The following is a 288,358-nucleotide window of genomic DNA, read 5'->3' on the forward strand; positions in this document are numbered from 1 at the left end:
ACTCGAAACAAAGCACGCACATTTTCAATACGTTCTTCAGGTGTACGACCTGCTACGACAATATCGTCCAAGTAGTTTGAACAATTTGGCACTTGTGCAGTCAGCTGTTCGAAATACCTTTGAAAAATGGTGGGTGTGGAAGCATTGCCAAAAGGCAAACGCAAACATTTAAACAAGCCCAAATGAGTATTTATGATACACACTTTTTGAGATTCTTCATCGAGAGGTAATTGAAGATACGCGTCACAAAAATCAATTTTTGAAAAGTAGCGTCCAGCGCATAATCTGTCCATGAGATCCTCTGGGCGTGACAATGGATAAGTATCAGTCACAGTTTGTCGGTTGGCTGTAGACTTAAAGTCAATAGAGAGGCGAATGCGACCTGAAGGTTTGGGAAGCAATACCAGTGGACTTGCCCACTGACTAGCTTGTATGGGCGCAATAGCTCCGCCATCTTGCAATTCTTTAAATTCAGCCACGACTTTGTCCCATAATGCAATGGGAACAGTTCTGGACCGGCAAAATTTCGGCTGAGCATTGTCTTTCAGAATAATATGTGCAACAAAATTTGTGGCCTTGCCTAAGCCGTCAGAAAAGAGTTCTGAGAATTCTTTTAGCAAGCTAGCTACACTGTCTTTTGCATGGAATCCTGAAACTGGCAACACATTTTCCTGACTGTTAAAGCCAAACAAATCAAATGAATCAAGACCAAATATGTGATTCTTCAGTTTCTCCCGGCATATTTGTTGCTCGAACAGTCCACGGCTATACTGTTCTCACAATCGCATGACTGAATCACTGTAGAAGTCTCCGTTCATTTATGCAAGTGATACATGGTATGCAAAGTACATCATTTTTCGAGACTGGGAATGTCTTCGCCATTATAAGCTGTCAATTGCTTGCTAGTTTTACACAGACGTGCGGAGCCTAACATTTCCTGTGTGTGACGATTCAGCAATGTGGCAGAGGCACCCGTGTCCAACTGAAATTTCACACGTTTACCACAAACAAGCAAATGAACGAAAAGTTGGTTGGACTGGTGTATCACTGGAGAAACTGCACGCTTGCTAGTTTTGCTAATGCCTGTTGCAGACTTTGAATATATTGCATTAACGACATTGGCCTTGTGACTAGATTTTTGTGAGTGGGCCGAATTCTTATGTTTGTTCCCTTGCAAACATACAGATTGTAAATGCCCTTTGTTGCCACAAGTGTAGCACTGAGCTTGTTGGGAGGGGCAGTCTTGGCGTTTGTGCCTTGAATCACACCGAGGGCAAGACTTAATTCTGTTCGCCTGCATAGCCGCCTGTTTAGCGAGCTGCTTGCATGGCGTGAGCGTTGTTTACTCGGTGTGGCAAGCGCAAGCTGTCACCACCAAATGAGCTGATGACAAACGTGAGACTGAACCTGACAAACAGCTTGCTGCTCAGATTTATCGGCTGACCGGGCACCTGAATAGTACTGATCTAGTATTTGCACTACCTGCTGAAATGATGGATCGGACTGTTTCAGAATCTGTTCTCTGAGTTTGACATCAGGTAGATTGTACACTATCGCATCACACAACATAAAATCTGAATATAAAGCACCAGAAGCACATTTGAATTTGCATTTTCTAGTCATACCCTGGCAAATCTCTTACCCACTCACGATAAGTTTGTTTTGACCGTTTTTTACAAGTAAAGAATTCACTTGTTGGTCATAATAGATATCTGGCGAATCTACAACCTGTTCATATGAAAGTTCATTCGGAGTGGCTTGAGGGAACAGCTTCTGAGTTAATCGGAACACTGCACTTCCTACCATGGATAAGAGATGGAGAAGTCTCACAGTACCTGGTACGTTGTGAGCAAGTATGTGGGCTACGAACTGTTACAACCACTCGAGGCATTTCTCTTCTTGTTCACGAAACTGGCGGAAGGCGATATAGCAGCCATAGTAGGTGGTGTTTGTTCTGTCGGGCGCGCAGCGTTGGCCAGTAGCTGCTGCACCGTGTTGAACAGGGTAGATATTTGCTGAGTCTGGACCTGAAGCATTTGCATTAGCTGTGTTCCAATGCAAATGCAAGAAACAGACAGGCAAGCAACAAGAATGAGTAAAAAAGCAAAGAAAATTTTTGCAACGTCCACTTGAAAACAATGATAAGAGACTGTTAACGCAAGTAAACAGTCCTGCAAAGTAAAGACAAGAGAAAATTAAGGCGCCAGTAAAACAAAAAAGAAAATTTCGTGACCGTGAGGCGCGGGATTTGTTTGTGAATCCTCATCGTCAATGTGGGATCCTGCCCATTCGTGTTATATGGGGTACCTAGAAAGCTGTTTTCTTGGATGGTTAAACGACATACAAGCAGACCATATTAATGAAATTTCTTTCAGTAACTGAGTTTGTAACGCTGGCAATGCATATCCTCCTATTTCCATCCGTTGTACTATAAATTTTCTCCTTGTTTTGTTACCTGAAGGTATGACATTTCTGTGTCTTTATATATTTTAATTGTTTTACTATTTGTATAAATATGTTTAAGCATTTATGTCGATGTATAACTGGTTTTTTTGTAAATATTGTTTGTATTTTTACGCTCGGTCTTGCCTAGGGAAACTATGCTATCGAACGATTACATCAATAGGTCCTTCCAAAACCCAGGCGATCATTGTAGGCAAAACCATCCGTTCCCTCCGCTTCCTCAACTTTTATGTCACCCTCTATGGCAGTCCTATCGCCCTCAGCCCCACCCTTAAGTACCTTGGCGTCACCCTAGACCGTCGCTTCTCCTGGATCCCCCACCTCCGGACAATCCAAGCCAAGACACACTCACGACTCCATCTCCTCAAGCTCCTTTCCGGCTGTACGTGGGGTCCAGACCCCTCCACCATACTCCACACCTATAAATCCCTCATCCGCCCTATCCTCTCCTACGCCCACCCTGCCTGGATCTCTGCTCCTCCTACCTTTCACAAATCCCTTCAGATCCTAGAACGCCACACTCGTCCCCTGGCCTATTGCATCCGTCTCCCCTCCCCCAAGCGGATCCTGTACGACCTTCTTCCGTTCCCCCACCTCCTCCTTTTCCTTGAGAGGATACGGATCCTCTACACCTCCCACAAACTCGATCCTCCTCACCCGCTGGTCTCTCCCATCCTCTCCCGCCCCCGCCTGCTGCCGCGCCTGTATTCCCACGTCCCACACGGTCTCCATCTCTCCACTCTCCTTACCCTCTCCCAAGGTGGCTTCCGCCAGCTCCCCCTCCCTGATGATGCCCTCCTCCCCTCCATCTACCCATCCTACCAACTTTGATACTCCGCTCCCACTTCCTGTTTTTTTTCCTAGGGGCACCCTCTCTCCCTTCTCTCCCCTTTCCCTCCCTCCTCCCTTTCCCCCCTCCTCCCCTGGGCTTCCCCTCCTCCCATACCTTCATTCCTCCCACCATCTCCTCTGCCATTGGCATCTTTGCTCTTCCCTCTCCCTCCTCCACCACCTTCTTCCCCTCTTGGCAGGTCCCTGGACTCTCACACATTTCAGTAGACATTCGCACGCTGGAGATCATTGCCATCGTTTTAGTGTATGTGCAGTGGTGTTTGTGCCTCAGTGTTTTTCGCCGCCCACACTCCATCGTTCACGTGTCATCTCCGTCATCCGTGTCCTTGTGCAGTACCATCAGTTTCTTTAGGTGTCTTCGCGTGTGAATGGATACATGTTATTTGTTTTCTGTGTCTACTGTTTTTTGCCCTCCACTTTTTTCTGTATATTCTGTGTCTCCATTGTATTTTCTTTGTAAAGCTTGTGGCTGAAGAGGAGCGAAGTGTGCAGCTGCCAGAACACCTTTATGTAAGGCGTTAAATAACAATAAAGAAAAAAATCGATAGGTCGTGTGGAGAACGGAAGTGTTTAGGATCTTTGGTAGTGTTAACTCTGCCGCGTGGAGCACGGGCAGAGAGTGTCCGGCTGGAGTAGGGCGGTGGAACAGTGTGTTGTGTGATGCTCCCCCGAGTTGCCGCGCTTTCGGGGTTTGGCAGCATGTAATTGCGCTCGACTTGCTATGATAATTTCTGACACGGTGTCGCGGACGGGAAGCATTAGCTGGCTCACATCAAGAGCCCGTTTCGGCTGGTGACCGTGTCGAGAAGAAGGCGCGTCAATATCCAGCTTCTGCAACAGCGACGGCCGACTATAAGTGGCTGCCGCCACCTCCTCCATCGACAACTTCAAACCTTCAATCAACCAACAAGGAAGACTGGAAGCACATAAAGTTTTAGAACTGTATGGCAGACCTCAGCTTTTCAAACTGCTCCATTTGCATCACAAAATACAGCAACTTAGCATGAACCTTTGTTGCTCATTGTCCCAATTGCATTACCAAGCAGGGTCCCTTCCTATTCCGGAATGAACCCGAGTGTCCTTGAAATTGAAACGCCAGCATTAAAGTAATATCATTCCATTTCACTGCTTTGATTTCAAAGTTCAGTTAAAGTATTCATAGCTGGCTACCATAACCAAACAGAATTATATTTAGATTACACAAGCACAAATTAAGAGTGCCAGTTTTGTTACCATATTTTAGCTTACCTGTGACTGCAGCTCAGCTTGGTACATAATAAATTTTACTATTGTTAATTGTTCAAAATCATTTAATTCAAGTTCAAAGTTAAATCTCTTAGTTCCAAATTGCGTAGATTCAAGTTGCTTTTAAGATGATTGTTGACATAGCCCAAGACTAGCCTTATTTTATTTTATTTCTTAGTGCTACAGAAGCAAAGTTCACTATTAATTTCAGTCACTAAATTAACTTTCAATTTTCCGGTTTTATTAATTCTTTTGCTAAATTAAATCAGGGTGTAGCGAAACTTATTACTTCTGACAAACATTCAGTTTTCACACAACACGTGTCAACCTTCAGTTGCCATGCTTCTAGTGCTAATTATATGTGAATTAACCTTTCTTTTTCAGTTATTATGTTAGTTGTCCATAGGCCAGGCGACCATAATTTTTCCCAAGTCTCAAATATCTAATTAAAGCCAGTTAATTGTTAACGTAACGACCGCACATTTACTTTCTTTATTAACTTTACCCTTTTTTCAAAATTAATTTCCACCAATTTCATTTGCATTTTTCCTTTCATTTAGATGTAACCCTTCCTACCTCTTTACCGACAGATTAACTTCGGTGACGATTGCTTTTCCCGAATTTCCAGTAGGTACACGCAGTTTAATTTTTAACTGTCATTAAGGTCGATAAGTGAGGCGGAGGTTACAAGTTGATAATACTGAACTTGCAATTTTACAGTGACGTGTGGCAAGCAGTTAGCGACATGCAAATAGTAAATGTCCTTCGCTCTATACGATTTCCATGCAAGCAATTAATATAAGGCACAAGTCACAGCTAATCACTTAGGATGACCGCTCATCTTCTAGTGTGTCTTCTACTGCCTCTCTTCTAGTGCCGCCGAGGCTTGGCTGTAGCGGCGCTTATATTCTCTTCGGATAGAGGCCGCTGCTGTCGTGGTGCGGTCCCAGTCAGCGAACTACTGGCTGACGTCGTCGCACAGCCTTCTCTGCTGTTTCGTTCCATGCCGACCAGCCGGCGCTTGATGTTACGCCGGAACACTCATCTAATGGTGCAGCTACAATGTACACAACTTGAAGTACCAACTGCCACAGTGTATACCTGTCTTGTTACACAATTTGGACCGGTATGATGCACACTTTCTCGTTCACCATGTCGTTGATTTTGGCTTGAAGGATGATGTGTTTAGTGTTATCCCTGACAACGTTGAAAAGTAGATTTCTCTTTCCAAGAGGGTTGCGGTAAAAACATCGCTCCGGTTCCTGAATTCCCTTTGCAGGATGCAAATAAGCTCTATGGGTATGCGATGCAACAAAAGCTACCATTTCGACAGTTCAGATGGATGTACAGAGGCAAATCGCCAAACTGACGGAAAAGAACCAAGATGTGGCTGCAGATGCTGGTGAGGGATATGTGCTGCTGGGGTTAGAACTGGCATACCCACCCCTATTTGCATCACACACACAGTGACTTGCTAATGTGTCTGCTACGAAACTGTGTTCTTGAATGCAAGAGGGAGCTAATCCACGTGGAACTGAAATATTTTGAGTTTTGCATTTACCTTTATTGCACGAAACTGGGAGCATTAACAGTCAATTTTTTGGTTCATAAACAACTACTCATAGTCACAAAATACAGGATAAATGAAATCATCTTGTAATACCCATTACTTATCAGACCAATTTAGCAGCAAATACCCAAACTTGAAACGTGAAATTTAAAAAAGGGGTTAGAGTTACAACAGTTCAGTTTTCATCTATTACTTGTTTTACAATTCTGTTGAGTTCAGATTTATTTCAGAATGTATTTACATTTATGGATTACTAATAGGGTCTGGGATCCAAGTCACATGGAGTCTAAGCAGACGTCTGTTATCGAGACCTACACTCACATCTAACCGTCTGTATCCTCTTCCTCCTCGCTGTTTCCACCATGAATGGAAGGGCACGGTACACTGCATGAAGTTTTCAGGTATGTAAGGGAGCAGAGATACCAAGTCTTTGTGCTTTGCTGGAGCAATCTTTTTGCCATTAGGATACAAGCACCCCACATTTTTTAAACGTGAGCATGTCGTAAATGGATTGAAATCTGTTGATGTTCTAAGTTTATGAGGTCACTCAGTAGTTTTGTTCGAAACCTTAACTTCCTCTCAAAAGGCCAATGGAGACTAGTTTTCTTCAAATTCCACACAGACTTTCCGGCTTCGATGTTCATGACACAAAAATCGCGAAGTTTCATCTTCTTCCCATATTTGCAGCTGCCGCCTACAAATTTAGAAAAACGTCTTTAGTCATGCTCTGCACCCGGAAAGGGTTCTTCACTCGACCCTTTCCTACCAGTCCATTGGAGTTGGGATACCAAAGTGTCTTGTCAGAAAGCAAAAAGGTATGTCCAGGAACCAAGTAATAATGTTCTGTGGAATCAAAAAGTGCGGCCATTACAGGGGCATAGTACATCAGGTACAATGTATCATTCTTGCGCTGTCCTGAAGAGGAATCGGAAAACAAACGCAGATATCTCTCATTGATTGTGTTTTCCGGAACACTTACAAATTTAAACAAACAAGACGCGATTTCTAAATCAGCTCTTGAAGCCATGTTTTCAGACCACATAACACCGCTATTATTGTCACATAAATATATAACGAGAATGAGATTTTCACTCTGCAGCGGAGTGTGCGCTGATATGAAATTTCCTGGCAGTTTAAAACTGTGTGCCGGACGGTGATTCGAACTCGGAACCTTTGCCTTTCGCGGGCAAGTGCTCTACCAACAGAGCTACCCAAGCACGACTCACGCCCCGTCCTCACAGCTTTACTTCTGCCAGTACCTCGTCTCCTACCTTCCAAACTTTACAGAAGCTCTCCTGCGAAACTTGCAGAACCAGCACTCCTGAAAGAAAGGATATTGCGGAGACATGTCTTAGCCACAGCCTGGGAGATGTTTCCAGAATGAGATTTTCACTCTGCAGCGGAGTGTGCGCTGATATGAAACTTGAATATATATCGAGGTTGTACATCCAAAGTTGTCTCAAATAGAACACAACTCCTGTAGGTACCTTGAGCGTTCAGAGAGAGCTTTCTGTAAAACAACAATTATCAAACAAAAGTCTGATTCTTCTTTTCTATATTCAAATAGATAGTGGCTCATAAGAGCAGCTATGGATATAGTTTGTTGTACGCGAGCATCCAGAGGTATTACATCCTGTTGTATTTATACCCATGCATCACACACCTTAAATGTATCACTAGGAGCCATCTTGGATACTACATTAAATTTTTTTGCGAATATCAGGCTGGATGTATTACATCTGAAGATTTACAGTCTTCAATTCCCAACATTTCTGCGTCATGAGACTTTTCAGCAGAATAATCAATGTCTTTAGCTGTTTCATGTTGAATTCCGTTGTTTGCTTTCTAAATACAGCATATATATCACAAATGCTTTAGCACAAACCCTTATTGAACGATTGTTTACATTAGTTACAAAATTTCAATTTTATATTCTTGCTATGTAGTAGTCGACTTTCGATAAGGAATACTAGTGCTTGGTGATCAGTATAGACTGTTATTTTAGACCCCCAAATTAGAGTTTGTTATTTTTTTGCACTCCATTCTTTCCCTGTTGCTATGTAGTTCAACTCATGTTTGGGTAGAGCTCGGCTCGCAAAAGCTAGTGTATTAGTTTCTCCCATGCTAATATCCCACTCTCTCTAAAACACCTCACTGAGGCGTCAGTACCTAAATTAAAAGATTTGCCCATCTGTGGGTGTTTTGAAATAGGCGCTTATATTAGAGCTGCTTTAATCTCATTAATGGCCTTCGACTCTTCATCGCCTCAAATCCATTTAGTTTTTTTTCAGTACATTTAATAACTTAGTGTTATTCATAGGTTGATATCGAATATATTTCCTGTGGAATCCTGCAAGTCCCAGAAGTGCTTTCAACTGCTTCGTACTGTTAGGTTCTCGGCATTCTTTTATTTTTCTTATCCTGTTCGGATCCGCTTTATTCCATTTATGCTTACCAAATGGCCAAGAAACTTAAGTTCTTATCTCCCAGCATCGACTTTGCCGGTCTTATCTTCAATGTAAACCCTTTCTAAAACTCTAATCAGTAAATCAGAATGTGCTTCCCATGTCTTGGACACAAGGAGTATGCCATCTACACAGATTATTAGTTCTTTCAATAATTCCTTATCCAGCGCAGCATCCAAGGCTCTTATCAAAACTGACACTGAGATGTTGAATCCAAGGGGTAACACTCTAAATCGGTATGACTTACCCTCATGCAAAAAAGCAGTAAAGTTCTCTGAATTCTCATCGAGTTTGAGTTTCCAGTACCCAGAAGTGAGATCTATCAAGCCAAAATACTTTTCTTGCTCGAACTTCGTCAATATTTCGTCTATACTGACTAGTGTATCTCTTCCAGGTTCTATGTGCATATTTAGGGTATGTGCCTCCCACCTTAAACGGACTGCCCCTGTCGCTTTATGCACTACTAATAACAGGTTACTGCATGCACTAGACTCCTCTCTATTATTTATCCTTCTAACATTTTATTGATCATCTCTTGTAAGACTGGTCATACACTTAATGTTGCGGATAACGTTTACAGAAAAAGGCGATTCATCTTTGATCTTAAGACTACACACATAGTTACCAAGTACAAGTACTCCAGATTTATCTGAGAAAACTTTACTGTACTTCATCAGTATTTGGTATAGATCTCTTTTCTGTGACTCAGTTAACAGCCCAGATTCATAATCTTTTGTCCTAATTAGTTCTTGCAGTGTACTTTGTGTATCCAAAATATTCTCTAAATCCTTCACTGTGCTCTTTGCTACAAGGCAAGTGATACACGTCTGGATATTACCAGTAATCTTCCCACTAAATGGTACTAAATGGTCTTCATAAGTACACGTTAATATCTGTGCTGAAAAATCCAGTATTACTTCAAATCTTATCAGCCAATCGGTAACTAGTAACTACTGCAAATTTTCTTTATGCACTACTAAGCATGTCTGCATAAACGTAAACTTGTTAATGGTATCGGTAACTGCACTTCATGCTTAATTTGTCTTGCTTTACATCCATTTATTCCTATTAAACATACACCAGTAACAGGAGTATTGGATACACTCTCTTATGTTTTAATGCATCGAAGAAAGAGTCAGACACAACAGGAAGTTCAGTACCGAAATCTATGTACACACTCACTTCCTGAAGATCTGTAATTCTCAAAACTACTGGTTCAGTAAACTCTAAACCTGTTTCTTTGTCTTCTCCAGCGAGTAACCAGTGGTATTACCTCACTAACAGAAACCAAATTTTTCATTTGGGCTACACTTAGTTGGACACGTCCTGAATCATGACCCCTTTACCAGGACTTCGATCGTTTTCCATTACTATTATTGTTTGGTTTGTCAAAAAAGGCTGCAGAATTCTATCATCTTCCTTTAGGTCACTATTTGTAAATGTCTGTGTATCAACGCTGCATACTCCTCATCTCTGCTGTATAGATTTACTATTCTGACTTTTATTTACCTGGGCGATTTCGTCTCAAATCATAGAAGTCAATAGCGAATATGTCACATCACTATTTTGAAGTTTGCTAACAAGATATATATGTTGAAGTTCCACATAATACCTCTCTAAAACAACAATATTTTGATTTTCTGATGCTTTATTAAAACGATACAGACCTCTCTAAATGAGAGTATTTGTGACAATGTCTTAACAAAAGGGGAAATCGAAAAATTGTAATAAAGAAATCAAAAATGATAGAGATCTGAATTTAGTTTCAATAAATACTTTGTTCCCAATACTATAAGAGATGATTAATACATATACACTTCTGAGATTTTTCATTTTTTGTAAAATAAACTATGAAGATTTGTAACTTATTGGAAATTTAAAAATTATGTTCGGAATATATGAATAGTCATAGGATGTTAACTGTCCTGAGAAATGATATGGTGGAAGGACTGCTAAGTGTCAGCTGTGACATAAATGCATGAAATACTTAAACTGTTAAAATATTTGTACATAAAGAAAACAGAATCTGTAATTTTTTGGTTATTTAGGAATTATTTCTCCAAAACCCCCATCCTAAATGTTCTATAAATTTCATGGTACATTAGTTCGCCGGTGCACTTAAGAAATGCGCAATCAGACTGGGCAATGCATGTCTGTAAAATACGTCACGAATTTTTTAGGTAGACCTAGCTCTACTCTCAAGGTCAAAAAATCGTGAACAATTAAATATTTAAATGGATTGCTGATTTTAAGGAAATGTCATGCAAAACTGGTATTTCTAAATCAAAATAATTACTTTACAACAGTATAAGTGAGCGGGAAAACAATTCATAATTTTGTTCGAAAGCATTTTATACCAAAAATGAGATATATGGAATATTTATACTCAGTTTTCTCTTTATGATATTATTCACTAATTATTATTGTCTCCTGTCGTTATTTTACTTCTACATGGCTTTCCATAAATTAAAATTGCCTACAATGTAACAATCAATACTGCACTGTTGAAGAGAGTTCATTCTTTTCTTTTCAGTCTGCTTCTCGTTGAACTTGTATAGCTGAGCTGAATTTGCACGCGGACAAGGATGATCGTTGGATCATTACTTGGGAAATGGGGACTGCACACTGACCATTTGAAAGCACTGGCAGGACCATGAGGTGTCATGAAGGAGACGGTTATATCTTGTAGCTCACGAGAGAGATTTATTATCTGTCCCACCCAGCACTGATTGTCATACACTCAAGAAATTAAGTGACTCACTACAATGTCTTCTAACATATGCTGTGGTCTCTGCACTTTACGCACACTAACAGGTTGTTGCAATGTACGTGACAGTCCGGGATGCAACCCAGTAGTGACCTGATTGAATTCCTACCACAGGCTTCATAGCAGACCTCTCGTCTCTCGTTTTTAAATGGAATTTACTTGACCTACTTTCATTTAGAATTTTCATGTTTGTTACCAATGTTGATATGGTGTGTACAAATCCAGCATCCTCTCTTATAGCATCAACAGCTTTATGCTGGAGATTACATCTTGTTGCAAGATGTTTACAGAGACCTCCAACCCCTTCACATGCACTTTTTCCATGACCTGTTGCTGAAAATGTCCATTTTTATCATTTTAACTTTTTCACCATTTTCACTAACAGAGATAACATCAGGCTGCTTCGGACTTCGCCTGCTGCAATCTTTGTCATCGCTTAGGTAATATTCCAGAACATCAGTAAGCATATCATCTTTCAACGGATGCCCACAGTAGGAATTTGGACATGCCCAAATACCTTTCTCGTTCTTTATTTTACTGGTGTTTAAAATCAATTAATATGAGGAAGTGGGTATGTACTTCTGTATCTGCTGCTTAGAGTAGCCACGTGGTATCAGTGCAGTAACTGTACCTTGTCAGTACAGGTGGCTGCTGAGACAGAAGTATTTGGGTTTTGAAACCACACATAACATTTCGTGCACATAGCACTATCTTCATGTTGTGCACCAAATGCAACTACATTATATACTTCACAAAGTTTTGAAGATGTCGCTTGTATAAAACTTGTTTCAATTTCTTCCATTTTTCTTATTACATAATAAGCAATTCAGAGGCGGGCTGCTAGATTTGTTACTGGTAGGTTTGATCATCACGGGAGTGTTACGGAAATGCTTCACGAACTAGGGTGGAAGTCTTTAGAGGCAAGGAAGCGTTCCTTTCGTGAATCGCTATTGAGGAAATTTAGAGAAGCAGCATTTCAGGCTGACTGCAGTACAATTTTACTGCCGCCAACTTATATTTCGCGGAAAGCCCACAAAGATAAGATAAGAGAGATTAGGGATCGTACAGAGGCATATGGGCAGCCATTTTTCCCTCGTTCTGTTTGGGAGTGGAACAGGGAGAGAAGATGCTAGTTGTGGTACGAGGTACTCTCCACCACGCACCGTATGGTGGATTGTGGAGTATGTATGTAGATGTAGATACGTGCTTTATAGGGTTGCCTATTCCATCACAGCAGCAAAATACTTTTTTTCTCATAGATCTACATACTGAAGTTTATCTTTGACACTCTCATTCACACTTTTCATTCATCTGGTGAGAGGAGGAAATGAGTTTATACTTACATATTGCACATAAATGTATTGAATATGGTTGTGGGGCTCCGACACTTACCAAAAATCTCAGTGAAATATGAAGTGACATAAAGGAAACGTACTTTGTGGCCACTATAGACACACTCAGTTTCTCAGACTTTTTTTATATAGTCGACAGTTTGCGCCCAGAATTGAGTTTTTAGAGTGGGGACAGTAAGTTAGATGTTAAGAAAAACCATGGCGAGGCTCGTGCAGAGCCCATTAATTGAAATTCACGCTGCCACGGAATGATTTATCCTTAACTCTAGATGTAGATGTAGATTTACTCTTGTGCTTCTTACCTTTCCTGGCCATTTAAGGGGGGATATAGTAAGGGCTACAGCAGAAAAGCTAACATTCAACGCATCAACAGCCTCACACCTATTAATAAAAAAATCTTCATTGTCTTCTTCAGTTTTACATTCGGGTGATGGTGATCGTTCAGATGAGTTATCATTAAATTTCTTCTCGTAATGAGAGTAGCGATTCCTGTACAATGGATGTGATGCTAATATCGTTACTTGAGGACCAAGACATTTCTTCAATACCTCTGATAGTTTTCCAACAACTGTGAAGTGTTTTTCACTTTTGTTAAAAATCACTTTCCTGTTTTTTTCACAGTCCACACACCTAACTCTTTCGCTACTACATTTCCTCAGGGACATTGTGTCTAAGAAAAAGTTCAAACCAAACACAAAACTCGATGCAGAATTGTTTATGCTCAAGTTCTCATGCGTTTCTTACAAACAGAATAGGTCTGGAAACAGTGTTGCCAACACGCAGACTTTATGCTAGAAATTCAGTGATGCGAAATAAGCAGAATGTTGAAAAATTGTTAACACTTCACATAGAAAAATACTGCCTACTCTGATTGCACAGCTACTAACATATTAACCAAACAATATTTTGTGTAATTCTCAAAAGTTTTCGGATGGAGTTTTCGAGTAAATAATTCGTAAAAAGGCGTAAAAATGCAATGTTTTACGTTTTTAGTAATAAATATTTACATAATACAGATAGCTGGAGAGGGGAAGATACTGATTATAATTACACCAGTAACATCTGATAATATAACAGACAAGATAGCGTCCTGTGACTTTCCAGACTAGAAAAAAATTTTAAGTCGAAAAATTAACTTAAATGTGGTATTTTCGTCTTAAATTTGTAAGTTAAAGGAAATCCACAAGTCTGCGGGTGTCAACCAAATTTCAACACACTAAGAGGGAGCTTTAAAGCAAAACATCTGCCAGGTCTCCAGTACTTTTGGTTTATTAGTTATATTTATTTTGTTCTCTACTGTTTTAAGAGTTATTTACAAAATATACATTTATCAAAGAGCCGTATCATTTATAAAAATTAAGATAATACGAAAATATTTAATTTCTTAACATTTATGATCTAGGGATCTAACATATATCCTTCTAGAGAAATTCATGATCACGAGTTATCATGACCTGTATGGTTAGAGATGAAATCACCCACCTGACAATAATTAACCTCGTGTTTCTTCTGGTATTTAGGGCTAAATTCACCCCCTTCTTGGCACGTATCCTCATGTCCGGGATTATTGTGCTCATTATTCATCGTATCTAGGTCTTCACCAAATGACAGCAATTCATTCACGGTAAAACGACTTCTACAAAAAATTTCCTTTCTTAAATTTCCACGTTAAACGCCTTCCCGACAGATTTGCTATATGTACTCCGTTTACTGGGTTACCTGCTTGTTTATATCTTGTTAGATGCCATTCGATGTACTTCTTGAAACTACCTCATGAGCTGTTAAAATGTTTCGGGTCTAATAATTCTAGCATCAGTTTCTCTTGTATTGTTTTAGGCCAATATTTACGCTTGAATTTCTCCTGAAAATCGTCCCATGAGGTAAATTCTTCCGAGTGGGCGTTTCCCCATTCAGCTGCGTCTCCCAGCAAATATCTCAAAACGAAATATATCATTCTTCTAATAGTGTTGTTGTATCGAATGATTTGCCTTTAACTTGATTTTCTGTTAATTTCCTTCTAGTTTTTTTCCAATTCGTCCCATAGTCTGTTAAACTCATTGGTGTCTTCTCTCTGGAAAGCTGCCCATTTCCTAAAGTGCGTGAAGTCTCCTGAAATTTCTAACAATGCATGTATTTTTTTCAGCAAATCTGAACGTATCTCGTGCGAATATAAGGAATCTCCGTTGTTGCTTCTCTGTTCTAAAATTTTTATACGCGTTTGCGCATCTGACATCTGATCTTTTACCAATTTGCATTCTGTTTCTGCAAAGTTACCTAAACTATCTACGTCCGTATGCAAATCTCTAATATGTTCATGTATCTCTTCCCGAACTAAGTCACATTGTTTCAAGATCCCTGTGTGTATTTCTTCTGTTAAGAGATTGAGTCTTTGATCTAGCTTATGTCCTAAACGCGCATCTAACGCTTCATGGGTGTCTTTAATCAGAGCTTGTAATTCTTGTCGCATTCTGCTGTTGTTTTCCATTACTTGCTCACATTTTTTTAATCTGGTTTCCTAGGTGTGAAAACTTTTCACTTAACTGTTTGTGTAGGCCTGTGTCTTCCGAGTTTTGGTGATAACATTTTCATACTAACCTCTGTGGACATTTTCCTTGTTATCACCGGCATAAACAAATTCACCAATATTACCAACTCGTCGCACTACATCCACAAAAATAATTTTGAATTGAAATAGGGGTGCAGTTCGCCGTAGTCGTGTTGCGTACTGGAGTTGGTCTGGCCGTCGCGACTGCCTGATGACGAGGCAGTGATTTAGACTGCGTGCTGGTGGCGCATCAGCCGGCAACGGCTACTTCATGGTCGGACGTCACCGCGTGCGTGGTCGTTTTTGACAGGTCATCGTCGGTTTAGACCTACGCTCTCAGCCAAGGAGCATCGATGTTGTTTATGATCCCTGTTGCCCTTGGCAACACGTCTTCTCTATGCGCATTTATTGTGGATTTTTTTTCCTTTCAATCTGTTTTTATCTGCCACTTAACATTTATAATCATACAGTAACCACGAGGAGTGTTTTATTAGTGGGTACTTCTGTATTTAGCTTGTGTGGCAATGTTTTGACTGCTTGGGCAACGTCTGTTCTAGACCTATTACTCCATGCAGCTACAACCAACACTACAGCCTTTAGATTAGATTAGATTAGTACTTGTTCCATAGATCATGAATACGACACTTCGTAATGATGTGGAATGTGTCAGGTTAATAAAAGGTGTCTATACAAGATATTACATTGCACAAAATATTACATGACGTTTAATATTTTTAATTTGGGGGGGGGGGGGGGGGGTTGGGCAAATTACCCACTTACTATATCCAAAAATTCATCTAATAAGTAGAAGAAGTTGCCATTAAGAAATTCTTTTAATTTCCTTTTAGATGCTATATGGCTATCTGACAGGCTTTTGATGCTATTAGCTAAGTGACCAAAGACTCTCGTGGCAGCATAATTTACCCCCTTCTGAGCCAAAGTTAGAGTTAACCTTGAGTAGTGAAGATCGTCCTTTCTCCTAATGTTGTAGCCATGTACACTGCTATTACTTTTGAATTCGTTCGGATTGTTAATAACAAATTTCATAAGTGAATATATATATTGAGAGGCTACAGTGAAGATCTCTAGCTCTTTAAATAAGTGCCTGCAGGATGATCTTGGATGAGCTCCAGCAATTATTCTGATTACACGCTTTTGTGCACTGAACACTCCTTTACTCAATGGTGAGTTAGCCCAGAATATGATGCCATACGAAAGAAGAGAATGAAATTAGGCGTGGTAAGCTAGTTTACTCAGATGTATATCGCCAAAATTTGCAAAAACCCTAATAGCATAAGTAGCTGAACTCAAACGTTTCAGCAGATACTCAGTGTGTTTTTTCCAGTTCAACCCTACATCAATGCATACACCTAGAAATTTTGAATATTCTACCTTAGCTAGACATTTCTGATCGAAGTCTATATTTATTAATGGTGTCATTCCATTTACTGTGTGGAACTGTATATATTGTGTTTTGTCAAAGTTTAATGAGAGCCCATTTGCAGAGAACCACTTAAGGATTTTCTGAAAAACATCATTTACAATTTCACCAGTTAATTCTTGTCTGTTGGGTGTGATAGCTATACTTGTATCATCGACAAAAAGTACCAGCTTTGCATCTTCGTGAATATACACTCCTGGAAATTGAAATAAGAACACCGTGAATTCATTGTCCCAGGAAGCGGAAACTTTATTGACACATTCCTGGGGTCAGATACATCACATGATCACACTGACAGAACCACAGGCACATAGACACAGGCAACAGAGCATGCACAATGTCGGCACTAGTACAGTGTATATCCACCTTTCGCAGCAATGCTGGCTGCTATTCTCCCATGGAGACGATCGTAGAGATGCTGGATGTAGTCCTGTGGAACGGCTTGCCATGCCATTTCCACCTGGCGCCTCAGTTGGACCAGCGTTCGTGCTGGACGTGCAGACCGCGTGAGACGACGCTTCATCCAGTCCCAAACATGCTCAATGGGGGACAGATCCGGAGATCTTGCTGGCCAGGGTAGTTGACTTACACCTTCTAGAGCACGTTGGGTGGCACGGGATACATGCGGACGTGCATTGTCCTGTTGGAACAGCAAGTTCCCTTGCCGGTCTAGGAATGGTAGAACGATGGGTTCGATGACGGTTTGGATGTACCGTGCACTATTCAGTGTCCCCTCGACGATCACCAGAGGTGTACGGCCAGTGTAGGAGATCGCTCCCCACACCATGATGCCGGGTGTTAGCCCTGTGTGCCTCGGTCGTATGCAGTCTTGATTGTGGCGCTCACCTGCACGGCGCCAAACACGCATACGACCATCATTGGCACCAAGGCAGAAGCGTCTCTCATCGCTGAAGACGACACGTCTCCATTCGTCCCTCCATTCACGCCTGTCGCGACACCACTGGAGGCGGGCTGCACGATGTTGGGGCGTGAGCGGAAGACGGCCTAACGATGTGCGGGACCGTAGCCCAGCTTCATGGAGACGGTTGCGAATGGTCCTCGCTGATACCCCAGGAGCAACAGTGTCCCTAATTTGATGGGAAGTGGCGGTGCGGTCCCCTGCGGCACTGCGTAGGATCCTACAGTCTTGGCGTGCATCCGTGCGTCGCTGCGGTCCGGTCCCAGGTCGACGGGCACGTGCACCTTCCGCCAACCACTGGCGACAACATCGATGTACTGTGGAGACCTCACACCCCACGTGTTGAGCAATTCGGCGGTACGTCCACCCGGCCTTCCGCATGCCCACTATACGCCCTCGCTCAAAGTCCGTCAACTGCACATACGGTTCACGTCCACGCTGTCGCGGCATGCTACCAGTGTTAAAGACTGCCACGGCAAACTGGCTGACACTGACGGCGGCGGTGCACAAATGCTGCGCAGCTAGCGCCATTCGACGGCCAACACCGCGGTTCCTGGTGTGTCCGCTGTGCCGTGCGTGTGATCATTGCTTGTACAGCCCTCTCGCAGTGTACGGAGCAAGTATGGTGGGTCTGACACACCGGTGTCAATGTGTTCTTTTTTTCCATTTCCAGGAGTGTATTAAGAATAGCAGAAAACTCAAGACCGAACCTAGCGGCATCCCATTCTTGATTGTTTTCCAGTTTGAGAAATCGCCAGTTTTTTTTTGCATATTATGTGAACTGCTGATTTCAACTTTCTGCACTCTTCCGGTTACGTATGATTTAAACCATTGGAGCACTATCCCATTCATACCACAGTACTTGAGCTTATCTAGAAGTATTCCCTGATTTACACTCCCTTAACAATTCCTTATTAGATTGATGTAGAGGTTCAGCCTTGCAACTCTTGTGACTTATGTAAGGCTCCAGCTACTCTGAACCCTGTTCTTCGGCGGCACCGAACTTCTTCCTTCCGTGCAGATTTCTATAAGTGAAGTGGCTATAAAACACAACACTGCTTCTGTACTTAAATAAAGTGTAGATTCGTTCCAATTAACTCTGTATATTATTACAAACTTTCGTAAACGGCTACACGGAGTTACTGTTTCCAGAACCTACTAATAAGTGGTGTCCCAAAGACATCTCGTTAACATTCTGTGAATTGCACATCAGAAAAATAACTTATAATCATATTCGTCTTCCTTGGAGCTGGAGATCTTCCGCGGTACCAGAGCTCCTTCAATCCTCCTTGCTCCACGGAGATTACAAACCTCTCCAGCAGGTACACTCCACACCAGTTGAGCAATACTTCCTCACAGTCTATGACCCGACGTTTACAAACTAATTGCGATCACGCTCTATGTTTGACGTAAGTGATACATGCCCTTCTGTGAATCGATAGGTTCCTGGTCGCTACAGGGTGAAATAGGGGTGAAGTTTCTATGGAAATATTTCATTATGCAAGCATTTTTGAAGTTAAATCTACGAAAATTTGTACTTTGTTTCTCTGCTAGAAATTAAAAAATATGCATCTTACGGTTTTTTGAAAATTCAACCTCTAAGGTGGCGAAATAGGAGACGAAAATTTTTAAGAAATTATTCCGTTATATTCGAAAAATTTAAAGCTGAATCTATGAATTCACTTCTCGGTTAGATATGGAGAAATATGTTTTAGAAGATGAAAGTTTCTATAGGAATATTAACACAAGAACGCAAAAGGCATAACTAACAAAAAAACGTTGGACTCCAGCTACTAGAAACGCTGTATGGTCTGAAGTACATTCGCAAAAGACGATGCTTCTATGGCCTTAATTAGCGTGAAAAGTTTAGAAGATGTTGCATTTTGCGAAGAACATAAAAATTCGATTAAATAAAAACAAAAAGAAACACAATCTGTGCAGACCACATGGTCTACGCGAGTGAAGCAGCGAGCGGTAAGCTAGTATCACATATACCGTTTTAATCTTCTTACCTGCATTATTTATTTGTGTCAGGACGTGCATACCTCTCGACATTGGAATGACATTCCTTAAAATAATACAGTATTTTCGAAAGTATGCAAGTAACGTCGGATCTTGAATTGTTCTGGCCTTTATATAAGTTTCCCTCATCTCGGTGTTTTCCAATCTGAACACAGAGTACACAATGAAGGACACGAAGGAGAAATATGAAACAGAGTTAAAGTTCCAGGAGAATAAATAAAAACTTTGATGTTTGCCTATGACACTGTATTTGTGTTAGAGAGGGGAAAAGAAATGAAAGAGCAGTTGAGCAGATTTGATAGCGCTTCGTTCAAATGGCTCTGAGCACTATGGGACTTAACATCTGAGGTCATCAGTCCCCTAGAACTTGGAACTACTTAAACCTAACTAACCTACGGACATCCGTAGGCAGGATTCGAACCAGTGACCGTAGCGATCGCGCGGTTCCAGACTGAAGCGCCTAGAACCGCTCGGTCACTGCGGCCGGCTGATAGCACTTGCAAAGAGGTTCAAAAATGAATATAAAAAAGCAAAACAAGGGCAATGGAATGTTGTCGTATTAAGGATTAGGAGATGAGATCCTAATATTAGTTGACGAGTTTCGGTACTTGCGCAGCAGAATAACTGATAATGGCCGAAATAGAGATGATACGAAACAATGCAGACTGGCGATGGCAAAAACAGCATTCCTCTTAAGAAAAGTTTTATCATTGAGTAATGATTTAACTGTTAGAAAGTTCCTTCTGGAGGTACTTATCTGGAATGCTGTCTTGTACAGAAGTGAAACGCGGAGCATAAATATTTCAGAACAGAACAGAATGTGATAATATGGGAAGATATTGTAAATTAGATGGGTGCATCAAACAGCTAATGAGAGATTTGAATCAAGTAGGGGAAAAAAGATATTTATGGTACAACCTGAATAAAATCAAGAAATCGTCAGTTTGGTAATGGCCAGTAGTCGTGAGGTGTAGAAGGGCAGGGGATTGTAGAGGCAGACGAAAGCTTCAACTATAGTTAGCAGGTTCAAATGGATGAAGGTTGCAGTAGTTACGCAAAGACGAAAGTGTGCGCACAGGATAGACTAGCGTGAAGTCTTGGAACTGAAGACCACGACAAAAGTCTATTCCTAATTGTCCACGCTACCATCTTTCCAAATAGCTGATGGTCCTCTAGTCTCGGCGTTCCTCCAACACTTGGCTCTGGTACGCCAGCGAGAGGTGTACGCATTCCGCTTTTAACCTGCCCATGCTTGTCTGTTAGCCAAGCAGTCAAGCTGCAGCACGTTATCAGCAGAAGGGGTAGGCTGCTTTACTCCCATCCAAGCCAAGCTCTGCCCAGACCAAGCAGGCTAAGGGAGTCTTGCTTGCCTACCCGTCTTCCCGCTCTGCTACGCTACTTTAACAGATTATGCTGCACGCTTTCACTGCAGTGTTAAGAGTAGGGTTCGGATGTTGATGAAAAGTCTTTTTCTTTTTTTTTTTTTTTTTTTACCCGTGTATCACAAGACGACACTCAATGAAATATATATTACTTTAGGTTATTGTAGGCCAGAATATGGTGGATTTTATTTGTCACTTTCTCCTTTTTGGCGTATTTCGGGCTTTTTTATTTATTTGGATATAAACGATTTTCTCGGCAACTTCATGCTCTTCCAGCAATGTGGTTCTCAGTTCGAACCATCGTTAGGTCACCTCTAATACATACATTCTGTATTAAGAACAACCATTTCTGAAATCGAAATACTTCGCATCTAAGAAACTGAGGATATCTGCTATAATGCAATGCCCAATAACGTAAGGTTTTGGAAGTCTAGTTTCTATAACCTTAGTGTGTTCCAGTCAAGTATGACCCTGGTTATATCACCAGTAATTACTTTTTTCAGGATGTGTATTCAGGGTTCGCTGATTTCATTCTAAGTGGCCAAAACAGTTCATTCTTAATTCCTCAAATGCATTTTAGCAACACGAAGTTCGTTTTTGACATTATGTCAGTCTAAAACCTACATGCCTCAAAGAAGAAGCTTTTCTTTCATACTAAGCTTTCTTTGCACTATGTTGCATACCGTCAGAACGTGGTTTTTAATTTCGATTGAGCCATTTCCTTCTCTGTTTCAATCAATATATGCCCTAAACGTAGAAAATCTATGTTCTGCTGAATAGCCTCGTCCTCAACACACATTTCCACACACTTGTCAGCCACTGAGCCTTCGTCCTCTTTCTGAATACTTTTCGCGTGAGGAAACTATTGGTCAAATTTACAACCATGTCGTTACATATTCGCGGTTCCTACATGTGTGTTTAGTAATTTTTTACACAATTTGCATTGCGAAACACCTACCGATTTATTTGAAGCTGCTACATAAAAACACGAACGTTTCCCCATGCTGGACTTGAACTCTGTTCCGTAACTGGTGTATATTCCCCAGTTCTTAATCTCTCCTGAATCTCCTTTAAGCTGCAATAAAATTACCTACGCAAACATATACCTGGCTCGTCACGTTGCATTTATAGCGCAACCTGCTGTCAGGTGCAGCAGGCTGAAAGGGTCCTGCGAAAACCCAAATCGTCCTGCTTTAACCACTGTGATTCCAGCCCCGGATCTACGATATTTCCGAACCGGGATAAAAACCTCCAGCCAACCCCCACCCCCCCATCCCCGCCACCCCCACCACGCTCCACGCTTCGAGTGTTTGAAATAGCACATCAAAAATTAAAAAAGTTAAAACAAATTTTTTAAAAGGCTTTTCAAAAGTATGTACCTTTTGTAGCACACATCTTTCAGAAGAGTTTGATATACAAAACATATATGGTGAGGGAAATGTAAGAATGTTATTCGGTCTTAAGTGTGCCAAAGTGCAATGCCACACCTCTTCACACAGCATTCGTCTATCGTACGTCACTGCACTGTGGAATTCAAATGTGTATATTTTGTATGGAAGCCATCAAGGAACCTATATTCAAGACAGTGCAAATTAAAATGACCTGTAGTGCCTCTCCTGCTCCCGGTCAGTCAGTCTGACTTCTTATCCCTAACAAGAACACAATTAAATGTGGGTGTGATGACTTATGACCGGGAGAATAAGAACTCTTCAGAAAATTTGCACTCTTTATAGCCTATTAACTAATAACTGTCTTTTTTGTGTCTCATAAAATTAAATTTAGGGAACATAAAAGCAATAAATGCAAGAGACAAGCAAGACAATGCACATTTCTTCGGTTCTTAGGTCCCAGCATTTCTTGCTCTCTAATCTTGCTACAGCTTTAGACGGTGTGCTTTTCTTTCTGCGAAATGTGTGCTAAGGACTTGAGGCTATTCAACAGAACATAGATTTTCTACATTTAGGGCATGTATTGATTGAAATAGAAAAAGAAATGACTCAATCTAAATTAAAAACCACATTCTGACGGTATGCAACATAGTGCGAAGAAAGTTAATCAAACGTTTTGCTACATGAAAAATCGAAATGTCGTTGTCCAATACTGAAAAAGCTGTTAATAAGAATAGTAATGCGTTGCGAATACATAGAAAGATAGATCCCTTATCATTTAGCTACAATGTAGCATGTCAGCAACTGGAAGCAGTTAATTCCATAAATTATCTGGGAGTACGCATTAGGAGTGATTTAAAATTGAGTGATCATATAAAGTTGATCGTCGGTAAAGCAGATGCCAGACAGATTCATTGGAAGAATCCTAAGGAAGTGCAATCCGAAAACAAAGGAAGTAGGATACAGTACGCTTGTTCGCCCACTGCTTGAATACTGCTCAGCAGTGTTGGATCCGTACCAGATAGGGCTGATAGGAGAGATAAAGAAGATCCAACGGAGAGCAGCGCGCTTCGTTACAGAATCATTTAGTAATCGCGAAAGCGTTATTTTGGACATTATAGATAAACTCCAGTGGAAGACTCTGCAGGAAAGATGCTCAGTAGCTCGGTACGGGCTTTTGTTGAAGTTTCGACAACATAGCTTCACCGAGGACTCAAGCAGTATATTGCTCCCTCCTACGCATATCTCGCGAAGAGTCCATGAGGATAAAATCAGAGAGATTAGAGCCCACACAGAGGCATACCGACAATCCTTCTTTCCACTAACAATACGAGACTGGAATAGAGGGGGTAACCGATAGAGGTACTCAAGGTACCCTCCGCCACACACCGTCAGGTAGCTTGCGGAGTATGGATGTAGATGTAGATGTAGATGTACCTAAGACTGGTGTGGTTTCTACATTTGATTATGTCTACTTTATCACTGTCTGCTAGCTAAAAGGAAATAGGCCTTTCTAATGTCGCAGCAGTTGTAACACACGCCAAAGAAGCGAGATCATTTTGGCACATATGGTTATTTTTATGTACCCCCGTTTATATAAATAAGACGACAGAACATAATTCACGAAGTACCAATGTGAAATGACTATTAGGGCTACTGCAAACAAAAAGTTTTATGTTGGGAAATAGCTTCACATTTAATTCATACGCTCCAGTTTCTCAAGCATGAGATCGAAAAGAAGTAGTGCGAAATTTTTATATAAATTTGGAATCGTCATATTCTTTCATATAATTTCTTTGATGTCCCCGTTTCTTCTGTTTCCTCGTTCTAACAAACAATCTTGTCATCAATAATTCTGTAACTATTCCCGCCGTTGTCAAAACTTATTCTCCAGTTAACTTCACTAACCCTGCCGGAATCAAAGATTCAGTTACCAAACGTTTATTCTCCACTTAGGCTTATTACGTGTTCGTACAACTTGTTTTTCGCGCTAGAACTTAGACGGCTGCTAAACGGGGACTGTACAAATAGCTCTTAGTGGGGTAGCCATGTGGCAAAATTTTTTTGTCAAAATTTCATTTCCTTGGATACACCGAGAAGATAATATGTAGTCTTTTTTACCTGTTATTCCTGTGAATTGTTTATTTCCACTCTGGTAGTCTGAATATATGGATTTCGGTAATAAAATTAACAATGCTTATCATTCGCATAGCCAGTCAACCACATGAACAAACAGCGATTGGCGTTCACCCGTTTGGGTTTATTCGGCTCAGCTCATATAGCCCCATCCCCTATTGTCTGTGGTAAAGTTTTTTTTTTTTTATTTCTAGATGCGACGGGGATTCCCCTGTCAGAGATACCACGTAAACTATGCACGCATTCAAAAATCAACTTATAACTCATTCAGAAACCAATTTAGAATGCGTACAAAAATGTTCAAAAACCAACTGGCATGCGTTTCAAAATCATATGAATAATCGATAGGCCAAAGTGTGCTGGATGCTAGGTGCTTTGTGAAACAAATTGTCTCCTGGGGCAGATAACCCGGTTTGCCCCCCCCCCCCCCCCCCCCCCCCCTTCCCGGCCGGATCTGGGCCTGTGCTACCTACTCTTGTGTATCGTTTGTGCAGCTGCTTTATTGGTTGCGTCAGAGATATGGGCAGGCAAAAAATGGCTCTGAGCGCTCTGGGACTTAACATCTGAGGCCATCAGCTCCCTAGAACTTCGAATTACTAAAACCAACTAACCTAAAGCCGTAGGCACACGGACCATGCATCCGAACGTTGAACGTTGAGCGTGCCGAGTTTCTGACGTCATAGCTTGGAATAGCACGCTCGGGAGTCTTTCCGAACGTGCAGAGCAATATCTAGCATGTGCTGTTTGAGGCTTTCCCAGCGCTGCATCTGCTTGATAGGTTCATGGGAATTACGCCGGATAATATTGTAGAAACCACACAATATTTCAGCGAGACAAATGCCCGCCAGCTTCAGGTGCTACTGTCGCGTCGCTGAGAAGCTCGCCAATTTATATGCTGGCTTTCTACAACAGTGCAGGCGCCAGCGGAGCATGACGTCATCGAAGGCCAATCGTAGACAGCGTCGAATACAAGAGCCCTCTGCTGGAGAACGGGTCGCGACCTGCGAAAGCACGCCGCGGCGCGGGAAAACGCGGCCGGGAGCGACGGACTCCGTTCGCGCGCAATTTAAGCATCTGCGCTAAAGCTTCCCATCTGCGTTAATTCGGTGCGGTTGCCACTGTGCGGCTGACGATTCCATACTGCCGCTAAGGCTGGCTCCCAGGCTTTGCTCAGGTGAAACCCCGTGTCTCTGTTTATTATGTCACTGTTTATACGTATTTCGACCGTCTCTTTGATGATGGAGTCCCAGTATGTGGAAGCATGCGAGAGGATCTTGGTTTCTTCGTAATTCATGCCGTGTCCCGTGTCAAGGCAGTGTTCAGCAACCGCAGATTTCTCTGGCTGACCCAACCCCGTGTGACGTTTATGTTCCTCGCATCTGTCTTTGATCGTACGACACGTCTGGCCAATATAAGACTTCCCGCATTGGCACGGGATTTTATATATTCTAATCATTTATGGTGGTGTCTGATTGTTCTATATCGTGTCTCCCTACCACTTTCGCGCAACGACGCTCTGAGCGTGTTTTTTAGGGAATTAACTAATTTGAACCTGGGACCTGTTGCTGGTAAGGAGACGCCAGACCACACATGACATGTAGAATTCAGAAGAGTTCAGCGAGGCTAGCGATGATATAACCAAATACTAAATGATCTCAGCGTCAGCTCCACTGCACTCCCTGTAAAAGAATCTTAATACTAACTAAATTTAGTGGAAAGGGTTCAAGGCTTTCCTATTTTTAGTTAGCTGGTAAAATAACGTCGAAAAAGCTGTTAAATTTACCATTGGAAGTTTTATTCTACTCGCAAAACATCGTTTACAAATTGCACTATTGATAAAAGGAAATGTTTTAATACAGGATAGTAAAAACCAACTGCGTTCAACAAAAGTGTGAACGAATATTCCCTAAATGGGTTTCCAAGTTCTACAATCGATCTAAGGATGACCTATGCCATATCACATCTATAATCTAGGTTTAATTTAAGTTTCACAGAAGAGAAAACTATCAAAATGGTCTACAGTGGCCCTCAATTATCTTTAATTACTTATTTAACCTGTCGTAAATTACAGTGGCTGATGTGGCTTCTCAATGACTATATAAAAGAAAAATCATCGCGTTTCAGATCTGTTCTTCCAGTGGCAAATGTGAACACCATGAGTTTTAATTAACGATCGACACTAGTATTACGCAAAAAGGGGGTGTAACAGATGAGACTTCTGCAGTTCTGAGTGAAGCCTTATGCGCTCAAAAACGCGGCATCGCGTGCGTTCATTACCTTGTCGGTGTTTAAGCAGCGTCAAGGCGGCAGCGGCCGGCGCAGCAGCCATCCAACTCGCCGTCTCGGAACCAACTCTTTCCTAACTTCTCCTTACTACAATTTACCGAAGTCGGTTTAAAAAAACTATCTGGCTGTGTTTTCATCTGACCAATCAGGGTCTCAATGTTAACATTAAGCTCCGCCTACAAAAATTCTGTCTATCCAATGAGAAACGTTATACTTTTCGTGGTGGGGCAATGTTTTTAAAATTTGCAACGTAACAGAGACGCTAAAAAGTCTCACGCTAAAACCTGCAGCTGGTTTGGTCCTTTTAGCGTTATCGTGAGATCTATACCGTTCTTCTGGAGGGCTCTATCTTTTAACATGGGCTTGGGAGTGGTCCTAATATAACAGACACGTGAAAAGGCTCACGCTAAAACTTGCGGGTGGTAGTGGCCCTTTTTGTGTTATCGTAAGATCTATACTGTTTTTCTGGAGGGCTCTAGCTTTTAACATGAGCTGGGGGGAGGTCCTTGACGTTTTACTAAAATGTGGAAATGAAATAATGTTCATCTTATGCGGAGAAGTATTCCAAATTTATACCGCACTGTTTGTAATGGAACTTTTATAAGCCTGTGTCCTTATTGATTAGATATGGTACTTTCCTTTTCGTGGACGATGGAGGAAATGTGCGTTTTAATAGAGCTAATGTGGGAATTTTTCGTGCGCCCGTTGAGTAAACAATGTGATTTACGAACTAGAAACATCCCTCAACTGCCGCTGGAGTGCGCTGCGATTGCGTATACCACGTTGTGGCCCACGTACCGTATGCACAAGTCGCATCGTTCCTGAGCGTTCAGCAGCACGTTGAACTTGGCACGCTCAACGTTAACGTTCGACAGCACGGTCCGTGTGCCAACGGCTTAAGGACATCACACACATCCGTGCCCGCGGCAGGATTCGAACCTGCGACCGTACTGGTCGCACAGTTCCAGACTGAAACGCCTAGATCCACTAGGGGCAGTGAAGCTGGAAGAATTTGTACACCTCTGACGCCGGCAGCGCCACCTGGAGCGGCAGTCGTCAGAAGAGGCTGGAGCGCTCCTCTTGAACGGTTCCAATGCGCCACTCCTTAATAAAACAGGCGCCGCAGCCCCGCTCTCATTACGTATGTGCGAGCGCTCCCGCGAGATTCGGCAGCCGCTGCGGATCATCCGCAGTCCTCTGCGAGAACCGACCAACGTACCACGGCGTGCCGGTCCACCGGACCACCACCGACGCATTTCTTCTGTCACACACCACGTTGAAAATGAGCATCCGGCAAAGACCACACAGGTAAATGCACTCACAATGTTGCAACAGGCTGACGCCACACTGTAGCGTCCTCACCGGCCGATGCAGCACCTGCATTTCTGTCGACGTGCGTGAGCTTAGGGTGAGGCATGTGAGATGTGGCAGTGCCACCACAGTCTAACTTATCGCGACACTCACTGCTGTAAAAGTTGTTACCGTTTGACAGATGGAGCGACACTAGTGCTCCAAGCGGCGAGTAAGGCGAACTTCAGACGCGTCGTAAGCATAATGTTTGTTTTGCATACATTTCCTACGCAATTTACGAAATATTTGAGCTATTTTCTTCCCTTCCTCCCCCCCATGAACCATGGACCTTGCGTTGGTGGGGAGGCTTGTGTGCCTCAGCGAAACAGATGGCCGTACCGTAGGTGCAACCACAACGGAGGGGTATCTGTTGAGAGGCCAGACAAACGTGTGGTTCCTGAAGAGGGGAAGCAGCCTTTTCAGTAGTTGCAGGGGCAACAGTCTGGATGATTGACTGATCTCGCCTTGTAACATTAACCAAAACAGCCTTGCTGTGCTGGTACTGCGAACGGCTGAAAGCAAGGGGAAACTACAGCCGTAATTTTTCCCGAGAGCATGCAGCTTTACCGTAGGATTAAATGATGATGACGTCCTCTTGGGTAAAATATTTCGGAGGTAAAATAGTCCCCCATTCCGACCTCCGAGCGGGAACTACTCAAGAGGACGTCGTTATCAGGAGAAAGAAAACTGGCGTTCTACAGATCGGAGCGTAGAATGTCAGATCCGTTAATCGGGCAGGTAGGTTAGAAATTTAAAAAGGGAAATGGATAGGTTAAAGTTAGATATAGTGGGAATTAGTGAAGTTCAGTGGCAGGAGGAACGAGACTTTTGGTCAGGTGAATACAGGGTTATAAACACAAAATCAAATAGGGGAGTGTGGGTAAGCTACTACAAACAGCATAGTGAACACATTATTGTGGCCAAGACAGACACAAAGCCCATGCCTACTACAGTAGTACAAGTTTATACGCCAACTAGCTCTGCGGATGATGAAGAAATAAATGAAATGTATGATGAGACAAAAGAAATTATTCAGGTAGTGAAAGGAGTCGAAAATTTAATAGTCATGGGTGACTGGAATTCGTCAGTAGGAAAAGGGAGAGAAGGAAACATAGTAGGTGAATATGGATTGGGAGGAAGAAATGAAAGAGGAAGCCGTCTGGTAGAGTTTTGCACAGAGCACAACTTAATCATAGCTAACACTTGGTCTAAGAATCATAAAAGAAGGTTGTGTACATGGAAAAATCCTGGAGACACTAAAAGGTATCAGATAGATTATATAATGGTAAGACAGAGATTTAGGAACCAGGTCTTAAATTGTAAGACATTTCCAGGGCGGGATGTGGACTCTGACCACAATCTGTTGATTATGAACTGTAGATTAAAACTGAAGAAACTACAAAAGGTGCTAATTTAAGGAGATCAAGTATGTGAAAAGACGAGGGCTAATAGAAATCCTTGGGTAACAGAAGAAATATTGAATTTAATTGATGAAAGGAGAAAATATAAAAATGCAGTAAATAAAGCAGGCAAAAAGGAATACAAACGTCTCAAAAATGAGATCGACAGGAAGTGCAAAATGGCTAAGCAGGGATGGCTAGAAGACAAATGTAAGGATGTAGAGGCTTATCTCACGAGGGGTAAGATAGATACTGCTTACAGGAAAATTAAAGAGACCTTTGGAGAGAAGAGAACCACTTGTACGAATATCAAGAGCTCAGATAGAAACCCAGTTCTAAGCAAAGAAGGGAAGGCAGAAAGGTGGAAGGAGTATATAGAGGGTTTATACAAGGGCGATGTACTTGAGGACAATATTATGGAAATGGAAGAGGATGTAGAAGAAGACGAAATGGGAGATAAGATATTGCGTGAAGAGTTTGACAGAGCACTGAAAGATCTGAGTCGAAACAAGGCCCCCAAGTAGACAACATTCCTTTAGAACTACTGATAGCCTTGGAAGAGCCAGTCATGACAAAACTCTACCATCTGGTGAGCAAGATGTATGAGACAGGCGAAATACCCTCAGACTTCAAGAAGAATATAATAATTCCAATCCGAAAGAAAGCAGGTGTTGACAGATGGGAAAATTACCGAACTATCAGTCTAAAAAGTCACAGCTGCAAAATACTAACGCGAATTCTTTACAGATGAATGGAAAAACTGGTAGAAGCGGACCTCAGGGAAGATCAGTTTGGATTCCGTAATAATGTTGGAACACGTGAGGCAATACTAACCTTACGACTTATCTTAGAAGAAAGATTAAGGAAAGGCAAACCTACATTTCCAGCATTCGTAGACTTAGAGAAAGCTTTTGACAATGTTAACTGGAATACTCTCTTTCACATTCTGAAGGTGGCAGGGGTAAAATACAGGGAGCGAAAGGCTATTTACAATTTGTACAGAAACCAGATGGCAGTTCTAAGAGTCAAGGGACATGAAAGGGAAGCAGTGGTTGGGAAGGAAGTAAGACAGGGTTGTAGCCTCTCCCCGATGTTATTCAATCTGTATATTGAGCAAGCAGTAAAGGAAACAAAAGAAAAGCTCGGAGTAGGTATTAGAATCCACGGAGAAGAAATAAAAACTTTGAGGTTCGCCGATGACATTGTAATTCTGTCAGAGACAACAAAGGACTTGGAAGAGCAGTTGAACGGAATGGACAGTGTCTTGAAAGGAGGATATAAGATGAACATCAACATGAGCAAAACGAGAATAATGGAATGTAGTCAAATTAAATCAGGTGATGCTGAGGGAATTAGATTAGGAAATGAAACACTTAAAGTAGTAAAGGAGTTTTGCTATTTGGGGATAAAAATGACTGATGATGGTCGAAGTAGAGAGGATATAAAATGTAGACTGGCAATGGCAAGGAAAGCGTTTCTGAAGAAGAGAAATTTGTTAACATCGAGTATAGATTTAAGTGTCAGGAAGTCTTTTCTGAAAGTATTTGTATGGAGTGTAGCCACGTATGGAAGTGAAACATGGACGATAAATAGTTTGGACAAGAAGAGAATAGAAGCTTTGGAAATGTGGTGCTACAGAAGAATGCTGAAGATTAGATGGGTAGATCATATAACTAATGAGGAGGTATTGAATAGAATTGGGGAGAAGAGGAGTTTGTGGCACAACTTGACAAAAAGAAGGGACCGGTTGGTAGGACATGTTCTGAGGCATCAAGGGATCACAAATTTAGCATTGGAGGGCAGCGTGGAGGGTAAAAATCGTAGAGGGAGACCAAGAGATGAATACACTAAGCAGATTCAGAAAGATGTAGGTTGTAGTAAGTACTGGGAGATGAAGAAGCTTGCACAGGATAGAGTAACATGGAGAGCTGCATCAAACCAGTCTCAGGACTGAAGACCACAACAACAACAACATTCTTGCCTTCAAGGGTTTGTGTAGTATCAGAAGGCATACATGTTTCTAAAAGTGATTCTAAAATAAGGGCAAGTATGAACAAAAACCATGAATCGAGTGGCAAGCTACAACACATTCGTGAAGAAACACTTGTGACGTTGGATAGAAGTGCAACTTACCACGTTGATATCAGAAGAATATAAACACACAGATTCACACGTAAGAAGCACAGACATGTACCTCTACATGCGAAAGCGATCGACAGCTCATTTATCGCTCTGTAGGCCTTCTGTGTTTGTCACTGTCGTCGCCTGTTGCCACAAGTACGATCTTCGTCTTTATATTATTCTAAGTGGGACAAGCAACTGCCAAATAGTAGGAGAAATATGTTGAAAACTTTATACTGAGCTGATTACATACATTTCAAGCAAAATCAAATACTTGAGTAATTTTCAACCAACTACTTGAGTAATTTTCAAACAATCTTGTCAGTGAACAAGGTGCTAACAAAATAATGTCATCACACGAAGGGAGCAAGGCAAATTCAGTGATTAACAACAGAAGTGAATGAAATACTCACCTACAGACTTCAACATTCGTTTGTCCTTGTCCACTTCATCCTTCTGATACAGTTTCTGCCGCTGCCTGTGGGCACTTTCCTTTTCTTGTAGTAGTTTTGTTCGAAGTTTAGCGATCTGCACATTCTGACACGTCACACGCTTTTGTAAGACACGAATAACTGCACGCAATCTAACCACTTCATCGTCAAAGCAGGTCTGTGTTGACGATTCACACGAATCTTGTAGTGATATATGGAGCGTTGAACTGGCTGCTTCTGTGTCATAGGACTATTTTATAGCTTTAGATGGATTGTCGAATCTTTGTGGCAGTTTCCTCTTTAACGTCAGTTTAGGAGGCTTATTTGGGATGTCAAACAGTGTGGGTACTGCATTCCACATGAGTTTATTATTGTCTGCGCTCATGGAAAGGTTTTATTCGAAATGTAGCGAACAAAACCTGATATTATTATACAGGTAAACTGGGTCTTCTTTCATTTGATCTTCTCGTCTGCTATTAACTAGCCATTTTCTGCTCCTAAAACGAAACATTAGTCATTAATACACATGTAGTTTGTAAGTGAATCCTGACGATACAGTTTAGTAACATGATGGTATATACCTCTCAGGATCCTTAGGAAATCAAAAACGACGGCTGTCGTGTCTTCTTCCTGTTGATGCTGCAATTTATTGCGCTACAAACGCTCCCGCTTGTAAAAACCATTATAGAAATTAAAATAAACAACCTCTATTCGCTTTCACTATCGCGCCGAACTCACAGTTTAACTACTGGTCGCTTGGGGCGCTGCTGGCGCGGTAGGCAACAAAATCGAGGCAAAGTGTCGCGACTGTTACGTTACACTGTGGTGCCACCTTCTACAAGGAACAACTACGCCGCGTCTATACAAAGCTACACGCCACTGGCAGTGATGTAGCGTGCCGCAATGGCAAATTTTCGGCAACCGCGTGTGTCACCCGTCTATCTTCAATCCTGAGCACATATTAAAAAGTACAAGGCTACTATTGTGTTAGTGTCTTCGTGTTAATGCTAGCCAACAATGGACGACCCTAAAAAATATTTTAAACGTGTAGTGAATTTTTTACAGTTAGTAGCATATACGCTACCTCAGGATTTTCGCTGGACAATTATACACATAACTTTGCACATTCACGTTGCTTTATTAAAAAAGAACAGTCGTATACATTGAACATATTCCTGATATTTCATATTTGCTGTAGATTTCAAGATAGGTCCAAATACATACTTGGCATCAAAACTTTCAACAACTGTTAGTAAGCAGTTCGAATTACTTAAACAAAACTACCATAGCAATATTTTTCAAATAATTTTTGATTTCCCTGACATTACCACATGGATCAGTATTAAGTCAATCAATCAATCAATCTCTTTATTCATCCATTAACAATATATATTGTATGGATGTAGTCAATTACAATATAGTTTCTGATATTTTATGTGTTGCAAAAACTTGCATAATAAATCCAAATATTTTACATCACTTTATATAAATAATCTTACTTTCCCCTATTAGACAATTACAATATAATTTCTGTTATTTAATGTGTTACAAAAATTTGCATAATAAATACAAGTATTTTACTTCACTTTATATAAATAATGTTACTTTCCCATATTTAGATATTCTTCAATGTTGTAAAAACTGTTTCTTATTAAAAATTGTTTAAGATCTACTTTGAATTTATGACATTCTTTAATTTTCTTTATTGCAGCAGGCAATGCATTAAAAAGTATTTTGGGCTGGTAGTTGACACTTTTTTGGTATAGTGCTCCTTTGTGGGCCTCTCTGTGAAAATCATCTCTATTTCTTGTTTCGTGTTTATGAATCTGATTATTTACTGTTGAAAATTCCTGGTGAGTTTTCAGAAAGCAGACACATTCATATATGTATAAGCTAGGAAGAGTCATTATTTTAAATTCTTTAAATATTTCCCTGCATGACATTCTACGGGGAACCCCTTTCATTATTCTAATAGCCCTTTTTTGAAGTTTGAAAGCTTGTTTTGCCATACCTGTATTTCCCCAGAAGATCACACCATATCTAAGCAAACTGTTCATATAAGCATAATAGGCACACAGCAATGATTCAGTGTTGCAACAGTCCCGAAGCATTCTAAGCACATAGCAGCATTTACTTAGTTTTTTACACAAAGCTTCTAGATGCTTTTCCCATCTCAAGTGCTCATCCACCCATATACCTAGGAATTTTGTATGTGGAGCTTGTGCAATAACATAGCTCCCTAGCTCAGCTTTTACTGTTCTTCTAGTTTTACTTTTAATATTACTGAAATTCATCAATGCTGTTTTATCCTTATTTATGATCAACGCATTATCACTAAACCATTTTCCTGTCTCATTTATTGTCCTTGAGACACTCTGTTGTAGATTATCCTCGGTGGATCCTTTTATGAAAATGCTAGTGTCATCAGCGAACATCACCGTTTCTGCCACTGTCAGATGCTTTGGCAAATCATTTATAAACACCAAGAACAACAGAGGGCCTAACACGGAACCTTGGGGCACTCCATAGCTAGTTTTTTTGAAGTCAGAAAGATACTCTTTGCCTTCATGGTATATTTGTACTTTCTGTTGTCTATCCGAGAGATAAGACTTGAACCATTTGAAGGCAAGTCCCCGGACCCCATAAAATTCTAGTTTCATAAGCAATAAATCATGGCTGATTAGATCAAACGCTTTAGATAAATCTAAGAATATCCCGCAGCTTAACTCATTCTTGTCCAAGGCATTTAGGACCATTTTCATGAATTGGAAGACTGCCGTTTCTGTGGACCTGTTCTTTCTAAACCCATTTTGAGCATTAGTCAGTATTTTATTTTTATTCAGAAAGTCAGCTAGCCTTTCATACATTACTCTTTCTATTACTTTAGAGAAACCTGACAATAATGACACTGGCCTATAATTATTTATGTCAGCTGTACTATCCTTTTTGTGTAGTGGCTTTACTATGGAGAGTTTTAGTTTTGATGGGAACACCCCTGTCCTGAAAGAAGTATTAATAATGTCAGCTAGGTTAGTATCTATACTGGTAGAACTGTGTTTGATTACCTTGTCTGGAATTCCGTCAATACCACAAGACATTTTATTTTTTAGTTTATTAATAGCATTTCTAACTTCACATTCTGTTACTGGGTACAGAAACATCATCTTTTCACAAGTTGGTACTTTTATGTTTTTGTTGTTCGAATTGCAAAGACCTTTAATTAGGTTCGGTGCTATGTTCACATAATGTTCATTGAATATATTGGCTATCTGTTGAGCATCTTCTATCACTTTCCCCTCACTTTTAATTTTGAAGTTATGGGTCTTGGTTTTACGTTTTCCTATGCTATTGTTTATAACCTTCCAAATAGATTTTGATTTATTGCTTCCGTTGTTAATGTATGAATCATTGCTTAGCCTTTTTGCTGCCTGTAAAACTTTCCTATAGACCCTTCTATATTTCCTATAGTATGGTTTAATTGTTGTATTTATTCTAGCATGTTTGCTTAGGTTTCTAAGGGTGATTGCTGACTTTTTAATCCCTTGTGTTACCCATGTTTTTGTCTTCTCACTAACTTTAATTCTTTTTAACTGGAATGCCACATCGTAGCAATATTTATAATCAGTAAAAAAACTGTCATACTTTTTGTCTACATCATCAGTTTGTTCTACGCCCCACTGCACCCTTTTTAGCATACTATTAAAAACCCTTATGTTGTTTGCATTAATAAGTCTTCTTTGTACATATTTTTCAGTGATCGTGCATTTCTTAGTGTTCTCATTCCTTATCATCATTTTTAAAGCCATATGGTCAGAAAAGCCTGTATCTATTACTTCAATATTGTACTCACAGCTTTGTTTGTTGGTAAATATCTGATCAAGTGTTGTTCCAGACCCCTCCCCATATCTGGTAATTTCCCACACAGTAGGTTGCATGTTGTATGAGTTAAACAGATGTAGTAATTGTGCCTTGTTCTTATTACTTTTGTTAAAATTAATGTTAAAGTCACCAAGAACTATTGTGCATTTTGACCTGCCTCTCAATTCATTTAAAAGATCATCTATATAATATAAGAATTGGTTAAAGTCACCTGATGGAGACCTATAGATGCAAGCAATGATAGTTTGACAGTCTGTAAGTTCACAAATACAACATTCAAAATCTTTTTCTGCACACTTCACCTTGCTAGGTTTTATCTCTTTAGATTTAACATTGCTTCTAACATAGATGCATACACCTCCACATTTATAATTTTCCCTGCAAAAGCGACTTATTAAGTTAAAGTCTGGTATACTTGCTGCACAAATCTGTGTGGCCCGAAGCCAGTGCTCATTGATACACAGCACAGACACCTCCTTAACATTACAATTTAAAATTACTTCCAGCTCACTCATTTTGTTGCATAGTCCTTGTACATTCTGATACAGCAGGGTCCAGCTACCTAGATTTGGTGCACAGCTCACCGTAGTGTCCCCTTCAGGCTGCCTGGTAGAAAAAAATCCTTCAAGTGTGAGGGTCTTGTCACTCTTCTTCTGATTGGCAGTCTACTAATTGTGTCTATTGGACTGGATGCTGTTGTTGACGGTGCTGGTGTGTCTGCTGCAGCTGCTAAAGCTGACAATTAAGTTAACGGTAATTGTCCTAAGAGCGTAGTGTTCCAAAAGATTGGAAAAAGGCACAGGTCATCATCGTTTTAAAGAAGGGACGTCGAACAGATGTGCAGAACTATAGAACTATATCTCTAACGTCGATCAGTTCTAGAATTTTGGAACACGTATTATGTTCGAGTATAACGACTTTTCTGGAGACTTGAAATCTACTCTAAAAGACGGTCGTGTGAAACCCAGCTCGCGCTATTCGTCCACGAGACTCAGAGGGCCATAGACACGGGTTCCCAGTGTTTCTTGACTTCCGCAAGGCGTTCGATAGAGTTCCCCACAGTCGTTTAATGAACAAAGTAAGAGCATATGGACTATCAGACCAATTGTGTGATTGGATTGAAGAGTTCCTGGATAACAGAACGCAGCATGTCATTCTCAATGGAGAGAAGTCTTCCGAAGTAAGAGTGATTTCAGGTGTGCCGCAGGGAAGTGTCGTAGGACCGTTGCTATTCACAATATATATAAATGACCTTGTCGATAACATCGGAAGTTCATTGAGGCTTTTTGCGGATGATGCTGTAATATATTGAGAGGTTGTCACAATGGAAAATTGTACTGAAATTCAGGAGGATCTGCAACGAATTGACGCATGGCGCAAGGAATGGCAATTGAATCTCAATGTAGACAAGTGTAATGGGCTGCGGATACATAGAAAGAAAGATACTTTATCATTTAGCTACAATATTAGCAGGTCAGCAACTGGGAGCAGTTAATTCCATAAATTATCTGGGAGTAGGCATTAGGAGTGGTTTAAAATGGAATGAACATATACAACTAATTGTCGGTAAAGCAGATGCCACACTGAGATTCATTGGAAGAATCCTAAGGAAATGCAGTCCGAAAAGAAAGGAAGTAGGGTACAGTACACTTGTTCGCCCGCTGCTTGAATACTGCTCAGCAGTGTGGGATCCGTACCAGATAGGATTGATAGAAGAGATAGAGAAGATACAACGGAGAGCAGCGCACTTCGTTACACGATCATTTAGTAATCGCGAAAGCGTTACAGAGACGATAGATAAACTCCAGTGGAAGACTCTGCAAGAGAGAGGCTCAGTAGCTCGTTACGGGCGAAGAGACCACGAGGATAAAATCAGAGAAATTAGAGCCCACACAGAGCCTTACCGACAATCTATCTTTCCACGAACAATACGAGACTGGAATAGAAATGTATACTGGCAATGGCAAGGAAAGCGTTTCTGAAGAAGAGAAATTTGTTAACATCAAGTATAGATTTAAGTGTCAGGAAGTCGTTTCTGAAAGTATTTGTATGAAGTGTAGCCATGTATGGAAGTGAAACAGACGATAAATAGTTTGGACAAGAAGAGAAGCTTTCGAAATGTGGTGCTACAGAAGAATGCTTAAGACTAGATGGGTAGATCACATAATTAATGATGAAGTATTGAATAGAATTGGGGGGGGGGGAGTTTGTGGCATAGCTTGACGAAAAGAATGGACCGGTTAGTAGGACATGTTCTGTGGCATCAAGGGATCACCACTTTAGCATTGGAGGGCAGTGTGGAGGGTAAAAATCGCAGAGGGAGATCAAGAGATGAATACACTAAGCAGATTCAGAAGGATGTAGGTAGCAGTAAGTACTGGGAGATGAAGAAGCTTGCACAGGATAGGGTAGCATGAAGAGCTGCATCAAATCAGTCTCAGGACTGAAGACCACAACAACAACAACAATGAAATTTCTGGAATACATTTGTCTAGATAACATATGTAAGTAATTAACATTGCAAGATCACAGGTTAATGTAAGTGTGTGATAAGCCTTTGCAAATGTGAAATGATGGTACATTAGTAACCACTGTAACTGCCAAAGTGTTGAAAGCAAGCATGTAAACATGATACATTGCTGTACAGGTGCTGAGTGCCAGTTCGTAGAATGAAGTTCCATGCCTGTTTCACTTGCTTGGTATCATACAGAGTATGTTAATAGTGTTTGTGGATGATACTCGAGTTGTCGTCCAATGATGTGCCATATGTGCTCGACCTGCGACAGATATGGTGATTGAGCAGGCCAAAACAACATCATGACAATTTGTAGAGTACGTTAGGTTACAACAGTGGTATTTGGGTGAACTTTATTCTGCTGGGAAACACCCCTGGAATGCTGTTCACAAATGGCAGCACAGCAGGTCGAATCACCAGATTGACATACAAATTTGCAGGCAGGATACTTGGGGTAACTGTGAGGGTGCACCTGCTGTCATACGACATTGCACACAGATCATAACTCCAAATGTAAGTCCAGTGAGTCTACCACTTCAACTGGCATCCTCTTAACCAACACACTGTCATCACTGGCACGAGAAAGAACCAGCTTTCATCGGATAACACCCTGTCCTCCAATAAGCTCTTGCTTGACACCACCAAAGACTCAAATGGCGGTGGTTTGAGGTCAGTGGAATGGAGGCTACAGGACATCTGGCTCAGAACTGTCTTTGAAGTACCCAATTTGTAGCAGTTCACAGTGTCACAGTGCTGCCAACTACTGCTGAAATTGCTGCTGCAGATGGAGCACGGTGAACCAGAACCATAAGCTGAACACGATGATCTTCCCTCTTGGTAGTGCCACATGGCTGTCCAGGGTTGGTCTTCTTGTGACCCTAAATTCTCATGAGCACTGCTGCCAGCAATCATGTACAGTGGCTGCAGTCCTGTCAAGTCTTTCTGCAAATATCACAGAAACAACATCCAGCTTCTCGTACACCTGTTACACAACATCACTGAAACTCAATGATACATTCATAATGGCATCTTTGTCGCCTTAAAGGCATTCCTGACTAACATCTACTCACCTTATGTAGTCTCAGAGGTAACTAACACTCCCGACCGAAAGAGCGCATATTTAAAGCAAACCTGATTTCCATCCTCATAGTGGCACTACTAGCGCCACTCCCACACAACTGTCATGAAATTTTAATAGACAGCTTCTTCCAGATGTAGAAACACGCCAGCCGACATTTGTTTATGTCGCACAACTACTTCTTGGTTGGGTTGGGTTGTTGTGGGGAAGGAGACCAGACTGAAGGTCATCGGTCTCATCGGATTAGGGAAGGGCGGGCAAGGAAGTCGACCGTGCCCTTTCGAAGGAACCATCCTGGGAATTGCCTGGAGCGATTTAGGAAAATCACGGTAAACCTAAATCAGGATGGCCGGATGTGGGATTGAACCATTGTCCTCCCGAATGCGAGTCCAGTGTGCTAACCACTGTACTTTTTGGTGTTGTGATTTTTTTTTTTTTTTTTTTTCCTGTCGCTGTAGTTGGAATGCACGTGTAATGTGGCTATCAGCAGCCAGTAGTTCTACAAAATCTGACATCCATGAGTGACTTCAGTTAAATATATCATACTTGAAAAAAATTTTGGACTCTATTCATCACTGAACTGAAGCCATTATCAGGGCTGCAGGAAAATTTAGATGGTATTAGTGTGATGTCCCCGGGGTTACTAATATTTTATCTACTATCCTCATTTGCACAATGTAAAACGAAAAATTGCACCTGGATAACATTAATTAAGTATTGTGTTGGGCCACCTCATGTATCATAGAATGCTTGGATCCTCTGTGGCTGTTGTCCATGGAATGGTCAAAATGTCGCTGCAGTTATCCATAATGTGAGGAGGTTTCCTGCAATGACACACTGCATGTACCATCTGCTTCCAAACATGCTCAGTCTGGTTCACATCAGCATAAACCACAGGTCATTCAATTTTGTTGATTCTTACATCCTGGAGGAAGGTATTCATGAAGTGGTACAAAGTGCTTTTGGATTTCTGACTCAAAAGACATATCCAATGCCGAAACGTTTACAGCAGAGCTATGCCGTAGGATGGGTCCTGTCCTGGTACTGTAATGTCCTCTATTTACCCTCGACAGTGATGGGACATCAACATACTGGCACAAAACATGATTCCTTTAATCTGTGGGACTGTATATCTGACACATGCATTGGTACATGGTCGTCTCCGCACTTCTACAATGATCATCAGATATTAGACAGTCGTGTAGTAGTTAAGAGAACTAGATGCCACTGATTAAGGTGCTATTCCAGATGTTCTGTAACCTGCTTTCTTCACATACTATGGTGCTGAGAGATTGTTATGTTGTTTGTAACGGACGCCTAGAGGCCAAATAGATCATCTGGAGACAGTTGCTTTCAAAAGGCAGTGCACAGTTCTGTTTCATTCTCTGCAGACACCTACCAGCCAAAATCTGCAGGTAAAGGTCATCATTCAGTGTTGTTGCCATTGGGCGACCTTAAATGGATCTTCAATGTTTTGTGTCTCAAAATGGTAGTTGACTAGTCAAATGACATCGTTCATAACCTTTCTTCCATACAGTGACAATGCACACACATCCTATGTTTGAAAGATCATTCGAGGCATACTGATAGACTGGACAGTGCACACAAACCGCATGGCCCCATTTGTGACTGGAGGCACACAGCACGCAACTGATCTTCACTAAGAATGCAGGGTCACTGTCAACTCCATTACATAGGCAGCTGCATGTAGCAATTTTGTGTGGTCAAATATTGAAAAGAGGTTTTCTATGAAAGAAATGCAAACTATGAGTATGCTCACCTTCATCAATTCAAATCATTTTCAAACAGTTTACATATATTCAGTGTAAATCATTATGAAGTGCATGTTGGAGGATATTTTTTTACTATCCCACACATTAGAGTGTCATCTAGTTCCACTCATGAAAGAATAATTGCTTATTTGCCTTGGTCACAATGTTATTAGTCTTATCATCATGTTGTTTACGGAAGTATTGCAAAGGGGCCTGCAGAATATTTGCAGATGTCATGAGGAAAACTATTTCTTGGATGTATTTTGATTTTCCATCACAGTGGATGGTGAGAAAACAACTATGACAATTTTGCATTGTAAATAAATTGCCTCTGGCTGCAAAAATTGTTGATATATTCTTCAATGCATGATCTATTCTAGATGCACTTTTCATATAGCAATATACTGCAAAAATTACATAGCAGTGCATAACAATATAATGGCATTTTTCACATACTATATGTTACAAATTATCAGACCAAACCAGGTAGAAGAGTTAATGTTCTTGTGAGTAAGTCTGATTCTACATGAAGTTGCAATTAAGACAGACACAGACCAAGTATTTACTGTATAATATTTCCTACTTTATGTGAGTGTGTATAATTTGTGTTGTTGGTAACTACTGTACATTTAAAGAAACAATTTCTCAGTGGCAGTGGGTATACCTCTCTTAGAATCATAATTTTATTAGCTCATTACATACATACATACACACATCATTGATTTAATGTACAAGAGACTCAATATATATAATGTAACTGAGATGCATAAAAGTGTTAAAAAACTAAAATTAATCTTAATTTACAATCATCATTACAAGTTTATTACATTACTGTAAAAATAAAGCTCCATCAGCATTTAAAAATTCAATGACTGAACAATAACATTTTTGCAGTACAATAGTATGTAATTTTATCATCAATAAACATAGTTCCATACTAAGAAAGTTTTTCATTTTTAATTTATTTTTTATTTTCATAGCCATGTACTGAGGAATCTGAGAGTAGAGTTTCAATCTATGAGATAGTAATATGTAGTTATATTTGTTCCTTGTGCCATAAATATGTTGAGAATAGTAATTCTGGAATGGTATGTATAAAGATAAACAGTTCATAAACACAAATACACAGAACATTTAAAATATTTTGACTCTTGAATAAATGCCGGGGATGAATCCCTAGGTGTCATATTACGCATATTTGCTAATATTAAGTTTTATTAAGTAATATTATGCTACTTACACTACTTTCAGTCCCAAAAAAGATTATTGCCTTTCTTACAATGGATACATGGCTACACAGATACTTCGCATGTGGTAAACAATTTTCCTAGTGTACACGTCACTTGCATATGACTATATTGTCATAACAAATGCAAGACTGTTTAGTTTGATTGCCAAGTAGCTTATATGAGAAGAAAAGGATAACTGTTCTTATAGAAACATCCCCAGGAATCTGACAGAATCTGCTTTCCTAAGCTCTCGATTCTTATGGGTAGTTTGAAAGTTAAGTGATTCTGATTATTTAATTTTAAACTGTGTCAGTTCAGTCTTTGTCAAGTTTAATTTTAAACCATTTACATCAAACGAATGTTCTAAACTATTTATATGGCGTCAGTAACAGTCGGCTGTGGGCTCCTCAAATACTAGCATCCATATGAAGTATATGAGCATGTGTAAAAGTGTCAAACTCAATTTTCTCAAAAATGGTTAAGAGCTGCACTTACCTGTTTACATACATTGAACACCTCTTATTAGTTACTTTGGTATTATGAGGGTTGTTCAATAAGTAATGCCCCACATTTTTTAAAGCCATTAATATAGATAGACAAACATCCTTGTTGGTGCTTCATATTTAATGTTTGTTCTGTGCGCTGGTGAAGTATCGAACCGTTCTGGTAGATGGCAGTTGTACAGTGTCAAAATGGCTAGATACGACTCACCTTACAAGCAGCATGCTATTATTGAATTCTTGTATGCAAAAAAAGAAACCGTGGTGAACACCATAAACATTTGCGTGCAGTGTATGGCAATCCTACAGTTGATAGGAGTATAGTAGGGCGATGGCTAAAGAAAGTTACAGCCTCAGAAAATGAAGAAACAGAACTCTATGATCAGCCATGCTCGGGACATCCTGTCACAGCCACTGCTCCAGACATGGTCAATTGCGCGGATGCCATTATTCATGCCGACTGGTGCATCACAACTTGACAATTGGCTCTACAGTTGTCAGTCAGCACTGCAAGTATGTCTGCGATGATGAGACTCTCGGATATTCAAAGAAGTGATCACGATGGGTTCCACGAGTACTCACATCAACATACAAAGAATCTGAATTGTTGGAATGTTTTGAGACTGACAGAGAGGCCTTTCTGTCACAGATCGTTACAAGGGACAAAATCTGGCTGTACCACTTAGTGCCAGAAACAAAAAGGCAGTCCATGGAGTGGCATCATCCTCATTCAACACAAAAGAAGGAATTCAAGACAACCCCCTCTGCCGGACAAGTCGTAGTGACAATCTTCTGGGATTGTGGTGATGTCATTCTAGTGGATGTGATGCCAAGAGGATCAATCATCAATTGAGAGGCACGCGTGAAGACTCTGAATAAACTAAAGAACCATTTCCAATGTGTTTGATCGTACAATAATCCAGCAGAAATCTTGCTCCAACACAATAATGCACGCTGTTACACAGCTCTGAGAACCCAGAAAAACATCACCAAATTTAGTTCGACATCATTGCCTCATCCACCCTACAGCCCAGACTGTGCACCCTCGGACTTCCATCCCTTTGGGTCGCTTAAAGATTCTCTATGGGGATCACAGTTTGAAGATGAAGAGAGTGTCAGTCATGCAGTGAAAAAAATGGCTACACCTACAGGACAAGAGCTTTTACCAGCAGAAAATACATGCCCTTTCGGAATGTTGGTGTACGGCCATAAAACGTGATGGAGACTATGTAGAAAAACTGGACATGGACAAGACATATTGATGTATATGGTCACCAAATTTCGACTCTCAACAATAAGTGTGTTCTGAGAAGAAAAATGTGGGGTATTACTTATTGAGAGACACTCTTACTTCTGATTGTATCGCCTGCCATACCGTTGATTTTTATGGGTTGCTCCCATTTTAAATTACACTATTTCTCAATGATACCAGGTGGTTATAATTAAACTGACAGTGTTCTGAGTTCTGCAGTGTGGGCTATATACATTGCATTATGCTGAAACTTCAAAAATATATTCATTAAACGATGCGCTCATGACATATGCTGAAAAATAATAGTTCCAATCTCTTCCACCAGGTGAAAAAAATCAGAGCTATAAGCAGTCACAATGTGAAATGTTTTCTGTTTTGGCATCAGTATACTGTTTGTCACTTCACAACGGATGTTGATTTCTTTTTCGAAGTGACTGCTGGTGTAAAGTGTTATGAAGGTGTAAGTTTTCTGTACAAAACACAAAGGCTATTGAGAGAAGAAGACAGTCCACTGCTTCACTTTCCTTCCTGAGGGGATGACACATCGCAAGCCTGTTGGGTGTACAGTGTCATATGTACATTATAAAGAACTCCTTTTGCAACATGTGATTCCAGCTTTGCAAGAATGCAACTGTGTCCACACCACTATTTTCATACGAGATTGGGGGACATTATATTTTGCTTGACGGGTGAAAGTTTTGCTTCGAGGAACTTTCGGTAGTGTCCACATCATCTCCATGTACTTTCAAGATGTGTGGCCTGCCAGATCCCCCAGTCTAAATCGATGTGACTTCTGATTGTGGGGATACCTGTAATATCATGGCCATCAAGGATGTAACTGCACTCTTCGTATTGTGAAGCAAAACATATGACACTGTATCACTCTGGTTATGCAGGATATGCTGCAAGCAACTGTCAACTACGCTCTGTTATGGCTGCAGCATATTGCTGAGTCAGGAGACCATACTGAACACATGCTGTAACTTGTGACCATATTCTAATAAACATGACAGAACCACTTTTTTCAGAATTCTCCACAAGTGCACCGATTAATGAACGTGCCTTGGATGTTTCAGTGTTCTGCAGCACTCGCAACACTGTCAGTTTAATTACAACCATACGTTATCATGAAGAAATGGCATTATTTAAAATGGGGACATTCCACAAAAATTGACTATCTGGCAGCTGACACAGCCAAAAGCAATAACAAACTAACTAGTATGAGCCAGATACATATATGGGATCCTCATGATAGTTTACAGTACCCAAGATTAGTTAGCTAAAGCAAAATTATTTTACTCTGCGCTTATGGTACCATGAGTCTCCCTCTACTGGCTAGATGAATGGTTAATTTACATATTAAATGGTTACCAACAATACATAATGACACTAACTAAGACATGCAAATAGAAAATATCATTCAGTACATACAAGGTGGTGCACGAAAAAACCAGCCCCGAATACTCGACTGCTCACTGTCATCCGCCAATTGTCATCTATTATTTTGAAGCTTGTGCTTGCATTAGCTTATTTGGTATTTCTTTATTATCTAATTATTACGTTTACCTATCTGTTGTTGTATCGGCCTGTGGCAGGCAACAGTTCGTCCATAATTGACCAGATTTATAATCAGCACCCTGTTTATAACTGGTAGGTCTAACAACTTGCAGTATATAGTGTATGGTTAATGCTTTTATGTTCTTATGCACATATGTCACATAATTTTTGCAAACTGTAGCTATGTGAAAAGGAACATCTGAAGATGGGACTGATAGTTCTGAAACTGATCACATAGTGAAGAAAATGAACACCATTTTTACAGTCAGAGACTATTTTACAATTGAAAAAACTACATCTTTTTTTTTCATTTAACCAATGCAGTGGCCTTTCTGTTATGAAATTCACCTTCAATCACACTTATGTCACATTTATTATGCACAATGCATTCCAAAGTCTGTGGCCACAAGATGTACGTCAAAGAAACTACTTTTAAATTATGAGAAAACTCAATTACTTACAGTCTGCCATAGAGCAGAGTATACTGCTCTCTATAAATATATGAATAAAAGTCAAAATCTTGAGTATTCAATTTATGTAACAGTACTGATCCAGTTTTCGTACATGCCATACTATGATACACTAAACTAAGGTACCTGACAACCAAAAATAAGCAGCAGACACCCATCACAAAGCAGCATTAATATTATGCGATATCAGCATTAGACACCATCACGTTTGACAGACTACTCATTGAAATGTGCCAGCTCAAATTTTCAAATGTCGAGCTTAAGTCTGGTGAAAGTAACAAACACAAATTACTATCATATCAGGTTTGATTCCACAGGGAAACAGTTGTGCCCAACAACTTCATTTCAAGTAGTAAAGGGTACAGCAATCAGTTGCGAATGATGTTTATTTTATATTTAGATTTCGCTGACTGTGACCTTCTTCAGTGCTACAAAACCATGTAAAGAACCAATTACGATAAGGTAACGCGCAAGTCTTATTAAATGTTACATCAGACATAAAATACATACTGGTAAATGTAAGTTAAAACATTAAAACGAAATGAAGAAATGTCACTGATGGCTGCGGAAGTTCGACTGCCGAGTTGCAAGTCTTTTCAACTGAGGCCACTTTGAGTGACTTATCTGTCAATAATGATGAAATGATGATGAGGACAACATGACACCCTGTCCCCCTATGGAAAAAATCTTCAACCTAGCCAGGAACTGAACCCGGATCTGCTGCATGGCTATCAGACGCACTGATCACTCAACTAAGGAGGCAGACGGTTAAAACATTAAAACCACTTGTATATGCACATAACCCCAACTGGACTATTCATGTCAGAGGTTGAGCTCACACTGAGGTCACTCTGCTGTACACTTCACTATCTGAGACAATACTGTATTGCTTATGGGAGTGAAAGCCCTACATTAATATAAGGCATATCACCAGTAATGACATAATATGAACAATGTCAGTTTTATATGCCCGATCGTGACAAGACGAATGAATAAAATAAATAAAAAGGATATAGCAACATGAAAATATACTTAACACCTTCTGTAGAATATACATTCTGAAATTACAACACAAAAATTGTGTTTCTTGAAATTTTAGAAGAATGTACTACTGAAACTACACGTTAGGGCATGTGACAAAATATTTCAAACAAAATGCTGGAATAGCTGTGACTGTGAATGTTAGTTGAATGCATTGTCACCACATTTTATTTTATGTAACTGTATTTCTATTGTCTTAAGAAGATTAAGATTCATCAATAGTTTTGAGAATGCAGGATGTTGAGACATCCCATTTTTTTCCTCCACTCTGTGTGTCCTCTGTGTATGTGGTTGACTACTGCAGATTTTTCATGATGACTGATCATAAACATGTTTCATATCAAATTTTCCCAACATAAAATGAACAGCAATCAATTCATCTGAAATTACAGACTACATTGTGCTCTTTAATCAGTATGGTCTGGAGTACAGCACATGCTACATGTTGGTCTAGGTTGTCCACTGTGGCAAAACTGAAAGGTGTGTGGCTGTTTTATGTGGGATAATTCCTGTATAAGATACATTAACATATTTATGTGCTGATTTGCTATGTTTTCAGTATATTTATTATTTTCTCAATCTTGAGCAATAGGCTGTTGTTAATGTTGCTGATGCTTGCGTACTGTACTCACAAGTGACAGAGTATCCACTATGTAGTTTTCAATAATTACTGCCCACCAAACTTTCAAAATATATTTATACCTGCACTGAAAAGAATTGTAGGAGCCTCATCCATTCTGTCTATAACCAAGTACAGCATCATGTTGATAACTAAGAAACCTTATATTTGCAACAATTTGTGACTGCTTATGAAGTAACATGTATCATCATAACAAATTTAAGTACCAAAAAATATATGTTCTTCAAATTATCTAAGAGAGATATATTAAGATCTTCCTTGAATTTCTGCCAGTTGAGACTTCTCAAAATGTAAATTATACTCTCTGGTCAGGTAAACAAATCTGTTGCTGGACTATCCAGACTATCTTTCCTTGCATAAGCTCAATGCCACTGCAAGTCCAATGTACTGGGAACTCTACACAGTTGAGCAGTATTACACATAGGCCGTACATCTTTCGCAAGAAACCTCTTTTGTAAACATAGAGCATTTCTCTGGTTATCATTCTCATATTCACTGCAACCATTTTGTTCACTCACTTTTGATCAGTGGATAATTCCGGTATTCCAGTGTCACCTAGGGCACAGAAAAAATTTTTCTGCCCTATGCCTTTAAGCCAATATTTTTCATTTAATAACATTAACTCAACTGGGCAAAAATTGCATTTCCTTGTCTCTCTCTCTCCTTGAGTAGGTAGCTTTCTTCATTTATTTCTTCTAGGATTTCATCATTTGTTCTTCTCTTATGCTAGTCTGTTCTGGAGACTCTACATGTCCACATCTGACAACTTCTGAACTACAAAAATTAGATGGTAGTTAGCCCTTGTTGAAGATGCCTTCCAGGTGAGAGAAATCTCTTAAAGAGATTGTATGACTACACAACTGCAGAACAATCACTGGAAGTAATTACATCCATAAAACATCTAGGAGTATGCACTGCAAAGAGGTGTTCCACATCACAGTGTGGTTTACTTAAAAGTTCTGATAGCATACATTCCTTGAAGAAACAGTCTCTTTCCTTCGCGCATATCTCATGAAAAGCCCATGAAGGTAAATTTAGAGACACTCAAGCTCACACGGGATGCTTCACAATAATTCTTTCTGCAAACCATTTCCAGGAAAGCAGGTAAGTGACAGTGGTACACAAAGTTCCCTCTGCCATACACCATAAGGTGGCTTGCAGAGTATAGATGTAGATGTACATCTACATTTTCATCTACAAGATTACTCTGAAATTCACAATTAAGCACCTAGCGTTCATCGAGCTACCTTCAAACTATTCTTGACCATTCCACTCTCAAACAGCACATAGGAAAAACGAACAGTTATATGTTTCTGTATGAGCTCTGATTTGTTTCATTTTATGGTGATGATTATTCCTACCTTTTTAGGTGGGTAGCATCAAAATATTTTCACACTTTGAGGAGAAAGTTGGCATTTCTAACTTTATGATAAGATTCCTGCCACAAAAAAAACTCCTTTCTTTGTCTTATGACTGCCACCGCAATTCATGTACCATATCCATGGTGCTCTCTCCCCTATTTCATGATAGTACAAAATGAGCTGTCCCTTTTCAAACTTTTTCAATGTCCTCCATTGGTCCTATCTGGAGCACATCCTAAACTGCACAGGAATACTCCAGAAGAGGATGTACAAGTGTAGTGTAGGCAGTCTCTCTAGTAGACCTATTATATTTTCTGCCAATAAATCATAGTCTTTAGTTTGCTTTACCTACAACATTATCAGATGACTTTAATTATGTTTAGCAGAAAATCACAGAGTGAAATACGGTAAATTGGAGTAAAAATAACTCATTGCTCCTTTCTTTATTGTAACCAAAAGTTACACCATAACCGTAACAACAAAACAAAGATATAATTTTTTAATGCCACAGGACAAGGCTGCACACAGAATGAACATAAATATCTGGCACACTCACATCACGAAAACTGAAAATGAAGCCACTAAAAAAAAACTCAATACAACAAGCTCACTGCTGTCAACACTCCTACTCTTGTTTTATTGAGTTTGTTTTGAGATCACTGATAGAGCTTTTCTGTGTGATATGAATTTGTCTCTAGTTAAAGATTTTGTAAATAAGTCTCTTGACTGTTTAACAGAATAAACTTCAATCTCATTACTTTCAACATGTTCACGTACAAATGGTATTTAATGTCAATGTGCATCATTCAGAAGGATGTAGGCTGCAGTACATATTGGGAGATGAAGAAGCTTGCACAGGATAGAGTAGCATGGAGAGGTGCATCAAACCAGTCTCAGAACTGAAGACCACAACAACATAACAACGTGCTTGGTATGATTTTGATGTTCTGTGTTTTCAATCAGGCGAATAGCACTTCAACGGTCAACATGGAGTGTTGTTGGTTTGTCTAACTGAAAACCAAGTTCACTGAGAAAACCGTGCGAGCAAACAACTTCAGTAGCAGCATCTGAAGCAGCTACATATTCGGCCTCCATTGTTGGTCTGCTTATACATTTCTGCCGATGCGAACACCATGTCACATGCCCAGCTGCTAACAAGCTCACATAGCCTGTTGTTGACCAAAGAGTGTCACAGTCACCAGCAAAGTCGGCATCTGAGTAGACCACCAGTCCAATAGAGTCAGCTTTGTACCTTATTGGCAGGACCCTGGTCCCCTGTAGATATTTCATAATCCTTTTAACAGCATGTCAATGATCAAGACCCAGGTTACGCAAAAACCTACTCATCATGCTCATGTCTGACTGTGAGATAGTTGCTGCAAATATTAAGCCGCCGACTGCCTGCCGATGAGATTTGCTTTCCATCTCCTTTACCTCATGTTGGTTTGCAGCAGACTGCCCACTGTGCAACATGGCTCCAACATAAAAAAGAGTGTAGTTAGGTTTTGAATCATTCATGTTGAACTTCTGAAGTAAACAATTGATGTATCTTTGCTGGCCTATAAAGAATTCTTTTGAAGAAGGACTTTGTTCAGTTTATAATCCACAGCTGTATTTTCCACTTCCCACAGTAATTTCAAACGTTGATCCCAGTGCAGTCACAACATTTTCCAGTATTTTTGAAGATTTACAAATAAGCAAGCCATCACACACATAAAGTGCCCAATAAACATCAGTGTCATCTGTTAAAGCATGAAAAACACGTTTGTCTGCATTCAGTTGTACAAAGCCAAACATTATCAGAAACTGCACAGATTTTTGATTCCAACAACATGGTGATTGTTTGAGTCCATATAGACTCTTCGTCAGTTTGAAAACATTATGTGAGCCTTCTACAACAAAACCTTTGGTTGCTCCATGTAAACTTCTTCTTTCAAACCTCATTCAGGAATGCAGTCTTAACATCAAACTGCCTAATTTTCATATCCCATAAAGCTGCTATGGCTAATAAAAGTCTGATTGAATCATATCGGACCGCAGGAGAGAATATCTCTTCATAATCATTGGCTTCTCGTTGTGAATAACCTTTTGCACATAATATAGCTTTAAAGCGGTCAATTTTTCTCTCAGTATTCAGCTTCAAACGATAGATTCACTTACATCCAACTGCATTGTGGTTGAGTGGTAATAGTACTATATCCCAAGTTTTGTTCTTCTTCAAGGATGCCATTTCCTTTTCCATTGCTTGTTTCCACTTTGATGACTCTTTTGATGCCATTGGTTCTTCAAAAGTTTGAGGTTCGAAGATAATGGCTGAACAAGCATACATCTTGGTACCGAAAATCAGTAGATGCTCGCAGATTAGACCGATCTCTTAGATTCATCCTTTGATTTTCTTTCATTTTTTGATTTTGTTTCATTTGTTCATCAGTATCATCCTATTCAGATTCCTCTTGAACAACTTCTGCAGCATAGTCTCCCAGGTAAAATCCAGTATATCTTTGTTCTATGTTTAAGCTATGGGTTTGTTCTTAATTGAAAGAGACATTGCAGGAGATTGTAATTTTCTCTGACTCAGGATTGTAGAGGTGATAATTGGTACTATACCCAACATAGCCAACCATGATCAATTTCTTTGATTTACAATCCCATTTTGATCTAAATTTATCAGGAACATGTACATATGCTGCTGATCCAAACTTCCTCATGTGTCCTAAAAAAGGTGGTTTTCCAGACCATTTTTCATATGGCATAACATTGTCGTTTGCTTTAGATGGTTGGTGATTTAAGATATATGCAGCACAATTTACTGCCTCTGCCCAAAATTTGTGACACAAGTCAGTGCTTAATAACATTGTGCATGAACACTCAGCAATGGACCTGTTTTCTCGTTCAATTCGGATATTCTGCTGTGGTGTATAGGGGCTTATTTTTGCATGTATTATATTATTTTGCTTGAAATATTCTTCAAATTGCTTATTTATGAATTCGTTTCCCTTGTAACTCCGCAGAACTGCGATTTTGTTTCCAGTTTGTCTTTCAATCAGACTCTGAAATTCCAAAACACAGGGAAAGTATCATGCTTACTGTTATAACCTTTAATCACCAATAATTGCGTGGATATTCAAACACACTCACTTAGACACAATAGCTGGTTACATGATAACAACTCAGTATCTCTTATTCGACTGCCGTGCCGTGACATGCAGCCGGCGCTGTTCGTAGCTAGGTGGCGCTCCCGTGCTCAGCCGAGTTGCGGAGCGCCTCTATCGCCGTTTGCGCGTACTGTCGTGGCGGCACTGTTAAATGTCGTGGTACTGTCACAACAATTTTTTTCTCTTGGAAAAAAAAAAACACTCACTTCCTCTGAGACATGAACAGCGCGGAGACATCCATGGCCTCTTGTGAGGCCCCGAGAAGATCCCGAGGAGAGACACGAGAGTATGGTCGAAAATGTCTAGGACGGAAGCTCGTGCGTGGAACGTGCCTCCTGGACGAGATGATGGGTGAAAACTCCGGAGCAGCATCCATAGGTGTCGTCGACCTGGGGGTGTGCTTCAGCGAGATGGGTCCCGGAGAAGGTGGCGCCGTGACTGGGGCCAGTTCCGGCGTACTCAGAAGCGGTAGCGACGTCAGCTGCATCAACACGTACGGTAGATCAGCAGCAGTGACAGGTCTGGCTTCTCGGGCTGGTGGAGGCGAAGGAAGGGGCAGTGGAACCGGCATAACCACCACTCGTGGGTGCATCTGGTCGTAATGGCGAACAACCATGCCGTTGTCCGTACGTATTTCACAAAGCCGGCGGCCGCGAAGAGCCTTGACCACCCCTGGAATCCATTTAGGGCAAGATCCATACCCTTGTGCCCACATGTCGGCGCCCATCGAGTATTTTCCCGCACTAGGGGACACAGCAGAAGGCCTGACAGGGTGAAGCAGGTGCAGTAGAGAGTGCGGTTGGTGGCCATGCAAGAGTTCAGCAGGGCTGCGATCACTCAGAGGCGTGAAGTGTTGTAACTCAGAAATTACAGCAGAGCGTCATCTGTGGAAAAATCACTAAGGTATTTTTTCATCTGGCTTTTGAAAGTGCAGACAAGGCGCTCGACGTCCCCATTCGATTGCGGATGGAAGGGCGGTGCTGTAACATGATGAATCCCTTGCCCAGTACAAAAATCTCGAAAGGCCTGCAAAGAGAACTGAGGGCCATTGTCTGTGACGATCGTGGATGGAAGACCTTCTAGCGCAAAGATTTTGGACAAAGCCAGCGTCATCTTCGCAATGGTGGGCGACGGACATCGAACAACAAACAGAAACTTCGAGAAGGCGTCAATCAACAGTAACCAATAAGTACCGAGGAAGGGGCCGGCAAAGACAGCGTGCATCCGTTCCCATGGCTGCGTCGGATCAGGCCACGGAGAGGGCATTGTATGAGGTGCAGCCAGTTGTTGAGCACACTGACCACATGCAACAACCATGTGGGCGATGTCCGAATAAATACCGGGCCAATAAACGTGCCTGCGGGCCAGGGACTTAGTCCGAGAAATACCCCAATGGCCTTCATGCAACAGTTTGAGAACATCTTTGCGAAAAGAGGCTGGCACCACGACCCGTGGAGATGTGCCACCCGTGGCCAGAAGAACAACACCATCACGAACAGACAGACGAAGGCACAAGCCATGGTAGTTGCAAAGGGGATCCGATGCCCAGCCCTTGGTCCTGTCCAGCCAACCCCGTTGAACAAAACCGATCACCTGACGCAGGACCGGGTGCCGCGCAGTAGCCGACACGACCTGCGAACCTGTAAGTGGAAAACCCTCGACCGCACGACGTTCTTTCTCATCAATGTGGAAACAGAGTAGTTCATCACGATCGAAAACTGGGTCGGGGCCCATCGGCAATCGCGACAGTGCATCAGCGTTGGCGTGCTGGACCGTGGGGCAATAGTGAATCTCATAGTGAAAACGAGACAAGTATAAGGCCCAACGTTGCAGGTGGTGAGCTGCCTTATCCGGAAGCGACGCTGATGGGCTGAACAGAGACACCAGCGGCTTGTGATCGGTGATGAGGTGAAACTTAGAACCATACAAAAAAACGCTGAACTTTTCTAGAGCATAAATGATAGCTAGCGCCTCCTTTTCGATTTGAGAGTAACGTCGTTGCGCATCGTTGAGCGTCTTGGAAGCACAGGCGATGGGTCGCTCCGACCCATCCTCACACCGATGGGCGAGAACAGCCCCTAGGCCATACTGCGACGCGTCAGTCGTCAGAACCAAGTGCTGACCCGGACGGAATGTGGTAAGACAAGGGGCCGACTGCAAAAGAGCCTTCAGGCTGACAAAAGCCTGCTCACACTCGTCGGACCAACAGAAAGGGATGTTTATGCATAACAGCTGATGCAGAGGATGAGCTACCGCCGCTGCGGATGGAATGAATTTGTGATAATAAGCAATCTTGCCTAGAAACGCCTGAAGTTCTTTGACCGTAGACGGCTGGGGTAGAGCGTTAATGGCCGCAATGTGCTGACGTAGAGGACATATACCCTCATGGGACAAGTGAAAACCAAGATACACAATGGAGGGTTGGAAGAACTGTGACTTGTCCAGATTGCACCTCAACCCAGTCGAATGCAAAACCCGAAACAGTGAACGCAAATTGCGAAGGTGCTCCTCAGTGGAGGCCCCCGTGACAACAATGTCATCCAGATAGTTTATGCATCCGGGAACGGAAGCCGTGAGCTGTTCCAAAAACCGCTGAAAAATGGCCGGCGCGCTAGCAATGCCAAATGGTAACTGCTGGTACTGATACAACCCAAACAAGGAGTGTTGATGACAAGAAATTCCTTGGAAGAAGCATCCAATGGCAACTGATGGTACTCTCCCGATAAGTCAAGTTTGGAAAAGAACTGGACCCAGCAAGCTTGGTAAATAACTCCTCAGGACGGGGAAGAGGATAAGTGTCAATGAGGCTCTGCGCATTGACAGTGGCTTTAAAATCACCACACAATCACAGACTCCCGTTTGGTTTAGAAACAACCACGATTGGCGATGCCCATTCACTGGAGGTAACAGGAAGGAGAATCCCTGAAGCTGTTAACCTGTCTAACTCAGTCTTGACAGGTGCACGCAACGCCACCTGAATAGGGCGTGCCCGCAAATAATTAGGGCGAGCTGTAGGTTTAGGAGTAATGTGGGCTTCAAAATCCTTGGCACGACCCAGACCAGCAGAGAACACGGACAAAAATTCAGAACACAATCCATCCAGCTGTTGATACGGAATATCCTCAGATATGAGGTGCACATCATCATCAATGGAGAACCCGAACAACTGGAAAGCATCATAACCGAACAGGTTTTCAGTGCCCGCATGATTCACCTCATAAAACATGAGGGGCCTAACAACAGACTTGTAGGCAGTGGAAGCATCAAACTGGACAATGATAGGAATTTTCTGTTTATTATAAGTTCTCAGATTTCACGTAACTGGAGACAAGGGAGGGGAGCCCAGCTCCAATTTACGTGCGAGAATTAATGAGAGTTACTGCAGAGCCAGTGTCCACTTGTATGCGAATGTCTTTATCCAGAAGACAAACAGTAACAAACAACTTATTTGTTTGAGAAAGCACATAGTTAGCACCCATGTCCGATGCCTCGTCCTCGTCGACAAGAACTTTAGGGGACTGACAAACAGAAACAATGTGGCCTTTTTTCCTACATGAATTACACGTGGCCCAATGTTTTGGACACGAGGGCCTGTCATGCTGTACGAAACAACATGGACCAGAAGGAAGTGCGGAACGAACCTGCTTCTGTGGTTTCTGTTTTTGCTGCGAGCGTTGCGGCCCAACGCGATGTTGTTTACGCGAGTGAACCGCCGCCACATCTTCGTTCTCCTGTGAAACAGGCAAATTGTCGGTGTCGAAAGTTGACTGTACAGCGCCTACATCACACCACGCGTCTATTTGCGCGCCAGCAGCGTGAGACACTTCAAAGGATTGAGCAAACGCTTCTCATAATCCTCCCAGTCTTCAGCGGCCTCGTCGTAAGGGGGGAATGGAGGCGGAGAAGAGGAAGACAGACGACAATGCCTGAATAGCAGCCGTCAGCTGTGTTTGTTGTTCAATGAGCGCTTGCATAAGCTGTTCCATGTCTGCCCCGTCACGAACACACAAATCCACAACGCAGTGAAAATATCCCATCCTCGTCACCAAAAAGTGTTATAATCTTTAATCACCAATAATTGCGTGGATATTCAAACACACTCACTTAGAAACAATAGCTGGTTACATGATAACAACTCAGTATCTCTTATTCGACTGCCGTGCCGTGACATGCGGCAAGTGCCATTCTTACCTAGGTGGCGCTCCCGTGCTCAGCTGAGTTGCGGAGCGGCTCTATCGCCATTTGTGCATACTGTCGTGGCGGCACTGTTAAATGTCGTGGCACTGTCACAACACTTACATTTAAGAAAAGACATTAAACTATATGAAGTGCAATCATCCTTGAAAACTATGTACAAATTTACACCTCAAAGAGACGTTTTTCTCATCAATTCACATCTTGATTCCAAATATGAATTAAAAGATTTTCTTTTCATCTTGCCATACTGATATGGTTCACAAGGAAGATTTTCAACTTTCTTCATATTGAAACCAGGTATTAAGTTCAGATCAGCCATAATCTTGACACCACTGAAATGAATGTGCCAAAGTTTCTCATGCCAGATCATGGTGGAATTCAGGGAAGCAGGATTTGCCTGCAGTACATCTGGACATTTAAACATTTGATAACACTGATTGTCCATCTTAAATCCTGCTGCAATTAGACCTGAACTGTGAACTTCGATTCTCGTGCCGTCAAAACTAACTTTCATTCCTCTTTTTGTGACTGCTCCCACTGAAAACAAATTTTTCTTTAACTGAGAAATATATAATGTGTTTTCCAAAGTGCAAGGTTGCCATTTGCCCTCAACTAATGACAATACTTCAATTGATCCAATGCCTTCTGCTTTTATGATTGAGAAGTCTCCAATTTGAACGAATGAGTCATCCAGCTGAATTGGCTTAAATGTGTTGAACCACTCTTTGTGTGTCATCATATGTTTTGACGCAGCACTGTCAGCTAACCAAATGTTTCTGCAACCTGGAGCAAAAACATACACATGTTCTGCACTCAAAGTTTGGTGCTCAGACGTATCAGTTTTTGTATTACGTTTTGCTAAAAGTTTTCTGCACTCAGATTTAAAAAGTCCCTTTTTGTGACAGTAACAACATTCAACACGGTTTCTACTGACCACGTTAGACTCACTGTTGTTACTGGTATTTGAACTGAACTTGCGTGTTTTGTCCATATTAACTGCTGCACAGGATTCTGACTTTTGATCACACTGTAAAAGTTTTTCTTCTTCTTTCAATAGCCTTAAAGTCAACTTTTCGAACCTATGGCACATGAGTACCAGGCAGTTGAAAACACTGCAAACTTACCTGGCAGACTTCCCAAAATTTTAGCCATTTTGTCAGCTTCTGTAACAGGTTCCCCAACATCAGTTAATCCTTGTATCAAGGACTCAACTTGACTGTGTATTGTGTGATTGTGTCTGTTGGCAGCACTCTGCAATCAAAAGATTTCTGCTTCAAGACCATTTTATTAACTGCGGATCGCTGTTCATGAATAGTCTTTAGACTAGCCCACATTTCCTCTGAATTTTTGCATGTCATAACAGTTTGCAATTGGTCAAATTCCATCGCAGTAGATAGAATGAGCATCGCCTTCACTTTTAAGTCATCCCAAGCAGTTTGACTCTCACCAGCTTCATTTGGCCTCCATTTCTCCTCAATGATATCGAGAACTTTTTCAGCACGAAAAATACTTTACAACTCATTTTTAAACAGTTGGAAATTTTTACCATCAAATTTCTGGATAAGGTACATTTTCAATTTATCCATCTTCGTGTAGGATGCATGTTACGTCAAACTTATAATGCTCAGTTCAATTTAGACCAGCAAAATACGACTGTTCCAGAACTTTTGCATCAAGGTTGACGCAAATAAAACTCTTGAGCAAAAGCAATGAATTCACCGAGCAGAAACAGATAACATATGTATGCATTTGCCTGGGCCCATAACTTGAGTCTTTAATTACATTTGGCACAATATCACAGAGCGAAATATCGTAAATTGGAGTAAAAATAACTTATTGCTCCTTTCTTTATTGCAGCCAAAAGTTACATCGTAATCATAACAAACAAAAAAAAATAAAGCTATATTCTTTCAATGTCATGGAACGTGGCCGCACACACAATAAACATAAATATCTGGCGCATTCACACCACGAAAACTGAAAATGAAGCCATGTAAAAAAAACCTCGATGCAACAAGCTCACTGTTGCCAACATTATCTATGTCATCCTTCCAACTTATGTTATACATAATTGTAATCCCTAAGTATTTAATGGAATTTACAGCCTTTAGATTTGTGCGATTTATCATGTAACGGAAATTTGGCAGTAGATTTGTGTGATTTTTTGTGTAACTGAAATTTAGCGGATTCCTTTTGGTACTAATGTGGATGACCTCACACACTTCATTATTTAAAGTCAATTACCCGGTAGTATATCCATGGGCTTCAAGATCGAGAACGCATTTGATAAATATTTTGTTTTGTATGTACTGATGAAATGTAAACACACATCCCGATACAATCATTAGTTCATCTAATAAACTTCTTGAAGAAAGTGTATTGTCTCCAAAATTTAAACTGGCTATGGTCAAATGTAATGATGAAATTGCCCCATTTCTGCTGATGAAATGTAAACAAGCATCCAGAAACAATCATTAGTTTATCTAATAAACTTCTTGAAAAATATGTATTGTCTCCAAAATTGAAACTGGCTATGGCCGAATGCTTTGCAAAAAAAGGAAAAGGCATGTTGAACTCAACTTATTCTCAACAATCAGAAAGCTGGTTGGGAAACTAATTTTAGAAACCATCTTGGAATACTATACCTTGCTGACATATTAAGTGATTTCCAGAATGATTACACAAGCATTGAAAATACCATATTGGCATCAGTGCAGCTCGTCCATCAACTACTTAAAATAAATAAGTGAAAGTCCCTAGCTGCAGGAGTATTCTTGGAGCTTTCCAACACTTTGAACAGATCCCATCACAGTGTACTGCTACCAGAACTTTCAATGAGTAGTGTCACTGGAAAACATATGCAATTACTACACGCATATTTGAAAGGTAAACAACAGTGTACAGAAATTATGTATGAGAGACAGGAAGCAAAAAAAAAAAAAAAGACTCAAATTTTTTTGATTCAATGTTATTGCAATTTTTACATTCAGTATTAAATTTCAAACAATCTGTAAAAAAAAGCCACACTTCTATCTCTAAATTTGAGTGAGTTATGAAGGGTTGAATATTTGTGATGATAAAGAGGTGTTTTGAGATAACACAATTTAAAGTTCCAGTTTATTACCATTGTTTAATTTCACATATTTAAGAAACACATTATGCATATAATATATTACCATTAAATTGCCCTTTGTCTAATGGTACATAGCTTTTATATGTTCACTTTACACATTAACTAGTTACCCCCTTCAGAACAGTAGCACATTGCTGTGTACATAAAATGAGATTAATTGGCGCAAACTGCAAAAAATTTGCAAACCCAGCATTGCTTTTTTTTGTTCAACTATTGCTATTTTTATTCTATGTTATGGTATCATTTGGACCACATTTTGATTTTGAAGCCGTTAATGGGCCTAGAACCACCAAAAATGTTGAATTCACAAAACCCTGAGATCCCATATTTTATAGTGGTCAAAGGATTTGATTTATTACTTTCAAAAACTTGAGTTTGAAGTATTACAAGGACACTAACAAACAGTGTTTTCACCTCATATTCTTTGGTTCTGGAATACATGGTTTGTCAGGTTCTTCCTCGGGATCCTCATTGTCACCAACTTGAAATTTTGGTTCAGGTTCTGGTTCTACTTCAGGACACATAACGTCTTTGACTTTCTGTTTGCAACAGATCTTGGAGGAAGGGGCAAAAAACAGTAACATGTGTTACACGTGCAGATTTCTCAACACAGTCCATGAATTCTCATATGGAAGAGATGTAAGTGGCCCTCAACTTTTGCTTTAGTCCAAATGCTCAGGCACATGGAAATTTCATATGGCCTACTGACACGAACAACAAAACAATTATCTGGTTTTTGTTATTATAGATTTTCCATGTAAGATATCCTACTATGATAGTGTTCTTGTTCTGACCTATACAACTGTCAGCATCATGTCTTCTCCATGACTGTGGTTTTCCAAGGACCTACGGAAATGACTAATAAACAACACTTGACTCCAAAATATCCACGGGTGTACTGCCGGTCTACAGAGACCAACGGGCACAATATTTCAGCGATCATACATGTCGCCATCATCAGGTGAACTGACGAACTGAGCTCCTGTGAATGTGCCGGTACGGAGATCCGTTCACTATGGCTGCTCAGGGGGAACTGGGTTCGGTCGCAGCGGCGGCATTGGTCAGACAATGCGTACCGTCGAGGATCGATGCCGTGAACATCAGAGGCACACTCGACTGATGTATCCGAGCAAGTCGGCGGTCGCTGAACATTGTTTGTCGGAAAATCACGCTATGGAGTATGAACACACGAGGATTCTGGTACAGACGTCGAGATACTGGGACTGCGTTGTGAGAGACCATCGAAATTCGCACCAATGACGACCTCACAAACCGTGACTGTGGCTATAATCTTAGCAAGGCTTGGGAGCCAGCGACTGGGTTAATCAAGAGTAAATCGAGCAAACGTATAGTTGTGATGACCACGGGGGACAGAGCCATCACACCGATGTCATCTCAGACACCGTTGCAATCTGTTCCGCCACGTGACTGTGGCGCAGACGGCAGAGGAAGTGTGCCGAGGGCGGGGGGTTATTTAAATCGGCCGCCGCGACGACCGAACCCAGTTCCCCCTGAGCAGCCATAGCGTACGGATCTCTGTACCGGCATGTTCACAGGAGCTCAGTCCGTCAGTTCACCTGATGATGGCGACATGTATGATCGCCGAAATATTGTGCCCGTTGGACACTATAGACCGGCAGTACACCCATGGATATTTTGATTATCAAATACGCCGGGAGAAACTCAAGAATCACAACACTTGACTCCTTTGTTACTCCTAGACTTTTTGGAAGTAGGTAGTTACTTTTTTTGTTCACAGTCTCATACTTGACCCCAAATGTTACAGTTCTGATTAGTACTAGGAAATAAATACGTCTGGACTATAACATGTTATTGGGTATGTGAACCTGCTGGGCCATGCCAGTGTGTAATGGTCACAATTTTTATCATCATATTCAAAATTTTCCTTAGTCTTTTTTGGTAGTTCCCTTTAAAACTTGCTTTTTTTGCAATGGTTTGTAGATAATAGTTTTGATTTTAGTTTCTTCAGGCACTAAAGCCATAGCAGTTCCAGATATGAAATGCCCCTAGCAAAATGTTCAAATATCTGATTTGAGCTTCCCGGCAACTACTTCTGGGCAAATACCCTGAGAAAATGCTCTCCTTTATATAAGTTTTAGGAGTACGTCATTTGTAAAGGAACCCATATAAGTTTCAAAACTTTTGAGTTATTATCACTTAAAGGTAGAAGTTTTAAATTTGCATTATATCATTTTACCTGGCGCCTGGTAAGATGATGACATGTTATTCTCTGTAATTGTGTAAAAATCTTACAAAACTCAGAATCAGAAAAAGAAGTCACATTTTTAGAGTTTTCTTGGATTGCTGTGTGCTTTGGCAATTAATCCTACATCATTGTACATTTTTGTTAGGCATTTTAGTTTTGCAAATATGCCAACCTTTTGCTAAATATTTAGGATGCAGTTGTTTCCTCTCAACCTGCACTTTATATTTACAAGCAGTCAAAGAAGAATCTGAAGTTCACAGTTATCCTAAAATTACTGTGTTGATAGTATTTTAATAATGCTCTATTTCAGAATAATAACTGAAAAGTTGTTGCAAAATTCTTAAATGCATCCACAACGTGAAACTTACTGGCAGATTAAAACTGAGTGCCAGACCAAGACTCGAACTCTGGACCTTTGCCTTTCGCTGTGATAGCAGATCGAGAGTCGGGCTTGGTTAGCTCAGTTGGTAGAGCACTTGTCCGCAAAAGGCAAAGGTCCAAGTTCGAGTCTTGGTCCAGAACACAGTTTTAATCTGCCAGGAAGTTTCATATCAGTGCACACTCCGCTGCAGAGTGAAAATCTCATTCTAAATCTGCAACATGTTTTAAAAAATTCTGAATAAAATTGTTACAGTCAGCATCAAAAGAGTCAATTAAATCTATGCAGTAATCAGTTATGAAAGGGTCAAAGTCTTCCATACTATCATCCTCACCATTATCAATAACATTATCATTTTGCCTAAGGCTTCATCAAACTTCAGAATGTCTATTAATAAAGAATTAACATTTTGCCCAAGGTTTCATCAAAATTTGGAATGTCTAGTAATAAAGAATTATCAGAGAGGTTAACTGTTTCCTCACCCCAAGGTTCCAGTTCGTCACAACTCAATTCATAACTACTCAGTGCTCTCTCACTCAAATAATCTTGAAATATTTGATAGGCTTCATCACATATTCTTTACTGCTGTCACGATTCTATGTTCAATTATATTAAATTTTAAACTGAGAAAGGCATAAATATGTTTTTATTGCTACCGTAAAATCAGTTGTTTTAGGACTGCCAAATGCAACTTTGCATCTGTAGGCACTTCTCACTCACATATAAAAGTGGACCACTTGTCTTGTTTGGTATTACTGTAATCACAAAAGCATTCTTATTTGATATAAATCTATTCTGAGCTCCTTCAAATGCCTCTAAAATTTAGGCGCTACTATTTTGTGAAGCATTGCATACACGTTTGTGAGATTTATAAAGGGGGCCTCTTATCAGAGCAATGTTATCTCTTCATAATGAAAACAGATAGAGGATGAAGTCAATTACTATAATATAAAAAGAACGAAAATAGATATTTTACACATTACCAAATATCTTTGCTTGTACTGAAAATTTTCTCTAGCAGAAGCTTCTTTTTTGCTTTCCATCTCACATCTGATAAGGGAGATGGTCAAAAATTATTTTCCAAGTGTTCTAAATAGTAAGCATTTGATTACTACATATGCTAATGATTTGTCAGGTGTCTGTCTGCCAACAGTTGGCCCAGTTATAGTGAAGAGGTAAAAAACACCTTTATCAAAAGCAAGAAAGTGTCCCCTTTGAAAGTGATAAAAGTTTACATAGAAAAACTAATATTACTCACTTTAAACCAAGTGTTTCAAGAAGACGAAAATATTGTAACAATTTACAGTTGAGGACGTTAAAATAAATATTTCTAGAAACATGCAGTAGGGTCATATCTCACGATAGTATGCCATCTATTGTGAAAATACTGTGAATTATGAGATACTGCTAAAGACCAGTGTGGGGTGTAAGTTAAGTCTGCAACAAAATAACATCCAGTCTACGGGTATTAAGAAGGGTATCACCATACCTTAATTCGAGAACACTATGGACTGTGAATTCTGGATTAGTGTAATCCTTCTTGCCTTATGGAATAGTACTGTGGAGTGGGATCTGCCAAACTAATACGAAAATGGTTTATGATACATAACAGAGCCTTGGGAACTGCAGTGAAAGTGAAACAATGAACATCTGGTAAAGGTCTATTTATTCACTTTAATATTCTCACTATTTACACCATGTATATGCTACAAACTATTAAGTTAGTGAAAACAGATACTTAAATCACAAAAAGGAACATGCAAATTCATAATCATGAATATGAGATGTGAAACAGGTTTCCATATGATTAACTGAAGATTAACATTAACAGCAAAATGACCTATGTCAAAGGAGCAATTTTTCATAATCTGCTACAAATATTCTGAATATGTTGACTGGAAATACTTTTAAAGGGTGACTTAATCAGTGGCTTAACCTTAAATGCCACTGCAACTTGAAATTATCATGAATAATGTCAGTGACTATTGAGTCCTAGCAATAAATGCAGTGCTAAATTGCATATAAAAACTACTGCTGCAGTATGAAATGATGAATTAAATTACTGTGCAATAGAGTTTAAAAAAATTGTGTTTGGCCAAACAATGCTGTAACTGCACATTGCCGATATTGCCAAACACATTAAAACCACATGTTACCAGCAGAAAATAAATAAATTTCTTTATCTTTAGTATATCTTACAATGTACTGCACTTACATAACAGCCAAAAATTAAACTACAAACAAACAATTACCACATTAAGTAAGCTGGCAGCTACAATGAAAAGCTGGCAGCTACAATGAAAAGTAACAACCAAAAGGTTATTTCACTTTATTTCACAGTATATCATCAAAGTGTTTTCTCAATGCTGAATAAATATCAAATCCGCCAGTTATTTAGTGCTTCATATAATGCTAACGCCATCACTTTTTTCTTTTCTTCTTACTTCTTGGAGTACCTCCTGAGGCACTGTAAGAGCTAAGCTGTGATTCCTGACTTAGTGAGTCGCCAATAGTCATCTCCTCCTCTGCCTCCAAATTCTGTAACCTAGAAGAATAGCACACAAGTCTAAACAAAATGTTAAACATTTATAACTATGGGGGAAAGGTGCAGGATACAGAGCACTGACAATTATTACATAAATTGATGACATGAATAGAAAGAGTCTAAATAAAGTTACACCATCCTCCAGTAAATTGCATCAATGCACCCTTCTGCTAGCCGGAGCATGTACTGTGGAAAGGGCATTACTGTAGCACCAACAGATTTCATGTAATGTTCTTTTAAACACTGCTTTTCTTAAGAATACTGCTTTTTCTTACTTTTAAGATGCAATATCTGACCCATATGGAAAGTGTGGAGGGAAGGGGCTGTGTATCAAGCAAAAGTTTGAATGGGTCTATTACACATTTAAAGGCAAAAAAACTTGTTATAAAAAGGACTTCAAAGGGTACTTGCCTTTAAATTATGGAAACAAAAAGTAGAAATAGTTACAATATGACTGTGTGAAGTCATATCACAGTTCAACTGTTAATACTCAATAACAGGGTATAAATATGTTCGAGGGGAAAAAATCCCCAGATTTTTCTGGTTAAAAGTAGACATTTTTTTCCAGGTGAAAATACACTATCTCCATGTTGAGTGACAGTATACTTTTCCTCAGAATTGTAAAACTTATCAATTCTTTGAATGGTAAAAGTTTTATAAACCAATGTAGAACTTCCCACCACTTTAGGAATAACCCATTTTGGAAAGATGTTTGCTCCACATAAAATGTACCCTGCATATTTTTGTATTATGGCATGTTAGTCTCCAAAGCACTGAAATCCAGATTGTGATGCACTTTTGTCAGCCAATCATAGCTCACATCACATTATTTCACCAGCCAATGACAGCAGATATTCATAGCATAGGACGACTGATGTGGTCAGCCAAAAGCTTTGCACTGCCAAGTAGCACGAAAAGTTCACGGTTTAAATTAATATACATATAGTATAGCTACAAGAAAAGCCAATCTTTCACATAAAGACTGTGCTTTTTTGCATGTATTACCCTTTACGATCATTCAAACACAAACGAGCTAGTAAAATTTTAAATGTCTGGTCTTCTGGAGCCAGAATTTTTATAGGAAATCACTCCTCAAAGTGTTAATTTATGAATGAGAATTAACGCTCTGTGATTTAAGAAATCCCTCACACATTCTCACACATAATATACTTTATCTCACATAAAAGTACTTTGAAAGTAACGCTTCTGAAATCACCATTCACAATATTTGCCCACAACCTGTTAGAAATAGGTTCATTTGAGCACTTGACAGAGAGCACCAGAAGACAGGCATTACTGCACATGTGAAGCTACGTCAATGACATAGTCTAACGTTTTTTATGCCAATTTAAAGCGTGAAGTAGACATACAAACTTCCCACTTCTTTTGTACGAGGTGACTTACTAGAGTCTAAAGCAAAGTAATTACAAATTCATTCTTCTGTTTTTGCATCTCTAAATCAGTAGAAAAACAACAACCACCGCACATAAGATCTTTGTGTCGTTTTTTTGCTTGCAGACATACAATCTCGCGACCTTGACAAATTTAAAACATTCTTTAAACTTAACTATTCTTTCGAAACTGACCATGAGTGAGAAATGTGGGAGCTGTTATAGGGTAGTGAGTAGAGGGATTTGTTGCCAATCTTGTAGGAAATATTTTCACTGGGGGGGATGCAGTGGGGAGAATGTTGGGAGAACAGAAGAGGCTCTCTCCTGGAACTGCAGAGTATGCAGTAGGAACATTTTGATTGGGGAGCAGGAAAGGAAAATCTGTGCCCTTCAGGCACAGTTGGAGGAAGCAAGGAAGGAACTGATAAGGATCAAGGGAAATAGGGGGGAGGAGGGTGGTTGGGAACTGGCAGCTGGTAGGAGGATAGGAAGAAAGAGAACGCGATCTGATAGTTTTATCATCAACACCAAAAACAGGTATCTGCCACTGCCAGAGTTAAGTGGAGAAGAGCCTCAGGTAGAACGAGGAGCAGGAAATGTGCAGCACACTTCAACCGAGGCCAAGAAGCCTAGGAATGTACAAAGTGTTAGGAAGAAGAAAGTGCTGCTGCTAGGTAGTAGCCATGGGCGAGGTGTAGGCCCTCAGTTACAGGAAAGTTTAGGGGCAGCGTACCAGGCCACCAGTATCTTCAAACCAAATGCAGGGCTAAGTCATGTGATAGAGGACCTAGGGTCTTTATGTAAGGATTTTACAAAAGAGGACCATGTAGTGATAGTGGGTGGGGCGGGAAACAGTTTGGACAGGGATGGGGCATATGAAATAGGTGGTGACCTGGACAAGATAGCTTCCCTGACTCATGGCACCAATGTACACTTTGTTGAGCTGTTCCGGCGTCATGATCAGCCACGCCTTGATGGAGCTGTGAGGCGAATCAATGTGGGGCTGGGGATGGCTCTGAGGACGGCCAACTTTGCTCATGTTTCTCTGGTGCCCGTCGGGACTATCAACAGATGGGGTTTCACTAGGCATGGCCTACACCTAAACAGGACTGGGAAGGGAAGATTGGTACAGCTGATTCATGAAAGTATAGGGGGTGGATCTCGGGCCACACATGGTCAAATACCTGTTGTCATAGGTAGGAAAAGTAGGTCTTTTTTAGGATAAATCCAGACAACAGGTTCCCCTGCCTAAAGAGTATCTCTAGCAGTTCAAAAAATACTGAAACAATCACTCACAATACAGATTATAACACTCCAAAAATCACACATACCAGATGTCACAAAGAAAAACAAACCATCGGAAAGAGTAACATGGGGCATTTCACAGACTTGACAATCCTCCATCAAAACATGCAATCAATAAAAAATAAAATACAAGCATTAGAAGTTGAGCTCCAATCTTTGAACTGCACAGTAGTTTGTATTACTGAGCACTGGTGTAGAGACACAGAAATCCAACATGTAGTATTATCATTGTATGAAAGGGCAAACTCTTACTGCAGAACTACTTCAAGGGGTGGAGGATCATGCATTTATATCAGAAAAGGAACACAGTTCAAATCTAGACATGACCTCAGTACAGTAAGTGAAGACAAACACATTGAAATATCAGCTATTGAATTATCAGGGCTCGATATCACCAAGAAATTAATTATTTTGTGTGTGTATAGATCTCCCAGTGGTAGTGTGGACACTTTTTTCAATAAATTAACAGAAGTTCTAGATAAAGTCTCAAGTACAAAGGTCAACACAATTCTGTGTGGGGACATAAACATCAACACTAATATCATAAATGAATCCAGCAGCACCTTCATAAATATCCTTCAAAGTTTTGGCATGTCCCTATTGGTCAATAGTGCAACAAGGGTTACTACAATGACTGCATCAGTAATTGACCATGTGGCCACAAATATAGACAGGGAAAAATGTGATGTAGCTGTAAAAGATCTCGGACTATCAGACCATCTCTGTCAAATAACAACAGTAAAATCAGGCATCGAATCATTCCCTAAACTACAAGCCTATAAACGACATCTATCAGAAATCAAAATAAAATATTTTTCAAAAGAACTAGAAAAACAAAGCTGGGATGAAGTGTATAAGGAAACCAATGTGAATATGAAATTCTCCAAATTCTCCACATTGTTTAAATTGAACTTTGAAACAGCATTTCCAAAAGTATGCATGACTGTATCAACATCTCACAAAAACAGATGGATAACAGCAGGTATTAAGAAGTCCTCCCAAACACTTAAACACCTCAGTTCCATGAAAAAGATTCACAATGATCCAGAATTCTTAAATTTCTATCATAGATACAAAAAGATTTATAGGAAGGTGCTGATCGCTGCAAAAAAGTCATTTAATGACAAAATAATATATAATGCAGAGAATAAAAGCAAAGCAGTCTGGGATGTTATAAAAAAGGAAACGGGGAGAGGCAAACAAACGCAGAATAACATACTGCTAAGGGAGGGGGATAAGGTAATGAATGATCCACAACACTTAGCAAACTATGTAAACGAGCATTTTTCAAGTATTGCAGAGAAGTTACAGCAAAAATTCCCCAAAACAAATATAACACCTGCAAAAATTGTTGCACTAGATACAATGATGTTACTTCCAACCACAGAGAATGAAGTCAATAAAACTGTTCAAAAGCTAAAAAATAAAAAGTCAGAAGGCTTAGATGATGTACCAATGTGTGTACTGAAACAATGCATAGGGATTATACAAGGCCCATTAACAAATATAATAAATGAATCCTTCACATCAGGGACATTTCCAGAGCAGCTAAAACAGGCAAGAATTGTACCTTTGCTTAAGAAAGGTAATGCAGAAGACATAGAAAATTACCGGCCCATTTCCCTGCTGTCAGCATTCTCAAAAATAATAGAAGCAATTATGAAAGACAGATTAATGAATTATCTGAATAAATACAATCTTTTAAGCAAATCACAGTTTGGTTTTCGAAGTGGCAAAAATACGGAGTCAGCCATAGTAGAATTCACAAAAGTTGTACTTAATGCTCTTGATAAAGATGAGTGTGTCACAGGCATATTTTTGGATCTTTCTAAGGCTTTTGATACAGTCGACCACAAGATTCTATTAAATAAATTAGAAGCATTAGGAATAAGAGGGGTAGCTAATGACTGGTTTCGATCATACCTAACAGATAGGGTACAAAGAGTAGAGATAACACATACTTCAAATAGATCTAAACATTTAGTAAAATACTTATCAGAACCAAAACATATTAATATAGGGGTTCCACAAGGTAGCATATTAGGACCAATACTATTCCTGATATACATCAATGACTTTCCCAGTAGTGTTACTCATGGTGAGAAAATTCTCTTCGCTGATGACAGCAATATTATAGTCACTGAGAGAACAAGAGAACTCCTTACCGAGAAAGCAAATGAAACTCTCAAGGAAGTTTACGATTGGTCAATAAGCAACAAATTGACATTAAACATAAGGAAAACTAATGCCATGAACTTCAGTTTGAAGAGGAAAAATGACAATGTTAAATTAAATGTAGATGGCACCTCTATAGACTGTGTAACAAATACAAAATTTCTAGGAATGAATATTGACTCTCAGCTGAAGTGGTGCGAACACACAAAGGTACTTGCAAACAGAATGTCATCAGCATGTTATGCCCTTAGAATTCTATCATCTGTGTGTAACATGCAGTGTCTTTTAGTTACATATTATTCATATGTACACTCAATTCTTAGCTATGGCATTCTTTTTTGGGGAACAAATCCACAAAATATGAACACAATTTTCAAACTCCAGAAAAGAGCCATAAGAATAATAACCAGAAATAGTAGTCGAGCTCATTGTAAAGATCTGTTCAAAACACTGGGAATTTTAACTGCTCCATGTGAACACATTTACCAGTCAGTTGTACACATCAAAAGCAACATTGGCAATTACTGCACAAACAGCTCTGTCCATGACCATGCAACAAGAGATAGACTCAACTTACATTTACCAAGAAAAAATAAACATAAAACTCAAAACAGCATTTTCTACCAAGGAATAAAACTGTACAATAAATTACCAAAAGAGATTAAAGAAATTTCAAAAATACACTTATTTAAGAAGGCAGCTAAAAAGTACCTGTTATGCAATACATTTTATACATTGAAGGATTACTTAGATAAAGCAGAGTAGGGGTTTGATAAAAAAATGTTATACAAACAAATAATAATAATAATGATGATTATAAAACATCCAATATTCCACATAACACCTTCACTTTATTATTTTTCTTCTTTTTTCCTTTCTAGAGACACTCTCCCCTCAAGCTATGCATAGCACAATACTAACACCTCTTCCTCTTTCTGAGCTCAACATCTCACTCATTATGAAGGGATGCTGACTCAGTTTTTCAGGATAGCAAATGGGAACTTGCAGTACAGAAAATGGCCCAAGGATCACCTCTGTGTGTGTGTGTGTGTGTGTGTGTGTGTGTGTGTGTGTGTGTGTGTAGTGAGTGAAGTGTTATGAAACAATGTGTGTATAGTGTGTGCAGTGACTGATAGGGAAATATGAGTGAATAGTGTGGCATTACATTATTTAATGAGTTATTTGTAAATAAATTATTGTATACCAGGAGTAAAATCTAATGATTGTCTCTAACTAGAAGTCTGTAAATATATGTGTATACGAATTAGCTTATTGTAAATTGATCTAAGCTTGTAAATACTTTGACATGTCCTATATCCTTGTAAAAAGAGATCTACGGATGAATAAAACTACTACTACTACTACTACTACTACTAGATTCGAAGCCGATCTTCTTTGCTGGCTGGCTGGCTGCTGGAAAACTCCCTTGACTTCATCTCCGTAGAATGATGCTGAGTATGGGAATACTTAAGCCTCTCTCTCTCTCTCTCTCTCTCTCTCTCTCTCTCTCTCTCTCTACTTGTGAAAGAAGTAGATACACAAACTTTACATTCCGTTAACCAACGGTATATTTGAACTCCATGCAGAATAAAATTCTTACTTTCCACATATATATATGACTTCCAGTAAGTCACTTGCTCCATCCAACATCAGGAACAAATTTAATTACATTTATAAAAGAGCTGGCCTAATAACCATGACTCTACTTCACATGAATCATAAAATAAGTCTTGCCTCTGCCAAGGCTGGATTAGGAATTTTCACAATTACTTTTTCAACGACAATTTAAAAGGTTCGCCCACAACTGGCTGATGTAATATGGATGATTAAACAAGTGCTCTTTTAACATTTTCAAACGCATCATTTGCAACTTGATCCAAAGTCCTAGTGCTTCAGCTAATGCACGTATAAATACAGACACAGAGATATTAAGTCCGAATGGCAATATATTGAAATGATATGATTTCCCATCAAACAAAAATGCTGTATACTTTTAGTATTCTGGATGTAATTCTATTTGCCAATATCCCGCAATCAAATCCATTATGCTACAGAACGTTGCCTTTTCAAATTTGGATAACAATTTGTCAATGTTAATTGGTCGGTCTCTCTCTGTCTCTATAGGTCGATTCAATGTATGAGCATCTAAAACTAACCGTACTCCGCCTGTAGCTTTCTTTACCCTGACCAGACGATTACTCATTATGCTGGAACTTCGTTCTATAATATTATTATCAATCATTTTGTTAATCTCATCCCGAACTGCTTCCTTCACACTCACCGGTATTGGATACAGTTTGCACAAGAATGGAGTGTCATCTTTGATTTTGAATTTACAGATATAGTCGCTGACGTTACTGGACAGTCAGAAAACACTACTTCATACTCCAATTAAAAATTTATGTAAATCTTGCCTTTGTTGATCGGTTAATACCTGGGATTCATTAACTTTGTAGTATATCAGTTCGATGTGTTCCTTGAGCCACAGTATCAACCTTTGGTGACAAATTGTGCTGTAGCTATTAATCGTAAGCACTGACACTCAGTTGTTTGTTTTACAATGTAATTACCTGTCACAAATGGTGTCCAACATCTACTGCCCCGCTACCAAAACAAAGATGCTTTTTGTCAAAGTTTAAGATGACTTAAAACTCTAATAACCAATCTAAACCAAACAATACATCTCTATTAATATTCTCAACTATTAATAGTGTTTGATGAAATAATATTTTTCCAATACTGCAGTTCACTTTCGTATTTCACAAGTTTACTTTTTGTTCCTGTTATACCGACTATGTACACTCCAGTCACTGGCAATACCAGTAAGTGCTGTTTATTCTACAGCGAGTAAAAAAATGCATTTGAGATGAGTGATACCTCATATGTTAACCTCGGATCCGCTGTCCCTGCTATTATAGGCTATGGGTTATTAGTGGCTAAGCTTGGTTCTTCAAGTAGCAACCATTCCTTGTGGGTATTTTGTGTGTAAAATTAACATACTTATGTGGAACAAGGCCTACTAATGTATTTGCAAGACCTGGGCCCCAGCCCTGGATCCACGTCAAAGAATGTTTTCATCATTACTACTAATTATGGGTTGGTTACCGTAACGAGATACTACATTCCCATTTTGTGATCTTAGGTTACTCTGTACAAATTCTTGAGAATTTAATGGATTTAAATTTGAATGTGGATGTTTCTTTTGATAATTATTGTTACAAATTCTCTTATTGTAGTGGTGTACTTTTGCTAAGTTTGTCTCGTGCTTTTTAAAGTTATTTCCACTATTTCTTTTATAGCTTGAACTTTCACCTTGGTGTAAAGTTTTCCTGCGGTCCTTACTTATCGCATCGAGTGCGTCAACAAGAGACATCAACTCATCTATCGTTCCCCAACCGCTACATAAGATGTCTTTTCTCACATACATGGGCAATCGTCTTCTTCCATTGGTTTATTTAAATACTTTGCTCGTGTTAAATGCCAATCGAAATATTTCCTCATAGTATCAGAAGCATTATTGTAATCCGCAGCTCGTGGTCTTGCGGTAGCGTTCTCACTTCACGTGCACGGGGTCTCAGGTTTGATTCCCGGCGGGGTCAGAGATTTTCTCTGCCTCGTGATGACTGGGTGTTGTGTGTCTGTCATCATTTTACCATCATTGACTCGCAAGTCACCGAAGTGGCGTCAACTAAAAAGAACTTGCAATAGGGCGGACGAACTTCCATGCATGGGGCCTCCCGGCCCACAATGCCATACGATCATTTCATTTCATTGTAATATTTTGGGTTCCACAGATCTGATATCAACTTTTCTTGGGAACTAGCAGACTTCCTTTTGAAAATCCTCCCAAGAGGAAAAATTCTCAACATTTACCATTCCCTCTTCTGAGGCTTCCCCTAGAAGGTGTCCCCCCCCCCCTCCCCCTAGCAAATTCTATTTTCTTAGAATCTTCCCAACTTTTTGTAATGCTTGCTTAAACCTTTTTAAGAAATGGTTCAGTTGTACAAGTCCGTCCAGCTTAAATTTAAGGAATTGTCTAGATAACACTGAATTAGCCCCCCACCCCCCATTGTAAATCAGTCACAGCTTCACTAGTTAACACCCGATTAGATGACGTTACCTTTTTTCCTACTTTCTCCTGGATCAGCTCGAATTCTCTCCACAACTCATCTATGCCCTTCCTGGTATCACCAAGTTCTGAAGACAGAATACGTGATATGTTTCCGGAGGTAATTCTCTCGATAACTTTTTGATCAATAATTTCTTCAAATTGTTCCTCCAAACTACTTACATTTATGATATCAGAGTTCATACTTTTCTCTTTGAAATTTCTTTCTACGTTATCTACTCACGTACTGACACCTATAGTTTGCGACTGAATAATCGGTACTGATTCATTATTCTTATCTACACTCTCTTTCAAAGTATTAAATCTCTGCTTTACAGCATTTAACTTAACATTGCACACATTTTCAAAAGATCCTAACTTTTCATTAATTTCAGATTCCACATTATTACATCTTTCCTTAATCTTAAATTCTAACCTTCTTGATAAATCCTGAAATTGTCATTCTGTTTCTGACTAAGGTCATTAAACATTTGATTTACGCGAATGGTCAAGGAATTAGTCAGTACTTCTACTCTACTATTTAAGGCGTCAGATTCAGTCTTAAGAGCGTCCATGCCTTCCCGTAGATTACTAAATTCTTTGCTTTGGGAGTCTACTTTGGCACTTAGTAAACCTAGATTTGTCATTTGATTATTTAGAGTTTCACTTTGGGCACTCAAAACTTCACTCTGGGTATTTAATTGTGATTCTAATGAGTTTAACTTATGACTATGAGCATTTAAACTTTCATTCTGGGAACTTAATTGAGATTTTACCAAGCCTAATTCTTTCCTTAGAGTCTCATTCTGAGCATTTGATTGCATACTCTGAGCTTTAATTAAATTTATCAACTCAGCCCAGTCTAGCACTTCTTTACTCACTTTCATAGCCATATCTGGTTCTTGAGTGTCCTCAATTTGATGAATATTGTCCATGCTTTTATATGCTTTAGGCCTAGTAAGCATTTAAAACTAACATTAAATACTATAATTATACAAGAAAAGTTCACTCAACAATATGTACCACTTCACACTAAAGTAATGAAGTTTTATTTCATGCTCAGCTGGCATAGAAGTCTCGTTGGTGCCGGCAACGTCGGATGTAGGTTGGTTTCCACCTCTGCGTCCCCGCAAAGTGTGCGAGAGCTGTATATTCCCCACACTGGATCTTCTCGGTTGAAGTGTTCTATGCATATTTCTTCTTAGACAAATGTGTCGAAATCTTCCTTGCTGTTTTATTGTTGTGAATTTTCCATGTCTTTCACCATTTTTCATTCAAATTTTGCTTCATTAGATACTTGAACACATTCCAAAGTCTCAGAGTAAATCCCTTGTCGTGTTATGTTTGGTTGCTAGGGGCAACATGTAACAACTTCTTCTGTAGTTGTTGACTTAAAATTCCCGTTTTCTTGGGTCCTTTCACACAGGTTGCCATGTTCTAACACTTTTGACGCCGACTTAACACGCGACATAAATGTACAAACTTCCCACTTCTTTTATACGAGGTGACTTACTTGAGATTCATAGCCGATCTTCTTTGCTGGCTGGCTGCTGGAAAACTCCCTTGACTTCATCTCCGTAGAATGATGCTGGGTACGGGAATATTTAAGCCTCTCTTTCTCTCTCTACTTGTGAAAGAAGTAGATACACAAACTTTACATTTCATTAACCAGCAGTATATATGAACTCCATACAGAATAAAATTCTTACTTTCCACATACATATATGACTTCCAGTAAGTCACTTGCTCCGTCCAACATCAGAAACTAATTTAATTACATTTGTAACAGAGCTGGCTTAATAACCATGACTCTACTTCACATGAATCATAAAATAGGTCTTGCCTCTACCAAGACTGGATTAGGAATTTTCACGATTACTTTTTCAACTCATCATCTTTCACATGACAATAGTCAATGACACAATAGGCACAGAGCTGTATAAAAACTCCATCATTCCTCCTCTAAAAACATCTATAGATTGCCCGACAAGAACTTGTCAGCGCTGTTTTTTGACCGCCGCGTCTACTTTCTTCTAGCGACTGACTTTAAACCTACACACACAAACATGTGACGCACAGTAGGTAAGATTTCACCATCCCACACTTGTATCTAGTATATAATTTGTTCGAGGTGGTAGAAGGCTGAGTGGTTGTAGAATTTACACAGAAATTCTTGATCACTTCATATCCCCCCTCCCAGATTGAACATGCGATATTTTATATCTGGTATCATGCACCGCGGAATTTGAATCCCTGCCAGACGTCATTTAGTGTGAGAGCGCCACAGTGGAACACGTGGTTCCAGTGGCTAATAGCGGTACCCCCGATAGAGTACTTAAGGGCCTGCCTCTCGCTCAGCCAGCCAGTCTAACCTCGCGTACGCCTCTGGACACATCGCCTCACCTTAGACAGCTTATTTACTTTCTTGTTCTGTGTACGAGTGGGCGTGGTTGTTAGGTTTTCTTGTGACTCCATAGTTTCAATCTTGTTGTTGTTCGTTCTGTCCTCCGTTGGTCGTGTCCATCCTCTTCCATTGTGTTGTTGTCGTGAGCCACTCCGTGGTTCCCGCCGTGCTTTCCGTCACTTCTACCCCGCGACCATTCCAGTCGCCATTACAACATTATGCAAGTAATATCATTTATAATAACATATCTTAACAACATACATTTTTTTACATAGTTTTATATACATCTCTCCTTTCTATAACAACAATCTTTCTCTTATTGATTCTCTATTTTTTTCTCGAGGTTTTGGTCAGCTTTTCTAATATTTAGGAATCGTGAGGACTTTTTCTCTTTTCTCTTTTTTTTTCCTTCAATTGAAAACTTCGGGTTTTTATGACGCATTAGTAATCTATTTTCCATTCTTATCTTTTTGTATTACCTTTTTCCTAAACATCTTTTCATGTATCCCTAAAACATCTATGGATTGCCCCACAAGTACTTGTCAGTAAAATTCGACTGCCACGTCTACTTTCTTCTTGCGACTGACTTTAAACCTGCACGCACAAACACGTGATGCACAATAGGTAGGATTTTACCATCCCACACTCGTGTCTAGAATATCATGTGTTTGAGACGGCAAAAGGCTGAGTGGTTCTAGAATTTACACAGAAATTCTCTAATCCCTACAGTAGGAAGCCTGTGCTTGATATCTGCTCTACCCATACACCATCTATCTCTACTCGTACACTTTCTGTCTCTACTCCTACACCTTCTGTTGCATTTCTGTTTGGAATTTTGTGCATAGTGGGGCACCACATGACCACATGCAGCATACTGTTCACAAGAGACATATGGAGTTACTATACATATGGCAAATGCTTTATCATATCCTATCAAGATAAGGAAGGCAAAATTAGAATACAGTCCTTGTTACAGGGTGTATACGTGGACGACGAAAAAAAATTCCTGGATTTCCCGGTTAAAAATACACTTTTTCCTTGTTAAGTAACAGTATGCTTTTCCTCGGAACTGTAAAAGTTATCAGTCCTTTCAATAGTTGTGATCTTACACCACCGTAGAATTTCCCGGCACTTTAGAAAACTAAACTAAGGGGGAAAAACACGTTTTGGAAAGATGTCTGATATGCAGTAACATGTACACTGCATATTTCGTATTACGAAAGTATAAATTCGAATTCCACCAAACACCGCATGTTACTTTCCATAGAATTGAAATCGAGGTTGCAATGCACTTTTGTAAGCCGGCCGTAGCTCATGTCATACGATCTCGCCAGCCGATGACAGCGGATATTCAGAGCATAGGACACGTGATGTAGTCAGCCAATAGCAACATCACTGTTAAGTAGCGCGAACACACAAATCGGGAAAGGTAATGGTTTAAATTAATATACATAGTGTTGCTAAAAGAAAAGAAAAGCTTTCACGTACCCTATAATATTGGCCTCTAAAATTAATAAGCTGCAAGAGAAGCTAGGCTTTCACAAGTAATGTTGATCTTTTTTGCACGTGTTTCACTTCAAGATACATCACAGAAATGTGTCAGTAAATTATTTAACGACATAAATGTCTGACCTTCTGGGCTCGAAAATATTCAAAATGGTCGTTCTCAAACATTTGAATTTTGAATGAGGGTCAAATGCTCTGTTTTAAGAAATTCATCAGACATTGGCACACAGAGTTCATCTTGTGTAAAAGGAAATTTACTTTACTTGAAAGTAACGGTTTTCAAACAACCATCCGGAATATTTTCCCGCGACGTTATATTCGTTTCAGCAGTTACGCCAGATGAGAAGCGTCGCCGTGCTTGCGCAGACGCAGGAAGCCCGTACGTTCATACGTGTAAAACATTAAAAGATCTTACATTACGTCATAAAAGAAACAAGACATTAGAGGATACTCCAAGAGCATAGGAATTTTGTGAACCCTACTAAAATGCATAATTCGGCTTAAAGTGCACATTTGTATGTCCAGATTCAGATGTACCAGTACTGTATTATCTCATAATTGGTTCTTTATTATGGCATAATGCCATACTTGCTAGACGATGAAACGTGTACTTGAAATGTAGCGAACTGTTGAAACTAGGCAATAGTGTGGAATTAAACACTTCGCTTCAAATAAATTTACTGCCTCAGCAGAAAAGATTAATTAAAGTCAAATTTCTTTAACAAACCAACAAAGATAACTTCATTGTTCTGCAAGGCGATTAACACTTGACTATCATAAAGGTACAAACAAAATAAAATCTGAAACTAATAACTTATTTTAGCCTTCCGTAATTATGAGTATGTATTTTAATTCACTTGATAGCTCCTGACCACAGAAATCCGTTTTGTTTTCATTTGACGTGAGAGCAATAAACGAAGAGGAAACAGCAAAATTACTTAACATAAACATGGGTCACGTGGAGGCTACCACCTCCCCACTACAACTTTGAACATCAGGTCCGGATATACAATATTTCCGAACTGGGCCAATATTAGATAGTTGAGCTCCCCATTCGTAGAGCTTTGAGGCGGGATGCCAAAAATTAAAAAAAAATCGACTTTTCAAAAATATCTTCATATTGTAGCGCACGTCTTTCTGAAGAGTCTGATACATAAAACATATATGATCGAGGCAACATAAGGCAGGTTATTTGGTCTTAAGCGTATCGAAGTGCAGTGCCACGCCTCTTCATACAGCATTCTTCTACAGCACGTCACTGTATTTCGCTCTGTGGAATTCAAACGTGTACCTCTTTTTTAAAAAAAAAAAAACCTCGCAATTAATACTGTGTGGGATTATTTGTGACCGGCAGAACAAGGACTCTTCAGAAAATTTGCAATCTTAACTGCCTATTAGCTAATAACTTGCTGTTCTGTGTGACATAAAATTATATATAGGATACATAAAACGAGTAAAGACAAGAGACAAGCAAGACAGTACACATTTCTTCAATCCTTAAGTCCTAGCTTTTTTTTCCTCTCCAATCTTGCCGCAGCTTTATATGACGTACTTTCCTTTCTGGGAAAGAATCTATTACGCCATCAAAGTTCGTCAACGTTTTGCTACATGAAAAAACGAAATGTCGTCGCCCAATATCAGAAAAGCTGTTAATACAAATAATACCCAAGACTGGTGTGGTTTCTCGATCTTATTACGTGTATTTTGTCATTGTCTGCTAGATAAAACGAAATAGGCCTGCCTAATATTGCAACAGTTGTTACACACACCAAATAAACGAGACTGTTTTGGCAAAAATGGTCATTTTTATAACACGACAGAATATAATTCAGGAAGCACCAAGCCCATTAGGCCTACTACAAGCAAAAAGTTTTATGTTAGGAAATAATTTCACATTTCATTTATACTCTCTAGCTTCAGAAGCATGAGATTGAAAAGTAATAGTATGTAATTTTTATATAAATTTGAAATCGTCATACACTTCCGTAATTTGCGACGGTCTCCGTTTGTTCTCATTCCTTGTTCTAACAAACAATGTTGTCATCACTAATTCTGTAACTATTCCTGCCAGTGTCAAAATTTTTCTCTGGTTAACTTCACTAACCCTGCCACAATCACCGGTTTAGTTATCCCGCATTTGTTCTCTGGTTACGCGTTATTAAGAGCTCGTGCATCGCATTTTCTGCGCTACTCCCAGAATAGAACTTCAGTTGCTAGCCAGGGACTGTAGTGTACCGGTCTGGCCAAAAATTTTCTGTCAAAATTTCATTTTCTTGGATACACGGCGAAGACAACATGTTAGATGCCTGCTATTCCTGTTAGTCGTTTATTTCCACTCTGATAGCCTGAAACGATGGAATTCGCTAGTAATTATAACAACGCTGATGATTTGGAAACCCAGTCAACCAGGAACAGTTTACAGCGATTGTCATTCACCCTTACGGCTTTATTTGCTCAGCTCGTATAGACCCGTCCCCTTTTGTCTGCAGGAAAGTATTTTTCTAGATGCAACGGGGATTCCCCTGGCAGAGACATCACGTACACTATGCACGCATTCAAAAATCAATTTACGATTCATTCAGAAATCAACCTAGAATTTGGTCAAAAAAGTTCAACAACCAACAGGGATGCATTCAAAATCACATGAGTAATCGATAGACCAACGTGCGCTGGATGCTAGGCGCTTTGTGAAACAAGGTCTTTTTCCTCAATAATATGAATTTGGTGCCCCCACCCCCCGAAACTGCCGCCCGGGACAGATAGTTACCCCTGTTTGCCCCCGCTCCCTAGTTTCGGGCCTATTGCGCATACGTGAATCTGCCAGCTTAGGTGCACCAGTAAAATTTTTCTGGATAGCATCTGGCTGCTTGCTGCTATTGCTTATACAACTAACTGCCATACTTCTGTAGCCAGAAGCGGGAGAAGGTACTACTCATACGCGACTCAACTGCACGTGCGCATAAACTCGCCCACAACCGCTCAAACGAGTCTAATATAAACAGTTGTGACGTCATGCTCATCGGAGGCAATTTGTTGTTATAAAACATTGCATAGTCTTCCTAAAGCCTTGACAAAATTTTGCTGGTGGCAGACACTTGTACGAGCTCTGTGTTTTGTTCCTGTATAAGGCGCGTTTCCTTTGCAACTTAGGTTTTATTTTTGTTTTTTTCTCTCGTTCGTGTTTTATTGCTGCAGTATTATTGTAGTAGTGAGATACAGTAATATTCTTTGTTATAGTATTGGTTCTTACTAGTCAAATTTACAAAAATGTAACCAAAAACTAAAACAATGAAAAATTCCCGGAATTCTAAAAAATCCCCGGGTATTTCCCGGTTTTCTCCTGGATGAAAAAATTCCCGGATCTCCCGGTTGTCTCGGGTCGTATACACCCTGTGTTACAATATTAGTTTCAAAACTACACTTTACAACTCACAGTGCCCTAATATTTTGCAACTTGGTGACTTGAACTTAGATTTTATTTACTTATTTATACTCTACAATACTATTATGTAACATTTCCAATGAAGTTTACATCTAAACAGCACTGCAAAAAGCTAGTAACACGGAATACAGAGTTTCCACAAAAATAAAAAGAAATATTAAAAAAAGTTGCTTGTATGCACCAAGAACTAAGAAAATTAACCTTTTTATGACTTTTTCAAACTGTATAAAAATTAACAAGGTTACTTGTGAAGCCATTGGCAGTTTATATTCTACTCTAGGAGTAAATATAAAGCTTTGTGGGGAGTTTATATTCTACTCCAGGAGCAAATATAAAACTTTGTGGGGAGTTACAATGATAAAAATGTTGTGTTGTCGGTCTATAAATTATTGAAGAATGGTGTTCTGTAAATTTAAGACGTAAACAACACAAATTAAAAACTAATGTCAAGCCTAGTGGAGGTACTAGACAAGTGTTGAAACATTTCTTGTGAACTAAAAACATTGTTTTTCAAGGAAGGCAAATATGTAAAAAGCTTTTCAGTGTGAGTCTTGGGAAGCCAATTTTCTTGGAGTAACATTACTGTATTGCCTCGTGTTTGGTTCTTTATTATGACACTATGCCATTTGTGCCAGAAAATGGAAATATGTAATTGAAATTCAGCGAACAGCTGAAAGTAGGTAATAGTGTGGAATGAAACATTTCCTTTCAAATATATTGACTAGCTCTGTGGAAAAGATACACGCCAAATTTCTTTAGCTTTGCAAAGCAATTAATGCTCAATTTCCAATAACAAGGAAATGAAATAAGATCAGAAAACTGGAATTAATAACATATTTTACTCTTTCGTAATTAGTTTATATCAATTAATTTCATAGTTACCAGCCACAGAAATCCATTTTGTTTTCATTTGATGTGAGAGCTGAAAACGAAGAGAGAACAGCAAAATCACAAAACGTAAAAGCGGGTCACTAGGAGACTACTCCCCACTACAACCCCGACTGATCCGTGCATGAAAAATTTTTCTAGGTAGCATCTGGCTGCTTGCAGCTACTGCTTATACATATAACAGCCACACTTTCAAGTAAGAAGTGGAAGGAGGCACTGCTCATCATGACTTCAACCCTCTGCAAGCAGTTACCCACTGGCAACTGCTCAAACGAACTTAATTCAAACAGTTGTAATTCCATGCTCATCGAAAACAGTTTGTTGTTATGAAGTATTGCATAGTCTTCATCCTCAACCTCTTGACACATTTTGCTGTCAGCTGACACTTGTGTGCTCACTGTGTTTTGTTGTTGCAAATGGCGCATTGTCTTTGCAACTTACGTTTTATATTGGTGTTTTTCTCTCATTTACATTTTATTGTTGCAGTATTGTTCTGCAGTAGTGGGCTAAAGTAAAATTCTTTGTTAGAGTATCAGTTTTTACCAGTCAAAATTACAAAATTACAAAAATTTAACTCAAAACTAAAACAATGAGAAATTACCAGAATTCTAAAAAAATCCTGGGTTTTCTGCCAGACTAAAAAATTCGCAAGTTTTTCCCGGTTGTCCTAGAGGGTATACACCCAGAATAATAGCAACAGTTCCTTGTATTAGATTCAGAATACGTTTTTAAGAAAGGCCAAACACAGCTGTCTCACTTTTAAACCATTTCTTACCTCATTATTTACCTTCCAAAGAAATACAAAAGTTGTGTTGCTTTTTGCTTCATGTAGATGATCATATAAAAACATTACAATCTGGCAAATGCTGTTCTTGGATTACATAAAATACAAGCTTTTGATTCAGTACATTTTTCCTGTCGACAACAATTCATTTGGCGACTGTGACATAAGTTTCATGCTGTATGGTTCACTGCTCAAAAATGCACATTGCTGATGAATCCATCAACATTTTCAGGAGCTGGACGTATAAACCTTCATTCTTTCTATAAATGAAAGGAAAACCTTCAACAATTTCAGATTGGTCCACTGCCTCAGTCATTGGTGTTATGTGACCAAAAGGAATGAGTTTTTAGTTCACAGGTTTCTTATACTGGTACATTCTCTGAGTGTTAGACTTGTAACCCTACTTTTGGTTAGTGGCATTTTCTCAGGGTGTGCAAGTTACATGTAAACATCCAAATAAAATTGAAAGAAAAATGATAGATTATTTTATTTCATTTGTTTGAATATATGTTTCATTATGGTGTGTTTATAAGTCATTGTACTGCTCCATATACTACAGATACTCTCTCCACTGTTCAAAGTCATCTGCTACTGCTGTGCCAGCCGCCAAGGTGTTGGATCTGTTTCCAACGACTCAATATCTTCATCATTCCCTGGAAAAGTGCATGCATGCTTGTGCTCTCAGTCCTCTTGCCTGTCCCAGGTGTTGGTTCGGTTTCTAGCACTTTTTGTGTTGATTGTTGTTTTTGAGTTGCACATGAGTCTATTATTGCTTATGCAATCAGGTTGGAAGTTTAAATGTTTAACGTGGGTAGTGAAAGCATAGTAAGGCAGATATTAAATACCTGTTTTTCATAACTTTCTTATTATGAAAAGAAACAAGTGATTGATAGTGGCCAACCATACGTAACTCTCAGGACATCTACCCAAGTCCAAGGTGTGGGAGGAGGGTTTGAAAGACATTTCCATACAGAACTGTATGAAGTTGCAGAATGGCTTTCTGGGTGTGATGTACTCAACAAATTTTACTGCAGGACCTGTTCACTATTTTCAAATGAAAAAACTTTATATAATCATCAAGGATACGACGATCTGTATCACTAAAAATAGTTTTTTTTCCAAATTTAACAAATTTACTTTGTCTCCTACTAAAATTGATAATTTTATGGATCACTAATGAAGAGCTGGAATCAAGCTGCATAATGAAAAAGTGAGAAACAAGGCAGAGATATTACAAAGGCTAATTAATGCTGTATGATAGTTAGGGAAACAGGAACTGGCAATCGAAGATCATAGTGAAAATGAATTTCTTACTGCAAGTACTGAGTATGATTCTATACTGATCAGCAAAGAACATTCAGCAGCATCTAATCTTCTGTGTAATCTCACTAAGTATTCAGAATTATTGAATAACTTCAGTTGCTAATGTATTGAGAGACTAGATCTACGATGTAGTTCAGAAAACAATTTTGTGGCCATTGGCCATCATGCTTGTTGAGACATCCCATATCAGTAACGAGTCTCAGCTGTTGACTGTGTTGCGATACTTTCAAAAAAAAAAAATTCCTGTAGGCAGTATCTCCCCCCATGAACCATGGATCTTGCCGTTGGTGGGGAAGCTTGTGTGCCTCAGCGAAACAGATGGCCGTACCGTAGGTGCAACCACAACGGAGGGGTATCTGTTGAGAGGCCAGACACACGTGTGGTTCCTGAAGAGGGGCAGCAGCCTTTTCAGTAGTTTCAGGGGCAACAGTCTGGATGATTGACTGACCTGGCCTTGCAACATTAACCAAAACGGTCTTGCTGTGCTGGTACTGCAAACGGCTGAAAGCAAGGGGAAACTATGGCCGTAATTTTTCCCAAGGGCATGCAGCTTTACTGTATGGATAAATGATGATGGCATCCTCTTGGGTAAAATATTCCGGAAGTAAAATAGTCCCCCATTCGGATCTCCGGGCGGGGACTACTCGAGAGGATGTCGTCATCAGGAAAAAGAAAACTAGCATTCTACGGATCGGAGCGTGGAATGTCAGATCCCTTAACCAGCAGATAGATTAGAAAATTTAAAAAGGGAAATGGATAGGTGAAAGTTAGATGTAGTGGGAATTAGTGAAGTTCGGTGGCAGGAGGAACAAGACTTTTGGTCAGGTGAATACAGGGTTATAAACACAAAATCAAATAGGGGTAATGCAGGAGTAGGTTTAATAATGAATAAAAAAAATAGGAGTGCGGGTAAGCTACTACAAACAGCATAGTGAATGCATTGTTGTGGCCAATATAGACACGAAGCCCACACCTACTACAATAGTACGAGTTTATATGCCGACTAGCTCTGCAGATGATGAAGAAATTGAAGATATGTATGATGAGATAAAAGAAATTATTCAGGTAGTGAAGGGAGACGAAAATTTAATAGTCATGGGTGACTAGACTTCAAGAGTAGGAAAAGGGACCACACGTTTGTCTGGCCTCTCAACAGATACCCCTCCATCGTGGTTGCACCAACAGTATGGCCATCTGTATCACTGAGGCACACAAGCCTCTCCACCAACGGCAAGGTCCATGGTTCATGCGGAAGATTTTATTCTATATAGATTTTATTATATTTATTTATTTATTATATTATTATTATTATATTATATTATTATACTTTATTATATATAGATCTACAATTCTATACAGTTATACGTGTTCGCAACGCATTCCATGTAAGTTCAAACAAAATCCATTAATTCCGGAGTAGTCACTATGTCAACATTACAACTGCATAGGCACAGTTTTTTGTCACTGTTATACATGTTTGCAATGCATTCCGTATAAGTCCAAACAAAATCCATTAATTCCGGAATAGTATGACCACTATGTAAACATTATAATTGCATAGGCACCGGTGTTTTTGTCAATCAATTATCCTAACTTTACATCCTCAACCACAATATGCTGAGACATTTTCAGATGTCCTCACGTACCTACTGCCAGCTGAATTGCACACATTTCTGACATTGTACCTTTACCCTTTTTAATATAGAATAATGGGAAAAAATTGTAAAATTTTATTTCAAATTGTTTCCACTCATTTAGGGTTACCTAAATGGCTATAATGTATGTCATCCATGGTTTGTTCGAGTAGTATAATGATTACAGTTGGTCATACTCATGTAACATTTCTTTTTGTCATGGTTATAAACTGATAATACCTGGACAGTTATATGATCTAACACTGAGTTCAAAAAATTATATAAAAGGTCCCCCTTTTATTGTATAATAGTTCTTTTTCTTTCAAGTTGTTGCCACTAATTTGGGTTCACCTAAATGATCTTGTTATGTCATTTAATACACGTTCATCTACTGCAGTGTGACTACATTTAGTGATACTTATATAACACTTTATTTAGTAATGGTTGTAAACTTATTCCTTCACAGCTTATATTTTACCTATTGCCTACATCAGTTTTATGTGTATATTGTACCACACCAGTTACTGGTTGCAATCATCTTCTGTTCTGATTACTGACTAAAGATGAACAATGTTACCCAACGACTCACATTTCATGCTGTTAGTATATGAGTTTCTTTTCCATAAAAGTAGCATAAAAGCATTTTGTCAAGTTTTTCACCATGTTCTGACATGTACTTAATCGGAATGGATAGAAGGTTGTAAGGTTACACTTTGACTTGCTTTCTACGGTGAATGCTAACACCACCAACTGGCTTTCATTTACCTCTTTGATAGCTTAATTGCCACACACAGTTTAGCACTGGCTCTATTCAAATAGACAACAGCACTGTCAAATATGCCTACACAAGACAAGATTTGTATTGCATTCAGTCTACATGCTCACTTTCATGAGCTTTGCACTAAAGTTTGAGTTTAATGTAAGGATGATACTAATTGAAATTTCTGTATATTGGAATGCAACAGATGCATACTTATGTACGTATTTGTTACTGTTGCTATTGTTAATTTTCTTGTACACTTCATTCCACAGCTTCTCTCTGATGATGAAATTCTGAAATGCTAATGCTCAATAAGGAATTGTGCGATCAAGACCTTTCCATACTTCAAATTTATACTACATGCAACACATGTCAACACAATGCCAAAATAGTAGGCTAAGACACTATCAATGTTTTTAATCCTTTTGTGGTTGGTTTGTGCAAACAGAACATCACCTCTTTGGGACGTGCCTCACCTCATGACAGTCTCAGCTGTGCTGTGTCAGCAATTTCTACTGCACAGAACAGCGCACCTGCTGTACTAAATTATTATCCTCAAAATCAGTTTATTTGGTTGCTGACAACATTACAGCGAAGGGTATACAACAGTTTAAAGTAAGGAATAAAATATATTCCCATATCAGACTAATCAAACAATACTGCAATTCCTTCCTCTTGGTTTTATTATTGCCAATGGCACATCATCTCCAGGTTGACTTCTCTTCAGAAGTCCTACTGTATGGAGAAATAATTTCCTTTACAATCTCGTGTTTCTTTTAACACACTGTTTTGCACTTTTATATGCACCTAGTATTATGTCATACTTGTTTATTGCTCAGACTGATCGACTGTAGTCCGACATGTGTATTGCTTTCAATTTTTCAAGATTGCTTTGGCAGTCAGTTTTTCTCGTTGATGTCATTTCAGAGTAATTACAAAAATGAAGACAACAGTACGAGTCTCGTATGTTGCACCATTTCAATGTCACGAGCATTCTCATTGAAATGATTTACAATTCTCGTCTCTCTGACATTTGAGTTTTTCTATTCATGCGAACTGTTCCTAATGCATTAGTTTTTATGTCATGAAGATATTGGAAGAGATGCAGACTTCTGTTATCAGTTGCCAACATACAGTGCCTGTGGTCGTCGTCTTCTTCTTCTTCTTCTTCTTCTTCTTCTTCTTCTTCTTCTTCTGCAGCTCTACAAGTGATAATGAATCTTGGCCTCTTCAACTATCTCCTTCCATTTATTCCAGACCCTTGCTACTATTTTCCAATTCCTGTAACTCATCATCCAAAAGTCTTCTGACTCCATCCTCCCATCCAGTTTCCGATCAACCACATCCACTCTGTCCACCTGGCTTTCATTGTAATATCCTTTTTAGTATTTCTGTATCATTCATCCATGCCACGTGTTCAGCCCACCTCACCTAGATGACTTCACAATTCTTCTAACAGGCTGATATTTGTACATAGCACACAACTCATATCTCATCCTCCATCTTTCCCTTTCGCAAATTGGACCGATGATTCTCCTGAGTATCCTTCTCTCGAATTCATTCAGTGATTCAGCATCCTTTGCTGTCAAAGCCCATATTTCAGAGACTGGTCTGATCAATGTTTTACAGATGGTTAGTTTTGTGGTTTTAGTCAGGAGCATCGAAGATAGGGGCTTTGTTAAGGTGAAATAAACTTAACAGTGTGTGTCCCCTTTCCACACAAAGTTCCATGACAGTTGTTACTACTTTGTTCATTTTTTCTTAGCAACCTTCACTAGTTACTGCATCAGTTATTGCATCTATGTAAGGAAAATTATAGCCATCCCCTATGTCATTACTTATAAGTAACCTCTCTATGTTCCTACTTGCACATCTTTGTTCGTTCCTCACACGTTCTTGCAATATAATCCTACAAATAGAAGTGGTTTTCAGACAAGAAATTAACTCTTACCGTCTTCACTGATGAGCGAAAACATTATTACCACCTGCTTAACAGATTCTTTGTCCATATTTGGAACGAAGTACATCACTGATTCTGCATATCAGGGATCTGGCAGTTTGTTGGGAGGTTTGTGGAGATTTGTCACATTCGATGTCTACACACAGGTCAAGTAATTCATGTAAATACCAGGCCGCTTATACGCATGTGCGGTGATGGCGCCTGATAACAACACAAATGATTTTCATAGGCTTTACATAGGCAAATATAGTCGCTGAGACATGAACATGAGGTCAATGTAATACTCCTCAAACCATTGTAGCATAGTTCTGGTTCCAAGACAAGGACAATTATACAGCTGAAAGATGACATCATTGTTGCGGAAGATATCAATCATGAAGCGATGAGGGTGGTTCACCTCTGATGGCGTATCTTTGATTAGTACCACAAGCTCCATGCAAGTGCAGAAGAATGTCTCCCACTGCATAATAATGCTCCCACCAGCCTGTGTCTGTTACACTCTGCACGTTTCCAGCCACCATTCACCTTGATGACGGTGTTTTCGGAGACAATCATCGACCTAGTGTAGCAAAAACGTTATTCACACATAGAGCCAACATGTTTCCATTGTCCAACAATATTTTTTAAGTTATCAGTCTTCTGACCTGGTTTGATACAGCCTGCCACGAATTCCTCTACTGTGGCAACCTTTTCATCTCAGAGCAGCACTTGCAACCTATGTCCTCAATTATTTGCTGGATATATTCCAATATGTCTTCCTCCACAGTTTTTGTTCCCTACAGCTCCCTCTAGTACCATGGAAGTCATTCCCTGATGTCTTAACAGATGCCCTATCATCCTGTACCTTCTCCTTGTCGGCATTTTCCACATATTCCTTTCCCCCCCGATTCTGCATAGAACCTCCTCATTCCTTAACTTATCAGTCCACCTAATTTTCAACACTCGTCTGTAGCACCACATCTCAAATGCTTCGATTTTCTTCTGATCCGGTTTTCCCACAGTTCACGAACATACATATCTTAAATTTGCACAACAACAACCAGCACATTTGAGTTCTACCGCACATGAAAGTCATTTAACACAGGGCACACACAAGAATGTGACACATATATATACATCACAAGCAGTTAAAGAGTTAAAACATATATTCTACAAAAAGAAAGAAGTAAACATATACACGTTCTGCTGTAAAAAATAATACTGGATACACTCTCTGCTTAAATGACACTGAAAGCAACAACAAAATAAAGGGCATTTATGACTCTAGAAACAAGCTAGGATTTCCAGAGTAGGTTGACTACACATTGAAAGCTTTCCCCCCCCCCCCCCAACTTACTTCTGAAAAACAAATTTTGTATTGCTTTCTCAAGCGCTTTCCTGCTTCGTTTTCTTTGCATTTTTCAGACCAAGATCAGAGTTGGCTGATCTATAAATAGTGTTATATCGTAATGATATGTTTTATTACAATAAATAACACAAAGTGACAGTATTATGAAAAGGGTAGGTTGCTACTCACCATGTAGTGGAGATATTGAGTTGCAGACAGGAACAACAAATAGACTGCCAACCGACTAAGCTTTCAGCTAAAAGGCCTTCTTCTCAAGTAGACAACACACACTAACATTAACACAAATACAACTCGTACACACATGACTACCATCTCTTGCCATAGAGGACAGACTGCGAGCAACTGAGCGTGATGGAGGTAAGGACGAGGCAGAGGCAGGGAGGGGGAGGGATATTGGGTTAGGGGTGGGAAACCAAAGAGCTACTTGTGCGAGCATACAGGAACATGGAGGAGGGAGGGTAGGGCTGACCATGAAATCAGCAATAGCAGGACGTTGCCTGCACGTTAAACACAGATTAAATTGTGTTAAACGTATTGCAAACAATATAACAGAGAATCTGATCAACCAAGAAGCACGACACCAACTCAGTATGGCACAGGACCCAGTTCTGGAACTACTACAGAAACGCAGGAAGAAAGTTCCCTTCTGCAGCAATGAACCTCAGACAGCTGTAGGTGTAATTAATAGCATTAGATTTCCCGTGGAGCTCCAAGCGACAACTACTTCCAACTGTCATGGACAAGATAGGCAACATCAACCATCTGAAACCTTAGGCACCACGCAACATGGGAGCAGACAGCAGCTACTGCCACGAGAGTCTGCTGCAGCGTGGTGGACATAAGATGCAAACTACAACAGCAGCCTGATGCCGCAGGATTTGCACCTCACAGGTGCATACCAAATTCATAATGCCAGGACAATGACATGGACAGGAGAGAAATCCGCAGCCATTGCGAACAAAATGAGGAACATCTATAGTGTCACAATAGCAATAACAAATTGCCTGGAAGTCCTAATACGAATTGCAATTGTACGACCGTCATTGCAGAAGACAGCCACAATGGGCTCAGATGGCATAGTGAACACCAGGCACCATCCAGGTATAAACATGGAACCCGATCAGCAAAGCTGCCATTCTCAGAAAACATCTGATGAAGACACCAAGTCACTGAAATTTTGTGTCGGAAAGATACAGACCACTGGCAGTACAACTGATTCTATGAGACGACAGTGAATCATTGGGAAAATTAAAAACATAGCTTTGTTGCAGGAAAGTGAGCAGAGTGCACTTGATACTTTTCTGTGGGGATTACCATAGGACATTTCAAAAACGGCATGTACAGGTGCGGCAAAGGATCCACATTCTGCTATTGTGTTAGCGATGGACTGTGAAGAAATTGACATTTCCACAGGAATACAGGATGGGTGTGGGTTATTTCCCCACAAAAGTTAAGTGTTAAAAGTGTGGATGGCAGGGGCATTTACACAGTCAATATCGCCAGCCACAGAAAAATAGTGGGAACGGAAGGTTATCAGTGGCAGGATTTTGATGATGGATTGACAAGGATGACATTCTGGCTAGGGCAAGCTGTTACCAGTGTAGAACTGCTCATCTGACATTTCGAATACAGAGAATTGGCATTTTGTGTTACAAGAGGTAGGGTATTTAGGTGGTATAATTAGTAAAAATGTAATAAGGACGGACCAGAGGCCAGTGCACACTGTATGAGAGTTCCCAGTGCCTAAGTTGATTAAGGAACTGAAATCTTTTTCGGGGATCTCAACTTATTACAGAAAATTCATGAAAAGGTTTGCTGATGTATCACAACCACTCGCACAGTTGCCAAGGAACAACATGAGGTCTATATGGGCAAATGATTGTGAGGGTGCATTTGAAGAATTAAAGAGAGTTGACATCCAGCACAGTTCTAGTACTTCCAGACCTTCCCGACAGAGTTTATCCTTTCATGTCCTGCATCTAATCAAGCTCTGGGATTTGTCTAGACCAGGAGATTATAGGTGAAGAGCACCCTGTGGCCTATGCATCTTGACAGGCTGATTGTGGTGGGGAAGAACTATTCAAAGACATGGAAAGAGATGTTGGGCCTCATTTATGGTGTCACATATTTTAGATGAAATGTTCACAGAAAAAATTTTGGGTAGTGACCGACCACACTGCTATGAAGTGATTAATGGCACTGAAGGCTTCATCTAGCAGCAGGCAAGATGGGACCTGAGACTTAGCAAAGGCAAGTATAAAGTAGTATACAAACAAGTGAAGAATCACGGGAATGCAGACACATTAAGAAGGAAGGCAGTTGTGTTGGAAGTTAAGGGTCATGATCTTGCAGAGTGGCAGGCAGTGTAGAGAGCTGACAGTGACCATTAGTACAAGGTGTACAACTTTGCTTCCACTGTTTGCCGACATGTGATGACAATGGTAAGTAGCAGTTGAAAGAAACAGATCACAGACGTCAGGCAGTTAGCTTGGACCTCGGTCAACATAACCTTATTCAAACAGTAGTCCATTTGTGTCTGCATCATAAAGTTGTTCTTGATTGAAAATGTCTGTTTACGAGCCTAATTCTCATCATTTGAATGATACATGTGTAACCAATTTGTTTCATTAAAGCCTCAAATGTTGGGGAAAAAGCGGTGGAAGCAAACTTGTACATCTTGTAGTATAGGACGCAATCATAGTTTAGCACATGTGATGAACTGCTGTGCAGGATCATGGGTAATAACACCAGCAAAGTTTAAGGAGGAAATCTACAGGAAGCATATTATAATGTGTTATCTGGTGAAAGAGGGTGAAGGGCAACAAACCAGAGAGTGATATATATAAAACAAAGATTCCAAGACTTACCAAGTGGGAAAGCGCCGGCAGACAGGCACATGAACAAAACACACAAACACACACAGAGAATTACTAGCTTTCGCAACCGATGGTTGCTTCTTCAGGAAGGAGAGGGAAAGACGAATGGATGTGGGTTTTAAGGGAGAGGGTAAGGAGTCATTCCAATCCCGGGAGCGGAAAGACTTCCCTTAGGGGAAAAAAAGGACAGGTGTATACTCGCGCGCACACACACACACACACACACACACACACACACACACACACATCCATCCGCACATCATATATATATATATATATATATATATATATATATATATATATATATATATATATATATATATATATATACTGGTGGAGAAGAAGGAAAGCAAGTGTGGATTAATACGTGAATTGCATCCAGAGTGCACAGCGAAAAGACTGGAAATGTAGGCGAGTGCTGTTGCAGAGGCTGCTGGAAGCGTCAAAATCATTTGAAATGCTTGAGACTGATAATTTTGCACCATTCAGTTGTACACCAGCAGCAAACTGATTTGTACTCTAACAATATTAGATCACTTTTAACACACATCCTTTCACCTTTCCCTCTACTTCCCTCTTTCCTGATGAAGCAACCAGGGGTTGCGAAAGCTTGAATTTTGTGTGTGTGTGTGTGTGTGTGTGTGTGTGTGTGTGTGTGTGTGTGTGTGTTGGTTGTTTGTTAGTGTCTCTATCAACATACCAACACTTTTGTTTTGTAAGTTACATCATCTTTGTTTTTAGATATATTTTTCCCACGTGGAATGTTTCCCTCTAGTGTGTGTTTCAGTACATCAATGGCAAGATAGGATGGAATGAGAGTCATAGCGCCACCTGAACCGGATTACAGAAAGCATGGAGCGAGTTACCACCTGAGGTAAGCCTGATTATGGAACTCAGTAGACAAAACCTACCCTTCTACTACCACATAGCATCACTAAAGTACAAAGTACAAATTGAAAAAGTATGATTGCATATTCTAATTCGATTCCCAGTAACAGGAAAACATGACAGTTTCACTGTTACACCACTCACACGTATCCAATAAAGTGGAGAGTTCTTGTAAAAATTCTTGCACATGAGCATCTGGAAGGGCATTGGTGGAGGGGGAAGGGGGGTATTAATTTTGGAAGATGGTAGCTACGGTAGCTGGTATTCAATAATGATAGAGGAGGAGTTACAACACTGTTGAAGGGGGAAGGTCACATAGTGTCTCACCAGGATAATGCAAGCCAGCATAACCACATGTGAAATACAACTGTTCCAGACAGACAGAAAGGACTAGATAGTCTGAGTGATACTGGGGAACCCAGACTGAACCTACCATGACGTGGCAATAGCAGTGAGTTACTATGAGCAGGTGAAGCTCATGGAGACCAGACAGATTGAACTTCAGAAGAAGTAGGTTATTAATCAATGGGACCAAGTGCAACATAAATAGAACAACCTTCCAGCTACTAGCGACGATTGTGGGAATTATGCAAGTGAACATCTCACAACCATAGGTGTAATGGCCAGATCAAATTTGGAATTATTTCAAACAATGAATTTGACACTCACAAATCAAACTTTAGAACCTGATCTAATCCATTCCCTTGGTCAATTTCAGAGAACAACATCATATGACACTGATTTTGGTTGCCGCAATACCAAGTGTCACAGTGACTAACTCTGCTGTGCATAACTTCAATTCTTTTGAGATAGAGAGGCAACAATTGGTGTAATAAATACTCACAAATAAAATAGCAATAAGCAGCATAGTAACAAAGATTGGATATGGTATCTAACCAAAGTGAGCAAGCTGCCAGTTATGTTATCTATCATTTTCTCTGTATTTTGTACAAACATGAAGCATGATATGAAACTGATTTTAAGGTAGACCCAACAGAGCAGGTCTTGTTCACAGAGGAGGTTGGGGGAGGGGGGGAAGGGGAGAATAGGCAAATATAGGCACATTAGTGTGAGCCTGAATGAGGCAAATATAGACACATTAGTGCGAGCCTGAATGATTTATTGCAGCAGCACTGATTACAAAACTTCAGAGCACATTCTGCCAGGTCCAATTGTCAGTGGTACTACACAGACTTGTGCACCAAGAGTCAAGACAGCTTTCCGCACTTGACAATGGCAGTGATTTTTTAGGATTTGTGACTGGTATTGGCGCATATGCACAATAAGTGTGATGCTGCTGACTAAACAGTGAGGTGGTAGCAGTATACACATATACAGATGGTGGTAGTATCACATAAACAAGGTATAAGAGGGCAGTGGATTAGCAGAGCTGTCATTTCTACTCAGGTGGTTCATATGAAAAGGTTTCCGATGAGATTATGGTCGCAAAATGTGAATTAACAGACCCTGAACACTGTGCAGTAGTTGGTGCTCAACACATGGGACATTCCATTTCAGAAATCGTTAAGGAACTCAGTATTCCGAGATCCACCGTGCCAAGAACAGCACATTTCAGGCATTACCTGTCACAACAGACAACTCAGCGGCCAATGGCCTTCACTTAACGACCGAGAGCAGAAGGTTTGCAAAGAATTGTCAATGCTAATACAGACTGGCAAGAATAATATTTTGGGGTATCTCAACACTCAGGCAAAATGTATTCACTGCTCAAAAGAAAGTGGTTAGAATAATGTTTGGGGCTCATAGTCGCACATCTTGTAGGCATCTGCTTAAAAGGTTAGTAATTCTTACAATAGCCTCACAGTACATTTACTCAGTAATAAAATTTGTTATCAACAACATGGACCAGTTTAAAAACAACAGTGACATTAATGATTATAATCCTAGAAGAAAGTAAGACTTATACTATCTTCTACTTAACCTATCTTTGGCACAGAAAGGGGTAAAATATGCTGCTTTGAAACTTTTCGATAAATTACCACATGAAATAAAATGTCTGACGGACAGCAGCAATAGTTTTAAAAATAAATTGAAAATATATCTCCTTGACAACTCCTTCTATACCACAGATGAATTCTTGAATAGGAATAAATAAATCTATATGTATAATACATGCATTTTGTGCCATTTAAGGGAATGGGGTAGGCAATAAAAATTTTAAGCTTTTTAAAAAACACCTTGATTCATGTGAGCATTTCTGATGCACTTGACATCATAACGGTTACTGTGAAATTGATCAATGAAACACATAACTAGCTAACAAACTGAGAAATAACTCCAGAAATCAATGTGGGACATATGATGAAGTAACAGTTAGGGCAGTGTGGCGAAATTTGGTGTTAACGGGCTGTGGCAGCAGTTGACTGACGCAAGAGCCCTTGCTAACAACACAACATCGCCTGCAGTGCCTCTCTGGGCTCGTGACCATATCAGTTGGACTCCAGATTACTGGAAAACCATGACCTGGTCGGAATCCTGATTTGAGTTGATTAGAGCTTATGTGGGGGTTTGAGTGTAGTGCAGACCCTGCAAAGTCATGGACCCAAGTTGTCACCAAGACACTGTGTGCAAGATGGTAGTGGCGCAAGATGGTGATGGCTCCATAATGGCATGGGCTGTGTTTACATGGAATGGACTGGGTCTTCTGGCTGTTCAGCTACTTGCAGACCATTTGCAGCCATTCATGAACATCATGTTCCCAAACAACAATGGACTTTTTATAGATGACAATGTGCCTTGTCACCAGGCCTCAGTTGTTCGCAAATAGTGTTCACCCGACATAAATCTCATGGAACATCTATAGGACATAATCAAGAGGTCAGTTCATACACAAAATCCTGCACCAGGAACACTTCCACAATTATGGAATTATGGACAGCTATAAAGATAGCATGACTCAACATTTCTGCAGGGGACTTCCCACAACTTGTGGAGTCCATGCCACAGTGAGCTTCTGCACTACACCAGACAAAAGGAGGTTTGACACGATATTAGGAGCTGTACCATGACTTTTGTCACCTCAGTGTATAAATACTGAACATTTTGTAACGAAATTATTCTCAATCTCACAGCCCTATCAGCACAATGCGGCTGCGCAGGATGGGGCGCCACATGGACCTGCCTGTAGAAATCACCGTTCGAGGCCATGGTGAGGCAAAAGCTCTACACATGAGTCCTCCCAGACTTGGTGTCATAGCGCACCTGGCTATCCCAGGTCAACACTGGCAGCATGGCTGACTCCAGCCCAGAGGGCAGCAGGTCACTACCAGTGTGCATCCACCATTGTACTCCATCGCAAGATGGGCATCTCATCATGGTGGGCACAGGTGTCATCCAAGGCCGTGGTTGATACTCCATTGTTGAGTATACAAGCCGCTGTCACAGGGACCACAAGGCCAGCTTGCATAATGAGACCACTGGTGCTCGGTGGAGAAAACACGTCACCATCTCAGGGCTTGCAAGCAGCCAGCACAGCACAGAGTCTTCAATAAACAACTTGTTATCTTCACAGCTGCTTTTTTCAGGAACCTCTTACATTCCCACCTTGCCTTTACCACCCGCTCACACAATCCTCTCTCATAGCCACCTCTTCCTGCACAGGCGGCAAAACAGAAGTATGAATGTTATAAACTGTAACTAAACATCTGCAGCTATGTAAATTATATCAAAACGAAGAATGTTAATGTGCACACTTTGCAGGTACATCCTAGCTACACCGTGCTCTTTAATCAAATACCAATTCAAATAGGACATTGCTCTCTTTCCCAATCCACACACAGTAAACGTTTGTGTAAATAATTCTCCACACATCGGTCTCAGGCGCATAAAAGTACAATCACAGGCAACCTGAAAACTGAAATACTGTCTTACTGTTCTTCCTGCTCCAGGCTGTGAAGCATCTGAAACCCAGGTTCCAGTGATGGCTGTAATTCATCGACTGCATAGCCTTCTCCGAGTGCTGGAAAGTGTATTTCTGGCACATCCCCATCTTCATCTTCAATTTTACACCTGCAAGCATAATGATACAATAAACTAGAAACAAAGAAAAATTTCAACTGACATTTACATGTATTACCTTTTTCATCTGTTCTCATAAAAATGGAACAGGCCCAACGCAACTAACACATATTAGAGATGTCATTAATACTTCTAACAACAGATTAGTACATTATGTGTCTGAAACCAATAACAATATTACAGTGACTGGCTTTTTTTTTTTAAATTTGTAAATTAAAAATGTTCATTCTTGAATGATGGAATGAGTTGTTGCAACTGGGGCCTTACATGACTCTGGCGACATTCCCCTATGTTAAACAATATTAGATGACACAAGGATTTATCTCTGCTCCACATTTTAGAAATGGAGCTGTCACACAGATATATAGTACACGACATAAAAATTATCAAAAATGGTCACTGGCTCAATTAATTTACTGCAGGTTTATTCACTCAAGTCACTTAATACTCTGATGCAATATTGAACTCACAGTCCTCCAGAGATTGCAAAATGCAAGCAGCCCATTTCAAGACATTTTTATTATTTCAATGGCTGATTTCCTTTCAGAGTACACCACTAATTTGTCAAGATCCTTTACTCTACATCAAGTAATGAGCTTCACAAGCATTATGCAAATAATAAAGTTGAATTATATTCGTGTAGCTATTTGCACTTTGACATGCCATTTACAATCCAATTTAAATCTCTCCTTCAATATGATAAATACTGAGCTACTCAATACACTAGGGATAGCCTGCCCATCATTTTCTTCCTTGGTTGCTGTTTTCATCTGAGCTTCCATTAATGGCCTAAATCACTTTCTCCTCTGTGTCACCATCATAAGTTCATGCAAAACCTGGCCTGTGTTGATAACAACCCCTCCCCCCCCCCCCCCCCCCCCCCCCAAATCCCTCTCACTACCCCGAAGATCTTGCAAAAGCAAACATATTCAGCTCTATAACAGCTGCCATGCTAGTATCAAAACACAACAAGATTTCACACTGAAGGAGGAGGAGGAGGGATTCCCTCCCCCTAAATAGCTTTCTTGTACATCAATACACATAGTCCAACATATTTTTGACTCCATGATACCTTGAATACATTACCTCAAGTTCAATCCCTTACTATGATGTGCATCATCAGGTGTTCCTTTGGGTTTGGGGAAAAACAGCTGGGAGCCAAAACTGGTAAATACAGCAGATGTGAAGGCTCTTTGAACCGAAGTTCATGCATTTTATGCTGAAGATGAGTCACTGTGCAGTGTTGTGGTGAAACAGAACTTTCTCCTTTGCAAGATGTAAGATATAATCCTTCAGTTCATTGAGTACTGAAGCATAACATTCACTGGTAATGGTTCAAATGAATTAGATATGACATCATAAAATATACATAATAAGGGGTGTGGGTCTGGATGAGGGCAGAGTGGGGAATGCCTTATTATAATTAAAGAGAACATACTCTTTTTGTACCAGAGTGAGCAACCCAGTATTACAAAAATGAAATACCAAATACAATGAAGTTTAACACATAACAGAATAAAATGGCTCGATAACAATTAAGTACTGGTCCACAGAAAGGACAGCCAATTGTATTACAATATTTGTTGCAGAAGCAGAACGAAAAAGTCAGCCTCAACACAATGGTAATTTCTACAGAAGAACCTGAAAGTATGAAATTTAAGTGTACATTCCAATCACAAAATCTCCATCAACCCTATCAATAATTTGTATAACAATAATGGAAATTACTGGATAGAGCAGTACATAAAATAAGGGAAAGGTAACCATTCATCTCTACCGGATCAATGTGCGAAGCACCGTGTCTAACTTAAACCCAAATGCACAATCCTGTGGCAACGCCATGCCTTGGCTATAGAAGTAAGCATTTGGGTGTCTAAGTGGTTGTGTGTATGAACGTAGGTACTATTGCTAGAGGAAGAACTAGTGCTCAAAAGCTAGTATGAATACTGTTTTCTGTTAAGTGCTACTGTGCTCCATACATTGATCCGCTATAGATGACTGGTAGTCTTTCTCTTACTTCACCGGTAAATAGTATGCATATTTATGTAAATTTATTTCAATAAGAACATTAAATTATGCAGTATATTTGAAATGTGTAATACTTGTTTCAATTATCTAGGAAATCTATACAGACATAGCCTATGAGAGACACTCCTCAATTTCTTGGCTTATGACGATGATGATGATGAGGTCCAATACTCAGAGGAGTGTAGGGGACAATGCGGTAGACCCGCACTGCTGACTAGGCAAGGTCTTAGTGGAGTTGGTTTGCCATTGCTTTCCTCTGACCATAATGGGGATGAATGATGATGATGATGATGATGATGATGATGATGATGATGAAAACGACACAACACCCAGTCATCTTGAGGCAGGGAAAATCCCTGATCCCGCCGAGAATCAAACCCGGGACCCAGTGCACAGGAAGCGAGAACGATACCGCCAGACCAAGAGCTGAGGACTCCTGACTTATATCTGCTGCTTATTTTAAACATTAAAATACTTATAAAAGTCAATGTTTTCCCATTTGTGATTTATGTAAATTTATTTCAATAAGAACATTAAATTATGCAGTATATTTGAAATGTGTAATACTTGTTTCAATTATCTAGGAAATCTATACAGACATAGCCTATGAGAGACACTCCTCAATTTCTTGGCTTATGACGATGATGATGATGAGGTCCAATACTCAGAGGAGTGTAGGGGACAATGCGGTAGACCCGCACTGCTGACTAGGCACGGTCTTAGTGGAGTTGGTTTGCCATTGCCTTCCTCTGACCATAATGGGGATGAATGATGATGATGATGATGATGATGATGATGATGAAAACGACACAACACCCAGTCATCTTGAGGCAGGGAAAATCCCTGATCCCGCCGAGAATCAAACCCGGGACCCAGTGCACAGGAAGCGAGAACGATACCGACAGACCAAGAGCTGAGGACTCCTGACTTATATCTGCTGCTTATTTTAAACATTAAAATACTTATAAAAGTCAATGTTTTCCCATTTGTGATTCTGATGGAGGCTGTATTTTTAAGATATCGTAACTTCAGTGTTTGGTTTCCTGCTTAAAAAAATAAATAAATACAATCCTTTTCAACCACAGCCCTTTTTCTAACTGACGTAGGACTGAGAGGTATTTTGTCTTTCCCTTTCCACTCTATAAGTATTATCTTTTCACTTACATGTTCTGAATGACTGGCTAACAATAGAGGCAGATAAAGAGAGGAGTGTATTTGGTTTGTAGAAAATAGTACAATAAAACAAAAAACGAAAAAGACAGGAAAAAGAGAGTGAAAATCTTTCTAATTAAAGGAATTTTTATGGTCTGTATTTTCATACTGTCTAAAATTCCACACAGAATTCTGAGGGAGACACAGAATGAATATGTTGTTAGTAACCAATTATATAATAAGAAGAAACATTGAAACAGGAAATAAATAATAAGACTTAGTTGTGTACATCTTTTGTACACAAAAAATTTTATCAAGATATTTCTGTGGATCACTTGCATCCTGATAAATTACTACAAATGTTTGTCCTAGATCAAAATATATACATACACTACAAATGTTTGTCCTAGATCAAAATATTTACATACACCAGTTCAGAAATTATGTCCTTCTGCCTCGTCTGTGTAAGCATTTTATATTCTTCCATTACTCGTAAACAATTTCCAAGAACGAAGTTGTTATAATTTAATACTCGAAGTTGATAATCTTGAACAATTCCTTCTATGCCTCCTAGGCCCATTTCCACAAGTACACGCTCCAGTACATCCTGAAAAAGATACAAAAACAATCGAATTCATTCCAACAATGAAATTACTTTTAAAGTGGCAATAAAAATAAAACCAACACAAGAAAACTGAAACTAAGAATAAAGGCATAACACCTTCTATGACCAAAGCTCTCCTGTATGATTTATGCACATAATTTTTATTTGGTATCAATTCCCTTAAGACACTAGCCCTTTTCCATAAACTCTGCACACCCAATGCATAATGGATAATGTTGCAAGTATCCTTGAGAGAAATTTTGTCATGTATCAGAAGTAAAACTGAAACAAGTCATGTTTGTTGGATCTGACACATAAAAAATGATGTTTGGTTCCAGTTCTGAATTAAAACTGACGACGAGTGAGAGGGAGCCTTGGGTATTATTCAAGGATGTTGGATTTACACAGTATTTCTGTTGTACCCAACAAGCTGGAACAGTTCAAGTAGGTAGGCTGCTTGATGACCCTCAAGATTCTTTTAAGTCACCTTTATTCTTTCCCTGACTATTTTGGTGAAAGTGAGGAATACGGCGAGTTCTTTCATTAAGAAATCAAAGTGATGGAAACACTTTATCAGGGTTGCTGTAATACCAATATAACACAAAACCCTCACCGATACCTTCACCTAGATGTACAACACGGTATTCATTAGAGAAAAAGTGATATTAGCCACCTGACACACAATTCCGGAGTTATGAAGAGGTGTTTTCACATTTATACTTCAACAAAATCTCCGTTCATACTGAAAATTAAATCACTTTTCATTCCAATTACATATGTTTTGCCAACACAGCTACTTTGCCACTAGGTTTGACCTTTAAAACAGAGTTCAAGGCCATTTCAAGGTAACCATTCTATGACCCACTTCAAACCTTGCAACTTTTACTAGACTTTTTTTGCAGAATTGTGCCATTCCAGAGATATCGACCAGTACAGATTAAAATGGGACACCCTATATATACACAACCCAATTCCACTGTCAGAAACAATCTTACGAAAGTAGTACACTGCCACACCAATACATTCTAAGACACAACAAAGAAAGACAAATTTCAGCTCTAGCTCAGCAACTGCTATGAAATTATGCAGAAAGAGGATACACAAATAAACTCACAAGAAGTACAAAAAGAAGTCAAAGATGCTGTAAATGAGGTGGCAAATGCTTTCGTCAAGAAGCACATTACCATCAATGCACAAACACATTAAGGCATTAGCTAAGAGAAGAGAAACCGGACAGCTGGCTATGAGACACAAGGCACAAGGAAAAAGCACAGTTAGAAGAGGTATGGAAAACCACCCAAGCAACTCTGAGAAGAGCGAAGAGAAGGTATATGACAAAATGGACTGCACAAACTACAGAGGAATTGCCCTCCTGAGCGTCTGCTATAAGATCTTGGCCAACTGCATAAAAATAGAATTCAGCTGTCTACAGAATAGGTGATGGGTGTATATCAGGGTGGTTTCAGAGAGAGCCGATCAACTGCGGACAACATTAATGTACTGCGACAGCTCACTATGAAGGTGTGCCAGGAGGTCCTGATGAATTGCCTAACTAGTTTGGAATACCTACGAAACTTGTTAGTCTAGTTTTCGTTTGTCACATTGATTCAATAGGCAAAGTGAAAATCAGGTACCAAGTCACTGAAGGTATTAACATAAAAACAGGGTTGAGACAAAGCACTCACAATTCACGCGCATTGTCCAGCTTGGTTTTTGAAAAGGTAATAATGGGAGATTTCCGTAAGATTTCAACGGGGTCAAGGTAGAAGATGGGAAAATTGCGCACATCGCATCTGCCAATGACATGGCCCTGTTATTTGTTAATGACAAGGATCTGTTGTCCAAATCTAAGGACGAATGAGCGACACCATGAAGGCGGCAGGGAGCAGGATTTGTCTCCTTTTAAATGACTCTGCTACTGAGAAAGACTCAAGCCTATACAAGATACCCACTCTAGCCATTGATAGTTGGAACCTGATCCAACAAAAAGATTTATAATTTTAACTATATGGGGTAGTATTTACAGACCAAGCTCACATGAAGCAGAAATCAAACTGAGGATCCAAGCTGAAAATTAACCATACTTCAGTCTGAGACCATTTTTGAAATTACGCAGCCTCTCAAGGAATTGCAAGCTCCAGCCATACAAAACACTAATCCAACCCATAGGGCTACCTGGTTGTGAAACATGGAGTCTGGAAAAATCTTCAATAATCTTCTCGTTTTTGAGTAGAAACTCTTGAGGAAGATCTATGATCTGGTACATTCTGAGATCACTGGGGAGTGAAGGATCTGGCATACTTGTAAGGTGGATGAGGTCTACAAAAGACCAAAAATTGTGGGACTGATGAGAACTGAGCAGCTCATATGGGGAGAGTAAGCGAGACAGATCAATAAACCCCGATGAACATTGAAATCTGGATTTTACTCCTTATGGAAGAAGACTACTAGGCAGACTAAAGAAAAGGTGGAGAGATGGAATTCATAAGAACCTGCTGCGTATTGGAACAGAGGGTGACTGGCAGCAAAAGGAAGGAAACAGAATCCAGTGGAGAGGAGCCTTGCCACTGCATGTGGCCCACTGGACATGAAAATGTAAAATGAGTATATCAACACAACCCTCAACAAAATCCCTTCCCAACAAAGACGATTATCCATTACAGTTTGCAACAGCTCTGTGTGAGAGAGTCACAGCGCATGTGTGCTAACACATGGGGGGAGGGGGGGGGGGGGAGAATTCACAGTATTTCCCAAATTACTTGGCAAGTAATTATTGTTTTCTTGTATGGTATCTTTCCTGGCTGTGCCCATAGGCTTGCTCTCTTGGCTATTGTTGATGCTACAGCTGGTTTCCAGTATATGGTTTCATTCAGCCTAGAGGTGGTGGGACCATCTTTCTGTAATCCTTCTAAATGGGATGTGGTGGACGGCCACTGTGCTGGTTTAAGGGACAGTGGCATTTCCAAAATGGCTGGTGTTTCCCCAGCACCTGCTGGTAACAAACTTTTAAAATGTCTCAGTAGGAAGCTGTATTCTCCCAAGGAGTGCTGTCAAGGGAGCACGAAATGGTCAATGAAAGAAAGTAACTGCCTTGTGCTCCTGAAGTTTGATTGGTTAATGGTGTGGCTGTAAAACAAGTTAATGGAACAGCTGGAGTTCACAGAAAGCTGAGTCATGGGGCCTGTGGCATTGGAGGTGAGGTTTCAAGTGTCCCCCCTACTGTAAAGCAGAAATGAGTATCTTTAATGCTCAATAAAGTTACTCTGTTGATGCAACAAGCTTTAAAGAATTCAAACAGGCATTCCTACGCCTGTTTGTGGAATTCCAATTAGTCAATTCAATTTTAGAGGTGAAATTTGTTTCTTAGTACATACGTATATGATTGATGAGAACAGGTTTTGAACCAAGCAGTGGAACATTAAGTTAGCTGTAAGTGGTACTAAATAAAAGAGATGGACTTCGAGAGGTCAAATTGAATCCAACAAACTACACGGTAGTTACAGTTAAACTTTTGCTACTGAGAGGAACCCCATGAAGAGCAATTGATCTTAGAACAATGACACTTCATGGAAACACTTATAAGGACATGTGAAAGAGAAATACTGAATAAATGATTGCAAGAAACACATTTTAATTTCCAATTGTTTACTGGACACCATGTTTACATTCCAGGTTACAAACATTGTCCAATGTGATGACCACCTGCATCAACGTTAAACTGGAACCACACTAGAGATACCATTTCACAACTGTTCACAGCACTTCTCGAACAGTGAACTGCTTGAAGCTCGCACACTGTGTCCAACATTCTCAGCCATAGCCACTGTAACTTCTTCAACAATCTGTGGTGCAACTGGCCATTGGCCTCTCCCAGAGTTAGTTCCCAAATCACCAGTTAATTTAAATTTCCACATTATGTTCTTCAACCCCAGTATTCCTTTAATGCATTGGTCCTTGTGAAGAGCAACTGCGCTGTGGCTGTTGATTTTGTTAAAACAGTTTTATGAGTAAAGCCCTGTCCACGTTGTTCAGACCCATTTCAACAGTTTGCAATTGTAATTTCCACTTATGCTTGTGTTTCAACTCTACATTGCTATATCAGAACTGGCACCTAACAGCAAGTCATGATACTAACACTACTAACAATGCAAATCCTGCAGTGCACAGTCTGAACATCGTTCATCTAAAATTGTTTTCTGTCTGCACTGCCTCAAGTAGTGAAAGTTTAATTTTAATCACTCTGAACATTTGTATACCTGCAGACAAAGGCTCCACCACCGTAGTTTTGAACTGCAAGGATTACATGGCAGAAGAACTCCATCAGCTGTCAGATACTTCCACCTACAAACCATGCCACAGTGATCCCATTCCAGCAATCCAGCAGGATCTCCAGTCACTACCCAAATCCTTAGGCCCATCCCAGAACCTCTCCCCAGAATCTATCTCTCTACTTAACCGTACCACTCCCCACACTCCCACTTTCTACATGCTTCCTAAAGTCCATAAACCCAACCACCCAGGATGTCCCATTGCAGCTGGTTACTGTGCCCCCACTGAGAGAATCTCTACTATTGTAGACAAACACGTTCAACCTATTGCCCAGAACCTATCCTCCTATATAAAAAATACCAACCATTTCCTCGACTGACTCTCCACAGTTCCTTTCCCTTTACCACACGGTGCCCTGCTTGTCACTGTTGATGCCACCTCCCTATACACTAACATTCCTAATGCCCATGGCCTTACTGCTATCAAACACTACCTTTCCAGAAGCCCTATGGATTCCAAACCAACAACCTCCTTCTTAGTCGCCATGACCAACTATGTCTTCACCCACAATTACTTCTCCTTTGAAGGCTTTACCTACAAACAAATCCACGGTACGGCTATAGGCACCTGCATGGCACCATCCTATGCTAACCTATTCATGGGCCATCTAGAGGAATCCTTCCTAAAAAACCAGAATCCTAAACTCCTCACCTGGTTCAGATTCATTGATGACATCTTTGCTATCTGGATTGAAGGTGAGGACACATTATTCACATTCCTCCAGAACCTCAACAACTTCTCCTCCATTTGCCTCAACTGGCCCTACTCAACCCAACAAGCCACGTTCCTAGATGTTGACCTCCACCTCAGAGATGGCTACATCAGTACCTCCGTCCACATCAAACCTACTAACCACCAGCAATACCTCCACTTCGACAGCTGCCACCCGTTTCATACCAAGAAGTCCCTTCGTACAGCCTAGCCACCTGTGGTCGTCGCATCTGCAGTGACAAGCAGTCCTTCTCTAAATATACCGAGGATCTCACTGGAGCCTTCACTGACCGTAATTATCCTTCCATCCTTGTACAAAAACAAATCTCCCGTGCCTTATCTTTCCAGTCTCCCACCACCTCTCAAAGTCCAACATTCCGGCCACAGAGGAGTATTCCCCTCGTAACTCAGTACCATCCGGGACTGCAGCAACTGAATTACATTCTCCGCCAGGGTTTTGATTACCTCTCATCGTGCCCTTAAATGAGAAATGTCCTACCAACTATCCTTCCCAGCCCTCCTACCGAGGTATTCCGCCGTCCACCAAACCTACACAATATACTCGTCCACCCTTACACAACCCCTGCTCCCAATCCCTTACCCCATGGCTCATACCCCTGTAATAGACCTAGATGCAAGACCTGTCCCATACATCCTCCTACCACCACCTACTCCAGTCGGTCACTGACATCACCTATCCCATCAAAGGCAGGGCTATCTGTGAAACCAGTCATGTGATTTACAAGCTCAGCTGCAACCACTGTGCTGCATTCTATGTAGGCATGACAAGCGACAAGCTGTCTGTCTGCATGAAGGCCACTGACAAACTGTGGCCAAAAAACAAGTGGACCACACTGTAGCGGAACACGCTGCCAAACATGATACCCCTCATCTCAATGACTGCTTCACAGCCTGTGCCATATGGATCCTTCACACCAACACCAGCTTTTCTGAATTGCGCAAGTGGGAACTTTCCCTGCAATACATCCTACATTCCCGTAACCCTCCTGGCCTCAATCTTTGTTAGTCACTGTCCTCACCCACCCAGCCTCCTCCCTGTTCCCATTCCAGCATTACACAGCCGTCATTTCGCTGTCACACCATGTCTTTCAATTTCTTTTATTTTTATTTCACTCCTTTCCGCTACTTACCACCTCCCCCCTCCACACCTTTTTTCCTGCCCTCCGTCTAAACTGCAACACTTCACTGTCCGCCACTCCCACCATACTATCCCTCCCCCTCCCCACCCCAGCCTCCTCCTTACCCCCACCCAGTCGCCACTCCCATCATGCACTGGTGCTGTCACTCACAGTGTAGTTTCAGCTCTCTGAGACTGCACATGTGTGTGCAAGTTGCGCTTGCGTGAATGTGTGTGTGTGTGTGTGTGTGTGTGTGTGTGTGTGTGTGTGTGTGTGTGTGTGTGTGTGTGTGTGTACTGCTGCAAAGGCCTTAATGGCCATAAGCTGTGATTGTGTGAACCTTTCTATTGTGCCTATCACGACTCAGCACCTCTACTATATGGTGAGTAGCAACTTCCCTTCTCTCGTATTGTTACATTCCATCCTAGATTTTCCATTGTTTGATTGTAATGTAATCTTAGTTGTATAGTGGAATTTGTATGCCGGCCAGGGTGGCGAAGCGGTTCTAGGCGCTACAGTCTGGAACCGCGCGACCGCTGGGGTCACAGGTTCGAATCCTGCCTCGAGCATGGGTGTGTGTGATGTCCTTAGGTTAGTTAGATTTAAGTAGTTCTAAGTTCTAGGGGACTGATGACCTCAAAAGTTAAGTCCCACAGTGCTCAGAGCCATTTGAAGCATTTTTGGAATTTGTATATTTACTATAATAAGTTCTGTAAAGGTAATTTTATTTACTTCAGGATCACAGTCCGTTTCAATGGTTCGAAAACAAACATGAGGTTTATCGCAGGGCATGATTTCATAACCTGCACGCTGTGGCTACATCAAGAAGAGTTTATGTATAGTCTTTAATTTACAACAACAACAGCGCAAATATTTTTGTAGGCTTGCAGATCTGAAGATGGCAGCTTAGTCCTGTCAAACTAGTAATCAAGTGTACCTACATACGATCGAGACAATGAACACTTCATATTTGAAGCTTTCTTTACTTAAAATTATTTTTGATTTTAACAAATTTCTCTTTTTCAGCAATGCCTTCTTGCCAGAGCCTCTCTGCTTTTTTTATATTTTCCCTGCTTCTGACATTATTTGTTGTTTTGTCACCCAAATAGTAAAATTCTTTTCTTTTCTTCAAAGATCTATTTAATTTTCTTATAGGCTGCATCTATGTTTCCCCTATTCAGGCCTGCATCCATCAACTTAGCCATGCTGCACATTTATATTTTCACATTTTGTCAATAAAATTCAGTATCTCATGTGTTATACAAGGATTTCTACTAGGTCTTGTCTTTTCATCTACTTGGTATTCTGCTGCCTTCACTATTCCCTCTCTCAAAGCAAGCCATTGGTCTTCTATTGTATTCCTTTCTACTTTTTCCACCCCGGTTCAAACAATCATTGTCTAAAGCTCCCTCTGAAAAGCATAATCGCCCCTGGTTCTTTTGATTTATATAGGTCTATCACCTTAACTTTCCACTATTGTTTAATTTCTTCAGTTTTAATCTGCAGTACAAAACCAATAAATTACAAACAGAGTACACATCTACCCCTGGAAATGATTTGCTGTTTAAAATCTGATTTCAAAATCTCTATATTACCCTTTCATCCCCTTCCGCCCATCCACATTCCCCTACTGCTTTTCCTTCTCTTCCTTTTCCAATTATTGAATTTCAGTTCTCTCATCACATTTCATCTTCCTGGACTGTCCAAGAGCTAATTAAGCACATAAACTTTTATTGCAACTACTGGTGTCGCTCACAGTCTATCTTGGCTGCAATAATGTTTGCTATGTTCTTCGTAGTAGCTCACCCACATTCATACTTATTCATCAGTAACCTCCTCACTGCTGAATTCTTCAAGGAATCAAACTGCCATGTAAAAAACATCTTCAAATGTCTGATTACATTACAAATGAGTTAATGTGTTAAATATTTAATGTTCAGCATGTCAAATTTTATGGCTGAAAACACAAAACCTAAATTAATTAGTTTTATTAGTTTTGTACAAATTAGTTTTTCCACTTCCTGCATGTGTCTAGAAGACCGCATTGTACCCTCCTTTCTCATAGGTCGTATATGGTACAGCGATACGAAAAGAACCTTCCACCACTGTTTTTTTTTTATTATTATTCTATAAACATACAACTGAAACTGAGAAATACTTACTCTCTTCTGAAAAGCTTATACTCTGGTTTAAGAAATGCTAGTTATTCATGGATCTCAATATCTACGATGTCATCTCACCGAAACTGTGTGTTATAAAATGATATAATTTTGCAGGTATATTCATCATTATATGTGGATACTGTCTGCAAAATTTGATGCAAACACAATTAATGTTAAAGGCGTTCAATAAGTAATGCGACACTTTATTTTCTGAAAGCAGGTTGTTTTTATTAATGATTCCAATACACCATATTATTCCCCACTCTTTGGTCTACAAAATCCCATTTTCAACATAATCTTTATCCAATGCAATGCCCTTACACCACCTTACTGGTAGGGCCAACATCAGAGCCAATGTCTTGCTGCGTTAATAACCTCCCCATCATCCATGTAGTGGTTCTCGCTCTTCACTGGGCCACACTGATGGAACACAGAAATTGTGAGATCCAGGCTGCAGGATAAGAAAGAACATTCCAATGAATTTCTTTGAGGCCCTCCCAGGCACGCAGACTTGTGAGAGGCCTGCCATTGTCAAGGAGAAGTAGAAGTTCATTTGCATTTTTTGTGGTGATGAACACACTGAAGTCCAACACTGCAGGAGTCACAGCTGTGTGTGGCCAGCCACCATGTGGGAGATCGGAGGTAGGACAGGTCTGCTCGACCTCATTGTGATGATGACAGATCCCTTTTCCAATGACTCACTGTGCTTTTATTCACTGCCACGTCTCCGTACACATTCTAAAAGCACCTATGAAAGCTGCGATGCTCTGGTTTTCCACCAAGAGAAACACACTGACAGCCCTCTGCTTGGAATACCCCTCCGTTACAGATGACATTTTGAAGGCTGCATATAGCGCTGCCACGTATTAGAATTTGATGAGATTACAGGGGCTGAAGTGGGAATATTTCACTATGTCAACTGAAAGAACATCATACCTGATGAAATTTTACTGTGTACACTGTGGTGCTACAGAAGAATGCTGAAGATTAGATGGGTAGATCACATAACTAATGAGGAGGTATTGAATAGAATTGGGGAGAGAAGGAGTTTGTGGCACAACTTGGCAAGAAGAAGGGACCGGTTGGTAGGACATGTTCTGAGGCATCAAGGGATCACCAGTTTAGTACTGGAGGGCAGCGTGGAGGGTAAAAATCATAAGAGGGAGACCAAGAGATGAATACACTAGGCAGATTCAGAAGGATGTGGATTGCAGTAAGTACTGGGAGATGAAGCAGCTTGCACAGGATAGGATAGCATGGAGAGCTGCATCAAACCAGTCTCAGGACTGAAGACCGCAACAACAATAACAACACTGTGGAAATGTATTAAGCAATAAACTTTTTTCCCTTTTGTTATTTTGAGGGGAATGTTAGTGAGGAAAAGTTTCGAAAAGATTAGAAATTGTGTCTTAAGTTTATTGGAAGTCATTAAGTGGTCTCATTCTCAAATACTATATGAATAAAGTCTGGACAATTAGTAGCCGTGAGTTACACTGCCTCAAGATCTGTACACAGTTTTTTAATTTTAATACTTGACTTATTGTGTTAAACATTTAACATAGTATTACACCTTTTAATCAGTAGATTAGGATAGCATTTAAAATTTTAAACTCAATCAATAATTATATGAAATACTGAAAATCAAACATTTCTTGCCCCTGGAAGCTATTAGATAGGATATCTATATCTGAGACTATGTGACTGTTTTATGCATTTAATACTATAAATTATTACAGATACTCCTGGATTACTCCTACTTGATTTTGTATTTCCAAACCTTCATCACATGATCAGAAATTCCATTCTCCCTGCCTTCACACTTCACAAATTTCCCCTAGACCTAACCCCAACCACCCATTTCTTTACTTTTTTAATTCTCTTACCTACCTATCTGGTAAACAGACCAAACATTCTCCCACATGTAGCCCCAGCCCAGAGATCCAAATGGGGCACTATTTTACTTCCAGAATATTTTACTGTAGAGCATCCTTAAGCTATAAATTACAGCTGCATGCCCTTGAGAAAAATAGCAGCTGCATTTTTCCCTTCGTTGCAGTTGTTCACAGTACCAACATAGTAAGGCTATGATGGCTTAAACCATCCACTGCTAAATCTCAGATTTTTTGCTCAACCAAAACCAATGATTCCATCATTACCTCCAAAGTAGACAAAGAGGTGAACCACTGTGGTACTAGTCGGGGGGAAATCCCTGCTACTGCTACATTTGCTATTAGGATTCCATCTTTCTGGTTCAAATTGATCTACACTCCCTCCTTAAAAACTTAGGCTTCTTCAAAGGACTCATGTCTGACTCAATAAAGCTTCTTACTTCATTCGCACTACATACAAGTACTTTCTCATTCATCCAAGATTAAAAAACACAACCACCCTGGCCACACCACAGATGATAGTTGCACAACACCTACAGAATATGTCTCTTTTTTGGTGTTTCAACATCAGCAACTTACTGAACATATTAAAGACGCCAACTTTTCCCTGGATGAGCAATAATCTGTGCCTTTCCCATTCTCAACACAAACTTTGCTAGTGATCATTGATGACATCTCTCTTTATCCAAACATTTCCCATACAGATGGTCTGTCTGCTGCTGAACTTTTATCTTCACCAGCATCCAACACTCACGAGGCATGTAGAGCTTACAGAATGCTAAAAATGTTATCATCATTAATGTTGGAAAAAATTATTCAAATACCTTGGGGGTACTGTGTTGCATTGTTCAGAAACCAAATACTGGATGGGAACAATATAAAGGAGTTCATCTGTGACTGTTCATTCTTTCTGTTACATTGATGGAGATAATGTGAATACACAGTTTGCAGTTGGCATGACACACAATGTGTGTAATCCTTGACTAAGTAAATTTTGCAATTCAGGAGCTGAAGGAAAGTTTCTCTCAGTGTTTCTAAATAAGGTCACAGTTGCTCTTGTCTCCATGACTTCTCTCCTGTTAATCTACAGTCTCCCAACAACTTAATAATTTGTAAATTAGCTAAATAAGATGCCATTCAAGAAATGGCCATTTTCAGCTTTTAAAATAGACATTGTTTAGTTTTTGTAGTGTGGTTCGTGTCCAGTAATGTTACTTTGCTAAATGGTCTTTATAAAAAGGAATAAAAGACAGACAAATCTTTCACACATTTGAAATTGTAAAAATTCTCATTGTGACATACTATTAGGATGCTATGTTATGAGTATAGTGAAAAGTATTGTAGTGCGCATAAGCCAACGGAGTTGATTAAGATGGCACAAAGTAAGAGAGCAAAAGAAAAGCCCTTGATTCTGTTATTATGAGACTGTTTCATATGTAGTATGTATTCAAGAAAGGTCGTAAGAAAAATTTTATGCAAATGATGCTGGTGTTGGCATCATGATAAAGTGAAAATAAGTCTCAAGTATATTAATGAAAAACATCAGTGGTAATGTGGTACATGTGTTAAGAACAATATGGATAACAATTACAAGGATCTTTGACATTTCAGAACATAGAAATTAATATATCGAATTTGAAGATTCTCGACGAGATTTGAACTAGCAAAGGAAAAACTGACTCAAAAACTGATCAACACAATATCAGAGTATTGTGTTCAAGTGATTAGAATGTAGTTAGAAATGTGAATAAAATCACAATTGTGAACAAGAATCATGATCCTTGTGCTTCAAAAAAGAAGTTTTGTAATAATGTGCTTATTATCATTACCAGCAGCTCAAAAGGTAAACTGCAACCGTATCTACCACCAGTAAAATCTGCCATCAGTAAAACCTACATTCACCTGCAAACAATGCAAAGAAAAGCCCAGAAACTCAAAGTTGTCCATCACCAAGTCGCAAAACAAAATGGAAGGAGATAGGAAATTTTAAGGGAGACCAAAGTCATGTGGTAAAAGTTCAGTACAATCATCCTGGGCAACAAACTGGACCAAAATCTATCTTGTTTTTGAAATGAAGACGCACAAACATCACATGTTTAAATTATGTTTACCCTTAGCTAACACTAGTTTTATGCTGAAAAACACTCACAACACCATTTCCAAAACATGCACTTCTGATATTGTGAAAATTGAAAAGTAGCTTGCAACAACATGTAACATCTAATAAATGCTCCAAAGAATAAATGATATTGCATAGTACCAAAGGTAGTTGATGTGCCATTTAGACATGATCTTCCAAAGTTGGACATGTGTCCACAAAGAAATGACTAATAAATCCACAAATCTATAAACTGTGTTCAAAATTCATCATTGTTGCAGTAAATAATGCATCCAAACTTTATAAAGACCATTACACATGAAATTTGTTTCACTTATACAACCTTGTAACGTTGTTAACTATAAACTGCAAAGAGTGAAACAGCAACTGGCTCTGTAATACCCCTCATTTCTACATAAGAGATAAACCAAGTTATTCCCTGTAATAGTGTCACAATTGATGAAGTTCAATGACCAAGGAGAACTTGTTACTTACAGACAAAAATGAAGTACATCCAAGGTAAAATGCAAATAAGAATAGCACACTTAATACTGTCAATATTAATGGCAAAGGAAAAGTAAACAATTCTGCAGCAAACAAAAATACCACAGACATACCTAATTCAGAAAACTGTAAGACATAATCTTGTAACTACACACACCACAAACTATGTTCACAACCTAAACATTTGTGATAAATCATCAAAATGTAGCAGAGGACAAACTGAAGGGTATGTTGGACAACATGGCAGAACAATCCCTCCAATTATTACCCATCATTCCAAACTTAAATCCAAATTTATTCACAAAACTTTAAAAGCACAATGGCCAAATAAATAATGGAGCAATTAACAACACACTGGTGTATAAATGAGCTTATTAATGAAGTCAGTCACTCTCTATGATCTTTTGCTCTGCCTTCAGTGGAAAAGAGAAACTTAATGACAAATTTCAATCATCAACTTTCTCCTCCAAATGCAAAAGTACTTTACTTACGTCTACCTATATAGGGAGAAATGAATGCCATACTAAAATACGAGACATCAGAGCTCATACGGAATTATTCAAGTGCTCATTTTTTCCAGGCACAACTAGAAAGTGGAACAGTAGAGAAATAGTCCAAATGTGGTCTGATGAAACCTCTGCCAGGCACTTAAATGTGGATTGCAGAGTAGTTATGTAGATATAGATTTAGATGCAATGTCCACCCACCATGAATCCACCAATATTACAGGCCACTCAGGTGAAATTCCATAGCAGGGGTTGGCTCGCTCTCAGTTTTTCTTTCACTAGCCGCTATTAGCCAAATCTGTCTTTATATAGATAACTGTGACCACCATTGCTGTTTACCTGGAACTTGTCTGGATAGTGGCTGGCTTGCTTTCCGAGGTACTCTGCAACTAGAGTGATGGATCTCGTACACTACATCAGCTGGCATAACATTTCCATATAGTACTTCTATTTGACGAGCATGTGGTTTCCACCACCATTTCATATAGTGCTTCTATTTGATGAGCATGTGGTTTCCACCACCATAAGTCTCGGAACTCTGTTTGATAATATAATAGCAGTAGTCATGAACAACGATGCAGTCACACTAGACTTACATTAATATTAATCAGGAACTACTATTGTTTGGCTTTGTGTGCTAATGGACAATTTAATCTTATGTTACGGAAATCTAATTTTGTCTTCAGTAAGTATTTGCTGGCTATAAAGTGAGAGCTGGAAAAAAATTTAAGTGTACTTGCATGAGTAGGAATAAAATTATAATGTGTTGATTAATTTCAACAGTAATCATGTGTACATATCCCGTAAACTGACTCCTTCCCCATCATTTTGATAAAAGAATCATTCAAAGGATCTATGAAAGGAGGAGATTAGTGTTTAACGTCCTGTCAACAGTGAGGTCTTTAGAGACAGAGCACAAGCTCGATTTAGGGAAGGATGGGGAAGGAAATCGGCCGTTCCCTTTACAGGAGCCATCAAACCATTTGCCTGAAGCAATTTAGGGAAATCACGGAAAACCTAAATCATGATGTCCGGACGCGAGTTTGAACCATCATTCTCCCGAATGCGAGCCCAGTGCTAAAGTATATATGGAACATGTAACTAACTCACTCTCCAACATTATAACTCTACCTCTACGTCTACTTGATTACCCTGAAATTCACAACTCAGTGCCTGGTAAATGGATCACCGAACCATTTTCACCTTGCTTCTTTACCACTCCAATTTCTAACAGCATAAGGGGAACAATGTACACTTAAGTCTTTCCATGCGAACTCTGATTTCTTTCATTTTATTACAATGATCATTTCTTCCTATGTAAGTGGATGCCAACAAAATATTTTCACATTCAGAGAACACTGGAGATTTAAATTTCATAAAATGATCCCTCTACAACAAAAACCTCCTTTATTTTAATGACTGAAACCCCAACTCGGATTATCATGTCCATGACAATCTCTCTCTTATTTCACAATAATACAAAACAAGATTCCCTTCTTTGAACTTATCCAATGTCCTCCGTCAACCAAACCTGTTGAAAATCCCATACTGGACGGCAGCACTGTAGTGGAAAACAGGCAAGCATAGTGTATGCAGTCTCGTTAGTTGACCTGTTGCATCTTCTAATTGTTCTGCCAATAAAACACAGTATTTGGTTTGCCTTCTCCACAACATTATCCATATGGTCATTCCAGTTTAAGCTGTTCGTAATAGTAATGCCTGGATATTTAGTTGAACTGGCAGCCTTTAGATTTGTGTGATTTATATCTTGTAACTGAAATTTAATGGATTCCTTTTCATACTCATGTGGATAACTTCACTTTTTTTCATTATTTTGGGTCACTTACCACTTTTCACACCATACAGATATCTTGTCTATATCATTTTGCAATTGTCTGACCTCCTGATAACTTTACAAGATGGTAAATGACAACATCATCTGCAAACAATCTATGATAATTGCTTAGATTGTCTTTTAAATCATTTAGACAGATCATGAACAGCCGATGGCCAATAACATTTCCTGGGGAACACCAGATGTCAGTTGTGTTTCATTCGATGAGTTTCCATCGATTACTATTAACTGTGACCTAACTCACAGAAAATCATGAATCCAGCCTCACAACTGAGACAATGCACTATAGGCACACAACTTGATTTATTACAAGTGGTTTGCAAGGGATAGTATCAAAAGCCCTCTGGAAATATAGAATATGGAATCAATTTGATAGTCCCTGTCCATAGTACTCATTACTTCATGAAAATTAAGAGCTAATTGTGTTCCACAAGAACAATATTTTCTGAATCCGTGCTGACTATGTGTCAACAGATCATTTTCCTCAAGGTAATTCATAATATTCAAACACAGAATATAAAATCCTACTTCATGCTGAGCAAAACCTGTTTCGAGAATTTATTCTCGTTGTCAAGTGCAGTATTTACGCATGCATTTTTTGTGATATTACACAAACACACAATGTGAGTAATAGTTTGCATGTGTGGGTTTCTACGTAATGGAGGAGGCACAATACCTGATAACTTAAAATGATGACTATAGTGCAAGAGACATGGAACAATACATATGAAAAAACCACACAACATACTTACGTAAACATTTAATAATATCAGAGAAGGAAAGTTGCTATTCACCATGTAGCGGAGATGCTGAGTCACAATTATAGCTTTTGGCCATTAAGGCCTTTGTCAGCAGTACACACACACACACACACACACACACACACACACACACACACACACACACGTAAACGCAACTTGCACACACGTCTCAGAGAGCTGAAACTACACTGCCAAATATGCAAATATTTGCTCTTTACAACAGAAAAAAATTCTCTAAACACATCATGCTAAGCATGAAAAAATACATAACTGTTACAGATTTTCATTAGTTAAATCATTATTTAAATAATGAATGACAGCTGCAGGCTCTCCAAAAACATTCATTTTGATGTATGGAATTGAGTCAAATATTTCTACTTCCCAGACAGTTAACATTTCCAGTTACCTTAGTGGTTTTTATTTGATAATAAACAAGACCCTCACAAATATTTTGGTGCTTTACATATATCACACATAGCGTGTGAAAATGCGAGAGTGTATCTTATACATAACTTTTACAGCTTAAAACATTATTTACCACATCTTCTCTGCAAATAGGCTCTCATTAAACTTTGACTAAAACACAGTATATACAGTTCCACACAGTAAATGGAATGACTCCATTAATAAATATAGACTTCGATCAGAAATCGGTAGCTAAGGTAGAATATTCCAAATTTCTAGGTGTATGCATTGATGAGGGGTTGAACTGGAAAAACACACTAAGGATCTGCTGAAACGTTTGAGTTCAACTACTTATGCTATTAGGGTCATTGCAAATTTTGGCGATATACATCTGAGTAAATTAGCTTACCACACCTATTTTCATTCTCTGCTTTTGTATGGCATCATATTCTGGGGTAACTCATCATTGAGTAAAAGAGTGTTCATTGCACAAAAGCGTGTAATCAAAATAATTGCTGGAGCTCATCCGAGATCATCCTGCAGACACTTATTTAAAGAGCTACAAGTCTTCACTGTAGCCTCACAATATATATATTCACTTATGAAATTTGTTATTAACAATCCGAACGAATTCAAAAGTAATAGCAGTGTACATGGTTACAACATTAAGAGCAAGGATGATCTTCACTACTCAAGGTTAAATCTAACTTTGGCTCAGAAGGGGGTAAATTATGCTGCCACAAAAGTCTTTGGTCACTTACCTAATAGCACCAAAAGTCTGACAGATAGCCATATAGCATTTAAAAGGAAATTAAAAGAATTTCTTAATGGCAACTCCTTCTACTCATTAGATGAATTTTTGGATATAGTAAGTGGGTAATTTCCCAACCTCAACAAAAATAAACAAATAAATAAATTAGTGTCGTAATATTTTGTGTAATGTAATATCTTGTATAGACACCTTTTATTAACCTGACACGTTCTACATCATTACGAAGTGTCGTATTCATGATCTATGGAACAAGTACTAATCTAATCTTACATTTTTCCTGTATTTTACACCATTTTTTGGAAGTCCATTGAAAAGTGTATATGCGAGGTACCACTGAATATAATCTAGAGGGCAAGAATTATCCTAGACAAATGAAGTCCCGTAAGCTTCACAAGCCAAACAGTGTAGCAAAATACTTGTAGTTTCCCCACAACTCTCACACCCATGCAGAACAAAGAACGGCAAGCAAAGCCAAGTAACTGTAATTTTATTTCCTAATCTACAAAGTACACATGACAAAAAACATACATATAATGTAGAAGCTAATGAATTATCGTACAGAACTGATTCATCATATGTTTCAAAAGACAAACTGTGTAGCAAAATACATGTAATGTGATTCTTGAAGTTTTCCTGGCGGACATAATGTTCCATCATCTTTCGAGCGTGCACTCTGGACAGCGACAATTCTTCTTGCGATATTTCGGCTAGAAACCTCCCAGCCATCTTCAAAGCGAGTCGGAGACTGAGTTCAAAGCATTTGCGCGTGCCTATTTATACGGAGAGTCACGTGATACAAAGCTGCTGAGAATTGAAAGTGCATGCGTCAAAGGTATAAGAGTGGCAACTTTGATATCTTTGACGCATGTGCTTTCAATTCTCAGCACCTTTGTATCACGTGACTCTCCGTATAAATAGGCATGCGCAAACGCTATGAACTCCGTCTCCGACTCGCCTTGAAGATTTCTGGGAGGTTTCTAGCCGAGATATCGCAAGAATAATTGTCGCTGTCCCGAGTGCACGCCCGAAAGATGATGGAACAAAATACATACAGTTTCTCAGCAACAGTAGCTGCCACACAGAGCAAGACTGAGAGTTTTGGTTGTCTGCACTAGGAACTGTTCACTTTAAAACCTTATATCTTGAAATGTATTGGTTCGGAGTTTCTGTCACAGAATTTTCTAGTCACAAGCATAAAATCCCTTATCATTTTTCTAAACTAACTTTTTCTCAGCCCAAGATTAACTTGTCACAGAAAGCTTAGGTTAGATATGAATGTCTCTTTCAAGGTTATCAAAATCTCCTCCACTGTGACTGGTGCCGATTTGTAAAGAATATTATTGAAGAGTGGTTCCACACAAACGGAAAATGTGATTAGTGGTCGAAGCCTGCAGTGGACATAAGTTTGAGGCAGCTATCCACAATGAGGCGCACAGTACCAATGCCCCCTTAGCCTGTCAGGGATGCTGGATGCCAAGCCCCAATGTCCACAAAAGGGTTATAACAAAGATCTAATGTTAGAAACCAGAAGAAAGTATGCAGCACCATGTTCAGAAATTCAAGTACCTATGTCATATGGAAGGGGAAGAAATAGCGGGGGTAGGAAAAGGATTGGTAAGGTTTCGGAAAAGGGGTAGAGTATGGAAAAGTCACCTAGAACCCCGGGTCTGGGACGTACTGGACAGAATGCGAAGTAAAGATTCATTGTTGAGGACTGCACCCGACGAGCTTTGAAAACTTGAGAGCTCAAAGACAGAATACACAGGACAGAGCTTACTGTCAAACAATCATGCATGAGTTAATAATAGCGAAAAGCTAAGTGCATTCTATGTGATAGAGGTGGGAGGGCAGCAGCGAAAACTAGACAGATCAGAAAATAAAAAAAGCAGAAAACTAAAAGGGAGTGAAGAAAAGAAGTTACTGTGCAAGAAATTCAAGACTGAAGAAACAACATTATATTTTCAAAAATTGTTTATTTTTATTGATATATTTAAGGATTGTAAGGACTAATCATCTTGTCAACATTACCATCAACCTTAAATTAAATAATGTCAAATGCCAAAGTCAGAATGCAAATATGTTTAATACATATTTTCTGTCTATTGGAAGGCATAGCAATAGGGCATTAAGGCTAACACTTTGGAGACTGGCCACTTACAAGTATACTAAGCCTAGGAGACCAGCAATTTATAATTTTATTTTAAATTTTACTGGCACTTATGTACTTGATGTATCTTCAAGAGTAAGCCATAGTAAAAAAGAGACAAGCTCAAAAATTTATTTTCCATATTTATTTTAGTTGTTTGAGAGATTACAAATTTTAAAATAACAGGGTGTATACATGGACAAGGAAAAAAAATTCGCGGATTTTTCCCAGATTTCCCAGTTAAAAATAGACTTTCTCCTGGGTGAAAATACACTTTTTCCGTGTTAAGTTAATCCTCGGCACTGTAAAACTTATCAATCCTTTGAAGTTTATAGTTTTATATAGCGACGTAGAATTTCTCAGCACTTTACATGTACGCTACATGTTTTCGTATTACGAAGGTATAAATTTGAATTCCGCCAAACAACGCATGTCACTTTCCGAAGCATTGAAATCGAAATTATGAAGCGATTTGTAGACCAGTCATAGGGCTCATGTCATGTGATCTCACCAGCTGATGACACCATAGGACACATGATATAGTCAGCCAATAGAAAGATCATTCTTAAGTAGCGCAAATATACAAATAAGAAAAGTTAATGGTGTAAGTTAATTACATAGCATTCACATATAATATTGTTCTCGAAGATTAATAAACTGGAAGAGAAGTTAATCTTCCACATATAATGTTGATCTTTTTTGCGCATGATACACTTTAAGATACATCATACAAATGTGCCAGCAAAATTTTTAATTATGATGTAATGTCTGATCTTCTGGGCTCGAAATTCTTCTAAATGGTCATCCTCAAAGATTTGGTTTTTAAATCAGAGTCAAAAGCTTTGTGATTTAAGAAATTCATCGTACATTCTCACACATAGTTCATATTGCGTAAAAGGAAATTTGCTTTGAATGTAACGCTTTTGAAACCACCATTTGCAGTTTTTTCCTGCGATCTGTAAGAAATAGGTTTGTTTCAGCAGTTGCAAGAGAGCGCCAGATAACAGGCGTCACCGCGCTTGTGCTGCTACAATGACGCAGAAAGCCCATATGTATGTTTGTACGTGTAAAACACTAAAAGGTCTTACATTATGTCATGAAAGAAACAAGACATCAGAGGGTACTTCAAGAGCGTCGGAATTTCGTGAACCACACTAAAATGCATAATTCGGCTTAAAATGCACACTCGTATGTAAATTTTCTTGGAGTACCAGTACTGTATTATCTCATGTTTGGTTCTTTATTATGGCATAATGCCATACGTGCACTTGAAATGCAGCAAACAGTTGAAACTAGTCAATAGTGTGAAATTAAATACTTCGTTTCAAGTAAATTGACTGCATCAGCAGAAAAGATTAATGAAAGTCAAATCTCTTTAGCAAACCAGCAAAAATAACTTCATTGTTCTGCAGGGCGATTAAGGTTGACTGTCAGAAAGGTGGTTCAAATGGCTCTGAGCACTATGGGACTTAACATCTGAGGTCGTCAGTACCATAGAACTTAGAACTACTTAAACCTAACTAACCTAAGGACATCACACACATCCATGCCCGAGGCAGAATTCGAACCTGCGACCGTAGCGGAGAAAAGTGGAAATAGTATCTGAAACTAATAACATATTTTGGCCTTCCGTAATTATGCGAACGTATTTTAATTCATTTGATACTCCCGGCCACAAAAAACTGTTTTGTTATCATTTAACGTGGGAGCAACAAACGAAGAGGAAACAACAAAATCGCTGAACGTAAACACTGGTCACATGGAGATGACCCACCTCCCCACCACAATTCAGACTGCTCTGTGCATCAGCCCCAGATTTACTATTATTTCCCAACCATGGCAATATTAAGTAGTGGTGCCCAGCCACACTTCTGTAACTAGAAGCAGGGGAAGGTACTACTCATACGCGACTTACCTGCGCAGGCGCAAGAGCCCACCCGCAACTGCTCAAACAAATCTAATTTAAATACTTGTCACATCACGCTCATCAGTGGCAGTTTGTTGTTATGAAGCATTGTAGTCTTCCTAAAGCCTTTGATGCACTTTGCTGTTGGCAGACGCTTGTATGAGCACTGTTTTGTTGTTGTATATAACGCATTTTCTTTGCAACTTAAGTTTTTTTTTTTTTTTTTTTTTTTTTTTTTTTTTTTTTTTTTTTTTTTTTTTTTTTTTTAACTGCAGTATTATTCTGCAGCAGCGGGATACAGTAATATCCTTTGTTAGAGTATTGGTTCTTACCAGTCAAAACCACAAAAATTTCACTGAAACCTAAAACAATGAAAAATTCCTGGAATGTGGATCTCCAGCAGGGATACGACTTCCTCAAATCCTGCCCTGAAATGAGTCCATCCTTCATGAAATCCTCCCCACTCCACCAACAGTGTCTTTCCGCCGTCCACCTAACGTTCGTAACCTCTTAGTTCATCCCTATGAAATCCCCGAACCACCTACCCTACCCTCTGGCTCCTACCCTTGTAACCGTCCCCAGTGTAAAACCTGTCCCATGCACCCTCCCACCACCACCTACTCCAGTCCTGTAACCCAGAAGGTGTACACGATCAAAGGCAGAGCCATGTGTGAAAGCACCCACGTGATTTACCAACTGACCTGCCTACACTGTGAAGCTTTCTATGGGAATGACCAGCAACAAACTATCCATTCGCATGAATGGACACAGGCAGACAGTGTTTGTTGGTAATGAGGATCACCCTGTGGCTAAACATGCCTTGGTGCACAGCCAGCACATCTTGGCACAGTGTTGCACCGTCCGGGTTATCTGGATACTTCCCACTAACACCAGCCTGTCAGAACTCCGGAGATGGGAACTTGCCCTTCAGTGTATCCTCTCTTCTCGTTATCCGCCAGGCCTCAACCTCCACTAATTTCAAGTTGACGCCGTTCATACCTCACCTGTCTTTCAACAACATCTTTGCCTCTGTACTTCCGCCTCGACTGACATCTCTGCCCAAACTCTTTGCCTTTACAAATGCCTGCTTGTGTCTGTGTATGTGCAGATGGATATGCGTGTGTGTGCTAGTGTATACCTGTCCTTTTTTCCCCTTAAGGTAAGTCTTTCCGCTCCCGGGAATGGAATGACTCCTTACCCACTCCCTTAAAACCCACATCCTTTCGTCTTTCCCTCTCCTTCCCTCTTTCCTGAAGAAGCAACCGTTGGTTGCGAAAGCTTGAATTTTGTGTGTATGTTTGTGTTTGTTTGTGTGTCTATCGACCTGCCAGCGCTTTTGTTTGGTAAGTCACATCATATTTGTTTTTAGATATATTTATCCCACGTGGAATGTTTCCCTCTATTATATTCATATCATTAACTTGAACCCAACACTTATGATAAATAATTTAGTTAGATGTGAATGTTTTGAGGTGAACTTCTTTAGCCAGAAATTTGCTATTTTATCTTTTCCAGGGGCTTTCCAACTGTGCGTAGAATTAATTGCTCGGGTGACTTCATGTTGCAAAATTATCACTTCAGGCATTTGTGGTATCATCTTGTATGTGTCTGTTTCTGCTTGTATCCACCATGCTTGTCTGTTATGTTGTACAGGGTTTGACCATTTGTTGCTCCAGAAGTGTTCCATGTCTGTTATGTTTGATGGAGTGTCTATTTTACTGTGTGTTATCTATTGTCTGGCAAAATTTCTTTTGGTTTGTGTTGAATGTTTGGTTTTGTTTCCTTCTATTTTCGCTTTTTCTGTATCTTCTAAGTCATTTGGCCAATGCTTGTGATTTCTGCTTCTTTTCATCTAATTGCTCTATCGCTTCTTGTTGTGAGATTTTACCTAACCTTTTTCCTTTTTTGTCCGATATTTCATTTCTTATAAATTGTGTTAGCTGTCTGATGTCTTTTCTCAGTTTTTCTATTCTGATCTGTAGCCTGTGTTGCCATGCTGGTTTTGTGGGTTTCTTCTGTGTGTTGGTTGGTTCTGATCTCTGCTAGTGTGTATATCTAGTGTAGTGAGTGCTCCTATATAAACCAGTAGTTGTAACTCTTCCATAGTTGAATTTTCATTTATTTTGTTGTGTATGATTGTGTTGATAGCAGTAGTAGTAGTAGTAGTAGTTGTTGTTGTTGTTTCGACTTGTGGGTTATTTGGTGGTCTATGCAAGAATGGTCTAATGTCTGTATTTGTGTCTTCGTATTCTATATATGTCAGCTGAAATTTTTCTTCTATATCTAACATGTGTGTCACTTCGTGTTCTGTTTGTGCTTGTTCTGGTGGCTGTCTTAAGATTTTGTTTTCCTCTGATTGTTTAACTGATGCGTGTTGTTCTTTGTTTGTTTGCTCTGGAATGTTTGAGTCCATTACTGTATTTTCTTCTTCTTCTGATTGCACATTATTTTTTTCCAATATTTGTTGTACTTTTTGTTTGATGTTTTCTAATTCTGACTGGGGTATCCTGTTATTTTTGATTATTACACGGATCTGAACAGCTAGTCGTTGTTCTGTTAAAAATTTTAATTCTGGGTATCTGGTAATAAATGTTGTGTTTATTATTATTATTATTATTATTGTTAAGGTGCTGTTCTTGACATTGGGAACCTCATATTGTTTGAAATTTAAAACTTTATTCCCATATATTAGTTTGCAATGCTTAATTAGCAATTTCTGCTACAGTTTATTTAGCAGGCTGCAATGCTTTTTCGCACATCACAGAATAAGCATTACCACTTTCAACAATATTCCTAACATGAAGATTCAGTTTAAGCATGTTTGGGATGTTTCAGTATTTAGATATTTTATAAAGATGCCTGGATACAAAGCATTCACTTGAGAATAGTGATACTTACTGGAAATCCTGTGGTCCCTGTCTCCAACTGATGATCTACAGCTGTTCGCAGTAACCTTGTGAGCTTTAGAAAGAATTCTTCAGCAAAGTCTGTCAGTACATCAAGTGTTTCTCTAGACGTCTCTAAAAAAATCATGTTGCATTATCAGTAAGTATTCATCTACAGTTGTCAATTCTTACAAGAGAAAATAGTCACAAATTGTTAATTCACCAACATCTCATATTTTTCTTTGTGTGCATTATTACAAATTCACAATAAATTCTATATTTGAAAGCAAGACTAATTTACTGCTTCTCTCATTTTTCTCTCCCTTTTCTGCTTCTACAACCCTATTCCTGTGTACTCTCATTTTACAAGTGGTCTCATATTATTTATTAGTTTAACTAAACCATACATGGCTTGGAATCCAGTAAACCACAGCCAAGTGTGCAGAACTGGCCAATGGATGTGCCAAAAGCTGTCATGTATGCCTGAAGATCTTCTGGCAAAAGATTGTAATAAACTTGAACAATCTATGATCTTTACAGCTTGCTGTATTTAAGAGAACTTACTGCCCACATATCAAATGTCATGCATAAGTACTGAATTCTCCTCACACAAAACTTTACAGAGATGAATCTGCCCTTCCACAATGTTGAATCTGCCCTTCTATAGATTCATTGAACTCATAACAGTTCCTAGTTATGTACAAATGCTGTGTTATTTCAGAACATGGACCGTATCTCTGATCTTTCATCGTCTTGTGTCGGGGTTGAAATCTTCAACTTCACAAGTAACATAAGACAACTGCTTTACAACCTTGTACGGTCCAATGTAGCACTTGAGGAGCTTCTCAGAGAGACCAACCTTCCAAACAGGAGTGAAGATTCAGATGAGGTTACCATGCTGCTAGACAACAGGGCGGTTGCTCGCGTCATACCTTCGGCGATCGTTTTCTTGAGCTTGCAGCATGCAGAATCGAGCTAACTGCCGAGCTTCTTCAGCTCTTGTTAACACCTGGCCGATGTAGTCGTTGTCCATGTCATCAGGCTGCAACGGAAACACAGCATCCACTGTCGTAGTTGCCTCATGCACATGCACCAGGAAAAATGATGTAAATCCTGTGGTGTCTTGTTTGGCAATGTTGTAAGCAAATGTCATGAAAGGTAGCAGCTCATCCCAGTTGCTCTGCTCAACACTGACAAACATTGATAGCGCATCGGCCAAGGTTGCGGATGGTAGGCAGTCATCATGTGATGAATAATGTTGCACCGACGGTTTATCTTTATCAGAAGATTCGATTGGAAAACTTTCCCTTGCTCCATAATTAACAACCCTGGGGCACCATGTTTTAATACAATGTCTTCCACAATGAATTTGGCTACCTCGAATGCTTTGGCTGTTTTCAGGGCTTTTGTAATGACATAGCGTGTCAGATAATCAGTGCAAACAATAATCCATCTATTGCCACTAGCAGATGTTATAAAGAAATAAAACTGGCCAGAAAAATCTCTTGCGGATCATATCGTATGTCTTAATAAATCCTACATGTCCAGCCTCAGGTGTGTATGGAATTTCTGTAGATCATCTAAGCGCATGTGTTTAGGCATCACTAGTAGCCACCTCTTTCCAAACGGATCACATTTTTTCTTGCAAAGTAATCCATTAACTACCTTAAATTGTCCTTTCACTTTCTCTGACCAATTTAAGGCAAGCATAATTTGAACTATCTTGGTGTCCTTCTTCTGCTCAGCAGAGAGATCCTGGAGTGCAGCAAGACAGTCACTATCTTCATCAAAGTCTTGATGGTCTTGTACAGGGTTTCTTGAGAGACAGTTAGCATCTTAGAGTTTTCTTTCACTTTTGAACACTATGGTAATGTCATGCTCTTGAAGACGTAGCGACCACCTGGCAAATCATCCTGTTGGATCCTTAAGACCTGTCAACCAACAAAGTGAATAATGGTCTGTAATAACTGTGAATGGCCTTCCATAGAGACACTGTCAAAATCTGCGCATGGCCCAGATCATACCAAGACATTCTCTTTCTGTAGTTGAGTAGTTTCTCTTGGATTTTGTAAGTGTCGTGGAAGCATCGGCTACAACCTTCTCTTTTCCATCCGAAATTTGCACCAGAACAGCACCAATCCCATACCCACTGGCATCTATGTGTAGTTCTGTAGGTGCTCTCTCATCATAGAGACCAAGTACAGGGTCAGTCATCAGAGCTTGTCACAGCACATCAAAAGAATCTTGTTGAGCACCATCCCAGATAAATTTAGCATGGGCTTTTAACAACTCTTGGAGTGGCCTGGCTTTGACACAAAAGTCTTAGATACAACAACGGTAATAAGAACATAATCCGAGGAAGCTTCTCACATCTCTAATACTTTTAGGAATAAGAAATTCCATTACAGTTCTCACCTTTTCTGGGTCTGTAACAATATGAGAGAAGGAAAGATGCTACACACCATATACACACCATATGCTACACACAACACACACACACACACACACACACACACACACACACACACACACACAAAAGTGCAACTTGCCCACACATCAGCAGTCTCAGAGACTGCAGATGTGTGTGCAAGTTGTGCTTGTGTGACTGTGTGTGTTTGTATGTGTGTGTACTACTGACAAAGACCTTAATGGCCAATAGCTATGATTGTGTGAATCTTTTTATTGTGCCTATCGCGCCTCAGCATCTCCGCTATAAGGTGAGTAGCAACTTTCCATCTCTTGTATTGTTACATTCCATCTTGGATTTTCCATTGTTTGACTTTTCTGGGTCTGGCCGCAGCCCTTCATTTGACACAAGGTGTCAAAGTATTTTGATTTCTTTTGCTCCAGAGATACACTTTCTTGGATTAAGTTTCAGTCCGCCTTGTTGGAGACACTTAAGAATGACCCTCAGTTTTTTTACATGTTCATCAAATGTCTCTGAGAACACTATAATGTCATCTAAATAACAAAGACACATCACCCAAATCAGGTGACTTAGAAGATTATTCATCATCCATTCAAAAGTTGCTGGTATCCCGAGTACACATCCATGGTTAAGAAAAACTTAGCCCCCTTCAGACAATCTAGTGTATCATCAATTCGTGGAAGGGGGTAAACGTCCTTTTTAGTTATCTTATTAAGCTTCCTGTAATCAACACAAAAGCGCCAACTGCCGTCCTTCTACCTGACAAGAACCACTGGTGACAATCATGGGCTCTGCAAAGGCTGAATGATGTCATTCTTCATCATTTTCTCTACCTCGTCGCTGACACACGGTATGCTTTCTGGCTTATTGGTTGATGGTCTACAGCGCTAATCCATTGCTTCATCATCTATTTGTCTAATTTGCTCTTCAGCTGAGGAATGAAGCATTCACAGAACTCTCGAAGAATGGCATGTAGCTTCTTCTGTTGTTTCTTAGTGAGATCTAGTGATAGTCAAAGTAGAAGATCTTGTCTCATAGTGGTAGCGCCAATTTTGCCCAGAGACTCGGCATGTGAGATTTCTATAATGCTCAGCTGCTCATCAATTAACGGCTCAGCATTTGCTACGCACTTGCGTCTTGGAAGGATCTGCGGTTCTCGGTGACAGTTAACTATCCACAATCCACAGAATCCGTTATTAAACGAGATGACAGAGGCTGGGATGACCAAGTTATTCTTCAGTGGTATGCTTCTCCTACTTCCACTACAAGATCCATGGGTTGATGCATGGCATGACACATGACAGTTGCTTTTCTAGTGCTGACTGCAGGAATAATCCCTTCATCCAGCACACAGTCTCCACACACTCGGATGTGCATCTTCCTATCCACAGTATCTCATCTCGTCTAGCATAATCTTTGAGCGACCACAATCTATAATTGCCTGAGAAGCTTTCAAAAAGTCCCAACCAAGAATGACGTCATGTCTACACTCTTGTAAGACGATGAATTCTAAGAGTTGTCTATGGCCACTTATACCCACATGAATGACACATCTTCCTGTAGGTTTTACATATTTCCCATTAGCCACCTTTCTTCTTTGTTGTCAACGAATACAGTTTTCTGCAAATGGCGATGCTACTTCTCCAAAATGACTGAATATGATGATCCAGAATACACAGGAGCTTGGGCTGGTTGGCCATCCATGAGAATATTGACGTAGTTTCCTATCATTTTTGTAGTGATCGACAGCGGAGGATATTTCTCTTCGGTGGCCTCACCTCCAAGGAAGGTCACACCCTTTAGTTTTCCAGGTTGCGGTGGCTAGGTGATTGGCTGGAGCTTCTAAACAGTGATGGAGACCTTGATCGGCATGTTGGGAGTGTCCTCTCCAGCGGTTAGCTTGCAGCAATGGTGACCTACGTCATCCTGCACCCACATCTTCCTGTTCATCTTCGTAATCCTGGAGTTGGTATCGGCTAAGACTGGTCTGCTGTCTTCCGGAACAAGCATCATCAAATACCCGTCACCTTTCCTTCCTTCATTATGATCTCTTGAAGCGGCTTGGCTTTTTCCTCGCCTGCAATCCAAGTGCCTTCTGAACTTCCTCTCTATCTGACGAAGAACACCTGTGAAATCAGTTCCTTCCTTCATCACAAGACATCAATACGACATTTGGAAGCCATTCAAACATATTGCATGTAATTCTTTTTTGATGAATTGTCTTGATATATTGGCACCATTTTATGAAGTCGTCTGCTGTCGAAACCTCCTTCAGGAGTAGGATTTGATACATATCCTCAGCAACATCCATCATGAGATGTGCATCCTTAACTTCCTTCTTCATTCTAGGACCCACTATTTTACACAGTTCCAAGACGTCTTGAATGTAGGATGCTGCAGTTTCTCCTGGATGCTGTGACCTGTACTTTACTATATCTTCAGCCTTGCACTTCTGTTGCTGTGTGTTGCTGAAATGCTTGTGCACTTCTGTCTGAAATACTTCTCAGCTTGAGAACTTCTCCTCATTGTTCTCATACCATTTCTTGGCAGTGCCCTCCAAGTAGAAAAATACGTTAGCCAAACACACGGTGTCATCCAATTTGTTAAATTTGGCTATACGCTCATATACCTTCAGCCACTTGTTTGGATCTTGGCCATCGCCACCAGAGAACCAGAAGGATGTCTCATGTGGTGGCAAACGGTTGCTGTCATTGTAACCTCCTCCTCTTCTTCTGTCTCCGATAGATTGCGATCTGTTGAATATGGCTCACACTCAGGTTTCTCACCACGTAAACGGCAGCTCTGTTGTGGCCTGATGGGAGCCACTGTGTTGTCGATAATGTGCGCTATCACAAGTTCCAATACCCAGCGCCTCCACCACAATAATGTCACATAGAAGATGGTGTAATTAGATGAATGACGAACACTAACTTCACTTAACAAAGGTTAATTCAGCACTTGTACATATAAGAGCCGGAGCAAACTGCCTCTGGCCAGATCACTTACAGTATATATACAGTTACAGGACATTCCAGTCCAATGATTCTTGACTTACTTCTAGAATGTACTCGAACCGAATATAGACATTAAAAATTTACAGTACAAGTGAGTTTTGAACTCACGACCCTCCATGCAACAGTCTAGTTTTAAAAAATTAAAAAAATAAAAATAAAAAAAATAAAAAAAAAGGTTCAAATGGCTCTGAGCACTATGGGACTTAACATCTGTGGTCATCAGTCCCATAGAACTGAGAACTACTTAAACCTAACTAACCTAAGGACATTACACACATCCATGCCCGAGGCAGGATTCGAACCTGTGATCGTAGCAGTCACACAGTTCCAGACTGAAGCGCCTAGAACCGCATGGCCACACCGGCCGGCCAACAGTCTAGAATCATAGTCACTATACCACAGTGACTGTGCTACTCAGCTTCTTCTGCAACAATATTTATGCCAAACCGAGTGCAGAAAGGTTCTCCCAGAAAGCAGATGTAAGAAAGCTGAGTTCCATTTCAGTTCAGCCAGTCATATGGAACAAACAGTTTTGTCACTGAAGGTAATGTCATTTTTTGTGATTCAGTAAACATACACCATGACATTTAATTGTTGTTCATTACTTCAATAGCAGCACATGTAATGTTGATAAAAATATATTTTTATTGAAGTTCTTACTAGAGCAGGCCCAGTTACAATAGGCTTCCTGAGGTAGCTTACTACTGACAGCACTATGGATGTTTCAGCATTGTAATGTGCCACTGTCAGTCATAAACTAAGTTTCCCACGGGATTCCCACAACATTACAGACAAATATCCCTAACTTTGGTTTGCTGCAGAATCTTTGGACATACAGTATTCTCAGTTCGAATATAATAAACTTTCTTGAGACTGAGAGGCTTATATCCACGAATCAGCATAGTTTTATAAAGCACTGCTCATGAGAAACTTAACTTGCCTTTTTCTCACATGATGCACAGTGAATTATGGATGAATGCAACAGCCAGATTCCATATCATTAAATTTCCAAAAAGCATTTGATATGATGCCCCATTGCAGGCTGCTAATGAAGGTATGAGTGTATGGAATAAGTTCACAGATATTGAGTGGCTTGAAGACTTCTTAAGTAACAGAACCCAGTAGGTTGGCCTCAACCAGGAATGTTCATCACAGACAAGGATATTGTCAGGAATGCCCCAAGGAAGTGTGATAGGAACGCTGTTATTCTCTAGATACATAAATGATTTGGCGGACAGTGTGGGCAGAAACCTGTGGTTCTTTTCTGATGATGCTGTGGTGTACGATAAGGTGTCGATACTGAGTGACTGTAGGAAGATACTAGTTGACATACATAAAATTTCTAGTTGGTGTGATGAATGGCAGCTAGCTCTAAATGTGGAAAAATCTAAGTTAATATGGATGAGGGGAAAGAAGAAACCACCGGTGTTTGGTTACAGTATTACTGGTCGCCTGTTTGAACAGTCAAGTCATTTAAATATCTGGGTGTAACATTCCAAAGCAACATGAAATGGAACAAGCATGTGAGAAACGTGGTAGCGAAGGCGAATGAATGGTGATTTTGGTTTACTGGGAGAATTTTAGGTAAGAGTGATTCACGTGTAAAGGAGTGCTGCTCAAGGGTTTGGGATCCGTATCCTGTCAGATTGAATGAAGAATCGAAGCAGTTCAGAGGCAGGCTGTTAAATTTATTACTGGCGGGTTCAAACACCACATTAGTGTTATGGAGATGCTTTGGGAACTCAAATTGGAATCCCTGGGGAGAAGACAACATTCTTCTTTGAGAAAAGCTATTGAGAAAATTTGAATCTGACTGCCGAACGATTCTACTGTCACCAACACACACTGCATGTAAGGACCACAAAGATAAGATTCGAGAAACAATGGCTCATATTCATATGGAGGCATATAGACAGTCCTTTCCCTCACTCTATTTGCGAGTGTAACAGGAAAGAAGATGACTAGTAGTGGTACATGGTACACTCAGTCACACATCATACGGTGGCTTGCGGAGTTATCTAACGGTGGCTTGTGGAATTATCTACGTAGATATAGATGATGCCCATAAACCATTAACAACGAGATGTAAAGGGTGACATCTCTAGCAAACTGGTATCAATAAAATGTCAGTTTTACAAGCAACTACAGAGAAGAAAATTTTACTGCAGATTGTTAACCATGCAGTTTAGCCCCTTTGATCTCCAAACCAGCCAATTATAAACTGCAATCTGGCTCACACACATTACAGGCTGACAGAGACACCAGTTCTTTTGCTATGTCTCCTACAGTCTAACTCACAAATCTTCCTCCTTAATCACTGTTTTTGTTTTGCACGTTGGTATTCCAGTTGATATGAGCTTATTTACTTATTTTCATTTTTTATTTGTAGTTCACTGCTGCTATTTGAGTTTACATATTGTCATTTGGAGATAGTGAGTGGAGCTGTAGATGCTGGAAAAGCGGAAAAATCAGTACATTTCAAACATATTCTTCTGTTTTGAGTTCAACAGAAGGGCGACATAGTGGAGGCAGCCAGAAACATCAGTGACTTGCATGGAAATAATGCCATTGGACAGAGTACAGCAAGAAAACAATTTTCCCGTTTTAAGGAAGACTGTTTTGATATTGTGACTCTTCATGTTCAGGAAGACCTTCGGAGTTTGATGAAGATCGTTTAAACGCTTTAATCCACAATGACCCACGTCAATGTACTCGAGAACTGACACTATCGTGTGACATTTGTGTGCAATGGGGACGGTTCAAAAATCAGGTGTATGGGTACCACATGCTCTAAGCCAAAATCACTCAAATCAGTGGGTAGCCATGTATGCATTCTGCTTGCTCGTCATCATCATCAACTGGCTCGTGAACAACACTGACCATTCCTATCCTCTATCATTACTGTTGTGGACTGGGGGCATCCACTGTGATGAAAATCTCACTGCCAATGCAAAAGACTACCAAAGGTTTTCTGCTGGAATGGGTGTTTGGGTTCTAGTGCAGCACACACACAATTAAATTAATACAGAATAATTAACAGAAAAACATATTACTCAACTTTTGTAAAATTGGTAACAGCAATTGAAGAATGCAGGTTTAGCCTATCTGCTCAGCATTGACTACAGTTCCATGAAAGGAAACTACATAACATTCCCTGAACTAAAGTCGGAAGAAAACTAACCATATGTCTTGTTGTGCCATTTGAAGAACAGTTCCAGACTAAGAGTGCTCAGTTAAATCTCTAGGCAGGCTGTCTCACCATACACAGAGAATTCTATTTCCTGTTCTGTTTCTACTGTAGATGAACAACTGTCTATTTGTCAGCCATTGTTTCTATCTTACTAGATGACTAGAAGACTTGAAGACATAGTAAATGTTTTGCAGGAACTCCCTAGCAAGACTTGGACCAATTCACAACATTGCAACTGACAACTTCTGCTTGTGCATCGTTACTTAAGCACATATCTCTCTCTCTGGTGACACTGCTGCTCCAGGGAGCATGCTTCTCACATGCAGTACAGTGATGCTCCTGCTGCCCACAGACATCAATAGTACTTCTGGCACCAACTGTCGCAAACTCTTTTAATGTGGCATCTCAGTACATCACAGGTACTGTTGACATGAAATGTCTTCATGCTAACATAAGAAAAAGAAGGGAATGGTTGAGCCCAAGCACAGCATCAACTCTATGTACAAAGACATGCACGCATCCACAAAAGATACTATTACACAACTGATGGAACAGCAATGGTGTGTTGCACTACAAATTTCTTCCCTGAGGTATAAACATCACTGCTGACAGTTATTGGCAGCAACTGAGATGTCTTACAGACACAGTCCCAGAATGATTACCAGGAATACTGTGTGAAACAATGCTACTCCACAATAATACATACCCTCCCCCCTCCCTACGCATTTTGCTAGACTGACAATAAACATTACACAGAAGATGGGTTGGGAAGACATTCCATACGCCCCCTATTCACCTGGTCTTGTGCTCTCAAGAGTTTTACCTTTTCCACTATCGAACAAACTTCAACGAACTAAAATGCTCTCCGAACATGACTCAATGAGTTCTTCGTCTCAAAACCGCATGGATTCTAAGATGCGGATTATAAAAGTTGCCCCAGCGTTGGCAGGCCATTGTAGGCTGTTGAGAACATTGTAGGGGAATATATTACTGATGACTAAAATCTCTATCATGTGTATCTGTTGTATTTACTAAACCTATGGAAAAATACTATGAACGTATGCACTAACCAAGTATTTCCTCCAGTTGTAGGAACGACAGATCAAAATGCTTTCGGTTACCACTTAGTAATCGGAAGCATTTTCCTATTTTTATTTGGTGGTAGCCTCACTCTATAGATTTCTTTTGTATCGGAGCCATTGAAATGACACAGGATATCAATTATTTACTAATATCATCATTTATTCTACACAGATGTGGTACCAACTGCCTCTTGTAAGGAACCAATCACAAGGTACCACGCTCCTTTAATCTTCCAGGATTACCTTTCGTCTGTGCAATGCATCAAGTACTAAGCATAAATATTTTGTCATTTCTAAATGTTGATATGTCACACATCTTTAATCTTTTGCAATAATTCTTAAGCTCTGGATCACAAACTTGTTCCATAGCTCTTTGGCAGTTATGTGACTTGACACCAAGCAGAAGTGCAAAACCAACTTACCTTGCCAACCATAATGCAACAGCAGAACTGCAATTCCTTTCCTTAACAGTTTTATTACATTTATATGTCCCAAGTTTAAGGACTTGTAGCCTCTTCCTAACGAGAACCGGCTGAAAAAAAGAAAATTTAATTACATACTATGTTAAGCAATGCACATCATGTACTATGATACAGATTGTCCAGGAAGATGTAAAGAATGTAAATGTTGTGTCTTCTAATATTGTCATGGTAGTACAACAAAAAGCCTTACTTAATTCTACCCACTTACACATCTCAGCCACATATTTTCAAAATATGCTATACATAAGCTGGAAATCAATGTTCTCTCCTTTCAAAATAGTTTTTGATGGTACATATTAGAGTCGACACAGTTGAATAAGTAATAGTGAGTAAAAGACATTTGGTGCCAGTAACTATATTTGCACTTCCAGGTAAAATACATCGAACACAACAACCAAGGAACTTATATACCACACATAAAACTCAGAGCATACAATAGCACCAGAGAGGTCTATTATATTTCATGTGATGCACTTTGCTGCCATCACACATAAAATATATTGTACACACAATTCCAGCACCCACCTTTAAACATACAGGGTGGTCAGAAATTCCCGTTACAAACTTCTAGGACATGTAGAGGGTCATGAGCACAGAACATTTTGAATAGGAACCCATGTCTGGAAACGTATCCGTTCTACGACAGTTTCAATGCAGATGATTATCTCATAACACAGCCACGTGAGGAATGTACTTAGGCACGACTCAATACAATTGTTGCAATCCATTTGAAAAGAATACTGACTCATTCCATTATTACTTACGCATTTGCATTATAACTTACACCTTATGGTTTACATTAATTGACAACAACAAAAGAAAAACAAGGATAATGGAATGTAGTCGAATTAAGTTGGGTGATGCTGAGGGAATTAGATTAGGAAATGATACCCTTAAAGTAGTAAAGGAGTTTTGCTATTTGGGGACCAAAATAACTGATGATGGTCGAAGTAGAGAGGATATAAAATGTAGACTGACAATGGCAAGGAAAGTGTTTCTGAAAAAGAGAAATTTGTTAACATCGAGTATAGATTTAAGTGTAAGGAAGTCATTTCTGAAAGTATGTGTGTGGAGTGTAGCCATGTATGGAAGTGAAACATGGATGATAAATAGTTTAGACAAGAAGAGAATAGAAGCTTTCGAAATGTGGTGCTACAGAAGAATGCTGAAAATTAGATGGGTATATCACATAAAGTACTGGGAGATGATGAAGCTTGCACAGCATAGAGTAGCACGAGCTGCATCAAACCAGTCTCAGGACTGAAGATCACAACAACAACAACAACAACAACAACAACAACAGTCTTAAAAGGTAGCCTAGCTTGTTTTCCTTTTATGCATATCTCACAAGGGTCCTTGGATACACTATAATCCTGTATTGCCTATATCACATCCCTTATTAGAGACATACTCTTTCTATTTAGATGTACAAGTCTGCAGTACCATAAAAAACCATCCGCTGAGTATACTGAATGACTAACATTTCTATGTTTACTGTCAATGGTATCCAACTTAAAATACCCCTTTTGTTACTTGCTGTAGTTATAACTTCACCATTTTTATTGATTACTCTTGCTCCGTCAATGATAAAAGTGACTGTATTTTCCTTCTTGACATTTTCCACTACATAGTGAAAATCATGTGCTGTAACTATATCAGGTTCACCATTTACACTTACATTTAGGTCTAGTTTCCCCAACCAAATGACATTGGAGCTTGCTGCCATCAGTAGTAGATATTCCCATACAAGTCTTATCTTTAACATTACACAGAAAATATTTGTCATTAACAATAAGCACAGATGCACTCGAGACTAAAATCCATTCCAGTTGACAACTAGCCATATCTCCAAAAGAATGAAAACATGAGAATGTCTTACCTTTACAATTAGTCCCTCTCCCTGGGCTACCCACAACATACTTCATTTGCTGAGTTTACTTTTCTTCTACACTGAGACGCAATATGCCCCTTCTTCTGACATCTATAGTACCTCATTGATTTCTTCCTTTTTTTCTTAATAAAGAGCAGTTTCCTTCTCCAATATATGACAGCTTGAAGTAATCTTTACATCCTGTAGGATTTTCAATTTAACGCTGTCACCCGCTATACCTGAGATTTCCAGCCCCATAATCATAGGCACTTACCTTTCGGGCAGATTTGCCAATAGTAGTGTCGCTATCTATTTCTTAGCAATTTCAAACCCAATGTTTCTCAATCGGTTCAACTTGGCTTTTATTTTGTTGATGTATTCATCTATGCTCTTGCATTTGTCCAGTGGATTGGTAATTAACTCACGTAATAATCCTACTTTCCTTGTAAGACCTCCATCCTCCAATGCACCTCGTAATTTGACCCAGACTTCTTTCGCTGTCGTAGCTTTTTCAATGTGAACATAATTCACTGATTCATTCTGTAATATCAACTTTGATTTTGCTTTCCTATCCTTACTTTAATAATTCTGATTTGCAGATTTCATTGTCCCATCCAGTACATCCTGTGGGTCGTCCAAACGTGAATACGCTTCTACTGCAAAATTCCACATTGCATGGTTTTCGCGACCCATTAGTCTTTTCAATTTGCAGAATTTGTACCGTGATCATTTTAACAGCAACTTTGATATTTCTTAATGTAAAGAATAATACCAAAAAATAAAACAAAGCAATTGCAATCATCTTATAAAGATGACTCATACTTCACGCAAGCGCACTACTTGGAGCTTTTCCAATACTTTCTCACTACTATATTATGGATATACTTATTCCAAATGCATCGCTTTTGTACTCAAACAAATGTCACATAAAATTAAGAACTATGTGGGAAAGTTAATCCAAGAATAGAGAGTTTTTTAAACCTCATCAAGAAACAAGGCGGCAGGATGTTTATACTGCCAATAACATAGATGACAAACATAATGTTTTCCTTAACACATTTTTCATGCTCTTTGGGAGTTGCTTTCCATTAGAACGTTCTAAACAGGGCACTAGCAGTAAAATGCAGCCTGGGTGGCTGACTTGTGGGAAGGATATCATGTAGAACAAAATGGGAATCATATCAAAATGATAGAAGTATGCTATGTGACAGAAGTATATGGACACCCCCTAAAACACACGTTTTTCATATTAGGCTGTGAAACAAATACTAACAAAGAGATAGAGGGGTTGGCCAGTACTTACCTCAGCTCAGTACAGCCAATAGATGCACAAAAAACAACCGAAAATTTACATTTCTTGCTTTCGGAATAAATGTTTCTTCATCAGGGAGGAGAGAGGGGGAAAGAAAGGGAAGAAGAGAAAGTGGATTTAGTTACTCACAACCCAGCTTATGAAGCAACAGGGAAAGGAAAACAGGGAGGGTAGCAAAGATGGAGGCATGGTTGTCAAAGCCAAAGATATATCTTTGGCTTTCCTCTGACAACCATGCCTCCAAAACAGTCCCTGGCCGGAGATCCGAATGGGGGACTACTTTACCTCCGGAATATTTTACCCAAGAGGACGCCATCATCATCTAACTGTACAGTAAAGCTGTATGCCCTCGGGAAAAATTACAGCTGCAGTTTCCCCTCGCTTTCAGCCATTCGCAGTACCACCACAGCAAGGCCGTTTCAGTTCGTGTTGCAAGGCCAGATCAGTCATCATCCAGACTGTTGCCCCTGCAACTACTGAAAATGCTGCTGCCCCTCTTCAGGAACCACACGTTTGTCTGGCCTCTCAACAGATAACCCTCCGTTGCGGTTGCACCTACGGTACAGCTACCTGTATCGCTGAGGCACGCAAGCCTCCCCACCAACGGCAAGGTCCATGGTTCATGGGGGAGTGTCATCTATTATGAGCTACCAAAACCTGATGAAACCATTAACACTTATCGCTGCCAACAGCAAATGATCAATTTAAATTGAGCATTACATGAAAAATGACTGGAATATGGAAAAGGGCAACACAAAGTCATACTGCTCCATGATAACGCTCCATCATACACAGCAAAATGGATCAGGGATATGATCGAGGCATTCAATGGGGAATGTGGCTTATTCTCCAGACCTGGCTCCATCCAATTATCATCTATTTGCATCACTGGGACATGCTCTTGCTGAAAATGTATAAAAATGGCTCGCTGATTGGTTCGCTTCAAAAGAAGTTTTTTTTTTTTTTTTTTTTTTTTTTTTTTTTTTTTTTTTTTTTTTTTTCCTCCCATAGCCTGCCGGAGAGGTGGGAGAAATGTATAAACAGCAATGGAGATTGTTTCGAATAAAATATTGTTTATCAGTTTCAAACAACAGATGTGTAGTTATTGCAACCAAATTCCAGTTTCACACTTCTGCACCTGGTAGTTATGTTATACACCATCATGTTACAAGCTACAATTCGGAGTCCTCTAGTGGCAGAGGGTTGCATCTTGGATCAGTGAAGCGGGAAAGATGACCGAGTAATGAGTGTGATATGTAATACCTCAAATGATACTGAGAACAGAATAAAAATTTCAGAATCATTACTTTTCAGCACTTGCATATAGTATCGAAACCTAGGTCAATTTTTAAATAAGTAAACTCCTGGCAACAGTTTGACTTTTTATTTTAACAACTGAAAGTACAAATGTACCTTTGTTAATAAACGTTGGCATATAACAACTTAAATGCTATACAGAAGTCAAGATCAAATCCACAGCTTTCAGAACATCATGTTTTGGATTCACATGACTGATATTTTTTTTACTCCAGAATCCTCACTGATTGGTATGGAGGGAGCCATTCTGTTCGAGATGCCACATTACGTTTGATCTCAGAATCAGTTCAATGGTTCTATTAACAGATAAATGTCAGTGACAACAGTGGTAGTACAAAGTATATCAAAAAGACATATCCAATATTTTTAAAAATCATAACCCTAAATAATGTCTCAAGCAAATTTAATTATAAGACTAAACGATCACCTGAGGTACAGGATTTACTCATTACATCCAACACTGGGGTGCTATTCCAATGCCACAGCACCCTGGTAATTGTGACAATTTAGGGGGAAAATAAGCAGAGGATATGAACTGAAGTTTGTGTTCTGGAGGGCACTGGATTTGCATAGTCCATGCGGCAATGTTAGCCATAGGGCTGCGGTGACGTAATGGTTAGCATTCCTACCTAGTAAGCAAAGAGACCCAGGCTCAAGTCCCGGCCACAGCACAAATTATAATTCATTTATTCACCTTCCACCATTATTATGAACAACATGTTGAGTTCTGCAATTTCGTTTAGTGACAAGGCAACATTCTATTTAAATGGAAAGGTGAATCATTATAATGTGAGAATATGCGGTACTGAACAACCACATGAAGTTGTACAACATGAGAGGAACTTTCCAAAATTCTATGTGTTTTGTGCAGGTTCACAGGGAAAGGTGTATTTTTCTTTGCTGAGAACACTGTTACAGGAAGCACATATCTCAATATGCTTGAGAACTTTATTTTTTAACAGTTAGAGATTGAGCCAAACGCCTTTGTTTGCCAACAGGATCGGGCACTGCCACACTGGCATCTGAAAGTGCGGGAATTTTTAAATCTATGCCGGGCATCTCAAAGGGAGCATACTGAACACCTATGAAAAGGTATGAAAAAGAACTTTTTAAGTTTCCTGTTCATCAAAAAACAAAATTCATTGCGTGTGGCCAGATAGGTCAAAGGTGATGATCCAGACTAAATGGGACACCCCAGTCCTCCAGGTTAGAGGTTGGGCCAAAACCCTCACACCGTAAAAAAGATGATTGTTATGAAGCACTAAGAAATAGCCTCAGATTTGTTACGGAACAATGGAAACGACCCAGGAAATCAAAGGATAATGTCAGGAGATCATGGAACAAACATAAGGTCTTTGATGAAGAACTGAATAGGTACATGCTCGACATAGTGACACTGCAATAAATGAGATATACCTACTTCCACAGTGGAAATAAAGAAGGTAAACATCAGTTTGGAGTGGACTTTGCAGTAGCCAACAGAGTAAGGGTAAATATGGACTTCAAGGCTGTTAATGAAAGAATATGCTGGATAAGAATAAAAGGAAAATTCTACAGCATAACTTTGGTTTCATTCCATGCACCTGCAGAAGATAAAGATGACAGTGAGAAAGACAGTTTCTACAAAAACCTAGAATTGGGTGTATGAAGGAGCACCATCATACGATGTGAAGGTTTTCCTTAGTGATGTCAATGCTAAAGTAGGAAGAGAAGATATTTTGAGACCATACACTGGCTGAATATAGAATGGGGGTAAGGAATGAAAGAGGAAGCTGCCTGGTAGAATTTTGCACAGAGCATAACTTAATCATAGCTAACACTTGGTTCAAGAATCATAAAAGAAGGTTGTATACATGGAAGAAGCCTGGAGATACTGACATGTTTCAGATAGATTATATAATGGTAAGACAGAGATTTAGGAACCAGGTTTTAAATTGTACGACATTTCCAGGGGCAGATGTGGACTTTGACCACAATCTATTGGTTATGAACTGTAGATCAAAACTAAAGATACTGCAAAAAGGTGGGAATTTAAGGAGATGGTGTAATGCTATTGTAAATATAATACTGCCATTAATCAGTATATTTTAAATTTTTTTGTTCCATAATAATTTTGAAAAATTAAGCAAATACTATAATGAGAGTAAGCTTCTGTTAAGTGTAGTTTATCTGTTTAAAATAACCTCTTTGATGTAGGTGGAATAAATGTATTAAAACATTTTTTTGTAAATAATTAGATATATTTCAAGTACAACCATAATTAATTACGTCAATTTTGTATGTATATGCTGTCATGCAATTGTAGATGGTTCATACTTAAGGTTTTTGTAAGCAGAAGTGTAAATTGAAAAGGTGTAGGGATCATAGGTAGAATGGAACTCCGTTCTGTGGTGGAATGGAAAAGGTGGTGGGGTGCGCAAGTGAGATTTAGCGCACAAGTGGCTAACACAGTTGGTAGCTGCCCTGCAAGTGGTGAGCACGCATTACGTTGGTCAAGTACTAGAGGCCCCAAATTTACTTGCAAGACTGGGTTTTGGCTTCGGACGTGTTCTACATGATTGGCGCAGTACAGCAATAAATTAATAGCTCAGAAATTTGCAATTTTATTGTCACCACCAAGCAGAGATAAGTACATCAAGAACCGTACCTGTGCAATGTTATTACGCAGCTCTGTCTCACGCCACCTTCCACATCAGTAACAGGCAAAGTACTTTATTTAGAAGTGTATCACAGTATGAACCATCCATCTTCAATCAGTGGAATATAAGTGTTAAATGTACCTTTGTGTTTAACTGTAAATTTCCTATTTCATTTACCTCAGTAGGCTCCTTACCTAAATAAATTCATTCCGAGTATCCTGATGTTTATTGAAGCTTGAATAATAGTAAATTACTGGCAATAGTAGTGTTCTGGTAGTAAATTCTGAAAATCATTATTTAATACTAAAGTTTGCACGTATCAGTTTAAGGGCCACCCCTTTGCGTGACAATGAGGATATGTTTTCAATAGCATTTCTGAAAGTAAAGTAACTTTATTGTTTAACTGCAACAATCTTAACAGTAATTTTTCGTGTTGCTTCTCCAAGTCAAAGAAAGCCAGAAAAATAAGAAAAAAAAACATGTGTGTGTGTCATCTTCAAATAATTACTGAAGTATAGTGATAAAGTCCATAACTAACAGAAAGTGGGATTAATAGTACTTACTGCCAAGTGACCGCAGTAAGTGGAAATTAAGTGGTTGTGTTTCAATTACGTAGTAAGTGAAAGTAGTTATTTATTCAGTGTCGAAAAGTGACTTCATCTTTTTGTGTAGACACTGTGCCCAATTTGGGCTTGCGGCCATTTTATTAAGCAAAACAGTTTATTGTTATAACAGTCTTTGTCTGATAAAAGGTTTCCAAAAGTAATTATTTTCACTGCTTTTCTCACAAACTGTATGATTCGGACAAAAATAGTTCAATCCTTTACCATTAGATTGAACACTGTTAAAATATCTCTCCGAGAGTCGATGGTTTTGGAGTGTCAGTGCTGCGTAATTTTGTGGTGGTGTTCCTACAGCTACTTACTACACAGTTCTGACTTTCCGAATCGCGGATCTTCCGTCTTTACAGTGGTAGAACTTAAATCGTTCTAGTACCGTATTAACGGGAACGCGAAAGTACCATTGCAATGGGACCTGGATAAACTGATAGAACGAGGTTGTATACAGTTTCGAAGAGGGCATTAGGGAACGATTGACAAGAATGGGGGAAAGAAATACAGTAGAAGAAGAAGAATGGGTAGCTTTGAGAGATGAAATAGTGAAGGCAGCAGAGGATCGAGTAGGTAAAGAGATGATGGCTAATAGAAATCCTTGGGTAACAGAAGGTATATTGAATTTGATTGATGAAAGGAGAAAATATAAAAATGCAGTAAATAAAGCACACAAAAAGGAATACAAACATCTCAAAAATGAGATTGACAGGAAGTGCAAAATGGCTAAGCAGGGATGGCTAGAGGACAAATGTTAGGACGTAGAGGCATATATCACTAGGGGTAAGATAGATACTGCGTATAGGAAAATTAAAAAGAGACCTTTGGAGAAAAGAGAACCATTTGTATGAATATCAAGAGCTCAGATAGAAACCCAGTTCTAAGCAAAGAAGGGAAAGCAGAAAGGTGGAAAGAGTATATACAGGGTCTATACAAGAGCGATGTTCTTGAGGACAATTATATGGAAATGGAAGAGGATGTAGATGAAGATGAAGATGAAATGGGAGGTAAGATACTGTGTGAAGAGTTTGAAAGAGCACAGAAAGACTTAAGTCGAAACAAGGCCACGGGAGTAGACAACATTCTACTAGAACTACTGATAGCCTTGGGAGAGCCAGCCCTGACAAAACTCTTCCATCCGGTGAGCAAGATGTATGAGACAGGCGAAATATCCACAGACTTCAAGAAGAATATAATAATTCCAATCTCAAAGAAAGCAGGTGTTGACATATATGAAAATTACCGAACTGTAAGTTTCATAAGCCTTGGCTCCAAAATACTAACACGAATTCTTTACAAACGAATGGAAAAACTGATAGAAGCCGACCTAGGGGAAGATCAGTTTGGATTCCATAGAAATGCTGGAACAAATGAGGCAATACTGATCCTACAACTTATCTTAGAAGCTAGATTAAGAAAAGGCAAACCTATGTTTCTAGCATTTGTAGACAGAGAGAAAGCTTTTGACAATGTCGACTGGAATATTCTCTTTCAAATTCTGAAAGTGGCAAGGGTCAAATACAAGGAGTGAAAAGCTATTTACAATTTGTACAGAAACCAGATGGCAGTTATAAGAGTCGAGGGACATGAAAGGGAAGCAGTGGTTGGGAAGGGAGTGAGACAGGGTTGTAGCCTATCCCCAATGTTATTCAATCTGTATATTGAGCAGACAGTAAAGGAAACAAAAGAAAAATTCGGAGTAGGAATTAAAATCCATGGAGAAGAAATAAAAACTTTGAGGTTAGCCGATGACATTGTAATTCTGTCAGAGACAGCAAAGGACTTGGAAGAGCAGCTGAACGGAATGGACAGTGTCTTGAAAGGAGGATATAAGATGAACATCAACAAAATCAAAACGAGGATAATGGAATGTAGTCAAATTAAATTGGGTGATGATGTGGGAATTAGATTTGGAAATGAGACGCTTAAAGAAGTAAATGAGATTTTGCTATTTGGGGAGCAAAATAACTGATGATGGTTGAAGGAGAGAGGATATGAAATGTAGACTGGCAATGGCAAGGAATGCGTTTCTGAAGAAGAGAAATTTGTTAACATTGAGTATAGATTTAAGTGTCAGGAAGTCGTTTCTGAAAGTATTTGTATGGAGTGTAGCCATGTATGGAAGTGAAACATGCACGATAAATAGTTTAGACAAAAAGTGAATAGAAGCTTTCGAAATGTGGTGCTACAGAAGGATGCTGAAGATTAGATGGGTAGATCAGATAACTAATGAGGAGGTATTGAATAGAATTGGGGAGAAGAGAAATTAGTGGCACAACTTTACTAGAAGAAGGGATCAGTTGGCAGGACATATTCTGAGGTATAAAGGGATCACCAATTTAGTATTGGAGGGCAGCACGGAGGGTAAAAATCGTAGAGGGAGACCAAGAGATGAATACATTAAACAGATTCAGAAGGATGTAGGTTGCAGTAGTTACTGGGAGATGAAGAAGCTTGCACAGGATAGAGTAGTATGGAGAGCTGCATCAATCCAGTCTCTGGACTGAAGACCACCACCACCACCACAACAACAACAACAACAACAACAACACGCTGGTCTTCACAGTCTGCATGATTCCTCTAACAACAATGGAATGAGATTAGTCAATCTTGCAGCTTCAAAAAACATAAGAATTATGAGTACCTACTTCTCGCAAAGACAACCATAAGATAACATGCAAGTCACCTGACCGAGACACTCAGAACCAAATAGACCACATACTTGTGGATGCCAGACACGGAAGTGCTATCCAGTGTGTAACGGCTCAAAGAGGTGCAGAAATAGGATCAGACCATTACCTTATGGTGACAACCATACAGGAGAGGATAGAAAGCCGTAACAGCAGGAGAAGAGAAGCAGACCAGAAAATAAATGCAGACCTACTGGAAGAGGACCACACTAAGAAAAGATATGCACTTGAAATTGAAAACAGGTTTGCTTCCATAGAAGAAGAAGACAAAGATGATATTGAAAAGTTTTGGTCAAAAATCAAGACGGGTTTAAAAGATGCTGCAAGTGAGGTGCTTAAACCAATGGAAAAAAGGAGGAAGAGCAGAGGATGGTTTAATGATTGGTGTAGAGAAGCAGTCACCAAGAGAAAAGCAGCGAAACTGTTATTACTGACGAACGAACAGGATGAAAGAACAAGGTTGAGATACATGGAAGCATTTAGAGAAACAAGACAAGTCCTTCGAACAGAAAAGCGAGCGTTCATAAACAGTAAAATAAAAATGGCAGAAGACCAGACAGTAGGAAATACAAGAGACTTTTACAGGACAGTCAGGTTCTTCAAGAGATAATACAATCCAAGGCTTGACGTGATCAGAGATCAAGAAGTACAGACAATCACAGATGAAATGAAAGCTACGGAGGAATGGAAAAATTACTTCGAAAACCTCCTGAATGTAGATATAAACACCATGAGTGCTACAACAGAAAATGAAGAAGAAGAATCATATAGACAAAACAGAGATACTATACCACTGGGGAAGTATCAACTACCAAGCATGGAAGAGGTAAGAGCGACGATAAAACTGCTGAAGAGGGGGAAGGCACCGGGAATAGACGGCATACCTGCAGGGATGCTGAGGGAGGGAAGAGCTACTCTACAAGCAAGACAATATCACTTAATCTGCTTAATTTGGAAGAAGGAAAGGATCCCAGAAGAATGGAAGGAGTCTGCATCTGCCCTATACTAAAGAAAGGAATCACATTACTATATACAACTTATAAAATCCTGAGTATGTTGTTACTGAAGCGACTAACATCGCATGTCGAGAAAGTACTGGGATTCTAACAAGCAGGTTTCAGAAAGGGAAAGGCAACTGTAGACCATTTACATACAATATGGCAAGTGCTAGCAAAGAGCTGGAAATTCTGCAGAAATGTTCACTACCTTTTTGTGGACTTCCAGAAACCTTATGATAGTGTGAATAACAAGCAATATGGAAAGAACTCAAAAGGGCTCAAGTTCTCAGAAAACTCATAAAAGCAACACAGATATGCACCCAAGAGACAACATGCATGGTGAAAGTAAATGGAAACATATCAAAGAAGTTCAAGGTGAGGACTGGAGTGCGACAAGGAGACTGCCTCTCCCCTCTTTTGTTTAACCTGGTACTGGAGCAAGCCCTAACAAAGGTGGCAAGCATGGAGACAGGAATACAGCTGGGAAGATGGATCAACACCCTGGCCCATGTAGATAATGTAGTTTTAATAGCAGAGAAAGAGCAATACCTGGTTCAGATGACAAGAACATAATGGAAGAGTAAATGAGAGGCTTGAAGTTGAATATGGATAAGACAAAATACCTTGTAGTTAGCAGAGAAAATGACAACAGACCCCTGAAGGTGGAGGACAAAGTCTTTGAAATGGTAAAACTCTTTAAATATCTTGGGGCTATACTCAATGAAAGAAACGAGATAGACCAAGAAATTACCGCACGAATACAAGCAAGAAACAGGTCAATGTTCGCTTTGTGAAAGCCGTTAAATTCCCGGTTTCTACAGAGATCCTCAAAGACCAAGATCTACAAGACAATAATATGACCTGTAGTCTTACACAGAGCAGGGACCTAGACCGTCACCCAAAAGATGGAAAGTAATCTCCTGACACTTGAGAATACCATCCTAAGACAGATTTTTGAACCAGTGAAGGATGGAGATGACTGGAGAAAAAGATAGAACTGTGAATTGCAGGAGCTATACAAGTCGATGGACATCACAGCTGCGATCAAAGAAAGAAGACTGAAGTGGCATGGACACACAATGCATCGAGAAAGCCAGATCATCAGGCAGGTAGTGGAGGAAGACATTAGAGCCAAAATACCACGGGGAAGACCACAACTCCAATGGATTGATCACATCAGAGAGGATATGAGTATACTGGGGCTGTCTGAAGAAGTATACATGGACCAAGAATGTTAGAGGAGGCTGATTGGTGAGGCCGAAGACCGACTGCGGTTTGTGTGGCCAAGACGTGTTAAATCGGATGATTCTTTTTGATATGCCCAGTATTATAGATCACTTCTGCTACCATTATTGTGACTTCCGCTTTCTCCACTCATTGGGCACAGTTTTCCGTTCAAGGGATGTATGATATATTATAGTTAAAATGGGAGATAATTCTGCTGCATATTCTGTATTCAATCTGACACAGGGACAATTGAGCCCTGCAGACATGATTAATTTTAGTAATTTCAGCCATAATTTCAGCCATTGACACTAACATCTATGTCACTCATCTTCACAGTGGTGCGAAAATTAAGAATGAAGCAGTACTTCTGTATCTTTCTACCTTCCTTTGTAAAGGAACATTTCAAAATGGAGTTCGGCATTTTTGCTTTCAGTTTACTACACTCAATTTTTAGTTCTTGTGTCATCCAGGAGTATCTGGACAATAACCATGGTGCCAGTGGAAGCATTTACTTACAACCAGCCATCCTTTCCTGCCCAAGAGACTGTTAGTTGCAAAAGCTAGAGCACTGTGTGTGTGTGTGTGTGTGTGTGTGTGTGTGTGTATTGCCAGTATTGACATTTCTCATGAAGTTACAGACTGGCAGCAATTCTGTCACATAAATTTATAGTATCTAATATTGGGGTCATTTAAGGGATATAACACCAACAGTTAATCAAACTAACGACACCATAAAATGTGAACAAGTACTGCAATATTGTATAATTGCCTTGAATTTTACAATTTTGTACATACCTTCCTATGTGATTCAATAAATAGGCATCAGAGACAATTCTGCAGTCAGTTACAACCAAGTCACAGCCTATAGCAGTTATTTGCATTGAATCACAGTACACCATGCTGTGCTGATTAGCGTTAAAATACTCTCAGTTGGCAGAAGAACGTGATGGCTACTTACAATAGTGATACCTCATTTTTGTTTGCCTTCACCGCCAACAGCACTGCTACTAGTTTTTGCATATAAGGCAGCATTCACCACACTCAGCAGACACGATACATACTCTCTGCTGGTGCCAGCTCCAGCAGAGTGTCAGCTCAACAAAGCTTGGCAACATTAGTGTCTCACCTGAAGATTACAGCCAAGTGGACTGTTGAAATACTGTGTCAACTTGACTTGAAGAGCCAGCTGCAAACCTGAGAAGAGTACCACATGGAATTTCTGAAATTGGAGGTACTAGCAAGAGACTGTCACCAAGTGTAGTGTCTGCACAATAATGGCAACTGCCTGTATCCACAGCAAGCAGGAAATATGAGATAACATTTACAAAGATGGGTTCTGCACAACTCATTATTTCGCCACTGTACTCATCCTTTGCAAAGAGCAGAATTCTTCAACATAATACAAAAGTGTGCATTTATTTTGATGAGTGCCTAATGAATTCTGTATTACAAAAGGCTGAGAATATTTTGTGATGTTACCTGTTTGCTGTTTGTCTCATGCTCTTCACACAACATACTTCAGCTATGCTCCCCTGTAAATTGTTAAAGCTGGGCATGCTCCAAATGGGAAACCAGTTTCTGTTTTAAATCTTTCTCCAAAATTTGATATTCACAGACCTCTCTAGTTCTCTCTAGACTGGGGAATGTGTGGTACATTTCCCTTCAGTGACTCAATGACAAGATAGTTGTAATTTGGAACTACCAAGAGAATCGTGAATACAAGATTGAATGAACATAAAAGTTTTTGTCGACTAGGAAAAACAGAAAAATCAGCAGTAGCAGAGCATGACCTCCAGTCAGGAATTTGTGAAGTTTTCAAAAGCCAAAATTTTATCTACTATTATAAACTATTATCCATAACTATACAGAGTAGCCATCGAAATATATAAGCATGAAGATACCTGTAACAGAAAAGAAGAAGCCATGAAACCCAATGTTATATGGATGGTGGCTCTGTAGAATCAATAGATAAGTTTTTATTCTTGACAGGTGACAATTGATTGTTAAGTTTTATCTCTGCTCATCATGTGTAAACTCAACCAAGTCCACTTTGCTCTCTGATGCCCGAATCATCAATCGGAAGACTCAGAGTTGCCAGGAGCACCTCTGAAGAAGTCTAGTGCAAGACGTCCAGTGCAGTTCTGGACAGAACATCAGGAACTCAAAAGTTTCTCTGACCAAGGTCATACAGCCCACAAGACTCATCAGTAACAATAGCAAGATAGCCAATATAAGATATGCACTAACATAAAAATCAATTCATGTTATAAAATGCAACTAACAACAAGACACTGTTGGCTTAAGCATCATAAGGTTAATTTCTTCTTGATATTACACTGCTTTCATGATTTCACACATGCTCAACATTCTTAGTAGTTTAGGCTCATCAGTAAATGTAACAAATCACTATAGGTGAAGTCTTACAGATGATCACAATGTTGAAAACTATAAAGCAATCCTAAAATCCACAAGGTAGGAAAAGACAGATTGCTACTTACCATAAAGGAGTCACATCACGTTGCAGACAGGCTCAACTAAAAGACACTTACATAAAGCTTCTAGCCACAGCCTTCATCAGTGAAAGAAAAATTCCTTTTACTGATGAAGGCTGTGGCCAAAAGCTTCATGTATCTTTTAATTGTGCTTGTCTGCAACTTGATGAGTCTTCTTTACAGTAAGTAGCAAGCTGTCTTTTCCTACATTGTTGATACTCCTACCTGGAGTTCCCATTGTTTAACTAATCCCAAAAGCCGCTATAACAGACAAGAACAATGAGTTCAACCTTTCTGGACTTCCCAAAGATGAAGCTCTTATTCGTAGGCTAAAACTGACATTGGCAACCTTTTTTATATTTCCTGTTAGTGAGACCACTGGATGATTTTTTTTTCTTTCACACACGCACATGCATACACACTCAACACACACACACATTGCTAAAATTATGTTTAACCTACCTTCCATATTTGGGAACGTCTTGAAAGGGGTAACAACTCTTTGCCTTTATCTTAACTTTTTTCAACTTTGGGAGTGGCGGACATGGTGGCCACATATGCACATCAGTAACACTCCTGTCTCTGCTTTTTGCTTTTTCATCCTCCTCTGAGGTGAGTTCATCTACTGAGTTATCTTCATCAGGGTCCTCATTTCCATACTCTTCTGCATCAGACACTGCTTGAACTCCATATTCTGCAGCTTCCACCCATAAAGAATCATCAGAATCTTCATTAAGTGGAAATTCTGGAGCAGTTGCTGATCCTGGAAGGCTCTCAGTTTTGATGTTCATCGCAACTCCTGCTTTCCTTCCTTTCTGTGCACGAATTTCCTAAAATGACAGATAAATAAGATGATACTTGGTAAACTGACACACTATTTGCTACATTACATCTGTACACTGCCTACCTATCGCCAAGCAAAAGATTTCAACAAGGTGGGCATAAAGGTAATAAATTCTTATATGTTGGACTGGAGACTGAATTCACTTCATGGAAGAACATGTGGTTCATCCACAAAATAATAACAACGTTTACTGTTTATGCAACTGTGCACCCCCCACTATTTTTCCCCCTCTACAACTGAGGCACTTGGGCCTACCATAGTGTGAGACCAGTTCACCCCCCCCCCCCCCCCCCCCAGGCTGAGTATTCACATCCTAATATGAAACACAAATTTGCAGATTGCCTCATGGTCTTAAACTTTAGTAATCTGGCAGAAAATGTAAACACCACAAAAAAGTGTAAACTTTCACACCTGAAATGTTCCAATTATTAAAATTTTCTGTGGTTAAATTGATTTTCTTGATCAAGACAATGTTTTATTTCTCATGGTAGGTGTGGCACTGAGGTAAAGTTCCACCAGGTCGTGCCATTATATGAATACCTACCATTCTAAATGTGCTAAGTACCATATTCTTCAAAACCAATTTTATTCATTCTAAAGACGCTACAATCATGTGAGTATATTAAACTAAAAGTGCTTCATCGTATGACAAAGGTAAAGAATCATAACAATGACAAACAGAAAGCTCTGATGGCAGCTCCACGGCCTTCTTCATTCTTAATGTGCTTGGCAATCGGCATTGAATTACAGCAGTTTGACAAGTGAACATAATAATTGCCACATAGTTTGTCATGTTATGGAAGTAACACTTATAGCCTACATTAGCACCTGATCTGCTGTTTGTAAGGTCATGTTCTCCTTACACCAGCTTTCAAATCACAAATTCTGTGTTCATGCTCATGACAACAGTGAGGCAATAACATAACTGTGGCATAAGGGTGAAGGATCAATGGAACTAACAACTTAGTATCATATGTGACGGTAAGCTTTCCCGGCATAAACTATAGATGAAGGTTTTTCGGGTCTTAAACCGGATGGTAGCGTTGATATCTCACAACGCTACCACCCGGCTGGAGACCCGAGAAATCTTCATCAACTTAGTATCATGTCTGTTCCACGTTCTGAACTGCACTAAAAATACTGTCAATGCATCTGGTAACAAAAGGAAACTTGTGATTTGGAGTGACAACGGCAGTGAACAAAACAAAAACTGTGTACTTATATACAAGGTGTGATCAAAAAGTAACGGAAATTTTTGTTTTTCTTAAAGAATATTTATTTATTCTCAACATCAACTTCGTCCCCTTCAAAGTAATCCCTCTCAGATATTATACACCTGTGCCAGTGCTTTTACCGATCTTGCAGGCCTTTCTGGAACTCACTTTTCATTATGGTTTTCAGCTCCTTCAGCAATTCTGTCTCACCAATGGTAGCCAAACGACATCCTTTCATGGATCTCACTATTGTCATCAGTAATTGGTGTACTAGGACATCCAGAGTAATTGTAGTCTTCAACATCTTCTCGATCCTTTTCGGTACATTTATGCCACTCGTAAACTCTAGGCTTACTCATAATAAATGCACCAAAAAGCAGTCAACATTTCTAATGAAGTGCTGCATTTTATTCCATTTTTCAAACAAAATTTAATGCAAATTCTTAGATCCATGTTTTTTGAAAGTAAAAATTCACCGAGCAGTCGGAAACACTTATAACGTTTTTGGCTGTTGACAATAAACTGAATATTCGAAACTGCTGAAAATGTACATCATGAACATGTTTACCAACAAGATAAAGAAAAAGTTTGAAAATCAGATGTGCAAAGTATGCGAAATTAAAAAGATTGCATTATTATTTGGTCACACATCCTACAAGTATGTGTTCACAGTGTCCTGAGGCCCTGGGGTCTATCTGATTGCATATGACGTAAGTATCTGGTTTCAGACCACAGTTTCCAATCTTGTGGCACAAATTTTGTCTTGACAGAAAAACACAAGATGGTAGTTAAAGTGTTATGTATCTTTACCATTGAACACACTCAGAATGGATGAAAAGGACTTTACTTACTTCTGGACTACTGCTGACGACATCATCAAAGCAACAAAGCTACAAATCAGTTTTGCTGCACAAATTAAAATCACGTCATCTGGAATAGTGCACATCAAAAGAATATTCAGTGGGACTCAATGGCCAAAAAGTGTAAACATCCTCAAGAAAAACAAAATTGCTGGAGATTTCTTTCTAATACAATTTTCAGCAATGCAAAATATTTCACATTGTCTACTAGAAAAACGGACTTCCCTGCTATGGTACCCTTTATATCACATCAACATTTGCTGTTTGTAACTGATTTGTTTAGGGATATTGCAAGCTAACGATTTTTGTTTTGTATTGCTGCTGTGTTGCAGGGGCAAAAGTCTGGATGATTGATTGAACTAGCCTTGTAACATCAAGCAAAACAGCACTGCTGTGCTGGTATTGCAAAAGGCTGAAAGCAAGGGGAAAACTACAGCTGTAATTTTTCCAGAGGGCGTGCAGCTTTACTCTATGATTAAATGATGATGGTGTCCTCTTGGGTAAAACATTCCAGAAGTAAAACAGCCACCATTCAGATCTTCGGGCGGGGACTACTCAGAAGCATGTCATTATCTGGAGATAGAAAACTGGCGTTCTACAAATCGGAGCGTGGAATGTCAGATCCCTTAATCATGCTGGTAAGTTAGAAAACTTAAAAAGGGAAATGGATATGTTACAGTTAGATAGAGCGGAAATTAGTAAAGTTCGTTGACAGGAGGAACAGGACTTCTGGTCAGGTGACTACAGGGTTATAAATACAAAATCAAATAAGGGTAATGCAGAAGTAGGTTTAATAACGAATAAAAAAGTGGGAACATCGATGAGCTATGTTACGCCTTCTGCACTACTTGTTAGCAGCAGACACAGTGGTTGTGCCAAAGACTGAGACGGCGTGGAGTTTTACAATTATTTATTGAACTTTCTTTACAATTTCTTCCTCATCGTCATTGCCCAGCCCTGCAGATACCTCCGCCTGGCTGCTGCTGTGTAGATTCTCCGACAATGCTCGCAACGCACACTGCTGATCGCACTCATGAGCCTCAGGCCACCAGAGCTCTGCTGAAATCAGGATGCCCTGTGGTTGAGATGAACTCGTCGCCGCTCGGCATCTCAGTACAGCATGCCACGGAGCCGCATGCCGTGAGGTCAGCTGCCGACGCCTGCTGCACCGGCAGCTGGGAAGCTGTCAGTCGCGATGTCAGCGAGGTCCCGTCATGGACAGACCACGCGCCGTGGGGCAGGGTTGCCGTGGAGTCCAGGCGTCAGTCCCCAGTGGCGCCTGTGCCCAAGACCGCACTGCAGCCAGTCCTGCTGGAAGTTCTCACTGTAGTTAGTCAGAGATGGTGCCGACCAGACTGCTTCCTAATGGCTTCTGTCTGTTGCTGCCTGCGTTCCACTACTTATATCTGGCAGGAGGAGGTTTTTTACCCTCGGTGGTAGCTTTTTGTTATTACTGCCGCAGTATATTGCAGTGTAACTTAGCGTGCTGGACTCACTTCCCCTTACTCAGCACTCTCCAGGCTTTGCTCGGTGCTCGGTCTGTGTGCGTCCTTGCGTCAGTCTGTTGGTAGACTGCTGCTGCCAGCAAGGCTATCTGTGCCTGCTTACTTCGCAACGCCTCGGTAGCCGACGTGGCCTCTGTTTTGCCATTTTCCACTGCGTGAAGCAACTCTTACTACATGTGGCCGCAACACTGCCTCCTTCTAAAATTTAAATTCGTCCCTGAATTTACCCTATACGTTAACTCTAGTTCTATCCTATATTCTACTTCTTGCCTATATACATCCAGATTGCCCTGACTCATGCCCTACTGGTAATCCATTCTACAGGAATCTCATGGAGTGGTCTTACATTAACATGCTGAATCCTTCGTTTTAATGAGACATATACCACACCGATAAATACAATCAACACGGTAATAGTAATGGTTGAAATACCAATCGTCACTATGCTACGTTTCCGCCTGCTATCGTACTCCCCCACATGCATTAATAATTGCTGCATTGAAATTTGACCTTTCTCCAAATCCACTAGTTTATCTATCATTTGCAATAGTGTAGCATCCAAGGTGTTGTTAATATACTTCAAATTTTCTCCTGGAGTGATGCTGAATGACACATCTGACCAGTACAACGTCAGATGAGTTGGTGACTCTCGTGACTGTCACTGGTAAGCTGAAACAATCCCCTACTATATAACAATTTGTCCCGTTGATTAGCAAATCACTGTCCCGTAATTCCATCTCCGTGGTTGCTGACCAATTCTCATTGCCATAACACTTGCCTGATATCCTCTCCGTAGTGAATACTGAACACAACCAACGCCTCCTAACTTGCTGAAAATGTGGCGTAGGCTTCACTATTATTCTCAAACACTCCGGAGCTTCTGCTTCTGCCCTAAATAACTGGAGCCCACACGACCTCTTGCCCGTAAAAACAACCCGTGCTGGACAAATTGAAACTGACTACGTTAGACATCTACTCAACTCTAAACTCGACATAGTAGCACGAGTATCCCCTCCTTAGAAATTAATAAAACCTCCTGTGTCCTGAACTGTACGCCCTTTCCCATGCACTCCCATCTGACCGGATAAGGATGCACTGTGTAACAGAGATACTGTCTCCCCACACTAGTTACTGGAAATCTGACCTCTATATACATCTTAACTAGATACGTTGTTAACTTAATCCTAGACATGTGATAAAAAAGTGACATACTTGCTTGAATTATCAGCACTACGTGCTCTTCCCCCTCTGGAAACTCTCCCTCTATCTGCTTCAGACTCCGTCTGAATTTTTCTGGTGACATCAACATCACACTCACCTGCCCGTGCAATGCATGATCTACTGCCTCTCGTGTTACCTTGTATAACTCTCTGCCATACTTCCTTAATGGTTTTCACAAATTGCCTTACATGCTCGCCTTGCGCTCCCAGCGTTGGACGAAGCATGTCAAAAGGTGATGGCTTCTTCTGCCCATACACCACTTCATACGGCGACAATCCTGTCGACATATGTACCTTACTATTATATGCACTGGTTATGAATTACAAGTACACCGGTGTGTTGACTATTTACATAGTGACTGAAGATCTTAGCGATCGTGCGATGCGCTCTCTCTGTTCGTCAGAAAACATAAAACTGGTGATAACAATAGGATGTTATTGAAAATATATAATGCTATAGCTTTACATTGTTGCCACATTTCTGATAAGGTGCATTAACAAATCTCCCTTCTCACTTCATATTCCCATCACATATACTCAAACAAATAATTATTGTACACAATTGTACACTATCTAGTACGGTGCAGCAATCTCCTTATTGACAACTGGGTGCCTTCACTACATCTGAATCAGTAAATGTTAAAGAGGCAGTAGTTCACTGAGGTCAACTTTAAGTAGAACAAACAAAACTGTCTCATTCTGAAAATATTAGCAAATTTTGCAATTGGGCAGTACGTATCAGTGGAATCAGCATTCAGACTGACACCTGATGAGAAAACATAATTTTAATTCAACCTCTCTATTTTACGAATGTTTTTAAAGGTCGAGGACTACTGCCCTTTTGACATGCCACATAGAAATCAAGTCAATTGTCTTTCGTTTTTCTGATGAATTATGAGAAAGCAAAGGATTTTTTATGACAAACCAACATTTCTCAAGTGAAATGAAATATTTCTTAAATAAAAATACATTTAAAAGTAAAAGAGACACCTCAAGGCAAAACCATTCAAGAAACAGTATCGTCGTTTGATCAATGTATTCACATGGTTGGCCATCTCAATTGGGCCATCAGAAATCGATTTCCTCAAACAGTTTTTTGGCTTCCTCTGGGTGATGTACTCCAGGGGTGTTTTAATCTCTAATAGACAGACAAATGATCTGGTCGCTGGGAGTTTTCTTGGTGAGGATGAAGATGTGTTTTTCCTCTGAACTGAAATCATGAGCTTCAACAACAGCTTTTGAGTCAGATCTGTACATGAAATGAGAAAATCACCAGATCGAAAATTTCACCTGCACAAATCTTGCCTTCTTCCACATTTTCCCTGTGCAAAATCTTTTACGATTGTTGAGTCGTGAGCCTCAGTGACCATGAATTTCATTGAATGGCTGCTGCTCAAACTCAATTCAGACAATGCTGCCACGCGACCGTGCCGTCTCTCGCATGTTAAAGGGGCCATTGCCCAGACAACTGCCCTTTAAACTTACCTAACCTTGGAAACTCAAACTTGCCAGCCACTGCTATGCCTTCACAAACTGGTGGACAACGTTCCTTAAGCATGAAATGATGCAACTGCCCATGATGGTCCCAAAAAGCAAAAAAATTAAAATTGAATAAACATGCACTACTGAGCTTTTAATATTCACCAAGCGGCGGCGCGGTTTCGTTCGTCCATTACCTGCACCTACCTGTGAACTTGTTGCAGCAAACTGTGCAACTCGCACAAGGCTGCATAAAACATAACTATTCTAAGAACCGGGAAAAAGGTCTTAATTTTGAATGAAAGGGGGAAATACTGGCAGAACTTTGGTATATTCTGAATCTTGAGATGTACACATTCGCTGCCAAGTCCTTGCTAATCTTAACACAGTTGTACACAAACCCTTTTGTTCATGTTAGCTAGTTTATGGTAATGTATTTCCCAAAATCGTAACACATACTAAGCACAAATTGTTCTTAAATGAAAATGCTCACCATACTATTAAGTTTATCAGTGTCTAATGCACTCTAGTTTTTTGTCACCGATCTGCTCAATAAGCCACGTGGGATTACTGTCTTTTCTCATTTACAAAATTACTTTAAAAAATCCATACTTTCAAAAAAAAAAAAAAACCAACACATATCAGAATAAATATGCCTTCACTTTTAAACACTTCTGAAACATGTAGCATAACTAAAACCAGCAATTTACAAGTTCCTTCAGAGCTCATACTACACACGACCGTACCATTGAAAGACTGCGCTCCGACTCCCTTAGACTGCTGTAAGCATTCTATATCTCCAAAAGAAAAGATGCGCGAAGAATACTCCGTTCTGATTGGTCAGTTTTCTTTAAGGTCAATAGAAAAACATCATTCTCCCATGTTAGTCCATGCTTTTCATTACCAACCAACCAATCAACAAACAACACACTTCCAAACTGTACCTTTTCCCGAAATAAATATTTAACACTCTGATATTTTGTTTACACTTTACATAATCAACTATTTTTATTTGCACTCAAATTAGCTTTCCTTTTACCATAAACTTACTTAACATATTATGATACAAAAATTCCCGTTGTCTGCATTCACACTGTCTTAAAACTTTCTCACACTAGTCCATACAGCATTCATCAGTTTGCCGCCACGGTAGCTCAGCGTGTTTGGTCAGAGGGTTAGCAGCCCTCTGTAATAAAAAAAAATGAGTTAATTGATCAACAACGAACTTAAACGGATGTCTTACGACGTCCGCCCCGAGCAGTAGCAACGAACGAAAGCGAACAAAACGAAATTAAAAAAAAAAAAAAAAATCAGTAGGACAATGATCTACACATTTACTTTAGACCACATTCACAGGTAATTCACACTACTAAAAGCATATACAAAACTGTACAAACATAAATAAACAAAAAAAATTCAAGAAATAAACAATTCACAAAAACATTTTCTTGGCCCGTTTCTTGAATGTCTCGGTGCACTACGGGAGTCTGGTAGCCAAAATTCTTGACTACATTATAGTTCTTTCTGTTTAGTCCTGTCTGCTACTATCCTCTAGCAGATGAAAATTAGAACTACGTACTGGCCCTGCTTCAGACCATCTGTCACTGGACACAAGAGTCATTCTTCCAATACACAGGTGATAGACAGGAGCGTTTTAAGGCAACCAATTCATTTGTAAATGCACCCATTTTGGCGTCCTTGAAAGTCACTTTGTGATTCATAGTCACGTGCTTAAATCCTACAAACACTTACCTGATCTGAAACAGTGAGACATACCTACGGTTCACAGAAGGATACATTCTTTTATGACACTAAGTAGCACTTTCTTTGTATGCCTGGGAACATTTTTTAAAAAAACTGTGAGCTCTCTTTCTACTCCCCTGAACACCCACCTTCCTTTCACTTTATCTCATCTCCAACTAAACTGTCACCTTCCGACCTAACCTAGACCACAGACTACAGTACATGTCATTGTCATCTCAACATTCATTTCATATTACATTCGTTGGCTTCACCAACTCACAACCAAATTGGCTCCTTACAGCTTAATCTAGTCTTCAGGCTACACTACAGGCCATTCTGTCATCTCAAAGTACAATTCATACTAGGGCATGGAAGCACAACTTCAAACAGCCTTTATAGTGATGACCAGTTTCAGCAAACCACGGTGCCATCATCAGATCTGCTGCACTACATATCACCAAATATTGACCAAATGCATCTAATATCATACCATGGAACAATACTTCATGAACATGAGAACAGCACTATACCAGCAAGTCAAGCATGAAATAACTATTACATAAAACAACACAAATATAACACTGATTATACAAGCTAATGTTTGTACATGAGGATGTGATGGGAAATGGTACAAGAGATCTGGTTGTGACTAGGTCAGGGGGGTAGTGTCTGTCTGTGTGGGCCTTGGTGAGATCCTCAGCATACTGAGCAAGGGAGTTCTTGCCACTGCAGATATGCTGCCCTCGGGCGGCAAAGCTCCCATGCAGTATCAGTATGCTGAGAGTCTCACCAAGGACTCCACAGACAGGCACTACCCCCCCCCCCCCCCCCCCCCGGATCTAGTCAACAATAGATCTCCCATGCCATTTTCCCTTACACCCCCAATCGCCTCTTCCACCCCCAAGAAAAAGCCACAAAGGAATGCCCCTTCATCACCCACTACCAGCCTGGACTGGAAAAACTGAACCATATCCTTCAGTAGAGCTTTGATTACCTATCTTCATGCCCTGAAATCAGGAACATCCTACCCAAGATCCTTCCCAACCCTCCTAAAGATGTTTTTTATTATTATGGTTTTAGGGTGCAAAACAGCTATGGTTATAAGCGCCCATCCAGGAATTTAAATCATCAGCCATGGGAGCAAACTCAAGAAGGAAGGAAACTAAAAATGGAAGGAAATCTTAGAAAAGTGGTATTGAAGAGGGGTTGTTTTCCCCAAAAAGAGCTCCAAATGACCGATGCCATCTAACTAACACTTATAAACTCAAGGATGCAATCGGCTGAGCGCGCATCATCTGCCAGGGGCACTGAAGTAAAAGGTGTCTCATCGTCCACAACTGCAAGCACTGGGGACAAAGCAGGGAAGGATTGCCACTTAACAGATGTTGATGGCTAAAAAGACAGTGCCCAATTCAGAATCTAGTTAAAATTACCTCCTCCTGACGATGAGACCAGGGGGAACAGGTCCAAGCACAGGAAAGAGATTTTATGTCCCATAATTTATTATCCTGAAGTGGAGACCAATGTGTTTGCCATAAAAGAGCAACACAACAAAATAAAATGCTCTGTAGGTCAACAAAGGGAACCATGCAAACAATGGGCTGAGGAAGAGGTACAGCAGCCTCTGCTGCTACATCTGCTGCCTTGTTTCCACATATATCAACATGCCCTGGGATCCACAGGAATGCCACAAAGATGCCCCCCAAGAGGAGCATGTGGAGGCAGTCCTGAATCCGGTGGGCCAAAGGGTGGATGGTATAAAGAGCTTGCAGGTTGAGAAGAGAGCTGAGCAAATCCAAGCATATAATATACTGGATCCGCTAATGGCAACGGATGTTTTGGGCAGCCTGGAGAACAGCATAAAGCTCCGCAGAAAAAACCGAACACTGGTTGGGAAGCCGAAATCTAATAGGGTTGTTGTCAATAATATAGGCACTACTGACACCAAAGGAGGTCTTGGAGCCATTAGTGTAAATAAATGTGGCAACCTCCATTTGTGCGTGTAGAGCAACAAATGCCTGACAATAAACTATGAGGGGGAGGGAGGGGGGACGGGCGGTACTACCCTTAGGAATCTGACAAAGATCACGGAGAAGGCAGGTTTGGGGGCGAAGCTAAGGTGGCGTTGAACCCCCATTTGTCAAGCAAGTTTTAGGAAATTGGAAGGAAAGTGGATGTAGTAGTTGACGGAAGCAGACTCCCAGTGATAGTAGAGAGGAAGGGCTGTCTGCATATCCTAAATCCAAGAAGGCATAAAAAAAGGGGGGCATGGGTCAGATGAGGAGGCATGGAGGACAGATGACTAGCGTAACGACTCAGAAGAACAGCTTGCTGATTGGACAGCAGAGGTTCAGCATATTCAGCGTAAAGGCTCTCTACGGGGATAGTGTAGGTCCAGATGCTAAACGCAGTCCACAGTGATGGACAGAATCTAGACGCCGAAGAATAGACGGCCGTGCAGAGGACTAAATTATGCTTCCATAGCCCAATTTCATGAGACATTGGGAAGGAGCCCTTCCATAATTGGATTTATGGTGATGGAAAACAGTACATCAATGAGCAAGGAGCCCTGGGGCACACCATTTTCTTGGGAGAAAGTAGAGGTAGTCGACCTCAAATGAGAACAGTGTGTAGAGGATGCCTGTCCTCGAACAAGTATTGTAGGCCCTATCCATATCAAAAAATATAGCTACTATTTGGCGTTTCCTGAGAAAATTGTTCATGATATATGTGGAGAGAGCAACAAGATGCTCAACTGCGGAACAATGTTTTCGGAAACCTCATTGAGCAGGTGTTAAAAGGTTTTGGGACTCCAGCCACCAACCTAAACGGCAATTTACCGTACGCTCCAAAACCTTACATACACTACTCATGAGAGAGATTTGGCGATAGCTAGAGGGAACATGTTTGTCCTTTCCAGGTTTCGAAACAGGGATGACAATAGTTTCCCGGCTTCTTCTGGGAAAGGTACGGTTGGTTCAAATTCGATTATAAAGACTAGGGTATGATAAATGCAGCAACATTTGGAAGTGGATGCCATCTGGTCCTGGGGCAGAAGAGCGAGAAGAAGAGAGTGCATGTTGGAATTCCCACGTAGAAAAAATGGTATTATAGTTTTCGCAATTTTGAGAGGAGAAAGCAAGAGGTCACACTTCCGCTCCTTGTTTCTTCAGGAGAAAGGCTAGTGAGTAATTTGAACAGCTCAAAATCTCAAGTGTTGACCCAATGAGTTAGAAATTGCAACTGGGTCCACTACAGTATCTTGCGCGACAGTTAGCTCAGAGATCAGGGAAAAACTAGACATGCTGGATAACCGTCGAATTCGACTCCAAACTACGCATGAGGAGGCGGAGGTGTTAAAGGAGCTGGTAAAGAAATCTGAGCTTATCTTCTTGCTATCACATATGACGCGACGGCATTACGCATATAACTGCTTATAGTGGATACAGTTGGCCAACCAAGGATGATGGAGGAAAGCATGAAGATCACGTCTCCGCTTACGTACTGCGTCATGGCACACCTTGTTCCACCAAGGAACTTAGGGGGAGGAGGGGGGGGGGGGGGGGGGGGGGGGGCAAAGTGAAGGTACACGGTATTGAACATTCCATGACTGTAAGAATAACTTCTGTAACTTGAGTAACCTGATCATCGATGCTAGGAAATTGACGGTCATCAAATGTTGCTAGAGAGGAGAAAAGTGTTCAATCCTTTAGGGGAAAACTTCCAGCATCTTGGGCGCATGGGCAGTTGTGGCTTGTGATTCATGTATACATTCATATTGTATACTGTAGACTCAGCAGTATTTGGCTTGTAATGCGGCAACTACATATCCTAGCCCCTAGACAACGAAACCATCCAAAACCTTTAATAATTCAACTCTGAGTCTTAGGGAACGTAGTTGAGCTCCACCTCACATGTTTTTATTTGAAAGCCCGCAGGCTGTAACCGAAGGACACACGGGAAATGGTCACTAAAGTGTGTATCAGCAAGAGCGAACCACTCAAAGCACCAAGCTAGCCGAACAGTACCAACCGAAAGGTCCAAATGAGAGTAGTTTGACATGGAGGCAGACAAAAATGTAGGTTCCCCAGTGCTGAGGCAAACACGATCCACTTGGTGGAAGAGGTCAATCAATAGGGAGCCTCTCAGACAAAAATGCGCATATCCCCAAAGCGAGTGGTGGGTGTTGGAGTCCCCAACCAGCAAACAGAGGGGTGGGAGATGACCAAGGTGCTGAAGGAGATTGGCTCTTGCCATTGGTGTGGACGACGGAGCATATATGGTACAAAGAGAGGTGTATCCAGAAAGGGAAAGACCCACAGCAACAGCTTGAAAGGAACTGTATAAGGGGTCTGGGTGATAATGGATAGTCTCATGAAGAAGAGTCAGGGGACGTAGCTCTGTTTCCTGAAGACAAATAGTGACCGAGAAGTAGAATCTTAAGAGGATCGACAGCTCATCTTGATTGGAGCAAATTCTGCAGATATTCCAATGAATAATTGACAAAGGGTGGATAAAAAAGGGAAAAATCTCACCACGGTTGCTGTCAACTCAGCGGCTGCTGAGAGCCGGTGGCCAACAGTGTGGAATAGCATTCATCCAGAGGCAGAAGAACCTGAACCACAGGTTGTTTGGGGGCAGCACCTGCCGCCAGTGAGCAGCTGGTTGATTGGCTGCCAGCAGTGCATTTTGGCAACACAGCAGACGGCGACTACTGCTGGGTGGTGCTGTACAAGAGACACGTCATGGCACAGGAGGAGAGGAACTGGGTTTCTTATGAGCTTTCTTGGAAACAAGACGTTGAGATGAAGGAGGAGTTGAGGGTTGTGAGGTCTGGTCACGTAAAATAACTTCATGAGTAGGCTCTCTTTTGGAAGTCCGGGCATCCAATTTTGGGGCCTGTGATTTAGCAGGAGCCGGTGAAAGTCGAGCCTTAGAGTGAGCAGGTGAAAGTGGGGAGGTTGTTGAATGGGCGATCTTTGGGCTGGCCAATCTGACGACGATGGCGCTAAAGGTGAGACAGCAAGTCTGTGTGGCCACCTTCTCAGTAGGTCGAGGAGAGGCGAGGACAGTGCTATATATACATTCTGGGAGCACAGTGGGCTTTCTACTGGTGAATAACTTACGAGCAGCGAAGGTAGACACCTTTTCCTTCCCGCGGATTTCCTGAGTAATACATTCATCTTTAGAAATAGGGCAATCTCTTAGAGGAAGCAATGTGACCGCGCATACAGTTGATGCAACGAGGGGATGGGGGAGGACAACCACCCTCATAGGCATCACTGCCACAGGTAACACTTTTGGTCAGACTGGAACACGACTGGCAGGTATGATTAAATCTCAGACACTGATAGCAACGCGCAGGGTTGGGGATGTAAGGGCAAACTGAAATTATCTCATAGCCTGTTTTAATGTTTGCTGGAAACTGAACTCAGTCAAACATCAAGAAGAGTGTGCGGGTTGGTAACAATTTCTGTTCAACCCTTTTCATTACTCAATATACGACCGTTACTCCCTGATCGGACAGGTAATTTTGAATGCCCTCATTTGATAATGTGTTAGGTGATCTTGTATAAACCACCTCAAGTGATGAGTTTAAATTACAGTGTGCTTCCACCCGGACAGGGAAGGTGTTAGTTCAAAATAATGTGTGTGCCTGGAGAGCACTATCTGTTCCTAACAATAATGTGCCATTTCGTAACCTGGAACAAGACTTTACAAGACCTGCAATTGCATTAACACTTTTCTGAATAATGAAAGGTTTTACTGTTGAGAAGTCCTGACCTTCATCAAACCAAGAAAGAACTAGGAACTTTGGCAATGAAGGAAGAATTTTCTGTGGCTGAGACTCATCTATCTTTGTCTTGTGGGAGAAGCTGTAGAAATATCCCCCATGATTACCAACATCTCTGATGGCACGCTACTTCCTAGTGGGGGCCCTCTCTGAGGGCACCCCCGCCTTATGTAAATGTCCACACCTCAGGTCACACCTCCCAAGAAATGGACAGAGGGACCAATCGGCATGTTTGGAAGGTACCAGCTTGGGTAATCAACCCTCTCTGCACCTGGCCGTACGTACGTGTCCTACTTGTCTACCCAAGGTGGGGAATTACGCATTACCCCGTCACCAGCTACGGGTGACGCACAGTGAGGAAAGAAAGGAAAAAGGAGGAACAAAGAAAAGGAAAGGCGAAACATTCTCAAACACTGCAATGGAGAAGAAGGTAATGAGAAGAATCTAGGAAACAGAAGGACAAAGTAAGGACAGATACTTTATACAGTGTAGAGAAAAAGGAAGATAAACCACTTCATCCACTTCATTTTGTTCACAAGCATCCGTCTCCGGATCTAGGTGCAAAACATACTTCCAAAGAGAGGGAGAAGGGGAAGGGCGGAGGGGAGGGAGCCCTGGAGGGATGTGGAAAGGGAAAATATGCTGCCCGGAAAGGAAAGAGAGCTGTACAAGCTAGGGGTCCCATGCTCACCACGCACATATCGGCTGGAGAGTTGTGGACCCCCTGAGGGGAAAGAGGTGTTCTGTCACCTATCCAACCTCCACAATATCCTAGTCCATCCCTATGCCAATCCTAATCTCAACCTCTTGCCACAAGGATCATATCCCTGTGGAACACCCAAGTGCAAGACCTGCCCATTGCACCCACCCAGTACTTCCTATTCCATTTCTCCCACAGGTTTATCCTACCCCATCAGGGGCCAGGCAACCTGTCGAAGTAGCCATGTCATTTAAAAGCTCTGCTGCAATTACTGCACAGCTTTTTATACTGGTATGACTACCAACCAACTGTCCATCAGGATGAATGGCCTATGCCAAACTGTGGCCAAGAGCAAAGTAGACCACCCTATGCCACAACTTAAAGCTGAACATAACACACTTGATTTCAATAGTTGCTACAGTACCTGAAACATCTGGATCCTATCCTCAACCACCAGCCTTCACGAACTGTGTAGATTGGAGTAATCCTTACAACTCATTCCCCAGTCCCACAATTATGCTGCATTTGTTGGTATTCTTGTCCCTGCACACACACACTGTCAGACAGCATGCCTCTCCTCCCCCTCTCCCCTCCCCCCACCTGTACACTGCCATCCCTCCATCTTTCCTGCCCCCCCCCCCCCCCCCTCCAAATTGGCACTTCCATTCCACATGATAGGTGCATTCTGATCCAAGATGTCGGAGTGGGTGAGGTGTGCTTGCTTGTACGAATGAATTGTGTGTGTTTCTCTTTTGTTTCTGATGAAGGCTACGGCCAAAAGCTTATGTGGAAGTGTCATTTAATTATGCCTGCCTGCAACTTAATGTGTCATTTTTATGGTAAACGGCAATCTCTCTCTGCCTACATTGTTGAATCCTCTCCTCCACCACCACTCTTACTGAACGCCAAAAAAAGTCCAAGGGTGTCAGGTCAGGAGAGCGGGGCAAGCCCATCGTCTATGTAATGGGCAGCCAATCCATCTACCAGAAAATGTTTCCTCTAAGTAATTCCAAACAATGATTGCAAAGTGCAGAGACGTGCTATCTTGTTGGAAAACAACTGTCTTTTACCACATCATGTTCCAGCTGCGGTTCCAGATACTGCTGAAGCATGTCTAGGCAAATTGTTTCCGTTCTTGTCTTTTCAGCAAATCTGTAAGGTCCATATACCTTTGTTTGGTCACTCCGATCCACACATTCACTTTAGATGTATCACATTCCCAATCCTGAGCTGCATTTGGTTGTTCATTTGCCCAACTGCAACAGTTGTGATAATAATAATAATAATAATAATAATAATAATAATAATAATAATAATAATAATGGCATGTGGCTAGGGCCTCCCATCGGGTAGACAGTTATCTCAGTGTCCACCACACATTCGTTTTCAGGACATTTAGCTCCCTGCTGAGCGATTGTGTTCAAGCAGTTGAATTGTGGTTGTCAGCACTCTGTATGGCATCTATGGCCTCTGGTGATGTTACTGCTCTCCCAGAATGTATTCACAGGCAACACTTCCAGTTCTTTTCAGCTTATTCACTAAATCCATGCTAGTTTGCCTAGATGGACCTGGCTTTCTAAACTTCATCAGAAGTTGGACCTCCTGATAGGCAGTTATTTAGTTTATCAACACTGAATGACATCCAACCAATTGACGTACATCATACATTGATGTGTCATCAACATTCCACTAAGCAGTGCTACAGATGGCATTGCTATACCAGTTATAAGATGGTGCCGATAGAAAAGTATAGTGGCACTGTGCTCTCGTCCAAAAGGCAAAAAAATAAGCAGTTCGTCGTGTAAAGAATGTGAAACGCGAGTTATGAAAGGTATTTGGTGTGTCAAGTGCAACTACTGGTTACACGAAAAGTGCGCAAAAATAAACTTAAAATACATCAGTGAAGATTTTCCATGTAAGTGTCACGCTTGTTTACGTAACGAAACGGCCGATCTTGTAACTATAGTGGACTCCAAAAATGAAATTATAAAATTACTTCAAAATGACATTCAGGCATTAAAAACTGAAATATTATGTTTAAAGGGAGAAAATTCTAGATTAATACTTGAAAAACAGTCCGATATGGGTGAAATACATAAAACAGCAATAAGAATTGAAAACCACGTGTGAAAGTGCAACTGCAAATGCAAGTAGTATGACCAAAACTACAAAAAGCAGTACTAAGGTTAAACAAGCTCAATTTCAGTGTAAAACGAATGTTTAAATTTACAGAGATAGTCATGCACGCAATATTTCAGATTGTATGTCTAACTGGACCACAGAAAACGTGCGCATTTCATCTGTTATTAAACCTGGGGCGAAGTTTGTTGATGTAACAAGCTCTGTAAACAATGACTGCACCGATTTTACAGAAAGTGATGTCGTTGTTATTATAGCAGGTTCAAACGACATTAATTGCAATGAGGCCAGTTCATTTATTAAAAAGTTGATTGTTATGTTAATGATGTTGTCCCATACATATGTGATCTTGTCAAATATTCTGGCAAGATTTGATCTGCCTGACTGGTCGTGTGTGAACCGAGAAATCCGATCTACAAATAAAAAATTAAAAAATTTCTGCTCCAAGTTAAAAAATGTGAGACTTCTGGACCTTAACAGTTATCAAAGAAGCAGCTTCACTGTACATGGACTACATCTTAATCGTCTGGGTAAGAATACTCTAGCAACTGACATCAACAGAGCTATTGAGGAAACAAAAAGCGATAATTCAAATCTGCTACCTTGTACCTCAGATGTCATACACACAAAAGACGGAAGTGCTAATTATATATGCCTGCAGAGCAAGCAAACGGAAATAATTCCTCACTGCACAGTGTCAAGACTGTTGATTTTTTAGGATAAAAAAGTCCCTCAGTGTTCCCAATTTAGAAACTATCAATTTGCGTGATAATATTAACCTTGAGAAGGATATATCCTCTCATGATTGTACTAATGTATCATTTTTACATTATAATGTTGAGGGCTTCGGTAACAAAATTGATGTATTTGAGGCCTTAGTTACAGATCTAGCTCCACATGTAATTGTGGTTACAGAGCATCAAAAAGCTGACCATAATATTCAGTATTGTAAGTTACAGGAGTATAATCTTACATCTTTTTTTAAGACCAGAACATAAAGGAGGGAGTGTTGCTACTTACGTAAGGAAATGTAACCTAATAAGTGCTGTAGAAAAAGTATCATGGGTTAATGATTATTTTATCAAGAAAGACTTTGAAGCAGTGATAATTAAGTTAATGATTGTATCCGTCCCACTTATTGTGGTAGGTATATGTCGAGCCCCTTCTGGTAATCCCGAGGTTTTCCTGGAAGCACTGGACAGTGTATTGGGGAAGCTAAGCAAGGGTGGCAATACAGTAAATATTATAATGTTAGGAGACTTTAATATAAACACACTAAGCAACAGCCAGGAATGCAAAGGTTTACAAGACTGCATACGATCCTATGATATTAAAGATCTACTTGGTCATGTGCCCACTAGGTAACTGAGTCAAGCAGCAGTTCCATAGATCATGTAATGACCAATTATGAAACTGTTGTGTTGGCACAGACTGTAAACGGGCACATACCTAATCATCTAGGACAATTATTAGTGATTTGTTGTCCTAATAAACTTAAGCAAAACAAAAAAATATGAGAATAGAAGGTTATTTTCTGAATACAACATCACCTTGCTAAAGAAAACTTTGGGTCAAGAATCTTGGGAATCAGTTTATAGAGAAAGGGGAGTTGACAGCAAATGGAAAGTATTTGTAAAAATTTTAACTAGACATATTGATATTACTATCCCAGCAAAGAAGATCAATGTAAATAAAAATAAACCTCCAGTAGTCAAACGTGTAAAACTGGATGAAAAAATGAAAAGACTCAAGGAAGGAATGGAGTATATGTATAAGCTACACAGAGAAACCAGTCTTGATTCATATAAAGAGGATTATAAAAAATATAAATATGAGTATCGCAAGGAAGTAAGGAGAAGGAAAGTAGAACATATTAGTAAACAGATCTGAAATTCTGACTGTGTCTCAAAGTCGTGCTGGGCAGTAGTTAATGATATGAGGAACACTGATTCAAAAACTAAAATTAATAATATAGAGTTAAGTATACATAATGATAATTTTTCTGATCCTTATATAGTTAGCAATTTATTTAATAAGTACTTTATAGATGCTATTGAAAATGATACTTGCATGAAACAGGAGAGGTAGTTTAAATATGATAAGGAAAAGGAACGGGACTCTTGTAATATACCTACAGTAACCATCAAGGACGTAACACAGCTAATTGACAACCTAAAAAATAAAAGATCAGCTGGATGGGATGAATTCTCTCCTTTTCTACTGAAAAAATGCAAGGGTGAGTTAGCCAGACCATTAGTCCATCTTATAAATTGTGTACTTGAAGAAGGTGTGTTTCCGAAGAAACTGAAACTTGCAATAGTTAAACCTTTATATAAAAAAGGGGAAAGAAATCAACCACAGAACTACAGACCAGTTGCCTTAACCTCAGTATTTGGTAAATTAATTGAAAAAATAATGCTAGAAATCCTAATTGAGCGCTATAATATGAATAACTTAATAGGAGATTTCCAACACGGCTTTAGAAGTGGTCGGAGCACCATATCTGCAGCAGTACAGTTTGTACACTGTCTAATGGAGAAAGTAAATGAGGGTTACTAAACGGCAGGAGTGTTTTTAGATCGTTCCAAAGCGTTTGACAGAGTCCATCATGGCGCTCTTTTAAGTAAACTTGCTTATAATGGTGTCAGTGGGAAACTGTTGCTTTTAATAGAATCTTACCTTAAAGATAGACAACAATGCACAGAAGTTGTGTATGATAATGGAGAGGTAATTGAAAAAAGATCAAAGATAAGGAATATAAATTTTGGTGTGCCACAAGGCTCTATCTTGGGCCCCTTCTTGTTTATTTGCTACGTGAATGATTTCCCAAATGTATTAGACACCAGTCATCGTATTACTATGTACGTTGATGACACCTCTGGGGTTTCCTGGGCACGTAGTAATGATGACCTAAATTCAGTGGTACAGAATTTTGTTGAAAAAGCCCAATCACATTTTCAAAAAGAAAACCTGATGGTCAATATTAACAAAACTAATTTAATTTATTTTAAGACAAGTAGTTCAAATAAAAATACTGTTCTAAATGAGGACATTCAGGAAAATACCTGTTCAGAATGTAAATTTCTGGGGATATATATAGATGACAGACTTTTATGGAATCAGCAAATAGATCATGTCTGTGGTAAAATAACATCTAGTCTGTATTTACTATGGAGATTAGTTCAATATTTAGATATCGAAGCAATAAAAATAGCGTATTTTGGGTTGGTGTATCCCCATCTATCTAATGGAATTGTATTGTGGGGTGGGTGTAGCCAATACAATATAAAAAGGGTATTTGTATTGCAGAAAAGAGTAATAAGAACTATGGCAAAAGTAAGACCCAGAACTTCATGTAAAAACCTGTTTATTAAGTTTAATATTATGACTATCTATGCAGTATATCTGTTTCAATCAATATTATTAGTGAAAAAAGACAAAAAAGTGACAAACAGGAATATGGAAATCCATGATTACAATACAAGACAAAAATCAGACTTTCATGTGGTGAGCAGACGATTTGTATCTAACAACAAATACCCCATTCATTAAGGGAGCAATATTTTATAATTCTCTGCCAAACAACCTGAAACAGCTTTCTGGTAGAATTTTTAAAAACGAGTTAAAAAAAATGGCTTATATTGAAGTGCCCTTACAGTATGGTGCTGACATGATTTGACCTCAGGAATGCTATGTTAAATATACTTAAATGATATTTTACTTGGTAGCATGTAATCTATTTATACTGTGTATCAATAATCTAAATGTAATTACTATAACATTGCCCATGCATGTTAAATACATGTTTCGAGCTGTAAGATAAATAAATAGATAAATAAAGTTAACATGCTGCCAGTTCAATGGCACTAGGCACATTAAGCGCTTCTCAGAACTGCTGTCAGCTGCTAGGTTGAGTTTGACAATCCAAGTTGCATCTTTACACTAAGTCATTTCATTCATTCTTAAACATAAGATAAACACAAAGTGTGAATCACATCACTTTATATAAATTCGGTACTGAAAAATTAACTTAACATTATTGCTTTTCATTATTTACATTACTTTACATTACTTATTGTCTTTTTTTATATTGACTCCTGATTCAGTCAATCTCCCAGTGTAATAATAAAACAAGTAATGATCTATTTACAAATACATTTGTTACAAGATTCATTAGTTCCATTGCATTAGGATGAGCTACACAAACAATTTTATACAGCCACTTGTATATTTCATAAAATTTCTTTATCTCATTATTTATTTTTGAACGCTTTGCCCTTTGCTTGATCAACACATCATCTCCATCCCTAAAGATCCTGGCCTTCTTCCCTTGTTATACTTTTCCCGTCTCTCCTCTGCTTTTTCATTTAACCTACTTGAAGCTAAATGTCCCATCTCATCAATAACCTTTGTGTTATTTGGTGGAAATTTAATGATTTGTTCAAATGTGCTTGATGACCTTTCATCAAACATGACTTCATGAGATGATAGTTCAGTAGTCAAATGTGGCAGTTCATTCCTCATTTGATCAAAATCCTTTACATATTTTCTCCAGCTTGATTGTGTCAGAACACAATAAGCTCTGATAAATAACCTGTCTCCTTCACCACTCTCTCAGTCATATTTCATAACTGACATACATATGTGCATTATCTGTTCTTCCTCTAATATATCCTGCCATAGTTTTAAAACAGATTGAGGTCCATTATCACTAAAGATCTTCTGTATCTTTCCAACATTTTTAAAGTATTACTTTCTCATAACTTGCTACGGCTTTTCCTATACTCTTTCTCAAAGGATACAGTTTTACATACTTAGGTACAACATCCAAAACCACTAACCCTTAATTGTGTTCTCTCATAGTTGTCTCGGAAGACATTCATGCAAGTCCACAGTAATTATTTCTAATACAGGACTTGGAATAACACTAAATATAAGACCTTTCACCTGTTGATTTGAATCTTTAGTTTTCTGACACAATTCACATTTCTCCAATATTTTCCTCACTCTTTTCATACTATTAAACATACATGTTCCCCTAAGTTTGTTTGTACAGTTTTTGGGATCATAATGACCATGAGCAAGGTGAGTTCAATTTACAAAATTCTAAATGACACTTTCTGGCAAACATATTTTCCAATAATTTATTTCTGGACTTGACCCTACAGACCAACACCTTATCCTTAATTATGTAATATTTCTGCAACTTATATTCATTTCTCATCCCCCATATAATCTTAACCACTCTTAGATCATCATCATCATTCTGTTCTCTCCTCATATCTTTTAAAACTCTCTTTACATAGCTTTCAAATGTAAATTTTTTTTAACACCAATATACTAACATCTTACCCACTGTTATCTTTCAAGTCAACTTTATCCATACCGGTTAGTAAACAGGGTAATGCATTTGATACATTTTTTCCTTTTTAACTTGGTATCTAGTTTCAAAATTACACCGTTGTATCAATACATTCCCAATTGTAAGTCGACCACAAGTCGACCTACAGTCTTGTAAAAATGATGAAGCTTTATGATCTGTGTAAACTGTAACCTTTCCGCCCAGCAAACAATTTCTAAATTTATGAACACCCACAAAATGGCTAAAGCCCTTTTTCCTGATACAGAGTATTGCCTTTCCCAATTATTCAGTATTCTACCTGCGAAATTAAGTGTCTTTTGATCTCATCCATCTGAGATCTTTATTACTGGGAACATTTCAGCTGTAATTTCATATTCTGAACTAACTTTAGCAATGCATGTCTTTAGAGATATCTGTATGAGCTAGCTTTGTTGTTTCACACAAAATTTCCTTTAGTTTAAAAAATTCATTTCCACTGCTCCGTCCAAACCCAAGGGCCATTTTTTCTAGTCAATTCCAGTAATTTAATCTATTGTAAATCTCTCGAACAAAAAAGCATGCTCAATTCTTGGAAAAAGGTACAAGTCACATCCGTCCACAAGAAGGGTAGTAGAAATGATCTAAAAACTACCATCCAATATCCTTTACACTGATTTGGTGTAGAATCTTAGAACATATTCTAAGCTCAAACATAATGAGGTGTCTTGAATAGAATGACCTTCTCAATGCCAACCAGCATGGATTTCGAAGACATCGATCACGTGAAACCCAACACGCACTTTGCTCACATGAGATACTGAGAGCTTTGGATCAAGGCAACAGGTAGATGCAATATTTCTTGATTTCCGAAAAGTATTTGACTCAGTACTGCACCTACGCTTCATCTAAATCTACGTGATTACTATGCTATTCACAATGAAGTGGCTGGCAGAGCGTTCAATGAGCCACCTACAAGCTGTCTCTCTGCCGTTCCACTCTCGAACAGCGCACAGAAAAAACAAGCATTAAAATTTTTCTGTGTGAGCACTGATTTCTCTTGTTTTATTGTGTATCACTTCTCCCTATGTAGGTGTCTGTGGCATTATCTTCCCTTTTTTTACGATAATACATAAAGCTGCCCTTCTTTGAACTTTTTTGATGTCATCTGTTAGTCCCACCTAATGTGGATCCCACACTGCACAGCAGTACTCCAGAATAGGGCAGACAAGTGTGGTGTAAGCAGTCTCTTTAGTGTTATGCCAATGAATCACAGTCTTTGGTTTGCTCTACCCACAACACTGTCTATGTGATTGTTCCTATTTAGGTATTTGTAATTGTAATCCCTAAGTATTTAGTTGAATTTACAGCCTTCAGGTTTCTGTGACTTATCGTGTAACAGAAATTTAGCGGATTTTTTTAGTACTCACGTGAATAACTTCACACTTTTCTTTATTCAGGGTCAATTGCCACTTTTCACACCATACAATTATCGTATCTAAATCATTTTTCAATTTCTTTTGGTCACCTGATGACTTTACAAGATGGTAAATGACAGAATCACCTGCAAACAATCTAAGAGGGCTACTCAGATTGTCTCCATGTCCATGTCGTTAATATAGATGAGGAACATGACTACTGTGATCTTTCTGACAGGAAATCACAAATCCAGTCGCACAACTGAGGTGATATTCCATAGGCACGCATTTTGGTTAGAAGATGCTTGTGAGGAACGGTGTTGGAACGCCTTCTGGAAATCTATAAACATGGCATAAATTTGATATCCCCTGTCGATAGCACTCATTACTTCATGAGTATAAAGAACGGTATTTTCTGAGTCTGTTCTGACTGTGTGTCAATAAATTGTTTTCGTCAAGGTAATTCATAATGTTCATGTGAGCTTATTGTCAACAGTATGATCATATGGAGTATAAAAATGAAATTTGTGACTGGTCTAAGCACTTTGTGGTAGGGAAGACGCAGCACGTTATCCTGGATGTCGAGTCATCAGATGTAGAAGTTACTTCATGTGGGCTCCATGGAAGCGTGTTGAGACCCTTGCTGTTCGTATTGTATATTAATAACCTTGCAGACAATATTAATAGTGAAGTCAGGCGTTTTGCAGATGATGCAGTTATCTATAACGAAGTACTAACTGAAAGAAGCTGCATAAATGTTCAGTCAGATGTTGCACATATTGGAAACTTCCTATAAATGTTCAGAAATGTAAAATTTTGCACTTCCCAAAATGAAAAAAACATAGTATCCTATGGCTATATCAATGAGTCATCATTGGAATTGGTCAACTCATACAAATTTCTGGGTGTAACACATTGTAAGGATACGAAAAGCAATGATCACACAGGCTCAGTCATGGGTAATGCAGGTGGTAGCCTTGTTTTATTGGTAAAATACTGGGGAAGAGCAATTAGTCTAATAAAGAGATTGCTTACAAATCACTCACACGAGCCATCCTAGAATATTGCTCAAGTGCTTGGGACCCATACCAGATGGGACTAACACGGGATATTGAACGTATACAGAGAAGGGTAGCATGAATGGTCACTTTTGTTTAATGAATGGGGAAATATCATAGAGATAATAAAGCAAATTAAATGCCAGACTCTTGAATACAGACATAAACTATCCCAATAAAGTCTATCAACTAAGTTTCGGGAACCAGCTTTAAATGATTACTCTAGGGATAAATTACAACCTCCTACGTAGTGCTCACAAAGGGGTTGTGACGATACAACTAGAATAATTACTGCACACACAGAGGCATTCAATCAATCATTCTTCCTGTGATTCTTTATCCCGGTGTATTGGATGTTCGATGAGGTTTCGGGATTGCATCCGGATCATGCTGACCTCTTGCCACAATATTTCGGCTGGCAATCATCCAGCCATCTTCAGGTGAGTGTCCATCTTCAGAGACTGCAAGTTCCCAGTGTCGGTTTTTAAGCAAAAATTTGCGCGTAAACGCATGCACAATGGTAGCCGTCATAGGAGCATCCTCTATCAAAGTTCGCGCCCTCTGCAAATAATTTTCTACCTATAGCACGCAGGTGCATGCATAAAGGTGAAAACTACATGTCTGCCCTCTGTTGGAATGCACGCTCACATCACTAAAAACCAGACGTCAGATATCACCAGAGTTTTCATTAGGAATAAACTGTCTTTTCTCAGAAGAAATTAGAGAGATCACCTGGTCCCAAGACCCGTCCAGTTGAAACCGCCATCACGATTCATAAGATTTTGTGCTAGGCGTATTTGCACAGATTCTTTAATTACTTACTGCCAAAAAGTTCTCGCTGGGGCCAAGATTTTTGTGGCAGAAAAATCCATAGCGTGTTCTGTGGTAATACAATGCTCAGGTACTTACTGGGCTGCGAAAGGCGAGTGTGGTGCTCACGTTCAACGCAACTTTCATGTACTGTGCTTGTCCTCTGACCACTGTAAGATTTGCCACACTGGCAAGGAATTTTGTAGATTCCAGCTTTCCACAGACCCAGATCAACTTTTACGAAACCGAGAAGGGAACTAGACTTCAACGGCAGCTGGAACATTACTTTAGCTTGATGTTTTCTTAGGGTCCCATCTACTTTAGAAGAAAGGTTGCCGACATATGGAAAGAATGCCCTGGACTTGAATAGCTCCTTATTTCCTTAATGTTATGGGTGATCATGTTTCTTCCTTCTTAGTGCTGTGCTAATTTGATGTGGATAGTAACCATTACCTCTGAACACCAACTGTAGATGTTCTAGCCGCTCTGTAAGGCTGTCTCCATCAGAAACAAAATGATCCCGGTACACCAACGTTCTAAGGATGTCTGTAGTTTGTGAAGGTTGATGGCAACTCGACACTTGCAGGAAAAGGTCTGTATGTGTAGGCTTACGGTAGGCAGAGCCCTAATGACACATCCACTCTCCTAGTAACCAAGACGTCCAAAAACAGCAAGCAACCATCCTTCTCTATTTCCATCATAAACTGGATGTTCTTGTGGATTTCATTCAGATGTTACAAGAAACATGCCGCTGTTCTTTTTATGCACTGGTTTAAATTTCTCCCACTTTCATCACTGATTGGCAAAGGTCACACATGATTTTAAATTTCAAAATGTCCACTGTCCATTAGCACTTCTGCCACACCCATTAAGCACAGTTCCCCATTACGGATACCAAGTGCAATGCTTGGACACACACACACACACACACACACACACACACACACACACACACACACACACACACACACACAATAATGGCAAGGGTGGGTTACTATTATAATGTTCACCTACCCATCTGTTAAATAGTGGGTTTCACAAAATGCGGAAATGACATATTCTATCAAATACTAAAGTTTCTGAGCGTATGTCTTTTCACTTTCCTAACGTCATTGATTTTCGTTTCCTTATCTCACATCTTCTAAAACTGTCTCACAGATCTCATCCCAACTGGCTTCTTCTCCATATAGGTGCAGGATTTGACATGGAAACAACAAACTGTGCTAGATATGCAAATGACAAACTGTGCTTAAATTGAAATGACAGTGTGGGAAAAAATCCCGTACTATGAAATAAAGTTATCAAAACATAGGATTCCACTTGATGTTTATTCACTAGTGTTTAGCAGTAATGAAGAAACACAAGTATAAGCCTGATTATGTTCATTCATTAAACCAAATTCCGTAGAAGCTAACTACATCAGAGCACCACAAGACACGACCTAATAATTCACAGTAGTACAAGATGTTAGAACTTCACATAACTGTTCACCAAGGCACTGTTCAATGAGACAAATGATGTTCAATAACTCGTTACACTATACTGTCCAAAGTGCATGTTACACAATGTTTTCTGAGGCACTATTAACTGCGATAAATAGTTATCAGTCTCATATTCGACTTGACCACACTGAACCATGTTGCCTCACTCATACCTGGTAGAAGACTCCTAGTGAATTACAGCAACATTTTGACACCTTCTTATTCAGAGTGTTTCTGGTTGGTCCATTGTCTGCCATCAATAATGACTAAGTTGATGTGTTCTCATTTACATTTTCACTTTAGTTAATGACTTTATGAAATTATTGTTAACCTTCTATAAGTGCAACTAACATTGATGGTATGGCTAGAGGAGCATAGCAGTGTTCAAGCAATAAATATTAACTAACAACATAGTACTACTTCACGCCACACTCAGTATGTGATTCCCAACTGTCTACTCCATACTCAAGCATGATACAGCCACTGCTAGTAGGCATGTTCCCACACCCTTAAACCATCTGTCACATAACCCAATGCACAGTACTCTCTCCCTATCTTACCGCAAAATTTTTTTTGTTCTTTTTTGTTGGGGGAAGGGAGCAATTACAGAAAGAAGACAGTGGACAGAGTGACACCAATACCAGGACATAGTAATCTTGTCTCAAATAGCACCACGGGCACTACTAATTATATATTAGAAATAAAGGTCCCCATCAATGTTGTTAATTACTCCTACTTCATGAGATGCTCTAGAATATGTTCGAGCTTCCATCAATGACATTTTGCACAGTTTAGCAATCAGAAACTGTAAGGTAACATTGCTTCTCTACTTATCAGACAAACTCCTATGACAAAAACCTCTTTGAACATCATTCCACTAGCAGTGTTGGTTACGGAGGTGTGTGTGTGTGTGTGTGTGTGTGTGTGTGTGTGTGTGTGTGTGTGTGTAATAAAACACCTATCGGTATCTGGTAACAATATTACCATAAATTTAACATTACAAAAAAACTGACCTCCGCTATGCAGAATGTGGACTTCCTGAGGGGCTATGAGCAGAAAATTATACAGTCATAAAAATTTTCAATTTCCAAGTGAAATCATATAATCTATTTCCACAATAGAATCTAAAAATGTTCAATGGGAGATCACTGAAGCAGAAGAAGACCACATACAAATCTACTAATTACTCATTGTGCATCTTTTACATGTGATATATGTCATACAGCACAATGATCTGGTCATTCTTGTTAGGAACAAAGCACATACTGTCAAGATTACAAACATTTCTTACCTTTTTGACCTCTCTTATCATTTCTTCAATTTTCCTTTGGTGTTTTACCAATTTTATTGTGTTCTGAACTGTTCTGTCCATCGGGAAGCATACCTTCAATGGAATTTTCTGGCAACTGTAAAATTTTAGTCATTACAGATAATACTCAAACTGAAAGTTTGATTTTAATTTTGAAGCAAACTGGCTTACCACGTATGTTCTTCTTCTGGAATAAAATTTTCATCTTCAGAAAGTGGCTCCTGTGACTCTGTTTCTTCAATGTCAGTTTTCGTCTCAGAACAGTCTACTTGTTTTCTTGTCTTCTTCTCCCGCAAATATTGTGCTAGTTTTGGGTTTACAATATCTTCTAGGTCAGGTTCAGTCATGGTACTCTGCAATCAAACCAATAATAAATGTAATGGAAGCCCGACTTCGTATCATCTAGGGACATCCAGTTGTTCCCAATCTAGAAGCCCTTTTGCATTAATTTAATCCTGGGTCATGTATTACAAATTGCATTAAGGAGAACAATGAGTAATTCACAACAAGTGTAGGAACACATTTGTGGGAGAAAGCACTGTGATAAATTGCTCCTCCATGCTACACTAGTAAGAAGTAGTTAACCTCCCACCCCCTATTCTTTAAAGAATCAAACTCCCATGTACGAAATGTGATATCTCTCGAATTGTGTGATTGAGTTAGTAGTAAATAAGTAATACATTAAAATTTCAAGCCTCATGTTGCAGTTTTACTGCGTGGACAGCAATAATGTAGATGGATAGATATAGTCCAGCTAATTTGTGTGCTGTGAGTTACACTGCCTTAAGAAAGACACACAGTTTCTAACTGTAATACTTCACTGTGTTAGATGTTTAACACGAGATTATAGTTCTCACTGGGCAGATTATGACAGTGTTTTACATATTTAAACTCAGTCAATAACTGTATGAAATATTAAAAATCAAATTTTTGTTCCCTCTGGAAACCTTTAGAGAGAGAATCTGCAATGGAGTCAATGCCCTGGGTTAGTCGTTTAATACTGTAGATGCTTTTGTGACTTATGTACAAAGTGGCAGACTACAAATCCAAAGTTTTGGGATTCAGTTCCTGCTTTAACACCACTTTTACCTCTGACAATTCCCTATATGTGAAAAAAATGACAAAATGCTTTATCAATAAGAATCTGTATTAAATTGTCTGGGTGAGTTATTCCTCAAGTCAGATGAAATCAGGGCCACTTATCATCTAATGTATCATAATTAGTGAGAGGTGTTCAAACCAACCTCAGCACCAACAAATATTTTTTTTAGATTATGCAACATTAAATAGTGTCAATTATATCGAAAGGGAAATTAAACTTTCATAACTATAAAATTATAAGATAAAATTGCTGGCTTTTATTTTCCTTCAAAAGAAATATCTTCACTGGAGACAGATACATATAAAAGTACATGTATAATCCTAGCTTTCAGCACTAATAGCAGGTTAGACTGTGAAAGATTAAAAAGGAAGGGCATGTTTCTCAGACTATGGGATGAGATGACCCACCTGTTGTGACAGTGGGGGGAGACAAAGAGGAAAGTGGGGGAGGTGTAGGAGAGAAAGTGGTAGGGCAAAGACAGGACATTAATAAGTAGCCAAGTAGTCCAGGGTACTGTCTTTGGTTAATAATCAAAAGATCCCATGTCCCCAGTTCAAATCTAGCCACTGCTTAAATCAATGCATATTATGAAAATTGATGGATGTACATACGTGTCACATTTGCACCTAAACCACTGGGCCATTTTCAACCAAACTCAATATCCATAACTGTCAGGCAAAAATCACTGTCTAGGTAAGAAGCACCCACTTATCATAGTTCAGGAGCTATGTCTTCATAAACACTGAGATGCCTGAAAAAATGCTGTATCATGCATGAAGTTTTAACACATTCATTCTTTACTACTAAGTCACTACTACAGTCAAGTCAACCTAAAGGAAATCCCTGACACCTGGCAGCACTTTTGATAGATTTCAAATGTGAAGTGCAAATGGCTGAAGGCCAAAACAATTACTATGTATAGAGCTACGATAAGGCATTGCCATAGAGACGTTTACAAGATCGTGTTGCAGACACCCAAAGCATCTGCGCTCAGAGTACCGGGGGATAATATCGCATGGAATCTACTGCAGGAGTACATATAAATTTTTGTTTATAATAGAAATTTGGAAAAACGATTACCCATGCAATGCTGGGTTTGTCAGCTAGTTTTGAATAAAACTCATCAGCAATGACAGCCCAAGACATCCAGCATAAGAAGTCACCCTCATTCTGTCAAAGACCTTGTCAGAGGACAGAGAAACAGACAGAGGTTCAAGGCACTCTCCTTCACTTGAAGTGGGACTCTGGCCCTAAAAGACAGAGCAATCAAAAATGATCAATGCCATGAGGGTGCAGAAATCAATGGAAACCACAGCACTAAAGACACGTAAGGTTTACCCACAGGACATGTGGCTAGTAACTGAAAAAGTGTCATAGTGATCTCTCTATTGGCAAATCTCCAGATCAGCCCCCTATTCCAATTCCCAAGTGGGGACTGTAATGGGAGAGGTGTCCTTGAGTAAAAGTTTAAATAACCAACAAAAGAATGATGTTCTATGAGTCGGAGAGTGGAATGTGAGAAGTCTGAACACCATAGGGAGATAGCAAATCTGAAAAGGGAAATGATAAGGGTCACTCTAGATATTGGGAGGGGGGGGGGGCAGTGAACAGTGAACTGAACTGTAAAGAATACATGGATTTGTGGTCAGATAAATATAGGGTAATAGCAATAATGGAAACAAATGGTATAACAGGAGTAGGATTCGTTTTGAATAGAAAGGCATGGCAGAGAGTAAGTTAGTGTGAACAGTTCTTCAGTTCTTCTCGTCAGAATCAATAGCAAACCAACACCAGCAACAACAGCTCTGGTATACATGGCAACGTCACAAGCAGAAGTTGAAGAGAGAAAATATATCACGATACTGCAAGGATAAATCAGTACGCAAAGGAAAATGAAAATCTAATAATCATCATGATAGTAAGGGAAGAAGTAGACAAAAGGGTTATGGGAGAATATGGGCTTGGAAGCAGGATGAAAGAGAAGAAAGACTAACAGACCTCTGCAATAAATTTCACCTAGTAATAGGAATACTCCATTCCAGAATCGCAAGAGGTGGTGGTTTATTTGGAAAAGGCATGGAGGCTTGGAAAGATTCCAGGTGGATAACATCAAAGTTGGACGGAGAATCTGAAATAAGATATTGGATTGTAAGGTTTATGCAAGAGCAGATATTGATTCATATCACAATTCAGTAACAATATATTATAGACTGAAGTTTAAGAGAATTGTACAGAAGAATCAGTGTGGACAGAAGTGGGATATTGAAGTATGAGACATGTTGGAAGTTTGCTAAAGATGTGCATACTGTGATAAGGAATATCTAGGCAAGCAGTTCAGCTGTAGAGAGTGGACATTTCTAACAAGAGCAGTCACAGATGTTAAACACAAACATACATACTAGAAAGGTAACTGTGAGTAAACCTGACTGACAAAACAAGGAAGTACAAAAATGTTAAGGGAGAGACAGGAATACAGCGACATAAATCACTAGGAACAAAAATAAATAAAAATTGCAGGCAAGCCAAGCTCAAACAGTTGCAGGAAATATGTGAAGAAATCAAAAAAGAAATAATCGTCTGAAGGACTAACTCAGAACATAAAAATATCAAAATAACCTTCAGTCAAATTAAAAACAAGGGTGGAAACATTAAGAATACAATGGGAATTCCACTATTAAATACAGAAGGCAGAGCTGATGCGTGGAAATAGTACACTGAAGGCCACTATGAGGGGCAGGAACTGTGTAATGATGTGACAGAAGAAGAAACCAGATGAATATGGAAGTGATAGGCGATCCACTATAGAATTTAAAGAGCTCTGGAAGACTTGAGATGGCAGAAGGGATAGATAACATTCCATCAGAATTTCTAAAATCATCAGGGGAAGTGACAACCAAATGACTATTCAAACTTTTGTGTAGAATCTATGAGACTGGCAACATAAAATCAGACTTTCAGAAAAATATCATCCACAGAACTCTGAAGACAGCAAGAACAACTGATTATGAAGACTACCAGCTTACCAGTTCATGCATACAAGTAGCTGGCAAAGAATAATATACAGAAGCATGGCACAGAAAACTGAGGATCTGTTAGATGACAGTCAATGTGGCTTTAGGAAAGATAATGTCGCCACAGAGGCAGTCCTGATGTTGCACTTGGTAATTGAAGCAAAACTGATGAAAAATCAAAAATCAAGACATGTTCACAGGATTTGTCAACCTGTAAAAAGCAATTGACAATGTAAAGTAGTGCAAGATGTTTGAAATTCTGAGGAAAACGGAAGTAAGCTATAGTGAAAGATGAGTAACATACAATATGTACAAGAGTCAAGAGGGACCAATAAGACTGGGAGACCGAGTACTCAGATTAAACAGGATACAAAGCAGATACGCATTCTTTCATCCACATTGTTCAATGGAGGGGCAGGGCAGGGGGAAGGGGGGGGGGGGGGGGGGGGGATAAAGAGTGGGATTAAAATTCAGTGTGAATGGAAATCACTGATAGAATTTTCTATACTTAGTGAAGATGAGAAAGTATTACAGGATCTGTTGAATGGACTACACAGTCTGATGAGTACCGAATATGGATTGAGAGTAAAGATAGGCAAAAGTAATTAGAATTAGTAGAAATTAGACGAGCAAGGAAATTAACATCAAAACTGATGAACACAAAATGAACACAGTTAAGGAATTCTGGTATCTTGGAAGCAAAATAACACATGATGGACAAGCCAAGGAGGACATAAAAAGCAAACCGCCACAGACGAAGTGCCTGTTCCTGGCCAAAAGAAGTCAACTAGTATCAAACAGGTGTTCATTTGAGGAAGAAATTTCAGAGGATGTACATTAGGAGCACAGTGTTGTATAGTAGTGAATAGTGGACATGGGAAAAACCAGAACAGAAGAGAAACGAAACATTTGCAATGTGGTGCTAATGAAGATTGTTGAAAATTATATGGGCTGATGTTGTTGTTGTGGTCTTCAGTCCTGAGACTGGTTTGATGCAGCTGTCCATGCTACTCTATCCTGTGCAAGCTTCTTCATCTCCCAATACGTACTGCAGCCTACATCCTTCTGAATCTGTTTAGTGTATTCATCTCATGGTCTCCCTCTACGATTTTTACCCTCCACGCAGCCCACCAATACTAAATTGGTGAGCCCTTGATGCCTCAGAAGATGTCCCACCAACCGTCAAGTAGTGCCACAAACTCCTCTTCTCCCCAATCCTATTCAATACTTCCTCATTAGTTACGTGATCTACCCATCTAATTTTCAGCATCCTTCTGTAGCACCACATTTCAAAGGCTTCTATTCTCTTCTTGTCTAAACTATTTATCGTCCATGTTTCACTTCTATTCAAGACTACACTCCAAACAAATACTTTCAGAAGCAACTTCCTGACATTTAAATCTATACTCGATGTTAACAAATTTCTCTTCTTCAGAAATGCATTCCTTACCATTGCCAGTCTACATTTTATATCCTCTCTACTTCGATCATCATCAGTTGCTTTGCTCCCCAAATAGCAAAACTCCTTTACTACTTTAAGCGTCTCATTTCCTAATCTAATTCCCTCAGCATCGCCCGACTTAATTCGACTACATTCCATTATCCTCGTTTTGATTTTGTTGATGTTCATCTTATATCCTCCTTTCAAGACATTGTCCATTCCATTCAGCTGCCCTTCCAGGCCCTCTGCTGTCTCTGACAAAATTACAATGTCATCAGCGAACCTCAAAGTTTTAATTTCTTCTCCATGGATTTTAATACCTACTCCGAGTTTTTCTTTTGCTTCCTTTACTGCTTGCTCAATATACAGATTGAATAACATTGGGGAGAGGCTACAACCCTGTCTCACTCCCTTTCCAACCACTGCTTCCCTTTCATGTCCCAGAACCTTATAACTGCCATCTGGTTTCTCTACAAATTGTAAATAGCCTTTCGCTCCCTGTATTTCACCCCTGCCACCTTCAGAATTTGAAAGAGATTATTCCAGTCAACATTGTCAAAAGCTTTCTCCAAGTCTACAAAAACTAGAAACGTAGGTTTGCCTTTCTTCATCTAGCTTCTAAGATAAGTTGTAGGGTCAGTATTCCCTCACGTGTTCCCATATTTCTACGGAATCCAAACTGATCTTCCCCGAGGTCGGCTTCTACCAGTTTTTCCATTCGTCTGTACAGAATTCGCGTTAGTATTTTGCAGCCGTGACTTATTAAACTGATAGTTTGGTAATTTTCACATCTGTCAACACCTGCTTTCTTTGGGATTGGAATTATTATATTCTTCTTGAAGTCTGAGGGTATTTCGCCTGTCTCATACATTTTGATCGCCAGATGGTAGAGTTTTGTCAGCACTGGCTCTCCCAAGGCTGTCAGTAGTTCTAATGGAATATTGTCTACTCCCGGGGCCCTGTTTCGACTTAGGTCTTTCAGTGCTCTATCAAATTCTTCACGCAGTATCATATCTCCCATTTCATCTTCATCTACATCCTCTTCCATTTCCATAATATTGTCCTCAAGAACATCATCCTTGTATAGTCCCTCTATATACTCCTTCCACCTTTCTGCTTTCACTTCTTTGCTTAGAACTGGGTTTCCATCTGAGCCCTTGATATTCATACAAGTGGCATACAAGTGGTTCTCTTTTCTCCAAAGGTCTCTTTAATTTTCCATGGGCTGATAAGATAAGGAATTAGAAGGTTCTCCACAGAATCAGCGAAGAAAGGATACCCGGAAAACACTGTCAAGAAGGAGGGACAGATGATACATGTGTGGAGACAGGAGGGAATAAGCTCCATGATACTAGAGGGAGCTGTAGAAGGTAAAAACTCTAAAGGAAGACAAAGACTGAAACACATCCAACAACTAATTGAGCACAGAGGGTACAAGTGCTATTCTGAGATGAAGAGGTTGGGTGGGCCATGTGAAATTAGTCAGAAAACTGATGACTCAAAAGAAAGTAATGTGCCAGTTCAGTTTAGAGATAATGAATAGTAAAAACATAGAGTAAGAAGAAGAGGAATTAATACTAGAATTCAGAACTAGAGAAAAATAAAGGGAGAGAGGATGGAGGAGGGGGGGGGGGGGGGTTGATGACAAAGACAAAAGAATAAAAAGCAAAAGGAAGATAAAGGAAACAGTGACTGTCTGCTCATTGAGCAACATGGAAGCATATCTTAGAAACTTAACTCTACACTGCATTAACAATAAACTATTACGACACTGTTTAGTACCACTTGAGCTCATGTCAGCTAAATTTAACCTAGCAAGTCAGAAAGAAAACTTCTGCTCTGAAATGAGCTGGTGCTTCCTTAGTTACATGAAATAGCTGCTGCTCATCTCCTACTGACAGTTAAGTATTTAGATGCTTACATTTGTATTTTTCAAAGAAAATAGTTGACTGTATCTACATTTGTAAAAACAGAGCCTTGTTTACAATGTAATGCCACTTGTTACACAGCTCAATAATGAACACTTCAGCCTGCCATATAGCAGACAGAATAAAATTTCAACTTGTTTTTGTTTTATTCTTGGAAGTTTTTGCTGTTTGTGTACAGCACATGCATTTTGCCCTTTTTTAAAAAAAACAAACTGGAGGATTTCACAATGTTTGTGGTACTGGAGTATCAACTCTTGATTGCATATTGTCATCTGAACTAGGTAGAGTTCTCTTTTCCTAGAACAAATACTTAATTTCAGGAGTTCTTCATCCCCTGTCCTTCCCTGTCTATTTTTAAAAATTTGTTTTAGGGAAAACCATTAAACAAAATACAGGGTGGTGAACAAAATGTGTTACCAATTGTTTCTTTCACAATTTACGACGCACATTTGATATCCCGCTGGGATTTCTACAGCAGTACCAGCAGAGCTTGGAAAAACAAAATGACGAAATGACGTATAATTCACGATACTGACACTAGGAGATTAGTAAGCAGCAATGGCTGACAATGGAAGACTGACGACACAGCAACGATCGGCAATTGTTACTTTTTCATGAAACGAAAAGCCTTGTTGTGACTCAGAAGCGTTGTCGACAACAGTTTAATACACGATGGGTCCCTTGCAAGAAGACCATCCACAGGTTGTATGATAAATCTGAACAAGAAGGAACAGTATTGGAAGCGAAGCGACCTTGGCCTAAGCCTGTTTGTTCACCGGAGGATATTGAAGCGGTACGAGTTGCTGTACAGAGAAGTCCCGGGAAATCGTGTAGAAAGGCAGCAGTGCAACTGGGAATATCCAGATGCTCCGCTCAACACATTCTTAAAAGTGACCTCCATATGTACCCATACAAGATGACCTGTGCACAGAAGCTCACTGAAGAACACAAGCAGCAGAGACTGCTATTTGCTCAGTGGGCGGAGAATAGGGAAGAAACTCTCAACAACATTTGGTTTTCAGGCGAAGCGCATTTTCATTTAGACGGTGTGGTTAACAAACAAAATGTACACTTTTCGGCCACTGAAAACCCACATGTGCTTCAAGAATGACAACACTATGCTCCGAGGATTACAGCGTGGGCAGCAATTTCCAAGTCACGGACTTATTGGACCCTTTTTCTTTGAAGAAACTGTGAAAGGCGAGCGTTATTTAAGCATGCTTCGCAATAGCTTCATTCCACAGCTTGTTGCTACTGCCTTGCCCTTCAACACGCAGTGGTTCATGCAAGATGGAGCAAGGCCACATACTGCAAACACTGTGGTGTAGTTTTTGCACGAGCATTTTGACATGCGGATCATTTCACTCCAGTTTCCAGGTTGCTTCAAAGATGGACAAAATTGCCCCGCCAATAGTCCAAACCTCAACCCATTAGACTTTTTTCTTTGGGGGTACCTAAAGGAAAAAATTGTCCCGAGACGTCCACGTGATTTAATGGAGCTCAGAAGACTTCTTCTTCAAGCTTGCAGTGAAATTATGGAATACATGTGCCGTAGGGTAATCACTAACTTCAGTGTTCGTTTGAAGGAAGTTAGGAAACGAAATGGTGGACATATTGAGCATGTGCTGAGTTAGAAAACGAAATGGTGGACATATTGAGCATGTGCTGAGTTAGAACAAATCTCCATGGACGGCTCTTCATTGTAGTATATGTTCCTTTCAGATTGTATTGAAAATAAAGTTTATATTCAAATGGTAACACATTTCATGTGCCATATGTTCAAGAAAGAGTCAAATTTTAATTTTTTTTATGATTCTGTGATACAATTTTTTTTTCTATAATCTGAACATAGCTGCTTGGTATACATTATTTTTAATGTTTGCTTTCACGTTTAAATCATACAAATTGTGAACAGTTGTTGCACTGTGTCAATCTCATAGGGAATTTCACTGTAGAAAACCGTCCACAACTGGACATCAACAACTCCAGCTCTTCTCGTTATTGCCTGATAGAAATTCAACATTACACTCTACAAAATGATTTCCTATCTAAGTCTATATAATTTTATTCCAAGTGGTCCTAGCTATTTTAGCTTGTAAACTGACAAGTAATACAAGATTAAATACATAGTGATCCATTTTTGTGGCACAGCTTTCAACACAATATTTATCAACTTGACAATCATAAACAGTTCCACTGATTCTACAGTCATAAAATATTAGCTTGTATCAATCAAGATGCTTTTGATCAATTTCCATCTGAATTTGTGATAAGCATAATAAACTGTGCAACAAAACTAAAGGGTTACTTTTTTGAAACCCATCAATTTTTCCCATTGTGATGTAGAAGCTCAAAATTTGGCTTTTAAAGTTCCTAAAACGTTCCTCTGTAAAAAGTTCCTTAAGCCTTCCTCTGTAATAGTGCAAAAGCATGAGACCTTGTGTCACCTTCAGGTTCTGAGATGCTTCAATAAGGCAGTGTCGACACATGCAAAAAAGAAAGGCCACAGTTCAGAAACTCATTTCAGGTGAAGGTGGGTTAATGTTATCATGTTGGCACCACATTTCACCATAATTCTGCCCATTGCCACTGTGGACACATCACACCTCCTCTTACCCATACCTCAATCCTTCTCTTTATGTCTATGCGACAAGGGCCACAATCACATCGCCCAGAATTTCTCCAAAGGTCTCTTTTAATTTCCCTGTAGGCAGAAGCTATCTTACCCCTAGTGATATATGCCTCTACATCCTTACAGTTTTCCTCTAGCCACTCCTGCTTAGCCATTTTACAAAAAAAAAAAAAATCAAGGGTTGTCCAACAGTTTCAAAGGAAGCATTATACAACAATTGATGGAAAAAGAAGAAATGTGGCTGAAAACAAATGGGTAGCTTTGGGAGATGAAACAGCAAAGGCAGTAAAGGATCAAATATACAGAAAAAAGAGCATGATCCAGAAGAAATCCCTGGATAACACATGAGGTACTGAATTTGGCTGAGCAAGGGAGAAAATATAAAAATGAAGCACACAAAAGGGAATACAGACGTCTGAAAACTAAATTAAAAGTAAGTGCAAAATGGTTAAATGTGTAGGGCCAGAGGCCAAATGCAAAGCTGTAGAAACATGAATGACTACAGGACAGATGGATAATGCCTATAAGAGTATTAAAGAAAGCAAGGGAGCAAGAAGCTTTCTACAACTTGAGCAGCAACAAGACTGCAGTTGTGAGTCATAGAACAAGAAGGGGAAGCAGTAGTTTAGAACGGAGTGAAACGTCATTATTGCCAATCCCAGAAGTTCTTCAGTCTGAATAATGAGTAAGCTGTGAAGGAATCCAAAGAGAAATTGAGAAGGTAAATTTAAGTTCTGGGAGAGCATCTTAAAATTTTGAGGTTTGCTGATGACGTAACTCTGTCAGAGTCAGCAAAGTATTTGCAGCAGTGGACTGGGAGGGCTAATATCTTGCAAAGAGGTTAGTTCTACAAGATGAATTCCAATGGAAATAAAACAAAGGGAAAGGAATTACATCAGGTGATGTTGCAGGAACTACATTAGGAAATGGGGCAATGAAAGTAGTAGTAGACTTCCGCTATTTGGGTAGCAAAATAAATGATGATGGCCGAAATATAGAGGACCTTATTGATGGCATTAGTATAGAGATTAGGATTAGCGATCAAGGTATCATAGCAATTATGGCTCCAAAGTTGATAAATCAGTCAAAAAGGCTAGCAGAGGGTTTTTCTGCTAGAAAGAGTAGGTAAGCAGTTGTTAGCATCTCACTTAGACAGTAAATTGCAATCATTTAGTTCCAGAGGAATTACAGGCAAAGTTTAAATAGACTGTAAATCATGCTCTGGACAAGTGTATGCCTAGTTGTAGATTAACGACAGAAAAGACCCACTGTGGTTTAGCAATGAAATTTGGAAAATGATGAGGAAGCAAAGGCTGTTGCAATCTTGGTTCAAAAGAGAATGCACAATTAATGAAAGGCAAAAGTTAGTAGAGATTCATATACCTCTGAACAGATCTATGCACACAGTACACAACTAGCACCATACCATAGGAAAGGATCTGGCCGAGAATCCAAGAAAATTCTGGTCTGTAAAATTGTTTTGCGGGTCTAAGGTTTCCATTCGGTAACTCAATGACAAGTCTGGTGTAACAGTTGAGACAGCAAAACGAAAGCCAAAGTTTTTAATTCCACAATTAAAAAGTTGTTCAGGCAGGAGAATTGTACAAACATACTGCCCTTTGATGCATTGAGTCCCATATGGACAACATAGTAATAAGCATTCATAGTGTGGAGAAACATCTGAAAGAGCAGGAAACAAATAAGTCGTCAGGTCCATATGGAAACCCAATTCAGTTTTACAAAGAGTATTCTATAGCATTGACTCCTTACTAATTTGCATTTATTGTGACCCTCTCACCCAATGCAAAGTCCCAAGCAGCAGGAAATAAGTGGAGGGGACTCTTGTATATAAGAAGGTTAGAAGAACAGGCCCACAAAACTACAGCCCAATGTCCTTAACATCAGTTTGCTGCAGAATTCTATTCTGAGTTCAAATGATAAATTTCCTAGAGACCAAAATGCTTATATCTATGAATCAGTAAAGTTTTAGAAAGCACTACTTGTGTGAAACTCAGCTTGCCCTTCTCCTTGTGATATACTCTGAACTATGGATGGTGGGCAACAGGCAGATTCCACAGTACTACATTTCCAAAAAGCGTTTGACACCGTACCACGATGCAGATTGTTAAGAAAGTTATGAGCATACAGAATAAGTTATCATATATGTGACTGATTCGAAGACTTCATAACAGGGCACAGTATGTTGTCCTTCATGATGAGTTTTCATCAGAGACAAGAGTATCATCAGGAGAGCCCAACGGAAGTGTGATAGGACCGCTGTTTTTTGTATACATAAGTAATCTAGCGGCCACGGCGGCCAGCAGTCCAGAGTTGTTTGTTGATGATGCTGTGGTGTAAGGGGAAGTGTTGAAGATGAGTGACTGTAGGACAATACAAGATGACCTGGACAAAATTTCTAGCTGATGTGTTGAATGGCACATAGCTCAAAATGTAGAAAAATGTAAGTTAATGTGGATGAGTAGAACAAACAAACCTGTAATGTTCAGATACAGCATTAGTAGTGTCCTGCTCGACTCAATCATAAACATAAAGTGGAATGAGCATGTGAGGATTTCGGTAAGAAATGTGAATGCTTGACTTTCGTTTATTGAGTGAATTTTAGGAACGTATGGTACATATGTAAAGGTTACTGCATATGGGACATTAGTGCGACCTATTATTGAGTACCACTCTAACGTTTAGGATCCGCACCAAGTCGGATTACAGGAAGACATCAAAGAAATTTAGAGGTGGGCTGCTAGATTTGTTGCCAGTAGGTTTGAACAACATGCAGGAATTGCTTCAGGAAATGAAAAGGGAACTCTCCGGAGGAAAGACAATATCCTTTTCAAGGATCACTACTGGGTCATATCATGTCAAATCAATCAATTGTACTACATGATTTGAACCATGACCTCTCAGATTTGGATGAATTCTTTTTTCAGGTAATACACTCACTAACACTAGTTTAAATTTGAGGTTTCAGATTTTTCTGATCTTTGGTTTTTTGAGTTTCAAGGGCCTAAAAATAAAAAAAAACTCTGAACAATCGATGATTGTTCTAAAATGCTGTAGCTCAAAAACTATACAACCTAGAGAGCTTAAACTTGCACCATTGCTTTCCTCTCAAAATTCCCTTCAATTTGATATGTAACATGACTATGCTACATAATCTGAAAATTTTAAACTATTCCAAAAAAACAATTTTTGATATTTCCAAAATACGTACCCTCGGATTTCTTAATAAAAATTATATGTGTTGTCCAGTCTAACTGACTACATGCATGCAAAATTTCAAGATGGGATCTCAATGGGTTCTTGTATAAAATAATATTTTACTACCACAATACACACTAGTGAGGTGAAAAGCAGACTATTTCTAGGCTATGAATACTAAGGTAGGCCTATGTAATTCTAACAAACTGAAATTATTATGTGAGCCTTTTTGTGCAACATTACCCTCAACTCTTATAACTGCCATCTGGTTTCTATACAAACTGTAAATAGCCTTTCACTCCCTGTATTTTACCCCTGCCACATTCAGAATTTCAAAGAGAATATTCAAGTCAGCATTGTCAAAAGCTTTATCTAAGTCTACAAATGCTAGAAACAGGTTTGCCTTTCCTTAATCTATTTTCTAAGATAAGTCGTAGGGTCATTATTGCCTCATGTGTTCCAATATTTCTACGGAATCCAAACTGATCTTCACTGATGTCGGCTTCTACCAGTTTTTCCATTCGTCTGTAAGGAATTCGTGTTAGTATTTTGCAGCCATGGCTTATTAAACTGGTAGTTCGGTAATTTTCACATCTGTCAACCCCTGCTTTCCTTGGGATTGGAATTATTATATTCTTCTTGAAGTCTGGGGGTATTTAGCCTGTCTCATACATTTTGCTCACCAGATGGTAGAGTTTTGTCAGCACTGGCTCTCCCAAGGCTCTCAGTAGTTCTAATGGAATGTTGTCTACTCCCGGAGCCTTGTTTCGACTTAGGTCTTTCAGTGCTCTGTCAAACTCCTCATGCAGTATCATATCTCCTATTTCATCTTCATCTACATCCTCTTCCATTTCCATAATATTGTCTCAAGAACATCATCCTTGTATAGACCCTCTATATACTCCTTCCACCTTTCTACTTTCCCTTCTTTGCTTAGAACTGGGTTCCCATCTGAGCTCTTGATATCCATGCAAGTGGTTCTCTTTTCTCCAAAGGTCTCTTTAATTTTCCTGTAGGCAGTATCTACCTTACCCCTAGTGATATACTCCTCTGCGTCCTTACATTTGCCCTCTAGCCATCCCTGCTTGCTATTTTCCACTTCTTGTCGATTTCATTTTTGAGACCCTTCTATTCCTTTTTGCCTGCTTCATTTACCGCATTTTCTCCTTTCATAAATTAAATTCAATATCTCTTGTGTTACCCAAGGATTTCTATTAGCCCGTGTCTTTTTACTTACTTGATCCTCTCCTGCCTTCACTATTTCATCTCTTGAAGTTACCCATTCTTCTTCTACTGTATTTCTTTCCCCCATTCTTATCAATCATTCCTTAATGCTCTACCTGAAGCTCTCTACAACCTCTGGTTCTTTCAGTTTATCCAGGTCCCATCTCCTCAAATTCCTATCTTTTGCAGTTTCTTCAGTTTTAATCTACAGTTCATAACCAATAGATTGTGGTCAGAGTCCACACCTGCCCCTGGAAATGTCTTACAATTTAAAACCTGGTTCCTAAATCTCTGTTTCACCATTATATAATCTATCTGTAAAACCTTCCAGTATCTCCAAGCTTCTTCCAAGTATACAACCTTCTTTCAAGATTCTTGGACCAAGTGTTAGATATGATTAAGTTATGCTCTGTGCAAAATTCTACCAGGTGACTTCCTCTTTCATTCTTTTCCTCCAGTCCATATTCACCTACTACCTTTCCTTCTCATCCTTTTCCTCCTGTCGAGTTTCAGTCCCCCCGTGACTATTAAATTTTTGGCTCCCTTCACTATCTGAATAATTTCTTTTATTTCGTAATACATCTCTTCAATTCCTTCGTAATCTGCAGAGCTAGTTGGCATATAAACTTGTACTATTGTAGTAGGCGTGGGCTTCGTATCTATCTTGGCCACAATAATGCGTTCACTATGCTGTTTGTAGTAGCTTACCCGCATTCCTATTTTTTTAATTCATTATTAAACTCACTCCTGCATTACACCTATTTGATTTTGTATTTAAAACTGTGCAGTCACCTGACCAGAAGTCTTGTTCCTCCCGACACCGAACTTCACTAATTTGCAATACAAATTTTCTAACCTACCTGGCCGATTAAGGGCTCTCACATTCTACGCACCGACCCGCAGAATGCCAGTTTTCGTTCTCCTGATAACATCTTCCTGAGTAGACCCCCACCTGGAGATCCAAATGGGGGAATATTTTACCCAAGAGGACGCCACCGTCATTTAACCATACAGTAAAGCTGCATGCCCTCGGGAAAAATTACGTAGTTTCCCATTGCTTTCAGCTGTTCGCAGTATCAGCACAGCAAGGCCATTTCGGTCAGTGTTACAAGGCCAGATCAGTCAATCATCCGGACTGTTGCCTCTGCAACTACTGGAAAGGCTGCTGTCCCTTTTCAGGAACCACACGTTTGTCTGGCCTCTCAACAGATACCCCTCCACTATGGTTGCGCTTTCAGTACAGCTATCTGTATTGCTGAGGCATGCAAGCCTCCCCCCCCAACGGCAAGGTACATCTACATCGACATGACTACTCTGCAATTCACATTTAAGTGCTTGGCAGAGGGTTCATCGAACCACAATCATACTATCTCTCTACTATTCCACTCCCGAACAGCGAGCGGGAAAAACGAACACCTAAACCTTTCTGTTCGAGCTCTAATTTCTCTTATTTTATTTTGATGATCATTCCTACCTATGTAGCTTGGGCTCAACAAAATATTTTTGCATTCGGAAGAGAAAATTGGTGACTGAAATTTCGTAAAAAGGTCTCGCCGCGACGAAAAACGTCTATGCTGTAATGACTTCCATCCCAACTCGTGTATCATATCTGCCACACTCTCTCCCCTATAACGTGATAATACAAAACGAGCCCTTTTTTGCACCCTTTCGATGTCCTCCGTCAATCCCACCTGGTAAGGATCCCACACCGCGCAGCAATATTCTAACAGAGGACGAACGAGTGTAGTGTAAGCTGTCTCTTTAGTGGACTTGTTGCAACTTCTAAGTGTCCTGCCAATGAAACGCAACCTTTGGCTCGCCTTCCCGACAATATTATCTATGTGGTCCTTCCAACTGAAGTTGTTTGTAATTTTAACACCCCGGTACTTAGTTGAATTGACAGCCTTGAGAATTGTACTATTTATCAAGTAATCGAATTCCAACGGATTTCTTTTGGAACTCATGTGGATCATCTCACACTTTTCGTTATTTAGCGTCAATTGCCACCTGACACACCATACAGCAATCTTTTCTAAATCGCTTTGCAACTGATACTGGTATTCGAATGACCTTACTAGACGGTAAATTACAGCATCATCTGCAAACAGTCTAAGAGAACTGCTCAGATTGTCACCCAGGTCATTTATATAGATCAGAAACAGTAGAGGTCCCAGGACGCTTCCTGGGGAACACCTGATACCACTTCAGTTTTACTCGATGATTTGCCGTCTATTACTACGAACTGCGACCTTCCTGACAGGAAATCACGAATCCAGTCGCACAACTGAAACGATACCCCATAGCTCCGCAGCTTGATTAGAAGTCGATTGTGAGGAACGGTGTCAAAAGCTTTCCGGAAATCTAGAAATACGGAATCAACTTGAGATCCCCTGTCGATAGCGGCCATTACTTCGTGCGAATAAAGAGCTAGCTGCGTTGCACAAGAGCGATGTTTTCTGAAGCCATGCAGATTATGTGTCAATAGATCGTTCCCTTCGAGGTGATTCATAATGTTTGAATACAGTATATGCTCCAAAACCCTACTGCAAACCGACGTCAATGATATAGGTCTGTAGTTAAATGGATTACTCCTACTACCCTTCTTGAACACTGGTGCGACCTGCGCAATTTTCCAATCTGTAGGTACAGATCTATCAGTGAGCGAGCGGTTGTATATGAGTGCTAAGTAGGGAGCTATAGTATCAGCGTAATCTGAAAGGAACCTAATCGGTATACAATCTGGACCTGAAGACTTGCCCGTATCAAGCGATTTGAGTTGCTTCGCAACCCCTAAGGTATCTACTTCTAAGAAACTCATGCTAGCAGATGTTCGTGTTTCAAATTCTGGAATATTCCATTCGTCTTCCCTGGTGAAGGAATTTCGGAAAACTGCATTCAATAACTCCGCTTTAGCGGCACAGTCGTCGATAACAGTACCATCGGCACTGCGCACCGAAGGTATTGACTGCGTCTTGCCGCTTGTGTACTTTACATACGACCAGAATTTCTTCGGATTTTCTACCAAATTTCGAGACAATGTTTCGTTGTGGAACCTATTAAAGGCATCTCGCATCGAAGTACGTGCCAAATTTCGCGCATCTGTAAATTTTAGCCCATCTTCGGGATTTCGCGTTCTTCTGAACTTCGCATGCTTTTTCCATTGCCTCTGCAACAGCGTTCGGACCTTTTTTGTGTACCACGGGGGATCCGTTCCATCTCTTACCAATTTATGAGGTATGAATATCTCAATTGCTGTTGCTACTATATCTTTGAATTTGAGCCATATCTCGTCTACATTCGCATAGTCAGTTCGGAAGGAATGGAAATTGTCTTTTAGGAAGGCTTCTAGTGGCACTATATCCGCTTTTTTAAATAAAATTATTTTGCGTTTGTTTCTGATGGATTTGGAAGAAATGGTATTGAGCCTAGCTACAACGACCTTGTGATCACTAATCCCTGTATCAGTCATGATGCTCTCTATCAGCTCTGGATTGTTTGTGGCTAAGAGGTCAAGTGTGTTTTCGCAACCATTTACAATTCGCGTGGGTTCGTGGACTAACTGCTCGAAATAATTTTCGGAGAAAGCATTTAGGACAATCTCGGAAGACGTTTTCTGCCTACCACCGGTTTTGAACAAGTATTTTTGCCAACATACCGAGGGTAGGTTGAAGTCGCCACCAACTATAACCATATGAATGGGGTATTTATTTGTTACGAGACTCAAACTTTCTCTGAACTGTTCCGCAACTGTATCATCAGAGTCTGAGGGTCGGTAGAAGGAGCCAATTATTAACTTAATTCGGCTGTTAAGTATGACCTCCACCCATACCAATTCGCACGGAGTATCTACTTCGACTTCACTACAAGATAAACCACTACTGACAGACACAAACACTCCACCACCAATTCTGCCTAATCTATCTTTCTGCAGAACTTATTTCAGGTTTTAGCCAGCTTTCTGTACCTATAACGATATCAGCTTCTGTGCTTTCTATTAGCGCTTGAAGCTCAGGGACTTTTCCAGCGCAACTACAACAATTTACAACTATAATTCCTACTGTTCCTTGATCCAAGCACGTCCTGTAATTGCCAAGCACCCTTTGACATTGCAGCCCATCCCTCACTTTCCCGAGGCCTTCTAACCTAAAAAACCGCCCAGTCCACGCCACACAGCCTCCGCCACCCGTGTAACCGCCAGCTGAGTGTAGTGAACTCCTGACCTATTCAGCGGAACCCGAAACCCCACCACCCTATGCCGCAAGTCAAGGAATCTGCAGCCAATACGGTCGCAAAACCGTCTGAGCCTCTGATTCAGACCCTCCACCCGGCTCTGCACCAAAGGTCCGCAGTCGGTTCTGTCAACGATGCTGCAGATGGTGAGCTCTGCCTTCATCTCGTAAGCAAGACCGGCAGCCTTCACCAAATCAGATAGCCGCTGGAATCCAAAGAGAATTTCCTCAGATCCAAAGCGACACACGTCATTAGTGCCGACATGTGCCACCACCTGCAGCTGGCTGCACCCTGTGCTCTTCATGGCATCCGGAAGGACCCTTTCCACATCAGGAATGACTCCTCCCGGAATGCACACGGAGTGCACACTGGATTTCTTCCCCTCCTTAGCCGCCGTATCCCTAAGGGGCCCCATTACGCGCCTAAGATTGGAGCTCCCAACTACCAGTAAGCCCACCCTCTGCGATTGCCCGGACCTTGAAGGCTGAGAATGATCCTCTGAAACAGGGCAGGCAGCTGCATCTGGCTCAGCCAGAGACAGTGCCTGAAACCGGTTTGTCAGACGCACCGGGGAGGCTTTCTGATCAGCCTCCGGGGACACCTTTTGCTACCTGCCACGCCTTGGAACGACCTCCCAATCAACCACAGGCGAGGGCTCAGCCCCATTGCGGGCAGCAACCGGGGCAACCACAGCGGCAGACCGATCTGGGGACAGACGGGACGATGTTGACATCCCCGTGATACCCAAGTCCGGCTCCCCACAGTGGTGCCCATTGGCAACGGCCTCAAGCTGCGCGACCGAAGTCAGCGCCGATTGCAGCTGTGAGCGAAGGGATGCCAAGTCAGCCCTCATCCGAACACAGCAATCGCAGTCCCTGTCCATTCTAATCGATGTTGAACAACAGTTACTGAAACACGAGTCCGTGCCTATATAACGCAAGCGAAACACGCAAAGAATGTATCAACTAACCTGTACAAATGCCTAACGACTGCGTTACAATCTGCTGAATTTACGATTACAGTAACTAAAACTCGAAATTGCACCTCCTATACGAAACTCACACACAATTTAAATAATAATCTATGAAGTAAACACTAAAGCGCGATGCTACAACCCTCAAATACTATAATACGCCCGAAATGGTTCATGGGGGTAGTAACATTATAGTAGTCTCCAAAAACATTATAGTAGTCTCCAAAAAACCATTATATTATCAGTTACTATTATTACTAATATCACCAGCATCATTGCATTCACTACACAACCCCAACAATGTTATGCCATATCCAGTGAATAACACAAGCCAACAGTATATTCCTTGAAATGTGGCTCCATATGTCATCTACAAGGTGTCTTCGATGTTTTTATTTGTATGTTTCTCTTGTAGACCTTCTTCTTTTGCTAGGTTTAAATTTTTTTTTTTTTTAATACAGCTGATTTTGGTTTAGGCTACGTGGCTTAACTCGCCCTCTATGCTAAGTGAGATGTCAAGTGTACAGAATGTTGCAATAGTGTTATTCTGATTAGACCTGTCATGTCATCTTAGTTTTTTGGTATTTGCTTTGTTCACTGTTTCGTGTTGTTAGTGAAACCATCCGGTGATTATTTCTTGGGGCTCAAATCTCTGTCATGTTGACTAATGGTCTATCGGCATAGTTATCACACATTCATTACCCTCATAAAACAGTGTAATTTTTTATTATTTAGTTCTTTATGTACATAGTGCACTTAAACATGACATCTGAAAAGTCTCATACTTCAAAAAATTAGAAATAAATAAATATAGAATATCAGAGATAAACCTTGATTCGACAACTGTTAACATTTTGTACTTTTCCCCGTACCATTGGATGCACTAGAAATTAATTTTTCATATTTGAATTGTTCATAACTTTACACCCCTCACGTTTTTGTCTCTTTCTTAATATAGTCTGTCACATTAGCTTACAGCTACTACAGTAATACTGTCACCAGGGATACAGATTTGTTGTCTGGGCTCATCTAACATCCCACTGAACAGGTTTCAGATACTTGGGTTCAAATAGAAACCCTTTTTTCCATTATTAACATGTTTTCACATTAGGCTATCAGTAGGCCTACCTAATATCATTCAGCAGCAATATTAACTAGAAGTAAGAGATTTCTCAGATCCACACATACAGCAAAATTTTTGATTCATATAATATATTAATTTTTTGTATATCAACAATATTAGCAATAGAAAACTGTGTTATTATGTAACAATGATATTTATGAAAATTCCAAAACATGTTTCAGGTGCGAAGAAAGAGAAAGTGAGAGTTGCAACCAAGAAATAAAAGATCCCATGAGAGGGTTTATGTTGTACAGATACCCCGTTTCATCAGTCAAGAAGGCAGGTGAGAAAAATTGTGCAAGCTTTCCAAAATTTTATAAACTGTTTGTAGAGGTCAAGAGCTGAATGACAGAGACAGGGAATACATAATGAAAGTAATGACAGCCTAGAAGTAACTTAACATCCGATGAGCCACATCAAACCTTTTGAGATATGGTAAAAATAATAAAATGGCACCTATATATTGTTTGGTTTCAATAGAAAACATAACAGCTGCAGGAAAATGGATACAATTTCACCAACTGAAACAATGCAGAAATTATTCTACTTAACAACAAGAAATAAATTATAATCCTATTAACTAATAGTAGGGTGAAGTGGGTTTAAGTGTAACCACGTTTTGGCATAGTTCAACTTTGACACCAAATTGCCAACTTGTTATTGAAGATATGATTTTGAAATTTCTCGTGTTTAAAGTCTGACTTATTGACTTTTAAAAAATATACATTTTGTTTTTGAAAAAATAAATTATATGGTCAAATAATTGTTTTCAAAATTTTGTGTTGTGAGGTTACACTTGCCCCATGGTTCGAGGCCTGTGTAACCCCGCATTGTTGTACCCATACAGAGTATTGTAAAAGAGACTTGGGGTAAGTGACCTGATTACCCAATTTTTACTGAATTGGAGGATTTTTAAATTATTAAAATATCTTAAATTATACTCAAGATATGAACTTTTTTGCACACGCCTCTTTGTATATTATGAAAGACGCAGAAAATTTTAGCTAAACTAAAAAAATAAGTGTTAGCCTAAACCATAAAACACTGAAACAGAATGCTTCATAGATGATTCAGTTTTGTTTTAGGCCAGTAATTTATTAGTTTAAATTTTACAAAAGTAATATTTTTTTCATTAGTAGGCAATTTAACAAAAATAATAAAATATCTAATATCAATAGAAAAGAAAAATTCACTTTATAAGTTCACTTTCTATTATTTTTCATGGTAATTGAACTAAAGTTGTTGGCAATTTGTGTTTGATGCTAAACTGCCCTAATTCAACTTATTATATTCACACTTAGGCCCTATTATTTAGTCACTGAATGTTGTATGAATCAAATGTAACACCAAATGTTAGGTCTTCCCTGTGACCCAAAGTACGCTCAGGCAGCACTGAAATGACATCAGAGGGTGGAACTTCCGTCTCATCTCTTCTATCAGCCAGTAGAATGTGGTGCCACACTTTGTCTTACTTTTTGCATCTGAGGAAAATCACTTCTGGATCTCCTAAATCACTAATTTTGATAACTTGGCCGATAAAATGAACTTTCTTACATTCTGTCACAAAAGCTACCAGAACATAGTTTCCAACTGTAATTTTATCTTTGGCTTCAAAAAATGTTGCCTCCTCCTTCTTCTTCACAGTTTATCCTTTCTTTCCAAAGATCATCCAGTGTTCTTATGGTTCCATTTTCTTCATAACTACTTATTAAAGATAGGCGTCCTTCAGTTTCACTTTCTTCACTTATTGATTCAACTTCCAGTCTTTTTTTCTTGATACTCACATGAGCAATCAGGGATTTTATTCCCACAACATTCCGAGATGCCATTTCAGATAAAGTACCAGCACTTAGTTTGGAAGATTTACTTCTCATTACCAAGCCCTTTTTTATGCCGATGCTTTTTTGTTTTGCTTTCTCCTTATTATTCTTGTTTGTTTTTTTTAATCTTTTTCTTCATAGATGGCATCTTGAAAAGTGATAACTTCAGCTCCTGGTGCAAACCTTTTCTTCTTTGTTTCACCAGGGGGACTACACTGTCAGACTGTTTCCAATAATAAGCTTTCAACTGACAAATCAGAAGTTCCAGAACATAATGAAATATTGGTTAGCTTGGGAATGGTTGACAAACAGCTCTGTCTGATACTGGGAGAACTGCAGGGCTCAGTCGATGTAGGCCTATAAAATTTAAAATTCTGGAGGTTGTTCAGCTGGAAGCTTCCCAAAAATCTGTGTACTTTCTGTTAGAGACGTAGCTTCCACACAGTCTTTGGCTGCATTATCGTGAGCTGGAAATGGATTTGTTTGTGCCAAAAATTTGGTATGAGCTACGTATCTTTCATATGCCTCCGGATCATATTTAGTTCTATCAATTACTTCTCTACTGTAAGGGAATATTCCTGCTTTTTGAAAACCACTTTTAAACAGTTCAGGTGGTGTTTCATTCCATACAGCAGTGAGGAGACTGGAAAAGTCATGTTTGCTCATTTTTACCCCTTGATGATGTCTCTGGTGGCAAGTTAACTTTTGGTCCCAAGTAGATTTCACACCCTTAAACACTGTTGCGTCCATTGGCTGCAGGATGAATTATCATGCTCAACATTGTTGTCAGTCAAACAATGCTTCACATACTGTACTGTAATTGAAATGGTAGCATTCTTTACAGTTCTGTGTCATAATTTATAAAAGGAAACATGGTTCAAAAATATAGTAGACTTCAATAAAAAATAAAATACATCTCTCACAAACTCAGTTGACCTACAAAGCCAGCACATCAGGTATTCTGGTATCCATATGTACAGGAAGGCCAGTTTAGTTAATCTAGTGTGATAGCAAAAACAAGGTTATGCCTTAAATAAATAAATATGTTCCAGTAAGTTTGTTTCGGGCAAGTGTAACCCCCCCCCCCCCCCCCCCTCGTTACACTTGCCCCAGCAGATCGGTTACATTTGCCACACACGGGAAAAAGTTGGGATAAATGTAACCATGCCTGGCATATCAAGAGCTTTATCAGAAGAGTAAAACGAATCTCATATTTTAAATTATCATGCAAAAGTTAGATTGTGACCAAAAAATTGTGCAGTTAATCTTTAAAACTGCAAAAATGACATACCACCAAATTCTGAACATGTCACTCTCTCGCAGAGTGAAAATGTAGACGTCAATTAAAGTCCAAAAATTAATTACCAATTTGTGTCGGATTTGACAACTTATGGTTAAATATAACAAAGAACGCTGTAAATTAACATGTGTGATAGGTCAGAGGTAAAATTACAGCTTCTTTAAGGAACCATAAGCTAAGTGGTTAAACTAACCCCATGGTTACACTTACCCCACTTCACCCTATCAAGAATTGCACAGAAACGACATCAGGCCTACTGTTTAATGCGCCACTTGAACAAACTGGACAAAATTCATTAAAATGCCTAAAGAGACCGTTACTCGTCTGTACATGCCAAATGGTGGTGGCAGTGAAACAGAAAATTGTGGTTACTACGACACAAGAATGACATCTGCCACACTGTGGCATAATTGGCGGTAAGCAATTATCAACAAGGAACTTACGTCACAACTAAAGCCGTTCTCAGGATTTTTTTAGGTATTAGATATGCTATCGACGTAATTAATTAAAAACAATCCCTATAATATAGGTAACGGTTGAAGAAACAATATCATTACAATGCTTAATTAACTGTTGGAACTACTGTTTTAACAAACACGTAAAACTGCACGAAATACAATTATCACACTTATTCGGAATCTCACCAACCAAATGAGACAGGTCATACTCGGGAGGATTTTGCTCGCTGTGCCCAGCAATCCCGGTTTTGTGGTTTTCCTAAAATCATTTCAGGCGAATATCGGGAAACTTCCTTACTGAAGGATTCGGTCGACAGCCTGTCGTACCCGAGCGAAAACACACTCAAATATGTGCTATATATTTTAGCAATTTATTTTCTCTGTATTAAGGTGCCAAAATGACAAAAGCTATTTCGTAGTCACTTTCCCTGGATGAATAAACGAACAAAACAAACAGAAATATTTGTTACTTTGTCACTATTACACTTGCTTAAACAAATGCAAAAAAATTTAAGTGGCTTAACAATACGTGGATGCTTCCTCCATGATGGTACACATTTATTCACAGCAAAAAGCGCGTATAAAACGTAAAAATGCAACCAACAATAATTCTCCATCTCTAAGACGATCACATAGGAAAGTATGTTAATAATTTCATTACACTGTGTCATGCTAAGAAACAAACATTCAATACACAAAAAAGTTAACACACTAACGTCTTGACAGTACCATTGTTACAGCACGAAAGTCACTGGGCTATAATTAGTATAACCGTACTAACAATATTAACAACAATGGTTAATAAATAAACCACATCACTATCCGCAAGAACTTCGTAAACACTATACTTTCACAACAACCGCGTCCAGGACAATCTTTGCAGTTCATGTAAACAGAAAGATATCTAACTTCACCACATAAGTTATAATCTACCGACTAACAGCATGGGGGTGAAACTTGCATCGGGACTTCCGGATACATTTCCTTGGTTCACTACTAAGCCTACTGGAGCATTTCCAGATTATCAATCCATCATCTCGGTTCCTTATCTGGTGCTTTAAATATCTTCTATATTTATTACGGTTTCGTTTTAAACAGATGCTGGTTGTGTTCATGGTCATGTCTTCATTTATGTATTATACTATTTGAATTTCACTGTAAATCTGTTGCTCGTACTGTCCTAAAATTTTTGCTAGCGCCAATAATATTAGGTGGAGTAAATGATACCTTATTTGCTTTTGTTTTATATAAAACAGAAGTTAGCTTTGTAGCACGGTTCTTCTCTTCAAGCTCCAAACCTTCGCCCTTCCCATTAACTACGTCCGTCTGATCGGCTCCTTTCTCTCCCACCGTCCTTCCTACGTCACCATCCATAACACAGATTCCTACACCTTTTTTCCCTCCGCCGGTGTGCCCCAAGTCTCCCTCCTCTCTTCCCTTCTGTACCTTTTGTATACGGCGGACATGCCGCCGCCATCACCCACCGACCACCTTCTCCAGTTTACCGGTGACACCGCCTTCCTTGCCCTTGCCCTCACCCTGCAGCGTTCCCAACACCTTCTCCAATCCCATCTTGAATGGTTCACCGCTTGGTGCAACCAGTGGTTGCTCAAGGTCAATCCCTCCAAAACCCAGGCGATCATTGTAGGCAAAACCACCCCTCCCTTCCTCCTCCTCGATTTCTATCTAACCATCTGTGGCCGTCCTATCGCCCTCACCGCCAACCTTAAGTACCTTGGCGTCACCACCGACCGTCGCCTCTCCTGGACCCCCCATCTCCGGACAATCCAAGCCAAGGCACACTCCCGACTCCGTCTCCTCAAGCTCCTTTCCGGCCGTACGTGGGGTCTGGACCCCTCCACCATCCTCCACATCTATAAATCCCTCATCCGTCCTATCCTCTGTTACGCCCATCCTGCCTGGATCTCCGTCCCCCTACCTTTTACAAATCCCTTCAGATCCTTGAACGCCATGCTCTCCGCCTCGCCTATTGCATCTGCCTCCCCTCCCCCACACGCATCCTGTACGACCTCATTCTGTTCCCCCACCTCCTCCTTTTCCTTGAAAGGATACAGATCCTCTACACTTCCCGTAAACTCGATCCTCCTCACCCGCTTGTCTCCCCCATCCTCTCCCATCCCCACCCGCTGCCGCGCCTGTATTCTCTTGGCAGATCCCCGCACTCGCACAAGCTATGTGGACATTTCGCGCGCCGGAGATCATCGCCATCAGTGTCTCGTGTGTGCTGTCGTGTTCCGTGATCAGTGTTCACTGTCACACTCCATCGTTCACCTGAGTCATCAACATCTTCAGTGTCTGTGCATCGTCTCAACAGTTTGGAATGTGGGTTATCGTCGACTGTCAATGGCTTCGTGTTTGTATTTATGTGTCTACTGTTTTATTACCCGTCATTATGTAACTTGTGTGTATTCTTTCTGTTTTTTCTCATTGTGTATTCTATGGCTGAAGAGCAGCGTAGAATGTTGCTGGCAGCCTGCCTGTTGTACAGGTTTTAAAATAACAATAAAGAATAAAAAAAGTCACACAGTTTGCTGTGAACTCACGTATATTTGTTACTGCTTATGTATCCATGTATGCACTGTTCGATTTTTAACTCTGCTTTGTTGATGTTGCTTCTTGCCTTGAGACTGCTCTGGTAAGAAAATACTGAATTTTTGTATTTTTTTCTCAATTGTGTTCATTTGTATAAGCATTGTTATAATACAAAAGGACTTTGTGAAATTCGAAAGAGAAATATAAGTAGTTCAAATGAATATCTATGGAAATGCAGAAATTGTGAAGGAAGAGAGTGTGAAGCGCATTGTGAAACAGCTTGGGATAGGATTAAGAAATGTGGTGAAGGAAAGTGACTCTCAGTGGGAAAGCACACGCCTAGTAGAATTGCATAAAAATGCTATCCATACTGCATTGAGTCCATCTGTTGTTGTTAGAAGAGTGTAGCGTACCAAAGGATTGGAAAAGGGCACAGATCATCCCAGTATTCAAGAAGTGACGTCGAACAGATGTGCAGAACTATAGACCTATATCTCTAACGTCGATCAGTTGTAGAATTTTAGAACACGTATTATGTTCGAGTATAATGACTTTTTTGGATACTAGAAATATACTCTGTAGGAATCAGCATGGGTTTCGAAAAAGACGATCGTGTGAAACCCAACGCGCGCTATTCGTCCACGAGACTCAGAGGGCCACAGACACGGGTTCCCAGGTAGATGCCGTGTTTCTTGACTTCTGCAAGGCGTTCGATACAGTTTCCCATAGTCGTTTAATGAACAAATTAAGAGCATATGGATTCTCAGACCAATTGTGTGATTGGATCGAAGAGTTCCTAGATAGCAGAACGCAGCATGTCATTCTCAATGGAGGGAAGTCTTCCGAAGCAAGAGTGATTTCAGGTGTGCCGCAGGGGAGTGTCGTAGGACCGTTGCTATTCACAATATACATAAATGACCTTGTGGATGACATCGGAAGTTCACTGAGGCTTTTTGCAGATGATGCTGTGGTATATCGAGAGGTTATAACAATGGAAAATTGTACTGAAATGCACAAGGATCTGCAGCGAATTGACGCATGGTGCAGGGAATGGCAATTGAATCTCAATATAGACAAGTGTAATGTTCTGCGAATACATAGAAAGAAATATCCCATATCATTTAGCTACAATATAGCAGGCCAGCAACTGGAAGCAGTTAATTCCATCAATTATCTGGGAGTATGCATTGGGAGTGATTTAAAATGTATTGAATTGAATTGAATTTTATTTGATCCTGTAAGATTATATTATGTACAGTAAATGTACGTGTAATATAGGACATGTCAAAGTGTTAACATTCCTTATCACTTATTTTTCTACACCTTTAGCTTACATTTTTACATTAGTGATAATGAGTAACAATATATACAGATTTAATGGCATAAGTATTCTGAAACACTGTAAAACTCTTTTTCAATGAGATAGTCTTTAAGTTTCTTTGGAAAATCATTGTGAAGTACACTATCTCGCAGGGTTTTGGGCAGACTTCTTAGTAGTCTGATACCAAAGTACTGGGGTCCTTTTTCTAGCATTGCCAGTCGGTGGGGTATGCTCTGTACTTCATTTTTCTTTCTTGTATTGTGGGTGTGTACACTAGCATTTGTAATCCAGTCCTCACTGCTTTTGTGATGTACATTATTGTTTTGTACATATACAACGATGAAAAAGTTAAGATATTTAAATTCTTGAAACAGTTTCTGCGTGTTTCAGAGGTCTTTCTTCTTAAAATGGTCCTAATTGCTTTTTTTGTAATGTGAACACTCGTTTTGTCTCTTGTTCGTTTGAGTTTCCCCACACAGTCACTCCATACTGTAAGTATGGTTCAAAAAGTCCATGATACACTGTACACAGAAGGTTCTTGTCTGAATACTGTGATAGCTGCATCATTAAGAATATGACAGAGCTCAGTTTCTTACAGACATTATTAATATGTTTTTCCGTTTCAGTTCATTATCCACAAGAATACCTAAGAATCTAGCAGATTCTACTTCTTCCAGCCTTGTTCCATCAACCTCTAAATCTATGTCTACAGCCTTTTCCTTGTTTTTAAACAGTGCATACATAGTCTTTTTTTTAGATTTATAAGCAGTTCATTTTCCAACAGCCATTGAGCTGTGACATTTGCAGATATGTATGCTCTTCTCTCAAGCTGTTCCATATTTTGGTCACTATTTAGTATTGTCATGTCATCAGCATACAATATTTTCTTTTCTTCCTCCTCAACACCTATATCATTAACAAATACATTAAATAATAATGGCCCCATTACCAAACCCTGTGGCACTCCATATTTGATGGATTTGGTTTCTGATTGGTACGAGTTTCCTAATGATACATACTGCTTGCGGTTGCACAAGTATGATTTTATCCATTCACCTGGTTGTCCCCGAATGCCATAGTTGCTTAATTTTTGTATCAGCATTTCATGGTCAATGGTGTCAAATGCCTTTGAAAGATCCAGAAACATTGCAGAGACAACCTTTTTCTTACCCAATGACTGTAAAATGTATTCTGTTAGACTGAAAGTTTCTGATTCTGTAGATTTACCCTTTCTGAAACCATGCTGTGAGGGCATGAGAATGTTATGTTTGTCCGAATAGTTAACTAATCTGGTATACATAAGCATTTCTAGGATTTTTGAGAAACCTGTGATCAGTGAAACTGGTCTGCAGTTGTTGGGATCATCCCTACACCCTTTCTTGTACACTGGCACTACCTTCGTTATCTTCAGTTTTTCTGGAAAAATTGCATCTCTGAAAGAACAGTTTGCTATGTTCTTCAGTGGTGTTATTATCTCCTCACATACCATCTTTATTACATGATTTGATATTTCATCATCACCAGCTGATTTCTTGGACTTCAGTTTCTGTATAGTTTTCCGTAATTCATCTTCTGTGACTGGTCTTAAGAACATAGTACTGGACGATCTTTATGGTACCTTAATACCCTTCTTCTTTTGACTATTTCTTTCCAATTTTAGGTTTTCTACTACACTGATATAGTTTTTATTCAGTATGTTTGCTATTTCCATACCATCTGTGACCACTGTGTTGTCTATTTTAATTTACCTAATACCCTCTTCTTTGTTTGACCCATCTTTTTCCTTTCTTTCAGCATTGATTGCATTCCAAGTTGCCTTTGCCTTGTTTTTTGAGTTCGCTATACTGGTGTCAATTGCTCTTGCTTTCGCTTCTCTTATTGTGTTTCTATACTTCTTTTTTAACATTTTATAGTTTTCAGCTTTGCCCATCCATCTCACGTCCTGAAGCTTCCTTCGCTGTTCTAGAATTTCACTGGTAATCCACTGTGTTTGATCTTGCTGCCTTTCTTGTCTCTTTACTTTGGGAAATGCTACATTAAAATGGTACTTAATTGTTGAAATAAATGCATCATATTTTTCATTTACACTCTGGGCCTCTAGGGTTTCACTCCAGGTTTCCTTGCTTAACATTGTTCTAAAGATGTTGATATTTTGTTCACTGATGATCCTAATTTCTTTGTTGTTTGTTTTGGTTCTGATACTGAGTCATTACTTCTGCAAGAGCTGATTAGTTGTCCATGATGATCAGATATTTGTCTGAACTACATGTGACTCATAGTTACACATATTAGTAATTATGTTGTCAATAATTGTCTCACTTTGTGAAGCCACTCTTGTTGGTGCAGTTATTGTCACTTTCGTGTTATACTGTATTAACAATTCTTCAAAATCCTGTCTTATTTTGTGTCTTTTCTCATGTCAATGTTGAAGTCTCCACATATAAGATTTCTCTTCATATTCATTCTCAATAAGCTAGCAATTTTTTTTTTTTTTTTAGAAAGATGATAATATTGCCACGTGGTGACCTGTACACACAAAACACTCTAAAATCCTCTGCCACTATACCAGTAACTTCAAAGTCTTTTTCTCTAGCTATGGGAAATGTAGCAGCTTTACTGTTTACATTCTTTGATAGAGTAACTGTTTTAATATATATACAAACGCCACCACCCTTATATTTAGATCTGTAGAAGTAGCTAGCTAGTTTGTAGTCCTTTATTGCCACAATATGTATTTTACTTTCAGTTAGTCCATGTTCACTTATGCATAATATGTCTGGTCTTACTCCACTCAGGAGTACTTCTGCTTCTATTTTTTTGTTACCAAAGTATTGAATATTTTGATGAAGTACTTTTATGTAATTTTTCTTTTGTTGGTTTACATGTTGTGAGCTGTATTCTGGGGCAAATTCTTTAGTATCATATTTTTTTGGATGGTGCTTATATTTTTCTTTTCCAGCTGGAGTCTATGATTTTTCACCCCCTTCAGGCCATATTAGTTTCCCCTTGCATCTAATGATTTTGCAGACATCTGCAAACATTCTGCTGAACGTTACAGACCCTAGTCTATTTAAATGCAAGCCATCCTTCGCTAGTGAGTTTTCACATAGGAATTTGTTTGGGTCTATAAAAATTGACCCAAGACGATCACATTGCTCTTTAAGAGCACAGTTTATTTTGTCGATATATTTTTCACTCACCGACCTTCTGTTTATGATTCCGCTAAGTATCAGACGAGATCCTGCATACATATTTCTTGCAGAACAGATCACGTTTCTTGTTTCGCTTGCCATTTCTTCCTCACTGCTGCTCCTTAACGAATTCGTTCCAACATGTATAAACACCACATTATAGTTATGTCTGGTTTCAGAATCTGATTTTGTAGTATCTTGTCTTGCATTTAAAATATTTTTACAATGTTTACCGATTTGCTGCGTTCTAATACCAGGTCGTACGTCGATCTTACAAGTGGGGACAGCGATATTCTTCAGCAGCGAATGGCCAATTATTAAAAAGTCATTTTCCTTTTGTTGCGTATCTGTCGCCTTGTATTTCCTTTTGCTGTATGCCACCACCTTCCATTTATATTTATCTTCCGGTTTTTGCTTACTGAGTTTACCGAGACATCAACGGGAACACTTGAAATGTTGTTTTTAAAGTATGATCGGTCATTCGTATTTTCGCGATCTTCTTGCTTTTCCGTTTGCTGGCTTTTACACACACAGGACTTCTTTTCTTGTATTAATGTATCGATTTTTTCTTGATGATCGAAAATTCGGTTTTTAATGCCTCAATGTCACTTCGTAGTAACTTTATAATTTCGTTTTTTGTATCAACTGCACTTACCAGATCGGCCGTTCCTCACGTAAACAACCATGACGTGTCCACGGAAAATCATCGCTGACGAACGTTAGATTTACTTTCGCGCATTTTTCGTGTAACCAGAAGTTGCATTTGATACACAGAATTCCCTTCATCACACGCTTTTTACATTCTCTACACGAAGAATTGTTCATTTTTTTGCCTTTTTAACGAGAGAGAAGCGTCACTACACTTTCGTATCGGCGCCATCTTGACATATTGATCATATTAAGTTGATCGTTGGTAAAGCAGATGACAGACTGATATTCATTCGAAGAATCCTAAGGAAATGCAATCCGAAAACAAAGTAAGTAGGTTACAGTACGCTTGTTCGCCCACTGCTTGAATACTGCTCAGCAGTGTGGGATCCATACCAAATAGGGTTGATAGAAGAGATAGAGAAGATCCAACAGAGAACAGCGCGCTTCTTTACAGGATCATTTAGTAATCGCGAAAGTGTTACGGAGATGATATATAAACTCCAGTGGAAGACTCTAGAGACACCTAGTAGCTCGGTACAGGCTTTTGTTGAAGTTTCGAGAAAAACCTTCACAGAGGAGTCAAGCAGTATATTGCTCCCTCCTATGTATATCTCGCAAAGAGACCATGAGGATAAAATCAGAGAGATTAGAGCCCACACAGAGGCATACCTACAATCCTTCTTTCCACGAACAATACGAGGCTGGAATAGAAGGGATAACCGATAGAGGTACTCAAGGTACCCTTCGCCACACACCGTCAGGTGGCTTGCGGAGTATGGATGTAGATGTAGATATCTCTTTATCAGAGGATGGCATCTGATACAATTCTCTCCATATGCAGCGCTGAAAAGACTCAAAATGCAGATCAATGATTACATAGTATAACCTGATCAGAGTGCCCATAGGATGTATTGTATTCAAAGGAACAGCAGAACCAGCTGTAACAGAAGCTGTCACAGTTCAGTCAAAGCTGCTACATTCGGGAGAATGATGGTTCAAATCCACATACAGCCATCCTGATTTAGGTTTTCCATGATTTCCCTAAATAGTTCCAGGCAAATGCCGGGATGGTTCCTTTGACTGGGTATGGCCGACTCCCTTCCCCATCCCTACCTAATTCGATGTGACTGGTGGCCTAGCTGACTGGTCCCCTCTCACAAATCAACCAACCAACTAAAGGTGCTTTCTGACAGAAGCAACAAGAACAACATTGACCACTTTAGTATCAGCAAGAAGGATTTGGAGGGGCAAAGTTGGAGACAAGGGAAGAAGTAAGTAAAAGGCCAAACAGTGCCTAGAACGTTAAAAAAGAAGACTCATGCATCCAGACTGATGGTCACACCAGCTAAAGAAGCGCAGAACAGTGTAGAAAAAACAACTTACAGCTCAGGTCGATTTCAGAGCAAGGACTGAGGAGTGATTGTGTTGTCTATCACTAAGTGTGTTTATCATTAATTTGTGAAACTGGGCATGCAAATGTTATTATAGTAAAAATTCACTAAATTGGATGTAACTTTAGAGAAAAGTCTTACTATCAGTATTAACATTCTTGAGCGTAAATTAGGAAAAAGAATTTTGAACAGAAAATATTGATACGTGAAAGTTTTGATTATTTCAATAAAAAAATTCAGAACTTTGAAAATTGATTTTAAGATAACCATAAAAGACATACAAAAAAGCTTACACAAAAATACGGTCTTCAATTTTCGAAGCGCATTAAAGTAAATTTACTACACAAAAAAGATTTTCAGAAAAACCTTAAAAATAAAATAAAATAATAATTTCTCAGAAACTGTTTGATATACCGACCAGTAACTCAGTAGTTATATGCAGAAATTGTACATTCAAAATTTGAGACCAGTTAATTAATTAGGGAAAAGTTTCATTTATTTACCAAAGTATTCCCATAAGACCATTACCAAATAGTGAAAGTGATATTATGACATACCGTCTGTATACAAAAAGTTGGAGCATCCTATTGGAACTGAGGAACTAACAACAATAAAGTTTATTAATTACCAAAGCACACTTCATAACATATATGGGAACATCAAAATCACTAATGTGAGGTATCACACAAATATAACACCTTGGCAGTGATACTAGTTATCACTCCAGCAGTGAGCCATATCTTTGTCACTCCAGCCTTCCTGAGTTTTCTGTAAATGATTCTACTTGTCATGGAGGTATATCACCATGTACTGTCCGCCCCTGGTAGCTGAGTGGTCAGCATGACAGAATGTCAATCCTAAGGGCCCGGGTTCGATTCCCGGCTGGGTCAGAGATTTTCTCCTTTCAGGGACTGGATGTTGTGTTGTCTTACTCATCATCGTTTCATCCCCATCGACGCGCAGGTCGCCGAAGTGGCGTCAACTCGAAAGACCTGCACCAGGCGAACGGTCTACCCGACGGGAAGCCCTAGCCACACGACATTTCATTTCATTTCACCATGTACTGTGCACATATGATCTTTCTGTACAATCAATAAAATTCATGTTAACCTCTATCAATTGTATACTGCTTCATTCGACAAACAACCCACAATGGAATTGCTACAGTGGTAATCTCACAACGACCAGCAGCATCTATTTCAAAGTAACAAATATACCATCTGATATAGTATTAGCATTGACAATGAAGGCATTCCACGATTTGGACAGAATGGTGACTTTAAAAGTGACTTGCAAAATGTTCTCTTTTACCCAAATCAACCTACAATTTGTGTGAAAGACGAAAGTGACATTTGTAGGGCCCAGCCAGCTGCATCACATGAGAAAATTCTTGGTTTTCTATTCGGACTGCATATGGTCCATGAAATCTTGTCCACCATTGATCTCAGACTGAGCATTCCAACACATCCTCAACAGAACTTCTGTAGAGCATGTATACGATCACATTCTCAACCTCAGCTACCAAACGTCCAACCAGAACACCCAACAACATTGTTCACGATAATCAAGTTCATACTGTACAGTTCTGGCATCACCACTAACACTTCCATTTCATGTTCCTACTAAGCGACATAGCATTATTCATAAAGTCGTACAACCACCTCCAGCTGAAGGCAAATCGACCACCACTAAGACAGCATTGCTCCACAAATGTACTAGACACCAGAGCAACAAGTATGCCAAGTAATTCACCATGAAAGATTGGGCAGCAGGACACCATGCCAGCTATGAAGACCTCTCCATGAATCAATCCACTTGTTTCTCATTCGAGCCAGCATATTTCAGATGCTCAGGTTACTTAAATTACGGCTTCAGACGCAGTCATCGATGATTTCACATGAATACAATATGAGGGTGAAACAAGTTATTCTGGGTAAAGACTTTTCACAACTCCACAGCAACGACAATACTCAACAATGACCGCCAGCAGCAAAAATTCCTGTCATGACTCTCTGGCTGCAGACACAAGCAAATGATGATGGGTGTCATACGTCAATCATGATTTGTGCTATACGTTTTATTTGTCTGTGCTGTCTCAGAGAATTGCATTCGTTGCACTACTTGCAAACAAATATTAGTGGTTCATGGTTAGTGGGTATAGTGAAATCATTAGCCTCATGACTAGAAGTGCCCGACAGCTTCGACAACTGCCAGAAACTCTTTCACATGCACTCCCTTTTTCTAATTTTTTGTTTCACTGTGCACTCAGTTTTCTGGAAAGAATACCAGGGGTGCCTAGCAAAGTTAACAAATTCTTGCAAGACTGAACGTATTGGTTTCCTACTGTCATCTACCACAATTTAGCCAAACATGCCAAGGGAACAGAATGTGCTAAAAGTGTCTCATTGACTATGCTTTCCTTCACTGTCTTGACAGCCTATTGCATTTATGGCGACGAAATGATATTGTGCTTGTCTGTGTCATTCTTGATAGCTGTGAATGCTACTGTAAGAGCTTCTTGTAGTTCTTCTGTCCTGGGTAGGTGTCAACAGTAAAAATTTACCGTTATCAAAAATCTGCTTAATTCTTCGTGTAGCAGGGAGTTTCATTTTCAGTTTTTGTCCTAGCACACACTTCTTATTATTGATGGTTGCACAATAGGCACTGAGACGTTGGAAAACTTGCCTCAATTTCGATGCATGTTCAGTTGCTGCTTCGCAAAAAGCAATAGATTGTGAATGCAAACAAAACAAAAATGAAGCTCGTATAAAAAATTTATGAATAATTTTTTTCTAAGTCCAAAACACGTGCGACCATGTTTCAAAAGACCAAAAGGCATAATTATGACACTGTTCGTCACCTCCTCTGCTGCTGCTGGAATTTTCATGTAAGCACTTGTGCAATCCACTTCGCTTAAAAAATGTGATTCTACAAACAAGCTGTTAAATTCCTTCAACTTCAGCACTGGATACATATCTTGCATTGTCCTTGCATCTAGTGCCTGGTAGGTATCACTTGGTGTCCACGTTTCATTAATTAGCTTTGCCAGCCGCACCTTATCCGAAGCTGAGTATTCATATTCAGTTACGGTTGGAAATGGCTCAAATGGCTCTGAGCACTATGGAACTTAACTTCTGAGGTCATCAGTCCCCTAGAACTTAGAACTAATTAAATCTAACTAACCTAAGGACATCACACACATCCATGCCCAAGGCAGGATTCGAACGTGCGACTGTAATGGTCGTGCGGTTCCATGCTGTAGCGCCTAGAACAGCTCGGCCACTTCGGCCGGCTCATTACGGAGTAAGAGGGTTTGGCTGTAATTTGGTCCTTTAAAAAGTCTGAATATTTCCTTCTGGGTAAATACACAAAAGTATCCGTCAGTCCCTATCGTGGCCATCAGCCCCTATCGTTTTTGTTACACCAAGTAGCCAAGTTGTTTATGTATCTTCAAGAATTCGATTTTGAAACAGTGTATATAAAAGGGAACCAGAACCTAATAGCTGATGCTCTTTGTCGATTACCACAAGACGTAGAGGAATTTAACGATCTCTTAGAGCAGGAAGGTGAAATAAGAACTGTGTTGAGGGAAGAAAAAACTCTCCGACTATAGTATGTCCCCAAGTGTAAACAGAAGGAGCAAATACAGCAGGAAGAGACACGCTGGAGTAAGTTAAGAGCGAAATTTATGCAAAACGGCGATGAAAAGTTAAAAAGGGTTTTCACTATTCACAAAAGTGTTCTGTTCCATAGGAACAATCCCGAACAAGAACAATGGTGCATGTGTTTGCCAGATTTTATCTTAGACCCACAATACTTGGCGCCATTATGGAACTGAAAGTTCACTGACAAAATAGGTAAAAACTGTTATTTCCCCAACCGTAGACGAAGAGTTCTACAGGTGGCAAGGAAGTGTATTGTCTGCCAAAGAACAAAACATTCTTAGATCTCCTTGGGACGCTGATATGTAAACCAGTTTGCCACCGCATCGAACATTTCACAAAGGATCACGTCGCTAAACACAAGCTTCACGAATCTGTGCAGTGAAAGTTACTGTAAACGCATTCACGGGCAGTATGGTCTTGTATTGAACACGTGAGCGCGCACTGGGACGATAACGGACGTTTTGTTTCGCGCACATGCTTCGCAAGCTAAATATTGTGCAGATGCTGACTGACAACAATGGGGCTATGCGGTGACGGTGAGAATTTTGTTAGGAGAGGAAACTTATCTAAGTAGGCGTTAAAAGAAGCTGACATGCCTATATAAACTGATAACCATTCAGGATAACTCCAATGGCCGAAAATAAAGGCTATGCCCAAATTGCCCAGGATTATCAACACACAGTTCTCTCTCTCTCTCTCTCTCTCTCTCTCTCTCTCTCTCTCTCTCTCTCTCTCTGTGTGTGTGTGTGTGTGTGTGTGTGTGTGTGTGTGTGTGTGTGTGTGTGTGTTTTCCTTTGGTAGACAGAGTGTCCCAGTGAGCCGCCCGTTTTCTTCTTTATTAGGATATCGAGGAAGGGTAGGCACCCATTTTCTTCTAATTCCAATGTGAACTTGATGTTCTCGTGTATGCTGTTCACATGGTCGAGAAATTCCATTAGAGTGTCCTTGGTGTGCGGCCAGACCACAAAAGTAGTGTCCACGTACCGATAAAAGATCTTGGGTTTAAGTTGTGCTGTTTCCAAGGCGATAACCTTGAAGTCAGATAGACCGTCACTGACAGAGCACCTTGTGTTCCTGCTGCTAAGGAAGCGAGTACACCATTCGTTTGTTGTGAATTTTGACGATCTTCCAGCAGGAACAACTTAACTTATTTACAGATACTTGTGTAGTTACTAGATTATTTTTTTAATTCCTTGTGTGTTCGTGTGCTTACTACGCAGAAATATTTGTTTTAACAACAGTGTAGTGTACTGTACAGCTGTTGCTATCGACCCTTATATCGACCCTCGAATCGTACAGGCTTTTGTTTGTTTTTTGTTAGTGTAGCTCAGTTTTGTTTAAACTGTTAGTGAGAGAGCACTTCGAATACCATCCGTTTGTTGTATATTTTACGAGTTTCAAATGGGAGCGACTGCAGTATTGGATAGGAACTGTGACTGCTGTGTACAGATGTGAGCTGAGTGGGCTGCATTGGCTTCCGCCACACAGCTTGAGGCTGCTGCCAAGGGGCACCACTATTAGGGGTTGGATGCTGGGATGCAAGACACGTCGAGCACATGCCACACGTCCCCCGTTTTGTCCACTGCTGTGGCTGCCCTGGGACTGCCTGCACTGAGGTTGACTCCTCACCTACGGCCGAGTGTTAGATCATTCTAAAGTCCGGCAGACAGCGCAAACTTCCCAAGGGGTCGATCGTAGGGCTTCCCTGGTTTGTTTGATGAACAGCTTTCTGGTGTTATCTGTGGCTGACGATGTCTCTGAACCGGATGCAGTCGTCCAACATGTTCCAGAGGAAGTGTCTCGGCCCACAAGGTCTGGGCGTTCACAGAGGGTGGGTTTTCTGGTAGTTGGGAGCCCCAATGTTAGGCACGTAATGGGGCTCCTTAGGAACATGGCTGCCAAGGACAGGAAGGAAGCCAGTGTGCACTCCATGTGCATACCGGGGGGGGGGGGGGGGAAGGGGGGGAACATTTCATGTGTGGAAAGTCTGTATCCGGATGCCATGAAGAGTACAGGGTGCAGCCAACTGTAGGTGGTGGCTCATGTTGGTACCAATGACGTATGTCACTTTGGATTGGAGGAGATTCTTTCTGGTTTCGGGCAGCTAGCGGAAATGGTCAAGACTGCCAGTCTTGTCTGTGAGATTTAAGTGGAGCTCACCATATGCAGCATCGTTGATAGAACCGACTGTAGTTCTTTGGTGAAGAGCCAAGTGGAGGGTTTGAATTAGAGGCTCAGGTGGTTCTGTCACCGTGTAGGCTGCAGATTCTTTGATTTGCGCCATTGGCTGGTGGGTTTCAGGGTTATGCTTAATAGGTCTACTACACACAGGAAGCAGCTACATGGGTCGTGGGGGCTGTGTGGAAGGGACTTGGCGGGTTTTTAGGTTAGAGGCCTCCAGGGAACCACAAAAAGGGCGTCCGTCTAAAAGGGGGCAGGTAAAACACAGAAAGTTAGTTGTAGAAACGATCGGTATTGTAGTTGCTAAAAGTTGTAGCCGTGTTGCGAAAGAACCAGAGCTCCAAGCCCTAATAGAAAGCACTGAGCCTCAAATAGTTAAAGGTACAGAAAGCTGGCTAAAGCCAGAAATAAGTTCAGCAGAAATTTTTTCTAACGATCTAACAGTGTTCAGAAACGATAGATTAAATACAATTGGTGGTCGAGTATTTATTGCTGTCAGAGGTAGTTTGCCCTGTAGTGAAATTCAAGTAGATAGTTCCTGCGAAATAGTATGGGTAGAGGTTATACTTGACAATCGTACTAAACTATTAATTTGGTCGTTTTACCGACCCCGACTCAGAAGATATAGTTGCTGAACAGTTCAAAGAACACATGAGTCATTTCAAATAGGTACCCCACCCATACAGTTATAGTCGGTGGTGACTTTAATCTACCCTCGACATGCTGGAAAAATTATATGTTTAAATCTGGTGGCAGGCATAAAACGTCATCCGAAATTTTACTGAATGCTTTCTCAGAAAATTATTTTGAACAATTATTTTGAACAATTAGTTCATGAGCCCAATCGAAGTGTAGTTGGTTGCAAAAGTATACTTGACCTCTGAGCAACAAATAATCTTGGACAAATAGCGAGTGTCGTGACGAATACAGGGATTAGCGACCACAAGGCAGTAGCTACTAGGCTGAATACCGTAACTCCTAGAACCGCCAAAAAGAACCACAAAGTATATCTATTTAAAAAAGCTGATAAAAATGCTCTTAACGCCTTTTTAAGAGAGAGTCTGCATTCATTCCGATCTGATCAAGTAAGCATAGAAAAGTTGTGGAATGATTTCGAAGAGAGAGTATCAACAGCAATTGAGAGACATACAGGGTGTCCATTGATAGTGACCAGGACAAATATCTCATGAAATAAGCATCAAACGAAAAAACCAAAAAGAACGAAACTCTTCTAGCTTGAAGGGGGAAACCAGATGGCGCTATGGTTGGCCCAATAGATGGTGCTGCCCTAGGCCAAACGGATATCAACCGCGTTTTTTAAAATAGGAACCCCCATTTTTATTACATATTCATGTATTACGTATGAAATATGAATGTTTTCTTTGGACCACTTTCTTCGCTTTATGATAGATGGCGCTGTAGTAATCACAAACGTATGAGTACGTGGTATCACGTAACATTCCGCCAGTGAGGAAGGTATTTGCTTCGTGATACATTACACGTGTTAAAATGGACCGTTTACCAATTTCGGAAAAGGTCGATATCGTGCTGATGTATGGCAATTGTGATCAAAATGCCCAACAGGCGTGTGCTATGTATGCTGCTCGGTATCCTGGACGACATGGTCCAAGTGTCTGGACCGTTCGCTGGATAGTTATTTAAGGAAACAGGAAGTGTTCACCCACATGTGAAACGTCAACCACGACCTGCATCAAATGATGATGCCCAGTAGATGTTTTAGCTGCTGTCACGGCTAATCCGCACAGCAGTAGCAGACAAATTGCGCGAGAATCGGAAATCTCAAAAACGCCCGTGTTGAGAATGCTACAACAGCATCGATTGCACCCGTACCATATTTCTATGCACCAGGAATTGCATGGCGACGACTTTGAACTTCGAGTACAGTTCTGCCACTGGGCACAAGAGAAATTACGGGACGATGACAGATTTTTTGCATGCGTTCTATTTAGCGACGAAGCGTCATTCACCAACAGCGGTAACGTAAACCGGCGTAATATGCACTATTGGGCAACGGAAAATCCACGATGGCTGCAACAAGAGGAACATCAGCGACCTTGGCGGGTTAATGTATGGTGTAGCATTATGGGAGGAAGGATAATTGGCCTCCATTTTATCGATGGCAACCTAAACGGAGCAATGTATGCTGATTTCCTACGTAATGTTCTACCGATGTTACTACAAGATGTTTCATTGCATAACAGAATGGCGATGTACTTGCAACATGATGGGTGTCCGGCACATAGCTCGCGTGCGTTTGAAGCAGTACTGAATAGCATATTTCATGACAGGTGGATTGGTCGTCGAAGCACGTTCACCGGATCTGACGTCCCCGGATTTCTTTCTGTGGGCAAAGTTGAAGAATATTTGCTATCGTGATTCACCGACAACATGCGTGAGCGCATTGTCAATGCATGTGCGAACATTACAGAAGGCAAACTACTCGCTGTTGAGAGGAATGACTTTACACGTATTGCCAAATGCACTAAGGCTGACGGACACATTTTGATCATTTATTGTATTAATGTCCTATTTACAGGTAATCACGCAGTAACAGCACGCATTCTCAGAAATGATAAGTTCACAAAGGTACATGTATCACATTGGAACAACAGAAATAATGTGTTGAAACGTACCTACGTTCTGTATTTTGATTTAAAAAACCTACCTGTTACCAACAGTTCGTCTAAAATTGTGAGCTATATGTTTGTGACTATTACAGCGCTATCTATCACAAAGCGAAAAAAGTGGTCCAACTAATACATTCATATTTCTTTACGTACTACACGAACAGGTAATAAAAAATGGAGGTTCCTACTTAAAAAAAAAAAAAAAACAGTTGGTATCTGTTTGAGCTACGGCAACGCCATGGAGCAGGCCAACCATAGCGTCATCTGGTTTTCCCCTTCAAGCTAGACAAGTTTCGTTCTTTGTAGGTTTTTCGTTTGACACATATTTCGTGAAATATTTGGCCCAGTCACGATCGATGGACCACCCTGTATACTACATAAATTAATAAGTGATGGTACTGATCCCCCATGGTACACAAAACAGGTCAGATAGCTGTTCCAGACGCAGCGAAAAAAGCATGCCACAATTAAAAGAACGCAAAATCCCCAAGACTGGCAAAGTTTTGCAGAAGTTCGAAATACAGCGCGTACTTCAATGCGAGATGCTTTCAGTAATTTCCACAACGAAACTCTGTCTCGAAATCTGACAGAAAACCCAAAGATATTCTGTTCATACATAAACCACACCAGTGGTAAGACGCAATCAATACCTTCACTACGTGATAACAATGGTGAAGTCATTGATGGCAGTGCCACTAAAGCAGAGTTATTAAACACGATTTTCCGAAACTCCTTCACCAAAGACGACGAAGTAAATATTCCTGAACTCCAATCAAGAACAACTGCCAAGATGAGAAATGTAGAAATAGATATCCTCGGTTTCTCAAAGCAGCTTAAATCAGTTTAACAAAAACAAGGCTTCCTGTCCAGAATGTACACCAGTCAGGTTCCTCTCAGAGTATGCTGATACAAAACCTCCATATTTAGCAATTATATACAGCCACTCGCTCACAGAAAGATCAATACCTAAAGACTGGAAAATTGCTCAAGTCACACCAATACCCAAAAAGGGAAGTAGTAATAATCCGTTGAATTACAGGCCCATATCACTAACGTCGATTTGCAGTAGGGTTTTGGAACGTATACTGTATTCGAACATTGTGAAGTACCTCGAAGAAAACGATTTATTGACACATAGTCACACGGCTTCAGAAATATCCTTCTTGCAAAACACATCTAGCTCTTCATACTCATGAAGTAATGAGTGCTATCGACAGGGGATGTCAGATTGATTTCATATTTTTAGATTTCCAGAAGGCTTTCGACACCGTTCCTCACAAGCGTCTTCTAACCAAACTGGGTGCCCATGGAATATCGCCTCAGTTGTGCAATTAAATTCGTGATTTCCTGTCAGAAAGGTCACAGTTCGTTGTAATAGACGGAAAGTCATCGAGTAAAACAGAAGTAATATCCGCCGTTCCCCAAGGAAGTGCTACAGGCACTCTATTGTTGCTGATCTATATTAACAACATAAGAGACAATCTGAGTAGCCATCTTAGATTGTTAGCAGATGATGCTGCCATTTACCGTCTTGTAAAGTCATCAAGATGACCAAAACGAATTGCAAAATGATTTAGATATGCGTATCGTGCGAAAAGTGGCAACTGACCCTGAATAAAGAAAAGTGTGAAGTTATTCACATGAGTACTAAAGGAAATCCGCTAAATTTCGATTACGCAGTAAGTCACACAAATCTGTAGGCTGTAAATTCAACTAAATACTTAGGGATTACAATTACCATAAATTGGAACGATCACTTAGCTAAAGTTGTGGCTTGAGCCAACCAAAGACTGCGATTCATTGGCAAGACTCTTAGAAGGTGCAACAGGTCTAGTATAGAGACTGCTTACAGCATGCTTGTCTGCCCTATTCTGGGTTATTGCTGTGCGGTGTGGGATCCGCATCAGGGGGGACTGACGGATGGCGTCAAAAAAGTACTAAGGAGGGCAGCTCGTTTTGTATTATCGCGAAATAGCGGAGATAGTGACAGAGACATGATACATGAATTGGAGTGGCAATCATTAAAACGAAGAGTTTTTTGTTGCGACAGGATCTTCTCATGAAATTTCAATCGCCAGTTTTCTCCTTTGATTGCGAAAACATTCTGTTGGCACCCACCTACAGAGGGAGAAATGATCACGATCAAATAAGAGAAATCAGGGCTCGCGCAGAACAATTTAAGTGCTTGTTTGTCCCGTGCGCCGTTCGAGAATGGAACGACAGAGAGACAGCTTGAATTTGGTCCATTGAACCCTCCACAGGCATTTTATTGTGAATAGCAGAGTAATCACGTAGATGCAGATGTAGAACTATTCCATGTATAGATTTACGATACATGGTGACAGTGGGGATCGCATAGTGACTCTATCCACCTGTAGGTAAAACTTGCCCCCCCCCCCCCCCCCCTCACCAGTACCTCAACACCAACAGCTGCCATCTCCCATCACAACGGAAATCTGTGCTCACTAACCTTGTACGCAGAGCTCACAACATATGCGACAAGGACAGTTTATCTACTAAGATTCAGCACCTGAAGAAAACGTTCCAGCAGAATGGCTATACCGAAACGCAGATGAGACGTGCTCTCAAAATGAGCAAGAAGAAGAAGGAGGACCTCCAGGAAGAAGAGAACAACAAAGGTATGGCGTTCCTCCCATAAGGGAACCACCGATAGCAAAGATTGCCAGGGTACTGGAGAATGGTTGGTTGGGTGCAGATGGGACCAACTATGTGGTCATTAGTCCCTCCGACCTTCGATTAACTAAAACCTATAAAATCCCACATTAGAAGAGGGAACTACAATGTCCATAAAATGATAAACTATTGACAGGGAAGGAAAGTGATTAATGACAGGGGCGTGAAGGAAGAAGCACAGAAGTAAATAGGGATGCTCAAGACATAACAGATCCCATAAGGTAAGGAGTGGGAAGGCAGAGCCCAGTTGAAGCCAACCCAGTCTGGGTGAAGGGGAGAGCAAGAGAGCCTGCCATTCCATCCAATCACCAATAAGGTGGAAGATCCCTCCTTTAAATAAAGCAATAAAAACCCCCATCACTAATAAAAAGTAAAACGAGATCTGCCCCTGAGGCCATGTCAGCCAACACCAGAGCTAGTGAGTCTGGAAAGCTAAAAGTCCATGGCAGGGTGGCTAAGTTGGGTCTGTCTAATAAGATGTGAGCCACAGTCAACATTGATCCACAATGACAGAGAAGTGGATCCTCATGATGGGGGAGGTAACTATGAGTCAGCCAAGTATGGCCGACGCGGAGCCAGCATAGGACAACAGAGGCCTTATGAGAGGCCTGTAAGGAGGACCACCACAGAGCTGTAGAATCCTTAATCGCCCTGAGCTTGTTCGCCGAATAAAGAATGTGCCATTCTGCATCCCAAAGGCTCAAAACCTGACGTCGTAATGCCGAGTGAAGATCTATTTCCGAGGGGAATGGCAATACCAAGAGATGGCCTGGTAGTAGCTAATTTAGCCAGTCAAATGGCAAATTCATTGCCAGGAATCACAACATGGCCTGAGGTCCAAATGAAGACCACCAAGCATCCACGTTGAGCAAGGAGAGAAAGGGAGTCCTGGATAGCGATGACCAATGGGTGCGGATACTGGAGAAGAACAAGATAAAAACCATTTTCCGTCCTATAGCAAAAATCAGGAATATACTGGGCTCAATGAAGGGCAATTTGGGTCTAAGACCACTGGGTGTCTACAGCATTTTCTGTGAATGTGGAAAACAATACATCTGACAGACGCAGTGCTGCATCACACAACGCATCTCTGAACATGGTAGAAGAGTTTGCCTCAGACAAAAGGAAAAATCGGCAGTAGCGGAGCACAGCCTCAGTGGGGAACACGTTTCAATTTGAACAAACCAAGAGACTGTAAAGAGTGAAAGGTTCCCAGGACTTTATTATTAAAGAGGCAATGGAGATACAGGTCAGTGATAAACTTGTCAACCATGTTAACAGCTTCCAACTCAGCACTGTGTGGAACACAACATTAGCGAGAATATGACGAGAGCGCACCAATGGAGGCAGGTCGGTGGCGGCGGATGGTATAAACAGCCATACCGAGACGAAGTGCTAGAACCCTCTCCTTTCTCGCTATGAATGACAGCCTCCCAGAGGTTGCCTAAAATGTGGAGTCTTTGTCGTTTTGACATTTACTCCAAAAGTAGTGGGGAGGAGATTATAACTGGGACTACTAGGGAAAAGACTGGACTTCCCTAACCAAGGCACAATTAAATAACTGGTTATGTGCTACTAGGACTAGTTGTTTTTCTTCTTAGTCCTCGCTCTTGGAACCACATCTATGATGCACTGCCAATCCTGGGGCATGAAGATGGGATGAGAATTGATCAGGGCTAGGACTTTCTTGGAGACAATTTTGTGCAGGTATGCAGCTGCCCAACCAAAGTCACAAGATTGGTGGGGAAGTGGGGGTGGGAACATCAGGACGGCTAAAGAGGTATGGATGGTAGAGATATGGATATGTACCATCTGACAACAAATCCGCTAGCATGTCAAATGGCTCTGAGCACTATGCAACTTAACTTCTAAGGTCATCAGTCCACTAGAACTACTTAAACCTAACTAACCTAAGGACATCACACACATCCATGCCCGAGGCAGGATTCGAACCTGCAACCGTAGCGGTCACAGACTGTAGCGCCTAGAACCGTATGGCCATACCGGCTGGCGCTAGCATGTCCATCACCATCTTAGAATCTCAGAGGTTGTCCGGCAGCAGCTGGTGGTCATGTTTGGCAGCCTCTTATTGAACCATAGCAGTGAGAGCAGCAACTTGCGCTCCTACTTAGTCCTCTTCTGGCTGCGGTGTCGCCGCCTCCATCTCCTCAACCACCTCTCCAGCAACCTGTGTTTCCACGTTGACCAGAGAGGTAGTCGTCTCGGTTTCCTCATTTACCCCCTTCCTAGAGGGGGTCAGCACCTCTTCTTTACGAGGTGCAAGGGCCAAGGCTTTCTTCAGTTGCCACAACTGGCTTCTTCCAGTTCTAACCCCTGGGCACCCTCTCCTCCGCCATGGCGGATTTGAGTGCGGCGACTGCTTCGTCCGTGGCTTTCTGTAAAGATTCACGGAAACTATTGTAGTCGTCTTCTTCGCGGCGGCACAGCCCGGTTCCCCTTCTTGGATATGGCAGCCACCTTGTCTTGTTGAGCCACTTCTTCTTGCTCTGCTTGCTCCAATTCTTGGTAAAGCTGCAACAACAATTATTTGCCACATGTGTGCTGCCGCAGTTGACATACTTCAGAGCAGCATTCCATGGCTTATAGCAGTCATATGTATCATGTGCCTTTGCACACTTCATGCGACTGTGTTACCACAGGACTTTGCTACATGGCCAAGCTCTTGGCACTTGTAGCACTGCTGAATTTTCTTCTCGCTCTTCTTTCTGCTTTGCACTTCATCATCAGGTGCTCCAGTAGGTCAGTGAGAAGTTGGGATCTTGACTTCCCCTTGCCTTCGCCTCCTTGCTACGTCCAGCCATGTCTGTGATGTACACCAATGGCAACAGCGACAACGACAAAGTGAACTGCAGTGAGTCCAGCAGCAGAGTTGCCAGGACTCCTTCCCACCACACACCAATTCCACTCATACCTGACTGGCCTGACCGGTGCCGAGGATGCAGAGAAGCCTGCGGTGCGTGGCGATAAATATGTGGATGAGACGTGAACCCAACACCCGATGGCTGTGGGTCACATTGCTGCTGCTCTCGCTTGCTGCGTCAACATGCCTGGATGTGCGAAGGGAAGACGCGGAGAACAAGCTGCTGCAATTATCAGCCTCCTAGGCTAAGTGCTCTTGCTGGATGGCAAGCAGAAGAGGAAGAAGCCTGGCGGTGCTTCCACTGTCAAAAGCTGGGGCACTTCACCACAGGCTGCACTGGCACACTGACACGTTTAAAGTGTGCAAAGCCGCACCTCACACAAGAGTGCAAAAAGCTGAGGGACACCGCCGCCACATGTGCCAACTGTGGCAGTGCACATGCTGCCAACTACCGTGGCTGCGATCATCTCAAGAGCTGTGGCCATGAAAAGGGGTGGCACACACGCCAACGACGAGCCACCGTGCAAGACGAGGTGGCAACGGACCAAGATGCGGCAGTGGCACCACCCTTGCGCCACACCATCGGCATCTCTGTCGGGGTTGGCGTGGGTGGAGGGCCAAGCTGCTGCATCCCCAACAGCATTCACAAGATCGATGTCACTGTCACCAACACAGTCGCCACTCTCAAATCCGCCATGGTGGAAGAGAGGACTGCACTCCGGGCGGAGGCAGACGAGGTGTGCCGCCAGCTCGCCTGAGTCTCGCAAGGCGTCACTACTGCCACCATTGACATGCAGACGGACGCTCTCCTGGCCCCTGCAGCAACGTGGTGCACTGTGGGGGTGCCCATGGAAAGGGGAGAGCCTGCAGAAACAAGACATTGATCCAGCCTCATCAGCAAAACGGGATGATGTGGCCACAGACATTGAACTGTCCGCCCACTCTACTGAGGACGAGGTGGAACCGCAGTTGCTGGGAAAAGTAGTCCAAATTGCTGCACCTAGCCAAGAACAGGGCACAGAAGATGGTTATGGAATCATTGCGGGACAAAACATACGCACACCACAATACCCCCTACCATTTTACCGATCCTAATATTCCTAAACTCCCCCTTCCCCACAAAGGTTGCGACTTCAGTTGCACCATTGTAAACCTGACCGTCATCATTCCTAAGAATGATTTGGATCTCATAAACAGCTTCCCTATCTTTACCAAATATGACTGGCAACATATTGTTGATGCTATGCCAAGAGTCAAGCAGAAGAAGAAAAGAAGAAGAAGAAGAAGAAGAAACATCTCTCTTTCTTGCACTGCAAGTTCCCTAGCACCTACAGTTATTCTATTCTGTCTAGCTCAGACAAGTTTCAGTCAATCCTTTTAATCCCAGAAAAATATCCTCATCTTATCCTTATGGAGTAAATGTCAACTGACAAAAACTCCAGTATCGTTAACTACCTCAGGTGAGGATGTCAATACCAGAGCACAGAGAGCGAGCCCGACACTTTACCTGAAGATGGCAAGTAAGAAACTCACTGAAAAGATTTTATCTTAGATTCGCCAAGACAGCCTGCATTCTCATATAACACTTTACATCTCTTAAATGTTTCCAGTTTGAAGCTTCACGTATGATTGTATCATGCTTACCAGTCTACAAGTCCACTTGCAGACAAAAATTCATTTACACAATATAGTGACTGTTGCTTGAGCACATGCGCCACAGCTCTGAACATGCTCAGTGGCAATGTTTGAACATCCAGTGGTAGGTAGCTGAACATCTTCAGGTCTGCTGTGGAAAAGCTGTCCAGTGTCTTACTTAGGTGGCAGCTTGGAATATCACTGTCAGCTTTATTTAGTGTCTTGGTTGTGAATATCTTGTCCCTTGCAGAAGGATACTTAATTTTCTTTTATATAGCCTAGAGTTGAAAACAGACTGGCTAAATAATGTCATTATTCCTAACTGCTTGAAAATGGGTCTACAGGGGTCAAATTTCTTGCTGGAGGATATTATTCATACAGAGTTCTTTTGTGGGAGCAATTTGTTTTAACTTCCAGTAGTGTGTCCCCAAACCAGCAATACATAGGTAATGTGGTTGTAGAACAGTGCATGATATATTGTGATCAAATACTGATCTTTTATCACACATGTGAGTTTCCTGAGGAGATAAATTACTCTTGAGAGCTTAGAACACACCACTGTGTTTGGTCCACATCAGCTTATTGTTAGTAGTTTGGCACTATCAACATTTTGTGTGTCCACAGTCCCCAAGGCTGCATAATATTTTCTGGGTTTTATCATTGTGTTTGCTTGGAACCACATTTTAGCTACTTCAAATAAAATTTCAGCATCCTTTAGTGCCTCAGCTGAATTTCTACCCTTAGTCACTAATATTGTAGCAGTAAACATGACTTTTGGAAGAACTGGGTAGGAATCACAGTGTGGAAGTCATTCCATGACTGAGAATCTCTCTCCATGCCCACTTTATGGGAGAAAAGAATGCCACACCAGATGGCTGTGCAAATGAATAGAATTAGGTGGAAGACGCATTTAATGCCATGTTTTTGACACAACTTATAAGTGATGGGCTTACATAAGTTGAAAATTTATCTCCAATTACTTCTGATCCTAGTAAATGCCATAAGCGAGGCAACAACAGAATCAAACCAGTCTTTGAACACTACTGTATGGATCCATCCTGATTTTGTGCAATTACACCATACTCTCCAAGGCTCATTTTCTATTAAGGTATTCCACAAGTGTTCAGCTTTTATAGGCGTAATAAGGAGGCATCATTTTTTTCTATTGCACTGCCACTAAACATTACAGAGCTACGAGATTTGCTATGGTTGCAAACCGTTTCAACATATTTTATGCCCATTCTACATAACACCTAGGTCATCAGTCAAATTAGTTTTGTCAAATTTCCGTATGTTGCCGGGAAGAATGTTTTTCTGGGTAGTTTTTAAGTGTGCCAAATACATGTACATGCAATTTTCATTTTACTTTTTAAATGTTTTTACTGATTCTAGCAGTAAATTCACTATGTCTTTTTAGAAATGATCTACTCCATTCATAACCTGACAAATTGTTCTTAACTGTTTCACAGCAGCATCTTTTCCTCTCAGATATTCAATCACTTTCATTCAGTAACTAGGTAAGTACACTCCCTTAGCCATAGCATGTGATAAGACGAAATGTCGTTCCTCTGATTTGTTAAATACTGTTGAATGTCCACTGTGTTTTGGCGAAGTCCTTTTAATTTATGTCAGATTGTACTGTATGTAATTTAGCATGCAGCAACTCTCTTCATTATGAAATCTGATGCTACACGTCATCTACATTTTTGTGATCCATGACATTGGCTGTGAAAAAGAGTGTAACTTTTGTATTTGCTATAATCTTCAGCAAACTTGAAAGCTCCACCCTGTCACTCAGTGGAGTATTTGCATTGTTATAATTTGGCCACTAACAATACTAATAATAGTCTTTTCTAAATTAAACTGTGTGTGCTGTAACTGAATTGTTGTTGCACAATAAAGGTGACTGACTACTGGTTCCAAAGAAAGTAGTGGTTGCAGGGGCTGGATTGGATATTTCACCTACTATTTCAAAGCACTACCTGGAGTTTGACACTGCCTGCAATCAATCTTTTTCTTTGATGGGATTATATCCACCAATCGAGAGTTGTTTTTTGGGGGCACAGGAAAGAGAGATGTCTGTGAATCACCTTGTTAAACCCTTTGAAATAAATAGTATAATTAGGATCTAACTGTTGCCAAGCCCTAAAAAGAGGTGATTTAATTTTTCATTTCTGGAATTTACCTTGAACTAACAGTCATTCCTGTGGATGTGGTTTGGGCTTTGAATTCAAGATGAAAACCAGCAGTATTGATCCTGATGCCACATTCAGACAGACAGCTTCAAAAATTTTATTTAGGTAATTATTGAATATGATTAGTTGGTTTGCTAACTTTCATTGAGCAAAATGTATATCAGCATATGGAAAAACAATGGCGATCAGTACACAGGTCTTAGGTTAAGAACAATTTAAATGAACAGTGAATGAACTTCATATTTTGAATAAGCGAAGTTCCATATGATGCAAATACAAGTTTTGAGATCACAATTTTGGTAGAAGTTGTTATTTGCAATATGTAATATAGGAATGAGGTGTGTGGCTTGTCTGGATGTTAAAGTCAGTCCAATGTTACCAATGAACTTTAATATGCAAATTATTTGCAGTTTAACACTTCCACTGTTATGAGTGTTACTCGTTACAGCTGTAAGACTACTAAACAAAATGAAAGTCTTGGCTTGCCATGGCTCCATCATCGAAAAAGTGCTTGTCATTGTCACATAGCTTCTTAAAACTACTTAGATGATAAGTAACATGGTGCTTCCCAGAGCCATTGTCCCCACAGCAGCCATGGCTCGCAAAACTTCACAGCGTCACTAGTCTGGAAATTCTTGCATCTGCAACATTAGAATTTCAGAAGTGACTTAATAGTGTGCAAATAAATGCCATGCCACTTTCAGAATGTTTTGATGAACAATTCATCACAATATTAATTTTTTTACAACTGTAACCATTGAAAACACTTCAAACTTCAAAGCCTTGTTTCCTTCTCTCTCCTGCCACTGTTACTTAGTCGCCAAGGAGTGTGCCAGACCAACTGTTCGATCAAAATCCTTGACTTTTGCAGCACTGTATCTAATTTTAATTGTTTCATTATTTAAGCCCATGGACTAATGAAGTGACATATAGCTTTCAGATCAGCTGTCTCAAATTTTTATTTTTATGGACATGTTTAGCTTTTGCTTGGAACCTCCTCACCTACAACATCAACGAAATTCTGCTTAAGTATGTATTGCATCACTTGTGAAATGGATAATTGAATGATCCCATAGAACAAAAGACCACAAAGATGACCCACATTCTGTAAGAAGAGTACATGCTGTCTTGGCAAACTGATGTGACAAGTCTTAATTTACAATGCATAACTTCTAGCTCTGAAATACTCTTCATCTAGTAGCTCTTATTCTGCAAGGCCTTTATCACATGATTCTGCTTGAGGTCACAGTTTATTTTGTCTCCACATTTACTTCACATACAGTATACAAACTTCTCTTTATAAGAATAACAGTGTCATGGAATGGTGTATATGAAATGGTGTGTCTGAACCAAGGAGCACGTCTTTTAACAACACCAGAAAGCAATGTGTGAAATTAGCATTACATGTTGAAGTTCTTGATATGCCTAAATTATTATTACTTTTAGGAGCAGCAGTTCCCAAAATAAAGAAAAGATTTCAATAACAATGAGCATAGAGTAGACAATTATACATACACAAAAAATAATTAATTCATTACAAATTTTAAATGAATAATTTATAGCCTAGTCACAAGATTCAATCACTTGATTGTCTCACATGTACACCCTTAAGAGAAATATAAATTGCATATACAGCTGCTGTGCCACCAGCTGCCAGCATCAAATCAATTTAACATCAACTTCTGTCAAACATATACTTATCATATACTGGAACATTACATTCACTTATGCATAACCCTGTTAAATTCTGCACGCATGAGAGGAACAACAGAAAATGAAATAATCTGATGTGACCACAATTCAAGATTCACAGAAACAACACTGGACATATCATACTGTAATTGCCAGTGTGCTATATTTCATCACAGTGCCATGATCTACCAGCTTTTCGTTGTGTTGTGCTTTGTGAACCTACACAATGTAAACATAAGAATCAGTGTATGAAAACATTAAAGTGGATAATCCATATTAAAATCAAAAGTATTATTTTAGATAAAGCATTTACCTGAATCTACAGATACACAATAATGATTTTATAGATTCTTATCCCCTTGATTGGATTGATTATATATAAACCGGGTTACTGAAAACATTTTTGTACTTCTCTGCAGGAGATTCTTTCCCAAGTTCATCCCTCTGCTATTTCCATGAATAGGCTTTGTGTTAATGTAAAATCTGTGATGCTAAATGTTTCTTTAGTAACACACCTGTTTGATTTTACATTTGCTCTATGTATTATTTTTGTGTTAACCTTTCTATGTTATAGCAATCGGGTGAGAATTAATTCCTTTCGACTCTGCAACGTTATTCCAACAAAATCATAATGTGAATAAATGCACATATTTTAGCAAATAAGTTTTCAATAATGAATGACAATTCTAATGCACGTACAATGCAGCTAATAACCAGATGAAGGTCACTAAAAGCTACAGCTGTGTAATAGTCATCCTGTCAGTATATGTAACTTTTGTATTTACACACACAAAAACAAAATAAAAAACAACAAATGCTATGTGCCACTCACAATGAATTTTGCTTAATTAAAATCAGATCAGCGTCACTTATTTTCATGAAATGATTTCTCACTAGTTGGAAGTTTCAAATAACTGTCATACTTTGAGAAGTGACAACACTTGTATAGGTACATTTACACACACACACACACACACACACACACACACACACACACACCAAAGCAATTTTAATTCCTAATCTGTAATGCATTCCATTTTTATGCTTCATATTTATTGTTAAACTTCTAGTACCTCAATGTATTTCAGTTTAGCTTTGTAAAAGTTTAATTTTGATTTGTTCCAAGGTGAATCTTGTTGCCTGTGTTTATTTATGCCCAGACTTGTAATATCACTAGGTCTATAATAATCTTGTTGATGATACTCAATATGTATCTTATTCAGGCAATTTACTTCTATAATCAGAGGATTGAGATGCTGTTGAGATTTCACCTCTTAATTCAAGAGTAAATAACTTGACAAAATATTTGAATCACTGCTGTAGGATTTTGCCACTCAATTAGGTTTTTTACCTGCAACTTAGTGGCTTAATTGCTATTTACTGTTTGACATTGAATTTTTACATTCTAAAATCACTCTCATAAAATTTTCACATAAAAATTGTGCTAAAATGAGTTTCATTCACAGTATTGAGTTTATTGTAATGCAGTTTTACAAATTGATCACAATTGGCTGAATTCTCTCTCTTATGCTAAGTTTATGAGACATTTGATTGTCATTTTCTTTCTACATTTTTATAGAGTAATTACATTTACCTTTTTATGTTTGGGAATTGTAACATGTTTGAGAATTTTTATGATGTATGCAGTACACTATTTCATGCACAATACCCCTGCCAGGTCTGTTTAGAACAAAGACCTCTCCATATCTTCTGTCTTCCCACCATCTTTTCATCTCCACCTTGATCTGTCTTTCTCCCATTCCCCTCCTCTCATGTATCTATATGGGTGTCCTCCACCATTCGTTCAAAACGTCCCTACCATCTAAGCTTTGATTTTTCTTTTCTGTCCTATAAAGGTTCCTCCTCCACTACTTTCATAATCATCTAATTTTCTAACCTGTCCACTTCTGTCACTATTTCTCCAGAATTTCATCACAACTGGAACATCATACACCCAATATTTAACCCTTTTGAAGTTTTGAGGGGTATCCTTGCTCCGTACCATGCTTCTAACATTGTTCTACAATCATTCTACTCAGCTCCACTGTTCATTTGTTTCTCTGTTATTTATCTGACATTAAGCTTCCCACATACCTTAAACTCTCTAACTTCCTCAGTCATTCTTCATTAATTTTTATTCTAGTTGTGACTACTCCTCCTTGGTTCTGATCATTATTTCACACTACCTTATGCTACATTTCATCCCATATCCCTGTACTATTCATTACCATACGTCTAAATGCTCTTGCACTTCCTACTCCTTGTTTCCCCAAATCATCTGCAAATGTCATTGCTTTCATCTTTCCTTCACAAATTACTTGTGTCACTCTGGTTATTATCTCAGCCATCATAATACGGAAAGCGCACTTCGCCACCTCAAGCCATTCTTCAATTACAGAAAATTCAATGTCTCCCCTTCCACTGTCACACTTCTTTTATACATTTTCTTCCATATAGTCTGTGGTGTAGTGAAGCAGCTCGACATAGTAAGAATTCAACAAGTCAATGGAATTCCCCTGTACAAATAATGAGCCATTGTGCCTCTATAGCCTTCAATAACAGTGAAACTGTTACAGCTACAGGATTTTGTGAATGAACTGACCTCTTGATTCATGTTGCGCGATATGGGTGGCCGAATCATTCACATGAATTGTCCAGAATATTCTTCAAACTAGTCGTGAACAATTGTGGCCTGGTGTCACGGTACATTGTCATGGAAACTCTAAGTTCATGAATGGCTGCAAATGGTCTCCAAGCAGCCAAACATAACCCTTTCCAGTCAATGCTCAGTTCAGTTGAACCAGAGGACAAAGTCCATTCCATAAAACACAGCCCACACCATTACGGAGCCACCAGCAGCTGCCACATTGCCTTGTTGCCAACTTGGGTCCACGGTTTCATGGGGGTTTACACCACACTAGAACTCTACCGTCAGCTCTCAACACTGAAACTGGGACTCATCTGACCAGGCAATGGTTTTCCAGTCGTCTAGGGTTCAACCAATATGGTCACGAGCCCAGGAGAGACAGTGCACGCCGAAATCATGCTGTTACCAGAGACATTTACATCGATCATCTACTGTCATAGCCTATTAATGCCAAATTTCGCTGCACTGTCCTAACAGATACATTTGTCTTATGTCTCATATTGATTCGTGGGGTTATTTCATGCATTGTTGCTTGTATGTTAGCGATATCATGCTGTTACCAGAGACACTTACATTGATCATCTACTGTCATAGCCTATTAATGCCAAATTTCGCTGCACTGTCCTAACAGATACATTTGTCTTATGTCTCATATTGATTCGTGGGGTTATTTCATGCATTGTTGCTTGACAACTCTAAGCAAACACCGCTGGTCTCGGTTGTTAAGTGACAGCCATCTGCCTCCGGTGACAGGTAATGCATGAAATTTGGTATTCTTGGCACACTCTTGACACTGCACCTCAGAATATTTAATTCCCTAACGATTTCCAAAACGGAATGTCCCAAACAGAGCTCCCTGTCGTGCAGCTATAGTCATCTCATATAGCTTTTCACGCGATCTGAGAGCAATTGATAGCTTCTCCAATGCACTGCCCTTTAATACCTTGTGTATACGATGCAACTGCCATCCGTGTACATCTCACTATCCTATGACTTTTGTCATCACCTGAATATAAGTTTTTTCGACATCTTTGAAGGCCATCTGTAAATCTGTTCAATTTTCACAGTGGTGTCCCTGTAGCTGGCTTATAACAAAAATTAGATTACAGACCTTCCTTTTCTGAATCCATTTGGTTCTGTGAATCTACTTTCTATTTTTGTCCAAATTCGTCAATACAAAACTTTTTCAAAGACCTTTGCACAATTGCTCATCAAAGTGATTCCCTTCTTACAGTCTTCTGAGGTCCTCTCTTTCCATACCATCACTCGATAGAACCATAGTGTTCCCAATGCTCCTGCTGCTTTCATCTCTACACTCAGCTAATTCAATCCCAGTGTTTTCCCCCTTCCATCTTTTTCAATATAGCTTCCATTTCTGCTCGCCTTAAGTCCTTTTCTGATTGCAGTTCCTCACGTTTCTTCTCAGCCAGGTCTCCACTTGCATTCAAGATTTCTTCAAACGACTCCCCTCCACATGATATTGGGTTCTTCCTTATTTTCTACCCCTTGGGCTCTTATTCACTATTCAGACATAGCCCACAATATCATTACACTTTTAACCATCCCTTTTCTGAACTTGCTCTATTCTTTTCCAATATTGTAGTCCATTCTGAACATCCAAATTCTTCTCTCCTCTTCCATCAGTCTTTCATGCCTGGTATCCTTCTCATCTTGATGTAGGGAACAGATTGGCACTATTAGTGCAGTTTTATGCTTATACTTTGATTCTACACTGTATGGCATTCTGTGCTTACAAGGAAAGGTCCCCAGCACTGCAATCAACTTTTTGGAACTATCTATACAGTAATGTAGATTATTATCCCAGGTATCACACACAGCAGTCATTCACCCAAGTGGGCCCTCATTTCCAAGTAAAATTTCAGAATTTTATGCCGCACTTAATAGCGTTAAAAAAGTTGCGTTATAGAGTCTGGGTGGGTGGTATAATGGGCAGGATAACAGCTTTACATGCAGGAAGTTGTGGTTTCGAATCTTGTCACGTGCAGTAAGTCTTTTTATTTTGAAATCTTTATCGAAATGACTGATCATGATTTGTATTCAATTAACTGATTTAAATGCAATTTTTTAATTCCATTCCTTGGCCATATAATTTTAATCACAATACCAACTTCTTCATTCACTCTCATTTTTCTTCCTATTATTCCTTCTCCACTTGCAATCTTTGTTCATGAGTTTTTAATTACTTTTATGTTTTAATTTTGATTTAATTTACTTTGTTTGCATTCATTATATCTATTTCTCATCTTGCTTAACTTTAATTTTACTTATAAACCCATCATTCATTTAAGTTTTTATCTGCATTATTTTGTCCATAGTGCAATAGATATTTAGCTTATGTTTTAAATGTCTGTATGACATTTACCGTACAAAAACAATCACATTTGGTAACAAAAATAAATTTTTCACACCACTGCAAAAGTATAAATAGATTATTTCATCTTTCGCTTTTTTAACTGATAGAGTAGATTTTTTTCAAATAATTGAATATTATAATAGATAAATATAATTAAATTCATATTCACAAAAATTCTGAATGGAGAAAGAATGGTATACAGAAAAAAATGAAAAAGTCGATATCGGGATTAAAACAATGTGACAAAGGGAGACAAATAGAAAATTACATTTAAAAAAATGAATAAATATATGATGGAAGAGTTAACAAAAAAAAGAAAGAAACAGAAAGAAAAGACATAGTGCACCTGACAAATTCAAACCCACAACCTCTAGCTTGTGAAGTTGTTATCCTATCCATTGTAACACAATGATACATTATAATGAAATTTTTTTAACACTATTGGTGTCACATATAATTCCATTTTTTTGTCATCAGTCACTCAGAAATCGGAGCCCACCAGGTTGAATGGCTGCAGTGTGCGATACCTGGGATCTTAACCTACAATAACACATTTATAACTTCAAAAAGTTGATGACGCCGCTGGGGAACTCTACTCATTAGAATTTCTGAGGAAAATTGACTGATATAACTTAAACAAAACATGACTTGTAAATTTCATCATAAGAGACCAAAAGCCATATGGATTTGTAACATTATTCCCTAAGGCTTTCTGTCATGCTTTTCACGAAAAGGTTGTAGCAGACCAACTGTACCTGTTGCTCTTTCTATTCCAACTGCTGTCAAAGGCCAGCCACAAACGGAGCCCCCTCCAACCACTGTTCAATTCAGTCAAAAAAAAGTTTTCCCTTGATAGTCATCCCCCACTACATGTATGCCTACAGAAGAGGGATGGAATCTGCAGGGCGCCCAGCCAGTCTGGGGTATCAGAAATTTTTATTGTTATTTCCGATTTTTTTTTCTCACTTTCATCTGTAATGTTCGAGTTCAATCCATTGTGGCCTACATGCCATGGAGGAGGAGAGCAGCTTCAGCAGAGGTTTTTTGTTCACAAAAATCACATTGACCAAGTTGTTGCGCACAATTTTGAACAGCCAATACGGAAAGAGGGAGGAAATCACTTGCTGGCTGTGCTGTTGATGGAGCACTGATCTGAGACTGGATGTTCCTTTGAGTTTCAGCTGGCTGTGACATGAACCTCTCCCTCCTTATTTTTTTTTGTCCCTTGATCTGACACCGAAACATTATCTTTTTATGACCACCTTGACTGACTAATGGCCTTACCAGCATGCCAAAATGTATTACATATTGGAGAATAAAGTAATATGTTTTCAAGTGAACTCTTGTCTAAAAAAAGAGCTCCCTACAGATGCCTGCGTCCTTGTCTGTATGGCCAGGGACCCTCTGCACCTGCAAAGCATTATTGGCGGCCACTGATGTCAACATAAAGACAGCATGGGTATACAGCAGTAATGTAGGGAGTTGCTAGACAGGGGAAGCCTACTGTCTTTCATGTCTAAGGTCAGAGCACAGAAACATTCAGTAAACTGTCATTTCCTGTGAATTGCTTAAACAATACCTTTACTGCCCCAGTGCTATGTACCTGTAATATTAAACTGTCTTCTAGGCTTAATGACTTTCATATTAGAACCACTTGTGCTGTGGTGGATTTATGTCACTAGTGACTGTGACTGAGCGTATGGCATCGTTGGCTGGAAGGAAGTTCGGCCGCCAAGTGCAAGTCTTATTTCATTCGACGCCACATTGGGCAACCTGCGTGCCAATGACGAGGATGAAATAATGATGAAGACAACACAACACTCAGTCCATGAGTGGAGAAAATCTCCAACGCACCCGGAAATCAAACCCGAAACCGCTTGCACAAGAGGCAAGCACGTTACAACCCAGCTAAGCAGGCGGACACCAGTGACTTACAATGAGCTGTAAAGAAACAAGATGTTGGAGTGTCCCAGCTGATCTACCACTTGCTGCTCCAGAGTTCAACAAACTTGCCAGAGTAGAGCCAGTTTTTTTGAGAAACCAAACCACCAAAGAACAATTGACACGAAATCGGGTTGGATTTTCTCTCTTAGGATAGGTGCCTCGTTCTAGTCACTAGGTGATTTGTTAGACAACTGGATACCCAACTGCCAGATTTTTAGAGCTACACAATCTGTCTACCAATCAGGATAAACTATGGGAACCACACAGATAAAATGGAAGTGGGAGATTTGGGGTTCAGCTCCCAATGAAACCCTACTAAGTTCTTAAGTGAACTGCAACAATAAGACTTTCAAAGACTGGAGCATCTTGAGAGGATATTTGAAAAGCAAGCAAATCTGAAAATGGAATATGCACCATTTATGCATGGACTATATTAAACTAAAATACATGGATGGAGGTCTCAAATTCTCAGGATATTGTTGGTCTCCAGTTTTGCTTTTCAAAATATGCCATTTTCAAGGAATCCAGTACTACTAAGGTGAGGGTGGTATTAGACGGCTCTTCTGCGCTTCAAATGGAGTAGATCTCAACGATATCTCAATGGTTGGTCCCACCAGCCAACAAGACTTGCTTTCCATTATAATGAAATTTTCCTCTTTTAATGTGGCTGCCTGTTGACATATTAGAAATATATCATTCTGAGGATAGGAACTTTAACAGAAATCTCTGATAAGAAACACTTATGGAACTGCTCCTGTTGCATTTATTGCTACTAGATGTGTTTAACAGATGACTTTAGAGAAATAAGATAGATTTACAATGGTATCACAAGCTTCCTTATCAAGTTTCTATGTGGACAACTTCTTAGGTGGGCCAGCTACAGAAGTCTAAGCTCAGGAACTTCAGGCCAACATTGTTCAACTACTTGCTCCTGGGTGGAAGCGGGGTGGGGGCGCAGTGGGGGGGGGGGGGGGGGGGGAGGCGGAGGCACAGGTTCCACTGACAAAATAAGTGTTACAATAGCTGCAAGGGCATGGAACAAATTCCACTGTGAGGCAGAAAGCCTCATTGCCTTGCTATCTCAATGGTGAAGAAGTTACAACACTTTAGGAATATTATGACACCCTGGTTCTTGACACATTTTAGTGTAATGTAGCGGAAGAGTCATCTGTGTTCAAATGTTAGGAAGTGCAATGCCCTGTCCACAGTAACACCTATTTTGACCCACTGGTGCTTCTGGGCCCAGCAGTCTAAAATGCAAGCTGTTCCTCTTCACCTGTGGCAGCTTACCATTGACTGGGATGTGGTGTTTTCATCCAACCTAATTGCTGCATGGAATGCTCTGTGTGCATTTGTTTTCCAAAAACCAAACAATGGATAATTCAGGATGGAATATAACAATATCATGAAAACACACACACACACACACACACACACACACACACACACACACACACACACACGTGCGCAGGCAGGCAGGCGTGGCGTGCGCTCAAGTGCGACACACACACGTATGACTGCAGCCTCAGACAAGTGAAGCCACACTGCGAGCAGCAGCATCAGTGCATAATGGGAGTGGTGACTGGGTGGGGTAAGGAGGAAGCTGGGGCAGAGAGGGGGAGGGATAGTACAGTAGGGGTGGCAGAATGTGTAGTGTTGCTGACACACACACACACACACAGTGACGAGGTGGAGAGGGGCAGGGCAGCTATGTGCAGTCAGGAGGTTAGACAGAGGGCAGGAGAAAGGAGGGGAGGGGGCAGGTAGCAGGAAAGGAGAGAAGTAAAAAGACTGGGTGTGATGGTAGAATGAGGGCTGTATGGTAGTGGAATGGGAACAGGGAAGGGGCTGGATATGTGAGGACAATGACTAATGAAGGTTGAGGCCAGGAGGGTCACGGGAACGTAGGATATATTGCAGGGTAAGTTCCGACCTGCGCAACTCACAAAAGCTGAGGTTGGTGGGAAGGATATATATGGCACAGGCTGTGAAGCAGTCACTGAAATGAAGGAGGTCATATTTGGCAGTGTGCTCAGCAACAGGGTTGTCCACTTGCTTCTTGGCCACAGTTTGTCGGTGGCCATTCATGCAGACAGACCGGACCCACAGTTGTTAGTGGTCATGTCGATATAGAATGCTACACAGTGGTTGCATCTTATCTTGTAGATCACATGACTGGTTACACAGGTAGTCCTGCCTTTGATGTGATAGGTGATGTTTGTGACCGGACTGGAGGAGGAGGAGGAGGAGGAGGAGGAGGAGGAGGAGGAGGAGGAGGTGGTGGTGGTGGTGGTAGCAGCATTTATGGGACAGGTCTTGCGTCTAGGTCTATTACAGGGGTATGAACCATGAGCAAGGGGTTGGGATCAGGGTTTGTGTAGGGATGGACAAGTATATTGTGCAGGTTCGGAGGATGGTGCAGTACTACTGTGGAAGGGGTGAGAAGAATAGTGGGCTGGACATTTCTCATTTCAGGGCATGACAAGAGTTAGTCAAAACACTAGCGGAGAATGTAGTTCAGTTTCTCCAGTCCTGGGTGGTACTAAGTTAAAGGGGAATACTCCTCTGTGGCCAGGCAGTGGGACTTTAGGAGGTGGCGGGAGACTGGAAAGATAATGCATGAGAGATTTGTCTTTGTACAAGGCTGAGAGGATGATTACGGTCTGTGAAGGCTTCAATGAGAACCTCGGTATATTTCGAGAGGGACCGTTCGTCACTGCAGATACGACGCCCATGGGTGGCTAGGGTGTCTGGGACTTCTTGCTATGGAACGTGTGGCAGCTGTCAAAGTGGAGGTATTGCTGGTGGTTAACAGGTCTCTTATGAACAGACTTACTGATGTAACCATCTTTGAGGTGGAGGTCAGCATCTAGGAAGGTGGCTTGTTAGGTTGAGTAGGATCAGGTGAAGCAAATGGGGGAGAAGTTGATGAGGTTCTGTAGGAATGTGGATAGGGTGTCCTCACCCTTGCACAGGATCGCAAAGATGTCTTCAATAAGTATGAACCAGATGAGGGGTTTAGGATTCTGGGTGTTTATGAAGGATTGCTCTAGATGAGCCATGAAAAGGTTGGCATAGGATGGTACCATGCAGACGTCCATAGCCATACCCCAGATTTGTTTGTAGCTAATGCCTTGAAAGGCAAAGTAATTGTGGGTGAGGATATAGTTGGTCATGTCAACTAGGAAGGAGGTTGTTGGTTTAGAATCTGTCAGGCATTGGAAAAGGTAACATTCAATAGCGGTAGGGTCATGGGCACTACGGATGTTAGTGTACAGGGAGGCTGCATCAATAATGATGAGCAGGGCACCAAGTGGTAAAGGGACAGGAACTGCGGAGAGTCACTGGAGGAAATGGCTGGTACGAGAGTAATCCCAAATGTAAGGTTTCCTATTTTTTTTTATAAGCACAGAGCTCTGTGTTGCTGTCAGTCACACTGTGAGCTGGTCAGACTGAAATTTACGACGAACAAAGGAGTGGGAGACCATCAATTTCTGAGGAGACAAGTGTTGAAGTTTAAGCAAAGCATGTGTGAAGATCGACAGATCACCCTGGATGACCTCTGCACATTGGTTCCTGAGGTTTCCTGAAGCACCACTCACAGAATTTTAATGGAAACATTAAACTACCGGAAGGTGTGCACAAGATGGGTGCCACGTGTGCTGACTGAGGACCACATGCAGCAACGAGTTGATGCTTCCCGTACATTTCTTCACTGCCTAGCAGCCGAACAGGACAACTTTCTGGACTCAACTGTCACGGGTGACGAAACCTGGGCATACCACTTTACAGCTGAGACCAAGCAACAAGCACGCCAGTGGTGACATCCTTCTTCGCCAAAGCTGCGGAAATTCGAACACAGTCTGCCAGTAAAGTCATGCCATCTGTTTTTTTGGGATCGGAAAGGGGTATTGTTGGTTGACTTTATGCCCACTGGGACCACCATTAACACTGACAGGTACTGGGAGACTCTGAAAAAACTCGAACGGCCAATTCAGAACCAGAGAAGAGGAACGTTCAGCAAGGGCGTACACATTCTCTGCGACAACGCTCGCCCACACATCTCTCGGCAAACCGTTGCTCTCCTGCAACAGTTTCAGTGGAACATAATCACCCACCCACCCTACAATCCTGACTTGGTGACCAGTGACTATCACCTGTCCCTAGGTTAAAAGAATATTTGGTCGAAACCAATTCAGCTCTGACGACGAGATGAAAGAAGATGTTCATAACTTTCTGAACAGCATAACGGCGAGCTGGTACAACATGGGCGTACAAAAACTGCCAGAGCGTCTACAAAAATGCATCAACAGAAATGGCGATTATGTCGAAAAATAGATAAATGTTCAAGCTTTAAACTGATGTAAGCCATTGTAAAAATAAACAGGTCTATGTACTTATAAAAAAATAGACCTTACTTTTGGGATTACCCTCATATCTTTCATATAGGCGGGTAGGTTCTGGGTAATAGGCTGAAAGTGTTGGTCTATGAGGGCAGACATTCTCCCAGTGGGGACAAAGTAAGTGGGCACAATGGGGTGTCCTGAGTGGTTGGGTTTATGGACTTCAGGCAGCATGTAGAAGGTAGGAGTGCAGGGAGTGGTAGGTGTGAGCAGAGAGATGGACTCTGGTGAGAGGTTCTGAGATGGGCCTAAGGATTTGAGGAGTGACTGGAGATTCTGTTAGATTTCTTGTATGGGGTCATTGTGGCATCTGACAGCTGGCGAAGTCCTTCTTCCAGGTTATCCTTGTGGTTCAAAATAACAGTGGTGAAGCCTTTGTCTGCAGTTAGGATAATAAGATCGGGATCAGTTTGTAGATGGTGGACTGCGGTTCTTGCTGTGGATGTTAGTTTGCATGTTGAGGGATTTGGGGAATGATGGCGAGGCAAGGTTTGAGGTTAACAAATTCTGCAAAGTTAACAGGGGGTGATTTTGGTGCAGTGGGGGTGGATCACAGTTGGATGGAGGAGTGAACTGAATTAGGTAGGGTTCAACTTTGGCTGTCTGATTGGTAGGGTTGGTGGTGAAAAAGTGTTTCCACGTAGGGACTGTGTGCTCCCCAGCAGTATTTCAATGTCTGCAACCCCAACCTACTATTCCTCCTCCTACTCACCCCAGCCTCCTCCTTACCCCCACCCAGTTGCCACTCCCATTATGCATTGGTGCTTCTCCTCGCAGTGTGGCTTCAGTTGCTGGAGACTGCAGTCGGGTGTGTGTGTGTGTGTGTGTGTGTGTGTGTGTGTGTGTGTGTGTGTGTGTGTGTGTGTGTGTGTGTGTGTGTGTGTTCTTGACGAAGGCCTTACTGGACAAAAGCTTTATGTTCAACAGTCTTTTTGTTGTACATATGTGCTACTCAGCATCTCTGCTATATGGTGAGTCACAACTTTCCTTTTTATAATACTGCTGCATTCCATAAATGATATTTTGACTGGCAGTAGCATCATGCTTTATCCTGAACACAATAAACAGGAAATTCATGGTTTTTGTGGTTCTTCACAGTTGGCATATTACGATGATGTGTTTGTTGTTGTTGTTGTTGTTGTCTTCAGTCCTGAGACTGGTTTGATGCAGCCCTCCATGCTACTCTATCCTGTGCAAGCTGCTTCATCTCCCAATACCCACTGCAACCTACATCCTTCTGAATCTGCTTAGTGTACTCATCTTGCGGTCTCCCTCTGCGATTTTTACCCTCCACGCTGCCCTCCAATGCTAAATTTGTGATCCCTTGATGCCTCAAAGCACGTCCTACCAACTGATCCCTTCTTCTAGTCAAGTTGTGCCACAAACTTCTCTTCTCTCCAATCCTATTCAATACCTCCTCATTAGTTATGTGATCCACCCATCTAATCTTCAGCATTCTTCTGTAGCACCACATTTCAAAAGCTTCTATTCTCTTCTTGTCCAAACTAGTTATCGTCCATGTTTCACTTCCATACATGGCTACACTCCATACAAATACTTTCAGAAATGACTTCCTGATACATAAATCTATATTCGATGTTAACAAATTTCTCTTCTTCAGAAACGCATTCCTTGCCATTGCCAGTCTACATTTTATATCCTCTCTACTTCGACCATCATCAGTTATTTTACTTCATAAATAGCAAAACTCCTTCACTACTTTAAGTGTCTCATTTCCTAATCTAATTCTCTCAGCATCACCCGATTTAATTTGACTACATTCCATTATCCTGGTTTTGATTTTGTCGATGTTCATCTTATATCCTCTTTTCAAGACACTGTCCATTCCGTTCAACTGCTCTTCCAAATCCTTTGCCGTCTCTGACAGAATTACAATGTCATCGGCGAACCTCAAAGTTTTTACTTCTTCTCCATGAATTTTAATACCTCCTCCAAATTTTTCTTTTGTTTCCTTTACTGCTTGCTCAATATACAGATTGAATAACATCGGGGAGAGGCTACAACCCTGTCTCACTCCTTTCCCAACCACTGCTTCCCTTTCATGCCCCTCGACCCTTATGACTGCCATCTGGTTTCTGCACAAATTGTAAATAGCCTTTCGCTCCCTGTATTTTACCCCTGCCACCTTTAGAATTTGAAAAAGAGTATTCCAGTCAACATTGTCAAAAGCTTTCTCTAAGTCTACAAATGCTAGAAACGTAGGTTTGCCTTTTCTTAATCTTTCTTCCAAGATAAGTCGTAAGGTCAGTATTGCCTCACGTGTTCCAACATTTCGACGGAATCCAAACTGATCCTCCCCGAGGTCTGCATCTACCAGTTTTTCCATTCGTCTGTAAAGAATTCGCGTTAGTATTTTGCAGCCGTGTCTTATTAAACTGATAGTTCGGTAATTTTCACATCTGTCAGCACCTGCTTTCTTTGGGATTGGAATTATTATATTCTTCTTGAAGTCTGAGGGTATTTCGCCTGTCTCATACATCTTGCTCACCAGCTGGTAGAGTTTTGTCAGGACTGGTTCTCCCAAGGCCGTCAGTAGTTCTAATGGAATGTTGTCTACTCCGGGGGCCTTGTTTCGACTCAGGCCTTTCAGTGCTCTGTCAAACTCTTCACGCAGTATCGTATCTCCCATTTCGTCTTCATCTACATCTTCTTCCATTTCCATAATATTGTCCTCAAGGACATCGCCCTTGTATAAACCTTCTATATACTCCTTCCACCTTTCTACCTTCCCTTCTTTGCTTAGAACTGGGCTGCCATCTGAGCTCTTGATATTCATACACATGGTTCTCTTCTCTCCAAAGGTCTCTTTAATTTTCCTGTAGGCAGTATCTATCTTACCCCTAGTGAGGTAAGCTTCTACAACCTTACATTTGTCCTCTAGCCATCCCTGTTTAGCCATTTTGCACTTCCTGTCAATCTCATTTTTGAGACGTTTGTATTCCTTTTTGCCTGCTTCATTTACTGCATTTTTATATTTTCTCCTTTCATCAATTAAATTCAATATTTCTTCTGTTACCCAAGGATTTCTAGCAGCCCTCGTCTTTGTACCTACTTTATCCTCTGCTGCCTTCACTACTTCATCCCTCAGAGCTACCCATTCTTCTTCTACTGTATTTCTTTCCCCTATTCCTGTCAATTGTTCCCTTATGCTCTCCCTGAAACTCTGTACAACCTCTGGTTCTTTCAGTTTATCCAGGTCCCATCTCCTTAATTTCCCACATTTTTGCAGTTTCTTCAGTTTTAATCTACAGGTCATAACCAATAGATTGTGGTCAGAGTCCACATCTGCCCCTGGAAATGTCTTACAACTTAAAACCTGGTTCCTAAATCTCTGTCTTACCATTATATAATCTATCTGATACCTTTTAGTATCTCCAGGGTTCTTCCACGTATACAACCTTCTTTCATGATTCTTAAACCAAGTGTTAGCTATGATTAAGTTGTGCTCTGTGCAAAATTCTACTAGGCGGCTTCCTCTTTCATTTCTTAGCCCCAATCCATACTCACCTACTATGTTTCCTTCTCTCCCTTTTCCTACACTCGAATTCCAGTCACCCATTACTATTAAATTTTCGTCTCCCTTCACTATCTGAATAATTTCTTTTATTTCATCGTACATTTCTTCAATTTCTTCATCATCTGCAGAGCTAGATGGCATATAAACTTGTACTACTGTAGTAGGTGTGGGCTTCGTATCTATCTTGGCCACAACAATGCGTTCACTATGCTGTTTGTAGTAGCTTACCGGTACTCCTATTTTTTTATTTATTATAAAACCTACTGCTGCGTTACTCCAATTTGATTTTGTATTTGTAACCCTGTATTCACCTGAACAGAAGTCTTGTTCCTCCTGCCACCGAACTTCACTAATTCCCACCATATCTAACTGTAACCTATCCATTTCGCTTTTTAAACTTTCTAACCTACCTGCCCGATTAAGGGATCTGACATTCCACGCTCCGATCCGTAGAACGCCAGTTTTCTTTCTCCTGATAACGACGTCCTCCTGAGTAGTCTTCGCCCGGAGATCCGAATGAGGGACTATTTTACCTCCGGAACATTTTACCCAAGAGGACGTCATCATTTAACCATACAGTAAAGCTGCATGCCCTCGGGAAAAATTACGGCTGTAGTTTCCCCTTGCTTTCAGCCGTTCGCAGTACCAGCACAGCAAGGCCGTTTTGGTTAATGTTGCAAGGCCAGATCAGTCAATCATGCAGACTGTTGCCCCTGCAACTACTGAAAAGGCTGCTGCCCCTCTTCAGGAACCACACGTTTGTCTGGCCTCTCAACAGATACCCCTCCGTTGTGGTTGCACCTACGGTACGGCCATCTGTATCGCTGAGGCACGCAAGCCTCCCCACCAACGGCAAGGTCCATGGTTCATGGGGGGATGATGTGTTTAAGAGATTAAATTACCAGTTCATAAGTCTCTCCTTATCATGAGTGAAACACGTCATAAGATGAAAAGCAAAAACAATGGGAACTCGGTTGTTCAAATTATATAAGCAAGTCAAAGAGTTTAAAAGGGCATGACAGTAGTTGCACCACAACAGATAAGAGTGAGAACCTATGCAGGATCTTGCACAAGAGGGGCTAAAGGCAGGGTCCTCCGCCCCTCCCCCCTAACCACTCTTAACACTGGAAATGGAAGAGTAGCATTGGTTTGAGTAAAATCCACACTCTCTCAGGATATGCAACACATCATCTGCAAGCATCTGAGACAGGTAAGCTGAGAGTGAACCGCAGAACGGCCAGTAAGGCACACTTAACAAGAATATGTGCTGCAGCTACAGTGAGGAGTATCGTCCTGTTGCAGAAGGAACTTGTGGGTGAGTCTCGTGTGGCCAATGCACAGTTGACACAACACAATGGCATCTTCCTGAGATGCCTGGAAAGATGTACACCACACTTTAATGGACCCTTTAATCGCTCTGAACTTGTTTGGGATCATAGTAGCTTGCCATTCTAATTCCAAGAGCCTCAAAATCCTGCGGGGGAGTTGTAATCTTAAATCTGAGCCCAGTATCCTGATGTCAAGTTCATCTCCTGTAGCTGCGTATTTAACTAGACTATCAGCGAGTTCATTTCCTGGGATGCCTATGTGGCTTGGTGTTCAGGTGAAGGTCTCCATTTTTCCATGAATGTAGATGTCAGCTAGCACGTCCTGGATGTTTGCGACCAAAAGATTTTTGGGACAGCACAAGGTTGTGCCTTTTAAGCAACTCACTGAATCGTTACTGATCACAAAGTTCGTTGTAGCCTGGGATTTGATATACCGCAAAGCCTGAATGATGGCAAATAAATCTGCAGTGTATACATTGCACTCACTCGGCGAAGAGTGATTCTTGTGTCCCCTTGCATGTGCAAAAGCATAACCAATCCTGTCATTGTAATGCATACTGTATTATAATATGGATTGAAAGAAATTGGGGCCACAGAAGAGGTCCATCTGTATCACAGGACATGGTATAGCCCACAGGGATGTCGAGAGGGAGCTCTAGGAACACAGATTAATGGAGGTTGCTGGAAGTCCTTCAGTAAAGTTCTGAATCAGATTCTAACTGGTCTTCCTAATATTGGGCGATGCGCAGAGTCTGAACTGCTGGTTATGGAACAGAGTGGAGTGATATGGGTAGGTAGGACCTCTGTCAGACTGACTGTGTACCTTGCCAGAAGCTGCTGTTGTGTAACCTGCAGTGGTGGGACACCAGCTTCCACTAGGAGGCTGTCAACAGGACTTGTGCGGGAAGCCCCCATCGCCACCTGTACACCAGTGTGGTGAACAGGGTCCAGTAGGCTCAGTACAGACGGTGCTACTGACCTATAGGCAACACATTAATAGTCCAAGTGGAATAAAATCAGCACTTTGTAAAATCTGGGAACTACGCAGTTAGTGTCCCATGAGGAGTGACTAAGAAAACAGAGCATTCAGCTGCTTCATCCAAGTCACATAAAATACCTAAGAATTGTAAAGTTCCAACAAATTTCAAGTAACTGGTTACCAAGATAAAATGCCGGCTGTCAGTGCACAGTTCAGAGTCGATAAAAATGTGTAACTTGTGATTTTTCAGGGGAAAACTGGTAGCCATGGTTCAGTGCCCAGTCATGTACTCTCCAGACAGTCCCTGAAGCTGGTGCCCAATGGTGTGCAGTGATGCAAATGCTTAGTACAGGCAAAGATCATCCAAATACGGTGATGGAGAGACTGTGGGGCCCACTGAATTTACTATGCCATTGATGGTGATAGCAAATAGCGTTACACTCAGAACCGATCCCAGAGGGACTCTAGTTTCCTGTACATCGTGGTTGCTAAGGGTCGAATCTATCCGGATCCAAAAAAGTGAGAAAGATAGAGAATTCTGGGTAAACTTCCCCGGAAACCCCCATCATGCAGTGTAGAAAGGATGCGATGTCGCCAGGTGGTATTGTATGCCTCTGTATGTCAAAGAACACAGCAATCAGATGAATAAGGTAATCTGTGGTGGACTGGATGTCCAAAAGCTGTTTTGGAAGCATGAAATATGCTCTCCAGCTTCAGCTTCAAGGCACCAACAATGACAGTGGTTGACCATTTGTTCCAATGTCTTACACAGCCCATTCATTAGAGAGATTGGCTGGTAGTTAAAATATGTGGGTCTTTTCCCAATTTCAGGACAGGGATAATAATACCTTCCTGCCACTGAGAAGGAACTACTCGCTCCTGCCAAAAGCGACTAAAAAGCCGGAGGATATGTTTCATGCTGTCAGCACGAAGATGTTTCGAGCATTTGGTCACAGATTTTGTCGGGTCCAGAGGCCATATCGTGACACAGTGTCAAAGTGCTGCGAAGCTCCCATTTACTAAAAGGGACATTGTACGATACAGAGCTGTGTACGTGGAAAGATAGTGGGCAACACTCAATAAGGTATCTCATGGCCAGGAAATGAGGATGGTAATTACTGCAAGTGGACACCTCACCAAAGTGAGCTGCAAAATATTCGGCAAGTACCACAGGATCAGTGCAGATGTTACTATTGACAAGGATGCAAGGAACTGTAACGGGTGGTGGATGGCTGCTAATGTGGCGGAGTTTAGTCCATACTTGGGACAATGGGGTGTGGAATCGCATAATTAGACACATACTGCACCCAACACTCCAGCTTCCCTTTCTTTATTAAAAACAGCTCTTTCGAGCAGAGTCTCTTGCATGCTATTAAATTATCCACAGAGGGATGGCACTTGTGTCATTGAAGCACCCTGCGACATTCCCTGATAGCTGTGGCTGTATCTTCAAATCACGGTGGCGCCGGTGGTCATCTGGATGAGGCGGAGGAGCAGGGTATTGTTGCTGCTGCAATATGAGTAATAGTATCAATAGTGTCTTGCACCAATTTGTCAATACCCGCTACACGAGTAACTGAAAAAGTGGCTGCAGAGGAGAAGGCCTGCCAATTAGCTTTTGAAGTAACCAACATCGAGCATGTTCTAGATGTCTGTGAATGGAGAGGGAGAGAACGATACGAAAATGGTCCCTGTCACAAAGATCCCAATGGGCGTGCCACTGAGTCAGGGTAAGATACTCTGGCTGCAAACAGTGAGATCAATAGCTGAAAACTTTCCACGGGCCACACTGAAGTGGGTTGCAGCTCCAGTGTTTAGTAGGCAGACGTTCAATTCTGAAGGGAAATGTCCTAGTACTTGGCCTCTGCGAGACATAGTGCCACTGCCCTGTAGATGATTATGGGCATTAAAGCCCCCAATTAGGGGAAGGGGCAGTGCACTGTGCCACAAACTCTGACAGCTTGTGATAATGGAAAGGTCTATCTGGTGGTAGATATACATGTCATCCGAACTGACAGGAAGACAATAACGGCCACAGCTTCTAGTGCAATGATGAGAGGCACCTGCTCACTGAAAATATCAGAGCGTGTAAAGGTATAGACCCACACTGTGCACTCTCTCGACATTAATGCGATTGGTACAGTAGGGATGGTAGTTTTTCAGGGCAGGGAGGTGTGTTGCCATAAACCATGTTTCCTGAAGCACTATGCCAATTACTGATTAAGTAGCCATTAAATGACGGAGTTCAGTCAAATGGTGATTAGTAGCCATTACAATTCCACTGAAGGAGTGTTGGCTTCAGGTTTGAGAAAGTGGGAAATGGAAAATATAGGAGCATTACTCTGCTACCAGGTCATTGTCCATTTGATTGCTGAATCTGTTGTCTCGGTGCATAGGATTGACTGCTGCAGGTCTAGGGAGCAATGTCCGAAGCCCCAGATAGTTGCTTATCTTTCTGCTTATCCTTCTTAAACTTTGATCTCTGAAGATTTCTCTATTTCATCTTCCAGGAGGGAAGACTATCATACTTTTCTTTGGCCTGAGGCTGCTGGTCCTTGTGTTGTGGGGACACCTTGGCAAGTGTCCCACACTGCTGGTGTGAGAACCACCAGTGCTATAAATATACAATGAGGGCCTGGAACTATGGTGCAAGACATTGTCATTGCATGAAATGTGGACTGCGACATGACAGTCGCAAAATTGGAGACCATATTAGTTGGATGAAGTCTTTCGAACTCTTTTTATTTACATCTTTGTAAGACAGGTGGTCAAGCATTTTTGGCTCTCTAATTTTATTTTCCCTCTTGAACACAGAGCATTGTAGTGAAAAAGGAGGGTGCAGCTCTGGACAGTTGACACAATGAAGCAGCTGATCGCAAATGCAGCTCTCGTGGGACGCCCATCAACATGCCTTACAGATAGCCTCCTTAGAATAGCGGGAGGACGTGCAGTAAAAGATCTCATCAGAGGAGGAAAGTAAGGGCTGATGTCACATCTATAAACCATGATCTTAAAACTTCCAAGTTCCATTCTATTATCCTTGGATCCCTACTGGATGCGACAAACAAAATGGACTCCATGGTGCACCAGGTTTGTATGCAGTTCTTCATCCGTCTGATGTGCTAGGTCCCGATGGAAGATAACACCTTGAACTCTACTGAGCTTGTTAGGAGGAGAAATGGTCTTTGGCGTATCACCTAACTCGACACAGGACTGAAGTGCCCATGATTGGTTGGCATGTGATGTTCTTATCAGCAAAGATCCAGTTCTTATCTTCTCTATTGCCACAACCTCCCCAAACCAACATTAAATATTTTCAACGAAAAAAATTAGCTTCGTTGAAGCTAAAGAGCCACCATCAGTGCGGGCACAAACCAAGAACTTGGCAAACTGTTCACTTCCATTTCTACTGGCCTGGCTCTTGTCTTGAGGCATGGTCAATGACGGAAATGCTGTAGGATTGTAAACTTTTGCATTGAAATCACTGTTCCTGACACTAGATGGGTAGGCTAGCATGACCACCATCAAGTTTGATCCGTTTCATTTCTGATGATCTGGCCCAATGCCACTCACTCCAATCAGAGGCTCACCCCACCAAGGCAAAGGCCACCTGCCACAGCAGCCGTTACTCGGAGTCCTGGTACTCCGTAGTGGACAGGGACCTATTCCTAGGCCGACAAGGGAAGGTTACAGCTCGGGCACCGGTAGTGCGATTCCTGCATTGTCAGGGGCTACCACCGGGAGCTTATATGACAACCCCACCATGACAGACTGACTATCACACTGGATTTCGGGTGCAGAGGTAGATCCACTTGATTGGTCGGTGTAAAAGGTAACAGCACCACAGTAAGGCGGCCTTCCCCATGTGGCCCATACTTTGGTAAAATTTGGAAAATGGAGGTCGATCTAAAAAGCAAAAAATGTAAGGGAGAAAGTGTTAAAAAGAAAGAAGTGAAAAGCACAAAAACTCCTAAGGCAGTCACACGACCACGGTAAAAAAACTTGACCCAATAGAAAAGACTCCTTAATCACCTCTTATGAGAGGCAAGGAAGGGTCACAGGTTTATTCTAGCCCCTGGCACCACAGAGGAAGTTGGCATATGATGCAGCAAGTACATCAGATGTGTTCTTCCTAATAACAACGTTGGAATCTGACTGCAGTCAAATCACATGTAACCTCTGCCAGACAACGAACACTGCCACAATTGGATTTATGTGGATCTTTGCTTCTTGCTCTGTGCATTCATAAGGTGGTGATAATCTGTGGACAGATTCCATGACAGTTCTGTGCTGGCTGCAACATACTCCTCGCCATTGGATGCCTTTGTTTGTAACAGATTCTCTGAAATTCAGGAGCTGGGATCAGTTCCCGAGCTGGAGATGTGAAATCAGAAGACAATCCTGCTGATCACCTATTGTGTGGTGTTAATCCTGCATCTTTTGAGGTCACTTGATCAGTGGTGGTCAGGTCCTCTATGGCTTGATCTGGACTGCAGAACTTTCATTCACTTATTGTTGAACAATCACTTGAAAGAAGGTGTATAGGTATCTTTGAAGCTGATGACGAATTGCTATGTAAACATTCATTATTACTTGGTCCATACACTATGTTTTAATAATAACACTAATAACTGCACCACTCACTCCACAAGAATGACACACTATCAAAAGCACATTTGGCACTGTTAAACACAGTGCCTTCAGCAATGATATCGCTTTGCACATAAAAGTAAATCGAGGGATTTGTCGATACAGAGAGTGTTTTGCCAATGTGTAATGAATGTACTGTATCCTATCATAATACTGCAAGAGTTCCCTAAATTGCTCCAGGCAAATGAGGTGATGGTTTCTTTGCAGGGCACAGCTGACTTCCTCCTCCATCCTTCCCTAAACCAATGGGGCCGATGACCTTGCTGTTTTGTCTCCTCCACGAATCAACCAACCATAAGACTGCCGAAGTTCCATTTGATAAAAATTCTCACTATGTAAGAACATGAAAATTACTGCATGCTGGGTCACACCTTTCACTGTTTGCTCCATGAAGGAATGTTCTGGAATTCCGAACAGGAGTAAGACAGTTTGGGGAACTATTTAAAATAATTTAAGTTGAAGTAAAAGACTGTAGTTCAATTTATGGGCCAACTTCCAGCATCTAGAGTGAATCAGTCTCACCCTTTCCAGCACTGTGAAGTGGAGTGGCTGTTATTGCACAGCATGCTGAAAGATGGTTAAACCTTTTTCACTGCTACAGCTGTGCTCTCTGCATGTTGTGCTGAGGGCAACTTCTGGTATGGCCTTATTGATTGGCAAATGCTGGTGTCTGTTCTGAGGCACAGCACTTCAGCTGATATGAAAAATTTATCATCCAGGTTTTCAAAAACTATTAGGAGGAAAAAAATCTGATTTTTGCACATCTTATAATCTCATATATTCACTTGGTAAAAAACAGAATTTCATTTCACTATCCATCATACCTACAGTATGACATCAAATTAAGTAAAACATTACATACAATTTTAAAGAGTACGCAGAGGTAGAAATGCATTGCATAAACTTTGCCTATGGTTGATTTTAGCTCATACACTGCAGCTGTAAGGGTGCATGATGGCCAATGGGAGTTGGCGATATGCACCCTTACTGCTGATTTGAGATTGTGAGATCATGTGTGCGTGTTTGTGTTTATAGAAATATATACAAGGATGAGAACCGAATTGTGAAAGACTAATAATAGTTATAGGGCAAAGAAAATTAAGTTATTTTAGCCTGGTTTGGGGATTTACGTTGGAGATATTCTGGGTATGACAGAAGGCTGCTCATGACATCAGAACAGGCCAGGGCTCAGAATCTGCCAATTAGTGTGGCATGCCACAGAGGTCCAGCCATAACAAAGTTCTGTGATTGTGCGACTTGGTAAATAGGGCAATCTATGTACAGGGTGGCGCAGGGAAACGGGAAATTTCGAAATAACGTCATTTCCATGAATAAATTCATAAAACCAGTAATTTATTAACGAAAGTGAATGTATTCAGTATGCCATTATTCAATAGGTCTTTACAATCAAAATGTCCAAAAGTGTGTCTTTACTTTTTAAAGATGACATCGGAAAGATGTGCTCCCATTCGGCTTTCACACTCTAACAGCCTGTTATGAAAACTCTGGAATGCGCGCTGTAGCAAATCTTGGGGAATGGCAGTGATTTCGTTTTCAATGTTCTCCTTCAGTTCATGGATTGTTGCAGGACATGTACGATACACCTTGCCTTTAAGATATCCCCACAGGCAGAAGTTGCACACACTAAGATCAGGGGATCTCGTAGGCCACGCAATGTCACCGTTACGTGAAATAATGCATCTTCCAAACAACTGACGAACTGCTGCCATCAACTGTCGAGCAGTGTGTGACGTGGCTCTGTCCTGCTGAAACCATATGTTTTCGATGTTAAGATTTAGCTCATACAGTCTCGGTGTAAAGAATGTTTGAAGCATTTCAACATATCGAGTGGATGTCACTGTCACTGCATTACCATCCTCACGTTCAAAAAAAATAAGGGCCGATAACACTATGACATGATACAGCACACCATATTGTGACCTTGGCACTATGTAGTGGTCACTGGTGAAACTCACAAGGATTGTACTGTGCCCAATAATGAAAACTCTGTTTGTTCACGAATCCGTTCAGGTGGAAATGGGCTTCGTCTGATATCCATAAGTTACCAAGGAAATTTGCGTCCTCGTTGATTTTAGCCAATGTCTGGCTACTAAACTCCATACGTGACGCTGGGTCCCGTTCATGTAAGTGTTGCACAATCTGCAACATATAGGGATGGAAGTCTAATTGGTGCAGTATTCTTTGTAAGCTTCGTCGCTTAATCCCTAGTGAAGATGCATGCTGTCGAACAGAGCGGCGAGGACTTCTCTCGATTGCAGCTCTAGCAGCTGCAATGTTCTCTGGGATACGTACCGTTGGAATGCCACCTGGAGGTTTCTTTTTTCAAGGTAGACCCTACTTCTTCAAAATTACGCACCCACGTTGTAATCGCATGCGCAGATGGGTCACGTCCATGCTGTTCAAGTTGGTAATGCTGTCGAAATGTTCTCTGCGCGGCACTCGAGCTATCACCATTTTTGTAAAACACACTCACAGCTACTGCACGTTCCGCACCAGTCCAATTCTCCATGATTACTAAATGGCAATGCGTTCACATCAATTGTGCAAAGTTTCGAACATCTGCTGGTGCTACAGTGCTGCCAACTGTAACATTCAAAATTTCCCGTACCCCTGCGCCACAGAACTTAATTTGACTCAGAACCATAATGAAAATGTGTTCTTGTCATTGGTTGTAAGAAGTTATTGTTGACTGAAAGTTAAACCTATTCATAATTGGGATGATAAACATGCTCGTGAACCTAATAGTGTCTGTTACTATGAAATAGCAGTCATGTCACAGAAAACGGCTGCTGGAAGGTGGGGTCCAATGGAGGTTCACGTGCAACGCACCCATTCATGTCCTTGCGCAACACAAATCATGTGGCCAGAAGAATCATCATCTCATAAATAATTCAAGATATCGAAGAGTGTTACTTTGCAAATTACTACACACAATGAGGCACATATGTTGTATGATATTACTCAAAACTATTTTATCCCCTGAGATACTAAAAGTAACTCATTCGCAATAGTGAGGTGTTGGCAGCTACGATACAGACAGACATTCTTAGCACTGTAAGAAAACCCAAGTGACAGCGTATACGTGTCCACTGCAGCCAAAGTTTTAACCTACCACCAAGGTTTTATTAGTTTGTATGGCAACCAAGGCCATCCGCCCAGAATGAGTTACTGATTTAGCTCTCAGTAGACTTGTTGTGAGGATAGGAAAGCCTACTCAACTTGTACAATGGCAATGGCACTAAATTTGTAAGTGCACATAATGAACATAATTTGTTTTCCTGCTCTGATTCTATAGGTTGCAGTGTAGTTAACTTTTTGATCTCAGATGGTGCTAAATCAAATAGAAGCATGCTTAAAGGTTATGTATGCTTTCTGATAGACTACTTCATTTTCTCACTGAGCAGCCCTTTGTGCACATCTTGAACGTACAGTCCTCCAGCTAACCACCAAAAGATTGCAGAAGTGGCAACTTGTACAACAGCTGAATAAGTTCTTTTTGGAATGGATGCATCAGCTGCAACAATGCAGTAAATGAGAAGCAGAATTCTTAGGTGTCTGCCTGGGTCACACTGTAAGTTCTCCATGAAATTTCAGCAAATGGACTTGTCGCCATCTTCAGATCTACATCTACATCCATACTCCGCAAGCCACCTGACGGTGTGTGGCGGAGGGTACCCTGAGTACCTCTATCGGTTCTCCCCTCTATTCCAGTCTCGTATTGTACGTGGAAAGAAGGATTGTCGGTATGCTTCTGTGTGGGCTCTAATCTCTCTGATTTTATCCTCATGGTCTCTTCGCGAGATATACGTAGGAGGGAACAATATACTGCTTGACTCTTCGGTGAAGGTATGTTCTCGAAACTTTAACAAAAGCCCGTACCGAGCTACTGAGCCTCTCTCCTGCAGAGTCTTCCACTGGAGTTTATCTATCATCTCCGTAACGCTTTCGCAATTACTAAATGATCCTGTAACGAAGCGCGCTGCTCTCCGTTGGATCTTCTCTATCTCTTCTATCAACCCTACCTGGTGCGGATCCCACACTGACTTCTGTTCTGCTTGGGTCAGCATACTACATACATTGGTTGTTACCCTCCACATCACTCCACTCCTGTTGTAGTTAATGCAGCTGATGGTGTGGGTGTGGAAACCGTTCCCAGTTCTGCACTAATGCCACCAGGTGCAGACCTGACAGTGCAGGAACACTTAGCTTTTTCTTGGATCAATGCAAAGTTTCACACCTGACTGAGTCATGTGTCAGCATCTTTGTTAATTAGACTGCCTTGGACCCTGATTTAAGTGGCCTCTTTTAAGCACTCAGTCCTTGGAGCAGGAGGACTGCCTAAGTATCTTGGTTTTGTTGTAATCTATAGTACAGCCAAATTCTATACTACACCCAACCACATCTAATCTGGTGGCCTCGCATAACTCTGTGTGATATCTATGCCCATAAAGCCTCTCTTCTATCTTGTGTACTGTTTCCCCAATGTATGCTGTGCTGCACTGGAAGAAGATTTGTTAGAGCCTGGGTTTGCGAAGGCCTTGATCATGCTTTACGGAATTTAGCAGTGTCAAAATCTGGTGGGGGTAGGGGTAGTAAAATACCCATCTGATTTTATGTTGCTCCAAGATCCTGCTGACTTTTCAGGTGATAACTGTAGATAAATTGGATGCATGCTACAGGTTTGCATCATGAACACAGATGCTGCACTGAATACGCCAGACTGTCAAAACAGCCTAGGGCAATCATAGTATAAAAACTAGTTATACTACGTATTACAACAAAACCTAGGTACTTTGGTAATCTACCTCCTGCCCACATTGTGTGGTTAAAGATGCAACCGAAATTAGAGTCCAAGGTGGTTTAATTAACAAAGATATTAGCCTACAACTTATCCCAATATAAATGCTCGAAAACATGCATGACTACGGGTGACTAGAATTTAATTATATATGAGCTTAGTTTAACATACAGTTCACATAGTTACAACATTCACAACAGAAAAAAATTACAAACCTTTTAGTGGACTAAAGCATTATAAGTCTGTTGCATGGTGTTTTGTATCCTACCCAAATGGCTACCTCAGTGTAAATAGCCTCTACTCAAAGTAGTGGGTAACTCAGAGAAATAGTTCTGTGCAACTTAAGATCAAACAATCTCTATGATAAGTAAGATACATTAACATCTCATGATGTATGTGGCAGAAAACTACATGATAGTACAGAAAAAAGCAAGTATATGCAGGGTTCACATGAAGTATATCATACACTACTGACAGAACACCACCATCATGCTGCCCAATTCAAGAGGGTTGCAGGTGTTTTATTACAGAAACACGTGTTACTATCATCTCTCTCTCTCTCTCTCTCTCTCTCTCTCTCTCTCTCCCCCTCTTTTTCTTCTTCCTTCTTTTAAAAAAGAAAAGATCTTTAATTCAATATGTTATAAATACTTAGTTTTTAATGTCACTTCACTGGTATACAGTTTTTTGTACCAATATAAACATGTTTTTTGGGGGAGGGGGGTCCTTCCATGTACATGGCACGATGGTCCAGTGTAACTAAAAAAAAAAAAAAGAGTGTATATTACATGCTGCAGGACAGACTCTGAAGACTTACACCAGTATTTAAGATCACACTAGATCGTTACAGAGATTAGTTTCAAACAGGTCATCAAGACAGTACCAGCCTGTGAAAATGCTTGGCAGAACATATTTACAAGTGCCATGTACAGTAAGCACTTTAGGCTTTCAAAAATGTCGCCTAATAGAGGAAGAAAAAGCACAAATTACAGACCTGTTTAACATATAAAATCTATAACAACAAAAAAATTTATACATTTTTTTACATTTCTATACATTAAGAGCACATTTGTATCAAACATCTATGCTGTTTCTTGCTAAATATTTCAAAATATTACTGGCACAGAAATGCAAAAATGCATTAAATATAAACATTCGACTTCTGTGTCTCACAACATGTACATTCAAAAGTACAAAGACATCCACAGACATTGTACTGCAAACAGCAACGCACAACAGTCAACTATTAACAGATACCGAAGCTATCCTGACATCTCAGTCTGCTGTTCCAGTACGGGGTGGAACTAATGGTCACAGATATTAATGAAGCATTAGCACTACATATGAACCGATATAATGAAGAAATACGAAAAATGAAAAGTAACATGAGGAACACTCAAAATTCCATTATCTTTTGATTGTTTAGCAATAAATATCATAAAAATTTAGCGCTACATTAAAAACTAGAAATATGATCAACTCATTGTAAACCTAATTTCTGTTATGTACGAACCATTGAAAGGTAAAAATTTTGTTGCCTCTGGTATTAAATATAAACTGATAGTGAACAATGTATAATACAATTAGCAAATCAATTTTTAAAATTAGTGGACATAGGATACCCAGTATTATTAATAAATTATTATGCCATTCATTGCAGAAATATCTGGTGTTTACTAAGCGTAAAGTGTTTTACTTGAATCACTTGTACTGTATAAATGAGTTTCTTCTGAAATTCAAATTTACTCAACTCAGCACTGTGTGCAGTGCAGCTTCAGTATTTGTCTTATTTAGACTTTCAGGTATAAAGTGACTTATAAATATTTCAAATACGAATCACAAACATAAAAAGAATACACGGAAGAGCATAGGACAGTTGCAATGCAGGTACAGAGACAAGAACTTGTAAAACTACAAGGCTTCTATTATGTTTTCACTCCAGCACGTACGAGTGAACCTTCAGGAATTTTTATTGTGCTGCACTATAACTGCACATCCCCATCACCATCTGCAACTTGGTTCTCAACCTATGAACAAAAATACAATTATTAATAGCAATTAAAACACACACACACACACACACACACACACACACACACACACACACACACACAGACAGATTTCAATGAATGTCTGTAACTAAATATACCATATTTACTCAAATCTAAGCCGCACTTTTTTTCGGTTTTTGTAATCCAAAAAACCACCTGCGGCTTAGAATCGAGTGCAAAGTAAGCGGAAGCTCTGAAAAATGTTGGTAGGTGCCGCCACAATGAACTTCTGCCGTCGAATATATGTAGTGCTACACAGGCATGCCTTGCAGGCACAAACATAAATACTGGCGCCAAAACCTTTGCGTCAGTAGATAAATTTTAAAAAAGGTGGAAGACGAGCTTTTTTTTCTCTGCCCCGAGTTTCGACCACTGCATTTTCATAAATTATCCAACAAAGTAAATACAAATTCTGCATTGTTTATCTTCGAATGGAGCAGCATTTCGATGTACTACGAAAATTCGACTGGCAGGACTGTTTGGGATGTTTGTCAATATGGTCAACTCTTCGTTCTGAATTTTTTCCTACCTGTGAGAAGGTACGTCTATGAATTGTGAATCACATGCAGTATTCTCTTCACCATAAGAATAATGCGAATATAAACATTTTGCCATGTATTCTTTCGTGTTTGCTGCTATCTCATTTAAATCCTATCTGCCTAATAAACTACGAAACTAGTGCGAGACAACAGCAAACGCGGAAGAATATACATATCATTTCTTGTTTATATTCATATTATTCTTAAGCCTAATAGTGACACAGTCAGAAATGAAGCACGGCAATTGACTAGATTTTTAAATCTAAGATGACTAATTTCTGTGCAGAATGTAACGTACAAAAGAAGCATCTGCAAAGATTTTCAAATGAAGAAAAATTTTAGCTCAACTCTCATTCAGAACATCTTCTATCATACGTAGTCTATTATTTGGTTCTTGTTTATCATAATTAAAGAAAGCAGCAGTGTAACTAACAACAAATAGCAGTCTCTGGCCATTGTTTCGCTAATGAGACAATTCCTCCCTTTTTTTATTTATTGTTAAGCGGCGGTAGAGCACACAAAAGCAATCCATGCCATGAGCGCCGGCAGGCCGTAAACATTCATTATCAGAATGCGACAAACAATGCATGACACAGTACAGTAATGCATTTTCAGCTTAGAGTGACGTAAATACCTATAACAAAGAAATTGGCACTTATTAGATCAAAGTAAAATAAGCAATCGATTCAAATCAGACGAAGCAGGTGAAAAACGAAGGGTACCCGTATAAATACGGACGGAGCGCCTGAAGCAAAGCAATGGCTACCTGGTAAAGCTTAAGATTCAAACCAAACTACTGTAGCTGTATCGTCATTCAATAGACCTAAATTGTGTCTCATATTGCAATGGACCAACTTTGTTTCGATTTGGAGGTGTGGCCTAAAACTTATCTCTCCCCTTGAATTTCGAGTCTCAAATTTCAGGTGCGGCTTAGATTCGGGAATTCCTCATGGGCAGAACACCCAGGTTTGAATTGCAGCCTTAGTGCAATTTTTCATTTGTCATTTCATTTCAGTCTGCATATATACAACACAGACTTATGAGACCTGAAAAGGTCTCTGGATCCGTACAGTTTCATTAAATGTCAGACAATGCACAAAGCTCTTCATGGATGATACTGGCGTATTTAGTAAAATTATGAAATGCAGCATTACACTAATCCTGGTTAATCAGTGGAAACAGAAACAACCATTAAATACATAGAGTACACATCTGAAATGACCCAATGTGCAGCTGCCACATAAACCTTGCTGTAGGGAAAGCAAATGATGCCATAACATCCACTGAAAGATTCCTAAGAAAATATAACCCATTCATCAAAAAAATGGATTACACAACACTCAATTTGATCAATTCTTCAGTACTGCTCATCCATCCCGAATCCTTACCAATTAAGATTAATAAAGGAAATAGAAGATCTCAAGAAGAGCAGTGGGTTTTTGTCACAAATGCAGGTGTGTAAGTAGTGGCAGGTACTACTGTCAAAATTTCGGAAGTGTATGTTCTACGGTAGTTAGTTAATACATTACTTTCTACCACCTATGTATCATAAAATGAGCACAGTGTAAGAATTACAGAAATTACATCTTGCATGAGGCTTATCAACAGTCAGTCTTCCTTTGCAAAATCTAAAATGGAAAAAGGTAGAGGAAAAATTACAGTGTATGCAGGAGTATAGATATAGAGGGCTACCTACAGCGGCATGATGCTGCCAATAGTCTATCAACAGATCCTGAATATACTGTGACTAAGAAACTGCCTAGTCTGTAGTGTCCGGACTGGTTGGTGGTTACTTCAAGGTCAATTTAACACCAAATCGAAGCAGGCAGTAAAGATGGTTTTACTGAAATGCTCTGCCGTGATCCAAGAAGCATCATTACTGCCTTAGAACATGTGTTATGGGCGGCCAATTGTATCTGCCACAAATGCTCCTAATGATCTCCCATACTTGTGCAGAGCTAGTGGAATGGTTGCTGAGCCCACAAACGATCACAACCTGTTGTTACCCTCTTCAATTGTTAGTTGTGTGTTGGCCCTCACGACGTGAATAACTGTGAGGTTCTTTATAGATTGTTGGTATTTGTATCTTTGTAATTCTAAACACGTGACCTGGACTAAGCAGCGGCACTGGTCTGTCCTCTAAGGGAAATGGATGCAGTCCGGGAAGTGGTCTCTGAAATGGAGCTCAACAGTAACTTCCCATTGGGCACAATTTAACCCTTTTAGTGCCAAATACGATCTGATCGTGATCCACATTTTCGGCGAAAAATGCCAGTAATGATTTGATTGTGATGCTCTTTTCATTCATTTTTCCGCACTTGAAGGCAAAGTTGTTAGTATTTCCTAGCCAAGACACAGAAGGAAGGTCGAAGGCACAGCATATCGATCTTGTTTTTGATTGTCAGTGCAATATTTCGAGTAAAATAAACTTACCTGGTGGTGTTTATTTACCGAGTATTTTGCGGCAGCATGGCCTCGTCAAGTAAGAAGTTGCGGTTTGATACGAGTCATTTAGATAATAATATGATAAGTAGTGGAAGTGAAGACGAATTTGCAGGATTTGCAGAAAGTGAATAAGATTATGAGATATCCGATGGAGAAGAGAACTCGTCGTTTTCTTCAAGTGACTATTGTGCGACAACAAATGACGACGACGACCAAACACAACTGAATGAAAGTGCAAATACTTTTGTTGAAATGATGGATGAGGCATCAGATAATCCGGCCCCTCCAAGCTTTGTGTATGCAGAAGTACCAAGCCCAAAACATATACCAGCAAATGCCACACCAATTGATTTTTTCAATTTGTTGTTCTCGCTGCACCTTCTTATGATTATGGTGACAAACGAACAGATAAGCTCGCCAGGTGATTAAGTCAATGCATTTATCGCCAAATTCGTGAATCAAACAGTGACAACCAACAACTGTAGCAGAAATGAGGGCCTTTATAGCAGTGATTTTGAATATGGGACTGATAAAAAAACTGACGATTTTTAGTTATTGGTCAACTGATGCAAACTTGTTGATACTGTGGTTTTCACAAATGTTTTCATGCAACAGGTTTCAGTTGTTGCTGTGGTTGTTACATTTTGTAGACAATTCGGAACTTCACACTCCTGATCACCCATTATATGATTCAACAGCCACATTTCAAGTGTTGGTGGATATTGCCAACAATGTTTTATGTCGCTACTACACTCCACACCAGCAACTGAGGGTTGATGAAAGTCTTGTTGTGACAAAGGCGCACTCACAGATAATCCAGTACCTCCCCAATAAACATCATCACAGATGGGGAGTCAAATTTTGGATGCTGTGAGATTCAGTAGTAAATTACTGCCTAGGCTTTTATGCATACTGTGGTGCAAAAAGTGATGACGACAAAAACGAAATAAAAGCGAATGGCCTGGGATATGTAGTCGTCATTAAACTACTAGCTCTTGGGAGCTACATGCAAAACGGTTACCATGTGTTTTGCGATAACTTTTTTACATCTATTCCTCTGGCAGAAAAGCTGTATTCAGTCGGCACTTATCTAACGGGAACAACTAGAAGAAGCAGAAAATTCCTGCCACATGGTCTTCTGTCGAATTATGCTGTAGGTCAGCTAAAGTTTTTCAAGAAACCTTTTATACTTCTCTGTGGCTTCAGACAGACGAAGTCACAGAGAAATCCAGTCCTCCTTGTGAGTACATCATCCTCTGCTACATCATCAGGAAAGACAATGCACAATAGACAGTCAGTCAAGAAGCCAGATGTTATTTTCGAATATAGTAAGTATATGGGTGGCATTGACTCATCTGATATGATGGCATGCTGCTATTTAGATGAGAGGAGGACTGTCAAGATGTGGAAGAAGGCAGTGTTCAGCATAATTGCCAGGATGTTGCTGAATGAATATGTTTTGTATAAGGAAAGCCTAAACCCCAGCGACAAACCACTGACATGGCTGAAGTTTAATAGCATAGTCATTTGCAAACTTTCTCAACAGTGGTTTCAGCCAAAGACTGCAACCACAAGTGCAATAGATATAAATGTACCTGCTCCAACAGTATATGGTGTAGAGACTCTTCTGGGGAGAAAGGACACTACTGTAGTGTTTGTTCTACGAAGGATAAGAAGAGGCATTCACGAAAAGTGTGTGTTTGTTGCAAGAAAGGACTGCATCCTTCATGTGTTGGTCAGCACGTGTGCAAGTAGTCATAACTGCAACCTCACATTTGTCAGTGATTTATGACTGAAGAACTGAGAACACATTCAGAGCAAAACAATTTTTTTTGTAATGTTATGTTCTTTTTTATTTTTTTCCTTAGTGAAATAAAAAAATTTGTAATCCTTTATGATGTTTCTGTTAAGGCAACTACAGAGATTCCATATATACCTGAAATTTTTGAGTATATCATCATTTGATGGGTCTCAGAGTAAACTGAAATCAAAGTTTTAATTTTTTTGCTATACCCCCTTATTAAAAATAATTTTTTCTCTGAAAATATGTTCTTTGACAATGTGTATTGGACATATTACTGTAGCCAGCAGCATTCACTAAAAATTTAAAAAAATTTACATTCCATTATGCATTAGTTTAGATTTTATTGCAAGTATGAACCATAGACATTGCCGTTGGTGGGGAGCCTTGCGTGCCTCAGCGATACAGATGGCCGTACCGTAGGTCCAACCACAACGGAGGGGTATCTGTTGAGAGGCCAGACAAACGCGTGGTTCCTGAAGAGGGGCAGGAGCCTTTTCAGTAGTTGCAGGGGCAACAGTCTGGATGATTTACTGACCTGACCTTGCAACATTAACCAAAACGGCCTTGCTGTTCTGGTACTGCAAACGGCTGAAAGCAAAGGGAAACTATGGCCGTCATTTTTCCCAAAGGCATGCAGCTTTACTGTATGGTTAAATGATGATGGCATCCTCTTGGGTAAAATATTCCAGAGGTAAAATAGTTCGCCATTCAGATCTCCGGGTGGGGACAACTCACGAGGTCATCGTTATCAGGAGAAATGAAACTGGTTCTAGGGATCGAAGTGTGGAATGTCAGATCCTGTAATCGGGCAGGTAGGTTAGAAAATTTAAATGGGGAAATGGATAGGTTAAAATTAGACATAGTAGGAATTAGTGAAGTTCAGTGGCAGGAGGAACAGGACTTCTGGTCACGTGAATACAGGGTTATAAATATAAAATCATATAGGGGTAATGCACGAGTATGTTTAATAATGAATTAAAAAATAGGAGCATGGATAAGCTACTATGAACAGCACAGTGAATGCATTATTGTAGCCAAGATAGACACAAAGCATACACCTACAACAGCAGTAAAAGTTTATACACAAACTAGCTCCGCAGATGATGAAGAGATTGAAGAAATGTATGATGCGATAAAAGAAATTATTCAGATAGTTACAGGAGATGAAAATTTAATAGTCACGGGGAGCTGGAATTTGATAGTAGGGAAAGAGACGTAGCAGGTGAATATGGACTAGGGGTAAGGAATGAAATAGTAGAATTTTGCATAGAGCATAATGTAATCATAGCTAGCACTTGGTTTAAGAATCATGAAAGAAGGTTGTATTTATGGAAGATGCCTGGAGACACTGGAAGATTTCAGGTACATTATATAATAGCAAGACAGAGTTTTAGGAAACAGGTTTTAAATTGTAAGACATTTCCAGGGGCAGATGTGGACTCTGACCACAATCTATTGGTTATGAACAGTAGATTAAAACTGAAACACCTGCAAAAGGGTAGGAATTTGGGGAGATGAGACCTGGATAAACAGAAAAAAACTGAGGTGTAGAGAGTTTCAGAGAGAACATCAGATAATGATTGACAAGAATGGGGGAAAGAAATACAATAGAAGAAGAATGGGTAGCTTTGAGAGATGAAATAGTGAAGGCTACAGAGGATCGAGTAGGTAAAAAGGCGAGGGCTAGTAGAAATCTTTGGGTAACAGAATAGAGATTGAATTGAATAGAAGAACAGAGAAAATATAAAAATGCAGTATATGAAGCAGGCAAAAAGGAATACAAACATCTTAAAAATGAGATTGACAATAAGTGCAAAATGGCTAAGCAAGGACGGTTAGAGGACAAATGTAAGGAAGTAGATGCATACATCACTAGGGGTACGATAGACACTGCCTACAGGAAAATTAATGAGACTTTTGGTGAAAAGAGAAGCACCTGTATGAATATTAAGAGCTCAGATGGAAAACCAAGCCTAAGCAAAGACGGGAAAGCAGAAAGAGGGAAGCAGTACATAGAGGGTCCATACAAGGGTAATGTACTTGAGGGCAATATCATGGAAATGGAAGAGGACGTAGATGAAGATGCATGGGAGACATGATCCTGCATGAAGAATTTGACAGAGCACTGAAAGACCTAAGAGAGAGAGAGAGAGAGAACAACGGGAAAGAGAATGTTCCATTAGAACTATTGATAGCCTTTGGAGAGCCAGCCATGACAGAACTATTCCATCTGGTGATCAAGATGTATGAGACATTGGAAATACCCCCAGACTTCAAGACGAATATAATAATTCCAAGCCCGAAGAAAGCAAGGGTCGACAGGTGTGAAAATTACTGAACTATCAGTTTAATCAGTCATGGCTGCAAAATACTAGCACGAATCATTTAAAGATGAATGGAAAAACTGGTAGAAGCTGAACTTGGGGAAGATTAGTTTGGATTCCGTAGAAATGTTGGAACACGTGAGGCAATACTGACCCTACAACGTATCTTAGAAGATAGGTTAAGGAAAGGAAAACCTGCATTTATAGCATTTGTAGACTTGGAAAAAGTTTTTGGCAATGTTGACTGGAATACTCTCTTTCAAATTCTGAAGGTGGCAGAGTTAAAGTACAGGTAGCAAAAGGCTATTTACAATTTATACAGAAACCAGATGGCAGTTATAGGGTAGAGGGGCATGAAAGGGAAGCAATGGTTGAGAAGAGAGTGAGACGGGGTTGTAGCCTATCCCTGATGTTATTCAATCTATATATTGAGCAAGCAGTAAAGGAAACAAAAGAAAAATTTGGAGCAGGAACTTTGAGGTTTGCCAATGAGATTGTAATTCTTTCAGAGACAGCAAAGGACCTGGGAAAGGAGGTGAATAGAATCGACAGTGTCTTGGAAGGAGGATATAAGATGAACAACAACAAAACCAAAACGACAATAATGGAATGTAGTTGAATGAAGTCAGATGATGCTGAGGGTATTACATTAGGAAATGAGACACTTGAAGTGGTAGTTATTTTGCTCCCCAAACAGCAAAATTCATCTGACGATGTTCAAAGTAGAGAGAATATAAAATGTGGAGTGGCTATGGCAACAAAAACGTAGCAATGTATGGAAGTGAGACATGGACGATAAATAGTTTAGACAGGAAGAGAACAGAAGCTTTCAAAATGTAGTGCTACAGAAGACTGCTGAAGATTAGATTGGTAGATCACCTAAGTAATGAGGAGGAACTGAAGATAATTGGGTGGATGAGGGAATTGTGGCACAATCTGACTAAAAGAATGGACCAGTTGGTAGACCATGTCCTGAAGCATAAAGGGATCACCAATTTAGTATTGGAGGGTATTCTGGAGGGTAAAAATAGTAGAGGTAGACCAAGAGATGAATACATTAAGCAGATTCAGAAGGATGTAGGTTGCAGTAATTACTCGGAGATGAAGAGGCTTGCACAGGACAGAGTAGCATGGAGAGCTGCATTAACTTGTCTCTGGACTGAAGACCACCACCACCACCACCACCACCACCACCACAACAACAACAACAACAACAACGACAACAACAACTTAGACTTCCTTCGATGCCTGAGAGAGGTGCCCTCTATTTTAGGTAATGTATTTTTTGGAACTGCATGTTTTTAACTTATCACCTCTTTCCATCAGAAAACACTATTTTTTGTGCTATTTTCCTCTCTCTAACGGCAAACAATGTTGAAAAGTAAGTAGGCTGTTGTGTGTCATATACATTCACTACTTCACTATACAGGACGGATACACTTCAGCAAGTTGATTTACTAGATCTCCCGCTACTACAGATAAATATGACAACCATTATTCCAGAGAATGTAGTTCGATTGCAGCAGATAAGATGAAAAGTTCATAGGTGCCTCTGTCACAATTTGTGTGTTTTCCAGGTCTTAGGTAGCAGAGTAAAGTGCTTAAATTGTTAACACTTAAAATACCTTAAAAATTCGGTTCATAGGTAGAAAATTTGGTTCATAGGTAGAAAATTTGGTTAACATAAGAGTCTATTTGAAGAACACACTTTCTACAAGCCCTTTTGTAAAATTAAAAGTGCTGTGCACCTTCCTCGCAACTGGATGCTCTGTAACTCATTCAAAATTCTGCAGCTTCAGGTAATGTGGCCGTTTTCACTAGCAAAATCCAATTTGAAGTGTGTTTTACCACCTACACCATTCCTTTTACTCCATAAGATTTCATGTCAGAAAAGCTTATAATTTTTTTAACATGCAGTCTTCAACCTAAATATGTCCTAAGAAGATATGTTTTCTTGTTGGATGTTAGTACAAAAAAGTTATCACCATGATAACCATAGCTACGGAAATAAAGGCCAATTCCGACAGACAGCCACATTATCTGGACAAATCTTAATACAGCCTAAAATCCAAGAAGAAGAAGAAGAAGAAGAAGAAGAAGAAGAAGAAGAAGAAGAAGAAAGAAAGAAAGAAAGAAGAAAACTCAAAATCCCCATGAAACCATTTCCTATTCGTATGATGAGTGATTTAGCATATCCATTCACTGTCATATATGAATGGCAATCCACCGCCGCGAACCTAAACCAGTCAAGAGTGGTCCAGTTCGCTGAAGCTCTTATTTCACCATACGGATGAACATGTGGCTTATTGAATGCCATAGTCACAATGAGCTAGTCAAATACAGTTTCTATCTGCCAATGTTACAAATAAAACAACAGGGAAATTGATTAGCCACAGCCTAGACGTTGTTTCCCAGATAAATGTTTCACTCAGCATCGGAATGTGTACTCATGTGGAAGCCTGACAGAGTACAACTGTTTGCATCATTGAGACAAACTCAAGTACTTGCCCCCATAAAAAGTGAGATCAGATGAACTAAATCAATACATATAAGGTAATGATCTGAGTGCCTGGAATACGGAACAACTTGGTTAGTACAACACATATGATGTGTTAAACATGCCTGGAAAAAAAAAAATGAGTTTTAGAATCTTATCTTCATAAGAGTCACAGAATGGGACACAGATGCTCAATTTTTTTTAACAGCCACTCATTCCATCACAATATTTGTGCCTTATTGGAACTGCTCTGTAGTTTTCAGTGCAAAGAAGAAACTGACAATACATGTGCACACTCATTCAAATGTATTAACTTTGCATACAAAAGATTTGATTCGACGGAAACTTAAGAGAGAAATAAGGAACATGTGCTGATATCAGACAATACAATAACATGCATCCTTCTATTTTATGAAGAATTGTCTTTCACTGAAAAACACTATAATACTATTCTATAGAACATTACAATTATGATTTTTATAAATTTACGAGACGTAATTACTGAGTGAGCTGACCTTCCTTTTTAACCTTCCCAAACCTACCGTTCTGCCCTCCCTGAGGAATTATTAGTTGTGAAAGGTATGATACTGTATGTACAGGAGAGCAATTATGTCTTATAAGTTTATTGTTTTCTCAAGTGAATTTTCGTTCTCACACAATTACGATTTTTAGTATACTTATAGCATACTAAAAATCGTATCATCAAGAATCAGCAACATTTCTTGCTGTGGTAATGGACTCTCGAGTCCGGTATGAGCAGTAAGTAAGTAAGTAAGTAAGTAGGTATATTTATAGCACCAAATATCAACCATCATTACCCAAGAGCAGCGTCCACGCTGCGAGAGTTTATTGCGCCTTCCTATGCTCCCCCGTAGTTTCTGTTATAATCTCCTTAATGAAGACATATTTAATGACGATGATTTATTTTTTCTTGTTGGCTGAACAGATAGCGGTGCAACAAGGGTCGTTTCCTCTTTCGAGGGTGATGAACCCAGCTCCTGTAAGCAAGAACAAAATATCATGAAGTCATTACATGAGACTTCAAACTAAATGGATGTCAGCTGAAGCTCTGAGCTAAGCTCAGAGATCAAGAAAGATGTACTAGTAGAATGGTCTTTGTAGAAAGCCTGCAGAAAGATTACTTTTTAGTAAGTCATTAAAAGATGTGTGTACACCATCGGAACAACTCACAATTTCTTCACTATGAAGTCTTTATTTACAATTTTGAAGCCACTTTTGCTTAAAATATGTAACCATACAGCAAACAATGGAAACTCCAATTTGTAATACCAACAACATAAGAAAAAAATAGATTGCTACTTACCGTAAAGAAGACATGTTCAAGTTGCAGACATGCACAACTAAAAGACAGTTACACATTAGCTTTCAGCCACAGCTTCCTCACAAAGGGGGAAAAAACAAATTCATTCCTGCCAACAAGCACACACACAATGCACACATGACCAACACCTCTGACAGCTCTGACCCGAATGCAACTGCCACATAGAATGGATAGCAGTATTTATGTTTTTTTTTTTTTTTTGGGAGGGGGGGCGGGAGATTAGATTAGATTAATACTTGTTCCATAGATCATGAATACGACACTTCGTAATGATGTGGAACGTGTCAGGAGGGGAAGAGGGAAGAGCACTGTCTAGTGGAGCACACAGGGACTAGACTGCCAGCAGGTGCAGTGCTGGGAGTCCATGGTGCAGGGACATGGAGGGGGGCGGCAGGGGGAGGGCAAGGAGAGGAGTGGGGGAAGGAGAAAGATAGGTGGGTGTACTGGCAGAGGGTGACACACAAAGAGAGTGGAAGATGAGCCAAGTATGGAGGGGGTGCATACGACCTCTTTGCCCCAGGGATGTGACCCCTTTGACAAGAGGCCGAGATAGTGGCATTGCGATGGACTAGGATGTTGTGGAGGATGAGTGGGTGACAGAACACACTTTAGAGGAGGAGTGCAAAGGATCTTGGCAAGAATTTCCTTCATTGCAGGGCATCATGATAGGTAATCACAGCCTTGGTGAAGAAATTGGTTCAGTTGTTCCAGTCCGGAGTGGTATTGGGTGGTCAAGAGAGCACACATTTGTGGCTGGTTCATGGGGTGTTGGGAAGATTGGCAGTATGGGGGGGAAGGGCACGGGATATTAGTTTGCGGACTAGGTCTGGGGGATTGTACCTGCCAGTGAGGAACTCTGGGAGACGCTTAGCAAAATGGGCAAGGGATTTCTAGTCACTGCAGATATGCCTCAGCAGGGTGGCCATGCTGTATGGGAGGGATTTTTTTGTGTGGAAGGGATGACAGCTACCAAAGTGCAGTTACTGCTGGTGGTTTGTGGGTTTAATGTGACAGAGGTGTGGATGAGAACATCAGAGATGTGGTGGTCAAAGTCAAGGTAGATGGTACACTGAGTAGAGGAGGATCAGATGCAACAGATAAGAGAGCAGGTGTTGACATTGTGTGGGAATGAAGACAGGGTGTCTCAGCAGAGTCCAGATCAAGAAGATATCACCAATGAACCTAAATCAGACTAAGGGTTTGGTGTTTTATGAGGCAAAGAAAGTTTTTTTCTAGACGGCCCATAAACAGGTTGGTATAATAGGAGGGTTCCATGTGGATGCTCATTGCTGTGCATAGATTATCTGTATACCTTCCCTACCTTACTAATTATATCCAATCTCACAACTACTACTCCTTTGATTTCTAAAATTGCACAATGTAACCTACAGTAGGCAACTGTGTTTGAGGTTCTAAAAAATTTTGGGGCTTAGTATCTGATATCATCTAGTTGATACGCATAACAAAACTAAGAAACTGGGACACCACAGAAGTGCAAGCTACCAATTTGCTTGTTAATGTGCCATGAATACAAGAACACAAGTCATCTTTCTTCCACTTCCTGCACTTCCTTTTAGAAGATTAAACCTTTAAATATTTATGTACTAGCAGAAATATGCCTAAGACACAGAAATGAAATTTACTCATTCACATAACTGAATGCAAGTTTTTTATAAAACACGCTTTCTTTGAATAATGAAGACAAAAAGTGGCAATCTAAGAAATATTTACAGCAGTCTTCCATTTTTAGAATGGAACTACAATCTTCACTAATCAATTAAATTAATCATAAAATTATAAACATGAAAAGTACTGATTTTGTCTACAACAAAACTAAGACAACAGAAAATTCGCAGGCATAAGGCAAATAAGGCAGAGAAGAACATATGATCTCCATGGTTTCGTAATACTTGCCTTCTGTATCACTGTTATTTCACATGTGGTTAAGAATGCTATGCACTTAATTTGACAACACAGGACACAAGCAATTTATAAAACAGCAAATGTGTGTGTGAAGATCAGTGTAGGAGCAGAAAATGCTTGCAAAAATTACCTGGTAACAGAATTTTTAATAGTAAAAAAACTGCATTTTAGTCGAGGTAGCATTTTATTCATAATAGAGGAAAACACAGGAACTGTTTCCATGCTACTAACACCAGGAGTTTTACAAACAAAAAAGTAGTGGCCATGCTTTGGAACTATACAAACTAATCCACTACATATATTTGCAACTGCAGTTTACATCTACAAGCGCCATCCAAATTACCCAGAGAAGGGAGGAAGTTACGGTTACCAACAAAGGAAGAACTCATTCCTTTGAAGGTATCTTAAAATGTGCTACATGAATTTTTGAGTGAGGTAAATGAAAGCATTGCAAGGGAACAGATGTGTGTGGAGACCTTACTAAACAAACTACAATTTAGCAACAAGAAATTTTATTTAATGTCAATTATCACTGTTTTCATGATGTATGCCTCATGAAGAACTGGACCACTTGTGCGGAGGTACGCTAAGCTATATTCTTAACACTATTTGCAAACATTGTGATTGTAAATATACTGTTGAAGGATGAGAACACCCGGACCACCTACCTCTAGGAAAGCACGTATTATTTATACTTACATATTTTACAATCAATTTCTTATGCAATGGATACAGGCACAGATTTTCTTTCTTAAAGATCAGCTCAACCAACTTGTCATGCCCCAATACACACTCACATGAAAAGCTCAAACCAGAATCTTCCATATTTCCCTTCCAATGAATTGCTTTGATAAAACACACAGAATGGTTGGATATCATTTTGTGATAATTTCCTGTGTGAATACAGTACAAGGGAAAGTGGCAGAGGTAACCAGTTTCTGACTCGTGAAAGTTTTCTATTCGTGATGTTGACATCTGCCCTGAAAGATTTATAAAGTACAGTGTCCTACGTATAAAAAAGTTATCTGAAGGTTGTAACTTTCACAGTTCAACATTACTAGGCACATTCTGAATGTTGCAATGTCTAAGAAAGAAGACCGAACACTAGTGCTCTTCCAGGTTTCATGCAGTAGACCTAAATATGCCCCTTCTGTGAACATGTGCGAATACACCCATAACTAGCAAGACAATAAAATAATTTTGAAAACCTAAGTACTGGCTGGTTGCTCCAAACCCTTCTGCAGTAACATGTAATGACCCTTGAAGGTGCTTGTCATCAAAACACTATCAGTTTTGTAGCACTAAGAATTTCCATTTTTATTATACCTTTCATGTAACTGGAAAATGGTATAAAGACAATAACAACCTTCCACATTACTGTTTTATAACATAATTTTCTTTTAGAATATTATTAGAAAAATGTGATACAAAAGATTATGAAATGTACACTGAAATATAGCCAGGAGGTAACACCTTCACCAGCAGCCCCATTACATGACCTGCATGCTTCACAACTACAAAAAGCCAGTGACAGCAACAATAAAGTGATGATAGGAAAACAACGGACATGCACCAATCACAGCATACTAGCACTAAACTCACATTGAGATTATTACAGCTGGCAAGCCTCATCTGTGCAAGTTGAGATGCTGGTGTCAAGTTGGTTGTGCTGCCAAATGGACTCATCATGGTAGATACAGCCCGCTTCAGCTTGCTTGGCGTCTTGTTAAAGCTAAATGCCCTTCCCACCTTCATTCGTGTCCTTGATGCAAACCTGTCATACCAGGAACTTTACCAATAAAGCATGGTGTCAGTTGATCATATACTGTCAACTGCATGATTACATTTCTATTAAAGAGAAACACTTTTCTTAGAAGCAGAACTGAAGAAGATTCTAGGAAACTGACAAGACTACGTGAACAGAAGAAAACTCATTAATGTTTGTTACTAGAAGTCAGAATTAACTGTACATATAGTTACATGAGCTAAGAAAAACAAAATACTTGTTTTTATATACAATGATTAAATAGTTGCAATAGATTTTAAATAAAAGTTTTATTTTCAGAATACTATAGGCTGTATTTAATAATGGGATCAAGAAAATACTAGGACAGAATACATACAATGGCAGAAAATGTTATAAAATTGTAATACGAAAGAAGTATGAAAGATTTCACTATCTCATTTACTCTTATGCAGGTGTTCAAATCTCTAGCTAAATCATGTAATAACTTATTTTACAAGACTTCTAACGCAACAGGATTAGTAACCACATTTAATTAAGCAATAAACTGTTAAACTTCACAGTTAAATTGCCATGATTTGTGCTTAAATCTGTACACCTGATGTAACACTATACTAAGGAGCAGTGAAACTTGGGGCTGGGAAGGAATGCGAGTTCTCCTACCCTTTATCTTTCCTTTGTTTGTAAGTGCTAATGAAGCACAATCCGGCTCTGAGCCTTCATGTGCGACTACACATGCAATGTTGTTACACTGTCATTTCTGACACAGCTGCGGCGTAGGTAGCATCACAACTATCACATGGACACCAATCTTTTACAGACTATATGTGGCAACATTGAACTCCAATCATGCTACCACCACGCCAGTTTGTTGTTACTGATGCTGAATTCATGTGTTTGCTGTGTATGGGAGTGTTGTTCATTTCCATAGTGAACCTTAATTTTCATCCCATACTATTGTTACTCTTGTTTGCAAGCCACGGTGACTTGGCTACTAAGCACACAGAGCTGAGGAAGTCATATACAAAATGTAAGAATTGTTACAGGTTCAGAATTACTGATGTGCAAAATTTACTACATTACATGAAATTTCCAAGAAAATGATTTCCTAAAGAAACCAACCCATAACAATTTCATTGTGATCACTGTCATTGTTCCAAATAACTCTTCGGATCATTAGTTCTCGAATACCTTTGTTCTTCAGAACAGGACAAAACAGTAACTTCAAACAATGGAAAATCCAGTATGGAATAATGATGATACTATGAAAAGAACAGTAGTTACAATATAGTGGAGAGGATGAATCGCACATAGACCCAACAAAAAGATTGTCGGAAATTGAGCTTTCGGTCAATAAGACTTCATTGTAAACTGACAACATACACAACATACTTGTGCAAATGCAGCTCATGTGCATCTGACCACAGTCTCTGGCTGCTGAGGCCAGACTATGAGCAGCAGCTCATGATGGGAAAAGCAACCAGGTGATGGGGGTAAGGAGGAGGCTGGAGTAGGGAGAGTAGGGATACCAGGGTAGGTGTGGGTGATGGTGAAGTGCTGCCTGTGAGAGCACACAGGGACGAGAATGTAGGGCAGCTATGTGCAGTAGGGAGATTAGATGGACGGCAGGGGGTGTAGAGACAAAGGAGCGAAGTAAAAGGACTATGGGTGCATTAGTGGAATAGAGAGCTGTGTAGTGCTGGATTGGGAATAGGGAAGTGGCTAGATGGGTGAAGACAATGACTAATGAAGGTTCAGGCCAGGAGGGTTTCGGGAACATAGGATGTACTGTGGGGAGAGTGTCCACCAGTGGAATTCAGAAAAGCTGGTGTTGGTGGGAAGGATCCAGAAGGCAACTGAATTACATTCTCCACCAAGGTTTCAACTACAACTCGTTGCGCCCTGAAATGAGGAACATCCTACCCACAATCTTTCCACCCCTCCCACTGTGGTATTCCACCACTTGTCGAACCTACACAATATCCTTGTCCATCTCTACACAACCCCTGGTCTCAATCCCTTGCCTTAGGGCTCATATCCCTGTAATTGAACTAGATGCACAACCTGTCCCATACATCTTCCCACTAACACTTACCCCAGACTGGTCACAAGCATCACCCATCCCCTCAAAACAGGGCTACCTGTGAAACCCGTCATGTTATCTACACCATGTGATCAAGAGCACCTGGACACCTACTGAAAATGACTTACAAGCCCGTGGTGGCCTCCATCGGCAACGCTGCAATTCAATATGGTGTTGGCCCACACTTAGCCTTGACGATAGCTTCAATTCTCGCAAGCATATGTTCAATCAGGTGCTGTAAGGTATCTTGGGGAATGGCAGCCCATTCTTCGTAGAGTGCTGCACTGAGGAGAGGTACTGATGTCAGTCGGTGAGGCCTGGCACAAAATTGGCATCCCAAAACATGCCAAAGGTCTTCTGTAGGATTCGGGTAAGGATTCTGTGCATGCCAGTCCATTCAGGGATGTTACTGTCACATAACCACTCCACCACAGGTCATGCATTATGAACAGGTACTCAACCATGTTGAAAGATGCCATCACCATCCCTGAATTGCTCTTCAACAGTGGGAAGCAAGAAGGTGCTTAAAATATCAACGTAGGACTGTTTTGTGATAGTGCCATGCAAAACAACAAGGGGTGCCAGCTCCCTCCATGAAAAACACAACCACACCATAACACCACCGCCAGCTGCCAGTAGATGTTCACCAGGCATTCGCCATACCCACACCCTGCCATTGGATCACCACGTTGTGTACTGTGATCCGTCACTCCACACAGCATTTTTCCACTGTTCAATTGTCCAATGTTTACACTCCTTACAGCAAGTGAGGTGTCATTTGGCATTTACAGGTATGATTTGTAGCTTATGAGCATCTGCTCAACCATGAAATCCAAGTTTTCTCGCCTCCTGCCCAACTGTCATAGAACTTGCAGTGGATCCTGATGCAGTCTGGAATTCCTGTGTGATGGTCTTCAACTGTTGGCACTCTCTGTCATCAACAGATGAGGTTGGCCTGTACGCTTTTGTGCTCTACATGCCCCTTCATGTTTCCACTTCACTATCACATCGGAAACAGTGGACCTAGGAATGTTTAGGAACGTGGAAATATCACGTGCAGACATATGACAAAAAGTGAAACCCAATCACCTGACCACGTTCGAAGTCTGTGAGTTCTACAGAGTGCCCCATTCTGCTCTCACACAGGTGGCAGCACAAAGCACCTAATATGAAAAACGTTTGTTTTTGGGTGTGCCAGGATACTTTTGATCACATAATGCACAAGCTAAGCTGCAACCTCTATGTTGAATTCTATGTGGGCATGACAACCCTCCTCCCCACTGCCCTCCGTCTAACCTCCAGACTGCATCTAGCTGCCCTACACACGCTACAGTTTGTCCCTGTATGCTCGCACAAGCAGCACTTTACTATCCTCCACCCCTACCCTGCTAAACCCCTCCTCATCCTCACCACCTAGTTGCTTCTCCCATCATGCGCTGCTGCTGGCAGTAGTGAAGGCCTTGTTGGCCAAAAGCTTAGTTTCTGACAGTCTTTTTGTTGTGACTATCTGCTACTGAGCATCTCCACTATATGTTGAGTAGCAACTATCCTTTTCATAATATTGTCCTAACATTAACTTTCATTTTTCTAGTTCTCTTTCTTCCCCCAAATTTTTTGGTTACGGTAACTGTAGTTGTGTGTTGCCAATGTTATTTGTGGAGAGAATTAGTCCTTTATTTCCTACTTTGTAATGAATTTAAAACTAACAATCAGAGCTAATGAATACACAAATGTTCAGGTAATAAAATCTGAAATAGTTTTATAATTTAACAGACAAGCACTAGAAGTGTATTTTGGTATCATTTCGCTTTCAAACAAGTGCCTTGTAAAGCATTGTGCATACATGTGTTGGGAAGCATTTTTTAATGGCATTGTTTGCAGAGTTCTGCTCAATATTCAAGGGTCTCTGAGCCGAGTGTTTCAGATTTCTGATGACAGATGTATGCTGAGAATACAAGTGAGGGAACTGTGAAGAAAAAGGTGGAGGGTGTGTCTTGTCTTCTTGCCCCTCTACCTGGCAGTTTCAGCGTTCCGTAGTATAATCTTACATACCACATTTCATGAACATGCACACATGCACAGCAAGAATACCAAGGATATTTTGTTCACAGCAGTTCCAGAGAATGAACACCTGTTGCACATGTCTGTCTACCAGGAGATATTTGGTTAAAGTAGCATGAAGGTGGCTTTGAAAGCTGCATAGATGCACCAAGAGTGGGAAAATTAATTTTGAATGGGTTCAATAAATGTATTAGTACAGCATAACGTTTTAGCACTCTTTATATAAGCTGAGGGGAGAATGGACTGTCTCTAAATATTTCACTTTCTTAACAATTAATATTAAAGGTTGTAAGTTGTTAAAAGCATTGAACACTACAAGGACATAATGATGTATAATAAATTTGCCTTTGTTATGTAGTTTTGTCTTTTCAGTCAACAAAGTTATCAGTTGTTAACATCCTATCACCTTCCTCTTATTAATTCAAACCTATCATGGGAAAACATTAGAATTTGATGATAAAAGATGAGTTTTGCTTTTTGAGCAGCAAAATAAATGTTGTTGATAGGAGTAGGAAGGATATAAAAACACACTGGCAATAGCAAGAAAAATATTTCTGAGAAAGTAATTTGTTAACACTGAACATAAATTCAATTGGTAGGAATCCTTTTCTGAAAGTAATGTCTGGAATATGGCCTTGTATGGTAGGGGAATTTGGACAATGGTCAGTATACACAAGAACAGAATAGAAGCGTGTTTTGGGGAACCACTGAAGAATGCTGCAGACTAGATGGACACATTGGACAATTAATGAAAGGTACTGAATCAAATTGGGGACAAATAAAGGTTATGTTGATATGACATCCTGAGGCACCAAGGAGTAGTTAAACGGGAGGTGGAAGGTTCAAGTGGCTGTAAGGCTTCAGTAGTTACGCAGAGACACAGTTGTGCAGAACTGAGAGCTGCATGAAGATTGTCTTTGGATGGAAGTCTTCAATAACAACACTGTTTATTAGGTTCAAGAAACACTATCTCTCAAATTAAATGAAATCAAAGATGTTGAAAATTAAAAACCATTTGCTCATGTTCTTTATCCACAAATACTCTGCAACAATTTTGTTCTGGTGAACATTTGTGCATACAAAATTGTAAATCTAGACACTAAGCAAGTAATAAATATAAAACATAATTATCTAAAATAATGTTTGTGCATTTAGTGAAACTTTACTACAGAAGTAAAAGCTTATTTTATACACAGAAATTCTCTGCCAGTATTGTAGAGGTTTAGCAAATATGCATAAGCAAACCAGGGAAATACTGGCTCAGTGCTCAGTGCCTATATACTTAAGTTAGCTCTGTACCAGTCAATGATGAACAGTTTTTTAATTGGCACCCAGTTTTCAATTGAGACAGGTCAGTGTTTACAAACCATAGTTCCCATCTCATTCATAAAATACAATTTCATAATGACATACTTCCCAATATTTCAGAACATATGAACTATATTTTGCATGAAACATCAAGTAAACCCCCGTCTTCATAGCCAAGATTGCTAAGAAATGCTACAGAAATGACATACTGCCAGATCAAGTCATGGTGGTGGAAATTTTTTTCAGCATCAGGAAACAGAAATATGAGTTTGCATAAAGCTTCTGACCACAAAACTTAATGTCAATGTCCTGAATTGACTTCCAAACCTCGCAACAATATCTAATGTCGTAAAAACGTGTTATGTTGTTGATTGTCATCTATCCACTGTGGTGAGGGTATTTGGGTCATCAGCCTCTTTGGTGTTGCCTGAGTGGAGTACTTTTCCATCATCACCACCACCACCACCACCACCACCACCACCAACAACAACACTACTCCTATCGAACTCCACAAGTATTAATCAATATTTTGAAGATCCAGTCTCCTCTGACACCAGATTGGGGGGAGGAGAGTTAGAGGAGGCTCTTACAACTAAACCTCTTTCTAGCTGACCGTTAGTCAGTATGAAGCGGACATACTTCTCATCGTGGTTTACTTATTTACAAGTTTCCAAATGTCCATTCACATTTTTAATTAATGATGAAGTTACTGAAATTCTGCGTAATTATGCTTGTGCCTGAAACTACTTTTTTCTTGGGTGATGAAGGTTCATTTCTAATGAATTACACAAATAGCCAAAAGTACATCCTCAAATTTTATTTTAACAATCTGTCACATCAATATGTATCTTATTTCATGATGTGACATCGTTGAACGCTAAGTACGGATGTGAAATGCATTTTATCACATACTGTTCAATAACCAGAAAGGGACACAACGTGTGTATCAGCATTTCTTTCACGATGCATTGTCGAGAGGCATTAATAACTGACACACAGAAAGAGGAAAGGCCTAATTTATTTTATCATAATGACAAAGAATGAAGGTGAGAGGGATAGCTGTTCTTAACTGACATGATTAATTGTAACTGTATGACATGAAGACTGCAATTAATAAAAACTAGTTCTCAGTCAGATATTTACTTCACAGGACGTACACGTAATAGTTATCCTATTAAATTCTGCTCCAGTTTCACCTGTAATTTATCCATAAACACTCATTTGTGTTCGTTTCCTTGGTTTGAGTCCCAGTCCACCAAGAGTATTACCTTGCCTGGGAAGTCCATAAAACATATAATAAGACTTGATGAAGCTGTAACTATATCTGACTGTCCTGTTGGCCTTAGGGTCATTTGAGACAGAGCACAAGATCTTGGGCTCAGATTGGGGAAGAAAATCAGGATGTTCTTTCCTAGAGAATCAACCTAATGTGAATTCAAAGTATTAACTGATGTGTCACTTAACTTTGTTGACGTACATGAAACAGAAGACCTAATTTAGAGGTTATAGTAAAGACAATAACTATTCACAGCAGAAAAATTTTTCCAAAATCTGTAGCTCTTAATAAAGTTTAATATCATATGAGATTAAGCAGAGTACTCTATCAAAACAAGCTAGCTTTCACAATCCATTATATTTAAACTTCCACCATAAATTACACTAATTCTGTGAATAAAAAGTGGAATAACAAACCACTCAACACTACAAAACAAAAATTCTACGATAACGTAGACTTTTTATACATGCTGTAGCTTTTTAAATAGTATTCTGACGGATCTTCCTACATAATTTCATTCTTACAGATACGCAACCAATGGGTCAGTGATCTGTAATCATTACTAGAATTGATGTGTTAGCTATCCCACATTGTTTTCCTATTTCACTGGACCCAGATGTGTATTCTTATTCCCATTAATGGTAGCTACAGGTTGTTAGTTTATCTTTAATAAGAATTTCTGAAAAGAACTTGGATGAACAGCTCATTGAGGGTGTCACGTCACAGAACTTACAATTCGGTCTTCACAGAATTGTACTTTAAGACAACATTATGTTAACTATGACCTAATATGTACACACATTACTCAACGTCAATTATGCTTACTTGAAGGCCTTGCTGAGAGTGCCAAGTGCAACATCACTTGTATCTATGTCCAGCTGATGAGAGTCCAATGACATCAAGAAATTTTCCTGGAAAAGGTAATAATTTGAATGTAACATTTTATGAAATAGTCTAACAAGCCATGTGTTTTCTAAGCTATGGCATAGATGTATAGCAACTGCATGTTCAAGTGGATACCAAACAAGTGGCATTTGCCAGTACTTACAGCATCAGTTTTACACACTGTATTAGCCATTTGTCGACAAAGAGTACGTAGGAAGCCCAGCTTCTCCGTTTCTTCGTCAGCAATAGTGAATGAGTATAACTTGTCCTTTAACTCCTGATTACTACGACACATCAATGCAAACACATTGTGGCATTCTGGTAAGAAGGAAAAAGTAGAGTTGAAGCTGCTATACAGACACATACAACTTTACAATTACATGTATGTATACAATTTACTAACAACAAATTTTCAATATTACATCTATCTATGCCAGTCTATGATTGAGGAGAAAATTTATACAGTTCATCTATGACATAAATAATATAATTGTGAAACCTCCTAGCAGATTAAAACTACATGCCAGACCGAGGCTAACTCAAAACCTTTGCCTTTCTTGGCCAAGTGCACATAAGAGAACTTCTGTGAAGTCTGGAAGCTACTGGTGGAAGTAAAGCTTTGAGGATGGACTGCAAGTCATGCTTGGGTATCTCAGTTGGTAAGGCACTTGCCCACATAAAGTGAAGGTTCCGATTTGGAGTATTGGTCGGGCACACATCAGTGCACGCACTGTTGCAGAGTGAAAATTTCATTCTGGAATACAGTAGTGCTTTATAAAGTAAAACAAGCATAGCAGGAATTTATTAAGAGCTATATGATGAGTAAATATTACCTGAACTATTATAATAATTGACCAACTAAAATGGTGTAGTTAATAATGTGTACGAGCCTCCCCAGGGGACACCACCTTGACAAAGCACTGTCTGTGCAGGTGGAGAGGCCTCTGTATCTGCGGGAAGCTGAGGACTATGCCGAAGGTAGAGGACCTACTGCCAGAAAGGCCTCAGCCAATGGATCAAGCTAAGAGTGTCCCACAACGTTCCATCTTCCCTATCCACTCCTAGTCCTACCCTATTCCCTGACCCGCGTGATGCAATCCGTGCTGAGGGGTACGGGGAACATAGCAAGATGTGTTGCAAACGGAGCTTTAGGGATACCGGGCGACCTCACTGAGTAATTAGCCTTACACCGCGCACGGTATTTGTGGTGTGGACCTTCTAGATCCCCAAATCTCATGTGACCAATATGGACATGATTATATAAAATAAAGAAAAACAAACTACGGGACAAACTGAAACCTAGATACCCAAACATTGGGGACAGAACTGATGGAAGGCATTCCCACAAGTGAACCAGGGTCTAGACCTGAGCCAGAAGTGGGAACTGTAACTGAGAAGATAGACCAGATTAAGATCAAAGGCTTGTCTGGGGCCCAAAGGGGGAAGCTACCCAGAGAACAGAGGAAAAAGGAAGGGAAAGAATGGCTTCCTAAAGACAAGTGGAGGGAATTAAAGGGATTAAAACCTAAGACCCCCAGGAAGAAACTGTCTCAAGTTGAAGGGGACACACAGACACCCCCCACCCCCCGCCAATGTCTAAGACACGTAATAAGCAGATAAGGGAGGAATTAAAGACTCCCTCCTCCCTAGATAAGCAAGTCCAGAAAAAACTGAGGCAAGAAATAGGGAAACAGACCTATAGTACTGCAGTCTCGGTTTTTAGGATGGCAGTTATCCACGAAGGTTATCCACTCGTAGCCATCACCTTACAGGAGGAGGAACTGGTACAGATGGCCCTCTTTCAAAAGATTGGGGGAGGGGGGGTCTATCTACATTGTGGTGCACTCATTTTTGTCTGTGAGGGAGTGCACACGGTAGAATGGTTCAAGGACAAGGTGCCCATGATATCCCCATGGGAAGATGCGAAGCTGCTGGTCAAGACAGCAGCAGAGCTTCTTAAGACCGCAAAGATATCATTATGGGCACCTAAGATCCTTAACGAAGTCCCTCCCAAGACTCTTCGGGAAAATGGGGACCCAGAACCCAAAAGTCTCGACAGAAGACTGGAAAGTGATTAACCAGAAAGTTGCTTCGGAAGGACGAACCCTGGTGGAGGAGGTCATTGAGAAGTCCCTGAAGGCGATGCGGGAGCAGGACCTGACCTGAAACTGTTTTTAGGATTCTCGCAGGTCACCGTCAAAGTTCTCAAAGACCTCAAAAGATGGCAGCAAGATGGAGCCTGGAGGTGCTGCAGATTAATCTGCAGCACAGTAAAGGGGCCTCTGCTGCCCTGAGCCGCTGCCTGGGAAGACAGAAAGTGGACATGGCCCTGATACAAGAACCCTATTTATACCTCCCTCGGAGGTGAGGAGACTGGTAGAGACTTGCCATCGGCAAGGTGATCAACTCCTGGTGGGATGCGACACCAATGCCCACAACCTAGTGTGGGGCAGCAAGGATACCAACAGCAGAGGTGAGTACCTTCTTGAATTTCTTTTAGCTAACAACTTAGAGGTCCTGAATAGGGCAATGAACCTACATTCAGGAATAGCAGAAGGGAAGAAGTAATTGACATAACCTTCGGTTCCATGATGGGTGGGTAACTATGTCAAACAATGGCATATGGTGTTGGAGCCATCCTCATCAGACCACATGAACATCAAATTCCAGGTTGAAATGGGAATCAGACCGACCATGACATATAGGAATACCAGGAAAACAGACTGAGAGACATATAGGAGGGACCTTGACTTAGGCTTATCGGAAATTAAAACCTCGATAAGGAATCCAGTAGAATTTGAAGTAGTAGCAGAGGCTGTCACCTCTGTCATAGTGACCTCATATCAGAACAGCAGCACAATCACTAGGAAGTGCACAAATAGGAGTATTCCTTGGTGGAATAACAAACTGGAAATGCAAAGAAAACAGGTATGGAGACTGTTTAATAGTGCAGGACGTAAAGGACAATGGGCTAAATATCGTCAATTACAATCTCGCAATCAGACAAGCAAAGGAGCCATCCTGGAAGGCATTCTGTTAGGAAATGGAGGGCACGGCAGCACAGGCCACACTTCACAAGATTCTCACTAGAGTACCAACCAATCCAGGAGGTACATTGTGGAAGGAGGATGTGGAATATATAAAGACAGCACATGAGACACTGGAATTGCTCCTCAAAACTCAATTTCCTCAATATGCTCTGCTGGACAACACAGACCACTATGTGACCCCAGAGAGAGAACAGTTCTCAGGCACTCAAAAAGAGGACTGGGAATCAGCCAAGGAGTGTGTGAACTTCAACAAAATCCAGTGGGCGGTGGGAACATTCCAACCATTCAACTCACCTGGCCAAGATGGAATTTTTCCAGTTCTCCTGCAACAAGCAGTCTGAAAGCTCGTAGGAGTCCTATGCAGGCTATTCAGGGTTAGCCTAGCAGTAGGAATCATTTCCAATGCTTGGAGGGCAGTGAAAGTTGTCTTCATTCCAAAGCCAGGGAGAATTAATCAATCATACCAAGGCTAAGGATATGAGACCAATCAGTCTGTCCTCCCGCATTCTCAAAACATTGGAAAAACTAGTAGATCATGTGAGACAGCTCTCCACCAACTCATTGGGAAGGTGGAAAAAGCACTTCACTTCCAAGAAATAGCCCTCTGCATCTTCCTGGATATCAAGGGGGCCTTCTGTAACATGACCTTTGATTCCATGGTAAGGGCAGCAGAGGTGCATGACCTGGGGAGCACTATATGTAGGTGGACTAGGGCCATACTTTATGGAAGGAAGGTAGAGGCTACCATGATGAATGAAAAGATGGTAGTTAAGACCACTAGAGGCTGCCCACAAGTAGTAGTTTTGTCTCCTCTATTGTGGAACCTAGTGGTGAACAAACTCATTGAGGAACTAAGTTCTACACAATGCTTCTGCCAAGGATATGCAGATGACCTTGTTATCCCTGGCGCCGTTGGATAAACAGCTGCCAGCAGAAAGTCCTATACTCCTAGCTCACTCATTTATTACATAATTTAATTCTTAATTTCTTTGTGTGTTTTGGTACTTGCATTGTTTAATTAATAAATTTCAGGCGTATTATAGTATTTGAGAGTTGTAGCATCACGTTTTAGTGCCTGAATAGTGTAAAATCGCGTAGTCTCCTCCTGCCGCCAAGCAGTGTGTCAGCAGTGCGCAGGTAGCAGCATTACTGCAATTACTAGGCAATCTTGTATTTT

At 40.2% G+C, this 288,358-nt stretch overlaps 2 protein-coding genes across 12 annotated transcripts in view; both read right to left on the reverse strand.

Moving 5' to 3' along the window:
• Positions 1-64,169: 64,169 nt before the first annotated feature.
• LOC126335504 (uncharacterized) lies at positions 64,170-205,353 on the reverse strand. Of its 7 annotated transcripts, none has more exons than XM_049998851.1 (9): positions 205,199-205,353; positions 180,183-180,364; positions 179,994-180,108; positions 151,562-151,929; positions 135,884-135,993; positions 125,761-125,882; positions 101,504-101,682; positions 97,749-97,886; positions 64,170-65,065 (listed from the first exon to the last, which is right to left on the reverse strand). In XM_049998851.1, the coding sequence occupies exons 1-9, from the start codon at positions 205,199-205,201 to the stop codon at positions 64,942-64,944; spliced, it is 1,341 nt and encodes a 446-aa protein (XP_049854808.1). In that variant the 5' UTR covers positions 205,202-205,353; the 3' UTR covers positions 64,170-64,941. The 7 variants fall into 7 exon arrangements, with proteins under 7 accessions (XP_049854808.1, XP_049854809.1, XP_049854812.1 ...); XM_049998852.1 differs by having other exon boundaries at positions 205,186-205,353; XM_049998855.1 differs by lacking the exon at positions 205,199-205,353 and adding an exon at positions 204,660-204,790.
• Positions 205,354-260,476: 55,123 nt separating this feature from the next.
• The window catches only part of LOC126335502 (protein ECT2), a 181,896-nt gene continuing 154,014 nt past the window's right edge, over positions 260,477-288,358 (reverse strand). For 2 of the 5 annotated variants that reach the window (XM_049998840.1, XM_049998843.1), the window contains 5 exons: positions 284,295-284,449; positions 284,072-284,157; positions 276,377-276,548; positions 272,328-272,507; positions 260,477-261,876 (listed from right to left, as the gene is read on the reverse strand). In XM_049998840.1, the coding sequence (XP_049854797.1) occupies positions 272,391-272,507; positions 276,377-276,548; positions 284,072-284,157; positions 284,295-284,449 (530 nt within the window). In that variant the 3' untranslated portion in view covers positions 260,477-261,876; positions 272,328-272,390. Of the gene's footprint in view, positions 261,877-272,327; positions 272,508-276,376; positions 276,564-284,071; positions 284,158-284,294; positions 284,450-288,358 lie in introns of all 5 variants that reach the window. The other 3 variants (XM_049998839.1, XM_049998842.1, XM_049998841.1) reach the window with 2 other exon arrangements.

This window comes from Schistocerca gregaria, chromosome 2 (assembly GCF_023897955.1).
Source record: "Schistocerca gregaria isolate iqSchGreg1 chromosome 2, iqSchGreg1.2, whole genome shotgun sequence".
In the NCBI taxonomy this organism is placed as follows: Eukaryota; Metazoa; Arthropoda; class Insecta; order Orthoptera; family Acrididae; genus Schistocerca; species Schistocerca gregaria.

Coding starts and splice junctions, on each gene's coding strand:
- LOC126335504 (XM_049998850.1), bottom strand. Junction 101,683..125,760: donor CAGGGACCACAGGATTTCCA/GTAAGTATCACT, acceptor TATCTTTTTCAG/GATGTACTGGAGCGTGTACT. Junction 97,887..101,503: donor GACATAATTTCTGAACTGGT/GTATGTAAATAT, acceptor TTATGCTTGCAG/GTGTAAAATTGAAGATGAAG.